Source organism: Trachemys scripta, chromosome 2 (genome assembly GCF_013100865.1).
Source record: "Trachemys scripta elegans isolate TJP31775 chromosome 2, CAS_Tse_1.0, whole genome shotgun sequence".
NCBI lineage: Eukaryota > Metazoa > Chordata > Testudines > Emydidae > Trachemys > Trachemys scripta.
The window spans coordinates 149,616,539-149,904,896 of NC_048299.1; the positions used below are offsets into that span (position 1 = coordinate 149,616,539).

Consider the following 288,358-nt stretch of genomic DNA (forward strand, 5'->3'; position numbering starts at 1 on the left):
CACAAATCTCCTTCCACATTACATTTTAGCCCCATCTCATTGTTCATCTTTGTGAAAAATGCAGGTAGTTTGATGGATTCCTGGCTCCAGTTCCTACACAGCAGCCTGGTAACCACCCTGTGGCTCTCACACAGCTCCAGGAGTCTAGGTACACACTTTCCCTTGTGAAAGGAGCAGTGTTTTATATGCATGCATTTCTGAGACACAAGTTTCAAGTCCTTTTTCTTTTATTCTCTCTCTCACACACACACACACACACCCCGCCACGGGTGAAAAGCCTCCTATCCCAGGATATCTGCTTTCCTCCGAAGTCCAATGACCCTCCCACACCAGAACTGTCTCATTATCCTTATTCCTAGTGTGTGGCCTATCTTCTATCTTACCCCTAGTGACTCTCACTACACTTGCTTGCATCCCAACAATTTCTTCCACCTCTTTTCAGGTTCTAACCTCTAGCCTCAGATAACCCCTGCAAATCCCATTTATAATCTCAGTCTTCCTCAATCATCTTCTGGTTCATTATTTTTTCTTACAACAATTTCTGACTAGGCAGAAGTTTAAAATTTTAGTTAATACCGCATATATGGAAGACAAGTGATTTCTAAGAAAGTTTAAATGCTAAAGCAGCTGGTGGATGAATCAAAGTAAATGGTACTCAGCAATGGACATGCAAGTGATACTGCATATCATCTTTGTTAAAAAAAGATTTGCACACAGCGGGCAACAGAGCTGTGTCCAATAGCAAAAGAGACTGTAGATCTTACATAGGATTCTAGGATATGGATAAAACATACCGTGGTCCTGTTTACACATTGTTTTAACCAGGTCTCTCTCCTCACCCACCTCCTCCCACCCCCCCAAATCACTGGGGGTAATTATGCTGGAAAGAAAATCTATTTATACTTAGATATCCTATTTTTAAGAAAAAGGGATATACATCTTTCACACAAGGAGAGTTTGTCTCCAGCCTTACTTAGAGACATTAGGATGTTCCCAGCACCTGAACAAATTCTTTAATACTGGACTAAAGAGGCTCACCCTATTCCTGTAAGATATCTGCAGTGGAACATATACACCGTGTAAAACAAACTGTCTTAAGTGCCTAGTGAAAAATATATTCCAGGAAAAAGTACAATTTTAGTCAAGACCAATAGAAATACCCAGTCTTGCAAGACAAGGTGAGGCGTGGGCTCTTCACAGAGTTTACTATCTCATACTGATTACAGTATGTTATTAATTATAAGATGAATTTAGTTTTATTTTAACCTTTAAATAATTTCTTCCAACCCCACCCCACAAGCTATGAAATAGGCAAGAAAATTAATTAAGTATAAAATCAGAGTACCAGAGTTAGCTGCTATTACCAGTTTGTTTTGAACCAACAAGTAATTATGACATTTCAGTATTCTGGTCTGGGAACTGTTTAAAACTTTTTTTAAATCCATGAGTTTTCACAAAGAAGTTTGGTTTGTCTATGTCTACTCCAGTGCAAAATTCATGCCACACTGCTCTCTGCTGGTAAAACAAAGATATTGCTATTCCAACAAAATTTACTGAATATGCTATCTTCTAAACCAGGCCTGCACAACTAGTAAAGCAGCGAGGGCCATATTACTCCAAAGCAATCAGCTAAGGGCTGAAACCCCCCACCCTCCGAAACACCCGCACCCACCCCAGTGCCGCCCGCCCCGCAGAAACAAACCCTCCTTCCCCAGCACCGCACCGCCGAAACAGTGGTATTGAACCTTGGTAATATGTTATAGCAGGCCCCTAAAGGTAAAAGAAAAGTGTCTTTTTGCTAGAAGTAAAATAAGATTCCCCCCCCCCACTTTGTAATCAATTGCTCTGTTGAATGAATGAGGTGTGAATAGAAGGCATGGAAGGCAGGCACCTCCAGACAGCTGCAACCCTTGGAGAGGGGATGGGAAGGACAGGTTTCAGAGTAGCAGCCGTGTTAGTCTGTATCCGTAAAAAGAACAGGAGTACGTGTGGCACCTTTGAGACTAACAAATTTATGAGAGCATAAGCTTTCGTGGACTACAGCCCACTTCTTCGGATGCATATAGAGTGGAATAAATATTGAGGAGATATACACACACACACACACGCACACACACAGAGCGCGCATGAACAGGTGGGAGTTGTCTTACCAACTCTGAGAGCCCAATTAAGTAAGAGGAAAAAAACTTTTGAAGTGATAATCAAGATAGCCCAGTACAGACTGGTTGATAAGAAGTGTGAGTACTTACATGGGGAGATAGATTCAATGTTTGTAATGGCTCAGCCATTCCCAGTCTTTATTCAAACCTAACCTGATTGCGTCTAATTTGCATATCAATTTGAGTTCAGCAGTTTCTCGTTGGAGTCTGTTTTTGAAGCTTTTCTGTTNCCTCCTCCCCCGCACCGCCCCCCTCCTCAGCCCCCCCCGCCCGCTTCCTCCCCCTCCCCCTGCCAGCTCACCTGCCTGCCCGTCGCTGGCCTCTTACTTTCTGCTGCTGCCCCCGCCCCCTGCCACTGGCTCACCCTCACTCCCCAGCCTGACACTGGCCTCTTCACCACCCTGCCCATCCGGCTAGCCGTTGGCTGGCCCCACCCTGCCACTTGTTTACTCACCCCCAGCGGGCCGCACAGAGAGCCCAACTACTCCACCCCCCGCGGGCCGCACAGTGAGCCCACGTGGGCCACATGCGGCCCATATGTTGTGTAGGCCTGTTCTAAACCAAAGTCTAAAATTTTCACTGTGGTAGATTTAATTTTGTTAACACAGAATATCAGGGTTGGAAGGGACCTCAGGAGGTCATCCAGTCCAACCCCCTGCTCAAAGCAGGACCAATCCCCAGACAGATTTTTCCCCCAGTTCCCTAAATGGCCCTCTCAAGGATTGAGCTCACAACCTCTCAAGGATTGAGCAGGCCAATGCTCAAACCACTGAGCTATCCCTCCCCCCATTAGAGAGAGCATATTCTATCTTCGAGAAATGAGTTCAAGTTCCAAAAATGTGGAGAACAGCAAGAACAGATAAACGTGCAAACATTTAGTTAATGGAAGACTTGAAAAAAAGGTTGATGAAACAGTAAAAGAAAGTGGATGGGTCCTGATGAAGAACTGTCACTGAAATCAACAGTACAACACAAATGATATCTTTTGATGAAGTTTCTTGCAAAGTTGCTTGAGTAGTTCTTGTTTTCTGAAAGACTGGCAGTTGGTCTCTGCAGATAGGATAAGATAGACAGTGTTTCAATATGATTTTCTAACTTTACCAGAAGTACATAAGAAATTTTATTCCAGCTCAAAGTGGTCAAACAGGTTTACAACAGAGATGATTTTTCAATATTAAGAAACTGTTTTACAGCTGGCATATTTCACCTCACAGTTGAAGTAGTACAGCATGAAACATGAAAACAATACTGATTGTGTTAAGTAGACCATATTCAACATTTTATATTCTATAGCTCAAACTAGAAATAAGCAAACAGTAAGATGGCAGGTCAACTACTGAGTACTGTATTGGGTACATATACACTGAATATTTAAAACATCCATAATGCAGTTATGCAGTACTGTACTTCATTTTCTGGACATGTTCATATTCTTTTCTAGGCAGTTTAACTTTAAACATTAAAACAGGAAGTGTTGTATACAGTAAAGATTAAACACGCTTAACAATCAATCCTTCTGCAGAAATTGGGATTTCTTAATTAGTTGCGAATGAAAAAGTACACAAGTCCATAGCAATGGGAGCTCCAGACTTGCTGGTGCCAAGATGGTAAAGCAAAGTCTCTGCAGAACATGGGAAAAGTCTGCACCCCAGCAGGTGCTTTCTTCACTGTTATGTTAGTTGTAGAGGATCTCTATTTGTTAGCTTGTTTTTGAAATCTGGAAAAAAAAGTTACATGGATTTCAAAAGTAATTTTTTATAAAAGCAGGATTCAGCAGATAGGAAATATCAATCCTTCAAACAATTACAGCTGGAAGGGTATTCCTGAAGCCATCATAGCTCAACTAGTAAAGACAAACTCAGTTTTTACAGACTGTGACGGTGGGCTTCAAAATACAATGGAATAAGGGTTTGACTCATGCTCTGTCAAGACGACCCAACACCATCAAGAATGAATTATTTCCCACCCCCCCTAAACAGTTTGTCAATATTGCTTTTTTTGATCCATAAGCTTTGGTTCTCTTTTCCCACAACAGGTGAGAGCCACGTGTGTGGTTGCTGGCATTTCTCTATGCAAGTGAAGGAATGAGAGATTTCACTTACTGATTGTACCACAGTGAGCTGGATATGCATATTGAGTCTGCCTATAAACTGTATCTTATCCAGTAACCACTCCAAAGTTTCAAGGGCAAACACATACTGCTATGTGCTTTCCACAAGGCTAAGTATAATCAACCATAAAATTCCTGCCTCAAAAAAATCAAGGCAACAGAACATTTGAAACCCTGGACTTCCATAGTACAGTATGTATTTTAGTTAGAGTAATTTTTTTCCCCCTAAGTGGGTCTAAATATGAAAAGATCTAAATATAAAGAATCCTAAAGAATGTGAGCAAGCAACTGGGTCTTGCTCCTTAAAGAAGTCTTGTGCCTAAGACAAGCAGACTATTCTATAAACACTATTCTCCTTTGGCTGTAAATGTCACAGCAACGGAACAAAATGTATCTTGGGATACAATTCAGTAGTTTCTACGGCTATCCTTTCCACAGGAAGGAGGCGTGTGTGTTCTTCTGCCTCAACTGACTGAAACACCTTATATTTCCAATAAATAATCTAAGTGTGTATTTATTCTCTTGATAGTTACTTTTGTTACAGCTTTTACTACTGCTTCAATGAATCAATCCTTGTAGCTCCCAGTATTCTTATAAGAAATATTTCATCATTTTGCTTTGCGATCAGTACCATTTCTGTTAGAAATAGGAAGTGCTGATTAAGAGATTAAAACTTCACCCTTGTTTGCCCATCATTGCTGACTAATACACCTGTACTCTCAATGCTGAGCTAGCTTTTCTTCAGTTGTTTCGCCAAGCATTTTGAAACTCAAGCTAAAGGACAATTTAGGTTACTTGGCAAACGAACAAATAAACTGAATACTTATACAAATGTCTGTGACCAGAGAAATAGAAATAGGGCATTACTTAAGTGAAACTTAAATACAGATAACTGAATTGAAGCCAAAGAAAATCTACATTCAAATACTGACCTTAAAAAAAAAAAAAAAAAAAAAATGGATGGCCCAATCTGCCTAGGCATTAGGATGGTTCTCAAAGGATACTTCCACTTCAGACTCCTTTTGGTAATTTTTATTACTGTACACAAGGCTTGCCCTTCTCTTTTTCCGTGTTTGAGTTATATTTTTGGTTTCCTGGGAAGCGGATGCACACATGCTCCTCCTGCGTGTTTTGCAAGAACCCCCTGCAACAGGAACACATTCATTGTTCTCTTTCCCCAAAGCTGAAAATTGGATCCAATTTTCTTGTCTTTGATGAATGTTCTCAGATTCTTTAAAGATGGATGCAGACATCGTCCTCCTCGATTTGCAAGCAGAATCTGACAAAGAGTTCTTGTGAATCTCAGTAGGTATTTTAATCCACGCAAGTCCCTCATTTTCTGCATTTTTATGCAGCCTCATACTCCGTCTTACCTTTTTTTCATGATCCTCATTCGCCTTCAAGAAGGACTGTTCTATAGAGTAATGTAGATCACTAAACATTTCTGAGTCATTTTCTATTCGGGGTTCTTGCTCATTAGAATAAGAACTAGAGAGATTGTTTCCAAATGCTTCAAAATGGAGATTCTCAAGTTCAGAAAGGTACATAGTGCTTCTGCCTTTTCTTGAAGGCCTTTTGAACCTTTTAAGATTGGCATCACTGTCAGCTGTTCGTTCTCTTGCAAAGTCTGTAACAGAACATCCAGTTTGAGCATTTTCACTTACACTGATGTCCTGCAGGTTTAAGAACTCTAGCTCATTTAGCATCTCTGAGTTACTTGAAGGATGATCACTTTCCAGTACACATTCATTTTCTATTAAGACATCTCTCACTTTTTCATGTTCTTTGTTGTCAGATGTATCAAGTGGGGAAGTGCTCTTAATTTCTTGCATAATAGTGTTTAGTAGTGGCAAGAGAGAATTTGATTTTACAATGATAGGTGAAGTGTGTTCTCTCATAAGACTGGGCTCAGACTGCTGACAGCTGGTCTTATTGCGGTCTTCTTCACTGGTCTGATTATTCACACAAACATCACTCTCTTTCTGTTCTAGTGACATTAAGGATGATCCCAGCTCATTTTCTGTTTGAATGTTTTCCTGTATATTAAGCACCTCAATATTAATGGTTGAAGCAGGATCAGGGCCACTATCTGATGACTGACACTCAATGCCACTGGTGCTGCTGGCTTCTACAATGTCAAGTTCTTTAGTGTTTGGACGTTTGTTTGTTATAGGCACTTTCCTTTTGATTCTTCCAACCACTTTTTTCTGTTCAGCGACTTCATTCATAGATCCTATGTGTACATTGCTGGATTTGGAATAATCTAAAAGGATATATAAAGTTTACAATTTAAAAAAGCTATATTGACACAAATTTATACTCAAGAGAATACCTGAAAGTAAATGTAAATTTCAAAAAGAGTTTCAATTTATTACAAAGAAGTAAAACCGTCACAGTATTTTACACTCTCCTCCCAAAGAACAGCAGTTTCAAGTAGTTAACACTGGCAGTTATTGTCAAAGCTATTCCGCACCGGTCATCTACCCAAGCATACAGTCTTTCTAGTCAGACCATTCTACAAATAATCAGAATTTTATAGGAAAGTTTGAAAGAGACCGACTGGCTTCAGTCAAATTAATAAAAGGCATAGGGAAGCAGCATACTTTCAGAGGCGGCCTGACATGTTAACGTGCATCAAGACCAGCTAGGCAATATCGTTTCAATCATGGGCAGAATTATGAGCTGCCCAGAAACACTAATCCAAAACAGGCTTTGATACTAGCATTTGAGATGCCTCTTCATTTCCCATTAAGTTAGGGTTTACTTGAAGTTGATTTGAGAGGTAAAATATCACAATTCCCAGTGGAAAGATCACTCCACATTGGGTTGACTGGGAAAATTTAAAGGATCCAGGGGTGCAGGTGAAGGAAAGCATTAACCCTTCCCTCTCATGGCGGAAAGAGAATTTTATTAACAGATGACATGCTCCAAGCTATCATAACCAACATGGCAGCAGGCCACCTGCCTGCTACAGTAGTCAAGACACCATGCTGCTTCTAATCAGTCTATCTTTTCTTCTAGCTGCTTAACTTACTATTGCATTATAGTCACAAGGTCCTCCCTGAAAATTAAATATTACAATTCATATTCTGTATGCATCACTGTATTAAATTTAGCACTGTGCACTAAGCTTCCCACTTCTACTCTTCCATTTGTTTCCTTCACACTCCTCCTTTGCACTTCCTTTTATGATACACATGCCTGAAACTTTCTTCCTGTCCTGATAAGACAAGCAATTACCTTCTCTTCTTTCAAATCTTCAAAATGAATCAGAACACTTCTCAAGTCTCAACTGTAGTACCAACTAATGAATTTTTAGTTTAAAAAATCCTAACTATTTCTTTCCAGCCATAACATTTTTGCAGCACTATGAGATACTGATCTTTTGGTCGTCCTGTGCAACATGCCTGTTTTGTCTGTGAACTTAAGCGCCCGAGAGCAGGAAACAAGTCTTCTCTTTTGTGCAGTGTGAAGCATATTGCTGGTGTTCAAATAAAAAGATCGTATTCATGAGGCGGAAATATCAGTTTAACTAAAATATCTATAAAATAGTTGACCCTCACTACCAGGAGACAAACTGGAAGGTAGTGGTTGCAGTTTTTAGAAAGGAGGAACAGATCTAGATCTATACAGACTAACTTTGAGGTCACATGATGTGGGGTCACAGGATTCCAAAATCCTGAGAACCCATTCTTTAGAGAACCATAAGTCTGTGTGCGTGCACAGACTTACACTATATGTAAAATGTTAAAACAGAGGTAGACAGGGAAACTAAGATTTCCAGTTTGTTCATAGATGCTTAAGACTAAACATTTTTTTTGTTTTTTTAAAATCCCATTAGGAGTTTGTCCAAAGCTCAAAAAATGTAGATATAATTTGGCAAGTGAGCTAATCAAAACATCCTTTGGGCATATCAGTGATTAACAACATGCAGATTTCAAATTTTTCCAAGGTCTTCAGAATAACCTGGCCAATATTTTTCTTTAATGTAATGGATGAAGTGTACCTCTATGGTCCCTCAGTTGTGTCAATCCATTCATTAAAAAAATTACTGTAAACTAAAAATCACACAAGATAGCCTGAGGTTGAGGACCTAACCAACTCTCAAAAAACAAAGTTTAGGATTGACCACCTCAAGGATTTTCTGCCTTACCCAATCACCCCATTTATTTGATGGGCTCTTCTTGTAACAATTTCAATTGCTACATTGTAAGAGTGCAGTTTTATCCAGCTCGGGCTTTGTAACAGCACCATAGATTTCCTGGATCATATCACTGAAGTATGATTTTTTTTCTCCCCCACTTTCTCCAGGATTCTTCTTCACAAGATGATAAAGCTCAGATTTATTAGACTTTTTATATATGCATAGAGGCAAGAAAGTTAACAGCTTTTACAGTTTTATCATTGATTAAATCAAAAGTGAAAGTGTCTGAAAGGGAGAAAGACTATTACCTGAGAAGAGCAGAATGTGTGTCTTAGGTGAGTTTGGAGAAGATGGTGCAGAAGAGAAGACCTCTGGGATCTCAGGAATTGGGCTCAAAAGAGGTTTCTTGGAAGCTACTTCTCTCTGACCATACAAGGATTTTTCTACCTTTTTCTTTCCTCTTTTTCCTCCATAACCTCTAAGTTTTACCTTCTGAAAAGGTTTAGAAAAAACAGTATTATCCCTTTTAAGTTTTTCCAATAAATCTATATCAACTAACAGTTTATTTATAGGGAGAAGCATACATTTAGGTAATATTTTAAGAAAATATGGTGTAACTGGACCAAAGTTATTCATTGTTGAATACAATAACTGGTATGGGAGTTACATCTTAGAGAAAGCTTAAGGGGTCCTTTCTGTGCTATACTGTTGTACGAGGTTTCACCAGTGGTACAGGAAGGGATTAGGGAGAGTGAGACACCTGTAAGATTAAAAAAAAAAATGTGTTGGCACTTGCATAAAAACAAACCCGCCAGAAAAAACATTATGAGCAGATCTTGTAATTATTGAAGACATCCATGAGAAATTAGTTTCAGGAGTCATCTAGGGCAGGAAATATTAAGTGAGATATTCACACAACTGCAGTGTGCGGTTACTTACGGATATCCTTTTGGGGGCAGATTTGTTTTCCTTTCCTCTTTGAACCTTGCTCTTTCTTAGATTTTTAATATCTTGAGCATTTCTGGCCGTTATATCTGTCGAGATGGTAACACCAGTCTCTTCTGAAATGTTGATATACTGTTGAGGAACATCAATTCTTTTAAAAAGAGTACAGAAGCCATAACAATCTCAAAGTTATAAATCTTATGTTTATTTCACTTGATTAACCAACGAAGTCACGATAGCAATATTATTGCAGCGGGGAAGAAAGTTTTACCCCCACCCCATGCAGTTAAATATTGTCCTTTTTAAATATTTATTTTAAGGAGGGTGGATTGGTCTTCTGGCCTATCCTATTTCCTCATTAAAGTGCCCCAACCTTTAACTAGAGCTATACACCTCTATGCAGTGAGTCTAGTCAGGGATAGTATTGGAATATGTTAGAATCCTGTGCAAGAAACTCTGTGAGCCACAAGTTCCTGATATCTAATAGTTGGTGTCATGCTGCTATTAGACTACTGGGCCAGCAAGTTAACACATTCTTTAATATTGCTAGCTGGAACACCAATCAATCACTACCTGCAGCATACTGTCCTAACTGTAAATGTTAACCCTACCACGCACACGTATATCCTGACGATCTTACAGCAATCAAAAAAATTATATAGTGAACAGGAATGAAATTTGAAAATTATCAAGAAGAGTTTATAATTGTGCAAGATTGAGTGTGGAAAAAGTAAACCAACTTTTAAAATAAAATTATGAAAGTATCACTGTTTTGTTAACCTTACCAATATTTATTTTTAAAAAGTATTTAAAGGAAGCTCTCAATCATTTGTCACTAACATCTAACAATACAAAAAGTTGTTAATATTTGAGTTATTTGGAAGTTCAATAAAAATTACCAAAAGAAAATATTAAAAGACACTTACCTTTCTTTTAGTAGAGGACCGGGTTATTCTGGTACAAGAGTTTTTGTTATCAAAGGAATTCATTTCTGTTAAATACACTGGAAAAGAAGAATCTTGGTTAAACTAAGAACAGCAGATATACCTGTCTTGGGAAATTTCAGGTATATCTCCTCTCACTATACACCTTGTCTCACCTTTTTTTAAATTACTCTTATTTGTTTAGTCTATAAAGTATGCCAAGCCCTTTAAACAAACATACAAACAGCCTTTTCCCTGAAAAAAATTTACAGTCGTAGATCAAAATATGACAAGCAGGTACATGAAAAACTGAAGGGCTTGGGGTAAGGAAAGGGAGGACAAAGATTACAGCAGCAAAGTAACGTGGTTACTTAAAAAGAGGTATGCACGTACCTTGTTTATTTTTAGAGTTTTAATTTGTTTTTGGCTTTTGTTTGTTGTTTACATTGTATTAATATAGGGATTTTTACAGACTTCAAAACAAAAAAACCCCCCAAAAAAACAAAAAACCCAAAAAAACCAAACAGATATATTCAAGTTACTAAGCTCAGTTCATGTTGGACCTCGCAGTTAAAGAGCCAGATTTCACCAGGAGTTAACGTTGTCCTAGAGATTGATCCTGTACCCAATCGGGATCAATGGCAAAGCTCCCAATGATTCAATGTGCATGATCAGGCTATAAATGAGTAGGTCTAACCAAGAGAACCTTTTAGGCAGAATGTGAAATCAAATCCTAAATGCTTGCTGATAAAGCCTTTATGTCCACCACATCATCATACATTTTACACATGCTGATCACACTAGGCACTCAGTTAAAAACATGAAAAACAAGCAATAAATTCAACTTCGACCAGGCACACACCCAAACAAATTCTGAGGCTTCAGTGAGATTGAGTTGGCCTATGAGCCAGTGAAAAATTAACATTTCTGATGCTTCAACATTGTGTCTTGTTTATCCCAAAGTTATTTTCAAGTTTTATCAAACAGCAGCATTAAACATAGTTCAATATCAAATGTAAGCATGTGTCCTTGGCATCTTTATGCTAAGAGATATCAAATATACAAATTAAGAAACCATATTATAACCCAACTTTACCTTTCCTATTCTCAGGGACTGCTACAGACTCTTGAAGAGGCTTAACATATTCCTGTATTTACAAAAACAAAAATAAATGTTAAAAATCACACACACACACGTCTTTCAATATTTCAAAAACCTGCTTAAAGTGGCATATGAATGGCCTAATGGAATTTTCCTTTCTTTACAGGATGAAAGAGCTTACTAATTGTCACACATACCATGTTTCATAATGTCTCTACAAAAAGTATGAAAGGCTCAAGAAACAAAATGAGGCTAAATACGACATACTTCCAATATTGTAACAGAATTCACTCCAAATGGCAAATCTGCAGGCAGAACAGCTATGCAGGATGCCTAAGGCAAATGAAGCAAACAATTTAATGTTTAAAGAGTAACCATTCCAAGATGTTAAAATCTGGACTAATTTGACATTTCAAATTTTTTTTTAAAAAAAGAACAAAATGGAATGATAAAACTGATTGTAGAGATTAAGTAGCCATTGTAATAAATTAAAGCAAACTCACATCATCACCATCACAGTCATCAAAATTTGGCTGGGATAAAGGTTCTCTCATAGGACTTATTACTGTGGAAGGGCTATCGCTTTGTGAGCCTGGGTTACTGATTGGGGTCGCTCCTTTATGCAATGGTGTATTTGCAGGCAAGGTTTTATCAAATACTTCTGGGCTTAGCTCCTCTCCAAAAGTAACCTTCTTTCTCTTCATTGGCTTTTCAGAGCTGTACTCATCTGTTGTGTCTATTGTTTTAGTATTGTTTCTATCTGTAACAAAAGATATTAAATTCATAGTGACCTCAAATGCGATTAATGGAAATATTTCACTTTAAATTCTCTTATTTTATTTACCGACTTGAACAGGCAATTATTTCAAGCACTGAATTCCTAATGAAGTCAACAGGATTTTTCAGTATGGATCTACAGTATTACAGATTTGAGAACTATGGAAAAAGGAGACAAAAATATAGGAGACCTAGTTTTACAAGAAACTCAAATATAACTGAAGATTAATTGCTTTATGGTTTTTGGTAGAAAGAAATAGAAAACTATTGACTATAAAAAAGGAATCCCAGAGTTACTCTTTTATCAGGTTCCATCTGAAGAAGCTATTCAACAGGTAAGATGGACTGCCAGGTTCTGACGTATCCAAATATTGCTGGAAAGTTAGTGTTAAATGATAGTTATGGTGAAAATGTTAGAACAATATCAAAAATTAGTTATCACCTTACATCAGTTCAGTAGCCTGCATGCTCGGGGTCTCAGTCCAACCTGGGAGGACAGTTATCCATCCACCACCACTGCAACGAGCATCTTTTAAACTAAACTACTACCTATCAAAGATAGTCACTTCAGAACAGAAGGGGATATATTGGTTGGGTGGTATAGAGAACCGCTCATGTTTCTAAATTGTGAAGTGTTTATGTAAGTGAACATTATAGTAATCTTGCATACATAGTGCCTTTCATCCACAGTGCTTTACCTACTAATAAATTAGGGGCAAGATTGTGGCCTGGGCTGCATATAACTCAGCTGTGCCTCTGTACAACAACCTGGACCTTGGCTCTGGGTGCAGAGAGATAAAGGGATATTGTGTCACTGCTCCTCCACTTCCCCCCACACACACTCTAAACACATTTTTGGTTCCACCTGTGACGGGTTGGATCACAGAAACCCCCGAGAGCTGCCACCTGACGTGCCAAGACTACTTCCCCTCCCCCTCCCCCCGCTTTCCCTGCCAGCTTGGGACCCCAACACCTTGTCTTGCTGAGCCAGACACTCACGTCTGCTCCAACAAAGACCCAGGGTCTGAATTACTTGCCCCAAACCTGCAGGTTTACCTGAAAGCAGCTAACAGAAGTATTCCTGTCTAACACTCAGATGCCCAACTCCCAATGGGGTCTAAACCCAAATAAATCCATTTTACCCTGTATAAACTCAAATTGTTCGCCCTCTAAAACACGGATAGAGAGATATGCACAGTTGTTTGCTCTGACAGGTATTAATACATACTCTGAATTAATTAATAAGTAAAAAGTGTTCTGTTACTACTTGGAACCACTTAAATCCTACATTCTGTATTTAATAAAATCAAAGTAAGTCACCAAGCAAAATAAAATAAAATGCGCAAATCTAGGTCTAATCAAACTGAATACAGATAAGATCCTCACCAGTTCCAGAATGCTCCCCTTTACAGATTAATCTCCTTTTAGCCTGGGTCCAGCAATCACTCACACCCCTTGCAGTCACTGCCCTTTGTTCCAGTTTCTTCCAAGTATCCTGGGGAGTGGAGATGCTCTCTCTTTAGCCAGCTGAAGATAAAATGGAGGGGTCTCCCAGGTGTTTAAATAGACTCTCTCTTTTGGGTGGAGACTCCCTCCTCACCTGTATACAAAGTCCAGCTCCAAGATGAAGTTTAGGAGTCACCTGGGTAAGTCACATGTCCATGCATGACTCACAGTTTTTACAAGTGACATCCATTGTTTACATGCTACCTTGAATGTCCTCAGGTAGACTTATGTGGATTGGAGCATTCCAAGATCCATTTCCTTTAAAAAGAACAGGAGTACTTGTGGCAACTTAGAGACTAACAAATTTATATAGTCTCTAAGGTGCCACAAGTACTCCTGTTCTTTTTGCGGATACAGACTAACAGGGCTGCTACTCTGAAAATTGTCCTTTAAGCGTTTCTTGATTAAGTACTTAATTTCAACATTCCTTTCTCCAGGAACTGACCAAATGCTCTACTAAGGCTTTGGCTACACTGGCGCTGTACAGCGCTGCAACTTGCTGCGCTCAGGGGTGTGAAAAAACACCCCCCTGAGTGCAGTGAGTACAGCGCTGTGAAGCGCCAGTGTAATCAGTGCCTGCAGCGCTGCAAGCTACTCCCCTCGGAGAGGTGGAGTACATACAGCACTGCAAGAGCTCTCTCACGGCGCTGGCGGCGTGACTAGACTCGCGGTTCACAGCGCTGCCGTGGCAGCGCTGTGAAGTCCTGAGTGTAGCCAAGCCTTAGGGTTATTTAGAAATCAAGCCAGTACATAGCCAACGTTCATAACATTCATAACTTCGAATACAAAAATGATACATGCATACAAATAGGATTAATACATTCAGTAGATCATAACCTTTGAGATATGTTACATGGCATATGTAGCATAAAACGCATTCTAAGCATATTTCCATAAAGCCTTATGGGAGATACCATCATACCCTCCCCAAGCTTACTGCCAGAGACTTGGACACTGTCCATGGCGGAGGCAGTACATGTAAAATCCCTGTTTGTCACACTCCTGTTCAGTACCTTTAAGCCATATGATGTCATTCCTAAGGATCCTAGCCAGTTTTGGGGTTCCTGATCCCCAGATGCCTGAAAACAGGTTGGGGTGTAGTACTGCTAACAGAATGCAGACAGCAATATCTGTTAAAGTGGAAGTGTCTTGGCATTTAGCCACCAATGCCATGAGGCAGTGTGCCTCAGTTTCCCCTTCTACACAGCAGCATGGGCCTGTTATGCTTTTGCTGCTTTTTACAGGTATGGGCTGAAAAGTAACATGCTGGTGGGGCTGTCTTGTCACCATCCCTAGCATGTACAACAGTTTCTTCCACAAATCAGGTATGTCCCACATCTTTAAAGGGTTTACCACTAGTATGAATTCTTTTGTTTTATCCCACAGGTGAATTAGCAAGACACAAGGTTAACAGCAAATCTACGGTAGACAGGCTTCATTCACTCAATTGGACTGGTTTAGCATCAATTGCATTTTCCCAGTTCTCTGTGCCCTCTGGTAGACACTCCGATGCAGATTCTTCTGCCTCTTTGGGGAAGGCTTCTAATTCAGGCATGTGTTTGGGTCTTTGGCCAGGAAAGGGTCTACTGCAGCCATGCCTGCCCTTGGCCCCTCCCTCTGGAATTTCTCTGGGCTGGACCCCACTCCCTTGTGAAGTTCCACCAATGCAGAGATTTTCCCCCGCCCTGTCTTGGAGAGATAGTTTTATCTCTTACAAGTGTAGCAAGAACAACATCTTTCAATGGGGCGCTCTGGACCCCTTTGGGCACCCCACTTTCTGTTCCCAACAGGTTAGCTGGATGGACTCCCCCCTTCCAGGAGACCTGACCCCCAGGTTTCCCTTAAAACCTGATCCAGAGGAGAGGGAGCTGGCATTTTAAACGCAGACTTTTCACCCTCCTCCTGGGAAAAGTCCTTTCCTACAAAAAGTGGGTGGGACTCTGCCTCCCTCCCCCATCCATCTGGGCTTCCCTCTGGGTCAGACCCTCTTGTGTCCCCCAAAAGGGAAGGTGACCCTGCTCCAGCTGTGGGCTTACAGCTACCAGCTATGACAGACCTTTCACTGGCCAGCAAAATCCCCACCCCTTTCACTCAGGTTGGGCTGGCGCCCAGCTACAGAGTCCTCTTGGGGTCTGTTCCCATCGCAGCGGTCACCAGGACCCCAACTTCCACCTTCGGGACACAAGTCTCTGTGCACCCCAGGGCAGGTCCTGCCCCCTGCTGATCTGTAACTTCCTGGCAGTCAGCAACCGGGGTGGCCCCCGTTACAAGGTGGTACATCCCCCTCCCCCGGGGAGATTATGGAAAAGGAGCTGGCTTCGTCCAGCCCTTCCCTCTGGAACTTCCCTTGAGCCCCGGGGCTACAGGAACTGGCTACAACCATCCCTGCCTCCAAAGCTGCATCCTTTACTGCTGCAGAGGAATCTAAGAGACACCCTCCTATTCCCTCAGCAGTCCATGTGACTTCACCCATCTCCTCAGGGGCTTTTAGCACAAAGATTTCTTCTCACTGCTAACCAACCATGGGACAGATTCTGCCACATTAAAGAAATCATTCCCCAGTAGAAACGGTGCAAAATTGTGTGCCGCCGTTGCAACAGTTAGTTTAGCCTGCAGATCCTGAGTTTGCATGTGTACTTTAGCTAAAGGTGCAAGGACTTTGTAACCCCCTACCAGCTCTAATTCAGCCACTTTACCTGGCAACAAATCCTTCTCCTGGATCAGGTCCCTCCTGACCACAGAAATCTCAGCACCCGTGTCCCTCAATCCAAGAAGCACTTCACCATTGATTTTAACAGCATGCATATGCTCATTGCTTGGTTATGTGGAAGCAAGCTTTACAAATCCTGTGTGGAAAGAGGCCACAGCCTGGCTCTGAGAAGCCACAGTTTCATGTGTTACTTGTTGCCTGTTTCCACTCAGCAAGGGACACCTATTCCTCAGGTGCTCATTGGACTTACAATGATAGCACCTCTTGGGCTCTTCTGCTTGCACAGGAAATTTGGGGCAAGTACTAGGGGAATGGGGAGGTGACCCCCCAGCCTCCTTTTTCCCCAGGAGTAAACCGGTGATTCTGCTTTCCCCCGACCCTGTACCCCTCTGCCAGCGGTTTATGTTTGATTGCAGCTTGTGCTTGCTCATAAAAGTCTGCAAACGCAGCTAATTCACCCACTGCATTTACCTTTTTGTCCCACAAATACTGTTTTACATCATCACTGCACATATTCAGGAAGTGTTCTTGAGTAACCAGATCACATATCCCTTCGAAGCTTGTAATGCCTCCCCCTGCACCCCGCCCCCCCCCCAATCTACCAAATCTCTCATTTCATTGGCATAAGCCACATTATTCAATCCAGATCCCCTCTTAAGACTCCTGAATTTAACCCCGTAGGTTTCAGGTGTAACCTGAAACGGTTTCAAAACCAAATCCTTAAATTTACCATAGTTTGAAGCATCATCAATATGCATCTTATTGAATATGTCCAGTGCTCTGCCAGTCAATTTTGCTATCAATGTGGTCATCTTTTGATCTTGGGATGGCATGGAGGGTGCATAGTCTCTCGAAGGTGATGAAATATTAGGCAATATCGCTGGATTCCTCATACTGTGGACACAGTTACTCCCATTTATGGATTTTTGGGGAAGTGGAGCCAGCAGGTGGAGGGTTTGGTCTCTTCGACTCCATTACAGCCAATCCCCACCCCCCCACTTTCCCTGCCAGCTTGGGACCCCAACACCCTGTCTTGCTGAGCCAGACACTCCCGTCTGCTCCAACAAAGACCCAGGGTCTGAATTACTTGCCCCAAACCTGCAGGTTTACCTGAAAGCAGCTAACAGAAGTGTTCCTGTCTAACACTCAGATGCCCAACTCCCAATAGGGTCTAAACCCAAATAAATCCATTTTACCCCGTATAAATTGCTCATAAATTGTTCGCCCTCTATAAAACTGATAGAGAGATATGCACAGTTGTTTGCTCCGATAGGTATTAATACATACTCTAAGTTAATAAGTAAAAAGTGATTTTATTAAATACAGAAAGTAGGATTTAAGTGGTTCCAAGTAGTAACAGACAGAACAAAGTAAGTCACCAAGCAAAAGAAAATAAAATGCGCAAATCTATGTCTAATCAAACTTAATACAGGTAAGATCCTCACCAATTCCAGAATGCTCCCTTTTACAGATTAATCTCCTTTTAGCCTGGGTCCAGGAAAGGAGTTATGCCTATGTGAGACAATTCCTTCCCTGCTGCAATACTGGGGTCTAGCCCTCACACACTCCATCTTCTTCCATCATTCAAGTGTAGTCAGCACTCGGGTAAGACATGGTCATTGTTTAATAGCCTGCATCAATCCTACACAGTAGTTTAAGACAAAGCAAACTGAGTCACAGTAACTGACATTACAAGAGTAGCTTAGATAGGCGGAATCCATAATGCAGTAGGAATTTGGCCAAATTTGTAATTTGGCCAGGAAACAGGGAAAATACCGTAACATTTAAGAAAAGAATCATGGAATTTTTATAACTTCTAGTGGTCAGAACCTCAGTTTGGCATAGTATAGTGAAAATGGCACCTCCAGAACTACAGTATGCCCTGGAGTATTAAGTACTGAGTCAGAGGGTAGGAAGCTTGCTACTAAGCAAACCAATTAATACTTCCTGGTCTTAAAAGTTCTCCATGTTAAGAACTGACTCAATGTCCAACAGGATCACAGCTCAAGATGGTATTTTGGCCACAGGCCAAAAAGTAACTTTTTACTTACTGTAAGCCCTTCTGTCATTTGCAATTTCAGACAATCATATAATCCTACCGTGACCAATTTTTCACAAAAATCATTTTAACTTTGAAAGTATTTTAAAAGTTATATCCCAAGGATATTACCGTATATTAAATATTCAGTTTTCTTATATCTTCTCACTATTAAAAAATTTTTTAAATGGGCACTGTCCACTTGAAGTCATGTTTCCATCTTAAAGTTTTGTACCTGTTGTTGTATAATAGCAAAGATTACTGAAAGAAAGAAATTAGTGATATGGTCTTCCTTCCCCCCCCATTCACTTTGAGAATTTGATAGTACTTTGCATATAGACAGTTTCCTCTTTTTCTTTGTTTGTTGTACTACCTATCCCATGAAATAGGATGACATTTGTGCACTGCTTACTTACACTCTTTCCTCAAGTTCTGCAACAAAGAGACCAGTAGCAACAGCATCAAGTTCAACTTGACAGTGTTCCTTTTAATTAATGGGAAATAAAGATTATGCCAGTTTAGAAAAGTATAAAAATTTCTGACCTGTTTGCAGTTCTTCACAACTTCTTGAGAGATCAGAGAATAAAAGAGGTTCATTTCCTTCCATGCCAGTAGTATTGCTTACGAGTTCCTATTAAGATCAACAGTGTTACTCCTGTCTAATCAATACAGTAGTGTAACACCTATTATTGTTATAACGCTTGCCTGTTCATGTTTAATTTATCCAAGTTTCAATTTTGAAAAAGGATAATGAAAGTCATTTTCTTTAAATAATTCTTAGTAATCAGCATAAACTGAGCATTAGATAATCTTGTTTTTTAGAATGTGTACTGTACATGTTGAAGGCCCCCTGAAACTTTCAAAATAAATTCAGACAAACCTCGTATATGAAAAAAGGTCACAGACATACAACTTCCAATGCATTTTGTTATACCATTAGTCAAAAAAGATGTTTCTTGGAAAACATGGTTCAGTTAAAAAAAAGTTACTGAGTAGTGAATACAGTAATGCTTCTTTAACGTTTCAAGTTTATATTTATGGATGAGATCAATACACCAACCTTCACATTCTCCATCAGTAATTTTACTGGTGTTTTCTTCAGAACAGATCGAAGGCAGGAGGAGCCGTTATGTGATTGTTCACTGGATGGAAGGTTTCCCTTTTGTGGTGGCGTAACAGGTGGCATGGTTTCATCAAATATCTCCAAGCTCAGTTCTTCTGCAAAGGTAACTTTCTTTCTGCTTAGCTGCGATCCAGTATTACCTCCAACTTCCTCACTGATGCACTCAGAAGTAATATCTTCAAAATGAATACATAAATATCAAGATTTAAGGGCTTTAGATGTAACGTTAAAAAATTCAACATTTGTTGCAATACATGCATGCTGCTACTTAGTCTCAAAAAGCTGCTTAAATGTGTGAATTCCTCAGAAGTTAGGTTTTTGGTGTTGTGGTCTCCATTAGAGATGCATTATGCATGAGTTACATCCATACAATATCATATATGGTAGTTTATTTCCTGTGTTTAAAATATAGCTGATATAGTACTGCAATTATTTTCTTTTCTATTAAGATTATGTCAGCATTTCTGTTATACTTCCTTATTTTCTGGAGGTTTAACATGCAGTTAAGGGAAGTGGTCAATGAGAGATGGATTATCACACTTTTATGTGAAATCTATGTTAATCATAAAAGTTCCTTAATTATAATCTCACCTTTCTTCGAGTCTAATGATATTTCTATTTCAAGGAATGCTTCAAATAATTACTATTTATGTGACATATAAAACTTTACAAAACACATTCCAAAATTGTTGGACTAAATATTTTGAGAGTTGGAAAACTGTTTTTATATGAGTACTTAACTCCTCATTAAAACAGCTTTTAGAGCTGCAGTACTTAAAGAAAGGAAACATTAAAGTATGAATGAAGAGCATTGACACTTAGAGCCTAAATTCGTATTGTGTTGTAATACTTGTTAGTTATAAAATAAAGCTTTTTAGAAGAGAAAGGCTTTTTAAAAGGTAACATTAGAGGTTCAGAAAAACAAAGCAAGTTCAGAGTGATTAATAAATATCAAAAATTAGAGCAAAAGAATCATTTACATGAGACTGTTTCCTATCTTCGGGTTATTTTCTTTTCTACACTCTTGAGAATCTCCTATTACTCTTGTTGGGGTACAGAATATTTAATTTTCTATTAAATTCTCATTTAAAAGAAGCATTTCCAAATATTGTAGTTTATAGCAAAAAGAGCTGCATAAATCTGGGAACCAGATTAATTTGAGCTTCTCTGCAGCAGCAATTGAATAGTACTTTATCATCCATGGCACATTTTTTGCCAGCATTGGTAATACAGCACAAAGCAATATTGACTTCTGTTTGAAACTCCTAATCATAAAGGGATAGCATCACTGCTTGTGAAATGGAAACAATTAATAAAGCATATTTAGTTTTTAAGCTTCTAATAGAGTAGTAACAAAAGTAGTGATGAATCTTCTTACTGCGTGGTGTCTTTGGGATGCCCGTTAGTGGAATAATCTCTAAAGATAAGATTCCAGATTCAGTAATTGGTGGCGTACGGGGAATTTCCTAAAAAAGGAAATTATAGCTTTTTACCAGAATACTGATATGCAAGGAAACACAGTAAAACAGTTTTCAAAAAATATAAAAAGTCATGGATATTTTTAAAGCAAAAACCTGAATGCAGCTTCGTTACTTAAAGTTATTAGCAGTGAACCATAAAGAAAATGTATTTTGTTTGTGCTCATAGAAATTTGTTTCTATGTCTAAATAGTCTTTTTAAAGGAGTGGTTTCAAATGCTTATTTTTCACCTCTGATGTATCAACTCTGATCGTCAAGGGAAGACAAAGAGGAGCTTCTGGAGGACAAGAATTGGAGCTCTCAATCCTAAACTGAAGGGATGGAGTGCTGAATCTTTTACAAAAAAAGCTTCTCTCTTAAGTGTTTCAGTTAAACAGTAAATAAATCAAGAACCAAAAAAGTTAAGCTTTCTGACTAAACATCCTCTCTCTCTACAAATGCTCAGTTCCAGTCCTCAAAACACACACACACACACACACACACACACACACACACACACACGGAAGGCAGGCAAGACTTGATATTTCCAATGTAAATCAAAATCAAAACCAAACCAACCCCCAGCCCCAAATTTTAACCGGAGACAAGCCTGAGGCCCATTTAGAAGAAAGACGAGGATAAAATATTAAAAGGCTTTGCAGTTCACTTGGAAGGCTGTCAGTACAGGATCAAATAGGTAACTTATTAGTCTATCTGCAGGCAAGGACTGTGAGGTAACTGTTGGCAAATAGTGACTTTAATAGCAACTCCTGCTTATGACTTTTTCCCTTTTTCTTTGAGCATATAATGCATGTTAAAGAGTCAGGTAATATTCCTTCTGTAGGAATATAGTTTTCATTATCACATTACTAGTCTCTTTAGTTGACTTTATTGCCACAAAATATCAGCAAGGCCAAAAGCTTATCAGAATTCAAAAGAGGATTTCAAATGTATGTACATGAGAAAAATCAGAGGTACATTAGTTGGGAATAAAAATAAGGAAAATAAAGTAGTAATATATTTCAGGGAACAAAGTACCGACTAACTGATGCGGGTTAGGAAGAAACTTCCCTAAGAGCTGTTTTTTGTTGCAGGTTACTTGCACCTTTCTCTGGAGCTTCTGGTGGAGGCCACTATCAGACAGGACACCTGACAAGATAGACCAGTGGACTAGCAATTCTGATGTATGGTATATCTTAAGTAGAACTTGTATTACATCCAGTAGGGTTTCTCTCCCCTTCCCCTATTTGTGCAGCGGCAATAACATGCCTTTTTCCTTGAGGAGGAGAGGCATGGAGAACCTTTGTTTTGCATCTCTTCTGAATGACTAGATTAGTTAACCGACATGTTCAAATTTGTCCACATGAATCTCATAGTTGTAACTGGCAGAACCTAGAGCACACATGGAGAGTGTTTCCAATGAAGAGGTATTGCTCTGTACCATTATCATCAAGCTCTACCCTCATGTAGAACTTTGAAGTGTGATTTGACCTATGTACAAGAAATCTACAGATGCCAAATGTAGTAAGTTACAAAATTAAAATAATATTCATTTCTGTAAATGGAAGTTTTAATTAAAACTGTGTGTGATTACAAGACAAAAGATAACATTGTCTATTAGAAGACTTTGCCTACTGTAAACATATTTTAAGCCTACGCATGTAGAAAATTGGAAAAAAAAATCCACACTGTGGTATCGGGCCCATAATTACTGGTGACAGAAGAGGAACTAAGGATGACAGAGGTGGGGCTAAATTTCCAATGTAGTCAATGCACCAGTATCCCCCAACAGATTTTTGCTCCGTCAGCAGTTCCACTGCTCACTATGTGAATTTAATTCCTACAAGAGGGATCTGCTGATGCAATTTCATAATTAATTCCCCTCACCCCCTTAAAGATATACACATACCTTTGAAATTGTAGCAGTAGTAGTTTCAGTGATGGGCACCTCCTCTGGTGGAGAGACAATCTTGCATACCTGGATACTGGCTGGAGTTTTATCACCATTAGTTAATTTTTCTTTCCAGTTTTCCCTGTACGCAACTCTCTTGCGTTCAGATGCTAACTCTTCACTCAACTGCAACTGTTCATGCTGTTTTGTAAAAGGTGGTTTGTTCTGAGCTGCATTTGTAAGTTAATAAAATAAACAAACCTTAGATTTTCCATGTAGATCATTTACATCCCTTCACTGCATAAGATAGATAAGCTAGAAGTCTCTCTAGTCAGACAAAATTAAGAACATCTTTTGAATTCTATTTTGCAAGTAGTACTATATTACTTATTTTCATTTTCTTGGGGGTTTTAAATAAAGCAAACAACCAAAACTAGATGATTATTTTGTGGATGGTATGGAAAGCAGTAGTATAAAGGGCTCAGGTAAGTAATAAAGTAGAATATAGCAATGTATTTTCTGGCATCTTTTCTATACTTACCATTGAGCCACATTAACTTTTCATGTGCAACATTTGTTAATTTCCTTTTCCTATTGGATGGCTTAGAGGCCTTAGCGGATAGGGCAACTTATCAATAATTTGGAGTTCTTTCATCATTTGAGTACGTTAATTATATATCAAAGAAATAAAATGTAAATTCCAAATACTACTGCATTTTTGAAGAAGGTACTGGACACCAGATCTTCACACAATTGGAACTGTTACCAGAAATGTAAGGACCAATGCAAAATTTGCAAATAGTAACTTGATTTCAGTCTCTAGATTGATGAATTCATTATGAAAGAGGGGCAGATAATAAAAACACATTCAATGAAAAGCAAAAGACAAGAAGTCTGATTAACTGTCCAAAAAGTATACTCACCATAGTCAGAATAGTACTACATAAATTTTTAGAAAGTAAAAAGCTATCAGAAAAGTCACTTAGGCAACAGATAAACACACTGGACCTTTCAGTTAGTTTACCTTTTTATTCCGTGAAACCATGATTCAAGATTCGTCTTGAAACTGGGTTATTAAAATAGAACAATCATTTATGGTTTCTATTCAGACCAAAATTAAATTACCATCAACATTATTGACATTTTTTGGTTACAGATATAGATTACTTACAATAACCTGCTGCCTGGGACACACTCTCCTCCTGCGAGAGCCCAGGAAAGCAAGCCCTCTCTTCGTCCTCTTGCGCTGATTGAAAAGATGATTGGAAGGCAGATATTTTATCCTTTAACGAGCCAACATTTTGATGTTTAAAAGGGCTGGCCTGCTAGGACATGAAAAAAATAATCCATTTATGCTCTTTAAAAAGTTGAAACTTACAAATGCTGAAGAGGAATAAGTATGTTAACACAACAGCACAAACTTAATCAAAGAGACAAATAATTGCATTTTAAAATGGCCTTGGGTTTCACTTGGATACTGTCCCTGAGTTCTATGATGAAAAATGTAGAAAAGAGATTAATCTCAAATATACTACTACACAACAATACAGTTTGACTCTCTCTCCTACACTTGTCCCTCCAAGGCAGTTTGCCTCTGCCCGCCCTATTCACATTCATGTAAACTAAATTGTATGAGTAACAGCATCTTTCTATATTTTAGACATAACTACATACAACACTGACATTTTATAAAAACAAAAAACCATCTAGAACTCCTGAATATTAAATTCCCCATAAGAAATCAACCTCCAGTTATACCTCAGAAGAAGAGGGAAAAAAAATGGACAGTTAAAAATTTGACTTCAGTGACATGTTAGAGTGATAGTCCAGTGAAATGAACACTGGACCCCAGGTCTTCAATATGGTCAGAACCTTATGATGCACACAGGCACTTTATGATGTAAAAAGCATGAACTGAACATTCGTAAAAAGCAACTATAACTTAAAGTGATATTACAGAATATTAACAGATATGTACATAATTATAGAAACGTTTGTGACTCCATAATTAAGGCTGAGTTTTGTTTTGCGCTTAAAACAGGAATCCAGCCTCTTATGTATGAAAAAAATTAGCCTTTCCCAAACTAACAGCACTTTAAATACAGAATGAATTATCTGAGACTTTAAGATCCATTACTTCATCTAGGAGTTAAAAGTAATTAAAAACTGAGTTAATTAAGAAATTTAATATTTGTGCATTTTTAAAAATATGCCTTGAACAGTCTTAATACTTTGTAATTATTGCAAAAACCAAACATTACAAAACCAAGAAATTCAGGAGCTATACGTACACCAAAAATGTAAAGGTATGACAACACCCACGTAAGGCATCTAGCCTTGTAGTGACACTAGGAGAGGAAAAAATATGGAAAAAAAGTGAATGATTCTTTCAAGTCAGTCTAATATAATTGGGACCACACCCACTAAAATGCCTTTGTCGTAATTTTACTGTTATTGCAGGGCAGAGTTGAGATTTTTTGGGCAACTTATATGTGCATCTTCATACCTTAACATGTTCAGATTTATTCTAAACGTAACCTTAATTCAGAATATCCTGGGTTTGTAATGTTGGTTTTGAGATAATTACAACATCACTGGAATATTTTTTACCTTTAGGTTTCTACAATCTATTCTCAACCTTTGCAGTATTTAAACTTGTTTTAATATTCCAATACAGAACAACGTTTTTCAATCCAATAACTCAAACATATGTACACACTTTGAGGAAGTTTAACAAATGGGCTGTAAAGATTAAGCTGTAAAAACAGCCTCAGTCTGTTCTAAAGCAAAGTTTTAAAGTAGCCCTTATCTAACATGTTTTCCTCGAAGATTTTTTAAAAGGAGGTTCATTAACATTACTTGAGCAACAAATATACAAGGAAATAGCTAACAAACCCTAGGGTGGGGTATGGGAGAACAAGGAGGAATGAAGAGAGTGTTAACAGTTTTAGAAGTGTATCTTTACCTTCACATTCTTTTAAGCTAACTCTTTTTCAATAAATAATAATATGAGTTACTAAAATACATCTATTGGAGGCAGTTGGCGTCAACTTTAGCTCCCCACAATTCTCAGTAGGAAAAGTGTTAAGTATCATAAGTAAGTCCATTGTTACTTCTATTTTTGTTTTCTTCCTTCAGACTTGCCTTCTCTTTCCTTCAGTCCAGGTTAGGCCTGGTCTACACTACACTCAGTTTGACATAAGACAGTTTACGACAACCTAATTATGTCAGTGTACACACTACAGCCTTGCGCCCACCAATGTAAGTGCCCTTCTACACCGACATAACTCCACCTCCATGTTAGGACGATGCAGTGTCTGCATAGACACTGTGTGCCTTACATCGGCTTTTTGCTAGCTTGTCAATTTCACAGCTCTGCTGGAGCCCTCACATTCAGAAGAAAGCCCAGCTCCTGGCTCCCAGCTTGAGCTCCAGGTGTGGATCTCCCCGCTAGAGGCCTGAAGCCCCAGGAGGCTTCCCTCCCCACCCTGCTACCCGGTAGGAGGCGAGAAGCCCTACGGGCAGCTGGGCTTCAAACTGAGAGCTCTGGTTCTCAGCCCCCCTCACTGTCCCTCTTCAGTTGGCGCTCCTGGTGAGGACACGGACTACCAACAGGTGGGTACTGTGGACATCAGCCACCACAGTAATTACTGTGGTGACTAAGTCAACCTAACATAGGTCAACAAAGACGGTAGTGTAGACATATCCTTAATCTGATTTTCTTCCTATTCAAAATTTAAACTAGAAAAAGCTTTTGACTAGAAAAGTGAAATGGTGAACATTGTCACATTCATTCAAGATGGGAAATATCTGAAACGGATTTCCTCCACTAGCCATATTGCACAACTCTGAAAAAAATTCCCACCTTTGTGAAAGGGTCTTCGGTTCTGTTCCTCCTTTGTTGGGCAAGGTATCGAATAAGGCTATTATTTTCAGGGGAACCCCGTACTCCAATTGTAGATCTGCGCCTAAGTTTTAAAGCCATGTATTTCCCTGAAATGAAAACAATGCAAGAAGAAAAACACAATGAAGCTTCAGTAGAACACTTACAAGTCTGTTAAAATAGCAGGGAAATTGCTTCTATTACAAAAATGTAGGTGTTATACAAAGTTTTATATTTGCAATGTTGTCTTCATTAGAAGGAAAAATAAAACAGCAAGCATTTGAAACCTCTCTCTCCAGAAAGCACAAAACAGTTTCCTCTCTGGATACAAAAGAGGAATCTGGCAAACGGTACTGCGATGCAGAAAGTTAGGGAGACCAAGAAAAGGTCTTCACAGAAAGTAAAAACAAAAAGGCTTTAAGGAAAAACTTCCACAAATCAACCCTTGGTGTCCCTTTTCTTGGCAACATGAACGTTCTTACACTCAACACTTCTCCAGAGTACAAGACCCAGGGGGATAGAAAGTTAATGCTGCAATGATCAACATAAGCTTTCATGGAAAGTTCTGCTGGAATTTCCACAGGGTTTGGGGCTAAGAGTGGGAGAGAATGATGCCATGAAAGACTACCCTCCCTCAGCTCTCTAACATTGGGGGCGGGGGACGACGACACAACAACCCATACATCCCCAAACTGAGGCCTAACACTGTGTTTCCCTGGGGGAACCATATTGACGGTCCCTAGATAGGTTACTAAACATGTTTAACATCCTGCTTTGCACTTTTGTGCCTTTAAACAGAGACAGTGGAAAATTGTAATGTTAATGTAGCTAAAATATATAAAAGGCTGTGCTGTAATCACCATTACTTTACCACACTGTAAAATGATCATAATTTGGATTTCAAGAAGCCCTACCTACTGATTGTGAAATTGCACACTTAGTTGTACTTATGAGTCTGTGCCACTGACAGAAACATCAAAATTTGACTACAAAGCACATGGGATGAAGAAAGTTCCCTGTGTTACTTTTGCAAAATTGCCCTCCAGCTGATCCTATTCCCATGATCTCATATTGGCTGAACACAGCTTTAGGAAGTCAGAGTATTTCCCCCCTACCCAAGGAAACATATGATTAATAGGAAATTACTCTATATGCCAAGTACGGTGAATGTTGGCAAATTCCTCACAATTTCTCTCTCCTGCACTATTTCCAACTCACTGCTTATAAAACCAGTATCTGTTATTACCAGAAGTGCCCATTATGTCTTATTACTCTGTGAATGAAACGGACATCCACCCAATCAGATAAACCATTCAGAAAATAAATCATTTTGCCATTTTACATGGTCATATCAATATTTTATATTGAACTCAGCATATCTGCATTATGGGTGTCTTATGCTGTTTATCTATTACAGTATCATTTTGGTTTGATGAGCTGTAAGTGAGATCCAGCAATATAAACAGTCAGACTTGAAGGCACCTTCAAAAATTTTAATCTTTTGGGTCTGTGAGAAGCCAATTCTGTTGCCTATTTCAACAGTATTTCCAGCTACGTCAGCAATCTTGGGATTTTTATAACAACTTTGTTTTGTTTTAAATTTTTTAAATAGATGGATTTCATCATAAATTAAGACCTCAGATTTCAAATAAGTTCTCTTGACAGCTTCCACCCACCACATTTCAATCCAATTTAAGAGCATTTTTCATTTAAAAGTAGTCTCAAATGCCCTGAAATCTTCTGGAGATGGATTCATGTCCACCATTAAATATTTAAGGGAATGTAAATTATGCAAGATACCAGATGTGTTCTCACTCACATATGAAGCACAATATTTTGAAACTTTCATTTTTAGAGTCACCTTATCAACCCTTACCTACAGATGGCTTAGCAGTAAAAGACTCTGGAGTAATCCCAAATTCAGCTATTGTTACACTAGCAAAATCAATAGGTTTCTTCATTAGTTTCTCCGATGTTCCACAATTCGGTTTTACATCTGCTTCACTTTTGTTTGGTGTCAGATAGCTTGCAGCACCCAAAAATGTAGGTCTGCCTTCTGAAAAAGGACTTTGCAGTTTGTCTAATGTCAAAAAGGACAAGGAAGGTTCAAGTAAGTTTCCTGTTTGTTTAACAGAAAGGCTTTCATTAACTGTCAGTTTACTATCATCCTTACTATTCTGATATGATTTTCTCCCCACATATTTATTGCATTTCACTCTGGGTTTCTGCACATTTGTGGGGCTCCTGCCATTTAAATTTTCCATTTCTGAAACCTTTGTGCTTTTTGATTCATCCACTCTGACAATCTTGTCTTTTGAAACAGGCATAGAAGAAACCTCTCTATCTTCTTCAATAATTCCTTCCATATTTTCTTTGACGTCAGCAACGGTGTTTATAATTTGTCTAGATTGTCTGCGCATAGTCAGTGCTGTATTCTGAGCTTCCAAAAAATACAGTCTTGTTGTTCTCTTGTAATCACGGCTCTGTCAGTAAGAATATTTTTATGTTTTTTTGTAAAAGCAACAGCCACAACATGCAGACATTGTAAGGTTGTTAGAAGATGCAGCTGTCCTTCCTATGGAGGCAAGTATGAAATGTTAGCTCTGAAGTTTATTGTAAATATCAGATATTATATGCACAGTATTCTGAAGTATGTGAAGGTCTATAATAAACACATACACACAAAAAACTATGCTAATGCAATATTAGGGTGGAGATTTCCAAATCACCAAAGTCAGAAATTTCAAGCCCCCTCCCAATCTTTTTTAAATCTTGCCCCTTGTGCATATAGTTTTTTGTGTTAATACTACAAAGTGACAATTTTAATGTGCAGTAGAGTTCTGGTTTATATAAATGTCACTACTTAGATATTTTTGAGACTTTGAAATCTCGAGTCACAGATCTTGCATTTAGTTTTGTCACATTTAAATAAAAATTAGACTTAAGTGTGTAGAACTATAGATATAGATAAGCTCTGAAGCTTAATTTGTGGCACTTATCACACACTGAATACTAGATGCATTTATTTCAATGTATGATTGAGAGTTAAATGTCTTCTCCCACACATACACAATTAAGCATTCAAACATACACTTGGCCAAGACTTTCAAAAAGTGAATGCCTAAAGTTAACTTAAGTCTGTAGTTTGGTCTGATTTTACAGAAGTGCAGAGCACCCACAACCCCCACTGACTTCAAGATCTATTGGGAGTTCAACCAGTCATACATTGTAAAAGGGCTGCACTACTAAAACTTGCACTGCACAGTCTAGAATCCCAATTATCTTTTGGCAGATATTGACAACACCACACAAACAAGAAAGTGAGTACCAGCTAGCACATTCATTTGGGAAATCTCCAACTTCTGAGATAATGTTCATCTAAAGCATAACAGGACAAATCAGTTTGCTTATTTAAATAAAAAGAAAACATTTTACCACCCAAGATAGTGTCAAGTTAAACAGAACAATAAAATAAACAAACAAACAACCCAAAATCAAGCCCAGTATAGCACAAGTCTATAGCATCACAACAATGCTTAATTAAGCTATGTCACAATGTGACTGACTATTATTACAAGAACATTGCAAACTAACTAATGTTACAGCCCTTCATTATCAAAGCAGCCCCTCCCACTTTGAAAAGCGGAAGACTGCTTTGGTACATGGAATAAGTAATGTAGGGAAAAAGCCGAGATGGCCGAGTATTAAGGGTAGGTCGCTACTTTAAAAATAACAGATGCTTTTAAAGAAAAAAAGCCTGCTGTACCATGCTGTGCACGTGGGTTTGCTTGACAACCACACAATCCGGTCCTTCCTTCCACGTACCTACTTCTAATTGTTTTATTGTCCCCTTTGTTGTGCTAACATCTGAAATTAGACTGGAAGCTTTTGGGGGTACAGGAGGTGTCTGGCCTATGACTGGGCAACAAAGAAACGGAAGGTGACGGGGATGGGTAGAAAAGAGGCGAGGGGAAAAGAGGCACGCTAGAAGCTTCACACCTGCTGTGCACGTTCCTCCCCCCACCCACAGGAGGTGCAGTGGGGGCCGCAAAGAGAAAGGCAACTAGACTGCACTGGTTCTCAACGGTGTCACTGGAGGGTGTAGCAGCAGCTGACAAAAACGCCCTGCGGGGGAAGGCGAGACGGCTCCGGGAGGGGCAGCGGAGAAGAGCCGCAGTGCCCAAGGGTCTATCAAACACCTCCCCTCCCCCCCCCGCATATAGATCCAGTTGTTTCCATGGGCATTTTCTCAATTTCTACAATACCCCCTCCTCTCTCATACGCCCCTCCCCCTCTACCCCCCACCCTCGCTCATTTCCCCCTCCCTCCCCTATCCTCCCTCGATCCCCCCAGCACCCGCCCCCCTCTCATATCCCCCACCTCACCCACAGCGGTTCCCGAATCCTGGACGATCCGACCGAGGGGAAAACTACGGCTGATGGGCTGGACCCGCCTCTTCATTCAAACTCATTCCAAGCCCTGCACATGCGTATTCCTCCGCAAGGTCAACCCGCCCCCCACCGAGAGCCGCCCTCCCTCCTAGGCACATCAACCTGCGCACATGCCATCCCAACCAGTGGGGTGTCAGGAAGAAGGCCACCTCCGGCAGCTTTAGTGGCTCAGATAATCTCTGAGAACCTCTGCGAGGGACAGGACTATTTTGCCTGCAGCGAGTCCCGGCAGCGCGCACGAAACACAGCTTCGACGCGATTGGATAGCGTATTAGTTTTTGAAATACAGCCCATTAAACGGCCGGTCCAGCCCCACGTGACACACGCTAGCCAATCAGAAGTCTAAGGAGTAATTTTTCATGCTGTTTGGCCATCACGAGTGACGCCCTGCCTTTCTCAAGCCCCCTCGCTCTTAGAGCTCTGATTGGCCAAAACCGGGACCCCGCCCCCTCGAAGCAGAACGTTCACCCCTGTCAATCCTCCCTGCCTAACCTCCACACCTGCATGGAGGAACGCCCCTCCCTTGTCTGCCTCCCATTGGGCAAGAGGAGTGGGAGTGGGTCTCCGATTGGGGCCCGGCTATGTCAGTCAGAGGTGCTGGCTTCCGGGTTTGGCGGCGACGTACCGTGGCCTCAGGAGCGCTGGTAGCATGAGGCGGGTCACCCTGTTCGTTAATGGCACCCCCAAGAACGGGAAGGTGAGGGGGGGCTGGCAAAGGGAGAGGGGTTCTGAGGTGAAGTGGGTGGGGCTGGGGGAGGTGGAAGGAGGGATCTGACCCTGGGGAGACGGGGGGGAGGCGGCTTGGAGGCGGAGCTCGAGGGCAGGGGAGATTTGGGGGACGGGAATTTGAGGGGGAGTTAAGGGTGGAGCTTGGGGAGGGGGTGGAGTATGAAGGGTATTGGGGGAGGGGAGACTATGAAGTGTATGGGGGGGGGTGGAGCTGTCAGGGGTAGCGGGGCTAGGAGGGGAAATACGGAGGGGATGCCACTGGTGCCCTGTGCGTATGTGAACACTGAATGCTCTGTGGTTGTACGTATTTATTTTTGTGGGTGTCACAGATTTGTAGATGTGAATTTTTGCAGGTACAAATGACTTACAGTTAGGGTTGCCAGGACAACCCCCCAGGACTGTCCTGAAGTCTCCAGGAATTAAAGTTTAATCTTTAGTTTAAGACAGGGAGTCGGCAACCTTGCAGAAGTGGTGTGCCGAGTCTTCATTTATTCACTCTAATTTAAGGTTTCACGTGCCAGTCATACATTTTAACGTTTTTAGAAGGTCTCTTTCTATAAATCTATAATATACAACTAAACTAGTGTTGTATGTAAAGTAAATAAGGTTTTTAAAATATTTAAGAAGGTTAATTTAAAATTAAATTAAAATGCAGAGCCCCCCGGACCGGTGGCCAGGACCTGAGCAGTGTGAGAGCCACTGAAAATCAGCTCCTGTGCCGCCTTCGGCATGCGTGCCATAGGTTGCCTACCCCTGGTTTAAGATGATGTCTCGTGATGAAATCTCCAGGAATTCATCCAGTGAAAGTTGGCAACCCTACCCACAGTGTAAATCCTTGCGCATGGGTTGTGGGTGCTCTTGCAGGCATCATGTTAATTTGGCTGGGGTAGTGGGTCCAGGTGTTGTGGGTCCATACTGGTGCAACTTAAATACCAGTACATAATACATCTTTCTCTGATGCAATGTAAGTAACAGGATGGATAAAAATCAGGATTTTTTTTTTAATTTAAATTTGATTTTATTTTACTTCAAATTATGTGTTTCTTTTCAAAAAGATATACCTGTTTAAAATGAAATCTGAATGTAATACAAAACATAAGACCTAAATGTATTATAATATCTTAAAACATTTAAATAATAAGTATATTATTGAATCCATGAGTCTCTATCAAAAACTTTGAGTTAAAGTCTACATTTCCATATAAAAGAAAGAGTCGAGGGAAAACCATGAGACTTTTGAGGTCAAACTTTATAAGGGTATGTCTACACTACGGGTTTAATCCGAATTTATATAATTCGAATTTTGGAAACAGATTGTATAAAGTCGAATGTATGCGGCCACACTAAGCACATTAATTTGGCAGTGTGCGTCCATGTACCGGGGCTAGCGTCGATTTCCGGAGCGTTGCACTGTGGGTAGCTATCCTGTAGCTATCCCATAGTCTCCTCCACCCATTGGAATTCTGGGTTGAGATCCCAATGCCTGATGGGGCCAAAAACATTGTCGCGGGCGGTTCTGCGTACAGCCTCTCCCCACCTCCAGGGAAGCAACAGCAGGCAACCGTTTCGCGCCTTTTTCCTGGGTGAACAGTGCAGAGGCCATACCACGGCAAGCATGGAGCCTGCTCAGCTCAAGACAGCAGTCATGAACATTGTAAACACCTCGCGCGTTATCGTGCAGTTTATACTGAACCAGAACCTGGGTTTATACTGAACTAGAACCGGGGGAGGGATAGCTCAGTGGTTTGAGCATTGGCCTGCTAAGCCCAAGGTTAAGAGTTCAATCCTTGAGGGGGCCACTTAGGGATCTGGGGCAAAAATCAGTACTTGGTCCTGCTAGTGAAGGCAGGGGGCTGGACTCGATGACCTTTTCAAGGTCCCTTCCAGTTCTAGGAGATAGGATATCTCCATTAATTTATTTTAAAAAACCTGCAAAACCAGGCAGCAAGGAGTAGGCTGCGGCGGCGAGAGTGATGAGGACATGGACATAGAATTCTATCAAACCGCGGGCCCCGGTGCTTTGGAGATCATGTTGTTAATGGGGCAGGTTATAGCCGTGGAACGCCGATTCTGGACCCGGAAAACAAGCACAGACTGGTGGGACCGCATAGTGTTGCAGGTGTGGGACGATTCCCAGTGGCTGTGAAACTTTTGCATGCGTAAGGGCACTTTCATGGAACTTTGTGACTTGCTTTCCCCTGCCCTGAAGCGCCAGAATACCAAGATGAGAGCAGCCCTCACAGTTGAGAAGCAAGTGGCGATAGCCCTGTAGAAGCTTGCAACGCCAGACAGCTACCGGTCAGTCGGGAATCAATTTGGAGTGGGCAAATCTACTGTGGGGGCTGCTGTGATGCAAGTAGCCAAAGCAATCACTGAGCTGCTGCTACAAAAGGTAGTGACTCTGGGAAATGCGCAGGTCATAGTGGATGGCTTTGCTGCAATGGGATTCCCTAACTGTGGTGGGGCGATAGATGGAACCCATATCCCTATCTTGGCACCGGAGCACCAGGGTACCCAGTACACAAACCGCAAGGGGTACTTTTCAATGGTGCTGCAAGCACTTGTGGATCACAAGGGACATTTCACCAACATCAATGTGGGCTGTCCGGGAAGGGTTCATGACGCTCGCATCCTCAGGAACACTACTCTGTTTAAACGGCTGCAGCAAGGGACTTACTTCCTGGACCAGAAAATAACCGTTGGGGATGTTGAAATGCCTATAGTTATCCTTGGGGACCCAGCCTACCCCTTAATGCCATGGCTCATGAAGCCATACACAGGCAGCCTGGACAGGAGTCAGGAGCTGTTCAACTACAGGCTGAGCAAGTGCAGAATGGTGGTAGAATGTGCATTTGGACGTTTAAAAGGTCACTGGCACTCGTTACTGACTCGCTCAGAGCTCAGCCAAACCAATATCCCCATTGTTATTGCTGCTTGCTGCATGCTCCACAATCTCTGTGAGAGTAAGGGGGAGACCTTTATGGCAGGGTGGGAGGCTGAGGCAAATCGCCTGGCTGCTGATTATGCGCAGCCAGACACCAGGGTGATTAGAAGATCACACCAGGAAGCGCTGCGCATCAGAGAAGCTTTGAAAACCAGTTTCATGACTGGCCACGCTATGGTGTGAAAGTTCTGTTTGTTGAAAACCTGCCCCCTTGATTGACTCATTCCCTGTAAGCAAACCACCCTCCCCCCTTAAATCACAGTTTGCTTTTAAAGGAAATAAAGTCACTTTCATTTAAAAATCATGTATTCTTTATTAATTGATTATAAACATAGGGAGAGAACTGACAAGGTAACCTGGGTGAGGTTTGGGAGGAGGATAGGAGGGAAGTAAAAGGCCACTGAAAAAATTCAATATAATGACAGCCTTTTGGTTGGGCTGTCCACTGGGGTGGAGTGGGAGGGTGCACAGAGCCTCCCCCCCCCATGTTCTTACACGCCTGGGTGAGGAGACTGTGGAACATGGTGAGGGGGGAGGGAGGTTATACAGTGGCTGCAGCGGCAGTCTGTTATCCTGCTGCCATTCCTGAAGTTCCACCAGACGCCGGCGCATGTCCGTTTGATCACGCAGCAGCCCCAGCATTGCAGCCTGCCACCTCTCATCTCGAGCGTCCCTCATGACCTCATGTTCACTGGCATCTTTCCTGTACTTAGATACCGTGTCCTTCCACTCATTCAAATGAGCTGTTTAATTGCGGGTGCATTCCATTATTTCCGAGAACATCTCATCTCGCGTCCTCTTTCTCCGCCGCCTTATCTGAGATAGCCTTTGGGACGGAGGAGGGAGGCTTGAAAAATTTGCAGCTGCTGGAGGGATTGAAAAAAAGGAGAGAAGTTTTTAAAATGATACATTTTACAGAACAATGCTTATATGGTGAACAACACTATTCACATTACATAGCACATGTGATTTCAGTACAAGGTCGCATTTTCCATCTTAATATTGAGTGCCTGTGGCTTTGGTGTTAGAGATCACAGACGCAGGTCCGGGCAACAGAATTCGGCTTGCATGCGGCCATGGTAAGCCATTGTCTTTCGGCTTCTGCGCCCTCCTTTCCCACATACCAAGCCAAGCCCGTTGAGTGCTGCGGTTTTCCTGTTAACCTTCAGCAGCAGAAAACAAACTCAGCTCCCCCCTCCCCATCCAATTCTCTGGGATGATCGCTTTATCCCTCCCCCCACCGCGTGGCTGGTATCAGGGAAGATCCCTGCTAGCCAAAGGCAAAAAGCTCAGCGCCAATTCCCCCCCGCCCACGCGCTTGGCTAACTGCAGGGAAGGATTTCTTTTCAACCACAGGCAAACAACCCAGTAGGAACAGCCACCTCTGTCCCCTTAATTAAATTCCAGTATTTCAACCAGGTTACCATGACCGATATTGTTATGCTCATACAAAGCACACAGGATCTTTATAGAGGAAGGTAAATACACACAGCGTTTATTGAGAATACCACAGTAGCATATGCTTTTTATATATATAAACACACACACACACACAGTCCTGCAGTGATGTTTATAGTTACCAGTCCAGAGTCTGGATCAATCTAGTGGCCAGCCAGATTGGTCACAGAGAGGAGCGAGGTTCTATCGGTCGCGATCCGATGCTCCTGGAGTGTGGCAAGACGAACCCAAAGTCCTATGGCAAAGCACCCTGTTCTTATAGGATTTCTTCTCTGTTGAAGCCTATGGATTCTGCTGTCTCACTTTGTAACCGGTTACTTCTTAATTGGTGTAAACATTCCAATACACCTCCGAGAGGGTCATCCTAGTCTTTGTTCCGATTTAATCAATTGTCTTTAGGGGTGCCAGCCTTTACCTCAGGGTAGTCAATCTGCCCTTCCTTATGGATGCGTGTTGATGATTCTTTGATGTCCTTTAAGTTTCTTCACTCCTTCTTCCTTGACTCTGGCTATAACAATGGCCTTCACACCTTATCTTTTTCTAATGCATACATTCCTCATTCACACAAACAGATTGAGAATACAAACAGTAGTATTTTATATTGAGCAAAAGGGCATTGCAAATTAAACCTTGCTAAGTTTTACAATCAATAACCAAGCCAATTTACATTGAGACCCAGGCCTTCAATGTTCCTCTAAGCTACTTAACATAAACACAATAGAGAATCCTGTCTCTTACTTCCCAATTTGTAATACATATAGGAAACCATAGTAGCTTTATAACTTATTCTAAAACAAAAGGATGACCATAATTAGTCATAAGGATTGTTCTGGTCTGTCATTCCTTTCTGCTACTCAAAAAGGGTGGCTGACAGGATGAAATCAAATCATACATTAATTCTCATAGTACATTATAAAATCCAACTCTTACAATATCACTCTCCTGAGGATTACACAGCGAGACAAAGAACGGGTGTTGCTTGAATGCCAGCAAACACCGGAACCATACGCTGCCAGGCTTTGTCATGCAATGATACCAGATTACTTGCTACTAGCATGGCGTGGTCAAGTGTCCTACCATGGAGGACGGAATAAGGCTGCACTGCCCAGAAACCTTGTGGCAAGGCTTTTGGAGTACCTCCAGGAGACTTCATGGAGATGTCCCTGGAGGATTTCCGCTCCATCCCCAGACATGTTAACAGACTTTTCCAGTAGCTGTACTGGCCGCGAATGCATCCCAAGTCTTCAGGGCAAAGTAATCATTAAAAAACGCTTGCTTTTAAACCATGTTTATATTCTAAAAGGGAAACTCACCTGAGGTCCCTTCCATGGGGTCGTGGTCTTGGGTACTGGCTTGGGAGGGTACTTCAGTCAGGCTGAGAAAAAGATCCTGGCTGTTGGGGAGAACGGAGTGCTGTGTGCTCTCCGCAAGCTGCTCCTCCTCCTCCTCCTCTTCTTCCCCGTCCGCAGAATCCTCAGATGTGGCTGATGAGATTACCCCCGCCTCGGAATCCACGGTCAGAGGTGGGGTAGTGGTGGCGGCCCCCCCAGAACTGCATGCAGCTCAACGCAGAAGCGGCATGTCTGCGGCTCTGACCCGGAGCGACCGTTTGCCTCCTTTGTTTTCTGATAGGCTTGTCTGAGCTCCTTTACTTTCACGCGGCACTGCTCTGAGTCCCTATTGTGGCCTCTCTCCATCATGCCCTTGGAGATTTTTTTCAAAAGTTTTGGCATTTCGTCTTTTCGAACGAAGTTCTGCTAGCACTGAATCCTCTCCCCATATAGCGATCAGATCCAGTACCTCCCGTATGGTCCATGCTGGTGCTCGTTTTCAATTATTGGCCTGAATAGTTACACTAACCCTAGTTTGAAATCACAATATCGATTTTGGCGCTACTCCGCTTGTCGGGGAGGAGTACAGAAATCGATTTTAAGAGCCCTTTATTTCGAAATAAATGGCTTCGTTGTGTGGACGGGTGCATGGTTAATTTGATTTAACGCTGCTAAATTCGAATTAAACTCATAGTGTAGACCAGGCCTAAGTGTGGCACAGTAGGTTAGCCTAAGTAACTTAAGAGACTGTCTGATAGGCATGTAGGAATTTAAGCGCCAATCTCTTTCACTTAAGCATATTTGAAAACTAGTAAATAAGCAATATATCATCTAGTAAATAAGCAATATATCATTCACCATTTTCTAATATACTAAAAATGTACTATTAGTAAGAATCTGAAAATATGCTGTATACCCTAATTCCTCAAATAAATGTATATAGTTATAATGTATCCTCCGAGGTAGCAAAAAGATGTGCCAGTTTTAGTGTAAAGGCTCTATTTGGATGTAAATAACCATGAAAACATGTTGATCTTAACCAAGGAGAGGACTGTGTTTTTAGAAAATAACTAAAGTACAAATGGAAAAGTTGATTAAAATCGATGATTTAAATCGAGGCTTTCCACTTGGTGATTTAAACAATGATTTAAATAAATCCACCCTGTTTAAGTACCATGGGGTTGCTGATGGTGCAGGAAGGGTTTTCAAATCTGTCTATAAAGGTGGATTTTTTTTTTTTTTTCTTTTTCAGGCACAGCAGTCAGTATGCACAAATTTTGTGTGAATGACTTAAGTCCTGCTAACTTGTTTGTAGCTGTTGAGGTGGGGGGGGGAAATACTGCAGGGTTGTGTGGGTAGACATGTTGCAATAAATCTACAGGCATATATCTGGGGTACTCATGATTTGAAAAATTTCTCTCGGTCTCCCAGTGTAGTCTGATTGTAATACTAGTATATAATAGTCGTAGTAATAGTTCTTTTATTTCTAAAATCTCTGGCCCTGCAGAGGCGTTATAACCAAAACAGCAATTAAACCTCTTAAGACAATATATAAACTTAATAGTGTCTGTGTATGAATCATATTTACCTGAAGGGAATTGTTCTATGAATATCCTTCTATTATACACACCAGGGAATTGCCTTCAACCTCTGGTGAAATCTCTAATTGTTATTAGACCCTTAATTTTCTTCTCCCTGCCTCCAATACACGATCCCTCTTTCCTTCTCTCCCTCAAACAAGGAAGTTCAAGCTTTTTTAAGTTTTTATTCAATAATTTTTATAGTGTTAAGAATAAGATGTTACACTATTTAAAATTAAGAAATGAATGACTTATTTATAGAGATTTTCGGTGCACTTTGTTAAGGATCTATTACTATGTACTTGTTATGTGTAATAAACTTCAGCCTCATCTGCAGGAATTCCTTTTCATGGCTTGGAGACTGAATTATCCTTTCATTCTCTAGAGTGGGTCCCTCTAGGATAGGTTTGGGACACATGGGCAGGACAGGATGGGGGAATTTTGCATTGCTGTCCATCCTATACCAGTTCTGTGGGTAGAATATAGTAATTCAGTATCTGGGGCTAGCCTCTTTCAAGAACATCTGCATTTGCCCAATTTTCCACTGATCCTCTCTGTTATGGCCTAGTCCTACTTCTATGGAAGTCCATGGGAATGGGATTGAGCTCATTAAGAGTGAGCATATGTAAAGTATTCACTAACTTTTCTTTTGATGGGGGGGAGAATTTCAAAGAGACTAGGAATTCCTTGCTCCAGTCATGGTTCCATGTGGTTAAAGTCACATTCACATTGTCATTGTTAATGCAGGTCCTGCTCTGTTCCTTCTAGTTTGCAGTGACAGGTCTGTAAATTAAAGTCTGCAGGCTGCTTATGGTTCTGTTTTTATAAATAGCCATCTAAGGCTGGATTGGCCTTTAGCCCAAAATTTAATGTAGTGTTGGTTTAATGTGAGATATTTCCTCTATTGGGGGGTGGGGAGATATCCATGCACTTTCAATAATGGACTCTGTGATGGCCTGTCTTTTCCTTTTCCAACTACCATGATATATCTAAACTTTCAGTTATCTGCTAACAAATGATCTTAAACTTTACTCACTGTCTGAGTCTTCTGAAATAATCTCTGAAGGAGGAGAGTGGCTCAGTTCTCAAGGCTTAGCCGGTGTACAAATCTTAAAAAGAAATGATGACCAACCATCAGGTATTAAAATCTGTTCCACCTTGCCTTTAGCTGTGACACTCTAAGTACCTTTCCAAGATCTGAAGAAGAGCTGTGTGTAAGCTCAAAAGCTTGTCTCTTTCACCAACAAAAGTTGTTCCAATAAAAGATATTACCTCACCCGCCTGGTCTTTCTAGGTCTTACTAAACATAGCTCCTTTTCCCATTCTGCCTTAGATCTATAGCTCATGAGTTATTTAACTGGAATGACAGGACTGACTTAGTATTCACTGCTGCAATGGAAAGCAATGTTGGAGAGCTCTGGAACAGAACAAATGAGCAATATTTAGTTTTCAACTAAATAAACAATCAGTATATAAAAACACTTGCAATATTGGTGGTCCTTTCACTGCTTATTGCCACTTCACCAAATTCAGTCCTGGAGTAACCAGGTTCAAGTCATTTGATTTCAGTGGAGTTAAGCTCACTTACATTGGGGCTTAGTTTGGCCCATCATCCCCTCCTTGAAAAACCTTAGTTGACTTTCTCTGTGAGCAGCAGGATGCCTGGCAGCCCCGGTCCTGTGGGAAAGGTTATTAAATTGCTGCTTTCTTAGCCAAGGCCAGTAGGGCTGTATAAATTGACCAGTACGGAGATATTGCAGCAAGAAGTGCTTCTACAATACTGTGCATCTAATATTCTTTCAGCAGCTATCTTCATATTTTCTCCATTTATGCACATAAAAGCAGTAGTTTTATAAATGTCACCATTTGTTTCCTTTTCTGCTTTCTTGAAACTTCATTTATTGTCTGCCCTTCACCCTCCCCTCCTGCACACGCACCTGCACATTTCTTTTGTCCTTCACCATATTTTTAGATTTTATTAGGGTGAGGTTTTTTGGTCTCAGTCCAGTGAGGATCAATTATGTAGTAGATTTCCCCTCACCCTCCTCATTTTTTGACAGCTCTTTCCGTTCTCTTTTTTCTCATCCTAACAAAAATAGGCAGTGTGGTGATTAGGAAGAGGCACTGAGACCATAAATAATGCATTGGTTTGGAACTGGCTAAGCTTGTTCTGACACACAACAAAATTGGTGCTTGTCTTGTACCTTGAGCAGTACTCAGTTCTCCCAGTCGGCATTTTGTGGAGATTCTGACTTCAGGGACCTTCTCAAGGCCCTGATATCATTAAACACCTGACATTTCAAGTGACTGGGAAAGGGGAGATGGAGAAATAGAATGGAAAAGAAATCCACAGCTATTACAGCATTTTAATGCTCCAATTTTTTTTTTTTTTTTTTGAGTAAATGCCACTAACAGAGTTGATTCTGTTTCTGCTATTCCAATCTGTTGCTAGGGTTGGTTATGATAGCACCCCCAGTCTTAACACTTGACAAATGGGAACAATTGGATCACTGTGGTTTCTGCTAGGTTTTATACATATGGTACATCTGCCAAAGTCAGAAGTTTGGTTATGGCTGCAGTAAATGGCTGCACTGGTGCTCTCATTGATGAGTGTGACATCAATAATTGGTTATTGCACTACTTGGCTTCAGAATATTTAAACAGTAACTTAGTGAAAACAAATCAAGGTGGGAGGAACTATGTCAGCATTGTGTTTTGTCTAACAGTACCTTGCATTTCTAAAATTTTGGCACTTGTATAGCAATTCATGTGGTCAGCACGCTGCACAAGGCATAACTGGCTATTCCTCCCGGAGAGGTAAGCAAGTAATAGACTTCCTACTTTGCATATGGGCAAACTGATATACAAAAGTTGTTATTCGCCTGCGGCAATACACAGAGCCAAAGGCAGATCTCCTGGTCATCCTTATCACTTTATTATTTATGCTTCCACCCCCAATAACTAATGTGTGGCATAAAGTAGTTGGTCACTTTATGATGGGAGGAGGAATTTTGCTGAGGGAGATGGTGCTGCTACAGAATTTACATGTAGTTAACTGTCAACTTTCCTGAACCTGTTTTGCGCTGATTACAGCTATCGTTATTTGTCTAAGCAGACAAATAAGGATGGCTGTAATCAGTGCAAAAAAGATGGAGCAAGGCATGGAGTGACCTGTGGTCTCCATGGGACATGCTTATTACAGATGAATGACCACAGGCTACACTGTTCAATTCCATATACTGTCTTTGGATCATGGGCTGATATTTGGCAATGCCTGATAATTTAAAAAGAAAAATCAGTGTCCATGTTGTGAAACACATCAACAAACTAGTTTCTCTTTTGGTACAAAAAATAGAGATCTGTTGAATGATAGAGCATAGTGCCAGTTTGCTTAAGAGTTATGCTATTTTTGAGAGCTTAGTAACATTATTACCTGTCCACAGATTCTTATTTTTGTTTTTACACAATGTGTAATTAATCTCTTGAACTTGCTGCTACAAGATACTGTTGAGACCAAGAGCTTAGGATTCAAGAAAGGCTTGCACATTTATATGGACAATGAGAACATCTAAAATTAAGTTAATATATATTTTTATAAGGGATATAAACCCTCAAGATTTAGGCCACAAATCAACTACTATGTGATGGGGGTTAGGAAATGCTCGTGAGTAGGTTGTTCCAAATTGCTCACTAGTTTATTGAACTTTCCCTTTGAGCATCTGGTACTGGCTTGATGTATCACTGGCCTGATCTGGCATGACATTTCTTATGTTCCCAATTGTAAACACTTTGATACTCTGGAGGCTTCCCCCCCACGCCCTTGGCTGTTTATTCTTGGGGACTTTCTGTGTGTTTTGTTTTAAAGAAATTTTGCAGTAATTTCATGAGCAGTAGAATGGAGAGAGAATTAGAGGGATTTAAAATAAGAGGCTTAAGTCCTACTAGATAGAGTAGGATTCTAATAATCATTGTACATTCAACAAAAGATGTTTTTAAAAAATCCTTTAATGCTCAAGGTATTTCTTAGTTATTATAAAGACACAACCAAAGCAAACTTTAAAACTGTTTTAACTCATTAGAGAGGGCCATTAGATTGTGGCATGGAGGCTTGTTGTTTTTTTCCCCCTTCATATTAAATGTAGCTAATGTGTGGTGTTCTTTTTAAAAACAGTAGTTTAACTGTCCAGAAAAATTATTCACATATGGTATCTGCAGCACTAAATTACCTGTCTTTTGTTTATAGGTGGTGGCTGTTTATGGGACATTATCAGATTTGCTGTCTGTGGCTAGTAATAAGCTTGGAATAAAAGCGACCAGTGTATACAATGGGAAAGGTGGACTCATTGATGATATCGCATTGATTAGGTAATGTTTATCCAAACAAAAGCTAACTTAATTGATATGGATGCTGATATGCTGTTGTATGAAAATATATGAAGAAAGTGCTATAGAAGCCATTCAAAAAGCAGTTTGTGTAGATACTGGTTAGAAAACAGGGCTGTCCTCCTGGATCTTCAATAACTAGACTTTAATAACCTGCCTCTAACAGTGGTCAATACCTGATGCTTTAGAAGAAAGCAAATCCCATCACAAGTGCCCCTGGTCAATTATGAAATGCTGCATGACTCTGTGGATTCCATCCTGAACCTTGTTTGTAGTCATTTTATGCCCTGAAGCAAGAGAGAGTTAACATTTTCCCCCGTTAGCATTCTCCTATCTGCAGGTCATCTTGTGTTTTAATTTGCCAAAACAGAAATGCTATGATATCCTAGCCAAAGTGTTGTGTTGTTTTGTTTTAATTTTGAGGAGAAATTAAACTGCTTGTATAAGTTGAATGTCATGACATTTAACACCTATTTGAATTGTTATACAGAAATGTGCATACTAAAGGGATACCAATGCACGGCTCATGTATGTGGCTTAATCCGTCAGCCCTTCCATCTGTGAATTACATGTGTGAGGGTTGGAGGATTGGGCATTTAAAATGGTAAGACTGTATTTACTTCACACAAGAGAGAACAGATACTATACATTTTACAGAAGATACAACTAATGAATGAACTAAACTTGCTAAGTAACAGAGGACTTGATTCTTGCCTGGCTTACATTGGTGTAAATTGCGAGTATCTCCATTGAAATTAAGTGTTACACTTATAAAATCAATGGGAGATCAGAATTGGATGCTAAGACTCTAAGTAAATGATAATCAATTTCCATTGCCTCAAACTGATTGGGAAAGGGTTAATCCTGGACTAATGGCTTTTTATACAAAAGTACTTTTTTTTTCTTTTTCCCCCAGGGATGATGATGTTTTGTTTGTTTGCGAAGGGGAGCCATTCATTGGTAAGTGTGTGTGTGGGGGGGGGTTGACTAACGTTTTGCCTTATGAAGAAACAGATTTGAAGTAGATGTAAAATATATATGAAATTCTTTTCACCAGTGTGCAAACAGTTTTCAGAAGAGATATCTTATGTGGGGTTATTCAGAAATATACTTGACTAAAGATCACTTTGTACATTTCATCAATGTAGATCCTCAGACAGACGTAAAATTTCATGAAGAACTAACAGGGTCGCACACGGATTGGTTAACACTAAATGTTGGAGGCCGATACTTTACAACTACACGGTGGGAATATAACTTTAATTTTTGTTTTCAAAGAACTTTAGACTTCCATGAGTCGATACTGATAATTACATTAACCACTGTATGTTCACTTGGTGAGTCTTCAGAGGGCAAATAAAAGAACATTGAAAAAAAATCACTTATTTGGGAGAAAATATTTCTGTGCAGTTATCTTATTGGTCACTATTACTGATTTAAAACCGTTTTCAGATAGTATTAAAAACTTGCTGGAAAATTATACTTGGAATCTTCTCTACTGTAGTTTTTTAAATCCATCAAATAAGCTCTCTCCTTGTAAGATGTCTTATGAGAATAAATTTGACCTAATACACTATACATGTTATGAAAATAGGTCTGGTACAGCATTGTAATTTAGAGAGATGTCTCAATCTCATCACTTTGATAACTGTAAGTACAGGAAATTCTTGATTTGTTGTAATGTACCTCTTGAGCTAGACAAGCTAAAGATAAATTGAGTTTGCTTTGTTTTCCAGGAGCACTTTAGTTAATAAAGAACCTGACAGTATGCTGGCCCATATGTTTAAAGATAAAGGTTGGTATTTTGAAATAGACTTATTCCTTGAAGTTAGCAGAAACACTGTTAATTTTTTTTAAAGACACCCCCTCCTTATGTGTATATGTTAGAGTACCAAAACAGAACTTAGAATGCTTTGCATTTCACCAGTTGTGCTTAAAGTTTGTATGACATCTTGAAAACGTAAATTACAACTAGTAATGCTTATGAATGCTTTTAGTTGCATCTCACCCTGATTTGACAATTGTTTCAATTAATGCGATCAATGTGCTAGCACTGTTCAAGAGACAAAAATACACTCCATGCTCCAGTAAAACTAAAACAGTCCAGTTCTGCTTCGATTTATATTGATTCACCTGCTGGTTCTTACGCTCTAACACAGGGGTCCCCAACCCGGTGCCCACGGGTGCCATGGCACCCACCGGGGCATCTAAGTGCACCCGCATACTGGCCGGCAGACAAGCATCTGCTGAAATGCCACCAACAAGCAGTGTCGTCCAGAGGCGTCGCCGCCGGAATGCCGCTGAAAATCGGCGGCGATGCCTGTGGACGACCCTGCTTGTCGGCGGCATTTTGGCGGCAACGCCTATTGACGTTGCCACTTGTCGGTGGCATTTCGGCGGATGCTCGTCCGCCGCCACGGTCCTCCGTGGCTCGTCGTCTGGTGCCCACCAGACGAAAAAGGTTGGGGACTGCTCTAACATAAATTGTGGTTTGGATTCACAATTGTCCCCCCCCACCTTTTTTTTTTTTTTTTTTTTAAGTTTCCGTTCTCTTCCAAATTGTGTCCCTTTCAAGTCGATCTTTTATTTAACTCATTACAATCTGTTACTTTGAGTGGTGTGAGGATACTGTGTGGCAGTAGTAATCTGAATATGAAAAGTTATATCTGTATCAAATTTAATACAATGCATATTTTTTTGTATGCAAACAGATGCCTGGGGGAATAAGCAGGATCACAGGGGAGCATTCCTAATTGATCGCAGTCCAGAATACTTCGAACCAATTCTGAACTATTTGCGTCATGGGCAGCTCATTGTAAACGATGGCATTAATTTGCTAGGTGTGTATTATCTGTGTGACATCCCTAAAATTTATTCAACCTCAAAGGTTAAACTCTGCCCCTAGGTACATCTAATGGCGTCAATAAGAGTTGTATATGTATATCTGAGGGGTTGTAGATGTTTTAAAAACTTTGGTACATTTGTTATTGATTAAGTTTAATTCTGTGATTTACAGTTGAATGAAAATAAAATATTCGTACTTATTCAACTTGAGGGTTGTAAGGATTCTTGGCATGCCCTAACCTATTACTATAATTCTTGGTTTGATTCCTTAACCTGCATGTACTCCAGATCTTTTACACTGCTTGTATTGGAAAAACACCATTATTAAATTGATGGATGATTTTCCCTTTAATCTGTGGATAAAGTCTCCTTTCCTCTACCCCAATTACATCTAATTAATGTATATGGTTGACAGTTGTATTATGTATTTCTTGGAGATGGTTTTTATCTTCCTGAGAGTTAAGATTAATTGGGGTGGGGGGAATTGAATTTATGCACTTGCAATCCTGGGGACAGATCTTGCACGACTTGGGAGGTTTTAAACTTCCTCATATCCCAGCGAAGGAGGGGGCTTGGCATCATTCAGGAAAGGGCCCTTATTTTCTAAATAGCCAGGTAACTTTTTCTTTTATTAGGTGTTTTGGAAGAAGCCAGATTTTTTGGTATTGATTCATTGATTGAACATCTGGAAGTAGCTATTAAGGTAACTTTTGTATTGTATTTAACTGTACGTCTTGGGTTTTTTAAAAAGCAATTTTAGCTCTCACTTCTATAAATATTAGTTTTAAACTCTTTGATGCAACTCTCTTGCAGAATTCTCAGCCAGCTGAGGATCATTCTCCTATATCCCGGAAGGAATTTGTCCGATTTCTGCTGGCAACCCCAACTAAGTCTGAACTGCGCTGTCAGGTATAATACAAACATTGCTTTGAACTAGAGTCCAATAGTAAAATGCCCTACATCGCATGTGACAATTAGTGATGTGAAGTCCAAGCCATGTGTGTGGATTTTTCCTTTTTTCCCTTTTAATTCCTTTTGAATGTGAGACAGGAGGTTTTGATTCAAAGATATGGCTGATCCAGAACCAATCATGCAGGAAAAAAAAAAAGCCCTTCCATTTTGCTTTTTGTCTTTTATTATTTTAGGTTGAAGGTTTCATGTAGCAGCCATTCATCGAACTAATCAGTTCCCTATTTAAATGCAAAATGAACTAACATAACTGAGGACAATGTATGAGGTTTTGCATTTACATTTCATTAGCTCTCTATGGAGCAGAAGGTGTACTTGCGTATATTTTTCTTCGATTTAAGGGACTGAGAACACTGGTTAGCCTTTGTGTAATGTTGTAAGCTCCTTACATAAATTCACCTGTCTGAGAACATATTTAAGGTCTGAATTTAAGTACACCTCTACCCCGATATAACGTGACCCAATATAACATGAATTCGGATATAACGTGGTAAAGCAGTGCTCCGGGGGGGGCGGGGCTGCGCACTCCAGCAGATCAAAGCAAGTTCGATATAAGGTGGTTTCACCTATAACACGGTAAGATTTTTTTTGGCTCCCGAGGACAGCGTTATATTGGGGTAGAGGTGAATAAGACAAAATGAAGGTAAGCGTCTAATGTTTTATTTTATATGCACAAGAAAAAAAAAAAAGATGTGTGCAGATGAAATAGAATTATAAAGTTTTTCAAGCAGATTGTAATAGTAAATGTCTAGGGCTTCAGTGTTTTATAAATAAACAAATTTTATTTGTAACGCTTCTTACATAAGCTAATGCTCCAATACCTCTCTGATGAAAATAATATTTATATCTTAGAAATGGGAAACTGAGTCAGAAAGATTGTATCAGAGGTCACAGAGAGGGAGGGTGTTAGGGCTGCGATTAGAACGCTGAAGCTTCTGACTCAGTTTTGTGCTTAGACCACTGGACTAAACCTCATCTTCAACTTCTTTTTGTTTGTTTGTAGGGTCTAAATTTCAGTGGTGCAGATCTCTCTCGGTTAGATCTTCGATACATAAACTTCAAGATGGCTAACTTAAGCCGCTGCAACCTAGCCCATGCCAACCTTTGCTGTGCAAATCTTGAACGAGCTGACCTCTCTGGATCAGTGCTTGATGTGAGAATTGTGTCTTGGGAAAGGCTGAGCTGTTCAGTGTTACATAGTCTAGAAGAGCAATATTGGGAACAAATACAAAGTAGCCACATTTGTTTTAAAAACCTTTTTCAAGCTCTTGAATGTATAGATCACTTTACAACTCTTATTTAAAATGTTTGATTACACACAGACTTGATCTGACCGACTTTGCATAGTTTTTAGTGCCTGATAAGTTTATAGTTCATCCCAAAGTTTTAATTTCCTTCCCTCCCCAAATCCGTTTCTATGGAAGCATAGGCCTAAAGTAAATAGAGCTTTAGGTCTTGAGCTTGCATTGGGTCTCTTGAAGAGCTGCTGTGTGCTATTGCACTACTCGCCATTCTAGGAGGTTGGCAGGGGAACAGTGTTATAAGCTTTCACTCCTCCTCCTTAGATGGCACGATATGCTGTGCCATAATGGGTTTCAATGCCTTATTATAAGGCTATGTCTATGCTACCACTTAAGACGGTATAACTTATGCTGCTTAGGGGTGTGAATAAGCCACCCTTTTGAGTGACAGAAGTTACACCAATCTAAGCACCAGTGTGGATAGTGTTATCTCAGCGGGAGAGCTGCTACCGCTGCTTGTTGGGGGTGGATTAATTAAGTCGATGGGAGAGCTCTCTCCCATCGGCTTGGAGCAGTTACACTAGAGAATTTACAGAACTTACTGCTGCAAGCTCTGTAGTGTAGCCATAGCCTAAGATAAATGATATGATCTGACAAGCTGTTCTTACCTTTTGGTCTCTGCAGTTCTCTGAGCTGTGTGTAGAATCTTACTGATAGCATATACATTTTTCTTTACCAGTGTGCAAACCTACAAGGTGTAAAGATGCTCTGTTCCAATGCAGAAGGGGCATCACTGAAAGGATGTAATTTTGAAGATCCCTCTGGCCTTAAAGCTAACTTGGAAGGTAACAAAAATAGTCTCTCTCTCTCTCTCTCTCTCTCTGGTATCCACTTGCTTTGGGAGTCATACAGACATAAAAGTGCAAGCGATGCTGTGACTTATGTTAAATGGTACATGGCAGCGTTTCAGACTTATCTTTGAGAGGAGGCTTTGTCTAGTCAATTGAGAGCATGGTACTGGAAGGCAGGAGCTCCTGAGTTCTAGTCTTGTTTCTGCCATGTCTTGCTTTGAGTTTGGGCAAGTCCCAAAAGCCCATGATTACCCTAGCTTTGTGCAGGGGATTGGCTGTGTGAATTTCACCCTTGAGAATTTTTTGTTGTTGTTGTTGACCTATTGTTTGTGTATTTTAGGTGCTAACCTGAAAGGTGTTGACATGGAAGGAAGTCAGATGACGGGAATTAATCTAAGAGTTGCAACTTTGAAAAATGCAAAGCTGAAAAACTGTAACCTCCGAGGAGCAACTCTGGCAGGAACTGACTTAGAAGTGAGTAATGTTTTTTTGTTTCATACATAGTAACTTGTTTAACTAAGCTGCGAGTAGAATTATTAGACATCAGCATTGATAGAGGGCCTTAGCAAGGTTAATTCCTTTCAGCTGGGTTATCTATTAAAGGGAATACAAGGATACTTTAAACTGAGAGCAATGAAGAGGCACTGATTTTAAGTATAGCAGCTGTCAGTTTTCTTTTATTTGTCCTTTTATTGCCCCAAATGCCCCTATCTCAGTCTGTCAGTACTTTTGATCTTACTTCACACTTGCCCCAGAGGCTGAGGAATAAAGACTTCAAACCGTAGTTTTTTCAGCTTGCCAAAAGATTTTTGGCCTTTCTTCCAAAGTGACACACAGATCTGAATGTGTATGGAGATTTCATTACACTTAACTTTTAGTGTTAGATCATGCACTCATTGAAGACAGTTGGAGCTTTGCTATTGACTTTACTGGGGAGAATCATGCCACATTCAGCAGGGTCGCATGGGGAAGCCTGCCTTGCTGTTAGAGGTCATGCAATATGCCTTAAGTGTCTATTGTAGAAAAATTACTTCTCTTAATTGGTATGTTCACAAGCACTATAAAACTGTTAAGATGGAGGAAATTGCTGATATGCCCCGCAGTTATGTCTGCTGGCACGGCAACCATTCTTATTTCCATCAGCTTTGTTCAATGTGGTTCAAATGCCTTAAAGGATGCTAGTTTGAGATGAGGTATTTGTATTGAATCTTATCAAATTCCTTCACTAAAAATACATTTACCTGTAGCTGCTTGTGGTAAGCAACCAAAGTCTCAATCTGAAATAGTTTACCAGGAGTAGCTAATTTAGGGTAATATCATAGCGTCCAACTAATTCTAGCTTGCTCTAACTACCATTCTGCAGAAGCTGGAAGTACTTTTATATTAACTTAAACTCTCATAAAAGGATTTCTTTCTACGCTTAACCTGAGAGGCTTTTCTTTTATATCCTTTAGAATTGTGACTTATCGGGTTGTGATCTACAGGAAGCTAACTTGAGAGGCTCTAACGTAAAAGGAGCTATCTTTGAAGAGATGCTGACGCCTTTACACATGTCTCAGAGTGTCAGATAGGACCTGGCACAGTTGACTGGAAGAATACTTGCTGAAGAGGAAGAAATGAAAACATTTATCATGACTTTCTTTCTCTACCCACTCCCTTTATAATCCAGACATACCATTTATTAGACAATAACTTATATCCTCAGTAGTGCCTAAGGAAACACCTCTGGTCACTTTTGGGGGGAGGGGGCTTTTATTTAATAGGTGTAGGAATAGACATTGTTGCTACCTTTTGAATGGAGATAGGGAAGTGGGCTAGTTTTTAGAACCAGAATGTTATGTATTTTTTTAAAATAGTCTTGTTTTAGCATCACCTCATTTTGGAATGCATTTTTAGGACTTTAATTTATAAAGCACAATATATGCAATTATATTTATTACATTTGTATCTGCAATATAAATATATGAAATGTTAGTCACATACAGTAGCAGAAATGTTCAGGTTTACAATTAGCATTAGTATATCTACAGTTAGTTTCTTTATTCATGCACAGCATATTAAATGATGAATGTGGTGGGGACAGAGTTCCCAAAACATTTTTTCCAGGTACTTTCTTTTGGGGGGTTGGTGGGGGGAATGACAGCATTTAAATAAGTCGTCACAGGTAACACTGCCTGGTAGTAGCTTGAATTTAGGTATGCAATTCAATTAGTTCAGCCAACTTCTGAAATATACAGTGGAAGCATCTTTGCAACTCTATCTTCACTAGAAAATCTTCATGCACAGCAGAGCTTTGTTATAATCAGAACTTAAAGGAGCATGTTCCAAGATGCATACTACTTATTTAGTCCTTTCAATGTCAGTGTGGAGTGCTGACAAGTGAAAAATCTATCTAGCTTATACGTGTCCCTTCTAGGCCCAAGCCTAAGTGCATGTGGCGTTTTTTTGTTTGTTTGTTTTTAAAACAGGAAATTAAGTGTGGATTGGGAAGGGGAAGACCGTTTATTCCTCCAGCAAAGTAGACACAGTGCCTGATGCCCAGCCTCTCTCTCCATGGTCACTACTGCTGTGTATGGAATGGCCAGTGTTGCCCCTGAACATATGCTATGCAAGCATTCTGTACACTGAAACCATGGATAGCACGGACCTTCCCCCGTGCTTCATGTTGGGCCTATTCAGAGCAACCATGGGAGCCACTTCCCTGAGGCAAAACTCCTTTCCTTTACCCCTCTCTATCTGTTAGTGCACAGGGAACTATGGAGTTTCTGTAGTGCAGAAAGCCTTATGGGATCTCCATCCAGCAATGAATTTCACTTAGGGTGACCAGATGTCCTGATTTTTATAGGGACAGTCCTAATTTTGGGGGCTTTTTCTTATATAGGCTCCTATTACCCCCCCCGCCTCTGTCCCCATTTTTCATACTTGCTATCTGGTCACCCTAATTTCACTCAAGAAGCTGTTTCCACTGTAACACCAGTTGAGACCCTCTCATATGTCTCTGTGATTATTCTGTACACAATCAAACAAGCACAGACTTTTTATACCAAATAAAACTGGGTGCATCAAGAATACTTACCTCACTAACTTAAAATACCCCAAAGTTAAAACCAATCTTACTGGAAGATAGGAACAAAGGTAGCATGATGTTAAACTTGCAGAGCTTGCCATTGTTAACCGTGATCTAAATTGTCACAGCTACTTCAGTGGGCCGCCTTTTTAGCTGTAGAAGTGCAGATCTACCGTCTTCTATACAAGGAAGGTGGTGTGGTCTTAATGGTTACAGCAAAACCATTAATTTTCCTAGGAAAGATGAGATCCCAAAAAGTACATGACTGGGGGAATGGGGCTGTATTGGGTTTGACTTCATCATGTCACGTGACCTTCTTGGGCTCGAGGTCACATAGCCAATTGGAGCAGAATTGGGATTCGTCAGGCTCTTAGGCCTTTTGACTTATTGGACAACTTATCTTCATGGCAAAAAGTTGCATTATAAATATAGGGTCATTTCTTAATGTACCACTTTCCTTAACAGTGGAGTAATGTACATGCATTGAAGGAAGAAGGGCGGGTATAGCTGGAGAAATGTACTTAATTAAATGAATTATTTTTGTCATTTTTGTAGCTGGCAGAGGTAGAATATTGTATGGGAGATATCTATTTTCATAATCAGTGTGTATAAATTCTATTTAAACTTTCACTGATAGTCACTTGAATACTCACAGCAGAAGGCATTGTTCACTTGCAAACACGTTTAAGGTACATCTTTGTCTGTGACAAGACTGCAGGAATAGCCAAAAATGGCATGTTCTGAGAATGCAGGTTCTAGCCTAATGTAAACTGGCTGCATCAATAAATAGTATAAAATGTTTATACGGAGTCTTGTTTTTTAATTGAGTAAAGTTGTGAAAATATAAGCTGGAAAAAGTCTTACTTGCAAGTGAAAGGCAAATTAGGTTTTGTACTAAAAGCATTAATGACCAGATCTTGAAAAATGCGGCGCAGACTTTCAAGAGCACTCAGCTCCCTTTTAGGCATTGTAACTGGGGGCCAGGGTTTTTCAGGACTTGGCCCCTGGATCACTATAGGAACTGGTAGGTCCTGAACACTTTTGAAAATCTGGCTCCAATTGTGTTGGCAGGGCACTTGGAAATCTGGCCCTGTGTGTCTGCAAAGCCTATCTGTTATTGATTTGAGGAAAGGGTTTGAATTCTATAACACAAGAAATAAACAAAAACTGTGCAAGTCCTTTCCTATGTTATGTAACTTATCCCTACGTATTATTTTGCTTAATAAACCATTTTAACAGCTTGATTAGTTGTATCAGCAGGAGTCATGTGTTAGCCCTTCCTGCTGAGATGTTACATTAGGACAGAAGATTGCTTTTCCCAAAGTAACTAAATCCTCCTTAAAATACTTTAATCTTTATCAAATTATTTTTTAATCCATTAATCAGAAAGGGGCTAGGAGGACTGTGAATGGACTACTAAACAGGATGGAGTGGGTATTTCACTACTTACATCAAAATGGAATGCATGGGAGCAAACAGCTGGATAAAAATTCAGATTTGTGCAGCTAAGTTTGAGTTTCACCCCTCTTTATAGGCATCTATCAGCATATTTATAGTCTGCAATGCCTTTCACCTCCAAAAGGTGTAAGGGTCACTGCTTAAAGACACCAATATTGTTTGTTATTACATAGTACCTGGGAGCCCCAAGTTATGGACTAGCACCCCATAGTGGTAAGTGTTGTGGAAACACAGAACAAAAAGACGGCCCAGGCCCCAATCTAAGTAATATAGTTGTCAACTGAATCATCTAAATTATACTTTGAACTTTAGAGAACCAAGAATCTCAAAGCACTTAAAAATATTGACCACATTTTCAAAAGGGGCAGATTTTCAAAGTATCTCCGCCCCCAGGGCGCACTCAATGGACTGAGCACTTTTGCAAATCTGGCTGCTTGTTTGGGTGCCTAAATGGAAGCTGAGCACTTTGTAAAATGTGGCCCCTGAGGTCTGATGTACAGAGATGCTTGGCCTTTAATAAACTGAATTCCTTGTACATTTAAACTGTTGCATCTCAACAACTCCAAACTTACCCAGGATGTACTTTCTATTTAAAATAATTAAGAGCCATTGATAAGAAAAATGAGGATTTTTCCCTAGGGACCCTCTGATTTATGGCTTCTTAAAATAAAGACTGTTTATGGCTTTTAGTGACAACACTCAGCTGAATTTAATAGCTACACCTGGGGTGTTTCAATTATGTGCTTCACTTCTGGTAGGCTATAGCAAATTGTAAGAACAAAATTGCAGTCCACATGAGACAATTAAATTGTCACCTGCAGGGAAAGCGTCAGTATTAGGAAGGTTGGGAAGATACGTGTATATAAAAAGCAAGCTGGCAGGTACAACATGTAGGATATATTCCGAAGAAGCAGAGTTGGGATTATTCATTCAGCAGCGCCTCTCATCAAGCAGGTAATGTACTTGAACCAGACCATGCATTAAATTTTGGATGCTCAGTGTCCCAAGCTACTTGACTAGGAAAGACTGCAGAGCATTTTTCAAGGACTGAGGTACTAGAACAGAAACTGATTAAATCAAATGGATCAGTTGTGGGCCTGCACCAAAACCCTGGGATCTGAATGCTCCCGAAACTCTGGGGAGGTGTTCAAATTTTGCAGGTGGGCTAACCCTAAATCCTGGAGTTAAACACATCCAGCCTTTTTAGAAATAGCTTGAGCTACAGCTGGATTTCAGGTGCAGCAGGCCAGAATTTAAGATGCATTCCAGAAATACAAACACTGTCATGATTTTGTAGTAACAGAATTGAGCATAACCTGAATGTAATAAACTGATTATTGAATAATCGGGTGTGGGGTGCGTGGGGGATTTGTGACCAATGGATTCTCAGCAGCTTTTTGCAAGTATAGGTACAATTTGTCTTTTTATAGAGTACCCACCGTCTTTGTTCAGTCCCTGTACTATTTTTGCATTCATGTTTTGCTTTCTGGTAGAATGGAGAAGACCAGGAAGCTCTTTGTAAGGTTCCTCATGTTTATTCTGTCTGTGGAGATTTGCTTGGCTCAACACTGGTCTTATGGCCTGCAACCGGGAGGAAAGCGGGATGCTGAAAATCTGGTAGAATCATTCCAAGAGGTAGGTTTTTGGTTTTAAAATGACACTTAATTCATTGTACCTTTCCCCACATGCCCTCCGGGGGATGCGAGCAGAAGAGCAGCCTTAGAATCTAAAGGTATGTCTACACTGCAGTTAATCAACCACTGATTCTCATTAGCGGAAGGGCTGTGGGGCTATACAACTGCAGTATAGACACCTGAGCCCAGCTGTCTACATTGCAGTTCTATAGCCCTGCAGCCTGAGCGGGATCTAGCTCACGCTGGCCAGCTGCGGGTGGATAATTGCAGTGCAGACGTCCTTTAGGTGACATGGGACAGCTAATGAATTTTCAAACCTTTTTGGAAAATTTAAAAAATTTCATTGAAGTGAAAGTGGCCAGCTTGACAGCCCTGGAAACCCAATTCTAGCCATAGAAGAGAGACAGTTGCAGCTTCCCCTAGCTGTGTAAGAACTGCTGTCCATTTTATTTTAAAATCTGAGCATCTCATGTTTGAGGGGAGGGAACACCTCTAAGAATGAGAGGGAAATATGGTTTCAAGTTTCAGCCAGTCAATAACTTCTCTGCTATATTGTCAGCTAAGGTTCCAATCAGCTATTTTGTTATGGCAACACTCACTCCACTTGAGCTCAGGGAGGACAAGGAACAGCTGCCCTCTGGTAATTGGTCACTGTAGCAAAGCGAAGACTCACCAGTGCAGCGCCTCCTGCTGGTCGTCTGGGAATTAGCTCTTTTCCAGTGTATAGAGTGCCCTCTGCAGGCCAGTATCTCACCTACCGCTGGCCCCATGTCCCGCCTCATGCCCCTTTACCTCAGGGTTCTGCCTCCAGCAGTAACCTACAGTCTGGGTCTCCCCTCCCAGGGGAACCCCCGACCCTCTAGCCCCACCTTGTCTCAGTGGCTACTGACAGTCATCCTCCTCTAGCCCCCGCTCACTGGGGCAGACTGCAGTCTGTTATGGCCACTCATCATTGGCAAGGAGGTCAGACCAGCTGCCTCTGCCTATCTCTGGGCTGCACCTCCCAGCCCCAGTACCTGCATAGGCCTTAACCAAGGCCTCAGCCTGGGGAGTTGCCAGACTGGAGCTTCCCGGCTTTGTCCAGGTACCCTTTTCTCCCCAGCAGCTAGGTCTTTCTCTCTCCACAGCTAGAGAGAGACTGATCCAGCTCCTCCCTGAGCCCTTCTAACAGGGTCAGGCATGGCCCCAGCTGTGGCTGTTTCCCAATCAGCTTAGCCTTTTCTCTCAGGAGAGGGTAACTGCCCCTCTACTGTCATATGTTGATTCCGGAACCCAATAGGTACTGTCATATGTTGACCATGCACTTGGATTCAAACTAGTAACCAGAGCTGAAAGCCTCTGTCCACCATTTCCATTTGTTGGAGTCTTCTAACCTCTCTGATTCATCTCTACTTTCATGAGCATTTCTGAAATTTACTGTAACAAAAGTGGGATAACACTAGTTCTATGCAGGGGGAGGGAGAATGGTGAATTTGTGAAGTAGAAAAGCATGTCCGTCTAGCATAGTAGAGTGGTCCTCTAGCAGAAGATTCTCTTTCCATGAGATTTGTATCCTCTTCCAATTCAGATTGCTAGTGAAATGGAAAAAATAGGTGAACTGCAGCATTTTGAATGCACTGGCCCACATCAGCGCTCCATGCTCGGTGGTCTGAAGGGAGCTCTGGTAAGTAAAGCTTTGATTTATTGTGATGGAAACTCAAAGGACCACTTTTTGGGGGGTGTTGGTGCTTAGCAATGCTGGTTCTGCCTCTGCACCAAATGCAAAAATAAAATCAAAGTCAGATAAATTTTACCTTCATCCTAATTCTATGCAGCATTCACAGTTTGTTAATCCCACAGAATAACTCTGCCAGCCGAAGGATCAGGCCATATGGATGCTACTCCCCCTAGTGTGCCCTGACTGTGGAGTCTCTATTCCGGTACAAGCTCCAAAGCAAAAATAGCAGAACCTTAACGAACAGACCAGCAGAGCCCCCACAAGCAAGTGCAGAGAAGTCTAGTGTCCAACCTAGAATTTTGGGCAAAGGTTTTCAGACATGACCAGGGGTTTTGGGTGCCTCCATTTTCATGTGTCCAACCGCACTTTAAATGAGACAGATGCTCAGCACTGTCTGAAAATCAGACCCTTTTGCGATGTTTCAGGGCAGGCACCTAAATACTGAGGCATCCAAAATCACTAGTCCTGTTTGAAAAGCTTGGCTTTCCTATTTACCCACTGCTAAGTCTCACATTCAACCGACTGAACAAAAGCAAACCTCGGCTAGGAGACAGCTCTGGAAAGTTGCAGTACTCAGGGGTTTGCAGAACATATGGGCCAAACTCTGACAATGCAGATGTGTTCAGAAGTATGCTTGGACTTCAAATGCAAACTGTATGTTCAAATTACTTTAATTGTGAACTCTTTGGGGCAGGGGTTTTGTACAGCACCTTGCACGATGGGGTCCTGGCCCATGGCTGGGCCTCCTAGTCTCTACTCCGATACGAATAATGAATAATAATTTCTGAAAGTATTAACACAATGATCTTTCTCCTATGAAAACCTTTATCGGGGAAGTGGAAAGAGCAGGCAGTGAGTCATTTGAATGCTTCTTACCCATGTAGGAGGAAGTCCTTTCCTTTCTTTCTCATAGCGGAAGGCTCACTAATTGGATTTTCAGGTTTGCCAACCTCCAATTACTTTCAAAATATATTTGCATTGTTACATGATATGATGAAAGAAGAGTTTAATGCAGAAGCTTAAGAATTTATGCCTGGGGTAATTACTATGTATCTGCTTCTCCTGTAGTCATACACGCTGTGGCCCGTGGACCACCAATTATCCAAGGCCCACTTGCTACGGGCTGCAGTGAGCTGGCTGGTCATTTGTTGCTGGCTCCTCATTTCCAGCTGCTGAATGATACTGAAAATACGTTCAATCTTTTCCCTATATAACTTTTCCATGTAACCGATTGTTGTAGTTGCTACAGGGATGTTATGCAACCAACCTGTGGAAAACAATGTGATCCACACAAAAATGAATGTGTCCAGAGGGGGGGGATGCTTTCAGGGAGGCTAATCTCAATGGTTTCCCAGAGGAAATACATCTATAGGCTGAAGGGTAGAGCAATCTCTTTGCCAGAGGTCCCCAAAGTACGGGGGGAGGGTACGGATAGGGGTAAGTGGGGGATGCAAGATAAAAAGTTTGCGGACTACTGCTCTGAGATTAAATAGTTGATCTCTGAGGTGGTCAATTAGTTGCACTGATACCAGAATTTATCCTCTAGACCCTACGTTTACAGAACAGAGTGAGACGGAAGGATAGGCCAGTGGTTCGTGGGTTAGCATGAGAATCAGAATGGGATTCAACTCCATGCTCTGCCACAGACTTCCTATGTGAGCTTTGGCGAGCCACTTAGGTGCCTAAATTCCTTTAAAATCTGGCTCTATGGAAGCAGCCAGGCACCTAGTGGGATTTTCTATGGGAATTAGACATGTAGGCTCTTCTGAAAATCCCACTACGCACCTATATACCTTTAAAAATCTGGGGCTTAGTGTCTCTGTAAAATGGGGATAACCATATTTTCCTACCTCACAGGAGAGTTGAGAATAAATGTGAGGTGCTTGCATACCATAGTAATGGGAGCCCTATAAAGTATTTACCTATTATAGTTTAGGAGAAAGACAGTATATTTCCCTAGGCTAGGTCAATAGAATCTCAGGCTACAAGAACAATAGATGTGGTAAGGTACGTCAGTACCTGAATGGCAGACTAGATACTGCAGGAAGTGGTGCTGTGATAGTCCTGAGATATGCCATAGCAGAAAGTAAGATGTTAGCTCTGGTATTCTGTTCGAAGGCTACATTTGTATAGGGACACAACATATTGATACTTCAAATGACTACATTTCCTCACTACTTGTCCTAAACTGTTGTGGCTATTCATTGTTCAACAGTCACTGTGTTGCACTCCAGAAACAGCTGCATTTCAGGGGTGGGCAAACTGCTAGTGGTTCTCAAACTTATGTACTGGTGACCCCTTTCACATAGCAAGCCTCTGAGTGCAACCTCCCCCCCACCATAAATTAAAAACACTTTTTAATATATTTAACACCATTATAAATGCTGGAAGCAAAGCAGGGTTTGGGGTGGAGGCTGACAGCTTGCGACCCCAAAGGGCCCTGACCCCCAGTTTGAGAATCCCTGTGTTAGATGGAGGAGTGGGATGAAAGGAACTATTATAAATGTAAGTTATGGTGTACTGCACTAGCACCTACATAAGCGAGTGGCAGAGATCCGCTTAGTTCAGATTTATGCAGGTCTAGCCCTCTTCCTGATGGAGACCCTCCATGCAGAATATTTTAGTATTTCACCTGGCCTTAAAATTCCAAACTAAGTAATTTTTCCTCTTTTAAAAAAAAAAAAAAAAAATCAATCATACAATGTGTGTTACAGGCAAGTCTGATTGACGGAGACGCGGGGCGAAAGAAGATCTGAATTCATGAAGGCAAATGGAACAAAGGACCCGTTACTGTAACATTTCAAAGCAATGATTTAGCTCTAAGGTCTGACCTCTGTTTGGATAACAGTGTCATGTGCATAAATGTTCAAATACAAAAACCATATACAGATGTTGGAAATATTTTTTTGGGTAGAGTATTAGCTCTGGCATAAGATAAATGACCACTTGGGGCAATGCACCGGGATTCAAGAGACTTGGGTTCTACTTGCCACTGATCTGCTGTGTGACTTTTCACGTGTACAAACAGTGTCTAGCAAAATGGGCCCATAATGTTTGTTGGGGCCTCTGGACGTTACATGTATTAGACTAAGTTAGCTACTATTAAACAACACACAATTTCACTTGCATTTCAATAGTCCATGCATGGAAGACATTTAGGGTGTTTTTTTCCTGGTTTACTCAATCTACATTTATTTAAAAAAATATTTACAAACTTTACAACAGTAAACACGCTGTTTTCAAAACACGTACATTTGTACAGCTGGCTTTACAGTCTCAGTAAATAATATGCTATTTAGTCACAGGTGCAGAATCCCTTTTCCAAAGCTTGGCTCTGGCCCTTTCTTCAGAACCAGTTTAGAAGCTGTATGTATGGGTGAGTCGGCTGCAGGGGGCGATGAAGCTACTTCCAGCCCACAGTGGTTTTAAAAACTTAAATAATCAAGTCAAGTACCTCCAAGGAATGAAAGTGGTCATGTTAGGAAGGAAGCTATGCCACAACATAAAAGTAAGTTTCCCCAGCATTCAAGAGGAACATATCCCCTACTGATGGTATTAAATTGTCATAATACCAACATTATCAATTAACACATACAGGAAGATAGACTAAGCCAATATTATCTGTACACGTTAACAGTATGTGGCATTATGATCTTTTGGGATGGGATTTTCCAAAGCCCGCAGTGCTGGCCTAACTCAGTTCTCATTAGGATGTTATATTCTGTAATAGGAGAGTTTACATAGACAGTGGAAGCCAGTGGGACTTCATAGAAGCTGAGGGCAAGTCTACACTACAAACGGTGCAGCTACACCTCGGTAGCACTGTGAAGATGTTCTAAGTCAACAGGAGCAAGAGCTCACGCATCAGCTTAGTTACTCCACCTCTGCCAGCCGTGGTAGCTATGTTGGCAGGAGAAACACTCCTACTGACACAGTGCTGTCTATACGGCTGGTATAACTTCATCACTCAGGGATGTGGATTTTTCACGCCCCTGAGCGACGTAGTTACACTGAAGTGTGTAGAGTAGACCTGGCCCGAGTTAGGTCAACACTGGGTGTGTGCTTTTGAAAGTCACTCCCTTTAATGTCAGGAGATCCGTTCGGCCATGTTACTCAGGTGTTTTCAGGTTCCCCTGGAATCTTAGAGGGAGGTTCTTACTGGGCAATTACAGAGTTTGGTCTACAGCTGTTGCTGGAAATGAAAACAGTGATATATATGATAGAGCAGCTTTTAACAAACAGCTGGGATTGAAAAAGGGAACCAGCAATATTCAGGAATGTTTTCACTACCAAAAAAAATACAGTTAAATTACAGACATATCAGTCTTTTTAATATTTCCATTTACAATTATAAAAATAAATAAGGACAGTAAATCTGGAGCAATGAATCCTACATTATCACTACAAGTCTAACTCATGGTTCATTTGTGGAAGGTATGCTGGCAGGCACAAGTAGGGAAGTTTATTAGATGCAAATTTTCAACAAGTCCTCGATAGGCACTGCTGCTCCCAGAACAGTTTTCACTTGAGTCAACCTCCTTTCCTAATCTAATAATCCACTGAACGGGAAAACTGCCCATTTCTCCCCCAGACATGGATAAGAACCTGTAATACTTTAAATCAAATTTATCCTGGCATTACAAATTTTAAATTAAAAGCACTCAAAAAGCAAAGGTTGCGCAAATTTCTCAGTGGAAAAAATGTGACTAGACTAGCAAATTCCAAGGCCAGAAGGGAACATTGTAATCATCTAGTCAGCACTCCTGTATAATGCAGGCCAGGGAACTTCCCTAAAATAATTCCTGTCCGAACTAAAGTAGATCTTTTAAGAAAGCCTCCAATCATGATTTAAAAGGTTCTGGGAATTGAAACATAACACTCGTTTTGAAGAGCGTAGCTAAAATGTGGGATTACCTAAATATTTTTTCAGTGCAGACTGGATTTTTGGTTTCCAGGTTTGTTTGTTTTTTAAATGGTAATGGTCAGCACAGAAGTAAGCTTTCATTTCTGCCATGGACTGATTACATCATGGTGCGGCTTGTTCTTGGGAGAGACTGGGTAAAATTTTCAAAAGCGTTCCAAGAATTTAGAAGCCAAATTCCCATTTTCAAAATAGATTTAGGTGCTTAAGTCCCATTTACTTTCAATGACTTTGGTTTCTGAGGGCCAGATTTTCAAAGCTATTAAGGAGCCTAGTGATACAGATAGGTATCTAGTGGGATTGTCAGAAGTGCCAAGGTACTTAGCTCCCATAGATTTAATCCTTAGATGCCTAAATACCTTTAAAAATCTGGCAGTTAAGGTCTCTTCCGAATAGGGTGACCAGACAGCAAATGTGAAAAATCAGGACGGGGTAATAGGAGCCTATATAAGAAAAAGACCCAAAAATCGGGATCGTCCCTATAAAATCGGGACATCTGGTCACCCTACTTCTGAAAATGGGAACAAGGCTCCTAAATCACTTTGATACTTGAAAATTTTGCCACTTGTCTTCAATAGAGACAATCTGATTTATACCAGCTGAGGATCTGACCCCTTGAGCACTGCACTCCAGTCAGCAATACACTTCTAAGGAAACAAACTTCCATTCATGAGCATGTTTTCCACCCAATGAAAAGAAAGGGGGTAGGAGAGGCTAACCCAAGTTAGAGACCGATTGAAGATATAGCAAATAAAAACTCCCCCAAGTATAGGCGAGAGTTTAAAGATGAAGGTAACACACAGGACCTCTCAAACCCTCTACATCCTCCTTATGCGACAGCTGCCCTATCCCCCCTCCTGTAGAAGTGAGGTCTAAACTAGAACAATCTCAAACTGGCCGGACGATAAGCCAGCAAGAAGAAAAGCCTGAATTGTGCAGCCAGCTCATCAAGGCAAACTGTGAGGAAGTTGTCAGGCAAGTTGGTGCCGGGGAGCAACCTGCTTAAGAGCTCAACCCCTAATGAAGGCCAAGAATTAAAATGTGGCTTGTATCAGCCACAGCTCCACAAAAAAAAAGAGCGCCTGGGGCTTCTTGAAGTTCAGAGGCAATCGACAGAGCTTCCTACAGCTCTCCTATCTGTGTTAGTCTTAGGTGATTAGTTTAGCTGCTTGGTAACTCAGGTGTTAGTACTGTTGAGTTACAAGCAGGAGGGAAAGTAACTGCTGATAATCGTAACTGCTAGCAGCTATCTCTCTGGATGGCAAAGAGAGCGTTTTAATCCCTTACATACCAGGTACTTTGTCCATCAATCCCCTCTGTAACAAGGCTGAAAAATGGGAAAGAACAGGAATTTAAAACACAGGTGGAAGGAGGAAATGTCAGGATGTTGCTAAAGATCAGATTTGGACCCAAAATTCGGGGGTGTCTGGATTGAGGTTTTGAGTTTGGTTCATTCTAGAGTTAAGGCTGCAATGTTCTTTCCAAATTTCAGGGTTGTTCAAATCTGGGCTTTCTGATCAGGCCCATTTCTCCTTTTACATATAGTTGGCAAGCACACAAAATATACCAGCGAGTAAAGGTTAATGGAGTAGATCAAAACAGAGAGAAATAAAACTAGAGATAAGCCAGACTACTGCAATATCCCTGCCTAGCTCTCTTACTCATGGTGGAAAAAGCCACTAGCTGTAGTTCTTGCAAACATTCATGCTTTCCGCCTGATATTAAGAGCGAGAGGAAATTTACCATTGCATCCATTTCGTGCTCGGAATATTCCCTCTTTTGCAAGGAAATTAAGTAAGTACGTGGCTGATACTGACTGATTGGTGAAGGATTGGAAAACTGACTGAATTAATACGAGAAATATGCACACACACTATTCACTTGTACCAGACCCTACACTCCTCACTCAGACAAAATTCTCATGGACTTCAGTGAGAGTTTTGAGTAAGGATTTCAGGATTGTGTGTGTGTGTGTGTGTGTGTATCTGGGATGGCAGGAAAAGGTGGGTACAAAAAAAGAAAACCCTGAGGTTTTCAAGTCAAGCAATATCTATGTCCAGGAATGTAATGTGGAACTGACAATCTCTATGATGCTCTGGGGATTGGATGCGGAGGTGGAATATGGTCAAGATGTTCAAAAAGGTTTTCAAAACTTTCCCTGGAGAAGGCAGCTGCCCAAAAGACAGTTGTGTGTGCACTATAGCGAACACAGCTTTAGGCATATGTGATGTGACTGCAGTGTGACTTCTAAAATGTCTCCAACTTGTTTTGTGATGTGAATCTGATAGGAGCCTTTAATGAATGCAATCTGTTTATGGAGCCATACGGGCAGCACAGTGAATGCAGCTTCTCCATGTTTCTATTTTCATCCAAACAGACACCAAAGAAACATATTACAAAAGATTGGATTGTTCCAGCCTGAATAAAAATAATTACAATAAGATTGCTATACTATTGGACAGTGCTTTATTAGGCTTAAAGGCCTTTTGTTTTTCAATGAGGTAATGAAACTAGTTTGTATAGCAATAGCAGGAGAAATTATGTTGGAATGGCCTATGTTTAAAATATGATAAATGTTTTGAATATTGCAGGCCACATCCTCAGCAGTGTTTTCAGTGGCTCTACATGATTTAAAACCACCTGAGGATCTGGCCTTCTAATTAGAGAGAGTCCTGAACCAAAGCTCTGCTCCACTTGCAAAGTTTGGATCCAAATCTGAATTGCCACCATGTTTGCAGGTGGATCCACTGCTAGGACAGTGCTGAACCAAAATCATCACTAGAGGCATAAGGATTCAGCAATCAGAACTTAGCAGAAAGGTTTTTGATTCAGTCACACAGGGTATGGTTTACATTGCAATAAAGACTCAGGTCATAGCTGCATCAGCTGACTTGGGCTCACAGAGCTTGAGCTGTGGGGCTTTACAATTGCAGTGTAGATGACTGGGCTCGATCTGGAGTCCAGGCTTTGAGGCCCCACAACCGGGAGGACCTCAAAGTCTGGGCTCGGGCTAGTGCCCCAGCCCAAACAGCTGCACTGATATTTTTAGTCATGCAGCCCAAGCCCTGGGAGGTCAAGTCAACTGACCCAGGTTCTGAGTCTGGGTGCCACGGACTTTTTATTGCAGTGTAGACATACCTTAAGATACTTTGGTGATGATCATAATATACAAACCTAGACAGAGAAAGGGAATGCAGAATATAGGCCACCTAGTTCTTTCATTTGTTTTGCAGGGCTAAAAAGAACAAGCACACATTTTTAAATTGACCTCACCTATTCAGATCATCATGTGACCAGAAAACTATGGGCGATGAAAATGAGCAGGGTCCTGGAGGGATTGATTTATGAAACAAGATTACAAGAGTTATGATAATGACCTACCTATTTGGACTAAGGGCCTGATCCAAAGCCCACTAAATTCAATGGAAAGATGCCCATTGACTCCAGCAGTCTCTGGATCACGCCCTAAGGGAGGGACCGCAAAACTGGTCTACATGCTTTTGAAGGATGTTAACACCAAGCAGGGAAAGGAATTATTTAGGGTGGCAAGTGGCGGTATAAATAGGAGTCATGGGATGAAGTTATAGAAGGGAAAATTTAGATTGACTATCAGGCAGTGAAAACTTATTAAACAGAATGCTGCTGCCACACACTAAAAACAACAGAAGAAAGGAATAAGTAATTGAGAGAGAAGAATTAGAACTGATTCTATAAAATATCCCTAAACAGCATAATTGTCATATTCACCAAACACAGCCCATCAGGAACTGGAGCAACCCAAGAAACCAGAAACTTCAGGGTGTACTGCCCAGTCTTTCATGTCCCTCTCAGACCTAGGTGTGACTCATTTGAGTTTAGTGATCGTTAAAAGTTAGGCCAAGTGTTTTGTGTGCAGAACACAATGGAAGCTCCCAGACAAAAGGCACAGGACAAAAGGCACAAGAAGAGTTGCAACAACAGGGTGCAGTAAGAGGGGGTGTGCTTGTGAGTGCGTGGATTGGAAGGCCAAGAGTTCAACTGGGATTTGAAAGGCTAATGGTTATTGAACTTGGTTTATGAGATTCAGATGTACATCTATACTGCGATAAAAACCAAGTCTCAGGGCCTAGGTCAACTAGGGTGACCAAACGTCTTGATATTAGGGACTTTGTCTTATGTACACAACTAACCCCCTGCCACGTGGAAAAAAAAAAAGTTACCTGATTTTTCACACTTGCTAAGGTCAACAGTGTAGATGCTTGGGAGCCCAGGCTCCGAAACCCTCTCGCCTTGTGGGGTCCCGGAGCCCAGGCTCCAGCACCAGCCTGAACGTCTGCACTGTAATCTTATAGCCCCGCAGCCCAAGCCCCATGAGCTTGAGTCAGCTGACCCGGGCCAGCTGCGGCTGTGCCGTGGGTCTTTTCTCACAATGCAGACATAACCTCAGTCCCTCTTGATGAGCTGCCCATAATGATAATTGCAACCTGTTCATGCTAAAGCAACGCGTACCAGGGAAGAGAGGACTTTTTTGCACCATTGTTCAGTTATTAAAAAAAAAAAAAAAAAAAATATGTCGTAGCCTATTGCGTCCCGTGAGCACACAGGCTGAGCAGGTAGGCAACACAAGCGGAGCATCAGCTGCTTTGCAGTATTCAAACAAGAATCGAAAGCAAAGGTCTGAGGCGGGGTTGGTGAACCCAAACTCTCCCCTGGGAGTGAGCTACCACCATTGTTGGCCCAAACGTGAGCAACCTGCCCTCATTTTTAATACACAGGAGTGACCAGCAGAGACATCAGGGCCCTGCAGGGGAGGATCATTTTTGCTTGCAGTAGGTCTCAAGACACAATCAGAACCTTGTGAGGCCGCTTGAATTGAGGCAGAACATCACATGTTAGTACCTGTCATCTCCCGGGGCTGCATTTCACAGATGGGAATGGCTGTAATCTGGTCCATTCCATGCAAATCAGGGCTCTCTTACTCCCCCCTTGACCCTCCACCCCACTGGTGCAGCTGCATAGGTATAAACCTGTAATGCAAACATGCTGGGGCAGTATAAGGAGTGTTTTGCATTGACGTGGCTGACCTCGGATTAAGTGCTGCTGCAAATCCTTTTCACACTAGCATGGCAACTCTGCACGAGGGGTTTGCGCTGATGCAGTTACACTTGTGGAACCACCACCAGTACAGACAAGCTCTTTTGGGGGATGAGCCTCAGATTTCTGGTAACACTGCCTCCATTTTAAAGCTCAAAGTTCCCCATCAGGCTTAGTGACTTAATGGGTGCAAGGAAAATCAGAGGGTTGGGAATGCAAAATATATACAGTTCAAGTGGCTTATTTTGGAATTACCTGGGGGAAACTCCCAGGGAAGGGAATGGAAGATGGGATCACCAGTCTTTAGGGCTGGAAAGACCCAGAGTGACAGTAAAAGAAAAGCAGCCCATTTCACTCAAGGTGTTATTGGGTATGCAGAGGGAATCCTTATTGCAATCCCTGCTCCGAAGAGACGACGCTGGATTTTCTTGCTTTCGGAGGCGGAGGGGGAGGTTTGACTTCACGTCTGCTGGGCAGTGGTGGGGCAACCTGGAAAGATAAAACACATAATCAGGGGGTGAGAACCAGGCGACAGACATCTAGATGGTGCTGCATTCCCTGCTATTTATTTCAGGATCAAATCCTCCAGTTCCACTCCAAATCGAACTTCTCAGCATCAGATGATGGAACACAAGTCTGAGAATCACTACATTTGGGTTCTGTCTCTGACTCGCTGTCTGAGTTTCAGCAAGCCTGTGTGCCACAGTTTTCCCATCTGTAAAATGGGAAATACTCCTTTCCTACAGTGCTGGAGCCTTGAAATACCACCTGTCCTGATAGGTGAACTCCATTGAGTAACACCGAGGGCCTGATTTTCCATTGAGCTGCAACTTGTGTAATCATTTACACAGGTGCAGTGAGGGCCAAGTTGGTGTAAAATGCTACCCCGTCAGAATGGTAGCATTTACATCTCTTTGCAATGGTGTAAATGACATGCAAGGAATCAGTGAATCAGGCCACGAGTTCCAGTACAAAAGTCACACCCTTCCTGCACAAGGAATGGGATTTTAAAGAGCGCCCCTTGGTTTTGCACAAATTTGCGCTCATTCTTCGGTTCTTTGGATTTTTCCTTTCAGCTACTTTAACCAATGTACATCAGCTATTAAGGGGCACATTTGGAATAAGCAAGATCTGAAAGAAGGCTGGGTGAGCAAGAGGCCATGTGCTTTCCCCTTGCTCAGCCTAAACTTCCTGGATTTCAAAACTAGTTAGAGAAAATAAAGGAAGGGTTAGGTGGGGGCTTTATGACTTAAAAAGCAATTTGCAGAAACCCTCTGGTGAAAATACTTTTACAGTCTCTCCTTACGGCCCTCTGCATCAGTCCCGTCTGGCTCCAGACCAAGGTCAATGACAACGTAGCAACAGCATGTTAATAATCCGTTTTCTTATAAGGCTCAGGGAAAGGGAGCTCTTCATTAATCCTCTTGCACAATAACTCCCAGCACATCCACGGCACTCGCATGTTTCCTGCAGTCAGACCACCGCGTGCAGCAATGCTGCCCCATGTCTCAAGCTACGTCAAGTCACACTAGGTCAGGATTTGCAGAGGAGACCTCTAAAGCATCCCTAGCAGGACATGTTTTGGGGGGATTGTAGGTCAGAACTGAAACAGTCCCATGTATGATGTTGGGGTATGTCCCAGGCCTGCGAGAGATGCCGTCATTTGGAATCAATGTAAAACTGAGGCCAGAGCCACTGTGGCCTCCAAGGCTACTTCTACACTACGAGCTAGGGGAAGCGATTCCCCTGCTGGTGTACTCATATTCCTAGCTCTCATCAAGCTACCATGAGTATAAACAGCTGTGTAGCCATGGCAGCATGGGTAGCAGTAGCAGAGACATGGCTGATTCGTGCCAAGTACAACCCCCTGAAACCAGTGGGTACATTTTCAGCACAGCTCAGTTGTGCCTGCACTATCGCTACTGTGGCTGCATCGAGCGAGGGTGAGTATGTGCACATGGGCACAGGAAGCCCACCCCAGCTCATGGAGTAGACAGAGCCGAAAATGTCCCATTTTCATTTTTTTTTAAATAAAGAATGATGATATTAAAAACTCAGTATTACTGGCCAAATTCCAACTCAGGTTATTACACTATCCCTCTCTAAACTTTCTCTGCAGCTTTGGTTAGGGCGTTCTTCCTTTTCTGTTCCAAAGGGATATTCAAGTATAGCTCAATAGTTTGAGCATTGGCCTGCTAAACCCAGGGTTGTGAGTTCAATCCTTGAGGGGGCCATTTAGGGAACTGGGGTAAAAATCTGTTGGGGATTGGTCCTGCTTTGAGCAGGGGGTTGGACTAGATGACCTCCTGAGGTCCCTTCCAACCCTATGATTCAAGGTTGCTATGCATTGTTAAACAGCTGCTGTGTTCCATTCCAGAGGAGGTTGCATTTCAGTGCAGGATGAAAGGATTCTTAGTATTGATATTAGCATGCTAGCCTTGTGAAGCACTTTCAGATGCTTTCCAATAAAAGGCACTACAGTAATATACATTGAAGATAATATGATACCACAATGAGATGATGACTTATGAAGACTAGAAAATTATCTTGGTCAATAGTTTTAATATCAGGGGCCTTGGTTTTCAGAAAGTGAAAAGCATCCACACTGGGAAAATCAGGCTCCTTCCCGGTGTCTTAAAGTTGGGCACCCAGAAATCATTAGTCACTTCTGAAAATCTTGGCCTAGAAGATTTCTGTTTCTTCTTTTTTTCAGTAGCGGAGAGTACTGTGATATTTACACCCTGACTATAATTATTAAACTCCTAGATCATCGTGTTAGTTTGTGTTTTCAATAACAAGAAAACACAAAACATTGGATACAGCAGATTTTGCCCTTCTTCTTTTCAGCTGAAGAAGAGGACTGGCTAGATTGCCTTCTCATCTAGCAGAAAACTTCTTGCTCTCTTGTGGTTTCAGGAAGCAAACCAGTAAACTGATCAGACAAGTTTCAAGTAGCACCACCTTAAGAGCAACCGGGAAAGTTCCACTGGTGCGGCTTTCTCAAGAGCCAGCTTCCAAAAAAGTGTCAGTTCCAATTTCCCTACCTCCAAAGAGTTCCTGGAGTTGCTATTCTCATAGGGTTTGCTCTTGGGTGGAGGCGGAGGTGGGGTGCTCTGGAAGTTAGCAGTTGCCAATCCATCTGTCTGCAACGAGGGAAAACCTAGAAACAATAAAAAGATACTTAAGTCAAAGAAGACTGAATTGAGGGTGGGATGGGGGAGGGAAATGGCATTGACCACATGTAATTTTGAAGGGAAAATTATTACTATGTTTTGTTTTGTTTTAATCTACTAACAGGTCCCCAACCATTTTAGCAGATGAACCTGAACAGATGGGTCAAAGTAAAATCCCAGTTGTAATTCCCCTAACTTGAAAAGATCCAAAAGATTTCTATATTCATAACGTGATTCTAAACCCATGTGAACAAGGCATGCCTGGGGGAACAGAAAATTGAATCCATTATCACATCTGAAATGTTCAGAGGGGTTTCCTTTCCACTCAGGCTTTAACCTCAGCATTCACTTTGAAGTTAACTCTGACTGATGAGGTAAATAAGTATCCAAACTTCTAAAAAATTTCCTGAGAAATTGTCCTGCTACTAACAACAATTAAAATAATCTGGCTTCTCTACTTAAATCAAGTTTTTGGATTCCCTTCACTGATTTTGTAGAGCTCAACATATTAGCTCTTGCAGTTTATTTCTGAAAACGGTGTTCCAGGTCTCTCATGAATACCAACCTAACTCACAGACCCAAGCTGCTTCTATAATCCAATCTCTCACCATCTAAAATACATAACGATCTAATTCTCTGTTCATGCCAATTTTACACTAGAGTAACTCCACTGGTTTCAGTGGACTTTCCTGATTTGTATCTGTGTAAGAGAGAGAGGAGAATCAAGCCCCAAATGTGAACCTCTATCCTTTAAAACATGTAGTTGTAGTTGTGTCGGTCTCAGGATATTAGAAAGACAAGGTGGGTGAGGTAATATATTTTATTGGACCCACTTCTGTTGGTGAGAGAGACAAGCTTTTAAGAGCTGTGTGGTTCGAAAGCTCATCTCTCTCACCAACAGAAGTGGGTCCAATAAAAGATATTCCCTCACCTACAGTGTCCTTTTAAAACATGGCAGAGATCACCAAAATAAGAACAGGGGCATCTTCTCTGATCAGACTTTTGCTAAATCTGTATCTTGTGTGTGTGTGTGTGCACACACCCCCACACCCCAAAGCTTACATCTGAACCAACTAAATCCCATATTTGTCTATGTAAGGGATGCACTCCATAAGTGTCTCACTTTCTTTATCTATTAAGATAAAATCCTTTGACAGGTGAAACATTTTTAATTTGCCAGCTGAGATTTCAGCAGCAATTTATGTCTCCTTATAAAACGTTTTGCCACATATGGAGCTGGGAGATACAGACACCTGGAATTTGTAGTTCACTTATTTAGAGCACAAAGTGCAAGTTTTGCCAAGACTTTAGCCAGAGACCTGTTCAAAAAGTGTCCTGGATTCATTCGGCTCTCGCTAACCTCACTGACTTCACTGGGGCCACTCCATATTTATAGTGAAAAAAAGCACCAGGCCCTATAAATCGAACATGCTCTATCATACTAAAGACAATGGGCCTGATTTGCAGAGATAGTTTCTCGTTTCCCAGGTGCCCACAAATAATTGCACTGGCATTTCACTCAGAAATTTAGCTAGTAATATCCGTTCACACCATTTGTTGAAAAGCCTGGATGAAGCCAGGTCCAGTAGGTTAAAAACAACTATTTGTGGAAGAAGTTTAATTTCAATTTAATGGGCTGCATACAATTAAGAAGTGTTATTTTATCCCCTTTGGTAACACAGAGGGAAAGTCCATAAGGCGAATGGTAAAAGTCAGGGTCTCTTTCAATACACTTTTTCCTACCAGATTTTCTCCCTGGGTCTGAAGCTGCCATTATAGCTCTAGGGCTATCGCTACTAAAACATGGTATACAGGCAGTCCTCGACTTTACGACGAATGGCACTTACGATGCTTCTGAATTGACACCTGGATTAGACTTACGACAACTGGTTTAGACTTTTACGCTGCTCAGTCCTGTAATGGAGTGGATGTTCGAGTGCCGATGTTTCAGGAACCAATTGTGTCGTAAGTCTGAGGACTGTCTGTATTCCAGGGGTTCTCAAACTTCACTGCACCGTGACCGGCTTCGGACAACAAAAATTACTACGCAACCCCAGGAGGGGGGACTGAAGCCTGAGCCCACCCTAGCCCTGCTGCCCTGGGTGTGGGGCCAATTCCAAAGCCGGGTGGGGCCCAAACTGAAGCCCAAAGGCTTCTGCCCCAGACAGGAGGCCTGTAACCTGAGCCCCGCCACCCAGCTCTGAAGCCCTCGGGCTTTGGCTTTGACCCTGTGTGGTGGGACTTGGGCTATGGGGCTCAGGGTTTGGCTTTGGCCCTGGCCCCAGGAAGTCAAATGCCAGCCCTGGTGACCCCATTAAAATGGGGTTGTGACCCACTTTGGGGTCCCAACCCATAGCTTGAGAACCGCTGATATATTCTATTACCATAGACACTGCCCAGAAGGAAGTGGAAAGCAAGCTACAGTGCAACAGGACTTACTGTGGGTTCTTGGGGTTTTTGGAGTGATCGGGGGTGGAGTGAGTGGGGTTGACTGCTGGAGTGAGGAAGCCTGAAGCAGTGTCAGTCTGCTGTCTCCTATCTGAAGACTCTTTGGCCTCTGTGCTTTTTCTGATGTGCTCTGAGGGAAAACACAGAGTAAACAAAACCTTTTGAAGTCGGCGAGGTGGCTGCGCACGCAGGGAATAACCAGACCTGTCAAGAAGGGATCAGCATGTTCCAGAAGAGCCACGTACAGGACCGAAAGGTGCATTCAGGTGAAACATAAGAATGCAAGCACAGAACTGGCTAAGCAATGTCAAAAGGCAAATGCTGTAACTCCTGTGACACTATGATGCTAGCACTGCTGGTCAAATTTTCAATGGGGACCTTACTAACTGGATAGCATTGCTCACAAAAGGAAGGAACAGGCATCTGATATCAGGGAAGGAATTCAGGGTGGAAAATAGTTGCATTTGGCCTACCCATTCTATGGACACTTTTGCAAGGAGCAGCTTCTGAGAGAAGGCAAAGAAAAATGATTCAGGTAATCAGTACCAGGACCAGAAGAGACCGTTTGGGTCATTCAGTCCAAGAGACTGCATTTTGCAGAACCAATCCCTCTCTTATTCCAACTAAGGAAGGATGGGTCTTGCTCATGGAGTCCTAGTGGTTTGGAACTTGGGAGAACTAGACGCAATTCTCAACCATGCCACAAACTTCTGGTGTGGCCTTGGTCAAGTCGCTTGGCCTCTCTGGCTGAGATTTTCAAAGGTGCCTAAAGAAGTTAGACACCCAGATTGGGAGTTGGGTGCCTAATTCCCTTAGGTTTATTTGAAAATCTTAGCCTCTTTGCCTCAGTTGCCCAGTTTGTGAACTGGAGATAATGATAGTGGTATTACCTCACAGCAATGCCACGAGGGAATATTCAATAATGGTCGTAAGGCGCTCAAATACTACAGAGATGGGAGCTGGAGGAGTATCTAGATGGATAGACTAACATCTTATTTAACTTGCTCTTGGCTTTCTGCGGTGATGGTGCCTTGGACAGCTCCATTTAGAGAGTCTGTCCCTGTCCAGTTCCTCTTATGTTAAACATTGCCCCCTCCAATAGCGAAACATAGCTGTCGTTTGACACAGATATTGAAAATCCAGCCTATACAATATTTTGGTCCATTTCTAGATGACACTTCATTACTGGTCAGGAGAAATTGGCAGTGTTTACATAGATTATAGAACACAATGTGTTCTTTGTGGAGATCTATTGCATTAGCCCCCTTCTTTCACCACTGAACGCTGGTGTGTTTTTCACTGTGTAGAAGAGACAGGACTTGGACATAATGAATATAAGAGAGAACTATCAAGGCTGCTGCACACCGGCCAAGCCTGTGGGTCTCTAGCTTTCAGATCAATTTATACAGCCAGTGCTGCCCACTGTCACACCAGAGTCTCCCTAAATCCTGGGCTGGACTAGTCAGTCCCGGAACAGACTCCTGACTTCCCTACAAATCCATCTCCAAATCAACATCTGTGTATTTTGCAATGTAGTAAGACAAATACAACCCCAAAGCCCCATGTGTTTCACTGAGCCAATCATATGGGGAATTTACCCTGAGAGGTACAGATTCTACTAAGAATTCTTCTCTGCCTTTCTTAGCAACCTGTAGTACAGTGGGGCATTAATCAACAGCCAAGTCACCTGCCAGACTTTTCTCCCTGATCATCTTCTATATGCTTAAGTGCTCTGCTTAATCAGGGTCTAAAGTAAAGAGTAGCTGACAGCTCAACCTATGGATTAAGCCCTGGATTCCACTCCCATTGAAATCAACAGTAGCACTTCAATGGCATCAGATCAGGCCCTAATTCAGGGGTCGGCAGCCTTTCAGAAGTGGGGGGCCGAGTCTTCATTTATTCATTCTGATTTAAGGTTTCGTGTGCCAGTAATACATTTTAACGTTTTTAGAAGGTCTCTTTCTATAAGTCTATAACATATAACTAAACTATTGTTGTATGTAAAATAAATAAGATTTTTAAAATGTTTAAGAAGCTTAATTTAAAACTTAAATTAAAATGCAGAGCCCCCCCGGACCAATGGCCAGGACCTGGGCAGTGTGAGTGCCACTGAAAATCAGCTTGCGTGCTGCCTTCGGCACTCGTGCCATAGGTTGCCTATCCCTGCCCTAATTCAACACATATTCAACCCCAGAGCTGCATGTAGACCAGTTTTGCAGACCCTCCCTCAGGGCATGAGCCAGCCAGGCTTCTAATTCCTATTGAAATCAATGGAAGTAAGGCACCCAAATACCTTTAAAAACAAGGCTCTAAATGACTTGTCCAAGGTCACAGTTCTGTGCCAGAGCTGCCCCTCTGTCAAGCCCTAGTGTCCTAACCACTAGATCGTCCCTTCTCAATTCCTAAATCGCAGGCCAAATCCTCAGCTACTGTACATTGGACTCCAATGGAGCCAGGCTGAGGATCTGGCCCTCCAGCTGGATTTTTTTGAATGGCTAGATAGCAGCTGCCTGTTTGACTACCAAGGGCCCAATCCTGCGTGGCGCTGAGTGCTTGAAGCGGTCCTGGGCGTCTGTGAGAGAAGAGAGTGCTGAGCACTCCCCCAGTGGCACCTTCAGCGCCTGGGACTGCAAGTTTCTACTTTAAATCAAAGCCGCACTGTGGCTCCTGAAACAAGTTTTCCAAACAGCAGGCAAGTAATTATTTAGCTGACCAGGGCTTTTGGTATTCGAAGCCCTCCCAGTATTGAGTGAAGATCCCAGTGACAAACAAGGCTGAAGGAGAAAGAAGAACTAGAAACCCCCACTGTGGATTTTATTACTACTACTATTATTGTTACCGTTTTGGAAGTCAGTTCAGCTTCTGGCTCCTTCTCCACAATAACCTGAGACTTGCTAATACTCCAATCCTTCCGCTTGAATTTGTTAATCCGGTTATCGGCGTCTTCCTTGACAGGCAGCTCTTCAGCCTTGGAAGTCGTCGACAGCCTTCTCTCCAAGAGAGGCTCGAGAATGGATCTGCAGTCAGGACAGAGACAAAGCAAGAAGCATTAGCCCTTTAGTGAGAAGGCCATCACTTTTTAGTGTGCACGAGGGTAATTGTGCAAAAGTGAGTTAGGAGCACAAGACTTTCAAAGGGACTTGTGCGCTTAAGTTATTTGGGCACCTTAGAAATTGCACTGTATTGTGCATTGAAGGAAGTGTTGTCCAGTGAATAAGTCTCTGGCCTGAGAGTCAGGAAAACCCGTGGGTCTCTTCCTAGCTTTGTCACTGATCTGCTCTGTGACCGCGGACAAGGCATCTAGGCCCTGCGGTAACACAGCTGCAAATGCGTACGCAGAACGGTAACATCAGGAAAGGATTGCAATTCCCTTCTGTACCGTTTTCCAGCTGGAAACACGGCAGCTGAGCTAGCACCATCTGACCATCTAACTCTCTGCAGGCCACAATTTGGGAACCACTGGACTACAGACCTCATACAATGTTTATATCTCTGTCTTCCAGGGTTCAGTGATTCTCTTAGGAGAACAGAAATGCTGTGGTTTCACTGTAATATTACCCACATCATTTGGCAGAATTACAGATAGGGTACACAAGACTGGGACTCAGGAGACCCGGGTTCAATTCCCAGCTCTGCCACTACCCTGCTGGGTGACTGTGGATAAATCTCTCCCCCGCTCTGTGCCTCAGTTTCCCCATCTGTAAAGTGGGGATAATGACATTGACCCCCATTCTAACGCCTTTTGAGATCTACTGATGAAAAGTGCTCTGTAAGACCTAAGTATTATTATTTGCTGGTTAGATGAAACCTCGTTTTAAAAGCAAAAGAAAGTTACAAAGCCGCATCCCTTGAGAAGGCGATATTAAAATAACCTCCAAGAGCAAAAGTGAATCCCACTCCCCATAAATGTCTGACATTTTTGAAAGGGCCAGTCACTAACCCGTCAGATCCTGGCCTGGAGGAGGTGCTGTCAGATGAGGTGGAGGACGTAGATACCACAGAGGAAGTCACAGAGGTGACAGACAGCCGTCTCAGCGTGGAAGACATGATGTAGGGCAATACCACGGAGCCTGACCTGCTCTGCTTCCTCTCCGTCAGGGAGGAAGGCTGCAGACGATATTAAATAAAAGCTGTGAGGAGCAGGGAAATGCTGCTCACAAGGGGCTGGTAACTCGGGGCTGTTTCTTTAAGACACTGCACTAAATGAACAAATCATGTTTACCAGAGTTATCACACCATAGAGCTTCTCTACTTTCTTCTTCAGCTCTTTGAAGCACGTTGTCAGTCTGTCATGCAGGGGCTTCAGCTGCTCAGTCAGCTTCTCACCATGAATCCTAATCCCTTCAGCCAGCAAAGGCATCTAAAAGAAGGAGCAAAATACTATGAACTAATGCTATCAGCAAGAAAGCAAGCAAGCAAATCAATTCTCATGCTCCAGAGTGCAAGCTGAGTGCTGCAGGGGTCGAGAAGGCATTTCTCTCTCTTTCCTTCCAAATCCCCTATGTTCACACTATCGTGTATGTGTGTAGCATGGGGTATGTAAAGTGTGGGGAGAGCACTCAGTCTCCAAAGCAATACAACTGTAAAGTAGCTTTAACCTGGCTTCATTACATGGAAATATATGGGAGCAAGTTGGCATCCTACTGCAATGGAATTTTCATTACAACTTCCTTATCTATTTTCATTGTTATATACTGAGCAGGGCAGGCTGCATGACTTTTCAACGGTCAGAATTATGAAGGAAAAAAAAGGTGGGGTAAAGAAGCAAAATAAATAAATAATAAAAAGGAAAAGGGGATGAGCAACTGTTTAGGGTAGTGAGAAAAATCTACCCATCATGTTCCAGAATAATAGTCCAAAGCACTACAGTACTGTTCAGAGGAAAAAGAAATTTAACAGCATTTTCTAGGTACAATACTTGATAATTTTTCATCTAGTTTTAAAATTCAGTTCTGACATACTTCAGTCTATTTTTATATTATATACATGTATTTGTATTCTGCGTTCTGTTAACTGGACTGGATGTACAGGTGTTTGTAGGCCTAGCCATGTGGTTCTAATCAAGGCTAAATTTCCACTAGGGTCTAGAGGAAGTTAGCTTGTGCCACAGTGCGACTGCAGTGTTTTGGACCACTAAATAAGAATAGCATAGAACTTTTTCAAATAAGGGACTATTGTACAGGCATTGCAACTGTGTTCTTATAACACTTCTCTTCTTTGTGTTGTTCCAAAATATTGTATCAACATCTCTCACACACACACACAATGTGGCAATTCTCCCTCCCTCTCTCTCCCCCTCCCAATATGGTACCTGTAAGGCAATTAATTGCTTAAGTAGTTCAATTTGATCTTGGTCTTCAGGATGTTCTTGGATATACTTCTCCGTGAAAAAGGCCTGAAAACAAAGAGGAAAACAGAAGGCATAAAAACATTATGTTTTCTTTATAGCTGGCTTTTACCCTGAAGAACGCCAGTTGCAAGCAACAAAGATCTGTTTCAGACCAACCAGTTTAAGACACGGAGTCCTGTGGCACCTTATAGACTAACAGACGTATGGGAGCATAAGCTTTCGTGGGTGAATACCCACTTCGTCACCCACTTATGCTTCAATACATCTGTTAGTCTATAAGGTGCCACAGGAGACTCTGTCACTTTTTACAGATCCAGACTAACACAGCTACCCCTCTGAAGTTTAAGACAGGGTCCTTACCCTTAGTGAAATACTTTCTTTCAATAAGATTCCCAGGTCTCTTAACTAGTGTGATATTACAAATGATAGAACTTTCTTCTTCTTCTTTTTTTTTTTTAAATATAAATTAAGAGCTAAGATTTTTTCTCTCAAAAACTAAGAAAAATGCTTTTTTCCCCCCTCAAGTGTTTTCCCATTTTTTCTCCACTGAAATTTGCTAAAGTACAACCACTTGGTTTAATATTTTTGATTTTCAAGATTTCAGTTGGAAAAATAAAAAAGGTAAAACATTAGCACAAAAATGTCATTGATTTCCCCTTTTTTCCCCTCAGCATTTGACCTCCGCTATGTGCAACATTAATATCCAGAGTAACGTCCGTTCACCTGACCTACCACCCAAATGGCAGAATACTCCAAAACAATCCTCATCTCAGTAACAAAGTCTCTTTAAATTCCAACATACAAGCAACAAAGTACTCCCATGCAATCCCTCAAAATTGTACCCAAATGCACAATTTTAAATTGCAACCTCAAAAAGGTTAATAAGTCACCCTTGTGCCTGGGGTATCCCTATGCTGAGGAATCCAAGTGCACATGTGGAACTGATTCCCCAGCAGAGCAATTATATGGGGTTTTGTTATGGAAGCAACAGTAGCGATTCCACAGTTAAGACTGTATTGAGCCTTCCACTAAGGCCCCTGGTTCAGTAAAACACCTGTAACTCAAGAAAGCACTTAAGTATGTGCTTAGCTTTAACCACATGCTGAAGCCAATGGAATTTAAGTTCATGCTTAAAGATAAGCATGTTCTTATATCATTTCCTGATCTGGATCCTTAAAACAGGACTAAAATCCCACCAATTCACATGGTTTGTGTCTGAATGTAGTCTCAAACTTCCCTACAATCACAGTTCACAGGATAAGTAACGTTTAAGAACATTTTCCAGGTAAAATACTTGTTAGCTTTCCATCCACTTTTAAAATAGCATTCTGTTAACTGGATTTTATGTACAGGCGTTTGTGGGCCAATGGAGTATGGCTTTACAAAGCCTAAACTCCCACTGAGGTCAACAGCTGAGTAGCCTGAGAGAGAACTGCAGGGCTGGGCCCAAAGTACTTTTCTTGGAAGAGTTTAATTATTAGAGGAAGAAAGCACGCCCATGGTACAATGGAGACTTTTGGCTTCCAGCTACAATGACTCAATTAAAGCTCAGGATTCAGGCCGCCCACAAATGCCAAACTCTCTCTCTCTGCCGATCCTTAGTTGAAGTAGGAAAATATGAACCGGTTGTAAGTATTTCCAGATGTGGTTACAAATACCTGGAGTTTCCTTTTTTTAAATGCTTTCCCATTTTCATAATTCTAAACTTTACGTCAACTTTAATTCATAAAATGGGAAAATACTTAGTCAAATTCATCCTTGGTGGAGTGTGCACACTATGGAATCAGGGGATTCACACCAGGGTTAAATCTGACATAAGTCCCTTTAATGTTTGTGGCTCATTTTGTCTGATTTTTAAAAGGTGTCATGATCAAACACGTTTCCAGCATCACACACTGAAGCTATGAAAACCACCATTACATTTCATGCCAGAGATGGCATTATTCAGGACTCTGCAATGTGGCCAGAGACCGGAGTAATAAATGTCTTCAGCTCAGCATAATTAACAAGGGAGATATATACCATGCCAAAAAAAGGCACAAACTGCGAAGGGACAGATTGTGTTTTCATTCTGATTCGACTGCTCTTTGATGTCACGCTATCAAGACAAAATATATATTGACACTAGACAGTGATTATAAAAAAAATCCCTGTCTTCCTATCATCACTTTACATTATTAAAACTGAGACATAATTTACTTTTATCTATGTCTACTCTACTCTATATTGCTGTAGCGTAGGTGCTTTCTGTATTGATAGAAGAGGTTTTTCCGTTGATGTAGTTGATCCACCTTTCCAAAAGGTGGTAGCTAAGTTGATGGAAGAATTCTTCTGTCAACCTAGCTGTCTCTACACCAGGGATTAGGTTGACCTAATTACGGAATGAAGATTTTCACAGCCCTGAGCACCATAGCTAAGTCATTCTAATTTTTAAGGATAGACCTACACCACACACACTTATCTGGTCTCCATCACCACAGCACCTCACTATCTTTTATGTATTTATCCTCGCAACATCCCTGTGATGTAGGGAAGAATCGTTGTTCCCATTATACAGATGGAGAACTGAGGCACAGAGCAACTATGTGATTTGCCCAAGTTTGTGGCAGAGAAGGGGACTGAACCCATTTCTCTCCATTCCCAGACTAGCACCCTAACCACAGGACCATCCTTCCTCTGCTTTCCTTTGTTCTTTCTATTGTTCTTAGAATCTAAACAGATTAGAACAGTGGTGAGAGAAAGAAAAGAAGTAGTAGTATCCTCATTTTACAGATGGGCAATTTAGGCATTGAGAGATTAAGGGCCAGATTTTTAAAAGCTACTTGGGCACCCACTTTGGAAAATCCTGTTAAGCACCTAAATGCCTTTAGCGACTTGCCCAAAGGCTGTGTAGTAGCTAGGAATTAAACCCAGAGCCCCAGGTCAGTGCTTTAGCTGCAAGATCATCCTTCCGAAGTCAACATCTTAGACAAGAGATGAGCCCTACAGGGAGCCAGCTGACCTTTTCGTAGTTGGTGTATCCCCCCATGACTGCAGGGTCCACAATGCCATTCAGCAGCATGGAGAGCGGGTGCACAGGCAGGGCCCGGTCCCAGGCGTGCTGTTGGACGCTGTTGCTGATCTTCTCATTGGTCAGCTCCATGGTTTCGATGGCATTCTTCAAAGGGCTGATCTCCTCCTGAACGGTAACAAAGAGAAGACTGAGAAATCCCTCGCTGACCCTCTCCGGAAACTCCCGCCATCCTGCCCGTGAATTTTCGCACATCCTAGCACAGGGCTGGGCCTCAAACCAAGAGCAGGGGAAGAGCAGAGCAGAAAAGAGGATTCTGAGTGGCTTCCTGATCCAATTCTGCTTCTAGAATGGGAGATTGGTACAAGTACCACCTCCCTTCCAGTCCTGCAAGAGTTGGAGATTGGGCAGCGGCTTTCCCCCCTTCCTCCCTGTGTGTGTCCTGCTGTCAATGGGAGAGCAGAGATCAGTCATTCAGAGTTATTTCCTCCTGATCTGATGCTACTGCCAGTAGGGGCGATGAGGATCAAGCTGCGCGTGTCTCCCACTCAAGCCCTGCAATACCATTGCTGGAGTGGGAGATTAGGCAGCAGCTCTCCCCACCCTGTGGGATCTGCTGCCAGGGTATGTTGGAGAGAGGGGACGATCAGGATAACCTGTGTGTTCTGAAGTCAGTCCAGAATCACGGGGCCCCCGAAAGAGCAGGAGACCCAACAACTGCTTCTGTCTAAGACTGTCCCCTGCCCCATGTAGCTTTCAACTTGCCAGAGAGGGCCAGATGTGTGATAACGTGCAGTGAAGACACGAAGTGCTGGACACATTAAAAAACAGCCCGGAACCTGACACACAGAGGGTTCATGCTTTCTACTTGTACAGGGGCCCCATTCACCATATCTTTAAGAAAGACCATTTCTCATGCCAATAACCTACAGAAATCTGGGATTGGACCCAAATTCAGCAATGCACTTAAATGTGTGGTTAACTTGAAGCACTTATTTAAATCCCCATGATTTCAATGGGACTGAAGCACACAAAACGTGTTTTTGGTGAACTGGGCCCTTCCCTACCACTATGCACCGTGGGTTTGAAATAGCACCGTACAATTATCCCAGGACTTATTTTGCGTTTGGTGGGGTTCCCTTTTTCACTGTTCAAATAGTCAGGTGCATTATAAAAGGTAGGGGGGTTGCCTTCCTGTGAAATATGAGGTATTGGCCATTGCTGGAGTCAGCACATCAGACATGATGGGCCAAAGGTCTGATCCAGCCTGGCAAAAGCCTAATGTTGACCAGATATTGACATGTCAAGTCCCTTTACTGGAATCCACCTCTTCCAAGGACTCACCGTTGTAATCTGTTTGGCTTCAAACCACTTGAGGATGCCTGGGAATGTGTAGGCGGTTGTGTAGGTCGTTCTTTCAATCCACATGGTCTGGTCAGGGAATTAAAAAGGCCAAGTCATAAGGAAAACATTGCAATTCAACTCCCACATGTTTTAGGGCTCAAAGCCAGGCATCCAGCACCTCTAGACCAGACTGTTGCAAGCTACTGGGCTGATTTAATGACTTCCACGTGATCATGACAGGTCAACAACAGGGGTAGAACCCAGGCCGTTCAGCAGCAAAGCACAGCTTCCTACCATTAAAGCTAACAGAGTAAGTCCATTAGCTAGTAGCAATAATAGGTTGTTATCCTCTATGTGGACCAGCCCCTAGAGGGGGATACAACACATTGAGGCAGTGCGTTACATTGAGCATAGCCACTAAATAGCAGCAACAGCTCTTCTCGAAAGCAACAGAAACAGATGCAAACATGCTACACTCAGGCTCCATAAACTCTACTGAAATTCCCACCTCCATTGCTGGATTAAATTCAAAGTGCTGATGCTTTATTATGGGTTTGGGTTTGACTCCCTCATACATAATCACACCCACCACAAACCCCAATCACACATTTGCACTCCACAGGGATGCTGCTGGAGACCCATCTTGGGCTACTGGGTAAGAGAATTCCAAGTGGTAGGACCCCCAGCTCCGTGTTCAGATCACGGTACCAGGCCCAGCTCTTGGTTTCTCCCACATTTAAATAATCAAATCCCATTGCTACAGCTGGGGAGATGAGGAACACGTTCTAGATCTGTTGATTTTCATATCACTGTTTGGTGCTTAGATAGGTACCAAGGTGACAGGACCCTTTGAAAGGAAGAGAAAGGCAATGCACAAAGAGAAATTGCCCCACTGCTTAAAGAACCGAGGTGTTTTGAATAGAAAGCGAAGGACTCACCGCAAATTCATTCTCCGGATCTTTTTCTCCTTTCCTAAATGGCCGGGAATGTGTGAACTGCTGCACCTCATTGGCTCTGTAGTAGCTAAGGAAGGACACAATAAATGGTGGGGTTTCTCCTCCTCCTTTTGTTCTTTTCCAAAAATAGCTATGTTGAAACATGGTTGTGGCCCAGCCATGGTCTACAATTTATTCTCCCCGTGCACACTGCAAAAAGCCACATTCTACCTATACCTTAGCCCCAGGGAGATGAGGATCAAGCTGTGAGTATCCTCTATTCTGCCCTGCAATGCCATTACTGGTCAAGAGATTAAGTAGCAGCTCTCCCCACCAGGTGGGTCCTGCTGCCAAGGTGTGGGTGGAAGTCCTGTGCCTACCAGATTTAAAACACAGCTCTTACAGGCATAGGTGCCAACTTCTCCTAACACCGGTGGGTGCCCACGCCCCCCGCCCCGACTCTACCCCTTCCCTGCCCCCATTCCAACCCCTTCCCCAAAGTCCCCGCCCCAAATCCGCCCCCTTACTGCCCCTATTGGGCCCCTTCCTCAAATCCCCGCCCCTTCCCTGCCTCCTCTTCTGAGCACACCACGTTCCCGCGCCTCCCCCCTCCCTCCCACAGCTTGTTATGCCACGGAACAGCTGATTCGTGGTGGCAAGCATGGGAGGAAAAGCGGGGACGCGGCGCGCTCAGGGGCGGAGGTGAGCTGGGGAGGAGCTTGGCTGTCGGTGGGTGCAGAGCACCCACCAATTTTTCCCCATGGGTGCTCCAGCCCCGGAGCACCAATGGAGTCGGCACCTATGCTTACATGTTTGTAAACACAATCTTCTGGCCTATGTAGGCAGGACAACTCCTCACCCCCCCACACCCCCATTATATCACAACTATATAGTAATCAAGGAACTTTGGAATTCCCACTTGTCCTGCAGGATGAATGCCACTAGCTACCACTGGGGTTCCTGTAGGAGACCAAGACCCTCTCTTGCTACAATTCTGCCAATAACCAGCTGTGTAACCTTGGGCAAGTCACTTTACCTCCCTGTCTCTGTTTCCCCTTCCATCCTCTCTCTTCATCTTGTTTATTTAGAATACAAACTTTTTAGGGCAGGGACCATCTCTCACTGTACAGCATGTAGAACAATAGGCACCCAATTTCAACTGAAACCACTAGGGGCTATGGTAATACAATAAATAAAATAATAGGGCAGCTAGGACTGGAAGGCTTTGGGGCTGTACACAGCCGTGTTTAAACATGGTTAGTTTAGAACCAGCGGTGAGTGAATTCATACAGGGGGATTATGCTGGCTGAGCTCAGGGAAACGCAATGAACTCCATTAAAAACTCAACATTCATCTCCTCCCCAGATACCTATGCTTTGAAATGGAAATATTCTGGCATCATAATCACTGGCCAGTGGCAAATGTGGAGCTTTTAAGTTTTCCACGCTTATGTCTAGGAAAACCACAGCTCAGGCGGGCTAAATTGGGGTTGGTGCCCTTGATAACCCCCTCAGCTTTCCTAAGAGAGAACAAGAAAAGGAAAGGAAGTTACTTTAAGATCTGCTCCGGAACAGGCTTGTCTTTATAGTTGGGTGGCAGGTTCATCACAGGCTTCACTATAAAGCACTGCACATCTGAGATGTTCCTGTTAAGGATGGAAAACGCCAGGATATCTGCGGGGAGAATAAAAGAAGGAAGGGAAAATCCTTCTCGTTTTCTTCAGTGTCAGATTTCTGAACAAGCCGCGTGTCCCCTGCACTGTTGTCATGACATTTAAAGAATGCACACTGTTCATTAACAAGACCTAGTGTAATAGCGTGTGCGCGCATCACCCTCTAAGAACTGGTACACAAAGAGCCGAAGGAATCTGCCGCTACTACCGCCATCTAATGGAGTTTCCCTTGAGTGTTACAGACACGTGCTTTGGAGATACAGAGTTTGTCTACAGTTCGGCTGGGAGTGAGCTTCCCAGCCTGGGTAGACAGACTTGTGGCAGTGGCACTCAAGCGATGGTGCTAAAAATAGCAGTGTGGACATTGTGGCTCGGGCTGGAGCTCAGGCTCTCAAGCCCAACCCACCCCCTGGGAGCTCCAGCCCAAGCTGCAACAGCCACACTGCTACTTTTAGCATGATAGCTTGAGCTCTCCTAATAAGAGATTGTGTCCACCTGGGCCAGGAGGCGCGCTCTGAGCTGCAGTGTAGACTTATTCTAAGAGTACAGGCTTCTAGTCCCAACTCCATAGAGGCATGTGTGTTTTGGAGGAGAGTGGGGTGTTACATACTTACTTCAAGACCTTGTAGTACAGGGGTAGGCAACCTATGGCATGTGTGCCAAAGGCGGCACGCGAGCTGATTTTCAGTGGCACTCACACTGCCCGGGTCCTGGCCACCAGCCTGGAGGGCTCTACATTTTAATTTAATTTTAAATGAAGCATCTTAAATACTTTAAAAACCTTATTTATTTTACATACAACAATAGTTGAGTTATATATTATAGACTTATAGAAAGAAACCTTCTAAAAACATTAAAACGTATGACTGGCACGTGAAACCTTAAATTAGAGTGAATAAATGAAGACGCGGCACACCACTTCTGAAAGGTTGCCGACCCCTGTAGTACATTGAACAATAAGGAGCCCACTTCAAAGCTCTCAGCCAGAAAACAGACTTTGATAAAGCTACCTAACAAACGTAGGCTGTTTTTTTCTTAAATCACTGAAGAGGTGTTTCTAACCCCAGCTCTTGCACTGGTGAGCTATGATAGAGATTAAATAAATAATAATACCGTGGTCTACAATAGTGGTCTAAAACACACCACTTTATATTAGTGTTACTGCAGTATTTGGGGCCATTGTTCTGTTCTACTGAAGACACCCCAAAAGTAAAACCCTGAATGAAAAGGAAGACACACACAACCTGGTCCAGTCATCTAATATTGCTGTTGATCAGCTGCTTCGCTGCTCCCCAGAATTGGCTGCATTTCAACGGTGGTTGATTTAATTCCCTATATATTCCTTATCTCACTGAGGCGTTGCAAGGTTTAATGAACGTCTGCAACACACCGAGTTCCTTTCGTGAAACAACCATAAAACGGCAAGATGTTATTTTATTGGAGAGAGAGAGAGAGAGAGGGGTGATATGGCTTCTGTTAAAAATTTTAAAGGGCCTGAAAGAAACAGGATTTAAAATATAATAATAAAAAAAGCTTGACATTGAACTACCCACAGAATCATCAACCTGTCTGTGATAACAGTGTACTTGGAGCAATAGTACTGCCTGTCCTTTCAAATGGATTTAATAAGAGCCAGAAATGGACCTATACCAGATCCAAACAATGCAGCTGCTCCTTCTTATAATGGACCAAGCCAAAGCCCTGCACCCAAACATCCCCGAACTTTGGGAAGAGTTCACATCTGCATCCACGTTGTGCAGCTCAGGCCTATCCCTGGCCAAAATGTTAGTGCAAACACAAACAGATGCAAAGGAAACAGCTGAAACAGCAGAAATGAAGGAAGCAATTTTGATACCAAGTTTGGTCTTGAATGAATTTTTTTAAGTGGATAGCTGGCCGGGTTGATGTGTGCAGGGGAAGCTGCCTGAGCTCTGTCTTTGCTGTGGAAAACTTCACAGATTTTTAAGGACAGAAGGAAGCATCGGTCTGACTTCCTGTCTGACAAAGGCCAGAGAATTTCATTAAGCTATCTCTGCGCTGAGCCCAGTAATTTGTGTTTGACTAAAACACAACTTCCAGAAAGGCATCTGGGTCTTGAAAACACCAAGAGAATCCACCACTTCCCTTGGGCATTTGTTAATCACCCTTACAGTTAGCAAAGAGAAGTCTTGAGCCTGATTCTCCACTCTGTCACACCAGTTTTATGCTGCTGTTGTTCACTGAATTACTCCAGCATAAAGAGAGGCGGAGAATCAGAAATCAATCTCCGGGGCTATGAACCTGGCACCTTTCATCAGCACTTATAATGATTATAAAAATTAAAAGTAAAAGTATCAATTTCTGGGAGGAAATAATCAGATTCCTCATGACTGCCAATAAATTGCACTGTCCAGAAGAGATGAGATATGGCACCTCTTTGTACCCCACTTTCACCCCTTGTATGCCAGAAATGGATCAGACCCATGGTCCATCTAGCCCAGTGTCTTGTCTCCAATAGTGGGCAGCGCCACTTGCTAGGAAGGTGCAAGAAACCCCAGAGTGGGTAGCTGGGGGATAATCTGAGCCCCACAGAAGTGTCATCCTAACTTCTAACTGACTGGTTTAAACTCTGAAGCATGAGGTTTTATATCCCTATTCATTTTTTAGCATTGTAATTATTCTATTTCCATGTCATCCATATGGAAGTCTGATCCTTCTTTGAATTTTGCTAAGTCCTTGACCTCAAAGACATACTGTAGCAATGAGTTCTGCAGTCTAATTATATGTTGTGCAGAAAAAGTACCAGCATGACAGATTCTGCCACCTCAAGCAGAGGAAGTAGGGCTTGAATATGTCAAACCAAACAACAGCTAAAAGATACACTGTTTAGGGGAAGACTTGATCTCCTCTCCTGGAGGGGTAGTGCTGGTCATCTTCTCAGCGTTTGGAAACTGGGTCAGCAATTTCAGGTTGAAGTCTTCCCGCCGTTCATACTCCTTGCCACGGTAGATAAAGATTTTATTCTGTGGGCAGCAAGAAGAAATGAGAATTAGACGCAACTAGGGGTGCAATCTGGGTGGTTTAAATTTATGCCAAGATGTGTTTTACTCATGAATTCATTGATTAATAGATTAGATGATTACAGTTGTCATCAAATCTGACCTTCTAGTCTGATCACATGCATAATATAGGCCGGAGAACCTCACCCACTAATCCCTCCATCACACATGGTCTAGTGGATAAACTACTCCCCAAAAGCTTAGGTGACCATGGTTCAAGCCAGGGAATTTCAGATTGACACATCTGGAGACTTTCTGATTAACTAGATTTGATAGACATCAGCAGGACAAGCTTCCCCAACAGAGCTTGGCATGTCTCAGCTGGAGGGAACCCTTTAAAGGCAAGAAAGCATGTGCAAGTCCATGATCCATTCCATCTCTAGCCTCTCGCAGACACTGCTGACCATGTGGCCAACTGCCTCAGTGGTTCTGCAATGTGGCCATTAAGTTCTGGACTGACACCAACTCATTACACACAGGCCACCAGTGATGACTTTTGATCAACGAGCTGGATCCAAAGTGGTGACCTAGAAATGAAAGTCTCCCATTGGCAATACCCTATGCCGTCCAGTCCCACCCCAGGTAATTGGTATTAATAAGCTTGGTTTCCATTTACGGCAAATAGCTTCAAAGGCATCCCAGTGTGAAATGTAAATGTTTGTGTCAACCACCCCACTTCTCTTTTTAAAATACATTGGCTGGAACATTTCAGAGCACGTTGCACCCTGCGCCTCCGACTCATGGTGGCTGGCTTTACAAATGATAGCCAGTGCGGATCCAGCACTAATGCAACCCTGAACATAGGCGCAGACTCCGTAGGTGCTCCAGGGCTGGAGCACCCATGGGGAAAAATTAGCAGGTGCTCTGCACCCACCGGCAGCCAAGCTCCCTCCGCCCCCTCCTCGCCGCCCCCTCCTCCCCCGAGTGCGCTATGTCCCCGCTCCTCCCTCCCACCGCTTCCCACCACCCCGCCACTTAACAGCTGTTTGGCGGCTCTTTGGACTTTCCGGGAGGGAGTGGGGGGAGCGGGGACATGGCGCGCTCAGGGGAAGAGATGGAGAAAAGGTGGGGACTTGGGGGAAGGGGGTGGAATGGGGGTGGGGCGAAGGCAGTGCAGGGGCGAGAAGAGGCGGGGCCGGGATGGGGGTCAAGCACCCAGTGGGCAAAGGGGAAGTAGGCGCCTATGACCCTGAACAGGAAGCATCTTTGCATTCCAGTGCATCCGGGAGGGACAGAGTCTCACTAACATTCTGAAGTGAAGTGACCCATATCCTTGAATTAGACTGATTCAGTCTGGAGGCACATGGGGTCAATTATTTACAAGAAAACGCCCACTCTCACAATGAAGATCACCAGGATAAGCAGTTAAGACACTGTGGAGAGCACATAAACATATGAAAGATTCCCTCTAAGTCCATATAAGATCACATGAATCACCCAGCAGACTAGGGGCAACAAACTGTCCTGAATTCTCATTTATACTAGAGTAAAGGGGCCTGAGTGTAATTGAGAATTCAGGCCATTTCCATTTAGAGTGAGATTTTCATACCACTTAAGTGATTTAGATGGTCAATTCATAGGCATTTGGCATCAAAATCCTCGAGAAAGCTCTGATATCTCATCTCTAGGGTTTCCTGTAGAACCCATCACTATAATGTCTGAGCACATGCAGGATTCTTACCCGGAGGAATGAGGGGAAACCCATCCCATAATACCCAACAGCAAAATACTCTGGCTGAGGTCTCATCGCCTTCATAATATTCTCATAAAACTTGGCTCGTTTTTTCTGGGGGAAAAGGAAAAGAAAACCCTTGATGTGTTCATTTCTGAGCTCACAGAGACATTGTCAGGCATATTTACAAGGTTGTTTTCTCACCCTGTACTGTTAGCAACACATCTATGAAATATTACTTATACTGTTAAATCCAAAAGAATTGTAAAAAAACATCAATTTAATGTTTGCTTATCCTGTGTTAGCACTCTTTTGTACTTCACTGACATAGGGACTGGTTTTGGTCACAGTCAATGTCACTTCCTGGTTCTCATGCACTAGATCAATGCTGCAATTTTTGTGACTGCACTGTCTTCACAGATATTACAAAATAAACATGATATGAGGCTGCCCAAACAAAATGGTGTCAAACATTCAGGCATAAGCAGAAGTTGAGCAGGGACACAAACAGCCGCTGGTTATATCTTTGCAGGTTAAAGAAGACAGTAAGCTTTCTGGGACAGGGACCTATCTCTTTGTCCTGTGTAGGCACAATGGGGTCCTGTCCATGAGTGTGGCTTGCCAGATGCTACGGCAAGAATAAGCTAGTGAGATATATAGAAACAGTTTTAAAGTTATGAGCAAAATGTATTATACTTGTACGGAAATGTTAATTTATTAGTGTAAAGGAGGGTAAAACACCTGTATAATTTAAACTATGGTATATTCTGTTCATGTATGTTAATGGCAAAAGAAAGTTTAAAAAAACAGATATGTAAATATTCCTCTTTAATATTAAGCTTTCAAAAAATCTTTAAACAAATAAAAACCGATATTTTGGGCCTGAACTACCCAGCAATGTCCATTTAAACATGCAGCAGCCCAACCCAAGCTAGGAAAAGGGACCTTACCAAAAGGTTACTAAGCCCCTCGTAATCAAAGACTTGGTTCTCGTACATGTCAGCCAACTCTTTGCTTAGCTGGATTGCTTTCTCCCACATCTCCAGGAAAGAAACAAAACAATAATAAAAATTATAAAAGCATGTATTACCTACCATAGGTAAATAAGAAATTTTGCTGACTACACATTGTTTTTTGTTAAAACATCGGCCATTCCAGAGAGCTTCACACCCTACGGACTATATTTCTGACTATGTTCATGATCATTCTATCGCACTTTTCATCTGTAGATCTCAAAGTGATTTACAACCAAGGGTCAGTATCACTAGCCCTGATGGGGAAACCGAGGCACTGAGAGGAGAAGCGACATGCCCAAGGTCAGATAGGAAGACAAAGGAGCCCAGGTCTTCTGACTCATGTCTAGTGGTCCACTGGACCATGCTGCCTCAGGCCTGAATCTTTTAACTTCTTACCAATGAGGCATTTTCTTGTAAATATTACTGGTCAAATCCTCTTCTCAGCACACACCCTGAAGATCAGCCACCCGCACTGAAACCACATTTCCAGGGCAGTTATCCCCACCAAGGGAAGGAATGGGAGAGCCGTTTGTTAAGAATTCAGCTAATGGGAGCTCAGTACAATCGACCAATTTTTCCCCCCGCCATTCGAAATTTGGATACAAATGTTTGTCCAGGGAAAAAGAAAAAGACAGACACGACAAACAATGGTAATGACCCCCCACCCCGATAGTCTGCCAGCTCTCGAGTTGAGGATGCTCAGCGGCCTTTGACTCACAGGGGGGCCCTGGATTTTCAAAGGAGTCTAAGGGAGTTAAGCGCCCAATTCCCACTGAAAGTCAATTGAATCCTTTGAAAAAATCCTAGCTTTTTGATTTCTACACAGGCCTATTACATTATCATCTTTCCCATTCTTTCCAGATCAATTTGTTTGTAAGAGCCACTCAAGCTCTGCAGAGACACTCACTTTGCCCTTGTCGAAGAAAGAGATGATTTCTTGGTAGAGTTTTTCCTTGAGTTCCTGCTGTGAATAAACATAGTAGCTGTCCCTCTGCAGCAGATGGGGAGCACACGGCTTATCGGACCACTGGGAAAAGGGAAAAATGGTTGAAAAGAACTGGGATGTGTTCAGCAAAATGTGAGCGGGTTCAACTCCTGTGGATGTGTCTGAACCAAATTCAGCAGCAATGCAAGGGGAGGTATAAGTTACATTGCAGGAATAAATGGTCAGAAAACAAGAGTAAGACTGTGTCTACACACAAAAGTTACACTGGTTTAACTTAGATCAGTTTAAAAACCAATCAAGGGCTTGGATACACTTGCAGATGTAGAGCACAGAGTTAAACCAGCCTTCGGAGACCGCAGCAGGGAAAATGCTGCTGTGTGTTTACACTGTCAGCTGCAAGCTCACGGGCGTGGCCACATTAGCAGCTCTTGCAACGCCATAAAGAGCAGTGCATTGTGGTAGCTATCCCAGCCTGCAAGTGGCTGCAATGTGCTTTTTAAATGGGGGGATGGGAGGTGGAGTGTGACAGGGAGTGTGTGGTGTGTATGTGGGGGTAGAGACTGTGTTTTTGGGGGGCTGAGTGTGTGTCAGCATGCTGGCTTGTAAGTTCAGACAGCAGCAGACCTCCCCCCCGGCCACTCACAACAGCAGCATTCCACACTAATGGTTTGCTTTGTCTCGTAGCAGATAAGCAGCCGGCTGTCAGAAACGGAGCTTTGAAAGGGGATATCCTCATGCCTGCAGCTGATTTCAAAACAATGACAAGAGTGGCCACTTGACTTCAGGGGATTATGGGATGTTTCCAGATGCCAATCACAGCGCAGTAATGCAACATCTCGTCCATACTGACGCCCGGGCGTTTCAGCCGGGGCACAGCAAGCATTATGCTTCTCATGGAGGTGGATTACCAGGAGCGCTCCAGCTGCAGAGTCCAGGCGCTCTACGTGCCTTGCCAGTGTGGACACCTCAGGAGTTAGGGCGCCTGGGGTTGCTTTAACGTGCTCTGACTTGCAAGTGTAGCCAAGCCCTTAGTTAAACTCATGCAAACTCTTTTGTGGATGCTCTTATATCAGTTTGAAACTGGTTATACAGGTTAAGCACCTATACATTTACTGATGCAAACTAAATGGACATAAGTGAGGTTTAAATAGATGTAAGAGTGTCCGCACACAAAAGTTGTACTGGTTTAACTAAACTGGTATAAAATCACACCTTTAGGGTACATCTACACGACAGGGGGGAGTCGATTTAAGATACGCAAATTCAGCTACATGAATAGCGTAGCTGAATTCGGCGTATCGCAGCCGACTTATCCCGTTGTGAGGACGGCGGCAAAATCGACTTCTGCGGCTTTCTGTCGGCGGCGCTTACTACCACCTCCGCTGGTGGAGTAAGAGCGCCGATTCGGGGATCGATTGTCGCGTCCCAACGGGACGCGATAAATCGATCTCCGAGAGGTCGATTTCTACCCGCCGATTCAGGCGGGTACTATAGACCTAGCCTTAGTTAAACCAATGCAAGTGTGTTTGTGTGTGCATGCATGTATGTGTGTGTGTTTGTGTGTATCAGGCCTACGTGACAAAGTTGTGTAACTTGCATAAACAATTGACATTCGGATGGGTGTGTGAAATGGACATAATTCCTTACCTACACGCAGCACTGCTCCTTGAATTTTAATTTAAGGTATCATTTTAAATGAATCAAACCCCAAATGGCTGTATGGAAGCTCTTATTTCAATTCAAGACAGGATTTTTTCGCACAAGTTCAAGCTGAACAACAAAAAGCCATTCTGAATCCAAAATAAGGTGCCACAAGTACTCCTGTTCATTTTGCAAAATAAGAGTATCCACACTGAAATTTGCACCAGTTTAATTAAATCAGGGCACGTCTGTGTGTAGACAAGGCCTCATTGATACACAAGTGGGAGGAAGGGGGCATGACAGCAAGAGAAATTAACAGGTAGGTTTATGATTAAGCAGTACCCTGGATGCCCAATACACTTTATTTTACCCCTGGATCATCTCCAACAGTCCTGGAAAGAAACTCAGCACTGGTGTTGATAGGTGCAACCTGGCACTTGTCTATGCCAGGGTTGAATTCCATACCCACAGAATGCCCAATTAATGGTAAGTAACACTCATTTTTCACACCAGTGTTCTAATCCTCAACCCCTTAGTCACATGAGCAGTCATACTGAAGCCAATAGGACTACTAAAATAAAAAATCCACTACCCAGCAGTGAATCTCAGAGTACTTTGGAAAGGAAGGTCTGTAACATGAAGGTGATCAATTGTTCTCCATGTCCTCCAACCATCCAAGAAGTAACTGGCTCAGTTTGCAGCAAGGGAGATTCAGGTCAGATATTAGGGATGGTCTAGATAATAGTCCTGCCTTGAGTGCAGGGGACTGGACTAGATGACCTCTCAAGGTCCCTTCCAGTCCCACTATTCTATGAAAACATTCTAGCTCTAAGGATAGTTAAAAGAACTGGAACAGGGTACCGAGGGAGGCTGTGGAATCCCCGTCATTGTAGGTATTTTAGAACAGATTAGACAAACACTTGTCAGGGATGCACTAGGTATACTTGGTCCTGCTCAGTACAGGGGGATGGACAAGATGACCAGGTCCCTTCCTGTCCTATGTTTCTATGATCATTATTCCCAGTTTAAAGATGGGGAACAGGCATGCAGAGAAGTGAAGTGTCTTGGTAAAATCACACAGCAGTGATGGAACTAGTAATAGGACACAAATCTTCTGATTCCCAGTCCAGTGCTCTACCCACTAGACCACACTGCCCAAACAAAGATTTGCAGGATTGCATACCAAGTTACATTACTCTGCTGCTTTCATCACCTACCTGTTTTCTACCCAGTTTATACCTGATGTGCAACTTACAAAACTTTTTGGATCCTTGACAGCCTCTTCAGGTTAAAAAATCACACAGATTTATTATTCTGCATTGTTTGGTCTTCCTTGTCAACCTGAAATTCCCCAAACCCTGGAAAAATACTAAAATTGCCTCTAATGAGTCACCTTAAGGAGTTCTGCGTGGAGAAGCAGAGTGTATGCTGCCTCTGTGAAGTTCTCACAGTCTCTGTGTAGATCCCGGAGTTTATACAGATACCTAGACGAATGAGAAGCAAACAGGGATTTGATCGGAAGGCTCCTGTACTGACACACCCAAAAGCAGTGAGAATAAAACATTTCTATATGCAATTCTGAAGGCAGCCAACTTGCCTGATGTATATGTCCTCCCGTTTCTTCTCCTTATAAAAATTCTGCCAAGAAAATAACATAGTGTTATCAAGCTGGTGTAAAAACGACTGAATTCACAGTGCGTCAGGCAAATTACCTTTTAAGGGCTATCAATTTTAGGTACTTATCTGACCTCCATTACCACAGTATCTAAGCACCTCACAATCTTCAATGTATTCATCCTCACAACACCCTACCTCACTGGGGAAGTGCTATTATCCCTAGATGGGGAACTGAGGCACAGATAGGCTAAGTGACTTGGCCAAGATCATGCAAGTAATATGTGGCAGAGGAATTGAATGTAGATTTCCCAAGTCCTAGGCTAATGGCCTAAGCACCTTCCTCTCTGTAAGACATGTGGGATCTCAGGCACACTTCTGTAACCCATAAAGAGACTGGCAGCTGAGAGAGGGTCAAGAAGCCAAGCTTAAATTCTAACCCCTATCAACTTGGGAGTGATAACTGCGAGGTGAAGAGTCGTCCCTGAACTAAGGCACATGCAGGGATGAGTCATTCTTGCGATAGGCCCCAGCCAATCCACAAGCCAAGAGCTGGTCTGGTGACTCTCAGAGCACATATATATGCCTCACAGGAGAAACAGCAGCTCATTCTTCTCAATGTTGCTTCATGACTTAGAACTCTCCTCTGCCTCATCGTGACAGACTCCACAGATGCAGCCAGCTCCAGCCTCGCTCCAAGACCTACTCCTGCCTTGTTCCAGCCCTGCTCTTGATTCCTGATTCCAGCTCTGACCCTTGGCTGCATCTACTGGGCCTCCCCATCCTCACCTCAGTTTCTGACAATCAGGAATCCAGGGCTTGCTGTATTATGGAAATGGGGGTTAGCCATGAAATCTGTATCTGAGTTTGGATGACAAACCCCTCTAAAGTTTGCAGCTGCTTGTCGCTGACAGTTTGCTTTGTGCCCAACTTTAGCTAGAAACAGAGTAATAAAGTGGCATATTAGAACATTTCAATCCCTACAAATAATGTTAGTAAGAACAGATGATCCAGTTCAAATGAGGTTAAGAGACCAACATTTGATCCTGAATCTTTTTTTAAGGTTCAAAACATTTGGTTATCTTCCCTCAACCTCTAATTTTCTATGATCACTGCTGTTTCCGAGTACCCAAGCTCTGGTAGAGGTACCATTGGCATAACACGGCTACCCATGAGAACTTTTACAGTGGCATGGGTGTATCTGTACAGCTGCACCGCTGTAAGCTTCTAAGTGTAGACATGGCCTAAGGGACCACTATGATCATCTAGTCTGACCTCCTGGATTTGCAGGCTGTAGAATTTCTCCCAAAGGCTTGATTAAAATATGTCTTTTAGAAAGATATTTAATCTGGTTTTAAGGATTCCCACCTTTCATGTTCTCCTGTTTTTTCCTGGAGAGTCAGGAATGACTCATTTTTCAGAGCACATATATATGCCTCACAGGAGAAACAGCAGGCTACCCCTCTGATACTTGACACCATGCAAGGCACTGCATTTTGCCGTATGGAATGGAAATCTATCAACCTCATGAAGAAACTTGCACAAATACAGACAGATATCATCTTCCTTTCCAAATGCAAACAGATGGACATCAAACCAAATGGACTGAAGGTGAAAAATCCATTGCTATCGACATACTGCACAGACCACAGTGAGAGATTATGCCATACGTTATCAAAGAAACTGAGGAACCACCTGATCAGCATCCTATACAGCAAACAGAAAAACATCAAGAAAGAGCTCTCCAACCTGGAGACTCTCATAAATAACCAACCCTCCACACAAACGGACTTTACTAAAATAAGACAGGAGATCTACATTACACACTTCACCTCTCTACAAAGGAAAAAGGACCGTAAGCTGTCTAAAATCCTACCTGCCACATGGGGCCACAACAGGGGTACCCCTAACTCACCCAGCAATATCGTCAATTTATCCAGCTACACACTTAACCCAGCAGAAGAGTCTGTCCTATCTCGGGGACTCTCCTTTTGCCCCAGCACCCCCATGAACATGATACAGTTCTGTGGTGATCTGGAAGCCTACTTTCGCCGCCTCCGACTCAAAGAATACTTTCATGATAACACTGAACAGTGCACTGATACACAGATACCCTCCCACCAACAACACAGGAAGAAGAACTCCACATGGACTCCTCCTGAGGGTCGAAATGACAGTCTGGACCTATACATAGAATGCTTCCGCCGACGTGCACAGGCAGAAATTGTGGAAAAACAACATCGCTTGCCTCATAACCTAAGTCGTGCAGAACGCAATGCCATCCACAGCCTCAGAAACCACCCTGACATTATCATCAAAGAGGCTGATAAAGGAGGTGCTGTTGTCATCATGAACAGGTCTGACTACCAGAAGGAGGCTGCCAGACAACTCTCCAATACCAAATTCTACAGGCCGCTTTCCTCAGATCCCACTGAGGAATACACTAAGAAACTGCACCATCTACTCAGGACACTCCCTACACTAACACAGGAACAAATCAACATACCCTTAGAGCCCCGACCGGGGTTATTCTATCTACTACCTAAGATCCACAAACCTGGAAATCCTGGACGCCCCATCATCTCGGGCATTGGCACTCTCACTGAAGGACTATCTGGATATGTGGACTCCCTACTCAGACCCTACGCCACCAGCACTCCCAGCTATCTCCGTGACACCACAGATTTCCTGAGAAAACTACAATGCATTGGTGACCTCCCAGAAAACACCATCCTAGCCACCATGGATGTAGAGGCTCTCTACACAAACATCCCACATACAGATGGAATACAAGCTGTCAGGAACAGTATCCCTGATGATGACACAGCACAACTTATTGCTGAGCTCTGTGACTTTATCCTCACGCACAATTATTTCAAATTTGGTGACAATATATACCTCCAGACCAGTGGCACCGCTATGGGCACCCGCATGGCCCCACAATATGCCAACATTTTTATGGCTGACCTGGAACAACGCTTCCTCAGCTCTCGTCCACTCATGCCCCTTCTCTACCTACGCTATATTGATGACATCTTCATCATCTGGACCCATGGGAAGGAGGCCCTGGAAGAATTCCACCATGCTTTCAACAGCTTCCACCCCACCATCAACCTCAGCCTGGACCAATCTACACGGGAGGTCCACTTCCTGGACACCACCGTACAAATAAGCGATGGCCACATTAACACCACCCTATACCGAAAACCCACCGACCGCTACGCCTACCTTCATGCCTCCAGCTTCCACCCCGGTCACACCACACGATCCATCGTCTACAGCCAAGCACTGAGGTACAATCGCATCTGCTCCAACCCCTCAGACAGAGACCAACACCTACAAGATCTTCACCAAGCATTCTCAAAACTACAATACCCACACAAGGAAATAAAGAAACAAATCAACAGAGCCAGACGTGTACCCAGAAGCCTCCTGCTACAAGACAGGCACAGAAGAGAAACCAACAGAACTCCACTGGCCATCACCTACAGTCCTCAGCTTAAACCTCTCCAACGCATCATCAGTGATCTACAACCCATCCTGGACAATGATCCCTCACTTTCACAGACCTTGGGAGGCAGGCCAGTCCTCGCCCACAGACAACCTGCCAACCTTAAGCATATTCTCACCAGCAACCACACATCGCACCATAACAACTCTAACCCAGGAACCAACCCATGCAACAAACCTCGATGCCAACTCTGCCCACATATCTACACCAGCAACACCATCACTGGACCTAACCAGATCAGCTACAACATCACTGTCTCATTCACCTGCACGTCCACCAATGTTATATATGCCATCATATGCCAGCAATGCCCCTCTGCTATGTACATTGGCCAAACTGGACAGTCACTACGCAAGAGGATAAATGGACACAAGTCAGACATCAGGAATGGCAATATACAAAAACCTGTAGGAGAACACTTCAACCTCCCTGGCCACACAATAGCAGATGTAAAGGTTGCCATCTTACAGCAAAAAAACTTCAGGACCAGACTCCAAAGAGAAACTGCTGAGCTCCAGTTCATTTGCAAATTTGACACCATCAGATCAGGATTAAACAAAGACAGTGAATGGCTATCCAACTACAGAAACAGTTTCTCCTCCCTTGGTGTTCACACCTCAACTGCTAGCAGAGCACCTCACCCTCCCGGATTGAACTAACCTCGTTATCTCCACACTGATATATGCCTGCCTCTGGAGATTTCCATTACTTGCATCTGAAGAAGTGAGGTTCTTACCCACGAAAGCTTATGCTCCCAGTACTTCTGTTAGTCTCAAAGGTGCCACAGGACCCTCTGTTGCTTTTTACAGATTCAGACTAACACGGCTACCCCTCTGATACTCATTTTTCAGGGTGAATCTCAGGTGCAAGCTAAGCCTGGCACCTGCACTCTGGAAATACCAGGTCTGTCCAATGATTATAATGTTAAAAGCAAGTCAGTCAATTAGCACCAGAGCCCTCCCCCTCTTACCAGCACGTTGACAGTGCAGCTCATACGGTTCTCCTTGCTTTCATCGTGCATGATGGTCCTGTAGTCCAAGAGATTTTCTAGCAGGCTGCTGACCAGCAAAGCAAACACTTCTCCAGAACTCGACAGGTATTTGTGCTTCCGGCAGTGCTCCAGCAGGCTGCAGGCATATTGCCCGAGGAAAGAACAGAGAAATACAGAAGCAAAGAGAGATTCCGTTAACGTTCTGGACAGTGCTTCTACTGCCAACAGAACTTTATTACCATCATTCCTAAGTCACTGGGCCAAAAGGCTCTAATGGAGACACATGGAGCTTCATTATAGAGGCTTTTCGCTTCTCTGCTTTGCTCATCAGAAAGCTAGCTGTACAGCACCTAACACAAGGGCTCCCTGATCTCATTTGGAGCCTGTAGGTGCTGCTGTAATGCAAACAACAACAAAAAGGTATAATTTTAAGCCAATCAGTCTGTCTTGGCAGTAGCCAATTCATATTAAGATCATTGTGGGTTGCACTTTCTCTATGTTACTCACTCATCTGAAGTAGCGAATTAGCGTTTCTTAGTGTTCTTCCGAGTGTGTTTCAAACACTTACAGTTTCTCCAGCAAGGCCTTGTATTGCTCGTCCCCTCGGCCCCCTTCCACTTCCTGGTCCAGTTTGGTTATCAACTCGTTTTCAAGCTAAAAAAAAAACAACACACACACAGACAAAAATCCAAAATGGGAACAAATCCTGAGCACTTGGAATGAAGCCCAGATGTTTTTACAGGAGGAATTTCTGAATTGTCCCATGATGGGGCACTGATCTAATTGGCCAAACTGGAGGATGATTTTACCCAAGGAAAAGACAGAGAAGACGGGGAAGGAGCCTGGAAATGTGAACAGCTCCCCTGCTCAAACCAGAAGTCACAGGAAATTGATCATCTGAGATATATCTCCCTGATCCTAATGGATGATTCCCTATTCTCTCCTGAGAAAGAGGAAAGCCCCCATCAAGACCCCTGCTAATATGGTGGAGGAGGAAATTTCTTGCCAGCCACAGATTTGATGATCAGGTTGATTTTGTGTCTGTGTGAGCAGGAGTGACCCTGATCAAGCATATAATCCAATTCATACCCCAGGCTACCACTGGTGTTCTTGAAACCAGCGTCCCAGTATCACCAGGAGTAAGCATTCAAGCCCCAAGATTCCAGGGTGTGTCTATAACCAGTATTAAACATTCATGCCCTAACATCCCAAAGCATTCAAGCAATTCCCATACACTCCAGCAATCCAAGTACATCTCGGGGCAGACAATGCCAAAGGCTGATGACCCAGAGGAAAATAAGATCCCCTCTGAGTATTTAAACTGAGATCCAAGCAGAAAAGGGTTGGTACAGCGCTAAGGGACACATGCATCACATTTGTGACAACAGTCTCATGTGTCTGAAAAGCAGAACGCCAAGGAGGCTGCCTCCTGGATGGATGATTTCAAATGTCTCCAGGGAGAGGAACCACCATAGTGTCACTAGAGTGTCCCCTGCCTACTGGCTGTGATGCTAATGACTGGCATCCCCTGAGAAATGTGGGAAGAAAAGTTCTGAGTGGCAGTTGCTGGAGTTGAAGGGATAACTGGGCACTAAGCAAAGAACCTCTTTTTCTTCCTTCCCTACCTGCATTTTCAGGCTAGCAATACATTGAGAAGTCCAGTGGAATTAGCCCAGGGTTGTGTGTCGGAGACCCGTGTTCGAGTCCCGGTTCTGCCCCGGACATTGGGTAACCTCAAGCAAGTCACTTCCCCTCTCTGTACCACAGCCACAATAAAGTGGGGGATATGGATTCTCATAGGGGTGTTGTGAGGGCTAAAGTTTTTTTGAGGGGGTTATTAAGGATGTTAACTGCTCCATATGATCATAACAACTTAATATTTGCAGCCAAGAAGTTACCCTCAGAGAATTATTGCTATGTAGGTTGCAAGACCCTGGGGGCAAGGACCACCTTTTGGTTCTGTTGCTTGAACAGCACCAAGCTCAATGGGGCTCTGGTCTATGACTAGGTGTTAATACAAATAAATAACAACACTATAAAGATAAACAGGAGATATTAGTTTATAATGCACCTTTTGATCCAAGGATCTCAAAGCCCTTCACAATTGTGCAATGGGTATTCCCCTATTTTTACAGATGGGGAAACCGAGGCACAGAGAAGTTAAGTGACTTGCCCAAGGCTTCACAGCAACACAGTCAGTAACAGAACACAAGACTCCAGACTTGCAGTTTCCTGCTACCTTTGCCACATAAAACTGCTTTGCAATAGACTTCCCACAGTGCTTTGTGATGGGTGTGTGCCTTTTTTTAAAGGGAACTCTTTTATTTGTTTTTTTCCTACTTGCCCACCACACAACATGAAACATCAGTGCTAATGATTCCACGGTCCCTCACCATATGGAAGTTTCTGTTCCCACTGAAGTTGAACTCGCACTGCATCATGTCAAAGAAGATGGGGATGGCAGCTTTTCGCAGCTCGGGCTCAGGTATCAGGGTCACCTCCAGGATTGGACCCACCATCGATGGGATGAACTTGATCTTATGGGGGCCTGTAACAGAGAGAAGGTGAGACCCAGCCTCTGCTCAGTGGAACACAGCTGCTTGAAAGCACATCTGGGAGCACATTAGTCATACAAAGGTAATGAGAAGACAGTGCACACATTCAGTATAATTGAAGTTCTCCAAGTGGGTGACACCCATTAATGGTGCAGTTTTATGTCCCGTTGCCATTTGTGCTCCTAAATCACCGAGTCTCTTTTGAAAATCCCACTCTCAACCTTTGTATGGTGTGAAAGTTTGGGAATCTGTTTGTGGGAATTAACACTACTGACTGGATTATAGGATCGTATCTGTGCACCAGCCTCTGGTATTAAGGGAAAGGGGACCAGCACCTGGGTGTCTGCCCCTGAGCAGGACAGTCCTTAAGGACCATTGACAATTGAATAATCTTGTCCTAGCAGCACAATGGGCGCTACCAGCCAAAAGCAAATGAATTGCTAATTGCTTTCAACTGGGGCTGGAGGAGGTGGCAGCTCAGAGTAGTGGAGAAGTTAAAAAACAACAACAGAAGGACAGGGAGAGACAAAGTGATTCAAATCTGCTGTTAAAATGTGAGAGTCTCTCCATCAAGAGAAATGAGATCAGAAGAAGGCAAGGCTGTGCAGGAGGAAGAGGAGGCGAGGAAGAAGGCTCCTGCATTCCCTATAAGACACTGACCAAAAACTAAAAGGCTCTCAGAGGGGTAAGGAAACTGAGGCAGGGATTTGCATGCAGGTTGTGTTTTTCCATGGATCTGTCTCTCTCTTGTGCTTTGTCTGTGAGTAAAGTGTGACAGGTTTAGAAATTCCTTGGCAAAGTCGGTGTGTTACTTGCTTTCACTGTCACATAGTCCCAGAAGGGGAGAGCTAATCCAGAGGGTCCACAGGTTCCGTGGAACTCTGTCAGCACGCAAGAGCTAGCAGGCACAAGGCGGATGCGCTGCAGAGCCCCATCTCACAGAAGAACTGAAATCCAGGTTTGGATGAGGATCATACACACTATTGTGAACTGTACAGATAGGGAACTCACCCAGGTTATACCACATATCCCTTATTTTGAAGCCAATCTCTTTCCTCATGTCCCCATATCTAGAAAGGGAAAAAATATTAAATGAGAGAAGAAGGTAAAAAAAATCCGCATGCATTGAAATTAGCCTTGTTAAACTGCCAGGGAAATTTAACAGCTCAGCTGTATAATCGACTAGCCTGCCCTTTTTAAAAACGTAGCCCTGAATACTGGGCATCTAGGGTAAAGAGTTCAAGGCCTGAAGGCCAAGCTCCTCCCTACCATCCATCTGCCAAGAGGTGAGTGGACATCAGACATCTTCAGGGGGGGTAAACACAAGGAAGGAAGAAGAGCTATTTGAAATGAAGGATTATGTTGGCCCAAGAACAAATGGGGATAAGATGACCATGAATAAGTTTAGGCTGGAAATTAGAAGAAGGTTTCTGACCAACAGAGGAATGAGGTTCTGCAACAGCCGACCAATGGCAGGAGTAGGGCCAAGAAACCTAACTAGTTTTAAGAAGGCGCTTGATAATTTTATAAATGGGATTGCAGTGGATTCCCCTGATTTGCAACCTCTTGGTTCCCAGCAAATATTTGCTATTCTCTCAGTTGCCAACAAGTGGAAGGCAGGTTTGTGGGGCCGCAGCCAGGGGAGGAAGTACTGGGATGTGCTTCCCCGCTGCTACCATGCCCGCAGCCTCCCCTCTCAGCACACAGCACTGGGACTCCAGCAGGGGCTCCCAGGGATACCACAGCCCCTTACCTCCTGTGCTGGTGGTGGATCCCCTGGCCACTGCAGCCAAGGAAGGAATGTCCCCGCACCTCCTTTCCTGGCTGCAGCTCCACAAACCTGCATGCGACCAGGGCTTTTCTTCCAAAAAAAAAAAAAAAAAAAAAAAAAAAAAGTTCTCGAACAGGCATGCCGTTTATTGCCAATATCCAAATCCCATTAATAGTCAATGGGACGGGACTGGTGCTGGCAAAACGCTGCTATTAACAAAGTTGTTACTATTAGGATTGCAAATAACCAGCATCCACTGGATATGGCAAGGTTCCCTGCGACACGAGGGAACTGGACTCAATGACCCAGCAGGTCCCTTTCCAGTCCTTTGTTTCTATTCTGGCAAGAAGTGGGTTAAAATGCACCCCCAAAACAGTGAATGCACCCTGCCAGGAGGGAAGGGTGGGTTAGCACGTTGACCATGAGCATTTCTGACAGTAGGCTGGAGAGTAAGACTGCAGTTTAGCCAGCTCTCGTAATTTTATTCAGAATCTTGCAATGTTTTGTGGGGGGTTTTTCCAAGCCCCAGCTGCTGGAATCAAGAGATTGCAGGAGAACTCAGCTTCCATTTAAAAAAAAAAGTTTCTAACCCTCATGACTGCAGAGGAAAGCTTGAAAACATAAAATGAGTGTGCCCTAAAGGAAAAGAAATCAAGAGGCAAAGAAAAAAGAAAACCTGCCAAAATTACTAAAAAAAAAAATCTTAAGATTTTTAAACCCATGTCATGATTTTTGGGGGCCTGACTCAGGATTTTTGAAGGCTCGGGACTGGCAATACTGAGACTGCAGGGAATGGAGCTATGAGAGATGCTGGAGGAATGTGCTGGTTATTGCTCACTTGTCCTGCATTACAGCTGGGTAAGCCAGTAATTTCTTACTTTAAGGACCACGGTGGAGGAAAACCTCCTATCTTGGACCTTAAAGAAGCAACAACCTCTGTTTTAAAATGAGCCAAACCACTCACGTGTTTAAACTCAACCCAAACATGCAGAGCCCATTGTCTGCACCTACTACTAACTGTTCTGTCACAGAGAGCCCACATTCACATATGTCTACACTGCAACCAACAGCTTCAGCACAGGATGTACAAGCCCACCCAGAGCCCTGTGTAATTATTCGGGTGGCTAATCTGCACTGAAGCCCATGTTGCCACAGATTCACTGCTCTGGTACCCGAGCTAACCAGATTAAAAACAGCCCAGGTATGTCAACAGGAGCTGTAGTCACACACTGTGATTGCAGTACAGACATATCCATGGATTGTATCAGGTGCCTCGCTAGATGAGCACAATATAAAGACGGGGCTTATTTTCCAAGAGTAAGACGACCTGATCACATTTAAATGTGAACTTACTTCTTGACAATTTTGTTGCGTTTGGCCTGTGAGAAGTTCTCCAGCTGGAGGGATTCGTGAGTGAGAAAAGCTACTGCCAAGTGGAAGTAATTGTTCCAGAGCTGTGGGGGAAAAAAATCCGATTAAAGAAAGGAAAAACACAAAACACACAGCACAATAGAGCTACTTAATCACCAGTGCTGCAGATTCTCTGTCAGGTATTAATGAGGAAACACAATTTCAATGAATGGGAAAAATAAATTCCCACAGGAGGTCAACAGGTGTAAAAGCTGACTAAGAGCTACACAAACTGCACCAACAAACTTTGTTCCTTTTGGTGTGATCTATTTAAAATGCTCACCCAGAAGACTATTTATGAATCTAGATACACCAAATCCCTCCTTAAAACTCTCCTTTGCCCTGATGCCCATGAAAAATGTAACAGTTAGGTTGCCGGTGTGCTAAGACCATGGACTATCATGCGGACCAATACTGTCTCCTTGTTTTCTTGAGCTCTTCCATCTGTCTAGTTCCACCTGTTGTCTCTCATCATATACTTGGATTGTAAGCTCTTTGGAGCAGAGACCATCTTTTTGTTCTGTGTTTATAGAGTGCCTAGCACACTGGGTTGCTAGTCTATGACTTGGGCGCCACAGTGTCTCTGTGAGGATAGTGAAGTATTATCCCCATATCACAGACAGGGAATGGAGGTAGCAGAGAGTTTAAATGACTTGCCCAAGGTCATACTCGGGAGTCTGTGGCAGAACTAGGAATTGAATAGATCTCTTGTGTCCCAGTCCAGGGCATTAACCACAAGACCATGCCTCCTTAAAAGAGGGGTTTGCCATCAAATCTCTCCAAAGTGCCAGTAAACGATAGTCATCCTAACACAAAAGTAAAGGGTGGAAAGAGAGACTTTCACACTCCCGCTTTAGCACATCCCTGCTTTATAACTTGCAGAATGAGCATAGAACATGCTCCGCAGATCATTGGCTGAGCACAAGCCCATGGTACAAGTAGCATCTCGGGTTAGAAATTTCCCATTCATGCTACTTTTCCGCCAAGAGGACAAAACAATAACACCCTCATTAATATCAGTAACAAAACTGGTGTCATTGGGAGCTGAGGGCACCCATCACCTCTCTGAACTTGCTTAGTTCCAAGTGGTCAGGACAATCCAGAACTAAATTTATCCTCACCTGAAGTTCGAAGCTTGCTTGATCCAGAAAGAATCGGTTGAGCACAGAGGTAAATTGGTTCACTGCTCGGAGGAAAACCCTGGAAAAGTAAACACAGATAAGGAGGCATCCATGGAAGTAGAAACAGCACATGCCTGAATGTACGGCTCCTTTTTGCAAGCTCGGAGGAGGCACGAACCGGTGACCTCAAAGGTTCAGCTCTTCTACTATAATCCTTCTCTTTCCCCAAAATCCTCTGTACTCAGTGGGAGGTGGAGGTTATTTCTGTTTCTCAACAGAAGTATCCCTGATTTAGGGAAGTTACAAATGAAAAGCTCTATTAGGTCATCCAGTCCCCATACCAATGCTGTGTTGTTCCACACAGGATATTTACTAGTGTTTTGTCTCTCTTAGATGCTTCCATGACCCTTATTACTGTGGTATCTGAATTACTCACAGTCTTTAATGTATTTACCCTCACAACACCCCTATAAGGTAGGAAAGTGCTATTAACCCCATTGTACAGATGGGGAACTGAAGAACAGAGAGGCTAAGTGACTTGCTCAAGATCACACAGGAAGTCTGTGGCACAGGAGAGAAATGAACTGGTTTTCCCGGGTAACGGGCTAGCACCCTACATGCACGATCATCCTCTTTTGTCCAGTTTACCTTTAAGTTTCCCAAGTGATGATGCATCCCCCCCCCAGATTTGAAATAAAGAGGCTTCTCAGATTGAAGCAGGCACCTCTGGCAGGGAAATACAATCACTGGGGGGAAAGCTTTCAGTTTTGCAAACACTCCTTTTGACAGAAGAAGAAAGAGTTTGCAGGCTCATAAGTCATCAAAAAAAAAAATGTCCAGCCAATAGGACTTTAGTCAAAGCTAACTTAAACCAATATGAACTTTTAAAGGAAGTATATACTCAATTTACTCCTCAGTCCCAGAGCCAACAAGTTCTGCAGAAATCACATGAGCTTTCAACCAATAGCAACCTCTGGTAGAGGTTGTTTACCTGCTCTGCATCATGTTCATCACCATCCAGTCGTTCGCATAGACATTCTTTCCAATCAGATCCTTAAACATGATGAAGGTTTCCATCAGGAAGTCCTGTACAAAAATATGCCACATGCAAGGTCTAAGAAAGTTAGTCCATAAACAGATGGAAACATTGTGGGGGATGCAAACTTGTGGGGCTGCAGATTCCATTGATCACAGATCAATATGCTGGCCTTTTGAAATGCATCTTTTATTATGGCATATATCACCGTAACTAAATTATGTCTGAAATCTCATCCATCAAATTACAGGAGGAACCCACCCCCCAATCTATTTAATTAATGCAATTAAATCTGTTATTGTTTGAAGTCAATCTCTAGATGCGTAGGGAGCATTAAAAAGCAAAATAGGTGTTTAAAGTCTTTCGACCCAATACTTCCCTTCAAATGTATGAATGATGACATTACATAGGGCTGCTGCCTTATTCGTTATATACATAGATTATAGAGGGGGTTGTCATTCCCCAGCCATTTAGGCCTTTGCTAGATGAGGTCTGATGTTAGAAGATATCCAGTGTAGACAAGACCTGCAGTCTATAACAAGAGCTAAACTGGTCAAGTTAAAGCCATCACACCTTAAGTCCTAGTCTAGATGAGGCTTTTCTGCCGAGTTGCAGTATGAAGAGTGGGAATTGTGCAAGCGATACTGACAAAATCTAACTTTAGACTAAGAAAGAACCTCCATCTCCAGAGGTTCAAACATTCATAGGTTCTCTTCTGCTCTAAGAGGTAACATTCACATTCAAGCACCAGACACGCACACACCAGAGAAGTCACCACTTTCCAAAGGTCACTAGCAAAGAAATGTGCTGCTGAGTTGAATAGTGTGCACTAAAGAATTGGAAAGTGACACTGATGCAGAGAGAGAAATGGACACTGGTGCTGCCACAGTAGAAATCCTCTAAGCATTATTAAATCAGAGCTTGAGGGAAAGGTTTAGGCTTGACATGGGGCACCATGAAGACTAGAATTAACTACTAACCATGTTAACCTGATGAAGCAACGTTGCAATGTCTGGGCTGAAAATGCCACAAGGGGATGCTTATTTTTTTTAAAAATGGTAAATAAATCATGATGCCATTGGTATTATTTTAAAAATAATTTAATGGACATATTTCTATACGTTTTAGGGATCGTAACAGTTAGATTCCAAATTTACATATTGAACCTGTGTCTCCTGAAGTTGTATTCTTGTACCAGCTTTGTTTTTATATAATTCACCTTCCTGGTTTGTCTCACATGCACAAGCTGTACATGCATTGAAAATGTAAGAGCAACATTTAAATGCATGATTCAGAAGGCTCTGAACCGTGGAGTGAATGAGAAGCACCAATGATAGCTTCAAAGATTGAAGCCTATATCCTGTTTTAGGAAAAATCATTAAGCACGTGCCTAACTTTAACCATTGACCTCACTCTGCTTAAGCACTCTTCCTGAATAGTGAAGTTGTCCTGAAGTAAAGTTCTTCAACAGAAACGTTGTCCCAATTCCATTAGCTTTGTCACCTAGCACTCCTGCTCTTCCACAACATTTCTAGCCGACTCTGATCATATTCACTCCACTGATTCATTTGAAAAAGGCTACTACATATTTTATGAGCCCTAGCAAAACCTCCAAGGTGTTTAGGTTTTACCGTGCATACTTATTCAGAAATCTTTCAGGTGAGTTACTAACTCAAATGAGTTTTATTTGAACTCTTGACGGGGATTTGACAGCAGCCTTCAGTGACCTGAAGGGGGGTTCCAAAGAGGATGGAGTTCAGCTGTTCTCAGTGGTGGCAGATGACAGAACAAGAAACAATGGTCTCAAGTTGCAGTGCGGGAGGTCTAGGTTGGATATTAAGGAAAACTATTTCACTAGGAGGGTGGAGAAGCACTGGAATGGGTTACCTAGGGAGGTGGTGGAATCTCCATCCTTAGAAGTTTGTAAGGCCCGGGTTGACAATGCCCTGGCCGGGATGATTTAGTTGGTGTTGGTCCTGCTTTGAGCAGGGAGTTGGACTAGATAACCTCCTGAGGTCTCTTCCAATCCTAATCTTCTATGAGTCTATGATCATTCAGTTGAGTGGCTTTTTCAGTCTAGGCAGTGAAGTTGCAGAAATATCTGTCTCCTGCAGGTGGCTATGTTGCTTAACAGATCACATGCAATTATAATCAGCCAGGGAAGCAAAGGCAGCATCCTGCCAGTCATAGTGGTTTACAGATATTTTACAATACCTAATACAGAATCACACAACTGCAAAGTCTACCCACGCCTGTATTCCAGTTCACTATGCTGTTCTGCACAGCTACAGGCAGAGACAAGCAATCAGGAACTGTGACTACCAATTAGAGTAGTGTCACACCACAGAAGCTTGTGCAATACTGTCTCTGGTTTTGAGCTGCATGGGGGCGGGGGAGTGAAACTTAGACTTTACTTGGAGTTTCAGGTCCTAAGGGGCTCAAAGAACAAAGAGCAAAAGTGTTGTTTCACCTGGGTTTTGGACTCAAACCACATGAAGATCATGAATTGTACATGGTTTAACACAGAGGATGGATATGCAATGCTGGCTAAGGATGCTTGACACCCACCCTCGAGGACACTCCAGCCCGAGCCTGAACAGCTACAAAGAACTTTACAGCTCCGCTGCTCTAACTTCACGAGCCCGAGTCAGCTGACCTGGGCCAGCCACAGCCGTGCCATCCGCCTTATTCCAGTATAGGTGTACCCTCTGGGGCTTCAAATCATGGAATCCTCTACACTAGGTGCTGTACAAACCCATCACAAAGAGATAATCGCTACCCACAAAAGTTTGCAACAACAGTTGAGCTTTTCAGAAACCTGATCGAAATTTGCATGCTTTCAGATTTTGCAGCCAAGATACCCTATGGCTCTATTAATAAACACACAGGCGTGTTTTTGGAAATTAGTAGAGATACTGCCCCAAGCTTGTCAGCTTTTTCCATCAGGCCAGACAAACAGAAGGGGAATCCAAACTCTTAACTGAGCTCTAAATGAAAGAATGAAAAAAAAAAAAAGAGGGAAGAACACATGGCTAGAGAAGAGAAAGGAAGGGGAAAATGAACTCTTCTGCTTTTCCTGTCATCCTCATTCAATCTTTCTATCTTCTTCCTCCCAGCTCTTCAATTACACAGGTTTAGAGGGTCATTAAAGATTTGTTTTCACCCCATGTGACAATCTAGTCCGATGCTTTGCTGAGTCAGCAAACAGCCAGCAGTGCTGTATCCAGCTGGGGTGAAGTGAATGTTTCACTAACACTTGCAATATTAGGTACTCATACTCCTTAGTTATGGGTGAAAAAGCCTGAACTGAATATAAGAGCTGGATAGGATAAAATTAGAGGGAGATGCTACATGGACTGGGCTGCAGCCTGGGCCAAGCTGACTTACGATAATGTCCTGTCTGGTTTTGAAAGTGCTGATGTAGTGGTTATAGTGGAAATCATCCATCTGTCTCAGGATGGCTGTCATGCAGGCTACAAAAGTACCCTGCAATGGAAAAGACAAAAAAGGCACTTGGTCAATTATCTTTCTGCACTAAGGCCCCAATTCAGCACAGTTCTGGAGCATGTGCCTAATTTTAGTCACATGAATAGTCTTGACTTCAAAGAGACCACACATGTGCTTTAAGTCAGGCATCCGTTTAAATATTTTGCTAACTTGGGGTCTAAGAATGCATGTACTAAGGTCACTTAAAGTGATTGTTTCCCTTCCCTCCCCCCACCAAGATCAGTACCATCTGCAGTGGGGTGATACCTACATATTAATCTGGACATCACCTCTCATAGGGTTTAAGTTTTAAGTCTGAGGAAAGGAGATGGGACAGACTTTATCCCTTCAAGGCCTGGAATTTGCAAAAATAAACTTTTACGGTGAGAGATTAAAATGAAATCATTTTGTTTCCTATAAATGCAAGTAGCAGCTTTAAAAAAAAATCTGGGCTGTCACTCTCTGAGCTACTGAGACACTAACAGCTTGGTAAAAAATAAAAAAAATACTCTTACCCAGACAGGAATGTCTTACCTTCATATCTGATCACTAGGGCAAGTATTGCTGAAACTACAAGGGGGTTAAGTTTGAAAAGCAGAACTCTCCTACATCCATTTTAAACAGTACCCTCCAAGTCTTCATTATAAACATATTTGATGGAAACCATTTGCCAATGTCAAAGCCTCTTCTTATAAAGTGAATTTAGTGCTGGATTGACAGCCCTGGAGTTCTCTATCCATCCACAGACCAAGTATAGGGCAAGCCACAACAGTGCAAACCTCCTCTTGTTTTCCTACCAACCTGCTTTGCCCCAGACTTGGAGAGGACATCTATAGGGTCGAGGGTACATCAGCATCTGGCTCCATTCAACATCAGAACCAAATTAATTAGCGTTTCTACAATGTGGCTGCCTGACTATTAGGAACTGGACAGAGACCCAAGCATGCTGCACAAACAAGTTACCAAAGAGTCACCAAACAATAACGACTTGCAGTCACTACTGGCCCAGACTTGATTAAAAATGGTGCCTTAGCAGAGAGAGTTCTGTGTCCCATTATCTCTTTCTACAGCCATCCAGGCCCAATTTTAATAGGGCTGGGGCAGGCCTCCCCTCACTCCCCATAGACCCCACCAGGGCGCAGGAAACAGGACAGAGATTTTGTAATGCACCAGCACAATTTGCAGTCCATAGCAGGACAGACTGATGGAAAGCTCCAATCTGCTGAAGCGTCAGAGCAAGGGGTAGAAAGCAAAGAACAGAAGCAGGCAAAAGGCTCTCACAATGTGCAGAGACTGTCTGTTCATTCCAATCACCGTCCGGTTTATTCTCCTCAGCAGGCGCTCCATGATCAGCTGGATGTGAACTGCAGTGGGCCCCTGAAGAGATTAAAGAAGCACGGGCTGTTTTAGATTAATCTCAGTGTGGTCTATTCTACAGAGAGATTTGTTGGAGGGAAGGGCCAGGCTGACTGTGGCTATTTATTGTCAGAAGACACTAGAAAAGGAGACTCTTTGCCCAACAGAAATTCATTTAAATAGAAAGTAGTTTTAGACTCCGAGAAGGGGCGGGGGAATAAATCTCTGCACCAGTCCAGGACCCAGCAAAGGGATTCTCAGGAGCATCTTCCCTATGTTGGAGCTGGACTGGCCCCCAGAGCAGACTAGAGCAGCTTGAGGGCAGCTCTAACTTGAGCCCCTTTTTTCTATACCCCCTACAAGTGTTGCATCAGCAGGGGATCACCTCTCTGGGGATGACCTGACCATACCGTCCCCTGTTCTGTCCTAGAATGTCTTAGGTTCATTTTTGATATGTCTGATTTATCTTTAATTAGACTCAAACGTCTTATGCCAATATCCAATGTGAAAAAACTTCTGTGAACATCTGGTCTCATTAACTCTATAAAGACTGGTTCTGGCAGGTGCACTTAAGAAGGCTTTGTTCCCCCTCTGACCTACACCAGTGTAATCCCAACAGTGAGGACGACGTTAGACTAGAGCCCATACTCACCACATCCTTCCGGTCAAGCACTTCTAGAATGTTACTGAGGAGCTGAGAACAGGCCTCATGATCTGGCTTGTTTGAATTGTCATCCAGTTGGCCACTTAGCTGATCTATTAGTAGAGGCAGGAGAGCATCTCTGCATTCTGAGAAATGAAGAAACGGAACAATGCAACACAATGGCCTAAGAATAATCTTCAGAGCCAAGTACAAGTGACCACAAAAATAAAACTTTGTGCTCCTCACTCTGACTCAGTCACCAAAATTAAAATCATGTCACAGTGGTTCTAATAGGTAGAAGACAGCACAAATTGCCTCTCTTCTAATTAGAGAGATTGCACTAGAGAGATTTCTCTTGATATATATATTAGATGGTCCCATGGCTAGGGCACTAACATAGTACTTGGGAGACCCCAAGTTTGATTGCCTGCCCGGCTTGACTTCCTGCATGACCTTAAGTAAGGTCTATGGGTAAAATTTTCAAAAGTGACACAGGCATTTAGGCGACTAAATCCCATTTTCAAAAGTGATTTAGAGCCAGATTTTTCAAAGTTATTTAATAATAATATCTAGTTCTTATATAGGCAACTAAAGAGGCAAATAGGAGCTTAGTGGGATTTTCAAAAGCACCAAAGCAGGTTAGATGCCTGAATATCTTTGAAAATCTGGACTTAAGTCACTTTTGAAAATGGGATTCAGGCGCTTTTGAAATTTTTACCTGTAGTCTCTCTCTGCCTCAGTTCCCCCATCTATTAAATGGGGATAATGGCACTTCTCTACCTCACATGGATGTTGCAAGGAATAACACATTAATGACTGTGAAGCGCTCCCCTCTACTCTGGTAATGGGGGCCAGAAAGGTACCTAAGATAGATATGATGTCCATAACAAATGGTGGCCGTACACAGCACAGTCACCAGCTAATCTGGAAACTATGCAGCCTGGATAAAAGCTGGCATGAACAGAATCCAGTATCGTTAATCACAGATGCACAGACTCCTTTGAGATAAAGGAAAACCTATACTGGCTGCAGTCATACTCGGGATTATAACCTCTACACATCATGGTAACACCTAGCACACACCTAGGGCTTTTCATCTGTAGCTCTCAAAAGGCTTTTCAAAGAAGAGTAAACATTATTATCCTCATTTTACAGATTCAGAAACTGAAGCAGAGCGAGTTTAAAGCCACAATTTTCAAACCTGGGTATCTAAAATTAGGCACCTAAATCCATATTTACGTTCCTAATAAGTGGCTCGATTTTTATTGCTGCCTGTTACTTAATGGCTGCCTTTTCAGCAATGTGTGGTCATGTTTTTGCCATTCTAGAAACCCTGGTATCTGCATCTGTGTTTTAAAGTCCTGGAGAGAGACTGTACTGCTTCTACGTATAAGAGCAAAGAGTTATGATGCATAGTCCTTAGTGATGATCTTAGGGCTTGACTCAATATGCCCAGCATAAGGGATCCATTATCTCACCATCTTCTAACTACTGCTCTTTGCTACGCTTAGGGAATAGGGAAACCAAAAACTTACCAATGAACCCAAAATAAATTATCCTTATCCTGAGATCAACACCAAAACTAAAATCAAGCAGGGGCCTTACTGTAATTTTTATTATCAGTATTGCGGTAGTGACTAAGAGCTTCTGCCACGGACCAGCATCCCAGTGTACCAGGTGCAATACAAACAGAACATAAAATTAGTCCCTACCCCCAAAAGAACTTACAATCTAAGTATAAGACAAGAGACAACAGATTGTGTCTTTGTACACAGATATGGACACTTTTCACAGGACTGCAGGAACCAAAGAAGAGAAGGAGAAGAAGGAGAAAGATTCAAGAACAACAAGAGACTCCACTTCTTGAGATATTCTGTCCTAGTTTCTTTATACACCTTGATGCGTTGGCTTTAGAAATTTACCCATGAGCCTTTGTCAAAGGCACCATATAGTCTCATCCTGGTAAAGGGGGGGTTGGCAGTGCAGTCAAGTGGTTAGAGCTCAGAGCTGACTCAGGCAACCTGAGTTCTAATCAGGCTCTGCTACTGGCTTACTGCATGACCTTGGGCAAATCACTTCACTTCTCTGAGCTTGTTTCTCCATCGGCAGGGTGGGGATGAGGAGACCTCCTCACACGCACCTTTATAAAGAGCTTTGAGATCAACAAATGAAAATATCTAAATGCAAAAGAGAAGCAGGCGGTTGCAGTCAGGCCTATGAGACAGCATTGGTCAGCATATAGGCAATGGCCTAAGCACACCAACAACCTCGCTGTTGCCAAGTTTTTTTGTAGGCATCACAGTGAAGGAGAATTTTAAGGAGGGATTTGAAGGAGACATTTAAAAGAGAGACGTGAACTTTATAGACAAGTATTTGTTTGAGAAGGTGCATTTCCTGCAGTTTCTGGGGATCTCAATAGGCTACTCACCGGATTGTTTGAACAGATCACTGTCCACTACCTTGGTCATGCAATTGAGTTTCTGCCGAACTAACTGGTTGTCAGGGATACTTTGGATAAATTTGCTGAAGAGGATGCTAGAATGCAAAGCACAAGGTAGACAGATGGTCAGTATTTTCACCCAGAGAATTCTGCTGACTTTGTTCCACGTAATACACCTCTACTTTGATATAATGCTGTCCTCGGGAGCCAAAAAATCATACCGCGTTATAGGTGAAACTGCGTTATATCAAACTTGCTTTGATCCGCCGGAGTGCGCAATCCCGCCCCCCCGGAGCACTGCTTTACCGCGTTATATCAAGCAGTTGTGCCATTGCGTTGAGAACAGTCTCAAGGTAAACCAAAATGAAGTCTCATGTTATATGGTTTCAGGAAGCTCACTAAAGAACTTAAAATAAACGGAACAGTGATCAGAATCAGCAGGTTTATACTGCTCAGATAATTAACCTCACTTTACAACAAGTTTTCATGAAAATTCATCAGCCCAGGCACAGAACCTATTTGCTCTTCCCGACCATTTTCAGAAAATATATATCTAACTTCCTTGCCAGAAATAAAAATAAAATTTAAGTCTCTCTAAGCCAATAGGATTTTGCAAGGCTGCTAGATAACATACGAGGTGCAACAGTGGCTGAGTAGCTAAGGTTCTTGCCTACAATCCTGAAGGTTGTGGGTTCGAGTCTCATGCTGAAAGGCCCCTTCCAGTTCACGCAGCTGCAAAATGGGTACTTGACCCATCAGGTTAGGACAGTCAAAGGTGGCCAGACACGATGCTGGCCACATCACCCCTTTGCATGCCACTGGCTATGAAACTGACGTGTCTTAATCACATCATCTCAATGAGCCCTTGTTATGGGAAACTTGGCCATTTTGATCACTGCGAGCATAATCACCCAAATATATCCCCCGCTTCAAGGGCAATCACTCATTTTAGTCCCACAGTGAATTACATTCCACATACACTTGGTGTCCTCTCACCATTATTTGCAAATTACTTACAACGAAATAAGGCTCCTGAACTCAAGCAGGGAAAGCTATTTACACCGAGGAAAAGAAATCCACCTCATTTTAAGTTTTGTGCATGAATAAATTGTTTGTATCCCTCCTGTCTGGCCTTTGTCACCCATTGGGCCTTGGCAACCTGAGATCTAATGATCCAGGGTTCGTGGAATCATAGTCACTGGGTTTCATCCATATGGTTTTGTAGTCCTTGAATTTCCAGTTTGAAGAAAGCCTCAGAACTCAGAGGAAAATTCAGCTGAAACACACTAATTCCTTTGGGCTGCAGCTCTAAAACCATTATGTGGCTTCCTCTAAACCCTTCCAAGGAAACGTTTACATTCAATCATGCAGCTTGTGCAACATCACGTTATTAATTATTAGAACTGTATGCTTTAGGACAGTTTCCAACTTCCCCCCCAAAAGATGCATATTTAGTAGGTTTAGACAACAAATATGCTTAACACAATCACCTGAGCTCAACCGGATCAAATACCAGTTTGACGTCATTTATGATGCTTGGTAAGTATTTTAAAGCTGCGCCCTGTAGGAGAAAAAACACATACACACACACACACAAGGAGGTTGGGTTAGATTAATCCATTCGTTGTAAAAGAGAACAAGTCTGAGGACTTGCTGCTCGACATCATTGGAAGAGGCTCACATCACCAGTGGTAGTATCTGGTTTGGGCAAAAGCAAAGATGCAGACCCCTGCAGCGAGCTGGTTTGTGATCTAATTTAAGCCTCAGCATCTGCACCTCCAGAGATCAGAGCTGAAAGGATGCTGCATGAAAGACTTCTAGCCAATGCCTTATTTTTGACTTTCTGGTTGTGAACACACTGCTGTCCTAGGGACTGGGCTTCTTGAAAAAATCAAAATGCATTGGGCAGGCAAGCAGAGACATGTGAAATGTTTTTTTACACTTTGGGGGGGGAGAGTTTAAAAATAAAGCCCTCCTCCTCACAGCATTGGCCTAGCCACAAGCTTTAAAAAACTTAAGAAAAAGACAATGGTGTCTGATTTTCGCTCTTGTTTAAAACTCTTTGGACTGGACTGTAGCCAGCCCTTATATGGTCAGAAAGTCAGGTGGGGCTTGGACTCCACACTACCTTCCATCATACACAGCCCCCATAAGAATCACAGACCCTGTGCTCAATTGCAGCTCATTTGTCCCCACTCTTAAGAACAACTTGTTGAGACTGGTGTAAGGAGGAGCATGCGCTAGCCAATCCCATGTGTGTGGGAGGGGGTGTTTAAGGTATGCTGTACACCTTAAAAGAGGAGCAGCAAATGACCCCCTCTGGCAGTGTAATCAGGGAGTTCTAGGAAACATTCTCCCTGATGCAGAATACACCCAAGTGCTCCCTTTGCACTGCGCCTTAGAGGCACAGTTTGGTGCTCTCTGTTTAGTATGTCCGTGAACAATGCCAAGAACAAGCTATCTAGGCACCTCTGGTTCATCACAGCAGCATCTGAGTGCCTGTGTGTGTGACAGCTACTGAAAGTCTCCCCAGGGTTTGCTGTAGAGGGGCATTCTCCCCATCTGCTTTTGGTGGTGGGAACAAGAAGTTCCGTGCTGCAGGAAGAACAGCCCCTCACCACACAGGCATTGGAGAGAGTGGTTTTTAAACAGATCAGACACTCAAATGTGAAAGCTCTTTTAACTAGAATCAATCCTTCCGGCGGAAAGCGATTAATGCATTTTGGCCAGAGGTATTATAAAGAAGAAAGCAGCAAGTAAGCCTTATTGCATGGCTTGTCTGTTCCTCACTCACTCAGAGGGCCCCAAGTAAAATTCACGCAAGACAAACAAGAAAGCAGAACAAGTTAAGACACAGGCAAAAGCTTGTTGGTCTTTCATTACTTTCCTTCTCTACATTTGTTACATTTGTTTCCATATCATTTGCTGTCTGAATCATTCATAAGCCCGGGTGTCACTGGCCAAACTGTTGTCCTCTCTACGACACTGTTACAGGCGGGCTGGGGTGTCAGCCTCGACCCCAGAAGTGGCTGCATTTCAGTGCCAATATTTTAGCATACGTCACAGTTGTGCAAAGCTTAAAGAGCTCAGATTAATACTTGTTACACTTTGGGGGCTTTAATACTGATTACTTGTCCCCAGAATAGATGTGTAACAACATTCAAAATAGGCTTTAGACCAACCTTAATCTTGACAGCCTCCTCTAGTGGTCGGTCCATGAGGACATTGAAGGAGAAAAACAACTTGCGGATTGCATTGTTAAACTCATCCCCATCTTCGACTTTCCCATAAAACCTGAAAAAGAGCACATTGGCGATACATACCAATTTAGGCCAGAGCGAGGAATACTGCCACAATGGCTTAAATACATTTTATCCTTCAGAGCAACCTCTTAAAGTGCTCTTTTGCTATGAAAAGTGACAGTAAAAATAGCTGTGTGGGATTCTAGATTTATTGTATCAATGATTTCCAGATTAAATCTGTTAAATTTAACAGCAAAAAGTAGGGGGTTTTTTTCTATCCACAACTGACTCAAACTCCGCCTGGAATCTGAGAGTCAAGCTGGGTCCTTTCTGGCTTCAACAATCACCAACTTTGACCTTTAAGCATAGTTTACAAATTCTGTTGATGATGCCCAAGCCAGAAGAGAATCCAGCTCATTCTATGTTGGCTTTTAAGGACTAAGAGGAGAAAACAGTCCTGAATGGTTGCTGAGAATTGTGTGAATAACGGTTTGGGGCTATGAGACACACATTGCAATCTGGCACATACTGTGACAGTGATGGAATTCCCTGCATATCCTTATTTATTAAGTTTAAGTATCTTTGGAGTCCATTATATTAAATGCAAAGTTTATGTATTATTGTGGGCTAGGATTATATATAACCTCTCTATGGGGAAGATGTGGTGTGAGGCTGGGAGGACTATATTGAAAAGGTGCCAGACAAAAGTGGACTCTCTGAGGAATACTTAGGAGACCTTACTGCACATTCCTCACCTCTGGTTCTGCAAAAACCCTGCCTTCCAAAGCTACATCCTGAGGAGAGGTGATTGTCTGCTGATTACCTCTTCCCAGAGACTGGATATCAAAGGCCTACATTGTATAAAGAAACTGCTGAACTGCCCAGCCTGGGTTCTGGCTCCAGATCTGAGACAGTTATGAACTTATAACCACAGGGAAAATGCAGTTGTGGGGTTCTGAAGGATTGACACCTACCAGAGTCCGAGGTTGGAGTTGGCGGAGACCAAAGTTGAGCCTTTTAGCATTGTTCAGGTTCTTTAATTGTTTTTAATAAGTTTTCTCATTATTGCTTCTACCTTAAGAATAAATGTGCTTGCATAGAAAGAGCTGTGTGGTAACATGTAACTGTGGGTCATTACTCTGTTCATAGTAAGCAAAGCGCAGATGCTGGCCTGTTTAGGCAGTCTGACTTGCTAGGAATATCACAGTGTAGGCAGGGAACTGTGCATCCTGAAAAAAAAACCAGTCGGGAGAGAGAGACACACCCAAGACAGGGGACGGCTGGCAGCCAGAAACTCTTAAGCCCACAGGGGGGGAGAATACAGGTGCAGTTGTCCTGAACTGTGACAAATACTATTCATTATTATTAGTATTATCTTAGTGGCTAGCAGCTCTAGTCCTGGACAAGGACCCCATTGCGTGAGGCAACATACAAAATGATCTCAAGTAGCTGACAGTGCATTTTAATGTCTGCTGCAAAGAGCTCAATGGGAGCAGAATCAGGCATCCTCCATAATGTGCAAACATTTCCGTGGAATGGATTAATATAGAAGGGGATTTCTCTCTCACCACTAAAGATTGTTCAGAGTTCCCCTTCAGGTTTTTTTAAATCAATTTGGGTCTTCACAGAACCTAGCAGAAATACCCCCCAAAGTCCCTTAAGATGAGGAAGCTTCTTAAAAAAGGAAGCCATTTGAAAAAAAAACAAAAAACAAAAAAACAAGTTTAGGCTCCTTATCTGTATTGCCAAATGCAGCTTATGTAAGATGTGAATGATTAGAAAGAATTTCACCCCCAAGGAAAGTGTTCTAAGTTGTTTTCCCTTGTTCTGATCAATATCTCCACCCGCACACACAGACCTCTCTACAGTCCTGGATAAAAGACAGCTATAGATGTCTTTTCTCAATAACTAGGGGCATCCTCTGCTGGGGAAAATCGGAAGCAGGCTCTCTTGGCTGGAACGATGCCAGTTTGTACCCTCTGTGGATATTTTGCACAGTCTGGAGGGTCTGCCTCACCTCAGGTACAGTACCCGTGACTGGACGATGAATCGGAACAGATACTTCAAGGCTTTCAGGGCAGCGAACAGCAATTCTGTCTTGCTGGAGTCATCTGCATTTTGTATGTAATAGTTCAGTACTCTGGTGAGTTTCCTTAGGAAAGGAAAAGAAGAGGAGAACAAACACAGGTGTAGTTACAGGAGAAGCTAAACCAGGCTCCCTTATGCCAGAAAGGGCCTATGGCCTAGTGGTTAGAAAGCTAGGGACCGGGAGTAAGAGCTCCTGGATTCTAGTCACAGCTCTGCCACTGAGTCATTCTGGGGCCTTGGGCAAACCACATGGGAGCAGATTTTCAAAAGTGCTCAGCACCCAGCAGCTCCCAGAATCTGGCCCCAAACATGGATGTGAAGTCCTTTAGAAAATTCAAACTTTGTGGCCTGTTTTTTCAAAGTGTTGTGCCTGGGCAGATTTAATGAAGAATTTGGGAAGCCCATTAATTCTGAAAATCAGATGCTTAGTTGCTGCGGATGTCAGTTTACCTATATGTACAAAGGGGTAATGGCCCCTTTAATAGAAGACCAGGGTTCCTGAGACTTAATTTATAAAGTGCTTTGAGATCCTTGGACAGAAGGTGTATCAGTGCATCTTTACTATTTAGTCTCTGGTCACTGTCTAGGTAGAAGTTCAAGATCTCATTGCACTTTTCCAAAACAACAAACAGGCATGTGGGAAAATAACATTCAAGCAAACACCTTTTCCTCCTGATTAACCAAGCTCCGAGCAACCCAGGGTCTATGTGAGGGATTGCTGAGTGCACAGCAGCCCCTGCCTTCGCCTACCTCACTCGCTGCACTGCCAGGATCTAGCTCGTTGTTTGTCAAACCCTTTGGCACACAGAGTGTATGGCGAGCACTGTATAATTCTCTAGTCCGCTTGGCATCATGGGGATGTCGCACTGTAGAGCCAAGCTGGAAAGCGAGGCCAGGTAACAACGCAGCTGAGAGGCAGCCCATCCATAAATCAGACATAAAAAAGGTTTATTTTTAGTAAGGAGCAGTGAGGATGATGAATCCTCCGCAAGCTAGGGGGGGAAAAAATAACCCTCTGCTGACAGTGATTGTACAGCAAGAGCAGAGGAGGAGAAGGCAACCGTTCAAAGAGCTTCAAGAGTTCCAGGCAATGCAGAGTCCCTTGGCAGCTGGTGAAGCAAAAAGGGGGCTGGCTTTTATAATTCTAAGAGACAGGATTACAGTTGAATTGGACACCAGGACTAGTCGCTTGACTGTCTGTTTACAAAGGTAGAAATGCTTTTCTACGATTAAAATTAATTATTTCAATCATGCATCATTTCTGCAGTAAATAATTATAATTTTCTTCTATTCTCAAGATGATCTCAGAGTGGGAACACATGGGTTTATACACCCTCGCTCTCCCACCCACACACCTTAATCTCTATGCTACCTTGATCTCCTACACCACATCTAGTCTATGCAGTAGCAAGAGATCACTGTGATAGCTAGGTTTGTGGTTACTGATACTTACACATAAGCCAGGGTGGTGCTGAAGTGCTTGTAAATATAAGTTTCAAGTACAGGGTTAAAATGCTGGAACTTGATGTCTCCGATCAGAGAAATAATAAATACCTGCCAAAAACACAGAAGGGAACAGAAGCACTGAACTGCATGACTTTCAACTAACTGTCCTGCAATTTATTCTCATCATGTGCCATTTTGTTTTGCTGGTTGTTTATGCTTTATCTGCTCAGCTTTAATGTTATACATGGTGTTCCGTATCTGCTGATAATGGCCATCTCGCCTTGGAGGGTGAGCATACCCTATCACAGAAGTTAGACAATGTTAGGCCTACTCAGTGGACAGATGGGGAACTATAACGGTAAAGTCAGCTGCTGCATGAAGTAGCACTGGTGATTTGGTAAGTGACGCTAACGCAGACTCCGTATGGCAATATTTCTGTAGCGGAGGTTAGAGAGGCAGAATGCTGCTAGAGGCACTGTTTTTCAGATGAGGCTCAAAAGTGAGGCTCTGAACATCTGGAGTCATTAAAGATCCCCTTACACTTTATGTCCATAGCGCCCCTAATCCTGCTACTTTGCTAAAACTGTGGCTTGAGTAATTGCACCCTGCCTCCCTAAATTCCCCCCAGTTTCAGCTGGATACAGTGATCTTCACTTTCTTTTCTAAACTGTCACATTCTATTGCTGAGCTCTATTAAACAGTTGCTTCCTTGTTCCACGCAATCTCTTTGTAACGTCTGCTGGATGTTTTACTGGGATCTTTGTACAAAATGCTCTCTTGTTGAGAGACAATATTACCCAATAGACAGGAGCTGGACTGGGACTCAGGAGATGTTGGGTCTATTTCCAACTCTGCCACTGACCTGCCGTGCGACCTTGAGGAATTCACTTCCTCTCCGTATGTTCAGTCTATTGGAGGATACTACTACTTTCCTTCTGTGTAAAGTGCTTTGAGATCCACAGATGAAAAGTGCTATACGTAAGGAGCTAGGGATTATGTACATGTCAATCCCTATTAGGGTGACCAGATAGCAACTGTGAAAAAATGGGACAGGGGGTGGGGGGGGCGTGGAGGGTAATAGGCACCTATATAAGAAAAAGTCCAAAAAATGGAACTGTCCCTATAAAAATGGGACATCTAGTCACCCTAATCCCTATTCTCATTATATTCATGGAAATGGCCATGGTAGATCTCCTATCCTTGCCTTACATTAGCACCCAATGACTCCTGACTAGTATAAACCACATTTAAATATAATTTCATATTTCTCATAGACTGAGACACCAATCAATTGTCCAGTGGAAGCAATAGGAACCAGAACGAGAAGACAGGCTGAAGAAATGGCTGAAATAAAGGTGCTTTGGGATATGCAGATAACAACCACTCACCAGTGCATCGAACACAAGGAAGTCATAGGTTTCATTGTCTGACATCTCCATCATTATGTTGAAAAGTGCATCAAGTGTGTCTTGTAAAAACTAGAGCGAGAAGATAATGGGGAAGCAGAAACAGGTTATTTCTGTTTCAATGCTGCTCAGGAATCCTCCCTTTCCCCCCAGGAGCTTAGGGAAAACAGAAAGGGCTTGATCCAGCCCAGCAGAGGTGTGAAAGCTGCATGTATACAAACAGGTAAAAAGGGATCAGCAGGACCGGGGATGCAGGGGAGCCCAACCACGCACTGTGCATGCGGGTACATGTCTGCCAAGCTGCTCCTTCCTAGTAGCAGGAGCAAGGTCAATAAGAAGTACTGGGTGAGCGACTCTCCAGCGTGAAGATCACACGTAAGCCCATATCTGCCATGCCCTGCCCCCTTTTTATCTGGCACAGTGTGAGAGTACAGGAGTGGCTGGCTCTACAAAGGGGCTTAACTCCTAACTTTGCCCTCACACAGCCCCTGCTTGCAGCGGAGCATGTCAACTTTGTGCTCTGTGCCAAAGGATCACGGACAAGCCTTCCAAGCACAACATTCCTTTGGCAATCACCAGGAGTCCTGATTTTACAAACGCGCCACCTTCACTTGAGTAGCTCAGCAAGAAAGACAATTTTCAACTGACCTTCAAAGCGAACCCCCAGTTTCACAACCCCAGTGAGCCGACATAGTGATTATCCAAAGTTAAAAAAAATAAGTCTCTCAAAATCAGAATTTCATTTTCCTGGAAATTCCAATTTTCAGCTAAAGTTCTCAAGCCACTCAGACTCAGGCAATAAGTTCTTTGTAGCACAGACTGTCTTTTTCTTGTGTGTCTGTATAGCACCTAGTGACTGGGGCCACCTAGATGCTACCGAAAATAAATAAAAAAAAATATCAGGGTTTTCCTGATTATCATATTTTGCAAGAACTTGTATTGAATTCTCCCTACAGCCCCAATCCTGCAAACAAAGTAGTGTTCTGTTGCAACTTTCCAGAAAGAATATTTAGGTTTTGTTTCTAGCTCTATGTATTTGCTATGAACGTAATGCCCCCTAAAACTCATTACTGTCCACGCTACCTCTGGACTTTTCAGTAACTGCACACCAGTAAATGAGCCTGCACATTTTAAGCAAGTTAGCACACCCACTGGAATATCGAGATCACTGCCTATCATGTGGACCAGTCCCGTCTCATTGTTTCCTTGTGCTCCCCGTCTATCTGTATCCACATGTTGTCTCTGTCTTATACTTAGATTGGAGCAAGGACTGTCCTTTTGTTCTCTGTTTCTATAGCGTCTAGCATAGTGGGGTTCTAGTACATGACTAGGGTTCCTAGGCTCTATGGTCATACAAATAATATGGTTAATAAATAAATAAATAATAAGTAGTCAAGGTTTAAAAGTTAAGCACATGTCTACGTGTTTGCAAGATTGGGATGTAAATCTCTATGTACACCAACAGAAGATGTGATCTTGTACCTTTACAATTTCTCCTCCTTCCACGTCCATTAGCTTCTTTAGGTTGTGCGCTATGTGCTGAGAGTTAGAACGCCAGTTTAACAAACCCAGCAGGTCAACTACCAAGGACAGAACAATGACAATTAGTGACAGATCACAAAGAACACCAGAGCCGATTTACCCTAATGGCTGCAGACCAATAAAGAAATGGAAACGGTGCTTATTTTTAGTATCAGCTTATAAGAAATGAGTCATACTACTTTGTAATGGCTGTTTCGATTTTGCCAGAATTGCCCTTGCTCTTAGAGGCACACTTATGGATTTTAAATCCTAGCACATGAAACATGCGATTTTGCAGACTTCTCACGTACTTAAGAGAGGACACCCATCATACTGAATGACTTGACTGACAAATGTTCTTACGTTTACTTCAGAGTTTTCAGAATGCTTCTTAAAGCTACACTTTAAGCCTCTTTTAGGAAGCAAGTTAAGCTGTGGGCTTCATTGATCACAGCTCTGGACCATCCAGGAACATCAAATTCAGTGACAGGTTGTGGTTGAGATTTTCAAAACAGTCTAGGGGATTTAGACACAACTTCCATGAAAGCTACCAGTAGATGTGTATGTAAATCCCCTAGACTGCTCTGAAGATCTCAACCACTGTCTGCAAATAAACTTGATCACTACCTTTTAAAGGAAGAGCAGACACATAATATGCAATCAAGACACAGAAGGCCAAAGTTAGAGTCTAAAGGAAGTCTGAGTTGGCATAATTTACACTCTCTCCACCCCAAAACCACATAGTATGTTGATTCCCCTTCTAGATTTAACTGACAGTCTCAGAGTCACTTACTAATATGTGACCTACCCCTACACATATTTTACCCATCGCCGCTGATTTTGGCTCTGTCTCCAATTGAATACCTATAGAATGTGCAGATAACACCAAGCTGGGAGGGGTTGCAAGCACATTAGAGGACAGGATGAGAATTCAAAATGACCTTGACAAATTAGAGAACTGGGCTGAATTCAACAAGATGAAATTCAATGGAGACAAGTACAAAATACTTCATTTAGGAAGGCCAAATCAAATGCACAGCTACAAAATGGGGAATAACTGGCTAGGTGGTGGTACTGCTGAAAAGGATCTGGTAGTTATAGTGGATCACAAATTGAAGACAAGTCAACAGTGTTGTTGCAGCCATGAAAAAGGCAAATATTCTGGAGTGAATTAACTGGAGTGTCACGCATAAGAGGTAATTGTCCCTGGGGTGAAGCCTGGAGTGCTGTGTCCAGATCTGGACACTACACTCTAGGAAAGATGTGGAAAAAATGGAAAGATTCCAGAAGAAAGCAACAAAAATGAGCAAAGGTTAGAAACCCTGACCTATGAGGAATGGTTACAAAAACTGGACATGTTTAGTTTTGAGAGAAGACAACTGATGGGGGAACCTGATAACCGCCTACAAATACATACAGTGCTGTAATAAAGAGGACTGATCAATTGTTCGCCACATACACTGAAGGGTAGGACAAATGGGTTTAATCTGCACCAGGGGAGATTTAGGTTAGATATTAGGAAAAACTTTCTAACTTCATGGGTAGTTAAGCTCTGGAGTAGGCTTCCAAGGGATGTAGCGGAATCCCCATCATTGGAGGTATTTAAATACAGGTTGGACAAACACCTATCTGGGATGGTCTAGGTTTACTTGGTCCTGCCTCAGCATACAGTGCTGGACTTGACAACTTCTCGAGACCCCTTCCAGCCCCACATTTCTATGATTCACACTGGAGGACCAGAAGAGAGTTGCTCTACTTGCTAACCCCCTAACAGGAAGGTGTAGGTTAAAGTAGCCTCTAACCTAATAGTGTCTAAGAGAGTCTTCGTGTATGGGGGGAGGGCCTCGTTCACCTGGCAGACAGTTCTCCCAGCACCGCATAGCGCCCACCCCGCTGCTAGTGCCAGACCTACCGTTCTGGGTCAGTTTGGTGGAGCAGATAAGAGTGGCAATCTGGAAGCTGTCCTTCGTGCTGTCTTTAGTGGGCGTGAAGTTGGACGAGTGGTGCAGGTTTTTGCCTGGTGGGCCGACCTTCTCCTCCTCTACTTTTGTGCCAGGAAGAGTTAAGTAGAATTTAGCGTCTTCCATTTTCTTGTTATCGCCCTGTTGATAGAACATAGTTGGGGAGGATGATTTCAGATACTGAGAATACTCCATCTTGTCCCTGTCCACATAGGAGGCAGGCAGACTCATTAGCTACAAATGCTCTCCAACACAGCAGCAAACTGCATGTTTTTTCAGCAGTTTTCACATCTGCTATGGACTGGAATTCTTTTTAAACTGTGCATGGAAAAATCACATTCTATCCAAGGCACTTATCTGGCCTCCATCCTCAGAGTATCTGAGCACCCTGCAATCTTCTAATGTATTTATCTTCTCAACACCCCGTGGGGTAGGAAAGTGCTGTCACCCCCATTTGACAGATGGGAAACTGAAGCACAGAGATACTAAGTGATTTCTCCCCAAAACAGGAGCTTGTACCCGCATCTCCCAAATCTAAGGCTAGTTCCCTAACCACCGGACCAGGTTTCCTCTCTCTGTGTTGTAATTTATCTATAGATATTCTCAGGAATACAGGAACAGACCAGTGGCCCATCCAGTCCAGTATCCCATCTCTGACAGTGGCCAGTACCAGATGCTTCAAATGAAGGAACAAGAAACCCACAATGGCATAACCTGCCCACTTGGGAAACCTTCCCAAGGCTTCCGGTGGCTTTGTTTACACCCTGAAATGTGAGTTTCTCTCTCTCTGATACATTTTATCCTATCTAATGATACCATGGAAGTTAACATGGTAGCAATGCACTTCATAAATGTACTGTAGTATTATCTACATCAGTGATCCCCAACCTTTTCAGTGTGGCAGGTGCCTGACGACTAGCCGCCAAAGAGCGCGGCAGCCAGACAAGCAGCTGCCGAAATGCCGCCAAGAAGCAGTGTTATCAAGAGGCATCACTGCCGAAATGCCGCCGAAAAGCAGCGGCATTTCAGCGGCGATGCTTCTTGACGTTGCCGCTTCTCGGCAGCATTTCGGCGGCTGCTTGTTCGGCGGCTGCACTCCTCGGCAGCGGGGTGCTCCCTTGTCAGTAGGCGGGCACACATAGATGCCCCAGCAGGCACCGCGTTGGGGTCCACTTATCTACATTATAAAACACTAATGACATCCCGGTACTGGGAGATTTCACTCCATGAGTCGCTATTAAATCTTTGCTGGAGGATAGGAAGCGACTGCCACTTTGCCAGTGCAGATTATAATGTGTAGATTAGAGAGGTTTTACTATCACTTTAATACCCTTGTGGTTCTCTGCAGTGGTTAACTTTCTGTTACTGTGCCTGAAAACACGGTATCTCTCCCCTTGTCAAAGACAGCTCCTCCTAAAGGCAGAAAGGGAAAAGACGTGAATCCATGCCCATTCTCTATAGGCTGTCTGGGTTACGGGGCCAAATATAGCAAACAAGCAAAATGGATTCTCAAGCTACAACAAGAATGTATCAGACCTGTGTCAAAGTGATCAGAGGTCTGCCCAGTGCAACCTTATTTAATGGCAGCTTATCATGACCACAAATTAGTGTGTCACTGGTTCTCAGACTCTGGCGGTTAACAGAGTAAAGAAAGGCTTGTGTTACCAGGAGACTACACACATGGCTGGGAAAGATGTTTCAACTAGTACAAGAATTGCACAACCACAGGATTTTTTCCCCCAAACTACCTTGTAAACGACTAAATTGTGTTTGCCATCCTGCAGAGTTGTTCCATCCGCATTCATCAGTTTCACAAAGGCCACCCCGAAAGCTCTCTCCGATTTATCCCTGGCTGCAAAGAGAAAGAACATAACCTTCACTAAGAGGGGCCTCTAGTCTGTCTCTTGGATTATCTCCCAGCTCCCAAACCATGGGAAGGTTCTTTGTGACTTGCTGCTACTAAGGAACAAAGCAAGAGTAATAACTTCTGTTTAAAAAGCACAGTTTCATTGCAACACACCTCGAGGCACATTAGACCATTTTTACAATAAGATGAGAACGCTTCCCTGTTAATGCCTCATCATATCCAAATTTTCAATGGGTAGATGCAAGAAGAAAGGCACTGCAATTTGCATCCCTACAGAGCAATTCTGCCTAGAGGTTTAGGCTGACATTTTCCAAAGAGGCCTAATTTTAATGATAATTGAGCACTCAAATCACTTAGGCAGTTTTGCGAATCACAGCCTTAAATGTTAATGTCTTTGTTATTTGTATTCCAATAGCTAGGAGCTCTGGTCATAGCCCATGGCCCCATTTTGCTAGGCACTGTACCAATACAGAACAAAGAGATGGCCTCTGCCCCAAGCAGCTTATAATCACTTGTACATGTAATCATAGGAATTGTGAATGCAAATGCATGCATTTCTGACTTCGTACCTACTACCTCTATCTTTGCAAATCTGGCACCACATCTTGCATTTAACTCTATGGATTTGTGTCTGTGACAGAGTGCTAGATAGGAAACCCTGAGTCAGCACTCTGTTCACAGCAGCTCCAATCAGGCATAGCAGATTGGAACTGATGAGGCAGACCTGTGCCTAATTTGTAGGTGGGGCAGGGCAGAAAGGCTAATGAAGCCATTAGCCAGAGCCCACAAATAGGCACAGGAAGAAAGTGAAAAGGGGGAAAGCAGGCAATGCGAGGGGGAGAGAGATTGCTCTCCCCCTGCTTGAAAAGGCTCTAGGTATGTTGTGAAAGTGGTGGGACTCAATTATAAATAAACTGCACAGGGTGTTGAACCAGCACTAGGGTCTCTGCGCGGTTTGTTGACCGAGTCAGTAGCAGGACCAAGGAGGCTCTGTTACAGTGTCTTACTGCCTTTTTTGGATCAGTTTCTCAGGCTATTGATCTGATCTCATGGGGCCGCCCACTGCTCTGAAATAGCTTCATGAGATTTCTGGCTATTTAACTTTCTTATTAGCCTCTCATGAATTTGACCTAAAGTCCTCCTGCAACGAGGCCATCAAGACCCGAGTCACAGCGCATTCCGGCAGTGACTTTTGTAAACTTAAAAATAAAATGAGTAGTTCAGCTCCTCGGCACCAAAGACAGGCAGTCCTGTTTCCCATTTTTATAGACAAAAACACCTATTTCTACCCCCCCACCTCCGTTTGCATGTGTCATTCCCATTTCTTGCTTCCAATCAGGGAGTGGAAATGCCGAAACACACCAAGAAAGGCAGCTGCTGCTGCGGGATTTCCAACCAGCATCAGAAGCAAAAGTGCTGGAAATCCAGTGGGAAAAGCCTGTTTTCTTAGAATAGCAGCCCCGTTTTGCTCACCCATTAAGTTGAGGGGGCTCGTCAGAAAGCATTCCCTTGCTTGTCCATGCCAATGCCAAACTCTGAACCATCCCCTTCCCAACAGACTACAGTTAGGAGGAAGGCCAAATGCTGGTTCCATCTTTGCGGGACATTCAGAAACATATCTAGGCTACAAAGTGCACAATATACATGGGGGGGGAGGGGGACCTGGTCTCCGCTTCAAGTACTTACATTCCTGTGATGATCGGTGACGGACCGTAAACCTCAGATGGCAACGACTGACCTCTTCAATTGCAATAGACACCTGAACATTACGTGAGGGGTCAAATAGAACAATAATTAGGGCTTCTCATATACCTCTGATTAGGAGGAACACAAAATATTTTACGAACACTAACAAAGCAAGTCTCATAACATGCTCCAACCCCTCACCCCAAAGTCTTATAACCATTTTGCAGATGGGAAAAACATAGTTAGAAACGAAGTACCTTACCCAATGTAACACATCAGTGGAAAAGTTAGAGAGAGAATCCAGGAGTTCTTGTCCCTGGCCCTACATTTGAAAACTCATCTCTAGTTCTGTTTAAGATCTTCAAAGGATCACAGGGAATTCAACATGCAAATGCCATTGAAACTGAATGAGGTTTGAGCATTTAACTCCTTTAGGCTCTTTTGAAAACTTTACCCCCAATCCACTTTGCACTATCTTCATGAAAGCATTTGCTAAAGCCATTCAGTCCTGAATCTATTGGTACCTAGGTATTTAAATTACTCTGCGTGTGTGTGCGCATGTGTATATACACATATATGCACAAATATATATGCATTTGTACTTTATGTTAGTGGGAAAGCTCTTCTCAGATGCAGCATCTTACAGAAGTACAGGTGGCCATTGGCATGGCCAGGGTTATGCAATCAATCAGAGCTTCAATAACGTCTGGAATCCAGGACCCTCTCTCTCTCCCATCACGAAAAACGTTTAGGAAGTAAATGGAAGGGCCTTCTGAGGTTTAATTTTACCAGGATTCCAAGTGCAGAAAAGCAGGCCTGTTCTTTCCATTTCAGAGACCACCCCCCCATCCAATTCAGATTAGCAGTTAAACCCTTCAGTTATCCCAAAGATACTCTGCTTCTGTCTACAGCAAGGGTGCAGATGGTTTTTAGAAGCACACAACAGATCCAGCGATGATACCTTTTCTAGCAAATCCTTTAGCTGCATCTGAAATCCTTCAGCTGCAGCTGAAAGTGGACCAGAGTCCTGTTTGCTGAAGGACCAGACAACACTGTCTCTCTAGACCACATAGGACAACATGCTACTCTACATGTCCTCTGCTGATTCAAGGTTTGTTGATTAGTCCTATTCTTTAGGCTCCATGTGAAGGGAGCAGGACTGTAAAATGCACACACTCACCTTTACGGTTTCATACCAACAAGGCTGCTTGACTTGATAGTAAACAACGGACTTGTATTCGGAGATCCCTTCATAACCAGCGCCTGGATGGATAGCTTTCTTTGGGGAAAAAGATGAGCAGAAGGTGAAGAGCAAATAAAGTCAGGAAAAAATACCTAGGGTAAAATGTTCAAAAGCATCTAAGTGACTTAGGAGCCTAAGTCCCATTTTCAAAGGTGACTTAGGGACTTAGGAGACTAAATCACTTTTGAAAATGGACTTAGCCATCTAAGTCATTTTGGTGATTTTAGAAAATTTTACTCCTAACCTTCAAAGATTTCCTTACATCAATATTAATGTGTAAGTTCAATAGGACTGAGCCCTAAAATTCATTGGATAAGAAATTGGAATAATCTAGGGTTATACCGAGGACTAAAGCTCAGCATGCAGAGGCCTCTGTGAGACACCTGTTTATTTTGGTAAATTACTGTCAAGCCTACAATCTAGACACCTGCTGCTAAAGGTGTGCAGCCTTTAGCTGTGCTCCAGCAGTTGAGTTTCCTACGTAACTAACTGAACCTTAAGGCTCAAGTTTGGAGGAAGAAAAATAAAAGTAGCAGAGGTAAGAACAGAACCCAGGAGCTCTGATTCCCAGAACCATGCTCTAACCACTACACTACACTGCACTCACCTTACCTATAGCCTATGCCTCCTATTCATGTTTGAGGTGGAAAAGATCCATTATGTCATCTAATCCATCTTTCAACCAATACAGGCATGTCCATCACATCTTCTATTGCTTTCCCCAGCAATGCAATCACAGAGGTCCCCTAGAATTACCTTAACTGAACCATCACACAGTCCTTGCACATAGGATCTCCATAAGGGCCATCTCAGCTGGAGATCCTGCAGCAGCCCACTACATGCATAAAGCAACATCTTTGTCACCCACCATCCAAGCAGGTCCACCCTACCTCCAAGAGGTTGCCATCTTCATCATGCACAGACATGGTGACCTCTACATTCTTGGGAGTCTTCTTCTTCCCTTTGTCAAACTCCCCTTGTATCAGAGTGATGTAGATGTCATTTCGAACATCACCTGAAACATTAAGAGACTCCCAGTGAGCCGCTTTTCATGGACAGCCAGCTGGGGGAAGTTACAGGGCTAACATTTCACACCCCAGCATGGGACTTTGACCATGTTATTTCACATCCTTGAATGATATCAAGGGAGCTCTAGATTGAACCACTGGTCTCATCTTCACCTCAGTTTTTGGATCAGACTCTATCATGTACCAATCTTCCTGCTAATAATCCTTGCATGCATGACTTCCACACACCACCTCTGTTTATCACCACAAATGGACTCATGAATAAAGGACAAAGGAGCTTCATATTCCATTATGCCATGACCAAATTCATATCTTTTGTATTTCTCTTTCCTATCTGACAGGGTGAATTCCTCCCTATGTGAATTCAATAGTGCAGGTGGGGGAAAATGTCACGATGAAAGATGGCTTTTTGACTAAATGGAAATGTTCTTACAAAAAATTCCATTCATTGACATTTTTCAGGTTTCCTTAAATAAAATATAACAGAAACAAAACTGAATAATTTCACTTTTTGGATGAAACTGAAATTCTGCTGAAAGTTTTTGACAAAACAGAAACATTTTAATCTTATTTGAAAATTTTAGTGGAAAACAACACACACTTTTCAACCAACCATGGAACAGAGCTCTGCACAACAGGTAAATCCAGGATCTCTGTGTCTTCTTATGTCCTTCACAAGCACAGAAGCAAGTCAGAGTTTGTGCTCATGACTTTGTACACAGGACCCTCTGTGCTCATGAAGATAAAGTACCTACCAGGCAGAATAATCTCAGGGAATCCCATTTTGCGAGCCACTGCAGTCGATCTGTCGACAAGGTGAGAAAAATCCTTCTGAACCTGGGCTAAGTCTCCAGGTAACAGCTTCAGGGAGACCCAGAGGCCTAAGAAAAAATATGGTACTTAATAAATGTTTACTGGTACAAATGCAATGTCTATAGTATGACCATTAACCCTGGGCTTAAGGAGGGAAAACTAATGACTATTTTCTTGTCTGATATATATAATGTAGTATCTCAAACACACAGTTAAATTACACAACCCCAGGTTTCCACCGGGCCTGATTCTCCAACACTTAGGCTACGTCTACACTACCCGCCTGAATCGGCGGGTAGAAATCGATCTCTCAGGGATCGAATTATCGTGTCTCGTCGGGACACGACAATCGATCCCCGAATCAATGCTTCTACTCCACCAGTAGAGGTAGGAGTAAGCGCCGTTGATGGGGGAGCCGCAGAGGTCGATTTGCCGCCGTCCTCACAGCGGGGTAAGTCGGCTCCGATATGTCGAATTCAGCTACACTATTCGCGTAGCTGAATNCCCCCCCCCCCCCCCCCCCCCGTAGTGAGGACATAGCCTTACTCATGGCTGACTATTACCTAATTCTGTAAGTAGATCCAGTGATTTCAGTGGTACTGTCACTGGAGTAAGATACTATTTAATTTGAGCAAAGGTGGCAGAACCCAAACCATAAGGTCTCAGCCACATCCAAATCATTTAGGAGAATCAGAGGGGTTGGGTGGGGTGGGATAAAAGGAGATGTAAGCTATGGAGTGTAGTTTACCAAGGTAACTACAACATTGGTGGCAAACTAGTTTAGTGGGAGAAATGGACAAGTCTTCTGTTTTGCGTAAGGATGGAATAACCCACTGGTGAGTCTGTTACAGTCCCACTCCTTGCCCAATCCACAGAGGATATGAGTCTGTTATAGCCCAGCTAGGGAGCTTATGAAGCTCATGCTTTTAGCTTTGGAGGTTCCTGGTTCAATCTCTGGTGATGGGATAGCAGCATTTCACAGTCCGGCCCAATGGAAGCAACAGACTCCAGTGGCCTTGATCTCTGAACCTTCACAAGTAATTCAGTTCCTTTGTAAGAGAGAGAGCCTTTCCCCTGCCCCAGGTTGTGAAGCTGGCTCCTTGTCCAACGTATGTACCTTGCCCTTTATGATTCACTTCCTTTGCAGCGATGACTTTGTTGAAGACTGAAGTCAGAGGCTCATTCTCACCGATCACATGGGAAGTCATTAGAGGAGACATGATTAGCTGTCGCTGCCTGATGTAGGTTTCCATTGCAATTCTGATAAATGGAACAACAGAAGATGGGGTGCAGGCAGACTGAAGGCCAAGAAAGTCCTGGATCCAAACATCTCTGACCTTTGGATCTGGCCCCTATGGTCTTTAACAAGCCAAAGCCTTTAACAAGCCTCCCTCTCCACCCCACCGCACCCAGATATGAACCCCCAAACTTTGGAAGAGCCTAGATTTGGATCCAAACTCTGCATCATGAGCTAATCTCTAATTACTATGTCCCTGCAGCGAAGACAGACAAAAAACAGTTGTAAATCCACGTTATTGTGGAAAGGAAAAACACCCTTTGGGGCAGTTTTTCTAGTCTCATAAACAGGTGATGAAAGGAATAAAAAATTCTCTCTGAGAGTCCCTCGTAATGACATGCTGGCTGAACCAAACAAACTGCTATATTTAGGATTGTAATAACATAGTTCAGCTTACCCAAACAAGCTTCATTTTCATTACTGTAACATGCTGAACAAGTTAACAGTGCCATCAAAGAGCCAGTCTAACTAGAAAGGCACGGTTCTGGGGCTTAAATCTCCTCTCCAAACCAGAAATTGTAACCATGCAGCCAGGAATCATTTCATCCCCGACTTCTAGCCTCTTTACCCAATTCCTCCTACTCCACCCTTAGACAGATGATGCACAGTGGTGAAAGCAAGGGAAATTCAGTTGGATTTGTGCTCTCAATCATTTACTTGCTTTTGAAAATCCCACCCCCAATGCGCATGCACAGTAGATGATGCCTCTGATTTTCGAAGTCTTGTCTGTAGGAACCCACCCACTAACGTGCATTGGACTCAGGTTATGTCTACACTTACCAGGGATCCACACTGCGGCCATAGATCCACCGGGGATCGATTTAGCAGGTCTAGTAAAGACCCAATAAATTGACTGCAGATCACTCTTCCGTTGACTCCGGTACTCCACCGGAACGAGCAGCGTAAGATAAGTCGACGAGGAAGTTTCTCCCGTCAACCCAGTGCGTATAGACACTGCAATAAGTCAACCTAAGCTACGTCGACTCCAGCTACATGGGTAGACTTAACCCCGTAGCGTAGACCTGGCCTCAGTTGATCCTTCTATAATTTGAACGTGTGATTTCAGGGAGTCTGTCTACTTCAAATCTAGTGCTATGATACCACCCCACCAGCCATCCCCCTTCCAGTGGTTGTTTTCCCTGTCACAAAGCATAAATCATGCTGATGAGGTTTTTACTGATGACACTCGAGTCAATCATCCTGCTGCAAACTTTGGGCTTTACATGACTGGAGATTTTTTTCTTTCAAAAGGGTCAGACTCTACAATTAACCAATGTGTCTGTATAGGCCTTTTTGATACACCCCAAAGCTCCCATACAGACATTGCCATTCTCTAAAGACTATCTGTTCTGATTCATACAGCTCCGTGACTCACCCTGATGTCCAATACTTACTGCTGAAAAGGAATAAAGTGTTGCTTTTCCTCGTCATCCACCTTCCCATGTATGATATCAGTAATGTCCATTACTGCAATGAGACAAGTTTAACAAAGACCATTTTATACCTCTGCTAAGTGACTGCTAAGGAAAGAAAAATAAAAAATGTCTTGCCCAACAGATGCTAATTCTAGTTTAGCTACACTAGTGGTAACAAATCTGGGAGACCTAAAGGGCCACTGGTTCTTTTAAGCACCAAGCAGATCTGTCTGACACAGCATTGGAATCATAAGCACCAACCCATCCATACTAGTTTTTTCACAATGTTGTTCTCACTGGTGGAGCAAGTTCAGCATTTGCAATGATGGGAAAATTTTGCCAAAATTTCCCAGGTGTAAACAAGGTCTAAGTAGAATTTTGCTTTGCACATTGTTTATTGATCCCTTCAAGGAAATCAATCTACTTTCCAAAAGCCAAGTGGAAGCAGAAAATACTTATTCCCCTCCTAGAAGACGAATAATAGTTTTCTCAACTCTCTCTTCAGTCAGTCAATTGTCCTATTTGCCTTGTTAATCTGATTGATTGACATAGTTCCAGCCTTCAGTGTTCTCATCCTCTTAGCAGGTAAAGCAAATTCCACACACAGCTTTTCTCATAGATCCAGCCTATAGCATTAGGCATGAATATTCTTCCCTATAAGAATGGATGGGATTTACAAAGATCTGATCAAAGCAAAGAATTTACCTTTAGATTTCACATTCTGTTTTCTTCAAAGTTTAATTTTAATTTTCCCTGTGTGTTTTCAGATCGAGATTTTCAAAGCAGTCCAAGGGAGTTAGGTGCCTAACTCAATGGGAACCAGGCACCTAGCTCTTTAAGTCTCCTTTGAAAATCCAAGCCTTGAAATGACACTGTGATAAGGATCTGAAAATCGACTGGGATACCATTGCTTCAGGAGACTAGAACTGGGCAGTTTAAGCATGGAGGGCATAATAAGTAGCAAACAGTAGTAATATGTAGCTATCAGAGAGAACTTTTTCCTCTGTAAATCTCAAAAGGTTTAACGAAGGTGGGTGGTCAGTATTATTATACCCATTTTACAGATGGGGAAACAGGCAGCGAGAAGTGAATTGACTTTCCGAAGTTCAATGACAGGACCAGGGATAGATTCCCAAGCCAGTGTCCTAGCCACTGGACCATGGTCGCTCTCAGATAATGCATTCTGCAGCTCGGCATCTCATACCTGCCACCCCAAATGGTCTCCGGAGCCCACCAGTGTGTTTCTTCCCATCTTTTAGCTCCATGTGCCCCACTCTCACAATTTGACACACCAAGCTGATTTTGGGCCTGATCAGGTCAGAGCTGCTCAGGTCCTAGAGAAACAGCAGAAACCATTTAAAATAGAGAAAATTAAACCCAGTTGCTTTGTGAACGTAGAAAAAACAAAAAGACATTTGCCAATGTTCATCACTTCCCAGCCATCTGACAAGGACAAACACATTTAAGCTAGGAAATACATTTCTAAGAAAGAAAGAAAGAAAACAATCTCACTTATAAAAGGGCCTTTAAGGCAAATATATGGCACGCGCCCGACAATTTTAACACATAGCAACTTCTTAACAACACGCTGTCCTTCAATAAGACTTCCCAGCACCAGTCCTGGAAACAATGGTAAATAATGTTATTACTAAAGCACTATCTACTGATGACAGGACAGTTAGCTTGTGCCACTCTTGTTTCTAGTCTGAACATGCCACAAATGATTACATTGAAGTGTTATTCTTTCATGAACAGCTGGTTACAAGTGATTTTATACAATCCAGCCAGCTAGCTCACTAATCCTGTACAAACTCAGAACTAAGAGCAAAATATTGACACAGAAACCCCACCAAAGAGCAGAACCAACAATGCACTCAAACTCAATTCCTCCTAAATAGGAGAATTCAATTGAAAACAACAAACAAGGCACCTAGGACCCCATTTTTAAATCTATTTTGGTGCCTAAAAATGCAGCTAGACGTTCAGTAGGATTTCCGAAAGTGCCTACCTGCATCTTTAGGTGCCGAAATACCTTTAAAACGTGGCCTTTGGAAAAAATATATTCCCTTACAGATATTAAAAAAAACCATGATGGTGCACATTTTCAAATGCAGACACCCCAGCTTGTCCGTACAACCTTAACTGTCCAAGCAAAAAGCATGGAAAACTTTCTGCTGGCAAAATAATTGTGGACCCAGCTCAATTGTTTGCATGCATACACCATTTCCCTGAGCAAATGTCTAATGAACATAATCAGTATCCATGCATTTTTGGAAGGCGCAACTTCTCATTTTAAAAATTAACTCTAGTGTCACTAATACTCTTGTGTTTTAAAATGAGGAGCAACATATCAGATGTCATCTCTTCTGTACTTTGCTGCTCAAGCTCGCCACTTTCCTACTCTGCTAAGGATTACAAAAGCCTTTGTCTGTATGGTTCTTGCACACCAAGAACACCTGCCGTGGCCCTCATGATTTGCAAAGAGGTGCCCAACTTAAGACATCTTGAAAGGGTCCTGATTTTCAAAGGGCACTGTATGCTGCACTCTTTCAAAATCAGACCCCTTTAATTACAATGTTTCAGTTGGGCAGCCAAACACGGAGTCACCCAAAATTACTAATCACTTTGAAAATCCTGGCAAACTAGATTTATGTGGCGAGGAATATAAAGCAAGGGCTTATCTTTGATGTGGCACTTACACTGCACGTAACTTTCCTGTTTGTTTGGTAACATACTGGTTGACCCAGGTCATCTTGCCAAGTAAATCAGCATTTGCCAGATACAAAAGCTTCCTTCCATAGAATACAAGATAACTGTCGTGTTTATACAGCACTCATTAAAAAAGGGAAAGGGAGAATAATAGTTTTGGTATTTATACAGGACTGGTTTTGATTGGAGACTCTAGGGGCTTCTCCAAGAGAAGCAGTAAATAATAATAATAATAAATATTACAGTGGATGACTAAGCATTGGAGAATTTCCAAGCTGCAAACACAACAGGACTTACTGTAAAGATCGCTTGGAGATTATTAAGTTTCTCAATTTCCTTCGGCATCCCATTACTGCCCCAACGAACCAGGTAATTTTCACTATAAATAAAATAAAATAAAATAAACCTCTGCAATTCATGTATACTAGGTAAAATTTTCAAAAACATGAAAGTCACTTCGCCCACTGGTGAAATGCAGCCACCTCTGGGGTGTAGAGAGGCAGCTGTTTACCAGAACACACCAAACCTATAAACACAGTTTAAGGGAAGTAGTGAAGAAAATATATTCAGTCCAAAAGGAAACTGCAGGGGGATATAAGATAAGAAGAATTTAAAGGGACAAGCTGGAATTTGACTAAGGTACTGGGGTGAATATACTTACCCCTTTAACAAGTGTTGTGGGATTTTTAAGTATCACATGGGCTCAAGACCGTGGCTTTAGGCCTCATTTGAGATAAAATAATTCTTACCCAAGTCACTGTTGATGGAGTAACCAAAAGAAAGAACAAAAGACTAAAGACGAAAACCACCCTAAACAACTCCTCCCTTACAGCCCTCTTTGCAGCGCCAGATTATGGGGCACCACAATCACCACAGAGCAAGAGGGAACTTTCCGATTCAGCAGCAACCTACCTGATCAGTTTCGACTGGTCAGGATCATAGAGGCTCATGAACAACTCTGCATCTTCACCAATGTTGCAGACGAAGTTCTTGAAGTTCACGTACAGACTGTAAGTGTGTGTTGTGTTGAATACTGGCTGTCCTCGGAGATCTAAATTCTGTTGCAGAGACTGCAGAGAAAGATCAAATGAACATGAAGGGGTCTCCTTAGAAAGAACAGAGGCTTCATATGGGATAAAGCTTAGTGCTGGGTCTCCTTAAGGATTCAACTAATTTCTAGACAGGACTGATGGTTGATTCATTCAGTGGGATAGGAGGACTGATGGGGCAGGGATAGCTCAGTGGTTTGAGCATTGGCCTGCTAAACCCAGGGTTGTGAGTTCAACCCTTGAGGGGGCCACTTAGGGATATGGGGCAAAAATCTGTTGGATGATTTAATTGGGGATTGGTCCTGCTTTGAGCAGGGGGTTGGACTAGATGATCTCCCGAGGTCCCTTCCAACCCTGATATTCTATGAACCCATGTTGCACCACAGGAATGTCTGTGTCCTGAAACCGTGGGGTAACCAAAGTGATTCATATTGTATACATGTAACATACATATATGTTTACAAGAACAACAAATACATCACAACTTGAATGTCTTTAACCAGAGGAGGAAAAAGAAGAATGCGTCTGGTTAAATTAAATATCCAAAAGTGCTCATGTGGCACTTTGGTGCCTAAGTCTCATTGAAAGCCATTGAACAAGGAAGGGCAATCTTAGAAAGAATATAGGCTGGAAGTCAATGACACAGGCTCCTAAGCCATTAAAATGCTGTTGAAAAGATGATTCCATACAGTTACTATTGAACGTGCACCTGATGCCAAAACTTGGAAGGTAGGAGCAAGCTACGTTATATCTCAGAATTTCAAAGCTGCCAAGGAGCGCCGGATGCCCAGTCCTCATTAAATGGATTTCCCCCTTTTTTGTTTTTAATGGAAGCACAGTGGAATTCAATTTAGCTTTGATGCCAAATAGAACACCACTATGACAGCATAACCTCCCTTAACCAAAAAATCAGCTGACATACACACAGACAGAGAGTACAGGTGACTTCATGGGGGTAAGGCCACAAACAAGCAGGGACATACCTTCTCCTCTTGGATCCTTTCATCGATCCTTTTGGATGCCATCTCATGGGACTTAAAGAGAGCAATCGTGCTGGTTTCATCTGGGTCCAGGATGTTTCCATTGTCATCTCGCACCACCAGATCCAGCCCTAAGATCCTGGGCAGCATCCATGTTACAGATGAAAAGGGAGAATAATTGGCAATAAGTTGGAAGCAAATGCGATTTCAAGAGTCTTTTTAATGTTGGCACGGAAATGGAACAGAAGATGTTCATGCAACTTTTTTTTTAAAAATGGAGGGATTTGTTTAAAGAACCAATGGAGAGTCCATCTCTGTGACAGCTGGGAAGATGAACAGATGACAAGTGTCATCTGGCTTCACTAACCCCAAAACAGAGGATCCAGACTCCATTTTATTGTTAGCGATACGATAGTACCTTCAGACCCTAACCAAGATCACAACCTCATTATGCTAGGCATTGTACACACACACACACACAGTAGGAGACAGCCCCTGCCCGGAAAAGCTTGCAAGCTCAATAGACATGACAGATAAAAGGGGAAACAAACTTTCCAAAGCCACACACAAGAGGTCAGTGGCAGAGCCAGGAATGGAATTCAGGCTTCCCAATTCCCAGGATCCTATCCACTGCCTCTTATCCTAACCAAATTCAGGCAGCACTAAAGTAACAGAACCAGTGAAGGGCCCAATTTTTCAGCCTTTACTTACACAAGTCATTAATAATGAGGTTAACAGAACAACTAGTACAAATAAGAGTTGCTTGGTTAGGTGCAAAATCTGTGAGCTATCTGCTAAATTCAGCAGATAAGAGGATTTTCTTTTAATACTTAGACTGAAACTCCGAGGAGTTAATGAAGTGCCAGTAAGTCTTTGCAATGCAATTATCATCTCAGGTAAGAAACCATGACTTTATTTTTAGAGATGCTGCCTCCATTGATAGCTGCTGTTGCTACCAGGTTAATACTGATTACACAAACCAACTGCCTGTCCAGGAATCCTAGTTTCAGACCATCAGCTGGGAGCTTGATTCTATGTAGAACATTGAGTGGGGTTTACCTGTTGCCGTAGTCAATTTTAGCAGTGACCTTCTTCTTGAGTTCTGCCAACTCATCTTTGGGAAGGGTCCCAGAGAGTATCTGTGATCTCCATTCTATCAGGCAATAGGTCATTTGTTGTAAATGCCGAAATTGTGTCATCCTGTTGTCCTAAAGGAGAAAAAGGGATCATAATTTCAGGCTGGTTGTGTGCTAAAAACCACGAGCTCAAGAAGTCTTCCAAAAGGTGACTCAATAGAAACCATCATCAAATCCACATCTAACCATAGAAAACACCTGCTAGGAAACTTATTATACCTCCCAGTGTCACTGCACGATTGTTTCTTACATCTTCTACTCTCCGGTTTTTTTTAAATGCTACAAGCAATGAGGCTTCCACCAGTTCCTTAGGAAATACATTCCAGCCCCCAAATTGTTATGTGATGGGTGCTTTTTAAATATGGAATGGACAGAATTTGATTAGATTAGACTAGACAGGCAGTATGGTCTAGCGGACAAAGCACTGGATGAGGATTCACAAGACCTGGGTTCTATCTTTGCTGCTGCCACTGACCTGCTGTGTGACTCTGGGTAAGCCACTTCCCGATTTCTTTCCAGTGCCACTCTGTCTGTCTGGTCTATTTAGACTGCAAGCTCTTTGCAATGGGGACTGACTCTCATTACGTGTTTGTACAGCACTCAGCATATTGGACCTTGTTCAGGGCCTCTGCACATTACTAAAATCTCAGCTCTGATGCTATTAGGAATTATTCTATTACAACATAGATAACATTTAGGCTGAATGTGTCTTGTCCTAAATTTAATCATATTAATTCTTACTTACTGCCCTCCTTGCACCAGCCTCAACAACTCTTCCATCTCGTTGGTATTATAAACAAAAAGGTTCCTTTTATCTTATTGCCTGAGTGAAACACTATGTGATTAATTAGAACCCCGGCCTCCATCTCTGTTTACACAATATCAGCAACTACATTTTAAAGTCAGAACACTAACTGAATTGAGTCCCTGCGCTTCATTTCGATGGCAGTCTGCTCTTTTGGTCCTGTCCATAACCCCATTCCACTCCAACTCTCAAAATCCATCCAAACACAATGACAAAAAACCCACACCAATTTCTGGGACATTGCGTTAGCATAGCACTCATGGCATTGCATTTGGAGACTCGGATTTGATAGCCCACAAACAGACTTTTTGCCCCATGGAGAGACTTGCCGAAGTGAAAGTATCAGTGTGTGGGTGCAGCAGTCTACCTAAAGATCGGGGCCACAATTGCAAGCACTTTGGGACACCAATTATCATTTATGTAGGTATGTACAGTGCTTAGCACAATGGGGTTTTGGCTTAATCTATTCCTCTAGTATCCCCACAATGCAAATAAATATTAATAACTTTGTTATTTTCTATTATTTGTATTGTGGTAGCAGCTAGGAGTCCTGGTCATGGACCAGAACAAATATCATGCTAGGCGCTTGTACAAACACAGCAAAAAGACCTTATAATCTAAGTAAGTTTCCCCCACGAGCTTCCCAAAAGTGGCAATTTGTTCTCTTGAGTTTCCTACAGTAGATACATTTTAATTTTTCATTACAAAACAGCATGTAAAATTCTAAAATACTGACTCAGCATGTTATTAAAACAAATGACTCTGTGAAGCTCTCCCCAACCCAAATTAATTAATGAGAATATTTCGCATGCCCCTTTTCTGGTTCCACCCCAGATTAAATTGGGCAGGCACTTGTGTCTCATAATGTACATGACACGTTGCTCCTACAAGGGAGCCAGAGCCACAGGTGTAGATGTACTTAAAAAGGGGTGGAGAATTTTATAACCCGTTACAACATTTGAAGCAGTGCTGAGTAGGATGAATAATTAAGTCTCATGATTCTCAAACGGATCGCTCACAGGGCTCAGGAAGGAATTCTCCCCCCCCACCCCACCCCCATCCCCAATATTGCACAATCAGCCAGATGAATTATGGCAAGTTCCTGATTTATACTAAGCATCAGGCACAGCCTGCTGTCCAAGGCAACATATCAGAAATATCTAGACACTAGATCTAATTTACCAAGACAAAATCTGAAATGTCTCTTTAACAGGCTTACAGTGTTAGTCTGCTACACACCACCCTGTTACCAGGGACTGATCCTGCTGAGAAAGGGTTAAGTGGGTTCTTCTGGTTCACCGAATCAGTTGGCTCATTACACACATTGATATATGAGAGGTAGGAGTGGCTCTCTAGAAAGAGGGGATCTAGAGTGTGAGCTGAGCAGTCCTGAGGGAGGAACTCCAAGTGCAGTCATACCTGGGAAAAGGCTTGAGATGAACTTTGTTATGCTATTGTTAATGAACCCCTGGAAAGGGGTGTAGGGACTTTGTTTTAGAGCAGCTTGGAAAAGGCATCTGATCCCAGGTTCTCTGTACCCATAAGATTTAAGATTGGTGTCATACAAATGGGTACAGGAGCGCAAACTTTAATGGTTAATATTAAACACTGAACATAAAGGTATCAAGCCAAATTCAGAGCAGATGTCAATGCCAGCTAATCTAAAGACTGCTTACATCAAGTCTGTATTGTTTGATTTCTTCAGTCGCCAATGATTTCTTTAAAATACCTGTTGCCAGAGTTTAATAAACCCTAAACAAGGCCTACAACCCATCAAATGAGCAAGTACTTTCTAAATACATACTCTTTGGTTTCACTGATGTGACAATGTACCTTAGCACTTTTAATTATTCCATGCATAGCCTCATGAAGCAAGACTGCAGAGCTCTGGATAACAAGCATTATGGTGGCAGATAGTCATTTCTAACCTCCTGCGCAATTAATTCATATAAACATTAACTCCCCCATGATAGGGAAAGCAACTGCACCATGTGATTTTGGAGAACACTTTTCAACTTTACATTCCTTAAATTATTCTAGACGGACTGCTCTCAAGTCTAACACAATCAATGACTCCCCTAGGACATGCACTAAAACATGCGAAAGAGTTCTCGTCTGATGCCTCTTTGCTGAGCCACTGCCAAGATCAAACCACTCGTTAATAGACAATCAAAGCCCCAGATCCCGACACTTCTGAAATTCAGGTTGTTTGAAATTTAAACCTGGGTTGGAATTTTGCATACGGTCCTACCTTTTATAAAGAGCTAAACCAATACTCCAGATCCAAACACTACAAACATTGGGGTCTTTGCTAACTAGATCCAAAACATGTGGCTTAAATCCATCTCTATCTATATGTACTGTGGGCACAATTTCCAAATATGGACAGTTTAAAATTGCGTCCCTATCACCAACCAGGGACATAAAATGGGCAGCTATATTCCTGATTGCCAACCTGATTATGAATGTATAATTAGAGCGTACTATTTAGGTATCAATGTCTGAAATCTGGTCTTAGTAGGGGCAAAAAGCTCCAAATGAAAACAGTTTCAAAGAGACACATTCTTGTAATTAATACCATTAGTACTTAGCTATGCACAACTGTCTCTACATAGCAGGAACCCCTTTTTTAAAAATAATTTCTCTACTCTGTCCCTCTCTGAAAGAAGAGGAAGGATATAAACTGCTGTATTTGCTTTGTCTAAAACTGTTTTCTATATTACTACAGTCAGCAGCATTGATACACACAAATATTAAATCCCAACTACAAGACAAAGATTGCTGTTGGTGACCGGAGACCACATGTGAATACAGCAAGATGTTGCATTTTATTTATTTGCAGGATTTACTATGGAGGTGATCAGTGTCTCACAAACATCTCTGAAGACTCTGTCGACCAAGTGTCAGACTCTCACAGTTCTTAGCCCTGACCACACTGCACATAAATCATCTCCTCAGAGCGACCTGCACATGCTCCAGTTCAGGGCTACTGGGGGTAAAGGGTAGGGGTTCACAAAACCCCCATGATGTCAGGAAGCATTATTAATTCTGTTACACAGATTGGGGCCCGAGGCAAGGAGAGATTAAGCAATTTGCCCAAGGTCACACAGGAAGTCTGCGTCAAAGCCAAAAACGGAACTCATTTCAGTTCCTTATCTGGACAGCTATATTCACCTTGCATTTTTCCAATATGTGTTTTCAACAAATATCAAAAACAGGGTGGATAATATAGGATTTCTCTATGTGAAAGACCCTCCGGAAACTAATCTGGATGAACTCAAAAGGTACACATAAAAACACTTCTTCTAGAGAAAATCCCGAGTACCATTTCCAAATGCCCATGCAGAGAGTATGTCTATTCGCACTCCAGTGCCAAAAAGAGCCATTTCTATATTGATATGTGCTCCAATAGATCAGTACTTTGATATACTTTGAGTAAATAGGTTGAAGTAAAGCAAGATCTTGCACTGATCTTAGCCCAGTTGACGTGATTGATGAGACACTCTACGGGCTGTTGGCATGAAACAGATCTTGTACAAAGGCAACAGCTTAAAAAAACCTAACCCTCCTAGAAGCAATGGAAACATATGCCTCTCACAAAAGGAATAAAAAGAGCCTGATCTGGCTCCCATTTAAGTCAATGGCAAACGTTTCAATTTCAATGGTGGACAAACAGGAAGCGATACAATGTATGTACACCTACTAATGATCAAAGAATGCTAAAAGCTTGGGATGCAGGAGCTTACCGCGCTAAATGCAATACAGGCAGTCCTCGGACTTGTAACATAATTGGTTCCTGAAAATCATGTCTTAAGTCGAAAACGTCATAACTCGAATTTCCCATAGGAACAATGTCGGATCGAGCGTTGTAAAGTCGAAACATGATTTATAAATGTCGTAAGTGCCGTTCATCGTAACTCGAATGTCGTAAAGTCGAGGACTACCTGTACAAACTATTTTTAAACCAGAGCTTGAATTCTCTTCATGTGTCTCCTTTCCACAGCTTCTGGAACGATTGTGGTCCTGTTTTAATTACGAGCTGGGCTAGAGCCAGTCAAATATTTTCTGTTACACTTGTTTTTCCACATGGAAAAGGGTGGTGGTGGCTGTTGTTGTTGAAAAAAACTCCACGGGAAATGTCTGTTTTTGATAACATTTCAGGTTTTCACAGAAAAAACAACCCCCATCTGCAAAATCAGACAATTTCTGACAATCAGAAACTGAAAACAACTTTGTTTTTACCCAAAATATTTAAAAAAATATATTTTCCATGAAACCCATTTTTTGCACAGAAAAAAAAAAAATCCCCGCTAGCGCTAAGAGAGTCCTAGATCTGCCCTGTTCTGTGCACCCTCAGTTGCCACTGAATTCAACCGAAGGTGAGGATCCTCTGTACTTTTCAGGAGATTTATTAGTTCCGTGTGTGCCCCAGAATCACACTTGCCATTTACAAACTGTGCCCTTGACTGAGGCGGGGATCTACAACAATATAACCGAGCAGAGCTTTGCTGTGCTAAACATTACCCAGCGTTTCACTCACCCTGTTACTCTGTTCCACAACCCTAAAAGAAACTAGATTTGCAACACTGACAATCAATGCTTGCTAGATTCCCATGCGCCATTCAGAGGCTGGATTCATTTTCAGTCTTGGTAGATGCTCTGCAATGGACACTATGGTGCAATTCGTGCTGTAATTTACAGAAATTACAGCAGTGAAATGAAATGCTGCCAAAGAGAAAAATCCCCCCTCTTTCTTCTCCATTTCCCTTCTCTCCCCATCTTCCTCCTTCCTCCCTTTGATTTTTTTTATACTGCGGGGGGGGGGGAATAAATTTGCATCCATTACAAACCACAACGTTTTCTAAGACTATTTTAAGAACGACAATGACATAGTAAAGTCACATAGAAGAGGAAGTATTTCTGCTCTTAGGAAAAACAAATTCTGAGGCTAGAACCTGAAAGGTTTTAAGGGAACAAGCCAGGAACAAAACGCTCGCTTTACACAGCAATTGCATCACATCTCGCCTCTCATTAAACTAAGAGGGTGGAAAAAATTCTTGTGGTTCTGTGGACCACAAACAAAATGCACTTATGGCTGGGTGAAATTTTTCAATAGGACAAACTTACTCTGGCTAAGAAAAATGTTTGGAGCTAATTTAAAACTATTCTCTCATCTTAATTACAGTCTCAGAGCACATACTGTGCAGCCTGAAGTAACCATTGACTGAAGAAAAATTAAGCTCCAGAATTTATAATCTGCTTTAAGACTCCACTTTGGAAGAAAGGGTAATTCATTCTGAACTCTCAATTGTTTTTCTTCGAGTCAGCATTTCAACCTAACTCGGCAAAACGACCAACTTCACAAGTAGCCTAGATTTACTAACTTTTCAGAGGCAGCTTTGTGCAAAGGCTAAGGCACTGGACAGAGACTTGAGAGACAAAGAATCCACTCCCAACTCTGCCAATGACCTATTTACTGCATGATCTTGGATAAGTCACTTCCCCACTCTGGTACCCCTCCCATCCTTTGCCTGACTTGTCTGGGTAGAAGCTCTTTAGGGCAGGAGCTCTCTCTTACTCTCTGTGTGTACAGCTCAGAGCCCAAAGGGGCCCCAATCTCAGCTGGAACTGCTAAGTCTACTGTAAAACAACCCAGATTTATCTATGGTGAAAATTAGAGATGTCATTATGTGGCACCCAATAGATCTATAAAAATACTTAACACGTAGCCTTTATATAACATTTTTTCATCTGGAGATCTCCAAGTGCTTTAAGGAGGAGGGGCAAGCATCATCATCCCATTTCTTAGGTGGGGAAACTGAGGCAGGAAGAGGGGAAGTGATCCACATAAAAAGTCAGCAGTGGAGCCAGGAAGAAAGTGCAGGTCTTTGGACCCGAGCCTCTTGTCTTAGCCACTGGAACACTGTAGCTGTCGCCCTGCATTGCTTGGGAACGCCGTCTTTGGCTGACCTTTCCCTCTCCCTCATTTTGTCTACAGTAAGAGGAAGGAGACAGTATGGAGTTGGGATCTTTTTGCAGAATGGTTTGTGCACTCTGCCAGTTCTATCCAGGCTTAAGGCAAGGTATTGTGGCTCAGAGCAAGTGCCAGTCAATGGTGCTTAGACTTCAACAAATCTCGTGGAGCTCTGATTATTTAATCTGCTAGTCAAAACAAGGAATAAATGGCATCCAGGCAAGAAGGGCAATTTGAACTGAGAATGCAGGAAGGTCACATGCAATCCGAGGCATGTAGCACGCCAGAAACCATGCTGTGGGAGAATTGTAGAAGTTATTTCTCTTGCAAAAAGACTGTTCAGGACGCTTTAGCAGCTTACACCTGCTTCATGTTGAAACCCACATTTGCACCTTGTAAGGTGTGCAAGGAGGATCAAGTAGCAGTCTTAGGCTAGGTCTACACTAGAGAGGGGGGGTCGACCTAAGATACACAACTTAAGCTATGCGAATAGCGTAGCTGAAGTCGGCATATCTTAGGTCAATTTACCTGGCCGTGAGGACGGCGGTGAGTCGACCACTGCCGTTTCCCCGTCGACTCCGCTTCCACCTCTCACCGCAGTGGGAGTTCCGGAATCGACGGCAGAGCGATCAGGGATCGATTTTATCATGTGTACACTAGACACGATAAATCGATCACTACCTGCGATCCGGCAGGTAGTGTAGATGTGCCCTTAGTATTGTCATGGCATAATGCTTCCAGTTTCTCTACCCAACAGCGAGAAAATTCCCTTTTTTGAATGGCTTCAGATGTTGCAGAGAAGAGGATAAAGATGAAAGAGGATATGATTATAAATAATGGATCAAGTTTATCCCTTGGGGATAAGTTTATCCGATGGGGAACACCATCGATTTCAGTGGAATTCCCCCAGGGATAATGCTGAGCCCATATAGTTCACTTCCTCCTATTCATCTGCTTCCCCCAGCAGACTCAGAGCTAATATGCATCAGCACAAGATAACGTGATGGGATTAACTTGAGTTAAAATTAGTGGAGATAGTGGCTGGCCCCGCATGAGGAGAAAATAAATGACATCCCGTGCTAGCTGCTAGCGGAGAAGCCTGTGCCTTGCTTCACATGAAAGTCAGGGACGGTTAGGCTGGCCTTGAACATGGCCCTGTCAGGCAGGAAACAAAGATACAGGGTGCTTCTAAAGCAGCTAATCCTTCCACCAAAGATAAACCACCACCAAAAGTCAGTCCGATGAACAAATTAATATGTACTGGCCATTGCCTGGAACGATTGTTTGCAGAGCACAGTAAGCACTGGATTGAGACTCAGTGAAAATATTTTATTATCTTGCCTTCAGGATACAGAAGACAGAAAGATCAAGGGGGCTAGGGAAAGTAAACAGAGCTGTCTGAGAAATAGAATATTATTAGTGAGACGGCTCTTCCTTCTACTGCACCTGGAAGTTTCTGAATCTAATTTCACCAACAATCTTGATGGCCTATTTCCCCAGGGAGAGAAAGATCAGATCAAAGATTGTGCCTGTTCTGGAAAAGGCAACACCAGAAGTATTTATATTTTATAGGTATGTATACTTTGTGCTTTTATATAAATACATACATATACTCCTCTCATGCACAGGGGCACTGGAACAATTTGTATAGTGGGGGTGCTGAGAGCCATTGAACCAAACTGTAAACCCTGTATATAATGGAAACCACTTCAAGCCAGGGGGTGCTGCCGTACCCAAAGCACCAGCACACATGCTCATGCACATAACACTTCACCGGCTTTCAGAGATCTCAAAGCATTCTGCAAAGGTAGCTAAGAAATATTATCCCCATCTCTGAAGCCAAGAAAGATTAAGCAATTTGCCAAAACATGGATAGAAAGCCAGTGGCAGAGTCAGTACTAGGCTCCAGGTCTTGACTCCTGTGCTCTGTCACTAAATCAGACAGACATTGTAGGCACTACAGGAACCCTTATTCACGTTGTGAAGAGTGACTCACACAAGCAGTCCCAACCAGCTGACACGATGTTGATTATGGCTTGTCCTGGTCAACGCTGACCATGGTGCACGTCATGTCTTCTAACTCAATTATTCAAGAGTTATTCATTATTGTAGAGTAGATAGAACCTTAGTCCTACAAGACCTGTCCTTTGCTCATCCACCTTTTAAACAGCAGTAAGTCACTACTCCTTCCGCTTCTTATTACAACAATGATACTGAGAGATTTTTAGGTACAAGGCAATGTACAAGTTCCAAATGCTTTGCAAATACCAAGTCTCAATATACTTGAGTTAGTTCAATATTATGCTCCTTTTATAGACTGAGCAATGGAAGCATAGGGAAATTATAGGCCATGATTCAACGGGTGCTTAACTCACTCATTAACTGAAGTCAATGGGGCTTATGCACATGCTGATGTGCTTTGCTGCATCAGTGACTCACTCAAGATCACACAATGAGTTAGGAGCACAACAGAGCCCAGAAATCCTGAATCACAGCCCCCTGCGTCTGGTCTAGCACTTATACCATTTTGTTTCTAATCACATCACTGTTTGCAGCTCTGGAAATCACACTAGCAAACATCAGATGGGAAGATGTACCAGTCAGTGGAAAATACAGGTTAGAATAAAATGGGGCTGATTCCCAGAGCAAACACCCTACAGACAGAACTAAGCTCTGGGGTCCTGTTCGTAAAAAGCATATGTGTTAAAAATGAACATCAGCTGCTGGGTGCATGGGCACAAGATGGGGATATGCGAGGTCCTTTCAAAATCTTCTGCATACTTCTGTTTAAACACTCTGTCCTGGGTGGAGTAGAGATCCTGCCCTTTTCTCCCCTCTCCCTGGACCAAACACCAACAAAGGAAGAAACAAATACTCACCACATACAGCTTGTGCCAGATAACTGCCCACTCCCTCAGTGTGGAAGTGAGTTCTTGAACAAGAGGCAGTTCACTTGGAATCACTGTTTCATGTTGTCTGGAGAGAGGAAAAACCACAAGGGGGCATGTAATGAAATTGAAAGGTGGCAGATTCAAAATGGGTAAAAGGATCTCTCTTTTTTCATACAACATGTAAAATGACTGTGGAACTCACTGCCACAGGAAGTCAATGAGGCCAAGAACTTAAGATTCAAAACCGAATATCCAGAGACATCTTAGGTAATGATGACAAAAATTTTGGAAGAGATATGAAACCTGAAGCTTCAGGGTTTAAGCAAGCTCTAGATATGAGAGATTGGGAGAGAGATGCATATAGGGGGCAGATTAGCCTACACACCCACAAGGTTCTTACACCTGCCTCTGAGGCATTGGTATTGGCCATTGTCAGAGACTAGATGAACACTGACTCTGATCTAGTGTGGTAATCCCAACGTTCCTATCTCAGACCAGAATGTCTGGTGACTGATGTGCAAATGTGTGTAAAATACCAAAATACCAAATACCTCCCAATACCCAAAAACAGAGGCCTTGTCTATACAGGAAGGTTGCTTTTGTTCAACTTTAACTGGTTTTTAAATCAGTTTAATTAAACCAGTTCACATCTCTGTGTACACTCTTATTAGCAGCATCTACACCAGACTTGCACAAAAATAACAAAAGGTGTGATTTAAAAACAATGTAGTTATTTCTCGGCTTGGCAGAATTCAATTTTAATGAACTGATTATGTAGGTCTATGTCTATGTAGGTTCTTACATCATGCTCATCACTTATGTAGTCTTCTTACATCATGCTCTATGTAGGTTCTTACATCATGCTCATCACCATCGTACCTGAGCCCCTAACTTAAACAACCGCTAAGTCAGAGCAGAATTGCACCCGAAAGTGCAAGAGTAACACTGTGGAGAAAGTTTGCAGCAGTTTTTAAAAATGCACGGGGAATGGGGGGGGTCAAACCACCGCAGAACTGCAGCTTTGCAAGGCATTTAAATCTTAGAGATGCATTTTAAAAGATAACTGATACATTTAATAAATGATCACACTAAGAAGCTAAGGCTTCTAAGTGGCTCTGGGATTTTTCTCAATTATGAGTATTCTTTTCCCATTTTTAATGCAAATACGTTTCAAGGGTTTTTTTAAGTCTTAATTGTTTCTCCCCATGCATCTCCTCCAGAAATTTAATGCTGAATGGACGTGTCTACTCTATTCACAGTTTTCCAGTTTGAGGGATCATTGCAGTGATTACTTGGCTATATGGATTAAAAAATTCCTTCTAAAGTCACTTCCTATTGCTGCTGCTGGTGGGTCCCCCCATTCATACTGATCAGAGAATCAACTGTAAGAATTAGATTGGGAATGATTACCTAAGATGTTTTCCAGGACAGGAAAGAATTCACACTTTTCTGATGGCCACTTGGCGGTGAGTTGTGTGTATGTTATGAACACAGCAGTCCCCAGAAGACCCAAATGTAAGTTGACTGACCTGCTTTGCCATATACATGTCTAGCAGATTTCACTCTTGTCTTTGCAAGTGGGATATTTTGCTTCTATGCACTGTCCAATTTGGGATGTACAACATTTTGGCGAAAATAGAAAATATTCTGATCCAAGAGTCTACATGCACTTGCTATGCAAAAACATCGACTGCACATATGACGAGCTGCACCTCCATTATGTAAGCTCTTTTATGAAATGGCATCCAATCACATCTGCCAACCACATGACATCTCAAGATTGTCTCCAACCTACCCTCGGTCTTCCACAGTTGCCTCTTTTAAATGAATGTAAGTTTTGGGAAAAATGCCCTAAAAGAGAGAGAAAGGGAAGTCATGTTATAATATTTGATACATCATTCAGCAACAAGGAGGGGGAAAATAGAAGAATGTGATCAGCTGAGCTCCAGGGCACAGGTCAAATAAACTTTTCCAAAATTCAATACAATAAAAAACAACTCTAGTACAATATATGTTGAGATCAGTGCGTCTTCTTTTATGTTGGTATTATGTCAGCTCTAATATAAACTTAATAAATCCCAGGAAAAACGAACTGGCAATAATAATAATACAGTACTGTGCACTTATAGACAATTTTATCTGTTGCTTTCAAATGGCTTTACAGAGATGGGTAAAATGGAGGGAGGGAGGCGTTAAGTCACTTGCTCAAGGTCATATAGCAACTCAGTGGCAGAGGCTGCAACAGAATTCTGGATTCTGGTGTTGTCTCCCTTAAGGTAAATCCTTTTTAGTGCTATATATAGAAGGAAGAACCCCTTAGAATCAGCTCCTGTGACAGTTTTATATATAGATTAATAATAATGGAGTGTTTTCCCTGGTATAGTAAAACAGATTAATAATAATATACACTTTGGACTTCCAAAGCACCTTTCATTCCAGGATCTCAAAGTGCTTTACAAGCATTAATTAAGCCTCAGGACACTCTGGCCAGGCAGGCATTATCCCCATTTTACAGATTGGAAAAACTGACACACCAAGAGGCTAAGACCAAAAAGTTCAAGAGTATCCACTAATTTTTACGACCCTCAGTTTTTGGCTGCCCAAACTCAAAAGCCCACAGCTCCTGCTGACTTCCATGAGATCTGAGGGTGCTCAGTACTTCTGTAGAAAAGCCCCTTAGAAGTCTCAAACTGGGCACCCAAAAGCAGAAGCTCCCAAAATTAGGAGACACTTCTAAAAAAAACTCTGCCTAGGTGGGCTGCTCATGGTCATGCAGTGAGCCTGCAGCCAAGCTGGGAACAGAACCTAGGAATCCTGCCTTCCTTTTCTGTGCTCTAGCCCTGCCTTTGCAGGCCCTAAATAAAGAAAACATAGAACCTAGAGGGCTAAATGATGACTGAAAGACGTTTCCCATTTATGAGATACTAACTGTATGCTAAGCTAAATTGTTTATGTCTAAACTGCAAGCAAATGCGTGATTGTAGCCTGAGTAGGCATATCTGTGTTAGCTTTAATCTAGATAGCATAGGTTACAAACACAGAGTACGGTAGACCTGGAGGCATTGATAAACAGTGCCTAAACTTACCACTGTTCTCATAAGCCAAGAGAAATCAGAAGAGGATCATATGGAAAAGAACAGGATTCCATAGCCAGAGGCTCCACTAAATTCCACTAAAAACATAATAAATGAATCTACGTTCCAGTGATGTTTCACTGTGTGATTAAGGGCTTGTCTACACTGGCACTTTACAGCGCTGCAACTTTCTCGCTCAGGGGTGTGAAAAAACATACACCTGCACCCCCGAGCGCAGCAAGTTTCAGCGCTGTAAAGCGCCAGTGTAGACAGTGCACCAGCGCTGGTAGCTATGCCCCTCGTGGAGATGGGTTTTTTAGAGCACTGCACCATGACCACACAAGCCACGTTAAAGCGCTTTAATGTTGCCAGTGTAGACTAGCCCTAATTCAACACCAAGGAAATGAGAGTCCAGTTAAACATCACCTTAAATGTGGCATCTGGTTACAGAATCAACATATAAAAACCCCACTGTTGACATGATGGGACTTTGCTAACAAAGCCCATTTAAAGACAATAAAGCCAACTGCAAGTGGGCTGTAGTCCACGAAAGCTTATGCTCTAATAAATTTGTTAGTCTCTAAGGTGCCATAAGTACTCCTGTTCTTCTTCTTCCAACTGCAAGAGTTAATTACACACGCCTTTTCTTACACATGGATGTTTCAGTGAGAGAAAGTTAACTCCATGTTGCAGAGCATTGGGTTTTTATCATGAGTCTCACAACATTTGATGATTTCCTTAAAGCCCCAGCTGCAGGAAGAGATTGCATGAGAATCCTAACTTTCATTAAAAAAAAAAAAAAAAAGTTTCTAGCCCTTGTGGTTGTGAAGAAAAGCGTAAAAATGTGAAGCAAGTCACCCTAAAGACTCACAAACCAGAAGACAAAGAAAAAGAACCACTTTTTTTTTTTTTAATTCCTGATTTTTAAACCAATCCCATGTTTTTTTGAATGCTTGATGCTGGCAATACTGCTAATTTCATCATAATGCAACTGGGGCCTGAGCTCTGAGGTGGCACTGAGCTTTTTCTCTCTGCGATACTTAGCTGGCTGCCTTTTGCTCCCATCAGTCTAACTGATCACCAGATGTGGGGTCCAGAAGGAATTTTCCCTCAGATCAGCAGTGACCAGGGATGCGGGGGAGGAGTTAACATTCCTCTGCAGCCTGTGAATGCAGGTCACTTGCCAGGATAGCTGGGTCTATCTAACATAATTATTCCCCTGCCATTGCATGGGCCTCCGGCACCGATACACCTTGGTCCTCCTATTCTCTGCCTGTGGCACATAACAGCCTTGTCTCCTGTGGGTTGTCATCCTTTGGTCTCATTTCAGTTTTGCTGGGTTTAGCGTGCAGGTGCCAGGTGGTGTGGCTGACCTCTGATAGACCTGGTGGTCCCTTCTGGCCTTAAACTCCATGATTCTACATAACATATATTCGGCATAGGCTTCATCCTGCTAGCTGCTGACCATTCCCACCTCCACAGGCCTAGCTCTCTGGACAATAAATACCAAATGTTCCCCGGGAACTGGATTTTTTTAAACTATCTTTCATGAAGCATATAAAATGAAAACTGCAGCTGAATTTTTGATTTACCTCCCATTTCCACTTAGCTCAGCTTCTGTTTTCTGAACAGCAGCCCGGCTGGTTTCATAAAAATGTCAGGATTCGCCCGCCCCCTATATATCCCTCTCAGATCAATAATCGTCTGCAGAGTTGCTCTTTGCTTCTTCAATTTGCAGCCCAACCAAATGTTATCCTCACGCCAAATAACAAGGCCTGGTAATAAATGACATCTAAATTTCCATTAAAATAGTGCTTTCACATGGTCTTCTCCAGAAAACTCGAGTCAAAAGGAAAAGCAGAGCAGTTTAAAAGGGTTTCAGATATGCTGATGAATGGCTGTCCAAGGATAAATACAATCCAGAGCAATTTGCTTTGGCTCCAGTCTTTTTCCCCCTTCCGACTGCAGGGGGAGTTTGTTCCTGAAAGGTGTGAGGATTTGCAACACTGGCTGAAGTCAGTGGGAGTTGGGGGGGGGGAGGAGGGGGGGGGCTGCTCACCACTTTGCAGAATGAAGCCCAGGATGGGCTGTCAGCATCAAAGGCCCTCTCCCACCACGGTAACCAAATGCAAAGGTCACGGTGCTGGGATTCTCATAGGAAACCATGTTCTAGTGAGAGTTCCAACACTAGTTTTGCAAGGTCAAGGTGTTTGGATAATGTCCAGAGATACATGGAGGCTTATTTGAACTCTGAACCCTAAACCTTTTGAGGGTCATCCATTATCATAGACAGTCACTGTTAGAAGGCAGGTACAGGACTCAATGACTAAACAGTGGGCTTGCTATATAAGGGCATACTTAAAAGTTGATTCTCCCAGTTCAAGCAGTATTCCCTATGCTTAAAATGGGAAATACTGGTAGGACCAGTGATACTTATAGAGCTGCAATGAACTTTTCAAATGCATCCACAGTATATTCTGCCAAGTTAATGATTCTCAAACATTTGGCTCATAGCTATTCGCTTTTATTGCTAGAGAAAAGGATATCCCAATCAGGAGGTATGCATTGTACTAAGGTAGAAATGACCACAGGAATACAGGGCATTACAGCACTGGATACGGCCTGGCAAAATGTAACAAAAATAATTATTATTGAAAAATATAATGTTGTACCTTTTTCGATTTATTCCTGAGGGTGTATCCTCTGTACCAACCTGCCAAGGAACAACAGAAATACCATGACTCTTCACATACAGGAATTAAACATGCAAAGCTATTAGCAACACGCATTGTTCTTACCAAATATAATCCACGAGCCAAATCCTGTTGGCTTTGCTCACTTCAGATTGATGCCAATGGTACCACCAGTGAGAACAAGGCCAGTGGAATGGGCCTTAAAATAAGGCTGAACTTGAAAGAAGAGTGGCTTTTCCTACTATGAAATAACACAGTGGGCCTGCTCCTTTAGCTGGAACTGTGCTTCAGCAGTTGCAGTACTTATTATGTCTATTATGGTAGCATGTAGATCCCCAATTGAGATTGGGGCCCCTTTGTGCTAGGGGCTGTACATAAATGTAGCAAAAAAGATTCCTTGCCCCACAGAACTGACAGTCTAAAGAGACAAGACAGACAAAGGGATAGAGAACACAAGTATTATGCCCATTTTATAGATCGGGGAACAGTCATAGAAAGATAAAATGACATCCCCAAGGTCACATAGGAAGTCTGTGGCAGAGCTGGGAATTGAATCTTTTGATGCCATGGCCTTAACCCTAACACCATCCTTCTTCTTACATGGGTGTTAACCCAATTCTCTATGTAGATGATGCTTGAGTCTTATGTTTACACATTCCTTTCCCTGGTGTCCATGAACCAATGTGAAATCCTTCTGTGAAGGAAGGCTGAAAGAGAAATTAGTAAAGGGTCTTCACTTTTATGAGAGAAGGGAAAAAACCACCAACAAATTATTTGTCCTAGATAGAGATATTATTCCTATTTACTGCCTTTGTGACAAGCTCCATGGAAGTATCAGTTTCAGAGTAATAGCTGTGGTTCTTGCAGACCAGAAGTCTGTCACTTTTAGAAGAACATTTCTTCCCTCTTTAGAACTTGGGGTTCAGCCAACATTTTAATTTCAAGGTGACTGGAAGGCAAGTGTATGAATGAATGAGTGTATTTTGTCCTGCTGCTCTCAAGTGAGCCTTACTTAGCAAGTGGGAAATTTAAATCACTGCAGAGGAAGGACAGTCTTGTGGTTAAGATATTGGCCTGAGACTCAGGAGATCTGCGTTCTATTCCCAGCTCGAACACAGATGTCTTAGGCAAATCATTTCACACTGTGTGCCTGTTCCCCAACTGGAAAGACTAGTACTTTTTGTCTCCCACCCTTTGTCTTGTCCATTTATGGTGATCGTCAGGAGGTAATGTAATAAAAATAACAACAACAAGTGTCCTTACAACTACAGAACTGGGGTTTATTTTAAACATTGACCTGCAAACATTGTCTCCAGCTTCACATTTCTGCAATATGATGGGCAAATTTGCATTTTTCTTAATGCTACTTTACCCCTAAAATAACTATTCCAAAGGTCAAAAGATTCTATTTCCTCAGCTCTCATCTTAACTAACTTTCTGGCACACAGATCTTTGGCATTTTGATTTGTTTTGGTTGTTGCTTGCATTGACATTTAAAAGTTACGCACAAATGTTGCTATTGTTTCTTAGGGGAGCTGGAGTGGTATTTATTATCTACAGGGCATGAGTGGTGCTCAGAGGCATCAGGGCAGACAAAGTCATTGCCTCATGGAGCTTACACTCCGATATACATACAGATAACCCAGCCAGCAAAGAAATCAACAAGAGGGTAGGGGATTAGCAGGTGACAAAACAAAGGGAAGAGGGTTGAAAAGCATTTGTAGAACCATTTTTATACTTGGCAGAGATAGGTCCCAGCCAAAATCCTGGATGTGCTCACCCTGCCCCCACCCCCAAACTTTAGAGAAGTCTAGATTTTGCAAGTCTGGCCCATTTCTCTAGTAGTTATAAGATCAATCAAGTTTGGTTACAAAATCCTCTGTATTCCAGAAGCTCGGGGGGGGGGGCAAGGTACCACTCCTTCCACTGGATAAAAACAGGATTATACATTAAGCATGGTCCAATGGATAAAGTACTGGATTGGGAATGAGGAGATTTAGGCCTTGGCTACACTTACCCGGTAGTTCGACGGCTGGAAATCGAACTTCTGGGTTCGACTTATCGCGTCTAGTCTGGACGTGATAAGTCGAACCCGGAAGTGCTCGCCGTCGACTGCGGTACTCCAGCTCGCCGAGAGGAGTACCGCGGAGTCGACGGGGGAGCCTGCCTGCCGCGTGTGGACCAAGGTAAGTTCGAACTAATTCGAACTAAGGTACTTTGAACTTCAGCTACGTTATTCACGTAGCTGAAGTTGCGTACCTTAGTTCGAATTAGGGGGGTAGTGTAGACCAAGCCTAAGATTCTATTCTTAGCTTCATCAATAATTAACTGAACAGCCTAGTATGAGCTATTTATGGCCTGAGCCAAAGCCCAATGAACTCAATGAGACTCTTTCCAGCAATTCCAGTTTGCTCTGGCTCAAGTCCTTAACCCCTCCATGTCTCAGTTTCCCCATCTGTAAAATGAACATAGTGATATTAAGCCACCTTTCTAAAGCACTTTGAAATCATGGAATGAAAGGGCAGTGTTACATATAATTATTACATAAAGTGATATTCCAGCACTTCTTCATGCTCTCCACTCATCCTTGGAACCAATGCATCCTCTGAGCTTTTCAGAATTCTGTTCTAACTTTCAATAACATTACTCAAAAGACCAGGTGGGTGAGGTAATATCTTATTGGACCAACTTCTGTTGGTGAGAGCGCCAAGCTTTTGAGCCACACAGAGCTCTTCTTCGGGCCTGGGAAAGGAACTCCCAGCATCACAGCAAAATGCCAGGTGTGTCTAATATCCTGGAATCAACACGGCTATGACACTGCATAAAATAACTTTATTCATCATTTGCAGTGAACACGTGCTCATGGCAATGGTCATTTTAGCTGTTTGTTTCTTTTTTTTTCCCAAATACAAGTCTAGAAGCTTCAGACAAACGGTAGAGTAGTTAAGAGTTTCCCTCAAGTTTATTCCCTTTGCAAGGATGACAGCGGATAAATTTTAGGATGAAAAGGAGGATTTTCATGCCAGAACTAAAGGGAAAGGAGAGAACATCAGTCTCTCTCTCTCTCTCATACACACACTTTCTCTGTCCAGACATTTGTTATTCATTGGATAGTTGTATCTGACTAAGATAAAAATACTTTTATATACAGAAAGTGCCTTTTCTCCCAAAAGCTCATAAAGGACCCTATAATAAAATGAGATATATTGGACTCATGTCACCCACCACTGAAATGCAGCCACTCCTGGCGTGCGAAAGGGCAGCTGTTAAATAGCGCACAGCAATACCATGTAACAGTTTATGACAGAAGCCGAAAAGGATAAGGGCATCCCTGTTGAAAATGCCACTGGAAAATTTAAGGAGGTAGAATGTTGAAATTTGCAGGATACAGGGGTTAACAGCCTGACTCTTACAAAAAGTGCCATGAGATTTTTTTTTCTTTTACCTCTCATCTAAAAGCTTATTTGTTTATTGCTGTAAGTTTAGGTTTATTTGTGTAACAGTAGCACTTAAGAGATCCTAAACAGGACTGGAACTCAGTTGTGCTATGCATATACAGACATTGCCCCAAAGAGCTTACAAACTACACAAGCGAAGCAGACAAAGTGGGGGGGGGGGGCAGAAATGTACTATGCTCATTTTGCAGAGGGGGAACTGAAGCCCACAGAGTAAGTGGCTCACCCAAGGTTACACAGAGACACTGGGGCAGAGTTGGGAATAGAACCCAGAACTCCTCCGCCCCTGTTCACTTCTTTATCCACAGGACCATCCTTTCTTTTCACTGCAGTGCACCACACTGCGAGCCACTGCACTGCAGTGAGAAGGGGATTCCTTCATTCACCTGTGGCAATCAAAGCAACATCTGAGACAGAAGCAGACAGTGCAATATAATTTGCACCTGTATGAGGCTTCCTTGGCCAGCTCTCCAAAGCTGAGCACTCTTTCCCCTTCCATCCCTGTTTTTGCCATTTTCCACAGCTGGTAAAAGTTACAGGCTAGAAAAAGAGATTCCAAACAGGACTGGAATTTGCACCCCCTTAGGACAGATTCCCAAAGCTAAAGTGAAATCTCACTCTGAGGAAGTCTGCAAAAGTTCTACAGGCACGGTTCACCCAGGGGGCAGCGTTAGGAGGCACATGCAAAGCAGTGTCTTTTTATTGCTATTCGGTGGATTATGCAATGTAAAGCACATTTCCCCAATTACAAACATCTACCGGCCAACATTTGGCAAACAACAGGCTGGGTTTTGCCTGGTCTTGTTATCGGGGGAGCAGGTTGTTCAACAAAAAGAGCACGCACACTTGTGCGGCCAGATCACCCAGACGGAACAATGAAGAAAAATCTTATTTCACGATTTACAATGGAGTGCCAAATCCGAGACCCCCAGACTGTCTAAGCTGCACATTTCAAAAATGGCAGCACGTGTGTTTCCTTTAAAAGGGAGGAAAATTCTAAGGAGACTGGTTCTGACCAGATGTTTCATGTTTAATGAATAAACCATCCTGTGCTAAGTCCTGCTTACACGCAGAGCAAGGCACGACAGAAGGTCTTTAAGATTCGTCTCAGCATAGGCAACAAAGCAACCACTGGCAATGATTTAGACCTCATCTATGCAGGGGATCTGCCCTGACTGCAGCCAATTGTGTAGCTTCACCAAGGCAAACCTCTAGTGTAGACGACCCAAGGTGCTATAAGCCAGAGTTTGAATAATTTCAGTTTCAATAAATAGTGTCTTGCCTACCTTAGGGGATTGTGTAACCCACTGGTAAGGGTGCATTGCAGGTCCCCCTCTGTGCTGATCCAGTCTATTACAGCTCCTGCCCAGACAGTCTGGGCCCCTTAGCTCAAGCTGTAGCAGCTCATGCCATACTATCACCTCTCGAGATCCCTGGTTCAAATCCCAGTATATCAGCCAAGATAGTAACCATCACTTTTGCACTGGTATGCTACCCTGGTGCCTGTGACTGGACAAAACCCCCACCGTGGACAAGGCCACAACTAGGGTGACCAGATGTTAAGGGGAAAATAGCAGGATCGCCGCGGGGGGGGGAGCATTTTTGGTTTTTTTTTTGTTTGTTTGTTTTTTACACTCACCCGTCCGGGAGTTCGGCGGCAATTTGACGGAGAGCCCTTCGGCTGTCTTTCAGCGGTGGGTAATAAACCTTGCCGCCAAAGACAGAAGCACCCACTGCCGAAGACCGTCCGTGACTGAAGGACTCTCTGCTGAATTGCCACCAAAGACCAGGAAACAAAATATCGGGACAAATGGCATCCCGACCATACTCTGGTTGGGACGTGGGACAAACTCCTCAAAATGGGGACAGTCCCAAGTTTATCGGGACGTCTGGTCACCCTAGCCACAACATAGCCCAGCAATCTGAGATGGTATTACTCTGACCTGGCAGGTAGATTCTACCACTGTAGGAAAAGGAAACCCTTCACAATAACCCAGGCCGGCTCACTATGGCCATAATTGGGACTTCTAAATCGTTATTTCCTACACCCATTTAGTAAAGGGGAAAAGGACACAAACCACAACGCTGGACTATAAGGACCTCATCCAAAGGTCAGTGACGTCAACAGGGGACTTTCCATCAACTTCCAATGGACTTTGGCTCCTGGATTCAGCGTTTCCAAGGCCAGAAAGGACTGCTGTGATCATCTAGCCTGACCTCCTGCGTAAGACAGGCCACAGAACTTCCTCACAATAACTCCTAGACCATGTATTTAGAAAAGCATCCAATCTGGATTTAAAAAATAATGCAGGATCCACCATGACTCTTGGTACATTGTTCCAAAGAAAGACACCCATCCAGAATAGCTGATAGCCTGTTGACTGGGGAAACCACATAGGACTCTGCCTAATTCAGAGCAGGGAGTTAAAGCAGGCTTTCCTGCATCCCAGGTAAGTGCCCAAACTACCGGGCTATTCTAGGGTCCTACATGCAGATCCTAAAGGCACGAATAGCACTAAACAAGTGGAGGTAGGCCAGCAATTTTGCTTTACCATCCAGACAGGGGGCTGGGATTAGCTTGGGTTTATGCCAACTTCCAGGGGAGTCCTACCTACAATTTAACACTGCCCTCTCCCACAGGAAAACGCCGAGGGAGGGAAATCACACTGCAACTACTTTCCCTTAGGCAGGCCTGCCGAGAGAAATTCCAGGCCCCAGGGCCAGGGCCATCCCTGGTGAGGGCAAGGCCCAGGGCAGAAGTGACGAATCTGTCACTTCAGGGACAGCCCATGCCAGCCCGTGGGACCCCCCAAAGCGCGGGGCCCGGAGCAGTCTCATGCTCCTAGGTGCCCAGCGGCCCACCTGGGCGATTTAATAGGGCCCGGGCTCCCAGTTGTTGCCACTACCAAAGCACCCGGGCCCCTGGGCAATTGCCCTCTTTCCCCCCCGCATCGGTGGGCCTGACCTTAGGTTTTACCTATCACTCTAGTACCCTGACCTTCCTTTAGGGTCAATTGTCCCTTGAGGCAATTCCCAGTGCAGAGAATTGGTATCTCCCAGCTAGAGATTCTGGCCCATTTATGAGTTTCCATCCTCTTTTTTTTTTAAATTACTGGCAATAACTTGTCTCTTATGGGTGAAATTCACCCCAGAGCAGACATCCCTCACAATGCCTTAGACACCATATAGCCTTCTCAAGCAGAGTTTAACAAGTAGGGCCTTATTGTATAGGCCCTCTGCACAGGGCGAATAGCACCTAGGCCCTCTGGTCTGAGATAATCACCCTCTAGTTCATTTCATAGCTCCCTGTCTTTTCATGGGCCTGCTCCAATCTAGACTCGCTTAGCTCGGTCAGTGTTATGACTTGGGAGCTCTCCCGCCAGCTGAGATTAAGATAACATTTATTGTTATACAAAGAAGCCAAGTGCAGGCTTCAACCTTTCTGTCTCACAGCTGAAGAACAAATTGTGCATTTCAGCTCTTTCTGACGGAGCGAAGCCAGACGCACAGAGAATACAAAGAGCTCTCAAACTCCGGTTGCCCAATACACCAAGACTCCTTCACTGCACACGGAGGAGGACAGAATACAGCCCTGCTCCAATCCCTTAAACTAGGAGCGGGGGGGAACCAACATTAGGAGTAAATATGAGGCCTGTTTCTAGATGTGAGAAGGAGGAGAAAAACATCTGCAGGTAAAATTGCCCTGTGTACGTCCTGGTAACTCAGTATAAGTGCTCCCCAGGGCTGGCTGGAAAACAAGAATTCCATTTCATGAAAAATGCCAGGGTTTCAACATTTGTCTCCATTCCGAAGCGGAGCAAAACGAAGATTTTTTTCAAAAAAAAAAAAAAAATAATAATAATAATAATAATTTTTGTGCGTGCAAAAAAACAGCATCCAGGGACTCGAACTTGAGTCTCCCAAATCCCTGGTGAATGCCATGACAAGCAGCCTGCAGAGACTGTCTCGGACTCTCTCTCAATCTCGTGTTGGAGCTGTTCCACTTTGTATAAATAATTCAATATTCACTGGGCCAGAAAAAGAAACTGACTCTAGTCTAGGGGTAAGGCCCTCAACTGGGATGTGGGAAAGCCAGGTTCATGTCACTCCTCTGCATGATTCAGAGCAACCCCTCAGATGGAAACTGGAGGTGTAACTAATATGCCCCAGAGAAAAAACTTTATAGGGCAGAGCTTCCTTTCTGGGGAAGCCATCATCCTGAGAAAATAGAACTTGAGACTTGTGCACCTATATAAAGCTGATGATTTTCAGACCAAAAAAAAAAAAAGGCCTCTGTTAAGCTGGAGTTCAGCTTGTACAGATGCAGCATTAACACAGGAGGAATAAAGACATTTCTTGCAGGAACACTGCTGTTCTCAAAAGAACAACCCCCACACATCTGGAAACTAGGACACACAAAGCTGAGGTCACGAGAGAAAGGAAACACAGACCTGCAAGAGTGTCCACAGCAAAAGACAAAAGAAAATTTGGAGTTTCTATGCTGAAACCTCTTTTTTGGGGGGGTGGAGGGGAGCTGAAGGCAGGAAGAGGTACCCACGTCTGTAAGAGAATTCCCCAAGGAGCCACCTGCACCCCTCTTTTTTTTTGGAACCTTTATAATTCACAAATGCCTTGCCTGATTTCCCTCCATCTTTCCAATAAAATTATTATTTGTGTTCCTGTAGCACCCAGCAGCACCAGTCATGGATCAGGATCCCGTTGTGCAAGGCACTGTACAAACACAGAATAAAAAGCCCTATCGCAAAGAACTTGCAATCCACTCTCAGTTTAAATTCCTGATTGTGCAGTTTCAGCCAGACGGCAGACAACATGAGGACTAATTTACTCTACTTGACAACATCTCTGTTAACAGCTGGCTAAGGAGGAAACTGAACAACCATGTAAAATTGCTATTTTTTGTAAGTTCAGGATACACCCAGCTTCACAAAAAAAGGCTGTTTTTAGCTTTAAGCCTCTCGCCTCTTTGCAAAATTGGCTCGTATGTTGGCTCTATTGCTTATTAAACTATTTCTTACAAACACACTCATCCATTACCACACACATCACTGTTAACATACACATCAGCAGTATAATCTGCTTTGACATGTAAGATCAGGGTGGCTGGCTGTTTCCAGTGTCAAGGTCAAAGAGAAGTGGAAAGAGACCAACTCACTAACAGCAAATTGCTAAGCAAGCAACTTGCCCTGCTCAATGGAGATACCAAAGTGGGGGGAGTTGTACATGTCCCCGCCCCCAATAGATGCAGTTTGTGGAAGTCTGATGACAATTTATATTCATGAAAGGCCTTTTGGCTTTTGGAGAGAACAGAGATATCATGAAACGGAGATATGGGTAAGTGTACTCTTTACAGGATATTGCTGGCTCTATTCTGTTCCCAGCAGAATATTAGACAGCCCTGTTTAACAGCTAAGTATTATAAGATCTAAGTATTAATTTTCATTTGCACTGTTTTTTAAAGCAGTTTTTAATAGCTAGTGATGTGCTGTACAGAACATCCTTGTATTTAAAAGGGACAAATACCCAGCAAATATTGCATAACAACACAAGGAGCTCAGATGCTACGGTGATAGGAGTCATAAAATAACCCTCAGGAGCGGTTCTCAACCGATTTACCATTGTGGGCTGCATATGCAGCTCTCTTGTGCAGTGTGGATGCAGCCCACATAATATATATACTACCTGTATGGCCCTGAGGATGTCACATGGGCTGCAGCTGTGTGCTGATTGGGCTGCAAGTGGCTCCATAAAGTGTCACACATATTCTGGGGTTCTGGAACTCTTCTTCCTCAAGATGTCTCAGTTCAGTTTACAAATCGAAAAAATGGTGATTTTTTCTAACTGGCAGATCTGAAAAGAGCACCTTGGGTCTGAAAATCCATGACATCATCCCATTGATAAGAAAGATCCTGTGACTGGAACTAAGGGCTTGTCTACACAGGACGTTACTGAGCGGCAAGCCAGGGTGTGAATTTACAGCGCACTTGGTTGCCATTCAGTAATGTCCCATGTAGATAAGGCCTTAGTTTGTTGATGTCTGAGGCAGAACAGAATCCAGCTTGCATTTATATTCACTAGCTCTCCGGGATCCAAATGTGTAAAATTCTTTGGATGTGTCAATATGGCAGGCAGATGTAACTCAGAGAGAGACAGGGAAACAAGATTTGGAGTAAGAAAGCGCCATTATTACACAGGAACTTTCTCAAACATCACCACACATTACACACAAAGACATTTAAGTTAGAGAAATATGTAGCACATGAAGAATGCTCACATGCCAAAACGAGTAATACGCCTTGTATTTCATGAGTTGAGAATAACTTCAACTCCTTCAAAACTAGAGACAAGCCTGCGACAAGCTTCTTCAGATTGGGAAAGTCTGGATGCAAACTTCAAAACTGTCCCATCTTTTTAATCGGCCAAACACCACCAGACTTTGACTGGAAGTTTGGATCTGGATCCAAGTTTTGTATCCTACTAGAGCTGGTCAGAAAGTGGTAAATACTTTCCACAAACAATTTCAGAAGCAACAAAACAAAATCATTTCTCCTAAACTTTTCATTGAAATGTTCTAGTTTTTGGGGATATAATTTTAAAAAACTTGTTTCAGATATTTAAACTTTTACCAAATAGAAAGGTGGTGGTCTGGGACTTACCTTCATACATCTCCAAAATGTGAACCGTATCACCAACCTGCAAGGAGAGCTCCACATCTTGGACAGCCTCATAATTGTAGATTGCTAGAAGTGGGGGAGAGAGATGAAAAAATATAATCATACGGGAAGTGAAGTGGAGCAAGAGAGCATGAAGATAATCAGATGCTGCAATCTGATGTCTTGCAACTGGCCAAACCCTTTGGAAGAGCACTGCAAATGATTTTACTGACTAGTAGCTATTCGGAGCGTAACAGACTGGGAATGTGCATGTCACATCTCCCTCCTGCAGCAGGTCCACTCAAGAATAAGAACATACTAACTTCTTAGCAGCTACCTGGAGTGGCAGAGCTCTGTGCTGTGATGCTAAAGGTCCTGCATTCAAACCCTGCTAATGACCCAAGCAGGGGCAGTAGTGTAGCTGGGGCGGTGCAGGGGAAGCAGCCGCTTCCCCTCAGCAAATTTTCCAAAAGCGGCACCTTAGTTAGGGATTACCATGGCGCCAGCGGGCGGGGCCCACACTCCGCTCTGAAGCTTGGCCTGCCGGGCCGGCGCTGGGCTCCTGCAGGCAAGGGGGGGCAGCACAACTGGAGGAGCCATGGGGAGGGGGCAGCACGGCTGGAGGATCCATGGGGGGATGGAATGGCTGGAGGAGCGGAGCTATGGGGGGGGCTGCGGGGGCGGCACGGCACGCAGGGCTGACTCCAGGGTTTTGGCCGTCCCAAGCAGCCAAAAAAATTTTTTTTAAAAGCCGCGATCGCGATCTGCAGCAGCAATTCGGCAGGAGGGCCTTCGCTCTGAGCGGGAGTGAAGGACCGTCCACCAAATTGCCGCCGAATAGCTGGACATGCCGCCCCTCTCTGGAGCGGCCACCCCAAGAACCTGCTTGCCAGGCTGGTGCCTGGAGCCCGCCCTGACGGCACGGCTGGAGGAGCCGGGGGTGGGGGGGACGGACAGTGCGGCCGGAGGAGCGAGGGTGGCCCCTGGCGAGGAAGGGGAAGGAGACAGATGAATGGAGCTGGCTCGGACCCGCCAGGAGCTGCGTTCCTGGCCAGCCGTGAGGGGTCAGAACCCCAGAGCAGAGCCAGGCCCTGTAACCTTGATCCAGGCTGTAACCCCCTCTGTTCTCTGCACACACATGGGGCTGGAACTGGGAGGGCGCTGCTGCACCCCAAGCTTGAAGGGGGGGTGCAGCATGGCAGCAGCGCGGCCGGAGGAGCCATGGGGGAGGGCCCGTAGGGGCGGCACGGCCGGAGGAGCCATGGGAGGGGGGTGCGGAGCAGCCAGAGGAGGAGCCAAGGGGGGCATAGGGGCGACACGGGAGGAGCCATGAGAGGGGGGTGCGGAGCGGCCAAGGAGGAGCCAAGGGGGCGTGGCCAGAGGAGGAGCCAAGGGGGGGGCGCCTTTTTAATGTTTGCTCCCCCTGCTCTTAGAACCTGGCTACGCCACTGAGCAGGGGAAAGGAAATCGTTACACAAGTATTGGTCCTGGACCAATTATACGACAAATGCCCTTATTTACTAACCCTTCAGAAAGCGGGTGGGAGAGCAAGTTTGTCAAGCACACGCAAGACGAAGATTTTCCATTTCAGGGGCAATTCTAATGCTCCATATTTGTTGCCTGGGCCTACTACCGCAGGGCGTGGCTGCTACCCAGTGATCCAGCACATCTCTGGCATGAGTGAGTGTTGCTGGTGTCTGAGTAGGGAACATGTTAACAAGCAAGCTTGTGATTCACCATGAGCTACATCTCTAACTAAAGCAATGCCAATGCAAATACTGTCACTGAGTTTCAATGGGAACAGGATCAGACCCCAAGCCGGCAGTCCCTACACTAGTCTTGCTCAGCAGCCTTGTAGAGTTAGCACTGTACCTGGGAAAAGCTGTCATGATGGGCACTGAGGCCTTGTCTAGATTAGAAAGTTGCACTATTGTAATTTGAATTGGCTTTTAATTGCACAAATAGCCTTTTACATCATTTTAAACTACACTGGTTTAAATTCACACCTTAAGTTACACAAGTGCAGCTTTCTCATTTTTCTAAGACTTTAAACTCAGAGCAGCGAAGGCATATTTAGATTTCAGTTGTCTCTTGGCTAGCTACTCCCAGGAATTGCAGAGGTGAAGTACAGAAGCAGTGGGAGGGAAGTACACTGCATTTTCAAGGAGGGACATTAACCTGGCAAATGTTACCAGCTGACTCTAGCAAAGTGGCTCCTACTTCAGAGGGTTTGCATGCGAAGGGCGCCCTTTGAACATAATTAAAAAAAAAAAAAAATCTTCAATTGCTGCATCAGGAAATTCACAACATCAAATGCCTATCGTTTCCGTCAGGGCGAAGTATATTACTTCCTGGCCTGGAGCCAATATAAACAAATGACTACGGCTTACCACACCGGAAATTATATCACAGACTAACTTTCTTTAAAATACTGTAGAGCTACAAATAATGCAGCAATGAGTGGGCAGGTTATGTGAATTTCCTGCAGTTCCTAAAATAGGCATTTGTTCATAAACACTTATTTTCTTAGGCTGCTTTGTTAGTGTTGATCAATACTGGGCCACACTCACACCAGGTGTAACTCCAATGAATGCATTATTGGGGGAGATTTTCAACTGACTAAGGTTCCCCCCCCCGCCCCGCAAAGAATCATAGAAACAAAGGACAGAAGGGACCACTGTGATCATCCAGTCTGATCTCCTGGATAGGGCTGCCAACTTTCCAATCGCACAAAACCAAACAACCTAGCCCTGCCCCTTCCCCGAGGCCCCGCCTCCCTGTCCTGAGGCCCCATCCCTACTCACTACATTCCCCCTCCCTGAGTGGCTTGCTCTCCCCCACCCTCACTCACTTTCACTGGGCTGGGGCAGGGTGTTGGGGTGTGGGAGGGGGTTACGGCTCTAAATGGGGGTGCAGGCTCCGGGGCAGGGCCAGAAACGTGGGGTTCAGGATGTGGGAAGGGGGACCAAGTACTTCTGAAAGTTTTCATAAAAGTACCGTGTACTACTCTGACTAAAGAAACTGCCTGCAGTCATGCTGTCCATTGCAGGAAATCTGCCAGATCACTAAAGCTAGGAAGGATTGGGCCAGGCCATTACTTGGATGGACAGCTCCAAAACACCCCAAGGTGCAGCAGGAAGTGGTGCGGATGATTCAGGTGAATAGAATTCTTGCCCATTAGTCACTTCTGAACAGAGATCCCAGTAGGCAGTGCTAGGGCACACAGGGCTACTGGAGGTGCCATTCTTCAGATGTGATGTAAAATCAAACAGTCTGCGCTCATTAATAATCCCATAGCACTTTCACAAAATTAGAAGATTAAACCCGGGCATCCTGGCCAAATTCTAACTGCCTAATTATATTCTACCAACTGAAATTCCTCCTGTGGTTTAATTGGATGCTACTCCGCTCTCTGTCTTAAAACACTGTTTAATGATGTGTAATGTTCCACCTCAAAGGTGGCTGCTTTTCAGTGAAGGGGGTGAAGTGATTGCTACATATAGCTTTTAAGTACTTTGGGCTTCTGTGAAACTAAAAAGCACAATATAAATGCAAGTCACCATTTCTCCCTAAGAAACTGCTTTAGCTTCCAACAAAAACAGTCAGATACGTTGAGCGTGTAACAGAGGTGGGCGGGCTCTACACAATCCTCCTTTTTAAGATTTGGTTTAAATTAAGTTTCATCATTAAAGAACATACCGGGGGGGGGGAGGTGGCAGGGAGAGGACAGCAAGACTCCTCCCATACAGGGAGAATGTTTCAGACCGCCCCAGGTAATGGCCTTGAGCAGAAAAAACATACTTCCACCACTATTCACCAAAGATAGGCAAGATATACAGTGTCTTGCTTTGCTCGATTGAATTAAACAAGAGCACAGAGTCACTGTGTATAAAATCTCCTACCCAACTCTTATGTGCAAAGTTTTGAAAGACAAATTGCTGGCATATTTTCCCTGGGAGCTTTACTGTTTGCAACTGGGGCGTCTTATTCCTTGGAGCCAGCTGCATCCAAGACAGCTTAAATAGCTGTAGATGGCCTGTTTGGACTTTTTATTGTGTGTGTTTAAACTGACCTTTAGGGGGCTTAAAAGAAAAAGTAATCTGCACCCACCAAATAAACATGTTCCTGGCATGAAGACATACAAATCCTTCATGTACAACTTAAAAGTGCATCAACTTTGGCCCCCAAAAGTAATATTTGAAGTTAAATTTATCTTTTTTATAAGTAAGCCTCAGTTGCATTCTTTCCTCTATGGAACTTGGAAGCTTAGAAGAGCTGTTCTTTTCCTTTGTTTTCTCTAATGAAAATGGTTGTGCAAAACTAACCTTGAAGTCTAGAAAATTTAATCTGAGCTGAGAGAGACAGAAGGAAAAGTATTAGCCATTACAGAGAGAGAGAAATTGGGCTTGTTCTAATAATCGCATCCTTTGAGCATAATTATTAGCAATGCATCACTTTGTTTCATTTACATGAGAATAAGGAGGTCACCAGATTTGATTAACAGCAGGTAAATTTAAGACAATATGTTTTCAGCAATGTGTAGCCAGCCTGGGGAATTCATTAACAGGGCAGGTCAAAGGGGCAAACACTGCATCTGGATTTAAGAGGACAATGAATAATTTTATGACCAACAGCAGCAACTGTAGTTATAAAGACTAAGATAAAGGGAGATGAATCTCATGCTTCAGGGCAAAAGCTGATTCCTTGCAGGCATCAGGAAGGAATTCTATTTCCCACAAACACAGCATTGCACAATTGACAGATGCAGTATGTGCAGAGATTAGGGGTTGCTTTCTTCTGAAGCGTCATACACTGATCATCCCTGGAGACAGGATACGTGAGTTATCCTTGTAGTCGAAGGAGATAGCCAGTATTTATCCAGGGCTCTCCAAAGTATCCAGGCCCTGAACTGTAGCCACAAATGAGCGGGAAGTCAGTGTAGTCTACCAGGAGTGCACACAACTTGGCAAGGGCTGGTACATGGTGGTGGTACAACTGGGCAGGGATGGTATATTTGAGATGAGGAGCGGGTCTGGTTTTACTCATACGCTCCATTGTGTGTGTGGGCCACAAGATGAAACATAGTACATTCCTGATCTCCGAAGCACCAGCCAGTGGGACTTGAAAGATCAGGTATCACCAGCGCCACACATGCAGCAGAAAACCCAAAGAAGAACACAGACACACAAACTCAAAACCCACAAGACCTCACTTTGTACCAGACTCTGTCCAAGAGGTCTGGAGAAGACTTAATTTGCCATACTAACACCACAACCATTTGCAAATCACTGGGCCTGTCCTTGCTTCCACTAAAATCAACTGGAACTTTGTCTTTGCTTTCAACGAAAGCAGGATCAGGATCATTGTGTCAGTTCTATATATGCCATATCAACAATATTCATTTATCGAAAAGGTGACAATCCAGTCAATGGCACGGCCACATATTAACGGGCTTTGCACCAATGAGTGGTATGTGCCTAGACAAGTAAATACTTTGTATTTATATAGTGCCTTTCACATGAGAATCTCAACACACTTTACAAAGGTGGGTGTTATTCTCTCTTCTACAGATGGGGAAATTGAGCCAGGGCAGTTGAAGGACACGGACAATTGATCTGTAGCAGAGCTGCAGAAGAAAACCAGGACTCCTAACTCATGGTCCTGTTTTAACCACTAAACCAACAACAATGCCTCTCACCCACAGTGGATAAAATGTTCTTAAAGCAACTAAATTTAGCCAAAGCATCTGGAAATAAGATTTATGGAGGCACAAACTTTCACATATCCTTCTGTGTATAATCCAAAACAGAACAAAACAGCCTCGTTACCCAATAATTTGATTAAGCATGTTTAAACTGTAGATTACTTGGCTGCAAAATGCAACCACTGCAGGGTCCATTATCTCTCATTTAGGTCAAAATATCCAGCCCTTCCCTCCTGCCCCCTTCAAGAGAACATGATAACAGCTTCCAAACAACACACCCCGCTTCTCAGAAGGCGTTTCTATCCTAACCACTATCTCATAGGAGAAGGCAGAGCCTTGCTTTCTCTGAACAAAGAATCACATTCAGTGCCTTTGCACTGAGCAGCCCTAGTCTCATTACATCTTTCAACCAAAGAGTCATGAACTATTGTCTGGAAAGAGAACTACGTGCTTTATGCTGCAGTGACCGTGTAGCTAGAGTTGGCATTTGCATTGGGGAGACCCGTTTGGAGAGCGCTTGGTATGCTGCCTGTTGCCAAGATGGAGCCAAAAAACAGTGGCTTCATTTAAAAAAATAAGGAACTGCCCAAGGAGCCCATTCTTAATAGGGACAAAGCCTTTTTGATGTTTGGAGGGAAATCTTTTGAAATTGCCCAGACAAGAGTTGTGTGTCAGATTTTTTTTAAAATTGTGGTTTGGGATCATGGAATAAACACATCAGCTGGGTTTTTATCCTAAAATGATCAGCCATGAAATAGTTAATAATACTGACGTTCAAGGCCCCAGTTCAGCAAAGTAGTTCAGCATTTGCTTAACTTTAAGCAAGTGGTTCCATTGACTTGAACTGGACTACTCACATACTTAAACACTTTGCCCAACTGCCACCATTACGTTTCAGAGTGAACAAACTGCCGAGCTAAAGGAAACAGTTTATACCAGTCTCAGACCTATTGTTTCAAGTTGGCGTTAGACTCAGAAAAACATTGCACGTGTTACACTTGCATCACATTTGGAAGGTTTTCTTCACAATTTTATGGACCAAAACAACAACAAATTCTAGATTTTGAAGCAAGGGGCGAGTCTGTGGCAAATTCTACACCTGCAGAATCAGGGAGTACACCTGGCCTTACATAACAGCATCTGTTCAGAAACTAAGAACTCAGGACCTGATCCAGAGCCCACTGATGCTAATGGAAGCCTTTCCATTGATTTCAATGAACTATAATCAGGCCCTCTGAGGTGGGCAGCTGAGTTGACTCAAAACTGATTATGCAGGAAAAAGTAATATAGTCTCCATCTTTCCATGTCTAAAATATTCATGCTCGTCATCGTTCCTCTCAATTATTTATTGCCAAGTGTTTATTTGCATTACCGTAGTGCCTAGGATCCTTAGTCGTGGACCAGGACCCTATTGTGCCAGGCGCTGTACAAACACAGAACAAAAAGACAGTCCCTGTTAATGCTATGGTTGCTTATTGAAAACAATAGGTCAGATTTTGATCTCACTTACATTGATATTAAGCTGGAGTAACGCCGCTGACTTTGCTGGAGTCTACATATTTACTTTGATGTCAATGGGAGCAGAGTGTGGACCATGAGGTGTAATGCTGCTATTACTGGACACCCCAAAGCTCATGTGGCTTTCACCAGTTTATGTGACATTTCTGAACACAGTTACTACGTGCACAGTTAGCACTATGATCAAATCAGAGAGATTTCTTTAAATCCCTCCTATTCTGCCACTAAATGCATGTTTTAAGCAGCTCAAGGGCCTGTCCAGACAAAAGAACTTTACAGCCCCTTTCCCTCCCCCGCACAACTATGCCACGAGAACAGAGCGCCAAGAGAATCCATTGTAGGGAAACAGCCAAAAAAACAAAACCACAAGTATAGACAGACAGTAATTATTGTAACTGCACTTACACTGGATGAAATCCTGGCCCCACTGAAATTCCCACTGACTTCAATGGAGCCAGAATTTCACCCACTAACTACAGAGTTGAATAATTTCATAGATCAGAAGGTTTATGATCATCTAGTCTGATCTCCTGCATAACACAAGCCAGAGAAGAAGCATCTGAAGAAGTGCCCACGAAAGCTTATGCCCAAATAAATCTGTTAGTCTTTAAGGTGCCACCGGACTCCTTGTTGTTTTTGTGGATACAGACTAACCCGGCTACCCCGCTGATACAAGCCAGAGAGTTTCACCCAGTAATTTGAACTGCCCCCCACTGACACAGCTTGCTGTTGGGTTTAAATTTTTGCTAGTATAATGTGCACAGTAATTGCTTATATTATTTTCTTGCATTCTAACTTATGTGTATCATAATGATGCACAAAAGAGTCATACTGCCTAGCTGCAAGTGTGTGTGTTTTATTTGTGTGTTTTATTTTACAGACATGTAATATGGAAAAATAATTATAGCTTTATGTACTTCTTTACCAGGTTCTCCATTTCCTTTTGTTATTTGCACTCTAAAAATCCAATAGGGATTTTAAACTTAGTCAAAATAATTTCTCCACATTGGCACTCTCAGCTCATGCCTGGAGTAACAGGGCACGTGCCAGCCAAAAGGGAAATACACTGGGGCCTCATCTACTCTTCAAAGTTTTGCTAGCATAGCTATGCTGGCCAGGAGCATGAAAGAAATTACACCCCTAACCAACACAGCTATGCTGGCAAAAGGCCCGGTGCAAACGTAGTTATACCAGCAGAGAAGTGATTTTGGTGGGTGTAGGTTATTTTGTTTGGGCAAAAGAATTATTTTGCTGGTAAAAGCTTTGTCTCCACTAGCAGGGTTTGCCGGTATTGCTATACTGTCAAATCCTTTCCATAGAATCATAGAATATCAGGGTTGGAAGGGACCTCAAGAGGTCATCTAGTCCAACCCCCTGCTCAAAGCAGGACCAACACCAACTAAATCATCCCAGCCAGGGCTTTGTCAAGCCTGACCTTAAAAATGTAGAGAATGTACAATGTAAAGCAGGCTTAGGATAGGCATGCCTGGAAGTCTGTACATGTCCCACATACCCCATGCTGGGCTCAAGCGTCTTCTTTCACGTGGCTTGGGTAGGTAGCAACAACTATCAATTTCTATCTAGGTATGATAGCCAGCACATTGCCGCAGCAGTGAGCTGGAGAATGTCCTTCAAGCCCAAACGAAGGGGACACTCGGGCATGACGTGCTCCATCGTTTGTGCCTGATGACCACAGTCACATACAGGGGATTGCCTCATTTTCCATTTAAAGAGGGTTTGTCCACATCTCCCAGGAGATGCCCTGATGTAACTCAATCCGCACCAGTCTTACTGACATAAATCAAAACCCGGTGGTTCCGTGGCAGCGTCAACGACAAGCTGTTTGCTTTCAGCAGTCAAAACACTCCATGTGACTCTCCACTGAGCCTCACTGTCGAAGTTGAGGGTAAGGGTCTTGATGCGGTTCCATAGAGGGTTGCGGGATTTTAATCTTGTCTTCGGCGGGTTCTGCAGGTCATCGTGCAGCGGGATCCTCGCATCTGCACTGACATGGTCAAGAAAGCGAGTTGTCTGAGCAGCTCTTCTAATCTGCGGAGGCTGGATGTGCGAAAGGCCCATCATGGGGCTCCAGCCCACAGACCCTACAAAACGCAACAACTGGCTGGGTATATTCCGCAGCTGAACGTTGTACACTAGTGTGGTCTCACAGCCATCACACTTAACTCAATAACGCTACGCGTATACAGTTAGAGATGCTCAAATTGACTCTAGTCAACTGGCTCCCAGGCTCGAGCCAGTGCTACTAATAAATAAGTCTTCACACTCATGGGAGAGATTTTCAAAGGTACTGACGGCTGTTGGGTACCCAACTCCCATTGAAAGTGAACAAGAGTTGGCTGCCTAACTCCCATTTGAGTCTTTGAAAAGCTACTAGCTAATGATCTCAAATTTCTTTCGAAGCGATAGCAACTCTCACCGTAGCCATTCAACAGATGGGAAATGGAGACATAGAGAAGGGGAAGTGACTTGGCCAAACTCACACAGCAAGTTAGTGGCAGAACTGGGAATAGAACCCACAGAGCAGGACAGCCTAAGCTTGCCAGTTTCCAAGGGGACTAAATCAACGGACAATATTTCTATTTATTTTTAAGGGCAGCTGATCTGTAGGGCTTCACAGAGTCAACGCTGGAACAAAATCATAAATTGCATCTCTGAAATTTGAGGGTGTTTAAATTCCAAATCCAGATCAAATTATAACTACTCTGGATATTCTTGATACCCCTGTAAGTATCTGATCCCTTTTGGAATCTTGCTAAGTTCTTGGCCTCAAGGAGTTCCATGGTTTAATCACTCACTGGGTGAAGGAGCATTTCCTTTTATTCATTTGGAAGTTCCCACTTTTCAATGCAATTAATTTGTAAAAATTATGATAAAATCTTCAAGTCCTTTTAATTTCATTGAATGTCCCTCTGAGCTTGTGCTATGAGATGGGGGAGCAGAAGATCTTGATCTACCCTGAGCATTCATTTATATACTTTTATGTCACAAAGAAGTATTTCTTCACACAACGCACAGTCAGCCTGTGGAACTCCTTGCCAGAGGATGTTATGAAGGCCAAGACTATAACAGGGTTCAAGAAAGAACTAGATAAGTTCATGGAGGATAGGTCCATCAATGGCTATTAGCCAGGATGGGCAGGGATGGTGTACCTTGCCTCTGTTTGCCAGAAGCTCGGAATGGGCAACAGGGGATGGATCACTTGATGATTCCCTGTTCTGTTCATTCCCTCTGGAGCACCTGGCATTGGCCACTGCTGGAAGACAGGATACTGGGCTAGACAGACCTTTGGTCTGACCCAGTGTGGCCATTCTTATGTCCCCTCTTATTCATCTCCTTTCTAAGCTAAGACAAGACCCTGTTGCATAACATAGTCTACAAGCTCAGTCTGAACCCACTGAGGCACTGTGATCCCTCAACTTTTGTTTTTGATACATTACCAGTCCTCCACATCTGCCCTGCATTCAACATGAATTGTGCTTGTGTTTTGAACAGAGCGCAAACAAATAAAAAGGGAAGATAGGATCCTGGAATATCCGTCTCAGTGAAAAGCAGTTTCTAAGGCCATTGACCGTTTCAGTTCTGGTCAATGCCAATAAATTATTACCACCACCTGATAACCATTCAATGCCTATGAGCTAGTGATCTTAGCCCAGTTGTCCATGGATGCTGGCATCTGCATCACAACTGATGCCCCTTTGGCAGTCTCAGCAGAAAGCAGAAGGTGCGAACGGGTCTATGAGACTGAAGTCTCCTTTTCACTCCTAGAGGTGGTCACTTCAGGGCAGGATTGAGACACATTGGCAGGAGGGTGTACAGCAGCATGCCCTGTCACTGCCCACAGCATGCCTGTTATGAGGATAAACAAAGGACTTCAGATCCTACGACTATCAAGCTGGCGTCTTTTATTAGCTCCAAATTCACAAAAGAATCTACATGCCACGTGCGTTCTTTATTCATTTATCATCAGAGACATCTGATTCCTCTCTCATCCCTGATATAGTGAATTTCCCTACAAACAGGACATGAGACCCGACTGTTCCCTCTGGACAGCTCTCACTCATCTACAGTCTAGACATGGCACCTAGATCCCAGAGTGACAGGTGGTTTATAGAACTGATTAGGTAAAAGTGCACTATTGTGTTTGCAAGGTGCTTTTCTCCCCCATGCCCTGAAGGGCTATTTGCTGCTCAGATTTCAAAGAGGTAAAACACCCAACTTGAAAGGTATTAATCTCACAAAAATATGTTAAATCCTAGTGATTTACTTTAGCTCAGTCATTCTAATCCACAACATGATCTCTCTTTCCACCGCCACACGATCATGGAAATCAGCAGGAGTTTTGCCAGTGTCTTTAATGAAATCAGACTCTGACTTCTGGTCAATTTCTCTACCTAGCTTGCTGTTGTCCAACCTCTTATGGACAGTGCCAAAGAGTGCCCACCCAGAACACCAGTTTTTAAAGTTACCTGAAAGAACCCCATGTGGACCTATTTTGTCAGAATGATGGAGGGAGGTAACCTGAGATTCCTATGAGTTGATTGGCATTAATGCCTCACTGCTTTGCACATCCGTCAGCTTTTTACACCTGTGCAGAGTGGAAGTGTGCCACCACTGAGTCGGAATGACAGATTTCACACCCACAATGCACAGATGCACATGACTACACAAGGTGTAAGGCAATGAAGAATGAGGCTTTAGGTACTACAAACCTAGGACCTGGTTCTCATTTACACTGAGGCCGCTTTACGCAACTCTGGTAAATTACATTTACACTCACTTTGAGACCCCTTTACGTTGCCCGAGTGGTGTAAACCAGGTTTAGTGTAAAATAAGAATTAGGTCCCTAATATTTAAGCCATCCCAACAGCAGATAAAACCTCTTTCAGAACAAGATAGTTGATATCTATATTTATATTTACTGGATGGCAGAAGTATTAGTGCTATACAAGACAGGCACCAAGCACTGAATTTAAAAGTACCAATATATTATAGTTACAGAAAGATTAAAGCTCTAAGGTTGCCATGAACAGAAAACTTTTATCTCAGTTTTATCTGAACCATTTGTTCCAGCTTTTTGCACAAAGTTAGCACTTTCCCTTCCAGATTGGGATCAGTTTTCTTTGCAACAATGCTTCCTAAGATTAGAAAGCAGGAAAGGACATAAAGAAAGAATAACGTCCCATGTACTCTGCAGAAGAATTATTACATCTTTAGAAAAGTTTTGAGTGAGTTCTTGGCCACCTTTCTAAAACCTTTAACAGATTACTAATTTACTAAAGTAAATTATATTTTTTAAAAGCACTTCATCTTAAATATGTGCAAATCAGCTTGCTCGATACAGTATGCATCATACCAGAAAGATACTTTTATCATTTAAACTGGAAGTGCAAATTGCATTTGGGATGTATCCAAACCAAAGCTCTGGATTTGAACATCTTCAGTCTTTGGAGCTGACCAAGAACCGGCCACCTAGAAAGTTGTCTAGTAGTTCATTTTTATTTTTCAGTCCTATTAATGCAGGTTTCCTGGCAAAGGCACAGATACCCTTAAAATATTTTAGGCATTTCAGCCATAAATTAAAAGCAGTGGGTCTAAAAATGCAGCCTTTGTTCTGTCAGCAAAAGAATAAATGTGTTTATGGTTTTGGATTAAATCAGTTATAAATTTAGCTGGGATTGTAGCTTAATGTGTTTGCTTAAAAAGGATATTTTCCTAGGGAATTTTAACCAAAAGAAATGTCAAATTAAACACTTGGGCAATAAGGGGACAATTCTCAAATAACTAATTATTTGCTAGGACTATGGGTTACACAGCTCATATGTAGAACTCGTTTATTAAACTTTTCAAATTTTGAAAATGAGATCAAATTTTGAAATTAGAAAAAAAATTATTAAATTTTCCCAACCTCCCCCTTCTCCCACTTTTGACCCATCGTGGAACCACCTGAATTTTTTTTTTTTTTTTAAAGGGGGACATTTTTGTTTGTTTTTATAATAAACGCATGATTCTTTTTTTCCAGCCAGCACCATTTGTGTGTTTCCTGAAGATCCCAGTATAAGAAATTAACATACACTAAATTTATTCCCAGCCCTGTGACTTTTGCATGCTTTTCTGAATCAGCAGTGTGGTGATTTTTAGTTATTGAATGGTTATAATTTAAAAACAAAATGCTAGATGGAGGCCTGTGTTATCCTATAGGCATAATTCATAAAGTGTTAAAAAAAAAAAAGCCTAAAATACCTGAGAACTTAAAAACTGGATGGCAACCAACCATCAATCCCAATGATGGTTGAATAGGGTGATATTCTAAACAAAAAGAGACCTCAGCTGTGCACATCACTTCACACTGACTAAACAAACAGTCTCGGCTTCAGAGTGACACACACAGTGACAATCCTGGAATCTTATCACTAGGTAAAAAGTCAAACACCTATTTCAAGGGACCATTCAAGGTGAATGTATGTTGACTAGTATCAGAGGGGTAGCTGTGTTAGTCTGAATCTGTAAAAAGCAACAGAGGGTCCTGTGGCACCTTTAAGACTAACAGAAGTATTGGGAGCATAAGCTTTCATGGGTAAGAACCTCACTTCTTCAGATGCAAGTAATGGAAATCTCCAGAGGCAGGTATAAATCAGTATGGAGATAACGAGGTTAGTTCAATCAGGGAGGGTGAGGTGCACCTCACGAAAGCTTATGCTCCCAATACTTCTGTTAGTCTTAAAGGTGCCACAGGACCCTCTGTTGTATGTTGACTACTTACGCTAAACAATCTGTTCCATCTTGTATTTAGCTGTGACACCCTAAGTTTCCCTGACCTAAAGAAGAGCTCTATGTAAGGTCAAACACTTGTCTCCCTCACCAACAGAAATTGGTCCAGTAAACGATATTACCTCATCCACCTTGTCACTCTAATATTCTGGGACCGATACAGCTACAATATGTTTAAAAATACAGCCAAGACTTGCCCTGCAGAAGCCCTCACACACTTCAGGAACAGGAGTTAAGGACCTACCTTCAGATCATGTTCTATTTGGGCCCCATGGCCCAGCTGTACCCATAGCATAGATGGGACCTATCAAAGCCATCCCTACCCAAGAGAGCATGACCGTGGCTAACGCACTGGTCTGGGACTCAGGAGACACTGGTTCAATTCCCTGCTCCACCGCAGACTTTCCGTGGGAGCAAGTCTCTTAAGCCAAGTCTATACTAGATATTTTTGCTGGTATATCATCACTTAAGCTGTGATGTTTCTGTGACATTTTTGTGCAGGCAAAACAGTTATACCAACAAAAAAAGTGCTTTTGCCAATTTAGATTATTTTGCTCAGTGAATTGGCATATGCTATACCTGTAAAAACACTTTTCCCCTCCCAGTATAAACTGCATCTACAGTAGGACACTAGGCAAACTTTTTCTAGCATAGACTAGGCCTAAGTTTCTCTGCCTCTCAGTCTCTCATCTGTAAAATGGGGACAGAAGACTTCTGTACCTGACAGGGGTGCTATGAGAATAAATGTAAGCGGGGGAATGGTCCCGCTATTGTGGGGAACTTTCCTGGCTNAGCTAGCCAACCAAAACACCCCACTGAATGTTAGTAAGGGGGCAACAGTCCCCTTACATAAATATCATAGAATCATAGAATCACAGGACTGGAAGGGACCGCGAGAGGTCATCTAGTCCACTCCCCTGCATTTATAGCAGGACTAAGTATTATCTAGACCACCCCTGACAGGTGTTTGCCTAATCTGCTCTTAAAAATCTCCAATGACAGAGATTCCACAACCTCCCTGGGCAATTTATTCCAGTGCCTAACCACCCTGATCATTAGAAAGTTTTTCCTAATGTCCAATCTAAACCGCCTTCGCTGCAATTTAAGCCGATTGCTTCTTGTCCAGTCCTCAGAGGTTAAGGAGAACCATTTTTCTCCCTCCTCCTTGTAACAACCTTTTATGTTCTTGAAAACTTATCATATCCCCCCTCAGTCTTCTCTTCTCTAGACAATCTTCCCTCACAGGTCATGTTTTCTAGACCTTTACTTGTTTTTGCTGCTCTTCTTTGGACTTTCTCCAACCTGTTCACATCTTTCCTGAAATGTGTCGCCCAGAACTGGACACAATACTCCAGTTGAGGCCTAATCAGCACGGAGTAGAGCCGAAGAATTATTTCTTGTGTCTTGCTTACAACACTCCTGCTAATACATCCCAGAATGATGCCTCCTTATTTTGCAACAGCGTTACACTATTGACTCATATGTAGCTTGTGATCCACTGTGACCCCCACTTCCCTTTCCGCAGTACTCCTTCCCAGGCAGTCGTTTCCCATTTTGTATGTGTGCAGCTGATTGTTCCTTCCTAAGTGGAGCACTTTGCATTTGTCTTTATTGAATTTCATCCTATTTACTTCAGACCATTTTCCAGTTTGTCCAAATCATTTTGAATTTTAATCCTATCCTCCAAAGCACTTGTAACCCCCCGCAGCTTGGTATCATCTGCAAACTTTATAAGTGTATATTAAAGATTGTGAGGCACTTATGATAATAAGGGCACTATTAGGCTGAGACAGTGACACACACAGAGATCATGCTTCCTGTTATACGCAGTCAGTGGTTTGGCGTCTATCCCAACAAATCTCAACAAAAGCAGAACTACCTACTTCTTACTGAGTACAGTAAGAATTCTGCTTTTGGTGATTAACAGGTGGACATTAACTAAATAGAAAGAGAAATTAAGAGTTTGGCCCTGTCCACGTCCTTAATATATACTTCAAAAACACATTATAAAAAAAAGAATAAATCATAAATGGGAGAGGGAGGATTTCCTCACACATCTCCCCTTAAAAGGTTCACATTTGGGAGACCTGACTATTGTTTTGTTACTTGAGAAACATAATACAGTAGAACCTCAGAGTTAAGAACACCAGAGTTATGAACTGACCGGTCAACCACACACCTCATTTGGAATCGAAGTATGCAATGAGGCAGCAGGAGAAACACATACACACACAAAGCAAACAGTACAGTACTGTGTTAAACAAACTACTAAAAACATAAAGGGAACATTTTAAAACAATTTGACAAAGTAAGAAAACTGTTTCTCTGCTTGTTTCATTTAAAGTAAGGTAATTAAAAGCAGCATTTTTCTTCTGCATAGTAAAGGTTCAAAGTACTGACTGTACTAAGTCAATGTTCAGTTTTAAACTGTTGAAAGGACCACCATAACGTTTTGTTCAAAGTTATGAACACTTCAGAGTTACAATCTCCATTCTCAAGGCGTTCGTAACTCTGAGGTTCTACTGTATTTGAGAAACCAGAACCAAACAGAGGTCTTGGATGCAGTTACTTTGTGGCGCCTCCTACTGGTGGAACAGTTCAACTGCTTTACTCCTATGCACAAATGCCTAGGTAGAGGGTTCTCAAACTTTTTCTGATCACGCGTCATCTTAGCATTTTATTCTTGGAGTTTCCCCCCCACAATACACACACACACACTCAAATTTGGCCCAGCCATCCAGCAAAGCACACTGAATTTCACCAAGTGAACTTTAACACAATACTTACTGTAGAAAACCAAATTAAAGAAAAATAAGACCTCAGAGATAAAATGCTCTGTGTCCAGCAGTGAAGAATCAGACCCTTCGTAGTTTTCCCTGTTTAAAAGTTGTTTTGTATTGCTGTCAGTGTGGTAACCAATCAGCGTGACTCGTAATGCAGTTGGAGGAAAGAGCATATGCGGTTGTATTGTTCCACTGATATGTGCAAAGATGGTCACTTCTTCAGTGGCATCTATTTATAAGAAGTTTTACCAAACATAAAACCTTTTTAATTTCAATGAAAACAGTTTTGATCTCGAGTTAAAATATTTCCCTGGGCATTGATTCCAACCCAAACATTGCAACAGAGGGCTGGCCTGAGAAAACCAGGAAGTGAAACTGACTATATTTCTATTTTCAAAGTGGAGTGACGTAAATAAGCAGCATAAAGAGTACACAGGCATCATGAAAAACTAAGGACCTAATTTTCCAAAATTGCTGAGCACGTAACACTCCAATTAAAGTCAAAGGGAGGTGCTCGGAGTCTCTGAAAATCAGGACCCAAGTATTAAAATTCTAGCAGCTATAATATCAGTTGTTAATAACAGGGAAGGAATTTAAACATTTTTAATTGTAACCTAACTCTGCCTCTCTTACAATGCTGAAGTCTAAACTACTTAATACTCTTATACACAATGAAAGTCTGTCTCAAACCAAAACAATCAATTAAAAGGGATGACTGTACATGTTTTTTCTTTCCCTTCACTGCCACAATACAGGGCAAGAATGTGGTAAGCCTCCACAATCCAATGTTGCTACTAGCTGCAGAGAAGAAAATGAGTTCATTTGTTCACTCGTCACAAGCTGAAGTCCATCATTGGCTCTGCTTTTCCACATTTTGCCATGGACACTCCAAGCAGATCAAGAATTAATTGGCTGTCAGGAAATGAATACAAATTAACTGTGTATCAGACTATGCTTCAGAGCTGTGTTTAGTCTTAGCTAATGGATACAAGTATGAGACTAAAACCCCTTGTACATGAAGAACTCTACTGCTATTATTTTTTTCTACTGCAGCAGTGCCAAGTGACCTCAGTGCTAGACCAGGTGACCACTGCGCTAGGTGCTGCACAAACATAACCAAACAAATAAATAGTCCCTGCCTCAAAGGGCTTACAAACAAAGTAGACTGCAATGCTAGTAAAAGAGTAATGCAATAGGTACTAATACTACTATATATTGCCTATTTTGACCTACTGCCATGGCATATGTGTAATCCACACAGCTCCAGGGTGTGGTGCTCTGTCACATCTAGTGGCACCGAGACCACTTAACGAGAGAGATAAAATGAGTCTGCTCTACAGCCTCAGCTAACAACCAATTGGCTTTTAGCTCATGCTGTAGAGCAGGGGTGGCCAACCTGAGCCTGAGAAGGAGCCAGAATTTACCAATGTACATTGCCAAAGAGCAACAGTAATAAGTCAGCAGCACCCCAGCAGTTCCCCTGCCCTGCTCCCAGCGCCTCCCACCTACCAGTAGCCCTGCTGATCAGTGCCTCCCCCTCCCTCCCCGCACCTCCCGATCAGCTGTTTCGTGGTATGCATGAGGCGGGGGGGGGGGGGAGGGGGGGAGGCAGGACCTGTGGCAGAGCCAGGGGTTGAGCAGTGAGCACCTCCTGGCACATTGGAAAGTTGGCGCCTGTAGCTCCAGCCCTGGAGTCGGTGCCAGACATATTAACTTCTGAAGAGCCGCATGTGGCTCCAGAGCCACAGATTGGCCACCCCTGTTATAGGGGCTCATGCACTAAGCTCCAGAGGCCCCAGGTTCAATCCCGCCCGCCGCCAACCAGGATCTGTCAGCGTTACATATGCAACACCCATGAAAGGGACATGATGTCATGCCCTCAGGACATGATCAGCCGGTGAGAGTTCTGATAACATACTGGCTGTAATCTGATATGCTGCTGGAGAGCTTTGGGGGGCCAAGTTTCTGTGCAACCATGCAGTTCTCATTGCTGTCCACTCCTCCAATTGCAAGTAAGCCCTGCTGAGATAATCTTCCTAATACATAGCTGATAGCTAACAAATTCAGCTATTTGTCCTAGTTTACCCCCAGACCCAAACCATCTGTAACAGAAGTAATAATTTGGCCATGTGGAGGGGAAAAGAAAGGAGAGCACAATAACCCTCTGGAAGGAAAGGAGCTGGAAAAGAAAAGACCCCTCTCCAGCAATGAGGGCTGCTTTGCACTTGAAATTACAGTTTAGGCAGCTAGGAGGAACATCTAAAACACATTCTACAAGCAAACGGTACAGGAGAACACAGAGCAAGAGTAGTGGTCCTCTCAGATGTTGGATCAGAGACTATGGCTGGGATTTGAAAGGAGCCGAAAGGGGAGTTAAGCCCTCCAGCTCTCACTGGATTGGTGCCTAATCTCCTTCAGTGTCTTTGAAAATCCCAGCCTAAATGCCCACATCTGCAATTGCTCCATGGATGAAACCACCCTTGAAAATCGGTGGCTCAGCGGCAGTTCTGCAGAGCCGAGCTCGGAAAGTTTCCCCAACACTTCCTCCCCTAACACCTACATGCCACACTCCTGTCGCCGGGTAGATTTGATTTCCACTGGCACATCTTCACCCACTCTTGCCTCGCATGCCTTTGCAGTGCCCCTCTGTTGCTGTCCTGGACATGCAGGAGGCATTTAGCTTCTTATCCCCGCCTCTCAACCTGATCTCCCCTCTTCTTAAAAAAGCAATGCCTCAGAAGCCATCCACACATCCTCCCCCCACCCTGTCAAAAAAGCAGGATTCAGTGGCCACCTTACTCCCTGCCTCCCACCTCCCTTCCCATGAAAAACATAGCAACTCCTTCCCTGAAAAGAATTAGCCAGGCTTGGGCTGTTCTGCTCCATCCAGTCCTGTTAAACTTAACTTGCTCCACTGTATTCTTCTTCTGTTCCCTGCTCCAGTCAACTGCCAACCCGAGGTATGCAAGCACATGGTCTTTAAAAATCCTTGTATAAGAGATGAGAGAACCATGCACATAGACTCAGTTCTCCAATATCATCCTCCAGGCCCCCTTTTTTTAAATCCCTTTCCCTGGACACATGCACACAAACCTGCCCTTTTAACCATTCAACACAGATTTCATCCAAACAATGTATCGCACACACAGAATACTTCTGCATCACTCATACTTTAGGTACAGCCATAGATCCTGAAGTATATGGTCAGTTTCACTTTTGTTGTTTTAAAGCAACTGGGAAATTATACCTTTTCGTCCAGAAGAGGGAAGGAGGGAGAGAATCCTTAAGTCAGGGAGCTTGCAAGAAATCACATGTTCCAGTAGAACAATTAACATGAAGGGTACATTTCAGAATGATTACGTGGTAAAAACCAGTACAGGAAGGTTTAAGGTGGTTTTGGAACAGGCTGTCATTATGCAGTTGAGAGTGTTTAAGAAAACCTCTGTGTTAAAAAAAAAATTTGCCAAGAGACCTAGCAGCAAACACAACAGGGCTTCATCGTGCTCCCATTACAGTCCGAGGTGCGGGGAGGGTCTGCCTTTGACTAACCTTTTAACTAACCGCAAGAGGAATAGGATCAGACCCAAAAGAAAGAGACAGGCACTTAACATGATCTGCTTCCCAATTTCATGCACACAAAAATGACTTGGGCCTCGTCTACACACAATCTTGCACTGGTTTAGTTAAATTGGTGCAACCCCCTACGCACGTGGACACTTCTCTTCCAGTTCAAGAATAACTCAGGCTTGTATGCACACAGAATTCGCATTGGTTAAACATAAATCAGTTTAATTGAACTGGTGCTGATTTTCTGTGTGGACTCTCTTATATCAGTTTAAAACGGATTATAGTGGTTTAGCTTGCATCTGTAAATTTACAAGCGCAAGCTAAACCGATATAAACCAGGTCTAAACCAATATGAGAGTCCACATACAAAAGTTGCACCAGTTTAGTTAAACTGGTATAAAAGAAATCACACCATTAGATATAGCCATACAACTCTGTGCGTAGACCAGGACTTATGTTCAGTGTAGCTTAAACCTTCTACTAACCGATTTCAGCTAAATCGAAACAAGTTTGGTTAAACTGAAATAATAATAATCTCCATGCAGTATTTTCCACCAATTTAACTAAGGCCTGGTCTACATTTGGGGGGAGGGGGAGGAAATCGATCTAGAGTTACGCAACTTCAGCTACATGAATAACGTAGCTAAAGTCAACGTACTTAGATCGACTTACCGTGGTGTCTTCACTGCAGTGAGTCGACTGCTGCTGCTCCCCTGTCGACTCTGCCTACGCCTTTCGTGGCGGTGGAGTACAGAAGTCAACGGAAGAGCGCTTGGGGGGGGTCAATATATCGCATCTAGACTAGACATGATAAATTGATCCCCGCTGGATCGATCGCTGCCCGCCGATCCAGCTGGTAAAGAAGACATACCCTAAGCTGATTTAAAACTGGTAAGTTAAACCAGTGCAACTCTGTATACAGATAAGCCCTCAGAATTTGATATGCTTACTCATACTGCAGTTAGGGGAAGTTTTACCCAGGTCAGGATGGCATGATCAGCCCCTAGAATGCACTCCTGCAGTTGGATCCATATGGCCTGATCCTTATATCAATTTAAAGCCCCAGCCATGCATCCGGCTGCAGAATTGGGGCCTTCACTTAGCACATTCCAGTATCTATTATAAGCATGCAACAAGTTTAAACAAATCTTGAAAACTAAAGTGAACTTTGTTGTCTAATAATAAAGCCTCAGTGATGGGATACTTTTAGTAATGTGGAACAGTTTTAACAATAAAGCAGGACATGCTATGATAGTGCAGGTTTATGCAAAGCACAACACACACTCACCAACCACTCTTCAGAAACCAGATGCAGTTTGAGCAATAGCCCAATCATGACGACCAACCGAATCAGAAGTAATCACAACTCAAAATGTTGCTTAAAATAAAAATGAATGAAACCTCACTCTGCTGCGCTCTCTTACCCTCTGTCCCTGTGCATTTCTGGTCCCATAAATCATGAATGTAGTTGGCAGGCACGGGTTTACATTTGAAAAATTACTGCCATTCCTATAACATGATGCAACTGATTGCAACTCAAATGCCTACATGGTAATTCCGCATTATGAATCCTGCTCTTCTGTAAGAAGCATACGTCCAAGCCCTGGTTCCTCTAGAAGGTAAGAATATTGCAAGTTTAATAGGTCACCGATAACAATTAAAAGTAATCATTTGTCATTTTAGAAAGGTATATCTATTTAAAAAGAAGACATCAAAATTGAAGATGCTAGATTGACAGCCCAGGAGACTGAAGGCTGCTACCTACCCAAAGGTATAATTAGGCTCTGAAGGATTAGATTTTCATTGGTAAATGTTGATTTCACTGAACACACACAAACTGATGAAAAATATTTCCATCGATAACTGAAATTTACAGAGAAGCAAAGTAAGAAAAATGCTGCTTGAGAACTTATTAGAGTTTGATTGAGGAATATTTACTTAGGATATTTTGACATGTGATAATGACGTGTTCTAATAAAGCTTTAACTTTTTGAATCTCAGTGTCTACTGTCATTAAAGAATTATTGTCTGACCTCCCCATAATTTCCCATGATTGTGAAAGATTAAAATACATTTTTAAAAAATGCTTCAAACCCACAACTGTGAAAATTTAAATCGATTAAAATCTTTAACAATGCTTAAAAACAATGATATTTTGTGACAAAATTATAAAAAATTAAAACTCAAGTTCCATCAAGGTATCATAGCCCTTCTGTTGTGATAACACGGTAAAGAAGCCTTAATGCAGGTTGTCTCTTCTGAGACCCACCAACTCATTTCACACAGACCACAGAAGCACCGATCCTGCACAGACTCATGCATGTGCTTAACTTTAAGCATGCGAGTAGTTTCAATAGAACTACTCACATGTAGTAAAGTTAAGCACATGCAGAAGTCTGTGCATGACTGGGGCCTAAGCCATCAGATAATACAGTTACTAGTATGAGCTGGATTCAAACTGGTGACCTTGAAGTGAAAAGCTACATATCCATTATGATGAGCCATATGCATATCAGCCCTATACCTTTTGAGTAGTTAGACAAGAAGAAATGATAAAACATGACATTTATGTGAGACATTGTTCTCACTGGTAAAGTTACTCATGCGTCATTGCTGCAAAAATAACTGCAAAGGCAACAAATATGTCATGCTTTTTGGCATATGACAAAAACAATCCGTTTACTGCAGATAAGTAAGAGCTCATTTACAATCTCAGAGTTCTTTTCATAATCGATTTTTTCTGATACGCCAGATTTGGGAGAGTGGAATTAAACAATTACGGTAATGCACCCTTACTGCAATGGCAGCTTGGTCCCAAGAGAACAGTGCCAGGAAGGGGGTTATTAGTACCTAATGTGCTGGTGATTTTGTGATATGGAGACCTGTCCACTCAAATCTCACCGGAGGACACCAACTCATTCGCTGAGATAATCAAATAGCTGTAGGGAACAGGAAAGGGGAAGCTTTGGCCAGGGGTACTAGCACAGATGCTAATTTTTACACTCACAATCTTTAGTGACAAAGAAGTCTCTGCAGAACAGAAAGAGGGCCCCCCCCCCCCCCCAGTTAATACAATCTCACCTGCAAGACATTAATTGTAAACGGGTTTAATACACACTCACAGTAAACTGCATAATTCTAGATTTACAGATCTCATCCCTTCATCCCTCTAAATATGACCTGGTGGGATCTGAACGTACTTTGGACCAGGGAGTCTAGATAACATACTTCAGACCTGGTGTCGAAATCACTAAGCAATCACCTCGGGGTCACTGCAAGAAGTAAAAGATGATTAATGAAAGAAAATAGTGTGACAATTTAAAGAAAAACCTTTCTGCAACCCAAGTGAAATACTGACATTGAAGGCCAAATGCAGACCCATACTGTCTCTTAACTCTTAAAGCAATCAGTATAGTTCAATCACTACAATGAACAGTTCGTTTCTACGCAGGTAATGAGAGTCCATAACAATACTATTGACTCACCTACTGCAATATGGGAAGGATGCATGCAACTCAAGCATGGCCCTTTAATTGGATTCTTGAGACAGCACTGAGGATATTAAAATGAGGGCTGTTGATTAATTACAGCGATTAACTCAAAAAAATTAATCGTGATTAAAAAATTAATCGCAATTAATCACATTGTTAAACAGAATACCACTTGAAATTTATTAACTATTTTGGGATGTTATTCTACATTTTCAAATACATTGATTTCAATTACCATACAGAATACAAAGTGTACACTGCTCACTTTATATTATTATTTTATTACAAATATTTGCACTGTAAAAACAACAAAAGAAATAGTATTTTTCAATTCACCTCATACAAGTGCAACTTACAAATGTAGATTGTTTTGCTTTTGAGTGCAGTTATGTAACAAAACAATGTAAAACTTTAGCGCCTACAAGTCCACTCAGTCCTACTTCTTGTTCAGACAATCGCTAAGACAAACAAGTTTGTTTACATTTATGGGTGATAATGCTGTCGGCTTCTTATTTACAATGTCACCTGAGAGTGAGAACAGGCATTCGCATGGCACTTCTGTAGCCGGCATTGCAAGGTATTTACGTGCCAGATATGCAAAACATTCGTATGCCCCTTTGTGGTTCGGCTACCATTCCAGAGGACATGCTTCCACGCTGATGACACTCGTTAAAAAAATAATGCATTAATTAAATTTTGACTGAACTCCTTGGTGGCAGAATAGTATGTCTCTTGCTCTGTTTTACCCACATTCTGACATGTATTTCATATTATAGCAGTCTCAGATGATGACCCAGCACATGTTGTTCGTTTTAAGAACACTTTCACTGCAGATTTGACAAAACACTAAGAAGGTACCAATGTGAGATTTCTAAAGATAGCTACAGCACTCGACCCAAGGTTTAAGCATCTGAAGTGCCTTCCAAAATCTGAGCGGGACGAGGTGTGGAGCATGCTTTCAAAAGTCTTAAAAGAGCAACACTCCAATGAGGAAACTATAGAACCCAAACCATCAAAAAAGAAAATCAACCTTCTGCTGGTGGCATCTGACTCAGATGATGAAAATGAACATGCGTTGGTCTGCACTACTTTGTCATTATCGAGTAGAACCCATCATCATGGACACATCCTCTGGAATGGTGGTTGAAGCATGAAGGGACATATGAATCTTTAGCGCATCTGGCATGTAAAGATCTTGCAACGCCAGCTACAACAGTGCCATGAGAATATCTGTTCTCACTTTCAGGTGACATTGTAAACAAGAAGTGGGCAGCATTATCTCCTGCAAATGTAAACAAACTTGTTTGTCTGAGTGACTGGCTAAACAAGAAGTAGGACTGAGTGGACTTGTAGGCTCTAAAGTTTTACATTGTTTTATTTTTGAATGCAGTTATTTTTTGTACATAATTCTACATTTGTAAGTTTAACATGAAAGTTGAAGAGATTGCACTACAGTACTTGTATGAGGCAAATTGAAAAATACTATTTCTTTTGTTTTTTACAGCGCAAATATTTATCAAAAATAAATATAAAGTGAGCACTGTACATTTTGTATTCTGTGTTGTAATTGAAATCAATATATTTGAAAATGTAGAAAAAACCCCAAAATATTTAAATAAATAGTATTCTATTATTGTTTAACAGTGCGATTAATCATAATTAATTTTTTTAATCGCTTAACAGCCCCAATTAAAACCCCCTATTCAACAAAAAGCTTGATGTACCAGAGAAAATGACGAGTTAAGGAACCTCAGACTGGTAACACTCTACGTAAATGTAGGCAAAATCTAGTGGAACTAATAGATCAAAGATTAATAAAAGGAGCCAGCAGAGAAAGGAAAACTGCTAGGGGCTTTCTTTGTCACAAATTAATCATTTTAAATCAATCAGATGATGAACGCATTACATTAAGAATCCCAGGGAGGCAATGGCAACTCCTTTCCATACAACTTCAAACAAACTAATCTCATTGCATATTTGCATAATACAGATACACTCATTAAAACACACTTTGCAAATGACACTCTCTTCACAGCCCGAGTCCAAAGAGAAGAGGTTATTCTGCCAAACCACTAGAGGAGACTGGTCACAACAGTCCAGGAAACAAATCTTTGTGTACTGAAATTTGCAAAAATCAAAGGATGACACTGGATCACAACTGTTACTTTTTGGGGAACTCTTCACAATGCTGTTAAAACGTGCAGAACCCCATTTGATATACACTCAAACGTCATTATGGTAATTTCAAAAACAGATTATTTTCTACCAGCCATAATGTTTCTATTCTATCCTCCAAAAAAAATAATAAAAAAAACCCAACCACACACAACTTTGATCCATTCGCTTAGCCACCAGCTGGAACATGGCCCGGACAAGTAGTGAATGAAAATAGTTACTGTCTAATAGCCTAAATGATGTGAACTGGTGGTCTTAGCTCAGTTCCTCATCACAAATGCCAGCATAATTAGCACTAATAGGCACCCTTGTTGGCAGCCTTACCAAGGGTATTAAAGTCAGGGCCGGCTCCAGGCACCAGCTTACCAAGTAGGTGCTTGGGGCGGCCACTTCGGAGAGGGGCGGCACGTCCAGCTGTTCGGCGGCAATTCAGAGGACGGTCCCTCACTCCTGCTTGGAGCGAAGGACCTCCCGCCGCAGATCGCAATCGCGGCTTTTTTATTTTGGTTTGGCTGCTTGGGGCGGCCAAAACCTTGGAGCTGGCCCTGATTAAAGTATCCTCTCAATAAGAGGGGACTCCTCAAGGTTGGGATCCTCAGGGAGCATATTGGTGGGAGAAAAAGTTAAGTGCCCCTTCTCCCAGCTCTTCCATCTTGTGCCATCACAAGCATTAAAGAAAATCTCTTAAGCATTTATTATGAAAGGCCCAGATTTTGCAAACCTGCTTATCTTTACTACCACAACACACACAGGCGCCAGCTTCTTCCTTTCCCAGCAGGTGCTCAACCCCCACTCAGCCCCAGACCCCACCACACTCCACCCCTTCTCCCAAGGCCCCACCCCTTCCCACCTCTGCTCTGCCCTTCCTCTTCCTGCCCAGTTCCACCCCCTCCCCCAGCGTGCCCCTTCTCCGTTCCTCCCCCTCCCCGCGGAACAGCTGATCACGGCAGGCAGGAGGTGCTGGCAGGGAGGAGGAGGAGTTCATTGGTGGGGCCACCAGCAGGTGGGAGGAGTTGGGGGGGTAGAAGGGGGGAGCTAGCTAGCTGCTGGTCGGTGCTAAGCACCCACTAATTTTTTTCTGTGGGTGCTCCAGCTCTCAAGCACCCACGAAGTCAGCACCTAGGATGAAACATCCCATTAGTAAAATTAAACATGTTCTGCAAGCGCAGGATTGGGGCCTAGGAGGAAAGCACTTGACATGCACCTCTGTAATCCATTAGCCAGCCAGATCTGAAAGTGAGAACTAGGACTACTTCATGCCAAGTATAAGCATCAAACATCAGCTTGTTAAAGAAAGGATGAATTAACCCTATTAAATGTGCTAGTGAAATAGACAAAAAAGCCAGAACTCTATGGACTCCATGCCCAAGTAAAGGGGAAATAAGAATCCTTCCCCCCTCTCCCCCCATATACCTGTCTGGGCACAGAAATAAGTGCACTGCGCACCTGCTTACTCCTCCTATGTCAGGAGATCAAGGAATGGGCAAAACCTAGGCTCCCCTCCACCTACTCACAGGCCAGTGAGCTCGGCCTTCTGGGGAAACATAGAGCAGCAGCAGCAAATTACTAACCCCTGAAACATGAAAGAATTGCGTCTGAGTCACGCTACCTCCCGAGGCTGTTTCTGAAGTGCAGCTCTCATGCCACGCCTTGCTCAGGAGTGTGCCTAAACTCACCATCTAGTCCCAACAGTTTAGGTGAGGATTATTTTGTTAACCAGGCATCATTATACCAGTTATTGTACATTCTGCCGGATGGCAGCACTCAGAGCAACCCTGGTAATCCACAGACATGATCTTCCGCACCACCCATGTAATATACCGACATACGAGAGAGCCCAAGTCATCGCCAGCACACAAAGAAACAAAGTTCAGGGTGCGCAAATGTTACACGCCCTAAAAGTTACCAAGGGAGACGCTAGATAATACAGTGCTGCATTTAATAACTTTGTTAAGCCATAAAACCACGCTGCGGCCCTCATCGTGCAGTGGGCCAGCCCCAGCACGCATGTGGAGCCCTTTCGAAGTCAATGGGGACTTTTTGTGAGTGCGCATGCCATATCCCGTGCAAATCAGCGCAGGATCGGGGCCTTGATCATTTTTAACTGGTGGGCGGAACTATGCCAAACAGCGTCCCAACAGCAGCTGTGCTTAGCACTTTTCAAACATCCAATTTAAAACCTTCCCCCACTTCAACAAGTTTCCCAGGGGAAAAGCAGCGCCCTCTTGCTCAAACAAACTTTGAAGGGTGGTTTGTGTCATTAGTGGTTTCCTGCCTGCTGCTCTTTTGTTTTCTAAAGGGTATTTTCTACACCGGCTCAAAAGTTGTGGCTTTCAATTTATCACGTTCTCCACACACACACAAAAAGGGGGAACTCACGAACCATCACAGCAGGTGCTAAGCTTGTCCTAAGAGGTAGTAAATCATTATTTCATGATTATTTTTAAATGCCAGCAAACAGGCAGGGCAGATGGTAACAGATACAACCTCAGCTTTTGCAGCTCATCTCTTCACTCCCACTTCCCCAGTATCCACTTCCCTTTAACACACTCAAAAGCTTCCTCTCCCCAGAACACGGCACAGCCATACTCTGTCCTCAGTACCCCATTCCCTTCCCTATAACCCATGAGGGCAGGGAAGCTGGACACTGCAACACAGTCACTGCAGCTGTCTCTCCCGTCCTTCCCCATTAGGGTGACCAGATGTCCAGATTTTATAGGGACAGTCCTGATATTTGAAGCTTTTTCCTATATAGGCTCCTATTACCCCCCACCCCCATCCCGATTTTTCACACTTGCTATCTGGTCACCCTATTCCCCATTCTGATAGCCTTTGGAGACAGCCCTAGAGGCAGACTCAAGTCAACATTACCCCCCAAAACAGGGCCAGTCCTAAGGCAGCAGACACACGTGCATTATTGCAATAACCAGAGCAGTACAGAACCAAACTGGAGCCAGATTACCCCTTCCAACTCCAAGGGCTTGAAGTTAAATAAAGTCCCAGGGAATATGAGCAGCTGAAACCTCCAGGCAAAGACAAAGTGGGGTAGGAATCAAAGAGTACCGAGAAGGGAATTCAAATGCAGTCAGAAGAATTCAAAGAGGGAATTTAGAGGGGGTGGATGGGGTGAAATCAAAAGGCCCTGAACAGGGTGAGAGAAGGAATTTGGGCTGGGGATTGCAGTGGGGTGGTCAGGGAGTGTTAGGGTTGGAAGGGGACAGCAGAGGGGTTGCAATGGGGCAGAGGGGGAGTGTTTGGGTGGGGGGTTGCAGTGGGGCAGAGGGGGAGTGTTTGGGTTGGAAGAGGATTGCAATGGGGCAGAGTCGTTGCAGTGAGGTGGAGGGGGAGTGTTTGGGTGGGGCGGAGGGGAATGCTAGGTTGTGGGGGTGCAGTGAGGCAGGAGCAATACAGCAAGGATAGAGCACTGGGGGTGGGGGAGCCCCAGGGGCAGTGCCAGGGGGTGCAGTGGGGCTGAAGGGTTGCAGTGGGGCACGAGGACAGAGCACTGGGGGTGGGGGAGTCCCAGGGGGCAGTGAAGGGTGGTATAGTGGGGTAGAGGGGTTGCAGTAGGGCATGAAGACAGAGCACTAGGGGAGGCCCCAGGGGCAGTGTGTGTGTGGGGGGTGCAGTGGGATTGCAGTAGGGCACGAGGACAGAGCACTGGGGGTGGGGGAGCCTCAGGGGGCAGTGCAGGGGGGGGCACAGTAGGGCACGTGACAGAGCACTGGGGGAGCCCCAGGGGCAGTGCAGGGGGGTGCAGTGGAGCAGGAGCAATACACCAAGGACAGAGCACTGGGGGTGGGGGAGCCCCAGGAGCGGTGCAGGGAAGTGCAGTGAGGCGGAGGGGGAATGTTTGGGTTGGGGGTTTCAGTGGGGTAGAGCGAGAGTGTTTGGGTGGGGGGGTTCAGTGGGGCAATACACCAAGGACAGAGCACTAGGGGAGGCCCCAGGGGCAGTGGGGCAGCGGGTGTAGGGGGGAGTGTTTGGGCAGGGGGCGCAATGGGGAATGTTTGGGTGGAGGGTTTCAGTGGGGCAGGGGATGCAGTGGGGCAGCGGGAGAGTGTTTGGACCACGGGTGCAGTGGGGCAGGGGGAGTGTTTGGGTGGGGGGTGCAGTGAGGCAGAAGGGGAATATTTGGGTGGGGGTGTAGTGGGACGGGGGAGTGTTTGGGTGGGGGCGCAGTGGGGCAGGGGGAGTGTTTGGGTAGGGGGCGCAGTGGGGTGCAGAGGGTCAGGGAGGGAATGTTTGACTCAGGGGCGTAGTGGGGCAGAAGAGGAATGTTTGGGTGGGGTGGGGCAGGGGGCGCAGGGGGTGGGGAGAATGTTTGGGCAGGGGGTGCAGTGGGGCAGGGGGAGAGTTTGGGGCAGGGGTGCAGTGGGGAGTGTTTGGGCAGGGGTGCAGTGGGAATGTTTGGGCAGGGGGGAGTGTTTGCGGCAGGGGTGCAGTGGGGAATGTTTACAGCAGGGGGGTGCAGTGGGGCAGGGGCGTGGTGGGTGACAGGGGCAGGGTGGAGTGTTTGGGCAGAGGGGTGCAGTAGGGCGGGGGACGCAGTGGGGCAGGGGTTGCACAGGGGCAGGGTGGAGTGTTTGGGCAGTGGGGAGTGTTTGGGTGGGGGATGCAGTGGGGCGCAGGGGGTGCAGTGGGGCGCACAGGGGGTCTCCCCAGCGTCCCCGCCGCCGGGCGGCTCCGGCACTCACCGACCCCGTACTTCTCCCGCTTGGTGGGGATCCAGCGGGCCATGCTGGCGGCGGGCGGCCGGGCGCTCCCCCGGCGGCTGCTCAGCGCGGCAGCGGCAGCTCCTCTGCCCCCAGCCCCCGGCGCTGCTGTCTCGGGCTGGGCGCCCCGGGCTGCTCCGCCATGTTAGGGGCCCCGCTCCGCTCCCGCCGCTCTGCAGCGAACTTCCCGGCAGCCGGACAACTCCCCGCCTCCCCCGGCCCCAGCGGCTCTCCCCGCCCCGGGAGCGATCACCTGCTCCGCGCCCTCCCCTCCGCCCTGAGCGCCGCACCGAGCCGGGCTCAGGTCCAGCACCCGTTGCCCCAGGGCTCGGATCTAGCACACACACACCCCAGCCCGGGCTCGGATCTAGCCCTCGCTTCCCCCGGGCTCGGACGCGGATCTTGCACCCCTACCTAGCTTTGGCTCGGATCTAGCATCCCCTTTCCCTGGGCACTACCCACCCACCCAGCCCAAGCTCGGATCTAGCACCCTCTGACCCCGGGCTCGGATCTAGCACCCCGCACCCAACCCGGGCTCGGATCTACACCCCCTTTCCTTAGGCTCGGAGCTACATCTCTCTCCCACTAGCCTCCGGGCACCTACTCAGATCTACACACACACCCCCGTCCCCTCCAGACTTGGGCAACTTTCCAGCAAGGCACAGATTTGTTTCTGACAAGCTCTGTTAACCCTGTGATGACCGCAGCCTGGATCTATTCCAGAGGCTCTGAAGCGTTTTCCCCTCCTTATTCGTTTGCAAGATGTTGATCTGCAGTTGGGAAACGCGAGCCAAGCCACAGACCGGAGAAGACGATTTTGAAAAAAGCAGAGGCCAGTGGGGAAAGAGCCCCTTACCAGTCCCTCCTTTTACCCTACTCGGAGAAACAAGTCCATGGGGGGAACGTTTCCAAGCATTAGCAGCGTTATTTAGTTTCTATTTTAATTAAATTAAAAGTCCCTTCCGTTTAACAGATATCAATAAAGCATTGCAATAAAACTATTACCAACAGTAGAAAAAACAATTGCAAGAGCACATTTTTGCAGGCACAATAAAACTAGAATTATAGGCTCCCCTTAAAGCGAATGGCAAAACTCCTTTGACTTCAGCTAGGACAGACTTGGGACCTTCTATGAGCCAATTTCAAATGCTCAACACACAATTTATTTTTTACATTGTGTGTAGGCCCTGCTCCTGCACATAGATCTGTGCTAGTTTGAAACTTATCCCCCAAACCTGGTTATCTGCTTCTGCTGAAAAAGGCCCACCATTTATTTGTAGTGTGGAAAATCATAGGGGGGGTGGGGTGGAGGATTTCAAACAGACCCAAGAAACTCATTCTCTTAAATAACATAAATGTGGACAATGGGAGGCTATGGCACAACCACGCACATGGACAATGGCTAGTGCGGATGTACCTTTATAGTGCATTTACCCTTGGAGCTGGGGGTGTGATTCCCAGCTCAAGGAGACATCCTGGCAATAACTCCCATCCAGCTAGCACTGGAATAGGAGAGCTGCTCTGAATATGTACCTATGGTCTTGCATGGGTATGTATGCCTAGCGGCTAGCCACTCCCACCACTACTCAGGTTATGCCTTGCATAGTAGGGTCCTGACCTTGAATGGGACCTGTAGGTCCTACTGTAATAAATAATATCTTTCCTCTTCTCCCAAGACATGGCTTATTCGCTGCTTGACAGAAGCTTAATTTCAGGCATAAAGAACCATTTTTACTTTTGCAGTCCTTGCTAACACTGTATGCTGTACTGTATCTTTAAATAAACCTGGTCCACTGTGTCAAAAATACGTAGCTGAAGGGTTTCTTACATGCACAGTAAGTTAGTCATCCTGTGGTGGAGAAGTGTTGCAAGGTTACACCCAGTTTCTTTTAGAAAACCCAAGCTCTTCACTAAAAAGATGTCTTGCATTTGTTTCCAAGAGCTGCTGACAGTATTTTTGTGATGGCCATACCTTTATACCGACAAACACATCTAAAACAATGAATGTCAGAGGCAGTATGGTTTGACGCTTAGAGTTGGAACTAGTGGTAACTCCTACCAGGGGCTTGGAGATGGAGTGTGTTTAATGGCTGGCGCAAGAGACAAGGGTTTACATTACAGGAACAAAAGATATGCAAGTCAGAACTAGTTAAATAATTTATTCTTTATATAAACACCAACTCAACTATGTGCTAGGTGGTTGACATATGGCATATGTAAGAAGACAATATCCTTGTCCCTAAAAGCATATAGTTTCTGGCCCTAAAAGATTCATCAGACCAGATCCTCACAGAAATGCACAGCACCTTACAAGATCATGTCCATTACCATGGGATGTGAGCATTGTATGAAATTATGAGAATGGATGAAGATCAAGTGTGTAGAGCACCTTTCCTTCTCCTACTGTACATAACTAATCTGAGCAGGTAGAAGGGTTTTGCAAATCCTTGAACTCCATAAGATTCACCCATCCCACCTTAGGAAGCTTCATTTTGTAAAATGCTTTGAGATCCTTTGCCAATGCGGTCAGATGCTCAACCATGCTAGACTTGGACTTGAAGCAGCTGACAAAAGTGGGATAAGGGATAATAATAATAACGGTAACTCCAGATCTTTCTGCTCTGTCCGGTATCCAAAATGTCCCCTGGTGTAATTTAGAGCAGTCTTCCCCACCCCCTGACATCCCCCGTTCTGAGAAAGAGCAATTGTCAATTGTTCCTGGAGGCCAGTCTTACTCTTGCTTTCCTGTGCTGGACCAAGAATCTGGCCAAAAGTGCTTGTAGTAGTAGACAACCTTGATCAATGCTTCAAGCTAACCATTCTTCTCGCTGATGCAGTGTGTTACATTTGAGCAAACATTCAACTCAGTTTCAATGCCCCTCCCTAGGATATACTTAGATAGTGGATAATGTCTGTTTCTTTCTGAGTAAGGCGGCCCTGTTTCTTATCACACAGACTACACTTTTATCTTTGAAGTGACTTTCTGTACTGTCAGAGAACAGAAGAGGGAGAGAGAAATATCTTGTAGACAACAGTGGCTCCATTTTGAAAAGGGCTCGGTTCCCACAGTTGGGCTCAGCTTATCAAAAAAGGCACCAAACCAAGTGTCCAGATTTTCAATGTAGCTCAGCATGCTGGCTATATGCCTGGCTGCTGAGATCTTTTGAAAGTCTGGCCCTTACTTAGGTGCCTAAGTGGGAGCTGATTTTTTTTTTTTTTTTAAATGACCCACAAAGTGTAGTATGTTCAACCCTCTACTGCTACCTAGCGTCATGGGTGTTAGGTAACTTTGGCTGTGTGCTGGTGTCAAACATTTTAATAACTTTTTTCAAGGTGTTTAAGATTCTGCCCCCAATGTTCCAATGGGGGTAAGGAAAAATTTGGGCAGCAAGTGGAAAACCAAAAGCAAAACACAACTGATGAATAAACAGTAACTAGCATTGGTGTTTTTATTACTGAAATAGGAAAAGTTGGTGAATTTTTCATTAAATGTAAGGATTCATCAGCATCCGTGCTGTACGCAGTGAACAGTCTCAGATGGATCTCCTTCCTCTCAGGGTGTTTTTTTGGCTTAGAAAAGTGACTCTGTTTAAGTAACATCTCCTTCATGCATTTGCTCCCTGTGGGTCTTTAGTCATATCTGCTCAATTTTTTTAAAAGTTATATCACTGCTTAACCAAGATAGCTATGGAAGAGTGAGCTGGAGTCTATTCTCTCAACAGAACTGTAAGCTAAATTCTGATTGAAGTCACACCAGAGATAAATTTGGCCCACCTACACTAAATTTAGCAATGTAGAAGGATGGTCAGATACTGGATTGGGACTAAGGAGATTTACATTCAGCTCCTGGTTCCCAGTGTGATCATAGCCCAAGGCACTTTAGAGTTTGATTTTAAGAGGTGTTGATCCTTTGTAACTCCCCTTAACCTCAACTAGCCCCTAATCTCTCTGTGTCTCAGTTCCCCACCTGTAAAACTGGGGATTAATAGTCTCTCTCTGTCTCACAGGGGTGTTGTGAACATATATTCATTAATGGTTCTGAGCTATTCAGGCCCAGATCCTCAAAGGAATTTAGGTTCCTAACTTCCATTGATTTCAATCAAAGGTAGGCCCAGATCCTCAAAGATATTGAAGCTCTTCAGTTACTATTGTGATGGGGCCATATAAGTATTTAGATAATAGAATTTACATCACCTCTGAATATGGCCTAATGGTCCCCAAGAAAGACCCTTACCTAGCTTAATACGCAGCACCCTTTCCAGACAGATTTTCAAAGTTTCTGTGCAACTTTAATTTTTCTTGCCTTTTTTTTTTTTTTTTGCTGAGGGGGAATTTTATAATCATTGTCTTCTGGAAACAAGAAGATCCTCTCTGCAGGAGCAAAACTGTTCTCTTCCAGTGGATCACTGAGCTAAAAGGCAGATATAGTAAATGTTGTGGGCAGTATGTCAGATCTCCGTTACCTGAATGTTTGATTGCAGGGCTGGAACTCATTGCCTGCAAGATAGCCCAGCTACGAAGGAGACAGGGAGCCATGGGTTTACTCCCAGCTCAGTCATTGACTTGCTTTGTGACTATGGACAACTCATGGCCGCTCGTGGGCCTGGGGACAATGATACCTACTTGTATTGTACAGATACCAAGGTATTGTACAGAGTTCTTTCCAAGGGTTGGGATACTGTAAAATTATGGGTTTAGAAGAGGGCAGTGGTTGGCTTCAATGGTTCAAAATGTTTAGAAATGTGCTGCTCTTTCCAATAGAAATTAAAAGATAAAAAAGCATGTAAATTTCCACCATATATGAAAAGGCAAATTTTGTATTACTTATATTTAAAAAAAAAAAATCAGACTAACAACTGTTATGATAGTCTGATTTTTTAAAATATAAATTATAAAAAGTCAAGGTTGAATTCTGTGGGGATTTACTTCCCAGGCAATTACATTGTAGTCAATCTAAGTCAGTGAAGAATGTGGCCAGCTATTTCTGTTGCCTTTTCATACACGCTGGAAATTTACGTGCTTTTTTAATCTTTTAATTTCTATTGGAAAGAGCAGCATATTTCTAAACATTTTGAACCATTGAAGCCAACCGCTGCCCTCGTCTAAACCCATAATTTTTACAATATCCCAATCCTTGGAAAGAACTCTCTGTACAATACCTTGGAATGCCTCTATAGCACTATCTCCCTTGAGCTAATGCACTGTTGTAGTTTAACCAAAAGGCAGAAGGAGTGTGATTCTAGTGCCCCACTGTGTTAGAATTAAGAACTACAAATCCTAAAGAATAAATATCTTCCATTGTTTGCAGTGTTGTTGTAACCCTGTTGGTCTCCCAAGGTATTAGAGACATGAAGTAGAGCTCCATATAGCTCAAAAGTTTGTCTCTTTCACCAACAGAAGTTGGTCCAATAAAAGATGTTACCTCACCCAGCTTGTCTTGCTAAAGAATAAACACAACTGCAGTCTTTCCTTCCTAACAGCAAGATACTAATACTGTGTACAGAATATTCCTTAGATTTCACAATTTACCTACCTCCCCCTAGGGTGACCAGATAACAGAAGTTTTCTGAAGAACAAAGTGGGACACCAAATGGATATAGTGAAACTAACAGGAGAGAGAGAGTTTCAGAAACGGATAGTGTCTCAGGGGTCACAAAACAGAGCAAAAAACAAAAGCTCTGAAGGAAAAGGCAAATGCCATTCAATGGACAAACATTGAAGTGACATTCTAGGGTGCATGAGCTATATAAAGAATTAAACAAAAAATTACACAGGTTCCAACCAGGCACTGTTGGATGGAAATAAATGATTTCAACAAGGATATTGTTACAACAGATTCCTATTCAGTTAATTATGCAAGTACTACATGTATATCAGTTTTGGTGATGTAATGACAATATTCTAAGAGTTTGAGCATGAAGAGCAATACAAAAAACATTTTTGTAATTTTAGTAATTAGTATCTTATGAACTCTACTGAATTTACATAATTTAAGTATATGTAAAACAGTTTTTTATATTAAGGTTTTTTTAATCTTTTAATTTCTATTGGAAAGAGCAGCACAAGTGTGAAAAATCCAGACTTTTGGGGGGTGGGTGGGTAGGTATAGTTGCCCATATAATACAAAGCCCCTTACAGTCTGTACTTTAAGTGCACAATTGGCAGTGTCGTGGCTTCTTTAAGGAGCACTGGCTGGTAGCAGCTCTCCTCCCAAAAGGCTGTCATGATAGGTAAGGATTGTTTGTACTTAGTAGTTCCCTCTGGCCCCATAACCCCTGTATCCTTGTAACCCCATGCTATGGCAAGGGGTGTTACAGGAGTTGCTACACTAGCCCTAAGCATCCTGGGGATTCCTCCATGCCAAGGAAATACACAGGCGCTGGTGAAGATGGTTTTTAGTCTGATTTTTATTGCCAAAGTGGTACAAAGCAGACAGAAAAATGACCAGGATCTAGCCCACGAGATCTTTCCTCTGAGGATTTCAAAGCTCTTCCCAAACATTAAAGACAAGTTCATATTATTATACCTATTATACAGACAGGTAAACTGGGCCACAGAAAAGTTAACTGATCAAGAGGCTAGCAGAACAGAACTGGACATTGTCAATCTACATGGCTTCTCCTGTCTCTCCTCTTTTCCATCTGCCTCCTTGGTTTTTGGAGATTTGTTCAGAGGTTTATGGAAGCCTTAGCAGCAGCTCCAACAATAACCACAAGTTTGACATCATTGTGCAAGACCTAGTAGTTATAATAGTAAAGGATCTGAAACAGAAGAGAAAAAGGATGGTTTTATGGCTAAGGCATGGGACTGGGACTCTAGAGACCTGGGTTTAGTTCCTCAATCTGCCACAAACTTCTTATGTGACCTTGGGAAAGACACTTGACCACTCAGTTCCTCATCTGTAAAATAGGTATAAAGAATGCTTCCTTTGTCTACCTTGTGAATTTAGGTTGTAAGCTCTTCGGGTCAGGGGTTGTCTCTTATTCTGTGCTAGTACAACACCTAGCACAGTAAGGTCAGATCAAATTCCAGTTTACAGGCTGGGAGCACTGTATGTCTCACTGTAAATGCAGAGCATAATAAGCACTCCGTGTGGCAGAGCTTGGCTATCCTTTCATTGGAGGGGGTAATGGCACTATGAAATGGTCATGGTGAAAAGAATAACATGGACAGCAGATGCTAGGAATTAATATGATACCAGCTAAATTAGAAAGCTAATGTCTCAGTGTTCTACAATTAGAGGCTGAAAAGGAATCTTACCAGAAAAAGTGATGAAGCTCTAATACTTGAGTCATTTAATGTTGGCACAGCTCTAAGGAATATACCGCAGGGAACAAACTGCACTGGCAGGGGTGGGGAATGGTCTAGATGATCTAACAGCTCTTTTAAATCTCTGGTTGCTTTGATTCTAGCATATGGAATCCACTCATTAAAGTTACCAGCTGAACCTGCCTTAAATTTTAATTCACGGGCTGCCATTTTGGAGGTTCACAGGTCTTTGACGGAGAAGGCCAGGAGCTGACTTAGGCCTGACAATGTGGCGATAGAGATAATAAAAAGCTGATACAATGCAATATACGAACAGACCTGTGCAAAATGAATATTAGAAACCAGTGTTTCAACATGTTCTACTGTACATATTTGCTTTATATAATAATACTTAGCTCATATCTGTGGATCTCCAAGCACTTTATAAAGGTATTGTTACATCCATTTTACCGGTCATTTTACTACCCCATGACAGAAATCTACAATTATAGAATAATGCTACTTTATACTGAACCTCATTGGAACACAAGTGCTAATTTCTCTCTCCAGTAAGCTGCTAAAACAGATGCACCATGCATTATCAAAGTGCTATAGAGATGTTTCTCTAGTGCGATTTAGCTCCCACTTGCATTAGGTTTCAGGCAATATTGTCTTTTGGTATCATCCGTTTAAAGAAACTCATGATTTCACAGTTAATTTAGAACCATCCCAGATGCTGTTAAATCATTTAGTGGCCTGTTGTCTCTACTGAAATGAGAAATTAGCACTAAAGATTATGGTCAAACATACCCAAAGGAAACCTAGTCGGCCCGATCCTGAGCTGGTGTACATCAGCGTAGCTCCATTGGAGTCAATGGAGCTCCCCTGTTTTCTACAGCTGAGGATGTATTTACCTTTCATTTGGTCTTTTTCCACAATTTCCACAGCTATTAATCTTTCATTCTACTAGGGTCTGACTCCTTCAAAGCCCAGCTTCTCCCCCTATCTGATCCCAGTCTTTTGGACCACAAGTTATCTGAAGCAGGGATTGCTCTGTGTTTCCTTAGTGCCCACCACAGTGCTACCATCATAGAATACTAAATAATAATGCTGAGCACCGAGTGATTAGGTTGAACTCAAAACATAGAAGGGCTGGAGCAGCAGATACAAGGCTTGTCTTTATCTCATTGTTAGCCGAAGTTACCTCCAAAACATCTATGAGTCTATCTTAGAGGATGATTTAGTTGGTGTTGGTCCTGCTTCGAGCAGGGGACTGGACTAGATGATCTCCTGAGATCTCTTCCAACCCTAATCATCTAGGATTCTAATACTGAAGCACCACAGAGACATTGTATTAGCAGCACAGAGTAGCTGCAACCCCACTGGATTACTAGCCTGAGCACTAGCAGCACTCGAGCTTCACCCCACACTCCCGCCTGGGTCAGCCAGCTCAAGTTTAAAGCACAACCTAAGGCAAACTAGAGATTTGCATGTGTGGACAGGAACTGGGTTAGGGGCAACAGTTGAGTTATATCTCAAGCTAAAACTTCAGTGAAGACAAGCTCACAGCCCCTATCATGTAGCTGGATTTTGGTCCAATGGATCCATGGAATGAAGAGACCCATTGATTTTGTCCCAGATCTGCATGTGGGGCCTGATCTAAAGCCCACTGAAGTCTACGGGAAGAATCCCATTGACTTCAACAGGCTTTGAATCAGAACCTCAATGCTCCCTTATGCATGGAGGTAGGGGAATATACTTCTGGGATATTATTATTATTATTATTATTATTCATTTGCAAATTCAACACCATTAATCTGGGCTTGAATAGGGACTGGGAGTGGCTGGCTCACTACAGAAGCAGCTTTTCCTCTCCTAGAATTGACACCTCCTCATCTATTATTGGGAGTGGACTACATCCACCCTGATTGAATTGGCCCTGTCAACACTGGTTCTCCACTTGCGAAGTAACTGCCTGCTCTCCATGTGTCAGTATATAATGCCTGCATCTGTAACTTTCACTCTATGCATCCGAAGAAGTGAGGTTTTTACTCATGAAAGCTTATGCCCAAATAAATCTGTTAGTCTTTAAGGTGCCACCAGACTCCTTGTTGTTTTTGTAGATACAGACTAACACGGCTACCCCCTGATACTTCTGGGATCTTTTCCAAGGCAGGCAGTGGTATAGCATCCTACAGGTTAAAGCCCCTTTGTGCATAGGGAGCTCCAGGGTTTGGCCTAGTCTGAATCCCCTCTTGCTTTTCTTAGTTGCCATAGTATGAAAATCTCATTGAACTGAGATGACTAGATTCTCATAGAAATGGATTTCCCATCTCTCCCTTTAGTAACTTGGTACTGGCGATTGTGTGTTCACAGAAGATTTGCAAGGATGCCAGCATCCAAAGCATATTTTGCAAGGTTTTCCTGGCATATCTGCTCACATAGAGGTTGTTTTCTTGGACAAAGGAAACCAACATTTCTATTTCCTCAGTAATAATTTAGTGGGTTTGCATCTTCTGATTTCATACGTATGCTTTCTTTGGTCATAAAAAGGCCACGGTGTCTTATTTTTTATGAAGAAATTATTCTTGTTCATAGAAATATTTGACACTTTGGGATGGAAAAACCAGAAAGCTCATAGAGATAAATATTGTCTTTGCAGTTAGCTGTTTAAAGCTCTCAATCATTTACCCTCCAAATGGTTATCTGATCCCATTTTTTAAACGACAACATTTTGCTCTCCTTATTGCCTGTGGGGAGTGAATCAATGCCTATCTTATCTATCCATGTATCTAGCTCTCATCTGTGTATATAGACCTATCCAGAGTGTATGGATATATCTAGATCTCACCTGCATATATAGCTCTAGCTAGCTCTTACCTCTCTGCCCAGCTCTATCCTGTGCCTATAGTTCTAGCTAGCTATCCATAGACTCATAGAACTGGAAGGGACCTCAAGAGGTCATCTAGTCCAGTCCTCTGCACTCACAGCAGGACTATGCATTATCTAGACCATCCCTGACAGGTGTTTGTCCAACCTGCTCTTAAAAAATCTCCAGTGATGGAGATTCCACAACCTCCCTAGGCAATTTATTCCAGTGCTTAACCGCCCTGACAGTTAGGAAGTTTTTCCTAATGTCCAACCTAAACCGCCCTTACTGCAAATTTGATCTCACCTGAATATATAGATCAAGGGGTCTATATACATCTTATAGTATTTGTATAGTGCCAAGATAGTTACACATTCATTTGCATTGGGATTTTATAGCAGGAAGAGAAAACAGGCATTTAATGACAACACTCATTTTTCCCTAGGTCCTATCATTTAACGTAAATAGCAATCCCAAGAAAATCACAGACGTCTTCCCACCATTTGTACTAGGAGATCACCCTGCTGACCATTTGGACATAGTTTCTGGATAGGTGATCTTTTCTTCAAGGGAATCTATTTTTTAGAAGTTTGTTGATACCAAAGGCAGGTTATATCATCCAAACCTGCCATAAAACAGCCTTCTGCCAATAAAAGAATAGCAAAACAAGGGCTGGACATTTGTGCACCCTATTATGTTAAGAGTTTCTCTTTACGTGATAAAAGAAGCCGCCAGTGTCTGATTCTTAAATCCCCAAGATTATCTATTGTGGATCACAAGAAGGAAGGGTCCTTCCTCTAAGTCCATTGGTGGCAGAATACGTGCTTAAGTTTTGGTGACCTAAGCAGACCTACACAAAGTGCAGATACAGTGAAGGGAAACTTCAACAATAGCTAGGTGGAAGTTCACTGCAACATTGCAGTTGGTTGACAAATAGTGGTCACGAGACACAAAGGAAGAAGTCTAAAAGAGGCATCTGGTTTGCAATTTCTAGCCCGTTAATATCTTGATTCCCAGGCATTCTTCAAAATATAAAGGCCCTGATCCTGTGAGTTCCTGATCACCTCCTGGGGGGACTGAGAACACTCAACATCCACTGAGTGGAGTCTCCAAACTCTCTTGATTTCACATTTATTTTTCTAAACATAATGATACAGGCTCTCTTAGTTACTACATTCCATGCATAATACCTTATACATATGAGTTTAGCTGTTGCCATTTTGATTTTTCACATGAAAAAATCAACTTTAACTATTTATTATTTTTTTATTATTAGATTCTAGTTCTTAAATTATTTGTCATTTGACAATAGTACCTGGAGATCCTGACTGGGATCATGGCCCCATTTTGCATAATAATCAACCAAAAGGATGTATTATAGAGAGTCTAAGTGACTTGTTGCCCTAGGACACACAAAGTCTGTAGCACAGCTAGGAACTGAAGTCAGTTCTCCTAAGTCCCAGGCTAGTGCCTTAATCACAAGACTGTCCTTTCTCTCTGTGTGCTTTTTTTGTTTTTTTAAAGTGTAACCATCAAATCTTGTTTCATACCATTATGAGTTCCTAGCTAAAGTTTCCACAACAGTTCTCTCTCAGATAGTGTTTTCTTCGACAACAAAAATCTTTTTTTTTTTTTTTTGAAAACAGTCTAAATCTGAACTCAAGATATATATTTTACGGCTTACCATTTGAATTTCCTTAACTGCTGTTCTCTCTTTTCTTCCCCTATCCCTCCCGGTGGTATTTTGAGTCATTTTCTTTGATGGCATCATTGAAGGGGGGTTAGTAATTTAAACCCAGATTTATACTGCGGCTGGTGCTAATTCTTTCACCATAAAATATAGCTTTATTTCACTACAGTAAACTTGAAACATAAGTCTTAGAAGCAGCAATGTATCTAGAATAAAGAAGGAAATATGAGCAGAGGTATACAATTTTGCTAAGGAATTCAACTCGATAAGATATGGTGTGTTAGTCTTGCAGCATTGCACAGTATCACACATAAAACACAATTTGAGCCCTTGCTCATAGAAAATTCAGCATCTGCCCAGCTCTGGGAAAGGACAGACATCTGTTTTAGCTAAACCGAGGACCTACACCACCAAATTTGAAATGCACTGTAATCCAGTCTTTTGATTTACACACAATTACAAGTGTATATATGGCAAGTTCACAGAGCAATAGTTTAGTAGCTGAATTATAACTAATGACCCGTGTAACCTACAATGCATCACATTATGCCTTGTAAAGGTGCCAGTCTCTTGGGATTATATTTCAGAGTTTCCTGTGTGTGCCTGCTTTGATAGAAGGAAGGAATGCAGTGGAAGAAACCAGCAGTACCTTTGTGTAAACCTGCAGCCCTATTGCACAGCTCAGTGACACAAGGATTAAGAGGAATGGATGTTCATTGGTTTCTTGTTTTTATATATATATATATATATATATATATATATATATAGGAGAGATTAAGAACATAAGAACGGCCATACTGGGTCAGACCAAAGGTCCATCTAGCCCAGTATCCTGTCTACTGACAGTGGCCAATGCCAGGTGCCCCAGAGGGAGTGAACCTAACAGGTAATGATCAAGTGATCTCTCTCCTGCCATCCATCTCCACCCTCTGCCAAACAGAGTCTAGGGACACCATTCCTTACCCATCCTGGCTAATAGCCATTAATGGACTTAACCGCCATGAATTTATCCAGTTCTCTTTTAAACGCTGTTATAGTCCTAGCCTTCACAACCTCCTCAGGTAAGGAGTTCCACAAGTTGACTGTGCGCTGTGTGAAGGAGAACTTCCTTTTATTTGTTTTAAACCTGCTGCCTATTAATTTCATTTGGTGACCCCTAGTTCTTGTATTATGGGTTGATTGGTTGATTGCTTCTTAAGGACATAAACCTCTTTGAACAGGACTGGAGAGAAAATTTTCACTAATGCTCATTGCATGGGGAGACTGAGGAACTCATTCTAAAGGTGAAATTGTGGTCAAATAAAGACAGACAATAAAGTGAGCAGCGGGGAAGGTGTTTTTAAAAAACTTTAAAATTTAGTTACTTTGGGGCAAATTTTCAAAAGCATCCAAGTGACTGAAGAGCCAAAAATCATATTTTCAAAAGTGACTTAGGCACCCAGGAGAAGGTTTTAAAAAGGTATTTAGGTACCTAAAGATGCCGATAGGCACAATTTAATTTTCCGAAATGGGTAGGCACCTAACTCCCATTGAAATCATGTATCTTTAGGCATCTAAATACTTAAAAATAATCTGTCCCTTATGAGCCTAAGTCTAACTGCAAGTCAATGGGACTTAAATGCTTAAGCCACTTAGATATTTTTGAAAGTGTTACCCTTTGTCTAACTAAATCAATGACACTTAAGAACAATTGCATAGTACAGTTTTATTTTCACATATTATTACTACATTAATATAGTTTCATGTTTATACAAACAAAATGCAAGCCAGAGGGTCATGCAATAGACCCATTCATCCCCTGGGCTGTTGCCATCTTGACTGAAGTGGCAAAAAAGAAAGATTTTCAAAGGTATTTGGATGATCAGTTCCCCAAATGAATGGGTATTAGGCTTCCACATCCCTAACTGGCTTTGAAATCTAAGGCTTTGAAGTATACCAGAAATAAAATGCCTGATCCTGTAGCTTTTGCTCAGGAAGCTAGGCTCAGATCATCAATGGTATTTAGGCTCCTAACTTCCAATGAGTTCAATGGAAGGACTGGGCCTTAGTCATTACTCAACTGAGTAGTCACATCAAGTTTAATGGGATTACTCATATGAGTAAGAGCTTCAAGGATCAGGCGGAAAATCTACCCAATATGTTTAAAAAAGAGCTTTCAATGTTTCTAAAGAATAACAAGGCTGATTCACCATTGCATTAATCTATTTTATGTGGGTGTAACTCTCATCTTCAATGCAGATATAGATATAACATGGTGGTGAATAGGACACATTGTTTGTGGTAGAGTTTTGTCCCTCTTCCTCAACAGACATCCTAGAAATGAATGGTAGTTATCATTACTTACTTTAGGGGGGTAGGTAGGGGTTTCCAGATCTGACTAGAGGAGTTAGAATCCAATTCCCTTTTATTTGATTGGAATTGGGAGTCCAGACTCTTAAGGCAACTTTGAACATCTCAGCTTTGGGGTATTTTAACTCAGATGAACAGGTTCTGAATGATTAATTTGTTGGCACTAGCCTTTTGAACAGCTTTATATTTCCATTCATGAGTTGATTAAAATTTTAAAGCTTCACTTTTTTTTCCTCTCTCCACATCAGGGAAAGAGCTCAGAAACTTCATCTCTGACCTCTGCTGTATCCAGATGACAAGCTCTCTCCTTATTCAAGCACAACTTCCATCAGTGCAAACTGAAGCTCCAGTCCTGCAATTAGATCTGTATGCAGGGCACAAGCATCAGTGTTAGTTTTGCCTGAGGAAGAAATGCAGGACGCAACCCAGTATCGTTAACTCTGACAAGAGACTTCCATATCTTTTCTGCTGCAAATCCCAGCACAATACACCCCATTACTCATTTGCACTAATTCAGCGTCATAAAGCTGACGCCCCACTCCCATAAGCCCCAAAACCCAATATTACTGAAATGAGACAAAGTGAGAAATCAACCCCTCAAGTGCTAGACAGCTCAAAGAGCTCACTTGTAAAATTCCTTTTAAAATTTACTCAAGTCCATTTACTGCTGCCACATACAATGACAAAGGTTCCCCTGGGCCAACAGCAAATGTAGCATTTCATCTTATGAAATAGGTACTGCTGAAAGCCTGACTTACTATTATTAATATTAGTATCCTACTGAAGGGGCCAGATCCTCCACTTGTATCAATTGGCATAACTCCACTAAATCTCCTTCTTTGCTATTTACATTTAATGGATCAAATCCTGGTCTTACCATCCTCGGATTCTTAAAGGTGAACCCACATTTGGAGAGGAAAAATGGTCTAGGGTTAGCATGGCCTTGCAAACTCCTTTGAGCTGGGGATTAAAATATAGTTAATCATCCTTAATAATCAGGGTAAAGGATATTGTAGGGCCTGGAACAGAACTCAAGAATTGTGATATCCCATTCCCTGCTCTAAAAACTAGATTTCATTTCCCCACTATACTTGTATAGGTAAAAGTCTGCTTTGATTGAAACTTGGTGCAATCTTAAGAAAAATCACATATACAGTCTAAAGAAAGAAAATTCTAATGGTTGCCGGATTTATTTAGGCTCTGTTTCCAGTTACTATTGGTTTATGGTAAAGTGGCCATAACAACTGCTAGTTGGGAATAGGGTCTTTTCACCTGATTATTAGTCTATGGAGAGCTGGCTGGTCACATGGCTCTGTTTTCCCCTAATTTCCAACTGCTAAGGTGTCTCAAAACCACATTAACTCATTTTCTAATATTACTTTTCCATGTAAGCAACTGTTGTAGCAGCCCGAGGGACGTTGTCCAATCGTGAATGGAAGGACTGGTGTTCTGCATGATTCTGAATGGGAGAGGTGGTGTCTAAAAGATGGTGTCTATGTTAAATTACAGTTCACACTGTGAAAATACTTGGGAACCCCGTCCTATCTCACTGAATAACTAGAGTGCAGATAAATGTCTGGTAGCAATTTATCAAGGCTAAAACAATACTGAGTGGCAACTTATTAGGGGATTTATTATTTTATATCGTCCTCCATTAGTCCATTCACTATGGGAAATAAAACTGGTTTTATAATGAGTGAGGTACAATAGAGCTTAATTAACAAGGTTTATTCTTTCATCAGGAAATTAATGGTGCTGTTGTGTCGTACTTCACCCAGCTCTAGAGACATTTGATTGCAAAGGAATAGAAAGGATAAAGACTATTAATTACATAAACATTCTGTATGCACAAAAAGTGAAACAGCAAAGAGGCCACTGATGGAAGTTAGCTTTAATATGTACGAATAAATAAATGCAGAAGAAAATTATTCTGCAAGCACCCAATAAGAGAATATGAATCATAGAATCATAGAATATCAGAGTTGGAAGGGACCTCAAGAGGTCATCTAGTCCAACCCCCTGCTCAAAGCAGGACCAATTCCCAGCTAAATCATCCCAGCCAGGGCTTTGTCAAGCCGGGCCTTAAAAACCTCCAAGGAAGGAGACTCCACCACCTCCCTAGGTAACGCATTCCAGTGTTTCACCACACTCCTAGTGAAATAGTTTTTCCTGATATCCAACCTGGACCTCCCCCACTGCAACTTGAGACCATTGCTCCTTGTTCTGTCATCTGCCACCACTGAGAACAGCCGAGCTCCATCCTCTTTGGAACCCCCCTTCAGGTAGTTGAAGGCTGCTATCAAATCCCCCCCTCATTCTTCTCTTCTGGAGACTAAACAATCCCAGTTCCCTCAGCCTCTCCTCATAAGTCATGTGCTCCAGACCCCTAATCATTTTTGTTGCCCTTCACTGGACTCTTTCCATTTTTTCCACATCCTTCTTGTAGTGTGGGGCCCAAAACTGGACACAGTATTCCAGATGTGTCCTCACCAATGTCGAATAAAGGGGAACGATCACGTTCCTCGATCTGCTGGCAATGCCCCTACTTATACAGCCCAAAATGCCGTTAGCCTTCTTGGCAACAAGAGCACACTGTTGACTCATATCCAGCTTCTCGTCCACTGTGACCCCTAGGTCCTTTTCTGCAGAACTGCTACCTAGCCATTCGGTCCCTAGTCTGTAGCAGTGCATGGGATTCTTCCGTCCTAAGTGCAGGACTCTGCACTTGTCCTTGTTGAACCTCATCAGGTTTTTTTCGGCCCAATCCTCTAATTTGTCTAGGTCCCTCTGTATCCGATCCCTACCCTCTAGTGTATCTACCACGCCTCCTAGTTTAGTGTCATCTGCAAACTTGCTGAGAGTGCAGTCCACACCATCCTCCAGATCATTAAAGATATTAAACAAAACTGGCCCCAGGACCGACCCTTGGGGCACTCCGCTTGAAACCGGCTGCCAACTAGACATGGAGCCATTGATCACTACCCATTGAGCCTGACGATCTAGCCAGCTTTCTATCCACCTTACAGTCCATTCATCCAGCCCATACTTCTTTAACTTGGCGGCAAGAATACTGTGGGAGACCGTATCAAAAGCTTTGCTAAAGTCAAGGAATAACACATCCACTGCTTTCCCCTCATCCACAGAGCCAGTTATCTCATCATAGAAGGCAATTAGGTTAGTCAGGCATGACTTCCCCTTCGTGAATGAATATGGATGAAATCCTGCCCCTATTGAAGTTAACAGGAGTTTTGCCATTGACTTTATAGGGCCAGAATTTCACCTTAGCCCTGCTACATTCAAAGGCCCCAGTTCATCTTTGGTGTGACCCTGGGTTAACTTGGTCCTGGACTTGATGACTTCTCAAGGTTCCTTCCAGCCCTACATTTCTAGGATTCCACGAACATGATACAGTTCTGCGGTGACCTAGAATCCTACTTTCAACGTCTCCAACTCAAAGACTATTTCCAACATACTCCTGAACAGCATACTAACCCACAGAATCCTCCCTACCAGCACTACAAAAAAAAAAAAAAAAAAGGATTCTGCGTGGACTCCTCCAGATGGTTGAAACAACAGACTAGACTTCTACATAGATTGCTTCCGTCAACGTGCGAAGGCTGAAATTGTGGAAAATCAACATCACTTGCCCCATAACCTCAGCCATGCTGAACACAACGCCATCTACAGCCTCAGGAACAACTGACATGATAATCAGAAAGGCTGACAAAGGAGGTGCTGTCGTCATCATGAATAAATTGGAATATGACCAAGAGGCAGCTCTCTAACACCACATTCTATAGGCCATTATCCTCTGATCCCACTGAGGATTACCTAAAGAAACTATACCATCTGCTAAAAAAAACTCCCTGACAAAGCACAGGAACAAATCTGTACAGACACATGCCTAGAACCACAACCAGAGGTATTCTATTTGCTACCCAAGATCCATAAACCTGGAAATCCTGGACGCCATCATCATCTCAGGCATTGACACCCTGATATCAGGATTGTCTGGCTATGTGGACTCTCTCCTCAGGCTCTAAGCTACCAGCACTCCCAGCTATCTTCGAGACACCACTGACTTCCTGAGGAAACTACAATCCATCGGTGATCTTCCAGAAAACACATCCTGGCCACTATGGATGTAGAAGCCAATATTCCACACAAAGATGGACTACAAGCTATCAGGAACAGTATCCCCGATAATGTCACAGCTAACCTGGTGGCTGAACTTTGTGACTTTGTCCTCACTCACAACTATTTCACATTTGGGGACAATATATATCTTCAAGTCAGTGGCATTGCTATGGGTACCCACATGGCTCCACACTATGCCAACATTTTTATGGCTGACTTAGAACAACGCTTCCTTAGCCCTCTTCCCCTAACGCCCCTACTCTACTTGCGCTACATTGATGACATCTTCATCATCTGGACCCATGGAAAAGAAGCCCTTGAGGAATTTCACCATGATTTCAATAATTTCCATCCCACCATTAACCTCAGCCTAGATCAATCCACACAAGCGGTCCATTTCCTGGACACTACAGTGCTGATAAGCGATGGTCACATAAATACCACCCTATACTGGAAACCTACTGACTGCTATACTTATCTACAAGCCTCCAGCTTCCATCCAGGACACACCACAAGATCCATTGTCTACAACCAAGCTCTAAGATACAACCGCATTTGCTCCAATCCCTCAGACAGAGGCAAGCACCTACAAGATCTCTATTAAGCATTCTTAAAACTACAATACCCACCTGCTGAAGTGAAAAAACAGATTGACAGAGCCAGACGAGTACCCAGAAGTCACCTCCTACAAGACAGGCCCAACAAAGAAAATAACAGAATACCACTAGCTATCACCTTCAGCCCCCAACTAAAACCTCTCCAGCGCATCATCAAGATCTACAACCTATCCTGAAAGATGATCCCTCACTCTCACAGATCTTGGGAGACAGACCTGTCCTCACTTACAGACAACCCCCCAGCCTGAAGCAAATACTCACCAGCAACCACACACCACTGAACAAAAACACTGATCCAGGAACCTATCCTTGCAACAAAGCCTGATGCCAACTCTGTCTACATATCTATTCAAGTGACATCATCATAGGACCTAATCACATCAGCCATGCCACCAGGGGTTCGTTCACCTGCACATCTACCAATGTGATATATGCCATCATGTGCCAGCAATGCCCCTCTGCCATGTACATTGGCCAAACCGGACAGTCTCTACTCAAAAGAATAAATGGACACAAATCTGACATCAGGAATCATAACATTCAAAAACCAGTAGGAAAACACTTTAACCTGTCTGGTCACTCAGTAACAGACCTGAGGGTGGCAATTTTGCAACAGAAAAGCTTCAAAAACAGACTCCAGCGAGAAACTGCCGAACTTCAATTGATATGCAAACTAGATACAATCAGCTTAGGCTTGAATAGAGACTGGGAATGGTTGAGCCATTACAAACATTGAATCCATCTCCCCATGTAAGTATTCTCACACTTCCTATCAAACTGTCTGTACTGGGCTATCTTGATTATCACTTCAAAAGTTTTTTCTCTTACTTAATTGGCCTCTCAGAGTTGGTAAGACAACTCCCACCTTTTCATGCTCTCTGTATGTGTATCTCTCTCTATATCTCTCTCCTCAATACATGTTCCATTCTATGCATCCGAAGAAGTGGGCTGTAGCCCACAAAAGCTTATGCTCAAATAAATTTGTTAGTCTCTAAGGTGCCACAAGTACTCTGTTCTTTTTGTGTAGGGTCAAAAATTCACCCCTTCCTGTCTTTAATAACAACAACATAATGTAACAATCAGATCAGACCAGTGTTAGCTGCTCCTCAGGCTCCTCTCTCTGCGTTGTTCAGCCCACATTCTAGATCCTCTCTCTCATGAGAGAGCCACTCCCAGCTCCCTTATATCTGGATGATGTAAGGAGGCATCTGCCTCCGCGAGACAGCAAAACTCATTGAACGTTCCCTGGCAGAATAAATACTGCTAACAGCACAGTGCATTTTAGGCAAATGCTGCCAGCCTGTAAAAGAGCTCACCTTGGAAAAGCCATTTAGTCCACCCAGATATAGCCCCACAAATTTGCACCTAAATTCAAACTGTCCTGTCTTTGGATTGTAACACTACCACCTGTAACGTGGACTGAGATTCAGGAGAACTGGCTTCCATTCCTGACTCTGCCACTGACCTGCTAAGTAACCATGTCACTTCATCTCATTATGCTTCAGTTTCCCTTCTATCCTTTGTGCATCTTGACTATTTAGACTGTAGCTCTTTGAGTCATCGACTGCCCTTTACTAAATATTGTACAGCACCTAGCAAAATGGGGCTCCTGTACCTCTGTAATAAAAATCACCAAAAGGCAGCTTGTAGGATCCAGAGTCACACTTTTTGTTCAAATGATAGCAGCTTTCTCTGCTCTCATTATATCATATGAAAGAATTAAAAATAGGAAGCAATGTCAGATGTCTTCATTAAGAATCACTGGTTACCGGCAGAGTGCATATTAGTGTGACCCCCTCTTGCAATGCCTGTGGTGCCCGTCCATCAAAGCTGAATCTGGAATATTGACTTTTATATTTAATGTATCTTTTACATGTTGAATGCTAGAAGAGCCTGTTCCCGAAAGCGTCCTCACTAGGGGAGTAATGTGGTCAGATTTAATCAATGTTTCTAAGGCTGGAAATGAGCCTCCGCTCATTCTTAGCAACAATTTGTAGATGTCACAGTTGCATTGAGTGGAGTGCAATCAATAATTCCTTTTTTTTTTTTTTTTAAAGCCACTCCCTCTCTCCCCTCCCCTGGGAAGTTTCCATTACAGATTTCCATCTTCAAATATCTGATTCTGGCAATTAGGACATTTGAGAGCGGACTACACCTGTTAAGTCAGAGGTCCCCAAACTGTGGGACATGTCCCCCTATGGGGGCAGAGAGGAATGTTGGGGGGGGCGGGGTGCAGCAGGCCCAGGTTAGCCCTCATGGGGGTGGGGAGGGAGCGCCACCCAGTCCCATCTCATCCCCAGCTCTGCTCTGGCCCACCCCCAGCCACAGCCTCAGCTCCTGGCTCCGCACCTGGCTGCCGGCCCCCACCGTGGCCTGGCTGCAGCTCCGCTCCGACCCCCAGCCTCAGCTCCCGGCCACAGCTCTCTTCCTGGCCCCGGCCCCAGCCCCTAACCTTGGACCCTTCCCCTGTGTGCGTCTCCCACCTTGCCCTGGAGCCATGGCCCTGCTCCTGGCCCCAGTTTGGGGGTAAGGGGGCTGTGGACTGGGGTAAGGGGGCCACTCCACTCCCCAAAAATTTGGGGACTACTGTGTTAAGTAGCTATGGCCTAAGTAGATGTGGGGAAAAAGAACGTATCTTGTAACAAAGGACAATTGCTGTAGTCTCTCTTCATAAAGTACTTTTAATGTGTGGCAAAAGTCTGGAGGGAACTTTTTTTTTTGGATGGTGAGGAGGGGCAGTTTCAGGTGCATACAAAATTGAAATGGCCTGATTCTGATCTTATACGGGTTTTGCATGCGTGTCATTCTAGTGTCTTTTGTCGAGTTACTCCTGACATCAACCAGTGTAGGTAAGAGGAAAATCAAACTCAGAATCTTGAGGTAGTGTTTTGAGCTCATTTACATCAATGTAAGTCAAGACTTCTGCATTCACATCCATTTAAATGAGGTCAGAAAATGGACTGTAAAATTAATTGAAATCTCAGCTTTGAAGTTTCTGGCCACAAGTTTTATGGGTCAGACTCCTCTCTCCTTAAAAATAGGAAGTATCAAGGCATACAGCCAAACTGAGATATTCTATTACCTGATGCTATAAGCAAAAACCTAAGAGCATGTTTTTTTGAGAAAATGCTTGTTTAAATTTGAGATGGAAAGCACTAAACAGCAAAAGAGAAGAATATAATAGTGTAGCCCATACAGCTAGCCTCGTCTTTTATTTTACTTAGCAGTAACGCAAGGAACCTACAGGCCTGTATCCTGTAAGACATTGGCATAAGCAGGTCAAGTAGGCCCATGACCCTTAGCGTATATAAAATGGCCCAACCATTACCCTAGATGTTGGGGAACTGGGAATAGCTTGGTCCAGAGAAGGAGTTGGTACTTAACAGTACCAGGCACCCCCAGGAACACTCATTTCCTAACTACTTTACATTGGACCTCATTCTGCTCTCACACTGGTTTTACATCAGTGTAACTCCAGCAACTTCAATGGAGTGACTCCTGATTTACACAAGGTTAGGGTCAGCAGAATCAGGCAACATTTTAACAAAGAAATCAGCAATATTTTTGGGCCCATGTTCATGAAATTACATTTGTCATTTGGATCAATCTTGGGAAAACATCCGCTCGATGTGCAGCAGTCAAAAAAGGTAACAATGTTAGGAACCATTAGGAAAAGGGTAGATAGTGAAACAGAAAAATATCATAATGCCCCTGTATCAATCCCTGGTATGCCCACACCTTGAATACTAAGTGCAGTTCTGGTAGCCCTATCTCAAAAAGAGATATTAGAATTGGAAAAGGTATAGAGAAGGGCAACAAAAATGATTAGAGGTATGAACAGCTTCTAAATGTTGAGAGATTAAAAAGACTGGGACTGTTCAGCTTGGAAAGAGACTAATCAGAGGGATATGCTAAAGGTCTAAAAAAATCATGACTCATGCAGAGAAAGTGAATAAGTGTTATTTACCCCTTCATGTAACAAGAACTAGAGGTCACCCAATGAAATTAATAGGCAGGAGCTTTAAAAACAAACAAAAGGAAGTACGTCTTCACACAATTCACAGTCAACCTGTGGATCTTGTTGCCATGGGATGTTGAAGGCCAAAAGTATAGCTGGCTTCAAAAAAAGAATGTAGATAAGTTCATAGAGGATAGGCCCATCAGTGTCTATTAGCCAAGATGGCCAAGGATGCAACACCATGTTCTTGGTGTCCCTAAACCTCCAACTGCAGAAGCAGATACTGGTTCAATCAAAATTGCCCCGTTCTGTTCATTCCCTCTGAAGCACCCGGCATTGGCCACTGCTGGAAGACAGGATCCTGGGCTAGATGGACCATTGGTCTGACCCAGTAAGGCCATGCTTATCTTCTTCAGCAATTCATCCAGCCTCTGCTGCTGCTGCTTTATTACCTTTGTTTTTTATTCTGGATGAGTCTCCTCTTGATTCTGTAGAGTACATCTTGCTGGAGTTTCATTAAGCCACCGATTCTCCATGTCAGTTAACTGGCCATCATACGTCCAGCAGAAGTGAGTATGTTAGAAGCAGGACTGCTGAGCTGCATTCCCTTGGGAGTTTTTAATTTTCCACCTGAGGTGTGGGGTTGAGCTTCTGTTGAAGTAATCGGCTAAACTCACACGGCTGCAGCACTGAGCACTACATCATACAGAGGTAGTGGACCAAAGTCACCCTGGTGTAACTCCATTGAAATTATGGGCATTAAAACAGGGATGAATTTCACTTTGTATACCTAAAGATTAGCATGCTGGACTGGATTCAGGACTCTTGAGTTCTAGGCTTGGTTCTATCACTCACTCTCCACAGGACACAGTATCCAACATTTTCAAAACTGGCCACTGCTTTTGGGTGCCTATCTTGAGAAACCTTAAGGGACCCAACGTTTTAAACAGTGCTGAGCACTCCACATCTCGGGCTGAAGGTCAATGGGTTCTGCAGACGCCCAGGTCCTCTGACAATCAAGCCCAAGTTGTCTCAAGTCAGGCAACTAATGGTGGTGCACCCAGAATCAGTGGCTGCTTCTGAAAACGTGCTACAGAGCAGCTCCATGCCTCAGTTTCCTCATCTACAAAATAGGACTAATACAGTAATAGTCTACCTATTTTGTGGTGTTGTTGTCTGCGTTAATTCACAGATGAAGAACTTTGAGATCTTCAGATGAAAGGACAAAGATTTATGATGTGCTGTTCCTGTAATTTATAAAAGTAGGGTCCTGTGCTTTTTATGAAACAATCTTTATTTGCACAGGAACAAGTGAGCACATGAATAATACATATATAGGCTGAAAGATTTCACTTATGTTTTTAATGCTTTCTTTCTATTATTTTCTTTAGATTCTCACCTTCCCTCCTCCCCCGCACACATTTTACTTATTTCCCTTTCTTTCTAGAGGGGCAAAAGGAAAAAAAAAAAGACTATTTATTTTGTATTTCTTTGTAATATGTAGAGGAGAACTGCAGATGAGAAAAAAATAATGACACTAACCACTTTTAATAGGATGCCATTAGAAGCATCCAGTGAAGCTGATAAAAAACAGTTTTCAGCTTTCAGTGTGTTGTGTAAGTAAAATCTCTCAGATATGGAGAAAGCTTTCACTTTTAAAGAAACTTTCCTATAGTGTCTCATTTCCTGAGAGGGAGCATATCTTCTCCGTGGGCTCTCCCCTCTCCCCACAAGTGATCCTGAAAATAAGAGTTTAGAGATCCTTCTCAATCCTGATTGTCCCCTGCCCACACACATACCCCAGCAGGAAACAGAGCTGATTCTAGCCTGCCTGACAGTCACATGATGCAACATGTGCATTCTATGAGTGAGTAGTTTTTCCTCTGTAAAGGTTACCAAAAATGGTGAGCCTGATTCTCCGTTCCTCCATTTCTGCCCTTGAGGAAGGACAGGGGATGTAGGGCAAAGGTGACTAAGACACCTTTGTGATCCCCATAGTCTGGGCCTACCTTGTTTCCCCTTGGGTAAGTTACAGCAGCCTTGAAGCTACTCTAACTTATGCTTTTCTTCACAAGACCCCTCATGTGACACTCTAGCCACACCCTCTCCCCATCTTCCTCTTGGCGCCTGTACCAGTGGCTGGGAGAAGGGCTGGTGGAGAAACCTTACACCAGTTCAACACTGATTATGTAGCCCCCTGCAGAAGGGGCATTTCTTTCTCCTTTAAAGCCTCTTTATGCTGCCTCTGTTGGGCCCCCGATAGCTTTTTCATCCCTTCTGAGAAATTGAGCTTGTCGAGCAGTATTAAGGGTGGAAAAATCCTATTGTGTAAAAGTGGAGGTTTGTATTGGAGAGAGGAAATATGAGTCAAGGGAAGTAATGACTAATACATCAAAAGTCTAAGGGTACATCTACACTACAGCGGGGAGTCGATTTAAGATACGCAAATTCAGCTACGTGAATAGCGTAGCTGAATTCGACGTATTACAGCCGACTTACCCCGTTGTGAGGACGGCGGCAAAATCGACTTCTGCCGCTTTTTGTCGGCGGCGCTTACTACCACCTCCGCTGGTGGAGTTAGAGCGCCGATTCGGGGATCGATTGTCGCGTCCCGACGGGACGCGATAAATCGATCCCCGAGAGGTCGATTTCTACCCGCCGATTCAGGCGGGTAGTATAGACCAGGCCTTAGATGAGACTTGCTAAAACACAGGAATCCAGGGAAGGCATTGGATAGGAATTTGATCTTAAAGTTAGACAGTCCAAGCCTGCAATCCTCATGCAGGAATGGGAATTCTATCTAGATAAGAGTCGGTGGATTGGTCCGTCCCAGTGGCTTAAATACACTTTATTCAAAGCACTTCCACAAAGCTGTTTCAGCAGCCGAAATTTAGCAGAGCTAGCTATTACATGTTGTACACCCTAGGTGTCACTCTAAGATCAACAAGGAAAACAAAAGACTTTCCATGCTCACTGAGAACATTCTCATCTTAGGAGGACCAAAACCTTCTTCACTGCAGAGAGCAAATCCCTGGACCATTTTAGGGCAGAGGCACTGTGCCACTGATAGTCCTTAAAACCAAAAGGCCAGATCCTCAGCTGGTGTAAATCAACAGAGCTCCATTTTAAAATCAATGGGGCTGTGCCAAGTTGCAGGAACTGAGGATCTGGCCCACAGAATAGCGAGTTGCCACAAAGAGATGCTTCACGGAGGGCCAGGGCTTCCTCTAAACCTTCTGCAGCAAAGATGAACAAAAACATTTCACTCGCTTTTAATGAAGTTATTTGGTCTGTTATACACGATTTACTGCCTCCTCAGTCGGAGATAGAGACAGGACATGCTGTGTCATTTTCTGCAGCCTTTTACTATTCAAGCGGTGTGAAAACAATTAGTGTAATTTCACACGTGGAAGAGCTTTTAATACAGACAGCATCACCTACTAAACCATGATCTATATGGGCCTGGTTCTCTGCTGCCTTACACTTTGGGTCATTTAGAGTTGTGCCAACTGGGCTGTGAAACAACTAGAGGAGACTATTTTTTAAAATCTAATTAGTGGACCAAACTCTGCATTGGAAAGAACAAAATAGAAGGCCGGATCCTCAGATGGCAAGCAACAGAGCTCCACTGACTTCAGATCCTCCGTTGATGTAAATCAGCCTAGCACTGGACTAACACTCTCCCGTCTTTGAATCTTTTTTAGGGTGGCACATTTAAGTCTAGACACACCAATTAATGGCCTGATTACTGTTTAATTTGGTGGCTAAATTCCTCCTGATTTCAACTAGAGCAGGATGGGGCCCCCTGGATCAAATCCCCCAGCTCAGCATAGTGCTGCAGTGTACCACAGGCGGTTCTATGTTTCCCTTTACTCAGGGCTGGATTTCAGCATTGCAGGGAAGGGGCAAATCTGCCGAGGAGGCACATGATCAGCCTGCCTGGGCGGAGGAGCTTTTAGCTCTTTCCTTTAAGGTAGAAGAGGAAAATTCACAGGACCTGAGTCACCATTCAGTTGTTCCAGCTTTTTTGCCTGTGTGCCCCCATTGGGGTAAAGCAGCAATGAATCAGGGCTACAGTCAAGGAAACACTGATGAGATTAAAAAAAAAAATAATCAGGCAGTAGAGAGGGACATAATCTGTTAGGCAATGGAAAGTGATGGAAGCCCCATCATTTGAGACAAGCACCATGGCTAGAGAGCATGTGCTGTAAGGAATAATTCTTCATTGGGTGAGGCACCCACTCCCGAGAGGGGCTGAGCAATTCTTGCAAACTACTCCCATTGCAATCAACAAGTCTGATCTGCCCCCACTCGCTTATTCTCATGTTAGAAGGAGGAACATGATGGAGAACTATACAGTTGCTAGTTTAAGTGAAAGGAGAATCAACTGCAAAAAGGAGTTGAGGATGTTCAGCACGTTAAAAGTTTGGGCACTTGATGTAGGACCAGATCCTCAGCTGGTGCAAACTCTTCAAGTCACTGGAGCTATGCTGATTTACACCATTTGAGGCTTTGACTCCCATTGCCTATATTACAGCCCTTTCTCCCATCACTGAGTAATGAGTATGAGCCTCTAATTGCTAGAATTCGCTGATCCTCCTCTCCCTGTGAGAAGAGACAAAAACAACCAAATAAGGAAATGCAGGAGACCCAGCAGATAGGGTCCATTTCAGAGTCTGCTTCTGAAAGGCTGCTTCCACTCTAATTACTGCTGCTTTGGCACGATCGCTTCTCTGAGATGAAAAGGGCATTGTCTCAGTCATCATAACCTTCAAGCAGCCACAGTTCCATCCCTCAAGAGAGTGTCCTCTGTCCTTTACTTTCCTTCATCCCTCACCTGCAGAACTAGCATTTTGGGGACCAAGAGAATGAGTTCTAAAGTAATTCAAAGTCTCTAGACCAGATCCTCAGCTGATGTAAATTTGGCCCGAAAGCAGTTAGACTTTTTCTGAATTGATTTTTAGGGAGTGGTGGAGGAGGAGTGATGCTATTGTTCTTTGATTATTTTTTTAAGTGCAGGGTCCATAATTTCTCTTTTGAAGAAGCACGAGGGATTTGTAGCTGTGGTGTTTTGGGTTGTTGTTTTAAATCTGATATTTGCTTTTAGGTCACATCTCAAAATCCTGCTGAAGAATCTATTACTGAATCTTGTGGTTACGAGACAAAGAAGGTGCCCAGGATACAGAGCCAGATCTTCATCTGGTGTAAATCAGTGTGGCTACAAAGCTTAATGTTAGCGAACAATTTTATCCACCGCAGTCAGTAGAGTTGGGCTGATTCACAGACAAGGGTGTGGCCAGATATGTTTTTTAACTACCCAGTTAGGGAGAGGTTTAAGGTTTTTGCAGAATCTATGTTGAAAATCCCGATTACAAGGCTTCCGATTTTCATGTTCTGGGGTACATTAAATTAGTTTTGCTTTTGGACGTCCCCAATGCTGCTGCTCCCCGTAGCCTTTGAAACAAGGGTGTCATTTAAAGTAGTATCTGTTTGTGGACGCTACCAGGAATTGCACTCTTGCTATGGACTGACACTTGATGGCAGTAGAGTTCATACAGCGGACTACAAACATAACAGACGAATCAGCACCAGTATGAACTGTTCACTCAAGATGACAAACCATGTCACCTAGGTCTGTTTGCTTTATACTAGAGTTAACATCACTCAAGAAGTTTTGAAGCCTGGCTCTGCAAGTATATAGGTTGTAAAATCCTGTATGAAATAATATTTTTATAGTTCCTTTTGCTTTCCCCTACAAGTCTAACATTTTATTTGAAGTCTAAATGGGGCTTGGAATTCTAGTGACATAGAAGGACACAGAATTCTTGCTGTTTTATTTATATATAGGTCCAAAAGTACAGTGGGCACATGGCCTCTGCCCTGATATGATCATTGACCCAAACTTGCAAACAGCCCTATAGAGGTGGACCCTCACACCACCATGGAGCCCTATTGATTTCAGTGGGGTTCCACATGCTGGGCAGAGTCAGGGTCATAATCATGTAAATGGTGCTACTAAATCTACAATCAAGGCCCAGTCCTACAATCTGCGAGGTTAATGTGAGATTTGCTATCAGCTTCCGCTCAGTGGGCACAAACCCAAGCCCTGGGTTGTATATTATGAACAAAACAGCTGTTAAAAAAATCCCCCAATGAAAGGTTACGTGCATTTTGGTGCATTAGAGCATTTCTTTTAATAAGGCCACATCTCAGTGAAGTAATAAACTACAAGCTGCTTTGAGAAAACTTTAGGTTCTTGCTACTTAAAACAAACAGAGCGGTGTGATTTTTGGACAGCTCCGGAGTGCAGAGTGAACGCACAGTTTTACAAGATTTATAACTGGTACTGTAATTCCAGATACATGTTTGTACATTAAAAAAACACCAAACTCCTGGAACCAGTGAAGACCTTGAAGAACCATGCTAACAAGTAATCAATAGGGATGCATCTGGTATTGAACCATCACCTGCCTAGTAAACAACACTAGCACTTCAGTTATGCTGTGTTAGCAGAGAAAAGAGATCCAAACGCTCTGTTTTTTAAACACTTCAGCAACTACTGCACTAAATGTGAAAAGCTGCTGTCTTCCATGACCAGCAGCTTAGAGAGATTAACAACAATGGTAAGGAACTTCAACAGCTCACACAAGCTCAATGGAATTTTTGCAAAATGGATTCAGCAGTGCCATAGCACAGTGTGTCTGATGACTATACAAAGTGACTAAAAATCATAGTCGTTCCATATAGTACTGAAAACTCCAGCTAACTCTCTTTGTATACAGCTGAACAAGGGATCCTTTTTGCTCAGTGACACTTACAGCGTCAGTACCCCTGCAAAAGTTTGACTAAGTGGAGCAATCACTAACTAAACTGGGGGTTAATTGGATGGATTGGTGATACGCCCTATGAAGAGCATCCCTTAGTTGGATAGACTAACTGTTTCAGACCAATGACCATTCCAGCATTATGTCACAGTTTGGGGAGCATGAATTTCTGGGTAAAGTTCTCTCCAGCAATCTGTATATGGGGAGACTTAACAGAGCAGCTATAGCTACTGCACTGTGCAAGTCCTACGTAAAACCTCACTGCAGTAGAGACTGCAGCAAATGGGCTGGACATGGCCTGTTAAAGATGCAGTACATCATTTCTGCCCTTCAGACATACCTCATCCCCTTTGCTGCAATGCTGTCGACAAACAGCAAGCTTAACCCTTCGGAGCAAACTTCAACACTGAGTTGGAAAAGAAAACAGACATCATTGACGCAATGTCTAAGCTGAAACCACTGGGACATGTGGGGGCTGGATAGATTCAGGATTCTTTTATGTTTCAAAGCAAAACAGTTTCCATAGATAAGGCCAGGAGATATTTCAGTCGGCAGCTTCTCAGATAGGAAGTGCTTACTGCAGAGAGAAGTTTTTGTGAGATTGCCAGTGTGGCAGTCTAGACTCCTGGATCCTCCTGCTTCAAAGAGCTGGTACAATGCAGACATGACAGTGCGAGCTTCACCCAACCCACCAGTGTTTAGACTAAGCTTTTTGGGGCCCAGGCTGTCTTCATTACTACACATGTGTACCTTTCCCACCACACTGGGGCCCTGACTGGGATCTCTCATTGCCAGACTTCTCTCCCACTGACTGTGGATCTCTGAGCATTTACTGGCTCTACACCTCCCTCCACTCACAGCCCCACAGTTAGGACATGAGGGAGCATGGACAATGTTTGGCAGCTCAGCTACTCTTGGCTGCCTGGTGGCTCCACAGGGAGCTGTTGCAGGCAGTGTAAGTTAGAGCAGCCCCAGGAGCCAGTCCAGAATTTGGTAGGAGCTAAGCAGGGCCGGCTCCAGGCACCAGCTCAGGAAGCAGGTGCTTGGGGTGGCCAATGGAAAGGGGCGGCATGTCCGGGTCTGTGGCGGCAATTCGGCAGCGGGTCCCTCAGTCCCTCTCGGAGGGAAGGACCAGCCGCCAAATTGCTGCCGCAGAATGAAGTGGTGCAGTAGAGCTGCCGCCGATTGCAGCTTTATTTTATTTTTTTTCCCCCCTCACCGCTTGGGGTGGCAAAAAAGCTGTAGCCAGCCCTGGAGCTAAGCCACCTCTGTTCTTACCTTTCCTGAGAGGTGCAGCAAAGAATCTGGCCTTCAGCCTTTACTTGGGTGCATTCTGGGAGAGGCCTATGGAGTTTATTAGCTGCTGAATGGGTAGCTGTGCCATGCAGACAGAATTGATACTGCCTTCATTGCAGGAACTCCCCAATAACATATCAAATTATTTCTTGAAGCAATTAAAAATATATATAAGAGAGAGTGGTCAAAATAGGGTTGCAAACACAAGCAACAGGGACCCTTTGGGCATAAGCATGACACAAGAACATTATGGGGTGTAGGCATTATTTTGTATTCACATTGGAATCTGAACCTGTGGGAAAGGAAAAATGAATGCAAGCCCTCTCTTCAGTTTCCCCATCTGTACCTTTGCCAGATGACCCAAGGATCTCATTGCAGGCAATTCCTGGTCTGTCTACTAGTTTGAGCAGGGAACTGGGATTAGGCCTTCAGGGATTTATGACTGGGGAGGGAAGAATGAAAAGGAACAACATCTGACACCGTAGAGCATTGAATGGAGCATAAACAAGGAGGCAAGTACTTTGTATGCATAGACTCTTATTTTAAGAGGCAGAGATGCTAAGCTATTTCATCTTCCTTTATCCCTTTCTCAAAGGCTCAACATCACAGGGGCTTTCCCTCTGACGAAGAGGGTTGGACAAGCCTAGACCAGAGAAGGCTTTCTTCCCACCATCCAGTCTGTTTCCACAATGCCCCCAACCTTATGCTAGCTATGGGTACTCAGTTTGAGACCCCTTAATTTGGGGTCTGGCATAAATCCCAGAGGCTGATAAAGCCACTATTTTCAAAAGTGGCTTCTAATTTGGGGTGATTCCATTCCTAGGCAGCCAGCTTGAGACACCCTGAGCCTGATCTTTAGAAGCACCAATCATTCAGCACTAGCTGAGTAGAACAGGATGTAGCCCCTCCTAAAAAAAATAAAATAAAATAAAAAAAAAAAATCACATATAGTGGTCAGAGCAGGGAACCTGCAAGTCTGAACTCCTGGGTTCCATTCTTGGCTCTGGGAATGTAGATTAGTGGTTACAAACTGCTCCTCCCCCTCTTCACTATTTGGTCACAGACAAAATTATTTATCTGCCATAACTTTTGCAAGTAATTTATTGTAGATTCTGTACACCACCCCCCCCCAGCTTCTGATATGCGAGGGGCATTTTCTCACTTATGGTCATCAAAAATGCAGACAAATTGCATGGTATTACATTATTGGATTGAAAGTGTTCAGGGATAGATTAACTAATGATAAAGAGAGGAGATGGGTCTGTAGTGCACAGAATCCATGGAATATATTGGAGGACTGGTAACAGAAGGGGATAATCTGAAGTAGGGGGCAAAACAGTGCCCCCTTTCTTGAGTGGAGAGGGTCCTATGGCAGGGGAGCTATTGGGATTCTGCTGCACAAGGGGAAGAGCAGGATTTATGGAGGCCATGTGGGGGTAAGCACACATGGTACAGAGCCCAGCTCCATGGGGGAAGTGTAGGAGTAGGAGCATTCCCTGCTTCATGGATCTTCCTGTTTTTCCCTCTCTCCACCTAGTGGCTTCTGTATATTTTCACTACAAAAGCGAAGATGCAAATATAGCACAGGTATATCTAACCATGCCATCTTTAATCTAGCTAGTATGAGTAACTATAGAGCAAAGATGGGGCAATGTGAGCTTGTACAAGTCCATCGGGGATCCCGGTACATACTCTGGCCCCTGCTACCGCACCCTACCTGTGCTACCTAGATGAAAGCCAGCATAGGTATGCCTACCTATGCTAGGATCACATCTTTCCCTTGCAATGTAGGCATGTCCTTAGAAGTGCCATTAGGCTGAAGTAGGGTATGCCTCCTAGGAGAGAGGATTCTTTTCTCTCATGAAGAACCCAAGTCAAGTTACTTGGTACAGTTGGGGAAAACTGACAAACCTTGGGGCTAAGTGACTTGCCCAAGGCTCCAGAGGAAGTTGTGTCAGAGCTTGGCATACAACTCAGGAGTACCTGGTTGCTAGTCGTCCACTCAAACACTCCGAACCCTGCAATCACTCCAGCCTGGTACATGAGCAACACCTGGATTGGCTGAGCCATTGACATCATAAGCTGGAGAGAAGAAGAGGTTATTTTCAGTAGATTAAAGGTTTTTTTGGCTTGCCGATATATCTTAGATACTTAAGGACAATCAACTTGCTGTTATCTACCCCTGCTCAAGTATGTCATGTTTTGTGGTCATTGTTCATTGCTATAAGCCTCACAGACACTGACTGTTCTGCTACCAATATTCAAAAACAGGTTAGATAAGATGATCTTGGGAAAGATAGCTGGGTAAATCTTGTTAGCATCTATCCATACAAAACATCCATTGACTCACCGAGCAATAAGCAAGCAGGTAAGATTTGATCATAGTAACTGCTTCTTCAAAATTTGATTCTAGAAAAGGATTCCAGGACTCAAGTAAAGTTTCCTAGCCTCATTCCTGCTGCCATTTGACATTTCATCAGAAGTATAAAAAAAGGCTTATCACATATACTGTAAATATTAGCTAGGGAGAAGTACGTGTGAAACTCCCCCACATGCACTGATCCATGAAGAGCATCAACAAGTATTGGAACAATATACTGAATACAAAACATTTCAAACAGAATTACCAGTTATTTAAATATCCAGGGGGCTACCCAGGACTAACAACATATCTTGGTTTAGAAGCCTTCACACCGTTGGCCTGATTTTCCACTCACTCAGGGCCAGATCTTGTGCTGTTGGAATCAATGGTAAAGCTCCCAGTGACTTCAGTGAATCAGGTTGTTGTGATGACGTGATTCAAAGCACACTGAAAGTCAATGAAAAGGCTCCCAGTCTCTTCAGATGAAGACTTGTAACAAGAAAAACTCCACCAAAGTCCTTGGAGTTAAACCAATGTAAGTGAGACCAGAATTGGAAACCGAATCTGTTTCTGGTTTGGATACGTTCCTTTTTCGTTTGGGTGAATTGCAATCATAGAATATCAGGGTTGGAAGGGACCTCAAGAGGTCATCTAGTCCAACCCCCTGCTCAAAGCAGGACCAATTCCCAACTAAATCATCCCAGCCAGGGCTTTGTCAAGCCGGGCCTTAAAAATCTTCAAGGAAGGAGACTCCACCACCTCCCTAGGTAATGAGGAAGACAGTGCAGTCTAGTGGATAGGACACAAATGGGCCACAAGACACATGACTTTTTATTCTTACTCTACCATCAAATTGCTGTGTGATCTTGGGAAAAATCTACTTCCCTGCTTTCTGTATTTCATCACTTTAGATGGTAAGCTCTTTGGGGCATTGACTGATTATATGTCTATTCAACACCTACCACAATAGGGTCCTAATATCAGTTGGGACTTCTAGGCAGTATCATAATGCCCATATTATAAAGATATTCCATCTAGAGTAACAAGTACCCCTGTGTAAATGCAGCAAGAGGAAATAGCTCGTTTATGACATATCAAGAGAACCACTATTCACTAAATTGCCCATTTCCGTGAAGATCGCATTGAATCAATATCACCTGCAGCTAGCTTCTGCAGGAGAGGAACTAGGAGAAAGAATGAGAGTTAATTGCTTTGCTAGCGTATGCAAACTCGGCCCAGTGAAATTAATCAAGAATGGGTAGCAGAGGCTTCAGATGCCTAGTTTCTTTCACTTACACAGGGAACGGAATAGTGAGGAGATATCCTAGGCCATGTTTACTCTTACAAGCTTACAGCGGCATCGATACAGCTGTGCCACTGTCAGAGCGCTTGTGTAGCCGGGTTATGCCGTCTCCAATCGCCATCTATTGCTAATCAAATTGGGCTCAGCTCCATGACGCTCTCCCACCGACATAGCACCGATCACAATCGCGACTGGCGGTGGCAATTGGGGGGGGGGGGAGCCACGATCGGGCGGCGGCAGTTTGGCAGCAGGTCCTTCGCTCCTAGAGGGAGTGAGGGACCTGCTGCCCCCAAATTGCCGCACATGCCGCCCCTCTCCCTTGGCCGCCCCAAGCACCTGCTTGTTAAGCTGGTGCCTGGAGCCGGCCCTGAGCACCGTGCACACGAGCACTTATGCCGGCAAAACTTATGTTGCTCGGCGGGTATTTTCACAGTGAGTGACAAAAGTTTTGCCAACATAAGTGCTAGTGTAGACATGGCCCAGCCTCCCGCTATAGAAACGAGCAGTTAAACAATTGCATCCTAGTGAGAGACTGAACGGGCAGACTGTTTTAATCCAGGACATGTGAGTGCGAGAGGGCTAGTTTTATTTTTAAAATCACATTCGGGCTCAAGAGTACAGTTTGCAGCCACATCTGCTGAACCCAGAGCAACAGTTGCCCTTGCAATATGACCTGCCGACATTTGGAAGCCAGCCTGTTGATTAGTTGCAAGACATCTACATTTTCTGTCGTAATTTTCATTCGTTTGCTCTGAGCAGGACTGCTAATCAATGAGCACACTCTGAGGCAGGCAGAAATAATGTAATAGAAGGAAAAAAAGAAAGCTTTCTGGGCAAACACACTGCTAATCAAATTGGGCTCAGTGACTAATCAGCATGGATTTCCATATTAAATGCAATTGCAAGTTTAGAAAGATTGTAGATAATGAATTATTAGAGAGCGTCTCTCTTTACTGCTATTGTTTATTATTTATTGTAGGGTAGCGCCCAAGAGTTCCAATCATGGACCAACATTGTGCTAGGCACTGAATGTTTCTTTCAAATAAATATGCAGAGCAGGGTCATCCAAATAAAATTCTATATTGGGATGGTGGTGTACGTCTGTCACAGAAAACAAAGCTTCTTTTCTTCAGAGAAACAGGATACTCAAGTAAGTACAGCAGGGGCCTAGTAATTAGGACCCCTGTGTTCTCTACTTGAGGCTGGGTGGAGAGTGGTGTCCAGTAGTTAGAGCAGGTGGGACAGGGAATCAGGGCCCCTAAATTCTATTGCCACCTCCAGGAGGAAATAGCAGCTAGTAGTTGGAGCAAGGAACTGAAAGTCAGCATGTCCGGGTTCTACTCCTTAGTATCATTGAGATGTGCCTCAGTTTACCTATCTGTAAAATAGGGATAGTAGTATGTACAGACCCAAAGTTTAGTGTGAAGTTATATTGTTATTGCTGGCTTTGCATATCCTGAAGGAACAGCAGCAGCGATAGCTAGATACTACAGCAGTGGCTGCTTGCAAAATACCACAGATAAAGTGTTATTGGGCCTGATGCTGCTTTTATTGAAATGAATAGCAAAGTTACCACTGGCTTCAGTGGGAGCAGGATTAGGCTCACCACATATGGTCTGACTTCATAGCAGGATACTTTGTAGCATGAACCGCTAAAGAGAAAGATGTTTGACTGCATGATTCTATGGTACAATAGCCCTGTATCATCTCTCTCTCCCCTCCCCCACCCCCATCCCAATGCTAATCTGCTGGTCTGTTTGAACAAAGGATAACAGTGCCTGACTACTCCTTTGTTTGCAATTTACATTGTACCGAGGACATGACTGAGGGTAGCATATGGCATTAGATAATGGCCACAGACATCCATCATCTCCTTATAAGGAGAGGATTTAATAGAGATGGTGTCTATACCCTTGCCTCGATTGAATTGAAAAAGTGTGGCCACAGCGGTGCATATCAGAGAAGCTACAAGATTTACTTTTATGACAAACTGGTAACTGACCTAGCAAATATACCAGCATAGATACACAAACGTTGGAGTCAGTTGTTAAATACAATAAATAAATGGAGATATCCTATCTCCTAGAACTGGAAGGGACCTTGAAAGGTCATCGAGTCCAGTCCCCTGCCTTCACTAACAGGACCAAGTACTGATTTTGCCTCAGATCCCTAAGTGGTCCCCTCAAGGACTGAACTCACAACCCCAGGTTTAGCAGGCCAATGCTCAAACCACTGCAGTATGCACAACTAGCACCATTTATCCAGGCATTAAAAGACAGATACATAACAAAATATGTCATACAGGCAGTGTAACTATTAGGCCAGTACTAGACTGGTTCCTTTTGTGACTGGGAAGTCTCCACCTCAGAAGGTAGGATAGTCTAGTAGTTAAGCTGTGAGGCTAAGGGTACGTCTACACTTACCGGAGGGTCCGGCGGCAGGCAATCGATATTCTGGGATCGATTTATTGCGTCTAGTTTAGACGCGATAAATCGATCCCGGAAGTGCTCGCCGTCGACACCGGTACTCCAGCTCGGCGAGAGGAGTACGCAGCATCGACGGAGGAGCCTCCCTGCCGCGTCTGGACCCACGGTAAGTTCGGACTAAGGTACTTCGAATTCAACTACGTTATTAACGTAGCTGAATTTGCATACCTTAGTCCGAAGTGGGGGGTTAGTGGGGACCAGGCCTTTGATTGGGGAGACAGTAGGGAACGGACCACTCCCACAGGCACCATGAGGTAGTCACTTAGGGCCAGAGCCACGAAGGTATTTAGGTGCCTAAAGATGTAGATATCCTGAGAGATTTACAAAAGCACCTAAGCAGGTTACGTGCCTAGTTCTCTTTGAAAGCCAAAGGGAGGGAGCGGCTTCACTCACTGAATTCACCTGGCACTGATAGGTACCTCAGCACCTTTGTAAATCTGACCTAAGCCTCTCCGTGACCCAGTTCCCCCATCTATACAATGGGGATAGCAGCACTTCCCTACCTCACACGGCTGTTGTGAGGATAAATACATTACTTGTGCAGTGCTCAGATACTACAGAAGTGGTGGCCATAGGAGAAGCTGAGGCAAATTTTCTTGTTAATGCACAGTCTGATCATTATTATTACAGAACACTTGTTATGCTTCTGACCACAAGTATCCATTTGTGTTTGAAGAACAGTCTTCATCTTAGAGTTAGAGAACAAAGACAAGAACAAAAGGAAAGTTGCCATGAGCAAGTGTAACCCTCTGTCCCATCTCGTGGCACCAAGACCACTTAGAGAGAGATTAATGTGTCTGCTCTACAGCCTTAGCTAATGGCTATATGGCTTTTAGCTCATACATTTAGCTCCAGAGATCCCATGTTCGATCCCACCCGCCAACAACCGGGGTCTGTCAGTGTTACACAAGCACAGAGCACACGTGATAGCCTTAATGACCTAGACACAAAGTGGCCGGGTCTCTGCAGACACCAATGTTCGTAAAGATTAAAAGCTAAAGTACACAGGAAAAGGCAGAAAAGGTAGCTAGCAAGATACATCGTACAGCAGACAGAGAAGAGGCGTTATTCTAAATATATGGGTAGACATTCCTGTGTGGGACTTCCACTGCTGTCCTGCTTTGGGGGGCAGCTCGAAGTGGCATAGTAGGCCCCAAAGAACCTAGCTGGTGGAAGATGCAGCAGGGATGTTCGGAAGCTATTTCAGCAAGATACTTAAACATACACCTAACCGCAAATATGTGAGCAGTGCCACTGAAAACAGGATTGCAGTGTGGCTTAGTGGATAGAGCACTGGACCAGGGGAGCAGAGTTCTATTCCTGGGCAACCTTCCAAAAAAACCTCTCTGCACCTCAGTTTCCCCATTTGTAAAATGAAGGGAATGATACTGACCTCCTTCATCAAGTACTAAGTATTACTGTTTATTTAGGCACATGCCTAAGTACCTTATTGAATCAAGGCCTGAATCAATGCCTTGCCCAGCTATTCAGTCAGTTACACCAGGTTTACACAAGTATAATCAGGAGAACAGGGTGCTTTTCAGCCAATAACTAATCACTCTGATCTACTACAGCCATTTTCCTCTCACTACAGTCTGGTCTGAATTTTAATATACAAGGTATCTCATGAGGTGGGCAGCCTATCCTCAGAATGACTGTGGTAACTAACTCTGCTCCCTGCTGATGCATCTTTTTCACACTCCATGCTACCAAGGCCTATAAGTGAAACTGCAGACTCATGCCTTTCCCTTAAGGGAAGCCTTCAGGACGACAAAGAGACAGCATAAATAATTCACAGCAGGTTACCAGGAAAAGCAGCAAATCTGCAACACAATTCCCTTTTCTCTGTAGTTTGCTTAGATGTAGGGGTAGCAAACAAAGAAGTAAATAAATAAAACCCCACCAACCAACTACAAACAACAACAATGCAGCAACTTCCATGCATGGGATCCTGGAGAAGATGAACTAATTGCTGGAAGAGTCTGATTGTGAAAGATTTAGGAGGGAACATTTTTCAAAGCCCCCCACAGCTCCTGCCGCTTTGAAGGGTTCAAAGCACAGCAATGGAGGATGAATTGGACAAAATAACCACACAAACATCAGCTTGTGTGTGTGTGTGTGTGTTAACGTGTTGGCAGGCACATTTTCTAGCTGACTTATGAGTTGTAGCATAAGGTACCATTTTTAGCTGTTTAAACCAATGGTAAGCGGTACCCACCCTAACAACTCACCTCACAGCTCTTACCCCAACCAGTGCCATAGGCTCACCTGTAACGCCTCCTTCCCTCCCAAGCGGTACTGCTCCAGAGACCCCTCTCCACCAGCCATTTGCTCCTTCTCATTATCCCCTGCCTTCCTTACTCTGATCTAGCAGAGATGTGTGACAGCAGCTAGTCCAACGTGGCCAGTGTTGGTACCACTCGACCTTCCCTCAGTCCACACCCCCAGGAGGAGAGTGATTTACAAGCCGGAGCACCCTCTCCTGGCTGGGCACAGCACTTAAGGACCTTCCTCTCAGATGCCTCCCTTCTGACAGCCAGTCACGCCCTGTGGTGGTCTGGCTCTTCTGGTGACTCAGCCCTCCAGCCAGGTCACATACCATCTCATCTATTCCACAGTACCAAAGTCCCAAGTAAAGGGCAGTCAGCACCACCCTGGACATCAATAGGGTCTCTTCCATCTCTCCTGGGCTCTTCTTCAATCCCTCTCTTCTGTCAGAGAACGGAGGTTCCTGGCTTCTCCCCAGCAGAACTCAAAACTCCCCAAAGGAAGCTAAAGGTAACTTAAGCTACTTCTGCTTGCCCCAGGCAAGAACTTTTAGTCCCTCTGGGCTCTCCTCATATCGACGTTCTTCTTCCTTAACACTAACACATAGACTAGAGCTACCTCTCTGCAGCCTCACCCCTACTTCAGGGCCCACCAGAAGGCTAGCTCCAGTCCTATAGTTTCTTCATAGTTCCTTTCCCAGAGAGAGAGAGAGAGAGAGAGAGCGCGCACGCCCTAGACCCCTTCCCTCCTAGTCTCTCCCCTCTCTGCCCCGAGTTCCTCCCCAACTGTGTCTGATAATGAATTGTCCCCAACACATCCTCCGGGAGAAGAGCTGGCCCTAAGGATGAAACTGTGTAACCCCTGTTCAGGGGTGCCTGATCTACAGAGGCTATGAGTCTGCTATTATGCCCAACAGGGAATTAAATCTGTTAAGTCATGCTGTGTGCTCTTAGCTCCATGAGTTCAATCCTAAATGGTGGCCATTATACTTCTAAGAAACAATGCACATTGAAAACCTATTAAAGGTCTGGCTGTGGATGTTGCTAAGGAGTCAGTGGTGTTTCGCATCCTACAGAACAGGGCACCAACCTCTTCTACTGCAGCATGTGCATTTTGCCAAGGCTTTGATACACAACTTCCTTTTCTATAAGGCAGCTGCATTCTGTCCCTAGGATCCACTGAAATTCACCACAAACTCCTCCATTTGCATCCTGCAAAATGCTTTAGCACACATAACACCTGGGATCCATTCTCAATCCAAAAACCCCACTGACATGAGGGAGAGCAGGAATGATTCCCTAGAGTTACCTCATACAGAAGGAGCCTTGTAATTAAACCCGTCAGACCCAAACATCCACAATTTTCAAACATAATCCCGGTTGAGTGGGGCTCTGGTGTATGGGTTGCAATGACAGAGGGTGAGGAGTTGAGTATTTTGCAAGCCCAAGTAACCCAGCATAAATCTAAATACAGATTAAATTTCATTTAACTCTGGGTCTTTCTCTGCTGAACATCTTATTATGGCAAGCCAGACAGCAGATTATTTTATGATTCTGCCTGAGAGCAGGAAGAAGGGTGAATTGCACCTCAGGTGGGTTTTATCTCCTCTTTCCTGTCCAAGTATGAAAATGGATGTCTGGGGGACTGGAAATGTAAATAAAGCTCCCTTTTTTTTTTTTTTTTTTTTTTGGAAAGGAAAGATAAATACAGAACCCTGGAAATAACCCCGGATTTTGGAAAAAGTCGTCAGTTACTGGTCTGCCTCTCCTCCCACAGCTGCGGAAGGGCCTGATCCAAAGCCAAAGAAGTCAGTGGAGTCCTTTCCATTGACTTCTATCTTTCTTAGGTGGTTATCTGGCCTTCATTTCATCACCCCACCGCCCCCTCCGGGTGCCATTATCCCCATTTTACTGATGGCAAGGCACAGAGGTTATGTCTACACGGTAGTTAGATACCTGGTTTAATTGCTGGGTAGACGTTCACACTTGGGCTGCAGCCCAATCTCTGGAGCCCTCCCACCTCGCAGGATCATACAGCCCAGGCCAAACTTCTACACCTCAATTAAACAGCCCCGGGAGCCCAAGTCAGCTGGCACGGGCCAGCCATGGGTTTTTAGTTGCAGTGTAGAGGTTAAGGGCTAGTCTACATGGGGAAAAAGTTCTCAATAGCTGGTGCACACTAGCCTGTGTGCATTAACTTAATGCATTTTGGAAGTGTATTTAGCTAAAGCGTCTGAGGGCACTGAAAGTGTCCACATGGTGAGTTAATATGCAGAGTAGCTAGTGTGCTTTCAGTTCACACTCTCGCTTACTAAGCACTAACTTCCTTGTATAGACATTGCAATGGAAATTAATTCAGACCATCATCTTTTCTAGATAGATCCAATGAGTTTTATGCTCTTTAAGGAGTGGGAAGCTACCAGGGAAGGTAAGAGCCACTAAAAAGCTCATGGGGGTAGGAACACATTAGAAATATACAGCTTTCATATCTATACACATAAGTGAAAGTGACAGACAGACACCACGTGAGAAGGAACTTGATAGCTCTGTCTCATCTCTGCATGATTTGAGCTGGTCAAAAAAATATAAGGGGGGGGATTTCATGGCAATTTAATATGTTCCCTCCTTGTCTGCCCAAAAATGTCATTAAGCTTTGAAGAGTTTCCACCAGTATGAGTCATAAGGACCTTAGTCCGTGTTGTCAGAAAGTGGCTATGTGCTTGGGCTACAAAGTCACGTGATTTATCTTAATTGATCTTGTATTGAAACATTATGGGCCAGATCCTCAGCTGATGTAAATGGAAGTAGGGCTGTTTACATCAATGCAGCTGTGTCCACCTATGCCAGATGAGGATCTGTCCCAAAATTTTTAAAGGAAATTACCTTGAGGGGCTTTCCGGGCTCCTGAATGAAGGGGGCTAGCATAACAATACCAAGGCAGCAGAATCCAAAGTAAGTGAGATATTTCAATCCATTGAATGTAATCATGTGAGGTTCCATCCTCTGAAATCCCTATGACTCACATAAGCCAAGGTGCAAGGAGCACACATGGGAGATAAAAGAATCAGTTGCTCAAGATTTCATGAAAGCATCATGCTTTATTATGGACACTTCTACAGCTCTTACATGCAAGATCCTCATCGCCTTCATGGGAGATTCTTGCATTCTCTCCAAACGGGGATATAAAGCCAGATCTCCAAATCGGTGTAGCATCGCTGAAGTCACTTACACCATCTGAGGAGCTGGCCCATAAATCATCACCAAACCTCCAAAGAACCATAGCATTAAGGACTAGACCCTGCCCTCCCCTACCCGGGATATTTTGCAAACCTTGCAAAAGCTGCTGCTGCATTTAGACCCCCAAGGGGCAGCAGCTGATTATACAAGCTACAGTCATTTATTTTCCCTTATCTTAAATTACTTCAAATGGGACTTTTCCTTCCCACTATTTTTTAGTGTGTGAGGAAAACAGGATCACGACCTGGGTTAAGCAATCCCCTCCCCCCCCAAACATGCCTTTGATCCAGCATTTAGGAACAGAAAAACTCACTGTACCAAGTCTTAGAACAGACTGTTCTGCATGTGCACCTTCCGCTCAGAAATACAAATGTTACTTAAGGATATGTCTTGGGCTCACGAACCTTGGCGTTTCAGCATTTGATGGGTGGCAGAACATCATTAGCAAACAGATTCCTCAACTCATAGCCTAAAAAAAGATAAGTTTTACGCAGTGTCATTGTAGCCATGTTGGTCCCAGGATATTAGAGAGAGAAGGTGGGTGAGGTACTACCTTTTATTTGGATCAACTTCTTTTGAGAGAAACAAGTTTCGGAGCTCAAAAGCTTGTCTCTCTCACCCACCAGTAATAAGTTCTCATCTCATCGCATGTGCTTTGCTAAATGAATGCATAAAATGGGAAAACAAAGAAATGAAACTGCTAAAGGAAGGGAGAGCTGTTCTGTGAAAATTAAGGCAAGCAATCACTGTAACATGCAAATCCTCTGAAGGCTCCCTTCGTTCATTAAGCACACGAACTCTTGAGCTATGCTCTGGTTTTGCTGTGTATAGGTTTTGTGGGGGAGAGAAGAGCATACTGCATGAGCAATGCAGAAGAAAAACTAGAGACTCTCGCAGGTATTTTCTGGTCCTATCTTCCAGTCTCCTGCTCTTTAGTGGTTCTCACATAAGACTCCCTCCCAAATCTGGAGGTTCAACCCAGGAGGCCTGTCTTCCACTCACTTCTTCTAGCCCCTAGGCACAGTCTAAAGGCTGTTTTAACTTATGCTAAGATGGTGTGGCCAAAAATGGACCAGCATAGCTCATAGGCATTCTGGCCATATTCTCTTACTTCCAGCCATGCTCCTTTTCCTCCAGCAGGCTTACGTGGGCTTTACATCAGTGGAGATTCCCCCTTATACTGAGCTAATCCTCCCACAGTGGTGGAACCTCATTTAGGGGCAGAATATATCAGTGCTGTACAGTGGTCATGGAGGATCTGGCTCAGGATCTGTATGAACTGATATATTTCTTCCCAAGGCAGAGCATATATGTGCCTAACCTATTCATAGAACATGCGCTGCTTTGACAAGAACATGCATTGAACCATACTGATCATATGTTATGCACATGATGCAAATCCCGTACTCACTAGAGAGGATGGGGCGCCCACAGGGAAAAGAAATCAGACCACAACAGGGCACTACTAGTTATTACAGGGATCACATGGTATATGCTCATTCCTATTATGCATGGGATGGCAAGTCCAATTCTGTTCCTTGTTGGGAAAATTGTTCCTTTGATGGGGATGGTTTACGTACCCAGTGCAGTGGCTGGCAGAGATAAAAGGTATGGTTTGCTCGATAATCTTTGCAGATGACAGTTATTGCTATGGCTGCTTTTAGTCAATAGTATTGTTGATTGTCCCTTGCGATAAAGATGTAGCTTGTTAAAAGAAACTTGAGCAACCACCAAATTCCTAAGGGCAAGGTTAATTAATCAAATTTATTTGCATAAGAGACTACACAAGGAAGTCGTCGTCCCAGTCTCATGTCTCCCATTGAAATTGATGACAACCCCCCTGTGGCGGGCCTGGCCCCTTACTGCCCCTTTGGGGCGGGGGGGAAATGCGGTGTTGGAACCTCGCCACTCCTAAGTTCGCATGCTCGCCTCTCTGTGGGCGGCCCGATGCAGCCTAATGGCCTCCCTCCACGCAATCACCCCTTAGTCAGGGTAGTGTGCTTTAATGGCCGGAGTCCATATAAATCTCTCCCAGTGTCAGAGCGCTGCGGCCCAGTGGCCAGAGCCCATATAATCCCCCTCACAAGCAGGGTAGTGTGGCCTAGCAGCCAGAGTCCATGTGGCTCACCTCAAGCATCAGGGCAGTGTGGCCCAATGGCCAGAGTCCATGGAAGTCACCCCAGCACCAGGGCAGTGTGGCCCAATGGCCATATAATCACTCCTCACTGGCAGGGTAATGCAGCCTAGCAACCGGAGTCCATATGATTCCCATGCTGGGCCACTCCCCCCAGCCTGGATGGGGGGAGGTGGCTGGGGGGGGGTGGGGAGAGGTACACAGACCCACCCACTCCACCAGGTCCTGACCCAGGACCCTGGTAATGGCAAGTTCCCCTTGCCACCGGCTCGGCGAGGATCCACCCAAAACATGCCGAGCCTCTGTGTGGCTCTAATGCCGGTTTCCTCCAGAGTTCCCCTGGGTCACTTCCTACCATAACCTCCGGGTCCTCCATGTCGAGGGATCCTCCGGTCTGTTCCCCTGCTGTAACGTGCTCCATTGGGGCACGTCCCGCTTGGCTGGCTTCCAGATCCTGGAGCGCAGGCTGTTCCTCCTAGGGACCCTCCTTCCCCTCCAGCAGGCCACCCAGACTGAGCAGCTCTGCAGGCTTTTATACATGTTCTCCAGTTGGAGCATGCCCAGCAGAGCCTCAGGGGCGTGGCTTCCTCTGCTAGGAAGGAAGGGTTAACCCCTGCAGTACCAGTGCAGGGCTGCTCCGCCCCGTCACACCCCCATTGACTTCCATGAGAGCAACACTATGCACCTATTTTCAGAAGGCCTGAAAAATGATAGGTTTCGCTGTAAAGCATGGGGTATAGAACTCACAAGACCCAGTTTCAGTTCTTGTTTCCCCCATAGACTTTTGGTGTCAACTTGCACCATTCAGGCCAGGTTTTTCTAAGTGCTCAGCAAACACAATTGGGGCCTGATTTTCCAAAGAGCTCAGCTCCCATTTAGGCACCTAAATAAGAGCCAAATTTTGAAACAGAGCCCAGCATTTTGGGTGCACATTGGATGCTGATTCTTTTGAAAATCTGTCCATAAATGTCCCAATCGGGGCTTGCTGGGAGGCACTGGGCTCTTTTGACACTCTGCCCTTACTTAGGAGCTTAAATGGGAATTGAGCTCTTGAAAATCTGGCCCTGATTGTGGGTACTGAGCACTCGAACATCTGGCCCGTAATCGCTCTGTGCCTCAGTTCCCCATCAGTTTAGGTAGGACAATACTAGAGGACTACAACTGTAACAGTAATATTTGGTATGTGCTTTGAGATCTTCTGATGAAAGGCTCCAGATAAGGACAATGTTTTATTACTGTTTTATTCAAACGAAGGAGCCACATGCTAAAATGAAATACCAGGACAGAGTCCTTGCAGTCTTTTCTTTCAGTTTTGATTCTATTTCTTTGATAAATTACTATACTTAAAAAGAGCCAAGGCCTTAATGCTCCATTTGCAGCAAGACAAAGTACATTGGAAATGATCTGCCCATTAGCTAATAGAAAAGATTCATAGACATTCGCACCAAATGTTCTAGTGCAGTTTACTGTGCTCAGATAGCTTAATGATCGAGTGGGAGGGACAGATAGATAAACGGATAGGGCGAAATCCTGCAAAGTCTTGTTCATCTCTGGAAGGACTATTCCTTGAGTAATCCCTATAAGGACTATTCCCACAAAGACATGATCAATAGCTGCTATACACAGGAAGACTGATAGATACTTATAAACACTGCAGAACTTGGCCAAAATGAATCCCCCATTCTGGGTACTGATAAAAACTGTCTTCCCAAAAGGAAAATGATGCATTCATTATTTAACACCTGCATAGTCATAAAGGAATCAAACTAAACATGGTTTGAGCTAAAAAGAAATCTACAAAAGGAGGCATGAAAGGCCCAGTGTATAGGCAAGGAGTTTCTTTAAAATATGCTGAGGAAATGGGAGTTTTTACCCACCGGGATATGTCTTACCAATGTTTCATCTAAGGCCAGATTTTCAAGCACCCAGAACCAATTTTCAAAAGAGCTCATCACCCAGAAAATTCTCATTGTGACACTTACGGGCAGATTCTCAAAAAATCCCAGCAGCCAATGTGCTGAGTACTTTCAAAAATCTGGCCAATTAGTTAGATGGCTAAAGGAGAGCTGAACTCTGCTGAAAAGCTGGCCCTGATTATAGGGGCTGAGCAGTTTTGAAAATTCTGGCTCATAGACTGGTAACCAGTCTCCGAGGGTGACACTATTATTATTAGTAGTAACAATAGTAGATTATAGTAATAATGCCCAGAGGTCAGAATCAGAAATCAGGGCACCATTGTACTACAAGTCCCTGCCCCAAGAAGCTCCCAAAACCAGCATAGTATTGTCTTGATGCATCTGAATATTTTACTTTAGTGAAACAAGATTATCACTTGTCTAACCAATTTTGGTCCTTTGAGTTGTTGAAAATCTCTGAAATAAGGAGATCGTGAGATTGGATTTGACTAGTTCACTCTACAATTAAAAAAAACAACACTCAAAGCATTTAATTATTTCCCTGGAATTTCATAGTTAATTATGGTGATGGCAAAAGGCACCTACCTGACACAAATGCGATCACCCTGCTGCATTTCAATTCTCAGTTCCAAAGAATGGGGATGCAAGAGATTTTCAAAGAAAAGGGGGCCAGATTTTTTTTTTAATATGAGCAAAACAATGTGTTTTTCCCCAGAATCATTCTCAGAAACACAAGAACTATTTTGGCTGAAATTTTCCAAAATAAATACACAAATAAATTCAAACCTTAGACAAACAACTGGCATGTAAAATTTCAGCCTGAGTGGTTAAAAATTTGGCAAAATTATCAACAATTGAAAACCAGGTTTCATAAGGGGAAGGGTCGGGCAACGTTAAAAATAGGGGATGCTACCAGCCCTGTCTGTAATAAAATATGGAAGGTACAGCTATAAGATAGTAAATAATGGAGATGTAAGATATATATAAGGCAATGAATGATCCACTCACAGTAAAAAATGCTCTAATCGTGCTTGGATTTTGGGGAGAATAGGGACCAGTGTGTCGTATAAATAACTTTCTTCCATTCAGATCTGTTATTACAGACATAAACATGCCATTAATATTCTGAAAGGACAAACAAGAACAGAAAGCTAGTGGAACTTTTCCCCCCTGCTGGAACTCCCCCCCACCCCATTCCCCGGTCATCCATCAATATTTATGCGGCAACTGTTCCACCCCAAACCCAGACTCTCATGAAACTGACACAATCCTGCATTTAGATTTTTGTATCACTTTCTCTTCTCCCCAGGAACATCTCTCCAAAGCTGTGTGTTGCGTGCAACGCATAACTTTATTGAGATGTCTCTGCAGCAATCCCTAAGGAGGGAGAGGTTGTGTAGCAGCCTTAGTACAGAACACAGGGTTTTAATGCTGCCTATTCCAGCACAAACAAGAAATCAGGTTTCTCCCCCCTCCCAACCTTTCTTCCAGGAACTGCCTGCCTGAAGCTGCATGATCATTGCTGATTAAGTGCCCAGGAGGTCTTCTTTAACGGAGAAAATTGCTGCAGCACATACTGGATTCATCAGCTATTACTGCTGCTCCCTAGAGGAACGGGAAGATCTGTTACCAAAGGGGGAATAGATTCAGCATCTCCTCATGGTGGCTACTGCAATAATTTCTTTTCAAGCAAAGGCTGCTTCAGCTGGCACCCAGCAGAGGAGAGTTAGAAAGCTGGGGGCGGGGAGAGAGGGAGCTGAGCTGTTTCCATCAGCCTCAGTGCTGGAGGGGAGGAAGGGCTGGGGAGCTCAAAGGGAGGAGCTGATGCTGCAGAAGTGACTCAGCATCATTCTGCGGCAAAGAGGGAGCATCCTAGGACACCACCGATTTTCCCTGACTGAGTCTGCACAAGCCACTGCCCCATCTCCACCTACTGAGAGCTGAAGGAGAGACACTGATGCCTACCCCCGCAACCCCCTGCCATGCCCTAGTACTTACTGGGAGCCCCAGAGAACTGGACGCACTCTACCCCAGCCACACAGCACAAGAGAGGCTGCCACATTCCCCTTCCCCAGCCATTACTCACTGAGACCACCAAAGGAGCCACCACATCCCACCAGGGCCAGATTAATGCAGGGGCTCTAGGGGCTGTAGCCTGGGCCCTCATATTTTGAAGGCCCCCCAAACATATATTCCATACTCAGGAACTTAGGTAATTAGCATCACTGTGTGCATGACTTTGTTATGTGCCAACATTAAAATGCTTTTGTTTGTTTGTTTAACTGCCATCCAGCTTTAGGATGGGTCTCTCACATTTAAAACTGGGAATGGGTATAACTAAGGTAATTTATGGCATCGGCCAGGGGTGGCAGTAAAAGAGCCTGGGGAAATAATTGAATATGCACAGAGGGGCCTCCAGAACTATAACAGCTGCAGACCCCCATCAAACTTAATCCAGCCCTGGCCCCCTGAGAGCAGCAGCAAAGCTGCCACACGCCCCCATACCAGGTTACTACCCAAAGATACCACTACACTCCCCCAGCTACTAACAACTGAGCACTGCAGAAAAGCTAACCTGTCCTACCCTCACATAGCCAGCTCCTACTCACAGAGAGAAGCAGAGAAGACTCCAGGGCTCTCATTCCCAAGAAGTGAGGACCACAGTGGGAAGGCCAGGGCAGCAGCCTACACCCCTGACAGATGCCAGCGGGACTACTCTGACACGAAGCGTGGTAATGAGAACATTCATAGACTAGAATGTAAGCACTCACCAATTAAGGGATGCCCAGTGGGGGCCCCGTCAATGGATAGATTCAAACCAGTCCCTCCAGAAGTAAGGCACATTTTAGGGGGCTTGTGTGGGGAAAGGGATCATCACCTATTTAGAGAGCAGCCCAGTGTGGGCCAGGAGAAACTTTGCAGACAACTTCATGTCCCACAGTGCTTTACAATGTGAGTAGGCCAGTTACAGATGGTGTGCTTGATCCTGCATGGTGCTGAGGGCCCTCCACTCCCATTACAGGAGCAGACCCAGTTTCTTCAACCCTTACTCATGGGACTAACGCTTACTTGATTTCAACAGGGCTGCTCATACCAGTTAGCACTGCTCAGCATAAGAGTTGCAGAACCGGGCCAAAAGGAAACTAAGGAGAAGGGGTACAAGATTTGTATAAGGTCCCCCTGTTTGTTCCTTACCCTTTCACCTATTTCCTGCAATGTCTGGTTTGACCCCCTCCCTGTTACATTTTTCCATCCTCTCTCTATTTCTCTTGCTGGTTTTGTGGTTTTTAACCCTTGCCTCTCCTCTCTTTTTTAAATTACTTTATATGCACGGTCCCCACCCCCCTCCCCATCCTCAGGGTATCTCAAGGAATCAGATGACCCGGTGTCACTGGGCACAAGAGATGGGGGGCTGGCAATCCTGGGGCAGAGACACCGTTTGGGCCAAAAGCTCTTAAAGTGGAAGCCAAATCCCTCATCTCTTGGATAAAACCAGTTCTAAGGGGGAAACGTCTCTGGATGAGCTTTGGTACCACAAGGGGAATTTTGCTCCTTGGGGCAGGTGAGAAAGGCATCGAGACCCCAAGTTCACAAGCCCCGTGCAAAGGGACAGGGTTGGCATTGAATGGTAACAGGGCAGGCTTGCTGTCTCCCACTCCCGTCTCCCTTGCAGCAGCTGGGCTCCTGGCCAGGGGCAGCGTGGAACACAGTCGCTCCTCCTCTATGCGGACCTCTCCTCCTCCCTCCCCCTTTTCCTTTGGAAGTTGGTGCAGTGTTGAACTTTTGCCAGCAACTGGTCTCATTGCAGCAGCAAGCAGCAGCAGCTTCAGACGGGGAGGAGGGCACAGGAGAGCTGAGTGATGCTTCCCCACACCCCCCTAAGTCCTGTCACAGGGGCAGCTGCTCAATCCTCACCTCCTGACCAACCCCCTCCCCAGTCACATAAACCATGATGACTGGGCAGGAGGTACCATTCAGGATGGCACCCTCAGCTCTCTCTGCATCTACAGCCCCCCGGGTCACAAGCAGAGGATGCTGCCCACTGGGCTGTAGCCTACTCTAACTACCCTCCCCATCCATGCCCAGGGGCTAGAGTTCTCTCCATCTCCTTATACCTCCTGTGATGCAAGGGAGGTGTAGCTCCCTCCAGGTCCACCCCTTAATGCACAGAGATTGCCCCTGCATTATGCACAGGCATGTGTGTGTGGGGGGGGGAAGGGCTATAGCCCACTCCACCTCACCCCCAATCACAGGGGTTGTCTCTCTTCATCTACACCCTCCCTCATTATGCACAGGCAAGTGGCGCTGCCCAGGGCTGCAGCTTTCACCTTCTCCTTCTATTCCTCATGCAGCCATCTCCATGTCCCCGGGGGTTGCCCTGCCTCATTCCAAGCCCAGGGACTGCAGCTCTCCTCCCTCCCTTGCATCAGGGAAGGCAGCTCTATCACAGTGACTCCCAGGCAGGAGGCATAGCAGGCACAGGCAGAGGAGGGAAACATGGCCCATGACTGCAGCCTTCCAGGCAGCTGTGACTCGGGATGAGCTGCTGGGCACCCAGCTTTTCCCTCTCCCCCTGTGCCAGGGCATTCAGTGCAGGCTGCTGCGAGGCGTGAATAGCACCAGGCAGCCAGGAAATCTACGTTCCTCCCCAGAAGCAGCCCAGCCAGGTGCAGGGTCATCTGCAATGCACTTTTCTCGGTACACAGTGGCTGATTCAGGGCACAGGGCTAAGGAGGAGAACAGGGCATGTACTTCATTCTGCTCCCTTCAGCTCCACTCATTGTGTCACTGAGAGAAACAAGCAACGAAGAGTCCTGTGGCACCTTAAAGACTAACAAATGTATTGGAGCATAAACTTTCGTGGGTTAATACCCACTTCCTCAGATGCTCCAAAAAAAAAAAAATGGGGGGGGAGAATTTTACTACTCATAAAATGTGCTTTACTGACAGCCTTGGAAAATGAAGTCTTCCTTTATAGGAATAACAGATGCAGCAGTGTGATTTTCCTTATGCTGTCATTGTGTCTTAACCGATCTAGACGGACCAACTCTACAAGTTTATTATTATTTATACTGCATTAATACCTAGAGGCCCTAACGCCATCAAGGCTTCATTGTGCTAGATGCAGTATACATAAAGAATAAAAGACAGCACCTGCTTTTAAGAGCCTACAATTTAAATAGACATAGAATGGAGGAAAAGATGCTTTATTGTTAGTATCTTGTGGATAAGGAACTGAGGCAGGGAAGGGCTGATCCTTCGTTGCTGGTGACTTTCATGGAGCTAGCCAATTTACATCAGCTGAGACTCTGTCCTAGAAGGGGAAGTGACTTGTCCAACATCATACAAGATGTCTGTGGCAGAGGCAGGAACAAAGCCTTTTCTCCTGCATTACTCACAAGGCCATACCTTCTTTAGTGAGAAAGGGACTTGTCTCTGTGGCCCAGTTAGTCCTTATTCTCTCTGCTGATACTTCAGACAAGCCTGTCAAACTGTATTGATAGCTTTTGTGATACAGACAGTTGTCCACTTGGAACTGAACAGTGATCCCCTAGAATTTTTTCCTAGAGTTCAAAGCCAGAAGGGATTGTCTAGTCTGAGCTCCTGTATAACACAGGCCATTAAATCTCACCCAGTTACCCCTGAATTAAACTAAAATAATACGGCCCTCTGGAAACTAAGCTATTGTGTGCCATGGGCAGATAGCAGGAATATTTCATGAATGCTACCAAAGAGTCGAACTGGGAATGAATTCCTATCATTACTGGCTGGTACTAGGTTTGAGACAGTCCCCTAGGAGCAAAAGGCTGTCTACTACCAGAGTATCACTTTTATATTCTTTCTAGGTGTGCAATTATGGAAGGCTCTAAACAACACTTTAAAGAACCAGCCAGGGTGTGTGCAACTCTGAACAGCTTTAGTAAATAGTAGAAATAATAATCAATATATAAAAATAGTAAAAGTCACTGACCCCATATAGGGAAGTGACAAGAAAGAAGAGTATATAAAATAATAATAAATGTAATTTACATTCTAGAAGACAGGGGCTTGATTAGATCCAGTGGCCACAAGTTTTGATCCTATTTCTGAAGACTATGTTTAAATTCCAGGTGTTTGCAGTGGGGTTGGCCAAGAAACCAAATGAAATATTTTCCTGTAATACAGTACACAGCTAATGTAAGTGTGCTGGATTATTCTTCTGAACACCATGACAGGCAATAAGCCACTAATGCCATTTCATGGGTATCACAGAGAGTATAATACCCTGTCATTAACGTCATTGTGCGGGACGGTAATGCTGACGGGGAATAGCACGTGGTTAACAGTGGTAACATTTTATCCTATAAGATGTTAAACATAGGAGGCGTAGTTTACTTCTGCTGATACAAAATAGGGTCAATTACACCCTCTTGGGGATGAGATATGGTGTTTCCTCCTCCTCCTCCATACTTGGAGGCATTCCACTGAGGGAGGGCAGATTTAACCTAGGTGCCTACAGCCACAGCAGCTCAGTTGCTGGAGGGTGCCTAGAGAATTTGCTAAATAAGCCCATGCTCCAGATTCCCTGGCCATGCTTGTTTCTTAGCTAGCCCGTCTGAACTGGTGCCAGCTGGCTCTAGGCTCCCTAATAGAATAGAGTTAGGAACGCTGCACTTTTTGGGAGCTCTGTGCTCGGGTTTCTGCAAATCCCAGGGTCTACAGCCTGGTAGATCCCTGGGAGGTGAGAATCCATTTTACTCTGATCCTGGGATTGCTTATAATGCCGATAACATTCCTTTATAATAATAAGCTAAATAAGTCTCCTCTTGACACCCCTTCTTGTTTCAAGGCATTAAGGCTCAGAACCTCAAAGGTATTTAGGCACCTAGCTCCCATTAACTCAATGAGAGTTTAGCACCTAACTCTCGTTAAAGATCTGGGCCACAGAGCTTGATCCTAAACACACACACACACACACACACACACACACACACACACCCCACACCTCACATTGAAATTGAAACCCAGGGACTGAATGCTGCAATCCTAGGATTTGAAAATACCTCATAACCCAGTTTTTCCAAAGGTGGAATGGCCTTCTCCAGTCCAAACTTTAAAGCACTCAAAGTCAAAGTACACAACTGAAAGGTAGGTCATGACTGGATTTACAATTCATAAAGTGATGGAGCAGCGGCCTCTTACTTTGACAGCGAAGTGAAATGCATACTTAAGATCACTCTGCAGCAGTCAGATGTCCTATGCACATTTCCTGTTCACATCTACTCTGTCACTTTGGTGGCATTAGGTACATGGACCCAGTATGTTGACAAGAACTGTGGATTAAGACAAACTCTGTTAGTGCTGTAAAACCTTGTTGGTGTTTTAAATCAACAGCACAGCTCTCACTTTGGAATGATAATCCCTCCATGGCTTTATCTGTAAATTAACTGTCTCAGCATGAGTGCTAGATGGAGAGATGTCTGATGACATCCAGCTGATTAAATGCAACAGTCTGGGCTGATTTTCACTAGTGTAGCTGTTACTGTAGTATAGAGGTAGAGCAAGTGTCACGGACTCACAGATCATGCCCACTCTTGGCCCCGTGCGGTCCGTGGGGGGGTTCCCCTTTCAGTGTGACAGCCCTTCTCAGGGGTCCTCTCTCTCTCTCGGGGTCAGGCCCCTCCACCTCCTGGAGCTGCATCTCTCTGAGCCTTCGCATGTCTGTCTTTGCCGTGGGCCCCCTCAGGGAGTCCACTTGCTCTGGACCCCCGGGGCCTCCACCCCCGAAGGGATTGATGCAACCCTGTTTTCTAGACCAGAGTGACTCTCAGCCAGCATAAAACAGGAGGCTTTATTGAGAGTTGAACACAGCACAGGAAAAACTCAGGGCCTCAGGCCTGGCCTCCCTCAGCCCAGCACATCCCAGACTCTCTGCCTCCATGTGGGCTCTGCCTGCTCCCCCTCTCCAGCCCAGAGCCCCCCTGCTTCCCAGATGGGCTTCTGAGATCCCCAGCCCCAAGCTCTGCCTCTGTCCATTGTCTTCTCTCCAGGTAAACAGGGACGTAAAACGGGGCCTCCTCTCCTTGCTTCTGTCCTCTGTCTGGAACCGGCTGGTTAGGTCACTGGCTCCTCACTCTGCAGGTCATTGTCCTCCCACTGGCCAGAACTGCTGTGATTCCTGAGCTGGGTCTCTGGGTCCGGTTGCTGGGGTATCCATCCTGCAGGCCATTGGCTGGAGGTCCCACGTTCCCTCTCCAGTCCTCTGTAACAACAAACTCCCTTCTCCCCTCACCTCGTTAAACCAGTAACACCAGGGAAACTGAGTCCCACCCCCTCTGCATGCAAACCATTGAAACCCCACTGAAAACAAGACAAACAAGAAACTCCCCCACTTTGTCACAGCAAGTAAGAAAAGATGTGTCAATCAAGCTGTCATTTTACACCAGCTGAGGCTCTAGGCCTAACTGTTAATATTGATCATTCTACTTCCATGTTTGTCTCCAGTTTACATGCACGTTTCCTAGGAAGTTAAAATGGCTTATATCTCTACCTCTCTCTCTAGCTCTTTCTCTATTTCGATAGGTCTGCATTCACATATCATTTGCTTCTCTGCCAACACATATGTTTTGCAACAATATTGACTTGAAATAAAATACACCAGCGATCACCCATGTGTATATCTTCACACCTGAGTATGGCTGCTATTCCAAGCAGCTGTGACAGGGTTTAAATTGCTTTGTAGCAAGTGAGAAATACATCAGTCCAAATCTGCCATGGCCTTGAACCTCACCCAACACCAATAGCTGTTCTACACCCCAGTCATCTCTGGCTGGAGAAATCCACTGAGAAGTGTCCAGAATATAATTATGCTGCATGAAACCCCCAGATGAGGTAATTGCAAACTCCATTTCATTCTTTTTGGCGACAGCAAAAAAACAACAAATCACTGCTTGATGCTGTCATTCTTTAGTGCAAAATGCAGCTGTTGAAAGGTGGAGCATTACCTCTCATATTTGGCTTATTTAAGTGTTTGACATGCACCTTATCATAGCATCACAAAATCCACCCATGAACTCAAGCAACAGACACATGGAAATGAGAATTAAAAGGGGTTATTATCCTGCCCATTCCACCCGCCAGTGCAGATTGATTCCCTACATTGTAGCCCCAAGAGCTATTTCCAGTCTCATAATAAATAGACAAGTAGTTCTCCTGGAAAGCAAAGTTACTGCTATTTCTGGTGAACTTTGATGGCTGTATTTGTGAATCATCGGGCCTCTTTGAAGAAGATTTATCTACTTTCTTTAACCCAATACATGCATTACTGTATCTTGCTACTGTAGTTCCATCCCAGCTGGGGCAGAGCAATCTAGAGGAGACGAACAATCCAAGCAACTCACATGGATTAATTATTGGTCCCACAGAGAGTCTGTGTTTCACAATTTCTGCTGTTAGACAGGAAGCGGACTGTCACTTAGAAGAGAAGCTTATTACCATCTGCTCAACTGCCACAACATCCCATTGAGATTTTGGAGTAATTAAAACGAATGAGTGAGTGCCTTTTGGCAATACCATATATACACAGATTTAGTCTGGTTAGCTACCTAGGTTAAATGCATCTGAAATTAATGTTACAATGAGAATATATTTATTTAATACTAAAGTTCAATTGTTGCCATAAGTTGTTACTGAGGTAATGACAGTATGGGAGTGTGGCAGATGCTTAGGCCCAGAGCTGCAAAAGGTATTTAAGCACCTAACTTCCATTGAAATTGATGGAGGTTGGGCACCTAAATGCCTGTGAGAATCTGGACCACTGTGAGGGTGAAGACCCTAGAAATACCATTGCTAGATAGGAGGGTATGTATGGCAAGAGATAGACAACAGAACTCATAAAGGATTTTATGAATGCATATTTTACAAATGGAAACAAAATATGACCGAAGTGATTAAGCCAAAGATCTAGCTACAATTCAGTAGGAATTCATTCATATAAGTATTTGGGAAATACTTAGAGGATACAAGAAAATATCCAGACCAATGAATGGCCAAATCTTACTCACAGGAAAGTCTACGTTTTTGCCTTGACTTCAGGGAAAGGTCTAGAGACATATGAAGGGTAATGTACACAAAAGATAATGTATGGATACCCACCCATACCCTGTCTCAACAGCTAATTAGCAACAGCTTTCTGCTGGGAACAGCCCAAGCACATTTTTGATAGTTGCGTTGATCTGCTTTCTTTCAGTCATGTAATTATCACTCTCATCATTATTTGCATTACAGTGCTGCACAGTGGCCTCAACTGAGATCAGGGTACCGTTTTAGTAGGCACTGCACATAACCGCAGTAAAAGACTCCCGTCACTGACGAGCTCACAGTCTGATATTTGCAGAGCATGCTGCAGCTTGGAAAAAAAAAAAAGTTGGCTACTCAGCCCTTAGGCCAGCCGTGCTACTGTGTTTTATGGTATGGCACACCTTGGCAAAGCCGGCAAGTGCGGGGCCTGATTTGTGGGGCTTGTACTCACTGGGCTTGCTGCGCTCCGGCCGGGGGAGCGGGGCCACGGGACTTGCCGCACTCCGGCCGGGGGAGCGGGGCCCTCTTAGGGGGAATTGGCCTAAAGCCGGCCCTGCACCTTGGTTAGCACAGTCCTTAGCTTCTGGGTGCCTTGAAGCCCCACAAGGCTATATCTGTTTCTGGGAGCATAGCTGTGAAGAGCTTTGATGCTCTCCTAGTCCTCTGTAAAGTTACACTGACAAAGTTTTCATCTTGCGCTGTGACTATGTATTTGGACAAATTGTAGTTCACTAAACCCCTGCTCAGTAAGACCCAAATCCTCTCCCAGGAGCTCAACCTCAGTAGCTCAATTGGGTGATGGCAAAGTCTGCAGCAGCAAAGGAAAGACTCCTTGCCCACCATGCTGTTGGATTTGGGTCTAAAGCCAGTGTTAATTCAGCTGAGAGAATTAGGTTGGGAGAACGTCCTTTAATCCAGCCTGACTTCCTATCACTGGACCTCCAAAGGCAGTGAATATTATTTATTTCTCTTGTGGGACTCATTCAAATAAGTGTGTTGTACTCTTGGGCTTCCCCTCTGGTGACAGAACAAAGTATATTCCTTGCTCTCACCCTAAGCTCTTCTCATTCAAGGGGAGGACGTTGAAAGGAGATCTCTACTAGGCCCATAACAAAGTGACAGGATATCCCATCACAGGTTATGTCAGTATGTCACTCAACTCAGAGGAAACTAACAGCAGTGTGTACAGGGTATCATTACAATATGCAGCATAATAGAATACACATAGGCTTAGCTTCATTTCTGTTACGCAGAATGAGTTTGTCTTGCCTTATCTGACTATCTCATAGAGCTGGAAGGGACCCTGAAAAGTCATCGAGTCCAGCCCCCCGCCTTCACTAGCAGGACCAAGTACTGATTTTTGCCCCAGATCTCTAAGAGGCCCCTTTAAGGATTGAATTCACAACCATGGGTTTAGCAGGCCAATGCTCAAACCACTGAGCTATCCCTCCCTCCATAGACTGACTATGAGCTCTGGGGGGAAGGGCCAGCTTTATTTTGTATCTTGCACAGCACTGACAGCACATTCTTGGTGCTTAACATAACAACCATTAAGATAAGTAGCGTTCAGCGGTGGACCTAGGTTTTGCAACTAGTGGGGTGATGGGTCATTGGTGGTGCCTCCCTATCCAGTGGGTACACTCCTCCTCCTCTGCCACTGCTTCCTTCTCACCTTCCTGAGTGGACACTGACCACTCACAGCAGCACCTGCTGCCTCTGCACTGCAACCCTAATCCTGGCCCGGAGCAAAGGGGAGGGTCTGGAGGTGAGCTGGAGGGTGAGCCTGCCCTGCACTCACCTGGCAGTGGTGGCTCCTGGCCCTTGGGGTTGGGCCAGCTCCCCACTCTGGGTATTGTGACCTGGCACATAGGGCCACAGCACCATTCAGGTTTGGTCCGGCCACTCCTGAAAGGCAGGCAGGCACGATTTCAGTGAGTGGCATTGTGACATGGTGCCATACATTCACCTAAAGGCTGACCCCCACTGGTTTTGCCACCGGTGGTGTGACTATTATTAGTATAATGGATCAAACATTTTCTTTTGACTTTTTTTGTTGGAAAACAGCTTCTGGATTACACGGAAATTTGCATGAAAACATCCCTTTTGGGTCAAAATGTATAGGGGTGTGCATGTGTCAAAGACCCCAAATCCTGAGAAATGAAACCTTTTTGGCATTCAGCAATGGTTTTCTAATTAAAAAAATATCATGTTTTGGATTTTCAATACCTTCCCCTTCAAAAAAAATTAAAGAAAAATGTGGGCAACAATGATTTTTTTCCATTTTCATCAATTTAAGGAAAAAATTATTTCCTCACCAGCTCCAATTATTAGCAATGATAAAATACGTTCATTGTTACATTTAATGCATGATGTGAGAGCCTTGTGGATACTCTCATCCAAACTGTGTAAGTTTCAATAGCCTCGCACTGAAGTGATGCAAAGCTATTTTGCTCAGTGAGAAGCACTGACAGGGATTATTCCTTAGCAGACATATTGGTTTCAATGGAGTTATACTGGTGTAATACTGGAGCAGTGGCATGCATTTCTCATTCCCTCCGGTATGCACAAGTCCTTGTCAATCATCTCTTTGACCCAAGTGCGGTGTCTGCAACCTGATTTGCACAAAAAGATCTGGTGTGGGAAATTAGGTGCATTGCCTGCCTAAATGTTCTGCTTAGAGACTGCAGAGCTGAACAGCCGCAGCTGTTCTCTGCTACCGCACTCCGCCAGCAAACTGCAGCACAACACTTAGAGAATTTTACTGGCATCCTTTCCTCCATGTCTCACTGCCAGCAGCACATGCCAGACTGCTCCATGTCTGGATACTTGTGTCTTGCTAAGCAATATTTTATACATATATTAGAGGGCACGGAGAGGTCTGTGTGTAACTCACATTAGTTGTACTGGACTTCTGCCTATAGAGAGAGGCGAGGGGACTCAAAATTCTACAGAAGAGCTAGTCATTTCAATAAAAAGGGATGAACTCCCCTATAGTTTAGGTAGACTTCACACTCCAGGGAATGAGGGTCTTATTAAGCCTCTGGAGGAGGGATCTGGGTTCAGTTCCTGACTCTGCCACAAATTTCTTATGTGACCTTGGGCAAGTCACATAACCTTGACTCCCCATCAATAACAAAGATAATTATACTTCCTTTGCCTGTCATACATCCCTTTGCCGGTCTTGTCTATCTAGACTGCAAGTTCCTCAGGGCAGGGACTGTCTTTCACTATGTGATGGTACAGCAACTAGTACAATGAGGCCTCAATCTCTCTTGGGGCCTCTAAGTCCTACTGTAATACAGATAAATAAAAAAAATACTTTTGTGATGATTCAGCTGTGCCTGAAATCCAGAAACCTTATACTCTCTGAATTGCGTGGTGGACTCCGCTTAATCCTGCGCCGACCTTTACACAATTGTACCACCAGCAGTTCCCGCTCAAGGAAGGCCTAAGGCTAGCATAGCCGTTATGTGGCCAGCCAGGATGGGGATGCATTAGTAGAACTGGACAGGGAAACATGCCTGTGGATTTGTGTCTGGTATGGTCACTTGGTCTTAAGACAGTAGCTGAAGTTTAATTTTCTAAAATGTTTGCTGATTTCATTATAAAATGTATTAGTGGGAGCATCAACACTTAATAAAAGATGGATATGCATCCTTGTTGCAGGTCACCACAGTTCTTATCCTGCAGGCTAATGATGCAGTTTATATATTCACTGCCAAGGTCTCTATACCCAGAAATATTCAATAGGGCTAAGCAACAGAGAGGCAGACAACATTCACTTGTGTAAATTGCAACTGGTGATTATAAGGTCTCCACTACTTCCCTGTCAGAGCATGGAATGGCTCTAGAACGGGAGTGGGAGTTAGGATTCTGGGGTTCAAAGCTGGGCTCTGCCACTGATTTCCTGTCTAACCTTAAACCAACACCCTTAATCACTCTGTGACCCTAGTGTAAAGTAGGTATAATACTTAGAGATGTTGTCAGGCTTAAATAATATTTGCAACCCATTTTGAGATTGCACTAAAATGTGTATTTCAGCCAAAGTATTGTCTTTATCACTGTTCCTAGCTGCTCATTTTTTTTTTTAAACACACACACACACACACACACACACACACACACACAGCAGATCTCTCATAAATAACCTAATGCCTAAACAGTTGTGTTTTACAAAATTTATATTTTGGGTCTGGCTTTTAAAATGTGGCACACCCTCGCATATGCAAAAATGCATGCAAAACCACGTGCCTGATTTGCACATACATTGGCTGTGATTGCAAGCAGAAATCAGGCAATTGCTTAGAAAAATGGCCATTTCTATTCATGTGTGCCAGTTGCTTGCACAGCGAATCAAGGATTTGTGTGCACAAGCATGGTAACTGCTCATCCATTTTTGCAAGCACAGCTGTGCAAGCATACTATTGGGCTGAGATTTTCAAAGGAGTTTGGAGGAATTTGGAATGCTGTAACATTTGGACAACAATGGGAACTGGGAGCTTAAGCTCTTTTGAAAAATCTCAGCCTTAATCACAGTTAAACATGTTACTGTGCAGGCAGCACACTACCAACTCTCTGTAAACTGGTTGATACAACAGCTGCACAGGATTTAATATTTTTGAGAGTGAGAAAGCATCAGGCCAACACAACGGTGCAATAATTTTGAAGATAAGAAAGCGCCACATAGTTGGAGAGTCCAGGGGAAACATCTTTGTGCAGAAGGTAATTCATGTGGAGAGAGGGGTTTCCAAAGATGATGGAAGTTACATGAACAGGTTCATAGAATGACTCAGAGAAGCAATTGAAGGGGGCAAAAAAAATAAAAATAAAAATAAAATATGTCAATGGTTACCAATGCTAGGAAGATAAGTATGATATGTGGATGCCTCTAAAGTGGGCTTTGTCATCTCCTTCCAATCCTGATGTGTTCCTCCTGTGGGTTACCTGGATGTTATGTTGCATGAATTAGCTGGGTGATATATCACAAGACATAATGGGCCCGATTCTGACCTCACTTACTCTAGTATAAGTCAGGAGTAACTCCCCCGAAAGCAATGGAGTTATACTGGGATACAACTGATCAGAACCTGGCCCATAGTTCACCATGCAGTGAAAGGAAAAAGGAAGGGAGGAACTCATGATCGGCCTAAAGCCACAGTTATTCTTACTACTTTTATAGCAGCATAAGATTGTTTTTCAAGTGAAAAAAACAACCTGGAGATGAGGAAGATCATCCACAGGGAAATGAGATGCTTCATATCCACAAGCCAGATCCTTAGTCAGTGTAAACTGGCATAGCTTGTCTATAGCACAGTGACAATTCATACTGGCTGAGGATCTGGCCTTCAGAATCTTAAACTTGCACCCGTATTTCTCACTTAGACAAAAGATCCATTGACTGCCTGAAGAAGGAATGTGTGAGCTCTTCAGAAGTGGTTTCAGGATAGGCTTTTTTTAAAATGGTACTCTCACCACGAAGAGTGCCTCACTCCTGGCAAGCCAGGGTAATTTGAGCTCATTTGTACAAACATCTAGAATTGGTTGTTCTTTGTGTTTAGGTTTAATTGCTCGAAGCAGACAAAACCAGGCCATCCATTGAATTGATTTCCGGGGCTCAGACCTAACCCCTTGAAGCTGCAAGGAGGGATTTGCCATCTGATTGTGTGGCCTGGTTTTGAATCCTGATCCAAAATGTAAACAGAACTAATGACATCTAATTAAGCACTCACTGATGGAGTTTAGATGAAAGAAGCTGCTGGATGTTTCCACTTGCTCTTGTAATCAAGTGGCAGAACAAACTCAGAATGGAGAAATTAATGTTATTGTGTTGAATAATATGGAATTGGCTGAAGTAATAAAATAATGACAGCTGCTCAGCCACTCTGCTGGCAAAAGCAAACAAGAACAAGGGAAACAAATACCTGTTAGCAAATTTTTCTTCAACTTTTATAGGCTATACAATGTGCGCCCAAATCCTTTACTCCACACAAGCAAAACTCCCATTGGCACCAATGACTTGTGTCAGTGTTGCCTCATTAAAGTGTTATTTAGGATACAGAAAACTGAAACTTTTCATAAAAGGTATGATACACCCCTAGTTCACAAAGAACAAAATGCATTAGAATTAAACATAGAAAAATCTGACACCTAGAGATGGTTTCTGCAGTTTGGCTCAGAGCTGCGGCACACGGTGGACATCGGCTGCCCTTGTGGTAACCGGTGCTCTGCAGGTGAAGAGTGGGTCTACTGTCCAAAGTTTCCTCTGGTGCTTTTTAACCAGCAATACATCTATGAATGAGAAAGAGGCCTAGGGATGGGGAATCCCCAAGCTGCAAAGTAAAATGCATAATAGCATCTCTCTACCACCAATTGTGCAAGTGTGGGTGATGGGCAGTGAAAGATGGCATCACACCACAGTATCCGTTACAGTGTATATGGTACCATGTGAATGATGTAACATTACATGGTGGTAACATATTAAACACAGAGGTTTGAATCTCTGTTCTGTCTTAGCTATGCTTGTTTGGAGTGGAGAAGGGCAGTTGCAAGAGGTGGCTGGGCAATATAGCTTCGGTGGAAATTAGGATTGCATGGGGCAGCCTAACGTACATCACTGGTGTAACATCTGAATCAAATGTAGCCAGCCTGTGCACCCCCACACCCTTTCCCCCTCTGTTTCCCACCCCAACACCCTGCCCCTGACACCTCCAAGATGTTCCCTCTCTCTCATTATGCCGGGAGCCAGGAAGGAGCAGAGCCATCTCCACCAGCTTTCCACTGGCAGAGAGTTCACCAGCACAGGGGGTATTCTCCACTGGCTATCTCAAGACCACTCCATGCTGCTCAAAGTGGCCTTAACAGACCAGAGAATCTGTTCCTCGGGCTGTAATCCCAATGATGGATTAGGTACATAGACTATAACTGCATTATATAGAGGAGAGGGAGGTTTGCTAACTGTTTATTACAGGTGTTTATTTCCATGGACCTCTTACTTGCTTTTGCCTAGGCAGTACTAGTAAATGGCTGAGCAGTGTCAGTCCTTTGGCACTAGAGTTATTTCCATAGAATTCAGCACAAGCCTGGACTTTGGATTCTTTCCCTGGAAGTTTAATTCGGATGGAACTGGGAGACCCATAACTAATTAATACAGCAAGGGTGCAGCCTCAGGTTTTTGCTTCAGCAGATGTAAACGAAACAATTGCTAAACTGCTGGCTGACTCAGCACATCTCTGTTGACCACATTGATGTTTTTTTCATGTGAGTACTAAAAATGCAGACAGGTTTTCAGGAGAGGCAGCAGGAGCACTTACATGCTAATTGATAACAACCCTCTGTTCACCACCACTTTTAGGTTGTTTTTTTATTGACAGCGAAACAGCAGGGCCTAGACTGTGCTCTTCACACTGGGGGAAAAACAAACCAAACAAAAAAAGCAGTAGGACAAAGGTAGGTAGAAAAATCTGAGGCAGCATTACCCTAAATACTTATGAGCTTTCAAGGGATGATGGCTTAAATGGTGAGTTTTATTTGCTCTGTTCTCTTCCTAGCTAAGAACATTCCTCACTTAGCCACACAATAGCCCAACGCCGCAGCTGGTATGCAGAGGTTTCTATAGGGTCCAGGGACAGCCTTACAGGTGGGTGATGCAGGCGGGCACCCTGTGTGCTGTGATCAAGAGGCTAGGAGTGGCATGGGCCTGGGGTGCAAGGCCACAGAAGGGAGCTTGAGACAATGGGGGGAGGGGGGAAGAAGCAGCAGGGCCCTGGGGAGCCAGCGGGGGGGCAGAGGCAATGGGAGGGATGGATGGAGAGCCAGGGGCAAGGAAGGGTGTGGAGCACAGGGAGGCAGTGGGGGCCAAAATACAAGTTCATCCAGGGTGCCATTTCCCCTACAGCTGGCCTTGATACAGTCTGCAAGCTGGAGGACACTACCCCTCTTTCTTCCTGCCACCAGTTGTTGACTCAAAAGAATGGGTTTTGCATGCTTTTCATCCCCACCCTGGGACTACTTGAGAGAGTGTTAGAGCTCCAGATTCTTAATACTATACAAGGACTAGTTATTACTAATCCCATTTTCCTCAGGTTTGAAACTCAGATATTAAAATATTAAATAAAATACTACAAAACTAGAGGGTCAGCTCTCCAGTGAGTAAATCAGTGTAGAACCATTGAAATCAATGGAGTTGTGCCAATCTACACCAGCTGAGGATCTCGCCCATAACAACTTGATCCAAAGCCATTGAAGTCAGTGAGAGTCTTTCCATTGGCTGGGATTTAGATCAGATCCATGTAGCACACAAGAACGGCTCTAGTGGGTCACACCAATTGTCCATCTAGCCCAGTATCCTGTTGTCCAGCAGGGGCTGGTGTCAGATGCTTCAGAGGAAAGGAACAGAACACGTAGAGTGATCCAACCACTGGCATCCAGAAGCCTAGGAATATCCAGAGCATATGGTAAACTAAGTAGTCACTTGAAAGAAACATGAATGTGGTCAATAGTGATGTGCCAAGTCAGCCAGCAGTTTAGCAATTGTTCCATTTGCATTTTTTCCCCAAAGGTCTTTGCAAACACCACAAGCCACACAGGCAGGCTGCACAACGATGTGCAGCCATCTCCACTGCATAGATTTGAGACTTAGCAAAAATCCTGAATTTGTATTTACTTTGGCGCCCACTGCATATGTAGTTCTAGAGTTCACAACCCTTTTCCTAATGTAATAGCCAAAATAATTCTTGGTTTAAAGTAAAACTTTGCAGGTACATAAGGCCATATGTAAAACATCCCTAGCTAGAGTAAACTACATAATTCTATTGACATCAAAAGAGCTATGCTGATTTACACCAGTTGAGCAACATGCCCTGTGTTTACTATGCAGGCCCTAGTTTTCAGGCTGTATTTACTGTATCACTAACATATTTCAATTGTCATAATGGTTCAATTGGCAACATGTTGTATACAAAGAAACTGCAGTTGCAGGGTATGCCTACACAGCAATTAAACACCCGGGACTGGCCTGGCTCTGCTGACTTGAGCTGTATAATTGCCATGTTGACTTGGTAGCATTTTACATGTAAACTCAGCCTCTGAGACCATCCCAAGGTAATGGGAAAACAATCCTAATCCCTTTTTATTAGGAGATAACAGCATTAAGCAAACAATTTTTGCCAGTCCTGTGTGTTGTCAGTGCCTAAAGGCCACTGTGACTGGTGCTATCTAAATATATTAGATGGTATATTTCACAGGGGTTATACCAATAGAGATAGATTGCTTCACAAAGGAAGAGAAACTATTAAGCAGGCTCAGTGTCCGCTGCTAATAAATGTGGACCAAATCCTGCAGTTTTATTTAGTCTTTACTCAGACAAAGCTTTCATTGAACAACTGTTTTTGCCATTAAAAGAACCTCTTCTGATCCAGAGAAATCTGCTTGAATACAATCATATGATCTATGAAACTTGTACTGCCTGCTTTTATTCTTTCAATATCTTCATATCTTATACTTAGTGCAAAGCGATCAGGGCATAAAGGTTATTTTGTTTTAACTAACAGCAAATCCTTCAGAACAGATGAGGGAACAGTATTTAATGCAAAGCAGTCATCCAGTTGCTTTAATATACCTATGGAGTTCCTCTCAACCTGATGCAACAAGTCTGTCATTTACCTGTGATCTGTGACTCAAACAGGCTGACCAAGGCCTTGGCTACACTTACCCGCTAGTTCGACGGCTGGAAATCGAACTTCTGGGTTCGACTTATCGCGTCTAGTCTGGACGCGATAAGTCGAACCCGGAAGTGCTCGCCGTCGACTGCGGTACTCCAGCTCGCCGAGAGGAGTACCGCGGAGTCGACGGGGGAGCCTGCCTGCCGCGTGTGGACCAAGGTAAGTTCGAACTAATTCGAACTAAGGTACTTCGAACTTCAGCTACGTTATTCACGTAGCTGAAGTTGCGTACCTTAGTTCGAATTAGGGGGGTAGTGTAGACCAAGCCCAAGCAAATTTCATGGGGCACAAAAACAGATGTTCAGATAGATAGATACTGGTGTGTGTGTGTGTTGGTGTATTTCATTGTGACAGGAAACAAGCAATCCTAACCCACTTTTTTTTCTGAATTCATATAACTGGCTGATTTAGAAAAGGATATAACAAATATTACAGCAGAGACACGGTGGAAAGGCAAGTAAAAATAGAGTTAAACTGCAAGTGTATTGAATGAATTATGATAAAAGCAAATTAAGATACAGAATAACTTAATCAGATTGACATGCACCTATAGGCTAGGATTTGCAAAAGCTAATAGAAGAGTTAGGTACCCAAGTCTCATTGAAATCCAAATGGGGCTGGGCACTTCACTCCCTTAGGCTCAGACCCTATATATACACACAAACTTTGTATTAGGTATAGTCTCATTATATTACTAAAATCCCCTTGTATTACTGCAGTGTCATAGGAGACTGTCCTATGTGTGTGTGTGGGGGGTAATATGCAAAGTGAGCTGATTGGTTGGGAGGGATGCCAGGAGCCAGTGGGGTGGACTCAGAGGTACTGATGAATAGTAAGAAGAAAATGGTAGGGTGTAGTGAAAGTAGGTAACGAGGAGATTCCAGGAAATGATGGGGTGGATTCAGGTGAAAGGACTTAATGGAAATACCAGGTATTGATGGATGACAATTTAATTGGGGGAGAGGATTGGAATGGGATGAGATTGGGTGAAAGAATTGATGGGATGAGAAGAGGGTGAGGACAAGATGATGGACTGTGGTTGAAAGGAGTTGATAGAAAAGGGGTTGGATTAAAAGGAGTTAATGGAGATGGGTTTAAGGAGTAGCTGGGGAATGAAATAAACCAATGGGGTGTGACAGGCTGATAGGACAGAGGTGGCAAGAAGCTGCTAGATGTGGAGGGGCTGATGGGCAATGGGCGCTCCTGAGGGGATGGGTACAAAGGGGGGCAATGGGAGCTTGTAACAGATCAAGGACTCACCACTGCAGCACCTCCTGCTGGTCATCCAGAAATTAGCTCAATTCCAGCCTCAGAGCACCCCCTGCTGGCTGGCATCTCTCCCACCTCAGGCCCCCGCCATGTGCCTCCTAGACCCCTTTACCTTGGGGTACTGCCCACATCAGTACCCCCCCACACACACTGAGTCTCCCCTCCCAGGGGAACCCCCAACCCCTATGTCCAGCTTGCCTCAGTGGCTACTGCCAGTCTCCATCTAGCCCTATTTGCTGGGGCAGACTGCAGTCTGTAATGGCCACTCATCACTGGCAAGCAGGTTGGACCAGCTACCTCTGCAGCCCCAGTACCTCCTTAGGCTTCAGCAAGGCCTCAGCCTGGGGAGTAGCCAGGCTAGACCTCCCCAGCTCCGCTTGCCTTTTCCCAGCACTGCTCTGCTTCAGGTAGCCTGTAACCCCAAGGAGCTAAGTCTTTCCCACTCCAAGGCTGGAGTAAGACTGACCTAGCTTCTCCCTTAGCCCTTATATCAGGGCCAGCTGTGGCCTGATTGGGTGTGGCCACAGCTCTGGCTGCCTCTCCAATCCGCCTACCTTTCCCCCCAGTAGCAGGGTAACTGCCCCGCTACAGAACTGCTGTTGGGAGGATGGGGACAAGGGGGAGCGATGTGAGCTGCTGTGGGAGGATGAGGATGAAGGGGGCAATGCTGGGGACAAGGGGGGCGATGGGAAGGGAGCAGGGAGGATGGGCTGAAGCGGGCTGAGAGGATGTCCTGACGCGGAGCAGGCGATCAGACCAGCCCCGTCTCCGAGGCGGAGCCCGGCCCCTTCCCTTGGCGCAGCGCGCTCCCTGCTCTTGGCACCGGCGCCCGCGGCCTCTCCCCGCGACGGGGCGGCTGCGTCAGAGCCCCCTTGTATAAATAGGGGCGGGCGGGCGGCGGCCAGGCGCAGAGCAACTTCTCCTCCTGCGGCGGGCGGCGCCATGAGCTCCTTCGGCTACGACTCCTTCTTCCCCGCCTACAAGCGGCGCTACGCCGAGAGTCCCCGGCTGCACATCGGGACGGTGCGCAGCAGCAGCGGCAGCAGCGGCGGCGGCGGCTATGGCTTGTCCCGCTCCACCTACTCCAGCCTCTCGGCGCCGGTCTCCTCCGTGTCGGTGCGCCGGAGCTACGCCGCCTCGTCGGCCTCGGGCTGCCTGCTGCCCTCGGTGGAGAGCTTCGACCTGAGCCAGGTGGCGGCCATGAGCAGCGACCTCAAGTCCATCCGCAGCCAGGAGAAGGCGCAGCTGCAGGACCTCAACGACCGCTTCGCCAGCTTCATCGAGCGGGTGCACGAGCTGGAGCAGCAGAACAAGGTGCTGGAGGCCGAGCTGCTGGTGCTGCGGCAGAAGCACGCCGAGCCCTCCCGCTTCCGCGCCCTCTACGAGCAGGAGATCCGCGAGCTGCGCCTGGCGGCCGAGGAGGCCAGCGGCGAGAAGCAGGCGCTGCAGGGCGAGCGGGAGAGCCTGGAGGAGACGCTGCGCGGGCTGCAGGCGCGCTACGAGGAGGAGATCCTGAGCCGGGAGGACGCCGAGGGCCGGCTGCTGGAGATGCGCAAAGGGGCGGACGAGTCGGCGCTGGCCCGGGCCGAGCTGGAGAAGCGCATCGACAGCCTGCTGGACGAGCTGGCCTTCCTCAAGAAGGTGCACGAGGAGGAGCTGGCCGAGCTGCAGGCGCAGATCCAGTACGCGCACCTCTCGGTGGAGATGGAAGTGTCGGCCAAGCCGGACCTCTCGGCCGCGCTGCGCGACATCCGGGCGCAGTACGAGAAGCTGGCGGCGCGCAACATGCAGAACGCCGAGGAGTGGTTCCGCAGCCGCTTCACCGTGCTCACCGAGAGCGCCGCCAAGAACACCGACGCCGTGCGCGCCGCCAAGGACGAGATCTCCGAGAGCCGCCGGCTGCTCAAGGCCAAGACGCTGGAGATCGAGGCCACCCGCGGCATGAACGAGGCGATGGAGAGGCAACTGCAGGAGCTGGAGGAGAAGCAGAACGCAGACATCGCTGCCATGCAGGTGAGCCACCCCCGGCATCCCTCCCCCGGGACATAGGCAGGCGGGTACCCGGGAACCCTGGAGCGCCTGGGCAGGTCACTCCGGGGGGCAACGATGCAATGCACCGGGCAGCATCCCCAGCGTCCACGCGGGTAGCTACGGGCACCATCCCGAGCGCCCAGGCAGGGAGTTGTCCAGCACCGTGGGGTATCATATCACTAGCGCTAACCCAGGGAGCTGTCCAGCACTGGGGGATATCACTAGCGCTAACTCAGGGATATCACTAGCGCTAACCCAGGGAGCTGTCCAGCGCTGGGGAATATCACTAGCGCTAACCCAGGGAGCTGTCCAGCACTAGGGCGTATTACTGGCTCCTAGCTTGGGAGCTGTCCAGCACCTAGATAAGTAATGAAAGCAGCAACCCCAGCATCTGTCCAGGCACGGTGCAGAAATTTCCATCACCTATACCTGGATTCAAAGCCCATTGAAGTCAGTGGGAATACATTAATTGTCTTCTGCAAACGCCTAATCAGGGAATTGACCCTTGCAGTCTTCTGGGCAGGTAAGAGCTCTCCCCTCTGCAGGGACCCCAGAACATAGACAGTGCTTCTTTGCAACTAAATGCAAAATGTACATCGTGCTTATATCCTCAGCTATAGGAGAAAGTAACACAAAGGTTTGCATTAAGCAGGATGTATATTCCTTACAGGAATCGTTTTTAAAGGGTTAAGTTAAAACCCAATTCCGGTGAAATAAGCAGAACTCAGCAATAAGAGTAGCAACTAAAAAGGTGTCATTAATTATGATGAATGTTTTGCAAAGCTTATAACAGAATGCAGTTAAATGAGCTGCATTACTTACAATGATGTTTAATACAGTGCTAATTACATGACTACAATTAAAAACACTGTTATGATCATTTTGATAAATGTTGGAGTACAGCTCTATTAACAGGATTAAAATTCATTGGGTTGGGTTATTTATGAATTGTATATTGTAGTTAATAAAATCTGAATGGGCGGTATTAGTTCTAATGTATGTTAGGTGATATTAATTATGTGGATACATTTTTAAATGATTTAATTGATCCTTTAATGAAAAAAATAATGTAATTAATTAAGAAGATAATGCTAGAACATGCAAAAGGAGTAAAGAATAAAAGATTAAGAGAAAACAAAGGTAGTTTGTGTTTAAAAAATACAAAAATTTCAGGAATAATTTTGTCATTGAATCACTTATTACTGTATGTAAAAATCTTGTGGCCCTTACTCAGGCAAAACTCTTCATCAGCACCTGTCAGGGGTAGTCTAGTTATTAGGTAGTCCTGTCTTGAGTGCAGGGGACTGGATTGGCTGACCTATTGAGGTCCCTTCCAATCCTACACTTCTATGATTCTGTGATTAAAGTCAATTGGAAGTTTCGCCATAGTAAGAAGTACAGGATTATATCATTAAAACAAGATATGATTTAAGAGGGTCATTCTCTCTTTTAGTAACCACCATATTAGGAACTAACTAGTTTGAAGTAGCAAAGAATCCATCACTTCTTTAATGAAAAGGAATGGAAATGGACTAGATAAACATATCTGCAAATGCAGGTAGTTGGCACAGAATCTAATGGGCCAGATCTTTAAATGGTGCAAATCGATGTAGCTCCACTGAGGAACTATGCCAGTAGATAGGATCTAAGGATCTGTCCCATTGTGTTTATTGGCATGAAGTTCCATGAATTAAAGAAAAATGACATTAGGCTAAAATGTAAAATAGTATCTGTTGAACGATTGTAGCTTCACAACATAACTTGCTTTCTGCCCTCAAATAAGCACTTCTTCTTTAAAAAATAGTGGGAACTAAAATAAATTCTGGCAATTGTTTGTGGGAAATAGGGAAAATCAAAACCACTTTGGATCTTAAAAACATTAAATGAAATAGAATCATATATGTTAGACATGGAAAAACCCTATCAGATGATGCGGCACTTAATGAGAGTTTCAACCTTATATTTGAAGCCAGACCTGGGTCCATTAAATACATTCCCTTGCTGCAGCAAGGGAAAATAGGATTTTAGCATTATTTTCCAAGCCATCACTGCAGTACACAAGAGGAACTAAAGATTTTATGTTTCTGAATATTTTTATTCCCAACAGGACACAATTAATAAATTAGAAAATGAACTGAGAACCACAAAGAGTGAGATGGCCCGTTATTTGAAAGAATATCAAGATCTTCTCAATGTGAAAATGGCTCTGGATATTGAAATTGCAGCATACAGGTATGATGGAGAAAGTGTTAAGTGAATCAGAAATTTTCTCTTGCAGCTGGAGAAATTCCATTTTATTTTTCATGCCTCTCACTAGCTTTAACCCCTTACATAATTAGCTCTAATATTTGGCAAGAATTATAGCTGCTGACTATGTTAGCCTTTCATAGACTAATAGGTATCTGAAATAGATAAGAACTATGAGGTCATTTTCTGCACTCTTTCGTCACTATAGAAAACATTGCTGCAGGTTTCCTATAGAATTCTATTTTATTCTTCAGTGTTTTTATTAACTAGCCCCTAAACCCACTCACAGAAAAAAAGCCAACCAAAAATGATTTGAAGGTGAAATGTTTGCTTCAGGACAAAATCTTCACTATATAATAAACCTTCCATGCTTATATTTGTTGAATACAAAAAGTTTGTTAGAACCAGCAAAGCCTAATTAAAATAATAAATACAAAGGTTGGGATTATCAAAAGTGCCTAAGTGAGTTAGGAGCACAAATCCCACTACAAGTTACTTTAGGTGCTATTAAAATCTCAGCTGAAGGCTAATGTTTGGGAGCAAACTTACTGCTACATCATTGTTTTATGCTTGACCCTAGGCATTAATGGAAACTGCAAACACCAAGTTAAAATTATTTTGACTACTTGCATCTGAATATAGGGGAGTATTTTTTTCAGTATAAAACTGCTTGGTATATTTATTAAAAGTGGACCACCTGGAACAAAAGGAGGAGGTCAAATTGTTGGGTGTCCCTACTCTGTGCAGTCCTACAGGATAACAGAATACAACTATCTTCCATTGTTGGCGTAGTGATGTTATTTTCATGCCGTTTTTTTCATTAGTTCCCTTTCAAAGGGTTCTTTACATCCAGTGATGCACATTGATGTCTAATTTCTACCTTCTGTAACTCATTTTGATAAAGTGCCATCCTTTTTGGATCAATGTATAATTGCCAGACAGTTGGTTATTGTAGAATAATGGTCTTTATTACTAAAAGTGTATAAGTTGGTAATCTTTTGGGGGGGCAGGGACCATCTTTTTTGTTCTGTGTTTGTACAGCCTCTAGCACAATGTGGCCCTGGCCCGTGAAAGGGGCTTCTAGGCCCAACTGCAGGACAAACAATACATAATTGTTTCTTTTTCCTCCTCTAGAAAATTGCTGGAAGGTGAGGAGACACGGCTTAGTTTCACTGGTGTTGGAAGCATAACCAGTGGCTACACTCAGAGTGCCCCAGTCTTTGGCAGGTCTGCCTACAGTGGTTTACAGAGCAGCTCCTATTTGATGTCAGCCCGTTCCTTCCCTGCTTACTACTCCAGTCACGTTCAGGAAGAACAGATAGAAGTAGAGGAGACTATTGAGGCAGCAAAAATGGAAGTGGCCAAAGCAGCACCCCCTTCAGAAGAAGGTGAGGAGGAGGAGAAGGAGGAGGCTGAGGAAGAGGAGGGAGGAGAAGAAGCTGAAGAAGAGGAAGAAGGTACATTTGGTTACTTTCAAAGCATGCTATTCCAGAATTCACCTATGCTCATATATGAGGCCTCAATCTGCAAGTCTTTGTTAATATAAACACTCCTAACTCAAGTGAATAGACCCATTGGCTTAAATGGGGCTATTCACATAAGTAAGGAATTGCTGGATTGACCCCATGATGCATGTGTGGGAAAACTTAAGTACAATATGAAGGATGAAATCAGACAAATATTGAATGTTCAATACATTATGGGGCCGATCCTGCTCTCCTGGCAGTCAATGGGAGCTTTGCAATTGACTTTCAAAGAAAGAGCATTGGGCTATGTTAATAGAAAGTGCTATTGGCAAATTCTCAAGCCAATAAACAATACTTAATTGACCATTTCCAGACATTCCTGAAAAGAACAGGAACATCTTGAACTAAATATTAATTCCCAGAGAACATCTTGAACCAGATCCTCGGCTGGCATAAATCAATGCTATTGAGTTCAGTGAAGCTGTGCTGATTTACATCAGCTGGGGATCTTGCCAGTTATTTCCGCTGTCCTCCTTCCACCAAAGTACATTTTTCCATTACATTCTTTACTAAACTTGGAAGTTTTTAAAGAAACATTTAAAAATAATTATTCTCCGGAGCATCCTTTCCCACATCCTGTTGCAATTTGTTTTGTTATCCTGTGTCTTTGAGCTAGAGCTCCACTGAGAATCTTCATTCTCTTTTTGATGCTATAATCATTCTCAGGGCACATAGTCTAATGCACTAAACAATGGATGGTAAAATCTTAAATGCCTAAACAGCAGGAAAAAAATTAAACAAGCAGATATTAATGATCTATGATGATTAATCCTTGAGGGAGGATTTCAACTACACACATCTGAAAGCAAATTTGTTTTTATTTAAACAGTTATCTAAGATCCACTTAGTATGAAAGCTCATCTGTAACTAGATAATGCCTTTTCTAGTGGATCACCAATGTGCTCATCCAAAGTTCACTGAAGTCAGTGGAAAGACTCCTTTTGACTTCAATGGGTTTTGGATCAAGGCTTAAAATGAGTTGCCAATCAGTTATGTGGTTTTTTTTTTTTAAGGCCAGGATTTTCAAAGGAGCCTACAGAAGTTAAACACCCAAATCCCTTTGAAATTCAATATGATTTAGTGCCTAACTCCCTTAGTCTCTTGAAAGCTCTAGCCTAAATAAACACACCCTAAACTTAATATAAATTTTTTTTGAAGCCCCCAAATTAAGGCTATGTCTACACTACCGCGGTAAGTCGACCTATGCTATGCAACTCCAGCTATGTGAATAGGTCGACGTAGCTTAGATCAAGTTACCACAGGGTCTACACTGTGGGGGGCCGATGGGAGAAACTCTCATCAGGGGTAGAGTACAGGGGTCAACTGGAGAGCGATCTGCTGTCGATTTGGCGGATCTTCACTAGACCCACTAAATCGACTGCCGGTGGATCGATCTCAGAGTGTGGATCCTGGCTGTAGTGTAGACATAGCCTAAGTTCATTTATGCTCCTATTGAGGTCAGTAGGGGTTTTATCATTGACTTCAATTAAAGCAGAATCAAGACCCTGGCTCAGCAGCTGCTACATGCAAGATGTGGAATGCTTTATTGCTGCTCAATTTTTAAAGGTGCCAAGGAGGAATCTGAGGAAGCCAAAGAGGGTGAGGAGGAGGAGGAAGGAGGAGAAGAGGAAGAAGGAGAGGAATCCCAAGAGGCTGCTGAGGAAGCTGAAGATGGGGAGAAGAAGGAAGAGGCAGCAGGAGAGGAAGAGAAAAAAGAGAAGAAGAAGGATTGATTTAGACTGTGTGTCGGTTTCCCAATCAGGTCACAAAATAATCCATAAATTTACTGAGCTAAAAATGTCACACCATGTATTTAATTCAGAGACAATTTAGGTTTAAAGTTAAAGTTCTATGGTGTTTTTTCTCTATGCACAGTATCAGTATGCTTGCAGAGTACCCATTGGCTTGCTTCCAGAATATGCATGGTGTTTACTTATCAGTTCAGGAGCTATGTTCAATTTGGATGATTCAAAACCTTAAAATTGAAATAAAATTGTCACTTGGGAGACAAAATATGTTTAAACTAAATTCAAAATAGCTATGGAAACCTTGAGTGGTAAAGTAATGAAGGCTTCAATAAAGTATGTGCAATAAAGCTAGACAATAAAGTTAAAGAACTGCATACACAGTTTTCTCATAGTGTGTGTCATATGTTACCAAATAGATCTGGAAATGACTGATGAAATTATACACACGATTAGAACAAAGTACTAATGTTCCAGTCCTATACAGGTGGACATGTAATATTGGTAAATATTCCTTTTCAGCTGGTGCTTTTGGGGACGTAAACACTGAGTTATCATTCACAATTTCTTCATGTGTCTGGAATATAATCTGTATTGAACAGTCTAAATAGTGAAGGAAATAATGGGGCGGTGGGTATTCATAAGCCCCCCCCCCCCACAAGCTACAAAGTGTAGCACATGGACAGACTGCCAGGTTCATGCAGAACCCCACGGAAGAAATAGTGATTTCATACAGGCACAGCAGTCTGAGTATATACTCTCAGTTTCATGATTTAAAGCCATAGTCACTAAACTTCTGGAAAGGCTTTACATTGCAGTTTGGGAGTTGCATTGCACACATACTGGCATAAGGGACAGGTTTAGTTCAACTTCACTATGAGAGAATCCAATGTGGATAGAAAGGGGAAAATATCTATATTAGCATATTCTAGCACAAACACAGTTCTCAGAGGGCATCAGTTGGAATTCACTCAGGTCCTTATGCTTTACAACCTGATCCAAAGCCATGGAAGTCAATGGAAATTCCCTTCAGTGGCTTTGGATGAGGTCCTTAATAAAAATGATCAAAGCTGTGTTGCATTACGAGAAACTCAAGGGGAATGACAGCAAACATTTATATCTTTCTACTTGAATGTGACCTGCTTTCCCATAGAGCTTTCACTAAGTTATCTTCGTACCTTCCCCCCAGGAGTCTTCCTTTCTACTGCAAATCAGCCAATGACTTTCAACTTCCAAAGATCAGCCTAAAATTGCATGCAATAGGATCACAGAGTAGACAAAAAATGAAAGCAACTAGAAAGGGAAGAGAGATGCAAAACAAGATGAGTATCTTGTTCTGAGCATATTTATTTTCAGTGCATATAAATGAGGCAGCACTGAAGCTAGTGTATAGGGACACGGGATGAAATTCTGTCCCTATGCAGAGGGCCAGCACAGGACTTACACACCACTTAAGTCCCACTTAGGTAAATTACCAAGTGAAGCTAAACCAATTTAAGCAAAGATTACACTGGGGCTGGTGCACATGACTTACGAGGAGAGGCTGAGGGAACTGGGATTATTTAGTCTGCAGAAGAGCAGAATGAGGGCGGATTTGATAGCTGCTTTCAACTACCTGAAAGTGCGTTCCAAAGAGGATGGATCTAGACTGTTCTCAGTGGTAGTAAATGACAGAACAAGGAGAAATGGTCTCTAGTTGCAGTGGGAGATGTTTAGGTTGGATATTAGGAAAAACTATTTCACTAGGAGGGTGGTGAAGCACTGGAATGGATTACCTAGGAAGGTGGAGGAATCTCCTTCCTCAGAGGTTTTTAAGGCCCGGCTTGACAAAGCCCTGGCTGGGATGGTTTAATTGGGGATTGGTCCTGCTTTGAGCAGGGGGTTGGACTAGATGACCTCCTAAGGTCCCTTCCAACCCTGATACTATATGATTCTATGATTCTACACCAGTTTAAATGTGTCTACATGAAGGGTTTGCACAGGTTTAGCTAAATCGATTTAAAACTGATCTAGGAGTTAAACCAAAGCAAGTTTTCTAATATACAGCACTCCTAAGAGACAGAATGAAATGAGTCAGAGATAGCGCTTTTTAAACAGTGGGTTACTATTTTCCCCCACTCTGCCTACTACACCATTCAAGAGATCGAAGAATGAAATCCACCCTCTAAGAGTTTTCAAGTGTTTTTTCCAAAGGCATCTGCGTGATAGTGAGAAAAGAACTGTGAAGAGGAGATTGTGTGGTGCCAGCCTTTAAAAAGATTTCTCTCCCTCCAAACTCCCAGGAAACAGTGGAAAAGAGACCAAGGCCATGTCTATAGTAGGAAATTAGGTTGATATAACTATGTCGCTCAGGGGTGTGAAAATCCACATCCCTGAGCAACACAGTTAGATCAACCCAGGGTAGACAGCCCTAGGTCAATGGGAGAATTCTCCTGTCAACCTAGCTACTGCCTCTTGTGGAGGTGGATTACCTATGGAGATGGGAGAACCCCTCCTGTTGGTGTAGATAGTGTCTTCACAGAAGTGCAGCAGTGGTGCCACTAGCGGTTTATGTGTAGACAAGCCACAAGGGAGTTTAGCAAGAAAGTATTCAGGAAACGCAACCTTGTCCTTACATAGAGATAACAAAAATAAGGTGTCATTTTTTAAGGGTGAGAGCAATTAAACAGTGGAACAATTTATCAAGAGTCATGGGGGATTCTCTATCACGGTCCATTTTTAAATCAAGAGTGGCTATTCTTCTAAAAGATCGGCTGTAGGAATTATTCTGGGCACACTCTATGGCCTGTGCTGTACAGGAGATTAGACTAGATGATCACAATGATCCCTTCTGGCTTTGGAATCTGTGATAACGGGAGTGATGCTGGTTCTGGGCAAGGAATCCTAATGGCACTGTCAAAGCTAGTTTTTTCTAATTCTGCGTACATCCGGTAATGCTCGTGAAGCTAGACAACTCAGAATGCTTTTCCTTTTCAACATCTTTCTTGATGGGAGAGTTTCTTTCCAAACTTGGCCAATTCTGTTAACCACAATCAAAAATTTACAGTTAGATTCTTGCTATTTTAAACACATTTTCTCTCCCTTTCCTGTGAAGCAAAAACAACCATGCATGGCAATTATGGTAAAAAGGATGAGGAAATCACAAGCAATGATATTTGCCATTTGATCAGAAGCAGGACTAGTGCGACCATTTAGGCAAACTAGGCGGCCGCCTAGTGCTCCTAGTGGTTGGGGGTGCCTAAAAGCCCGCTCAGGCGAGGAGGTGGAGTGGAAGTGAGTTGGTGCGGGGAGGGCCGCCTGCAGTAACGGGGGGGGGGCACACAGGGGAACCACTCCCCTCCCCAGATCACCTCCATTCTGCCTCCTCCGCTGAGCACACAGCCCCACTCTAAGTCTCCTCCAATCGGCGACGCAAGCCTGCGAGGGGAGGAGAATCAGAGCGGCGCCGGCGTGCTCAGCAGAGGAGGCAGAGCCGAGGTGAGCTGGGGCGGGCTCCCCAGGTGGGGTTAGCTGCCGCAGGAGGGGGGCTTCCCAGACAGGGTTCGCTTCCGCAGGGGGGGAGTCTCCCTGGGCGGGGTTAGCTGCCGCGGAGGAGGGGTAGCTGCTGCGGGGGATGGCGAGCTCCCTGGGTGGGGGTCTGGGTTAGCTGCCACGGGGGGGGGGCGGGGTTAGCTGGATGGGGGGGCGCGAAACTTCCTTGTACCGGCCCTGATCAGAAGGCAGGAGAAGTTCAGACTACCTGATACTTCCTGTGCCTTTTGCTAAGTGGTTTCCCTGGCTACCAAAGCAGCATTTAAGTACAGCAGTGTGTTATCAGTGTGAAATGGAATATTTGGGATTTCATTTATGTACCTTTCTTAGACAAGCCTATAATGGCCATATTCATAAGGCATCACAATCTGATCTTACAGGCAGAACTCCCATTGACCTCAGGATCAGGCCCCCGGACATTAATGCAAAACTGTACAAAATTAACGGGCTTGCCTCCCACCTGGGGGCTTGATCTAGTGGAATGCTGAGCACCTACCACTTGCACTGACTTCAGGGGAAGCTTTAGCTCCTCAGCACCTCATAAGGTCAAACCCTCTAGGAGCATCAGCTGTTGATCCAGGTCTCGCATATCATCTGAACTGACCTCTCTATAGCTCTGTGCAAACTCAAAAGCTTGCTTTGCTCACCAACAGAAGTTGCGCCAATAAAAGATATTACCTCACCTGCCTTGTCCCTCTATTCATGTTTTTTCTGGGATCAGCCTCCTGCCCTGTTCAGGCCTGTGCATTTCTTTTGCCTCCAGGAGTTGCTTTGTTTAAAGCAGTTATTCTGCCACTTCAACTCTACCTGAAATTTGCAAATAAAGATGAAAGAAGCCTAGCTAGACTCCTCTCATCAAAGATTTCCTCTGACTGCACTTTTCTTGTAGAAGATCCCATTTATCTTCATCCCTAAACCCGCCCTTTTGAACATGCTACAGGCTAGTTGGAAAAAAGCTCTTTAGGAAATGTGCAAGAAACAGACAGGGGAAAATGTACTGCAGATATTTACAGGTTGCAGGGACAGCTCAGCCTTGTTTGGTGCCTGGAGTTCTGCTGTGCTGGTAAAAGGGAACAGGACAATCTGTATTTGCTGTGCGTGGTAGCTTGAACAGACCCCAGGGCGCCTAATTATTCTGCTAGAAACATTTGTTTCATGTTTATAAACCTGGGAGCTTTTTTTGACGCAATGCAGTAAACCAGACCGGCAGAGGGGGAAACATGAGGAAACTTTCCCTCCTCTCACTTTAATCTGGGCAGCAGTTTAGGGTAGTCAGTGAAGTTGCCATCCCTAGGCTCTGTCTTCATTACAAGATCTATTGTGTCCCCCGCAAGGCTGGGACTGAATCTCAGGTGAGCAAAACATCCATAGGTCACAGCTGATCGGAACTGGATTCAAACCAATGATTTTTCTTATTAATCAAGTTGGTTTTGTTTTGTTTTCCTATTAGGTAGAACAAAATGCTTGAAAGCTTCAGGATGTTGTATTTGCTCAATATTTCACCATTAATTATTTGCTGCTTTCATTTATTATTTAATATTATTTTTAGCATTGTTGGGGGGGAAAGCCACAAACAAATGAAAAACAAGCTAAACCCAGGTGTTGAGTGTAATGCGTGACTTACACTGGCAATGGGGACTCATTCGTATATCCTGTAAAGTACAGCTGCTAGCTTCCCAGAAAAGAAGCATATTTTTCTTCTTCTAAACTGGGTTTTAGTTCTGGACAATTTAGGAACTGATGGCAATGGCCAGAACAAGTCATTTTGCAAGCAGGTGTTGTATGCATAAGGTTCCTTCCAAACAGCCCTCCCCATGAATCTCAGTCCTGACCTATATTTGCTTTGCTCACCTTTTCTTATCCCTTATTTGAGCAGTGGTGGTGCTTTTATGACTCTCATTAATCAATCATCCATTAGTAATTTATGGCCTGATCCAAAGCCCATTGAGATCATTGGTAGTCTAGTGGTAGTCTTTGCATGTATTTGTCTGTCCTTAAATTTACACACATGTATCTGCCACACATAACTTCAGATTTTTTAAAACTCCTTTCACGGGGGCTTTTGGATCAATTAATGAACTTCTCTGGGGTTCCAGATTAATTAATCCCTCCAGTGATTATCTGACTTTAAGAAGTAACTGGTACAAATCAGGCAAATGAAATAACCATTTTGCCTCCGTGAGCTGAATTTACTCTCTCTCTTCAAACTGTGTTTGATATGAGATGTCAGCAGACAAAACCCACTGGCAAAATTAAATATTAATTTAATCTAAAACATGCACTATTAGAAATATTTAGAAATATATGTTATTCTGTTACTTATTCCGCCTTGCGCTGAGTTTCCTGTGGGTTATTCAAACAGATCGGATTGAAACATTTACTTTGGGAAATATCCTGAATTCACTAACATGTTTTATACATCAGAGTTTACAGATAGAAAATCTACAGCTAGAAAATAATTAAAGGCTGAAATATTACTTTTTTTCTTTTGCTCAAAAGAGTGATAATACAAACCAAACTTCAACACTGGATAGGCAGCATGTAGTTGTGACCTTTGCTTTTCATGCTCACTTGTATATTATTGTTTCTTTGCATCTACTTATTGCCTATAGGCTACATGCTGGTTTTGTACCAATGTAGCTACAATATTTTAGAAACCAATACAGTTAACTTGGTGTAACCCCCTAGTGTGGATGCCATTATACAGATATAAAAGTGTTTTTGTTAGTATATATTATTTATAACCTGATTGTAATGGGATTTACAAACAGAGGAGAGGAGAGGAGAGCCTTCCCTGCTTATGGGTAACCAGGCTGGCCATCCCCCAGCACAGCTCCCAGAACTGCCAGTCATAGAGGCATGCACCCACAGATGGGACCAATAAGGAAGATGAGCTCAGCTACAAAGCAAGGAGACAGAGTGAGATGAGAAGGTAGAAAGGCTTGGGATAGGGAAGAAGTAGCAGCCACTGCCCCGAGCTAGCCTGTCTCTAAGATATTGATATGAAGATGAAGGAAGACTGCAAGCCCTGAAGTTTAATGATTGACTCAGTTTAGGGTAAATTGATGGACTGGGCTAATTGGAGACAGCCAGGGGGAGATCAGTTAGGAGACAGCGGTTGACACTGGCACTAGGGGTGCAAAGATTGTGGGTAGGAAAGACCGTCTACTTTGATTGTAAGTTCTTTGGGGCAGGGACTGACTGTTGTATGTGTGTACAATGCCTACCACAATAGTGCTATCACAATACAAATTAACATGAGGGAATGCTGGTGTAAGTCACTTTTGTGTAATAAAATTTTATTTAATCCCATGTGCCTCTCTGTCCCCTAGGCTGAGAGTGGACTGTTGTGCCTTCCTGATTTTACAAAGTCTGTGGTTTCTCGGAGACCTTTATAACGATGGTGTTGAGGGTAAAGCACAGGACAAAGGACTCATTAGACCTGATTTCCAGTGGCATCTTGGCTGCAGACTTCCTGTGGTCTCTTGGGCAAGTCATCTAATGTCTCATTTTTCCCCCTACAAAATGGGGTTAATAATGCTTCTTTTGTCTGTCATGTCTATTTAGGCTGTAAACCCTGTAGCGTAGGGATTGTCTCTTACTTTGTCTATATAAGACCCCTAGCACAACGATGTCCTAATCTCAATGGGAGCCTCTAGGATGCTAGCCTAATATAAACAACTACAATACTAGTAATCAGAATTTGTCTATATACTTATGGCATCATAACTGTGGAAGAGGGCATGACACACAAAGTATCAGGCTAATTGGTGACTCCAGATACACCTGTGCAAGTCCACTGAGATCAAAATGTAACTCACTGAAATTAACAGGGTGAGCATCATTAGGCCTCGATCCTGCAGAGTCTTATACAGATCCTTAACTTGATGCACTGTGAATGGGCCCATTGACTGCAATGGAACTACTTGCTTATTTTATATGTATATAGCACCTACAGATAATTCTGTCTGAACTACTGGTCGTTGTTTTCTTTCTTCCTTTTTCGCTTGGCATAAGACCGAAGGACCACAGAGGACCAATGTTCTTATAGAAGCCAAAGAATGAATGGGGAAAATCTAAAATGCATAATGTCCACTGAATAGTGCAAATCTCACTCAAAAATTCATCTCTTGTAACTAATTATAATGCCCAGTATTTCGACCCAGGTAGTGGTCTGTCGAGCTGAACGTTTCTTCATGCTTTGGAACCTACATAAGAGTTAATGAGTGCTATAATGAAGTAGCACAGATGAAACATAATCTCAGCTGGTGATAGTGGATGATAGACACAAATGAAATCTTTCATTTTTTTACACTAGTGCTGTTATTCTTGGCTTGTATCTGTTTCTTGTTAATGAGCAGGGTCGATCGAGGTAGCAGTTCAGAGCCCTCAAATCCCACCCATCTCATTGAGGGTAATTAACCGTTCTTCAAAAATGCTGATACTGCAGAGGGTTTAGCCCATTGCAGATCCTCCTACCAAAAGTTGATAGCCCTTTAGATACTGATTTCAGTGAGACATTGGCATAATGTCCCTGGACTGGGTTTCTTTGCAGGAAAATGGTCTTGGGCTGCCAGATAAATGCCAAGATAATTATGGGTTAAAATAAAAAAAAGAATAAAATGTGCAGGGAAAGCCAACTATATTTTCACAGCGGAAGACGTTGGACCTTTGAAGTGTATGTTAGGCATATGGGGCCAGATTGTGAGATGGTGTAAACTGGTGCAATTTCTTTGACTTAAAGGGAGCCATGCTGATTTCACCAGCTGAAAATCTGACTCAAAATGTAAATTTAATTGCTGGCCAAAATCTGCATGCAGCCACAGAAGTTGAAAGAATTCCTTCAGATTTACCCTGGTGTAACTGACAGCACTGGTCCATGTAGCTAAAGGAGAGTGGTGCAGTAGACTGATGTTTGCCCTCTATGAGTCCAATTTAACTCCCATTAAAATCTGTGAGAGTTTTTCCATTAACTTTAATGGGAACATAAAAATGTAAGAACGGCCACGCAGTGTCCATCCAGCTCAGCATCCCGTCTTCCGAGAGTGGCCCACACCAGGTGCTTCAGAGGGAATGAACAGAACAGTCAATTGTTGAGTGATCCATCCCTTGTATCCACTCCCAGTTTCTGGCAAACAGAGAGTAGGGGTACTCAGGGAACTGTGTTGCATTCTTGTCCATCCTGGCTAAGAGTCTCCATGAGTTTATGTAGTTCTTTTTTGAACCCTGCTATAGTTTTGGCCTTCACAACATCCACCGGCAAAGAATTCCACAGGCTGACAGTGTATTGTGTGAAGAAGTACTTCCTTTTGTTTGTTTTAAACCTGCTACCTATTAATTTCATCGGGTGACCCATAGTTCTTGTGTTATGAGGAGTAAATAACATTTCCTTGTTCACTTTTTCCACACCAGTCAAGATTTTATAGACCTCTATCATATTCCCCTTTAGTCGTCTCTTTTCCAAGCTGAATAGTCCCAGTCTTTTTAATTTCTCCTAATACAGAAGCTGTTCCATACCCCTAATCAGTTTTGTTGCCCTTCTGTGTACCTTTCCTAATTCCAATATATCTTTATTGAGATGGGGCAACCAGATCTGCATGCAGTATTCAAGATTTGGGCATACCATGGATTTATTTAGAGGCATTATGGTATTTTCTATTTTATTATCTATCCATTTCCTTGTGGTTCCTAACATTCTGTTCGCTTTTTTGACTGCTGCTGCACATTGAGTGGATGTTTTCAGAGAACTATCCACAATGACCCCAAGATCTCTTCCTTGAGAATTAACAGTTAATTTAGGCTCCATCATTTTGTATGTATGGTTGGGATTATTTTCCAACGTGCATTACTTTGCATGTATCAACATTGAATTTCATCTGCCATTTTGTTGCCCTGTCAACCAGGTTTGTGAGATCCCTTTGTAACGCTTAGTTAAGTCCAAAGCAGACAGCAATCTTGAGTAATTTTGTAACATCTGCAAATTTCACCACCTCACTGTTTACCCCTTTTTCCAGATCATTTGTGAATATGTTGAACAGCACTGGTTCCAGTGCAGAACCCAGGGGGACACCATTTATCTCTCTCCATTCTGAAAACTGACCATTTATTTCTACCCTTTGTTTCCTCTCTTTTAACCAGTTACTGATCCATGAAAGGACCTTCCCTCTTATCCCATGTCTGCTTACTTTCTTTAAGAGGGACCTTTGGTGAGGGACCTTGTCAAAGGCTTTCTAAAAGTCTAAATACACTATATCCACTGGATCACCCTTGGGAATTAAATATGGCTGCATACCACTCTTCATTAATTCTGATTGACTTAAAGAACAGATCTGTGTGGTTCTGCTAGTTGGTATCTTATGCATAAAAATGAAGTTTTATATATATGAACTGCAAAAGTCTGTTCTTTAAGCCACTATATATATATAGAAAAATCTTGTATGAATAAACTGGCTATTGAGATGCTGCCATTTAATTGCTATTTTTTGCTTTAATTAAACATCAGTCATCCAGCAATCTGTTGAGAAGAGATTTCATTAATGAAAACAGCAGGAGAAACATTCATTATTTTGCTACACAAAGAGGTTTAGATTTATTTGAAAAGCTTTCTCCACTGTGAACATTTTACATTTCCTTCAGCTATGAACACACACATCTCTTTCTATTAAAAAAACCTATCTGAATTTCAATAATTGATAGAGTAAAGAATTAAACTCCCCAGAAGACGTATGTAAATCACTGATTTTTGATCAGTGCTACATTTAGCCAATGAAATTCAGGATGCTTCTCATTCTGAATACAGACAGATAAAAAATGATTGGCAACTCTTTTCACTGGTGGTATTGTAAATATTCTATTTAACTGATATGCTAAGGTAATAGGAAGCAAGTAGTATTCCGTATCTGAATTCCCATAAAAGCATTAATTAGACTGAATATATGATTTATCTTGTAACAGGACATATTCAGTCGGCTCCTTAGCTGGAGTATATTTGAGGTGCTCCACTGACTTCAATGGAGCTATGATGATTTACACCAGCTGAGCATTTTTTTTATTTGTAGTTTTTTTTTAGATCTCTTTTGATTAAGCTTTTAACAAATCATGGACCCAATTCCCCACTGTCTTGCACCTTCTGCAGGCAATTAGGTGCTACAGTAATACAAATAACAATTTACATGTGTGAAAAATAGGTGTAAAATCAGAGTTTCTCATTCGTTTTACACAAGTCTCATTGGTCACACAAGATGGAAGGCAATTGAGAATCAAGACCCATTTATGTTGTTCTTTTGCTCTTATCTTCTTGTTTTATTCTGTATTAAAAGAAATCCAATCCTTTGTTCTTGTTTCAGTGGGATGAAATTGATGCTTTCATTTCAGTATGACTCATAGATGCTGTAATCTGAACACTCACTAACTGGAGTTGTGTGTCTGGAATAATCTCATTAATATAATTTTTTTTAAATGAACAGCTATGTAAAAAGTAATCAATTATATTTAATGTCAACATTGCCTTTAAGGCAGTTTTCTGTTCCCAAAAGAGTAATTATACTTTTGAACTGTGTAATGGTGTTTTGCATTGATAAGGAAGAGTCTCAGATATGAGTCGGGGAGCAGATGATTTTAGGGATTTGGTCAAGGAGGTATCCACCTCTACGTTGCTGGGCTGAATCATAGCTAGAGCCGTAGCCATCAGCAGTCACTGCCTTTTGAAGGGTATTTGGAGACCTTTGTGAAATGTATTGATGGTTCTCAGCCCGCTTATTAAGGGACAAACACCTGTATCCAAAACCCACCACAATCCCTACTGGCTCACTTGACGGCAGTCTCCACAAAGAGGCCAAGGACTGTATGGGCCCTAGAGACTCTCTTCCACCCCTAAGGTAGCCCCTACAGATTGGGGTAGAGTGGTGTACAGAGGAAGCTTAAACTACTCCTATCCATGCTTTAAAACATCAAATACTGTCCACCCTACTCACCCAAATAGTTCTGTGAGGGTGGCCGGGACGACTCACACAAGTAAGGCTTGCAGGATGTGAACCAAACTGAGACCTTCACTTTGTAGGGCTGTGAATCTGGACTCTTTTTACAAGCATGTGAGTTCCAATCCAACACCCATTGAATTTGATGGTAATACTCCCATTGGCTCCAATGGACATTGGATCAGATTGTTAAATGTTTGTTTAAAGAAGCTCCCAGTGTTTGGGAAATGCAAAGAAGTCTGCAAAAAGCCCAAGTAATTTGTAAACTGAAGCTAATTTACTATTAATGCTGAATCATTTATATTGAAAAAGCCTGGGGAGAAATTCTACTCATGACAGAAACACCACAGAGCAAGGCATGTTTCCAATATGACCTTTATTGAGCAAGTACTGCTGTGACGGTTCTACATCGAACAACAAAAGGTTGCGTACTGTGAATGTCAACTAGGTTCTCCCATGAACAAAAGTCCATCTTAATTGCACCAGTGAGGTAAACATAATTATTCATAAGTAGCTTTTTTTTAAGGCTAGGAGAATTCTGTTTTTTTTCCCATGATTGTTTTGTTTTGTTTCACGTTTGTTCTTGGCTCAGTTGGTTCTTTGCATAATACCTCTTAAGACGTTCCTCAGATGTGTTCCTCCGACAGTTTAGGGAATTCAAAAGCTTCCTTTCCTCATGCATTTGCTTATTTATTTATTTAATTCCCCAAGTTCTGTGGAGGGAGAACATCTTGAGCTTGCATGCATTTCCCCCCAGTATTGCACACGCACAAAAACGTAAAATACAGTGTGTCTGGAGACTCCATGAGAGAACCTGTTTTGCTTTAAAGCTGTCACTCACATGCATTTTGCAGCTGTCATATGGCTTAACCTTTTTCACCAACCCAAGCTCTTTTTGATTTTTTTAATTACTATTTATTAGTCACTGTCTTTTACTTGTTTTATTACAGCATGAGAAGTGACTTTCTCGACCTTCTTGGTGGACATCTTTTTCTCTTCAAAACTTTCCTCGTGCTCCTCTACCTTTTGGGTGACTGTCACAGACTTGGTGATGTATTTGGTTGTACTGTCCCCATCGTCGCCAGTGATTTTCTCCACCTTTTTGGTTACCACAACTTTTTCTTCGCTCTTCCCTTTCTTCTCTTCAGATGGGCTCACATCCAGGCCATTGGTGACCACACCCTTGTCTTCCTCCTCAATTTCTTTTTCTTTGGATTTCTCCTCCTCCTTCTCATCCACCTCCCCGTTCACTGCAATGTCTTCTTTCATGGATCCCTTGGAGGCCTGGTCACTTTCCTCTCCTTCACTGCTCCCATCCTTTGTTTTGGACTCTTTCTCTGCACTGACTTTTGTTACCTTTGTGACCGAGATGGTCTCTTTCACCACAGCCTTTTCTTCTTTCACTGGGGATCCTGGCTTCTCTGGGGATCCTGGCTTCTCTGGGGATCCTGGCTTCTCCTCCTTTGTTTCCTCCTCTTTACTTTCCTTCTCCATTTTCTGTTCTTCACTTTCTCCTTCAGCTTCTTCTCCTGCTTCCTTCTGTTCTTCCTCAGCCTCTTCTGCTGCAGGAGATTTAGGTGGAGATTTTGCTAAAGACACTTTTACTTTTTCCACCTTCTCTTCCACTGCAGCCTCTTCAGCCTCTTTCTTGCTCTTCCCTTCAGGTTCCTTTTCTTTCTTAGTCTCAGCCTCAGCTTCTTCTCCCTCAGCTTCGGCCTCACCTTCTTCTTCTTCTTCCTGCTCAGCCTCCTCTCCCTCTTCCTTTTCACTCTTTTCCTCTGCTTCTTCTTTTTCAGAACCTCCTTCTTCTGCTTCATCAGATTTTGCAGCCTCCTCCTCCTCCTCCTCTCCCTTCTCTTCTTCTTCTTCTTCTTCTTTTTCTTCTTCTTCAGCTTTGGGTGCAGCTGCTTTCTCTGGAGCTTTCTTTTCAGCTACAATTTCCTCTTCCCTGGCTTCTTCCTCTTCCCCTTCTGCTTCTTCTTCCTTCTTCTGTTCTTCCTGCCTGGCACTGGTTGCCAATTCCTCTGCAATAGCTACCAGGACATCATCCATTTCAGATTTTTCATCCTCCACCTTTGTCTCTTCAATGATTTCTTCTACAAATTTGTGCTGGACCTTTAGCTTTGGCGGCTCAGCTTTTGATTTCTGTATTTTACTAGATGATATTGTGACCATGGGTTGCCTGTGTGTAAATGTGGGACCAGTAATGCTTCCCGAGAAGGCACTGAATCTTGTCTCTTCACCCTCCAGTAGTTTCCTAGGGAAATAAAGAGGAGGAGGGGAAGTTAGCATGTAAAATGTCTGACTTGTGTCTGCAGTGTCTCAGAGAATTAGAAAGGTGTTTCAAGCATGTGGAATATGTTAAGGACGATGAAAATATCCGCTGTTCATGTTCAGTGGGACTTCAATAGGTTGGGATCAAGCACCTTATGCTCACCACGGTAATATCTGAGTGCTGCATACAGCACACAGTTTTTCTTAGCTTGGTTTTTAAATCTTATGATTGTCATACTCGATCACAAATTTTTTTGTCTTGTAAAACTAACAAAAAATGCATCAGCCACATTCTCAGTCTGATGTAAATCAGCACAGTTCTGAGCATAGTCATTCACTTCAATAAAGCCATGCTGATCTAAACCTTCTGAGGACTGGGCCCTATATGTTTAAAATATAAATATTCTAGCTTAGATTGTTAAAGCCAATTAGGGCATTTGAATCCCTATTTCTCATTAATTTGAGCATCCAAATCCCTTATGATTTGAAACTCTCAG

The 288,358-nt window shown here is 43.3% G+C and overlaps 5 protein-coding genes across 9 annotated transcripts in view; 2 read left to right on the plus strand and 3 right to left on the minus strand.

The window, feature by feature from the left end:
• Positions 1-4,930: 4,930 nt before the first annotated feature.
• Positions 4,931-31,418, minus strand: CDCA2 (cell division cycle associated 2). 5 transcript variants are annotated; one of them, XM_034761820.1, is made up of 14 exons: positions 31,159-31,418; positions 28,646-29,344; positions 26,752-26,879; positions 24,058-24,211; positions 22,905-23,116; positions 20,916-21,003; positions 19,475-19,713; positions 18,958-19,045; positions 11,887-12,143; positions 11,378-11,429; positions 10,285-10,361; positions 9,353-9,490; positions 8,722-8,905; positions 4,931-6,532 (listed from the first exon to the last, which is right to left on the minus strand). In XM_034761820.1, exons 2-14 carry the CDS (start codon positions 29,187-29,189, stop codon positions 5,244-5,246), a joined length of 3,450 nt encoding a protein of 1,149 aa, XP_034617711.1. In that variant the 5' UTR covers positions 29,190-29,344; positions 31,159-31,418; the 3' UTR covers positions 4,931-5,243. The 5 variants fall into 5 exon arrangements, with proteins under 5 accessions (XP_034617711.1, XP_034617713.1, XP_034617710.1 ...); XM_034761822.1 differs by having other exon boundaries at positions 11,890-12,143; positions 31,155-31,418; XM_034761819.1 differs by having other exon boundaries at positions 31,155-31,418.
• Positions 31,419-31,700: 282 nt separating this feature from the next.
• KCTD9 (potassium channel tetramerization domain containing 9) lies at positions 31,701-53,418 on the plus strand. Its single transcript, XM_034761829.1, has 12 exons — positions 31,701-31,917; positions 43,506-43,627; positions 44,562-44,605; positions 44,794-44,890; positions 45,382-45,440; positions 46,357-46,485; positions 47,125-47,192; positions 47,303-47,398; positions 48,462-48,611; positions 49,439-49,544; positions 49,891-50,024; positions 51,005-53,418. The coding sequence occupies exons 1-12, from the start codon at positions 31,870-31,872 to the stop codon at positions 51,119-51,121; spliced, it is 1,170 nt and encodes a 389-aa protein (XP_034617720.1). The 5' UTR covers positions 31,701-31,869; the 3' UTR covers positions 51,122-53,418.
• Positions 53,419-60,571: 7,153 nt separating this feature from the next.
• On the minus strand, positions 60,572-198,990 carry DOCK5 (dedicator of cytokinesis 5). Its single transcript, XM_034761830.1, has 52 exons — positions 198,774-198,990; positions 168,053-168,136; positions 157,903-157,943; positions 153,952-154,007; positions 152,145-152,241; positions 142,410-142,558; positions 141,354-141,489; positions 140,234-140,391; positions 139,619-139,700; positions 137,817-137,946; positions 136,592-136,664; positions 135,018-135,160; positions 133,843-133,968; positions 132,950-133,074; positions 131,997-132,095; positions 130,817-130,889; positions 129,012-129,115; positions 127,215-127,404; positions 125,264-125,361; positions 123,764-123,853; positions 122,383-122,483; positions 120,859-120,993; positions 118,782-118,893; positions 117,090-117,160; positions 115,588-115,694; positions 113,169-113,305; positions 112,442-112,537; positions 111,062-111,160; positions 107,630-107,724; positions 106,639-106,717; positions 105,461-105,561; positions 103,348-103,406; positions 102,175-102,329; positions 100,350-100,435; positions 99,761-99,917; positions 95,263-95,303; positions 95,059-95,149; positions 91,986-92,105; positions 91,013-91,102; positions 90,072-90,176; positions 88,213-88,354; positions 85,233-85,314; positions 83,684-83,768; positions 82,746-82,832; positions 81,393-81,569; positions 78,353-78,436; positions 77,264-77,401; positions 76,982-77,148; positions 75,881-76,058; positions 73,033-73,171; positions 70,465-70,580; positions 60,572-67,909 (listed from the first exon to the last, which is right to left on the minus strand). The coding sequence occupies exons 1-52, from the start codon at positions 198,814-198,816 to the stop codon at positions 67,808-67,810; spliced, it is 5,631 nt and encodes a 1,876-aa protein (XP_034617721.1). The 5' UTR covers positions 198,817-198,990; the 3' UTR covers positions 60,572-67,807.
• A 68,448-nt stretch (positions 198,991-267,438) lies between these two features.
• NEFL (neurofilament light) lies at positions 267,439-274,167 on the plus strand. Its single transcript, XM_034761831.1, has 4 exons — positions 267,439-268,544; positions 270,670-270,794; positions 271,944-272,266; positions 273,902-274,167. The coding sequence occupies exons 1-4, from the start codon at positions 267,474-267,476 to the stop codon at positions 274,066-274,068; spliced, it is 1,686 nt and encodes a 561-aa protein (XP_034617722.1). The 5' UTR covers positions 267,439-267,473; the 3' UTR covers positions 274,069-274,167.
• An 11,777-nt stretch (positions 274,168-285,944) lies between these two features.
• NEFM (neurofilament medium) overlaps positions 285,945-288,358 on the minus strand; it is a 5,639-nt gene continuing 3,225 nt past the window's right edge. Inside the window, exon 3 of the mRNA XM_034761832.1 lies at positions 285,945-287,844. Within this exon, the coding sequence (XP_034617723.1) occupies positions 286,506-287,844 (1,339 nt within the window). The 3' untranslated portion in view covers positions 285,945-286,505. The remainder of the gene's footprint in view (positions 287,845-288,358) is intronic.

Bases quoted from the DNA above. Each gene is read 5' to 3' on its own strand.
- KCTD9 (XM_034761829.1), top strand. From the start codon at position 31,870: ATGAGGCGGGTCACCCTGTTCGTTAATGGCACCCCCAAGAACGGGAAG. The intron at 44,606-44,793 runs GTAAGTGTGTGT...TCATCAATGTAG, and splicing joins CGAAGGGGAGCCATTCATTG to ATCCTCAGACAGACGTAAAA. The intron at 49,545-49,890 runs GTAACAAAAATA...TGTGTATTTTAG, and splicing joins CCTTAAAGCTAACTTGGAAG to GTGCTAACCTGAAAGGTGTT.
- CDCA2 (XM_034761820.1), bottom strand. From the start codon at position 29,189: ATGCGCAGACAATCTAGACAAATTATAAACACCGTTGCTGACGTCAAA. The intron at 12,144-18,957 runs GTCAGAAATTTT...CTTTTGTTACAG, and splicing joins TTGTGAAGAACTGCAAACAG to ATAGAAACAATACTAAAACA. The intron at 6,533-8,721 runs GTAATAGTCTTT...ATATCCTTTTAG, and splicing joins ACACATTCTGCTCTTCTCAG to ATTATTCCAAATCCAGCAAT.
- DOCK5 (XM_034761830.1), bottom strand. From the start codon at position 198,816: ATGGCCCGCTGGATCCCCACCAAGCGGGAGAAGTACGGGGTCG. The intron at 102,330-103,347 runs GTGAGTTCCCTA...TCTCTGTTACAG, and splicing joins GGATATGTGGTATAACCTGG to GCCCCCATAAGATCAAGTTC. The intron at 73,172-75,880 runs GTAACAATAATA...GTTTTCCCTCAG, and splicing joins CTGAACTGACTTCCAAAACG to AGCACATCAGAAAAAGCACA.
- NEFL (XM_034761831.1), top strand. From the start codon at position 267,474: ATGAGCTCCTTCGGCTACGACTCCTTCTTCCCCGCCTACAAGCGGCGC. The intron at 268,545-270,669 runs GTGAGCCACCCC...TATTCCCAACAG, and splicing joins CAGACATCGCTGCCATGCAG to GACACAATTAATAAATTAGA. The intron at 272,267-273,901 runs GTACATTTGGTT...CAATTTTTAAAG, and splicing joins AGCTGAAGAAGAGGAAGAAG to GTGCCAAGGAGGAATCTGAG.